This window comes from Solanum lycopersicum, chromosome 2, assembly GCF_036512215.1.
Source record: "Solanum lycopersicum chromosome 2, SLM_r2.1".
In the NCBI taxonomy this organism is placed as follows: Eukaryota; Viridiplantae; Streptophyta; class Magnoliopsida; order Solanales; family Solanaceae; genus Solanum; species Solanum lycopersicum.
Window position 1 is genome coordinate 67981420 of NC_090801.1, and position 283131 is coordinate 68264550.

The 283131-nt window shown below is 33.1% G+C and overlaps 34 protein-coding genes and 2 non-coding genes across 96 annotated transcripts in view; 18 read left to right on the forward strand and 18 right to left on the reverse strand.

Annotated features, from left to right (window-relative positions):
- Positions 1 to 6266: 6266 nt before the first annotated feature.
- Positions 6267 to 11816, forward strand: LOC101260494 (uncharacterized). Of its 7 annotated transcripts, none has more exons than XM_004232036.5 (12): positions 6267 to 6929; positions 7028 to 7106; positions 7602 to 7674; positions 7949 to 8032; positions 8122 to 8238; positions 9139 to 9561; positions 9728 to 10122; positions 10208 to 10307; positions 10411 to 10470; positions 10545 to 10631; positions 10877 to 11005; positions 11217 to 11816. In XM_004232036.5, the coding sequence occupies exons 2-12, from the start codon at positions 7030 to 7032 to the stop codon at positions 11517 to 11519; spliced, it is 1848 nt and encodes a 615-aa protein (XP_004232084.1). In that variant the 5' UTR covers positions 6267 to 6929; positions 7028 to 7029; the 3' UTR covers positions 11520 to 11816. The 7 variants fall into 7 exon arrangements, with proteins under 7 accessions (XP_004232084.1, XP_069150034.1, XP_025885389.1 ...); XM_026029604.2 differs by having other exon boundaries at positions 6270 to 6929; positions 8107 to 8238; XM_069293933.1 differs by lacking the exon at positions 10545 to 10631.
- Positions 11817 to 16368: 4552 nt separating this feature from the next.
- Positions 16369 to 18645, reverse strand: LOC101260191 (uncharacterized). Its single transcript, XM_004232035.5, has one exon. It carries the CDS (start codon positions 17102 to 17104, stop codon positions 16619 to 16621), a length of 486 nt encoding a protein of 161 aa, XP_004232083.1. The 5' UTR covers positions 17105 to 18645; the 3' UTR covers positions 16369 to 16618.
- A 5513-nt stretch (positions 18646 to 24158) lies between these two features.
- Positions 24159 to 27921, reverse strand: LOC101259899 (CASP-like protein 5C1). The gene is made up of 3 exons (XM_004232034.5): positions 27292 to 27921; positions 24714 to 24846; positions 24159 to 24628 (listed from the first exon to the last, which is right to left on the reverse strand). The coding sequence occupies exons 1-3, from the start codon at positions 27420 to 27422 to the stop codon at positions 24428 to 24430; spliced, it is 465 nt and encodes a 154-aa protein (XP_004232082.1). The 5' UTR covers positions 27423 to 27921; the 3' UTR covers positions 24159 to 24427.
- A 330-nt stretch (positions 27922 to 28251) lies between these two features.
- LOC101259389 (molybdopterin synthase sulfur carrier subunit) lies at positions 28252 to 30681 on the reverse strand. The gene is made up of 2 exons (XM_004232032.5): positions 30522 to 30681; positions 28252 to 28702 (listed from the first exon to the last, which is right to left on the reverse strand). The coding sequence occupies exon 2, from the start codon at positions 28684 to 28686 to the stop codon at positions 28372 to 28374; it is 315 nt and encodes a 104-aa protein (XP_004232080.1). The 5' UTR covers positions 28687 to 28702; positions 30522 to 30681; the 3' UTR covers positions 28252 to 28371.
- A 2666-nt stretch (positions 30682 to 33347) lies between these two features.
- On the forward strand, positions 33348 to 37176 carry LOC778242 (stress regulated protein). Of its 2 annotated transcripts, none has more exons than XM_010317580.4 (7): positions 33348 to 33718; positions 34209 to 34437; positions 35249 to 35335; positions 35726 to 35872; positions 36038 to 36064; positions 36150 to 36245; positions 36851 to 37176. In XM_010317580.4, exons 1-7 carry the CDS (start codon positions 33639 to 33641, stop codon positions 37049 to 37051), a joined length of 867 nt encoding a protein of 288 aa, XP_010315882.1. In that variant the 5' UTR covers positions 33348 to 33638; the 3' UTR covers positions 37052 to 37176. The 2 variants fall into 2 exon arrangements, with proteins under 2 accessions (XP_010315882.1, NP_001233778.2); NM_001246849.2 differs by having other exon boundaries at positions 33362 to 33718; positions 34219 to 34437; positions 36851 to 37165.
- Positions 37177 to 37720: 544 nt separating this feature from the next.
- OEE1 (oxygen-evolving enhancer protein 1, chloroplastic) lies at positions 37721 to 39106 on the reverse strand. The gene is made up of 2 exons (NM_001321416.1): positions 38782 to 39106; positions 37721 to 38638 (listed from the first exon to the last, which is right to left on the reverse strand). Exons 1-2 carry the CDS (start codon positions 39022 to 39024, stop codon positions 37880 to 37882), a joined length of 1002 nt encoding a protein of 333 aa, NP_001308345.1. The 5' UTR covers positions 39025 to 39106; the 3' UTR covers positions 37721 to 37879.
- A 186-nt stretch (positions 39107 to 39292) lies between these two features.
- On the reverse strand, positions 39293 to 39366 carry TRNAI-AAU (transfer RNA isoleucine (anticodon AAU)). The gene has a single exon. It is a non-coding gene; the product is annotated as a tRNA-Ile (tRNA).
- A 1578-nt stretch (positions 39367 to 40944) lies between these two features.
- On the forward strand, positions 40945 to 50492 carry LOC101258808 (uncharacterized). Of its 26 annotated transcripts, none has more exons than XM_069293951.1 (14): positions 40975 to 41137; positions 42833 to 42986; positions 43725 to 43810; positions 43918 to 43965; positions 44107 to 44187; positions 44883 to 44907; positions 45015 to 45055; positions 45419 to 45532; positions 45643 to 45741; positions 45831 to 45904; positions 46008 to 46242; positions 47780 to 48280; positions 48371 to 48490; positions 48589 to 50492. In XM_069293951.1, the coding sequence occupies exons 12-14, from the start codon at positions 48010 to 48012 to the stop codon at positions 48597 to 48599; spliced, it is 402 nt and encodes a 133-aa protein (XP_069150052.1). In that variant the 5' UTR covers positions 40975 to 41137; positions 42833 to 42986; positions 43725 to 43810; positions 43918 to 43965; positions 44107 to 44187; positions 44883 to 44907; positions 45015 to 45055; positions 45419 to 45532; positions 45643 to 45741; positions 45831 to 45904; positions 46008 to 46242; positions 47780 to 48009; the 3' UTR covers positions 48600 to 50492. The 26 variants fall into 26 exon arrangements, 24 of the variants coding, with proteins under 24 accessions (XP_069150040.1, XP_069150056.1, XP_069150051.1 ...); XM_069293948.1 differs by having other exon boundaries at positions 45440 to 45532; XM_069293944.1 differs by having other exon boundaries at positions 40961 to 41137; positions 44107 to 44907; positions 45440 to 45532.
- Positions 50493 to 51189: 697 nt separating this feature from the next.
- On the reverse strand, positions 51190 to 51274 carry LOC112940998 (small nucleolar RNA SNOR75). The gene has a single exon (XR_003245826.1). It is a non-coding gene; the product is annotated as a small nucleolar RNA SNOR75 (small nucleolar RNA).
- Positions 51275 to 53051: 1777 nt separating this feature from the next.
- On the reverse strand, positions 53052 to 56265 carry LOC101258020 (BTB/POZ domain-containing protein At5g66560). Its single transcript, XM_004232028.5, has 4 exons — positions 55474 to 56265; positions 55326 to 55395; positions 53975 to 55246; positions 53052 to 53886 (listed from the first exon to the last, which is right to left on the reverse strand). Exons 1-4 carry the CDS (start codon positions 55512 to 55514, stop codon positions 53314 to 53316), a joined length of 1956 nt encoding a protein of 651 aa, XP_004232076.1. The 5' UTR covers positions 55515 to 56265; the 3' UTR covers positions 53052 to 53313.
- Positions 56266 to 59916: 3651 nt separating this feature from the next.
- Positions 59917 to 65864, reverse strand: LOC101257719 (NASP-related protein sim3). 2 transcript variants are annotated; one of them, XM_004232027.5, is made up of 6 exons: positions 65266 to 65864; positions 64142 to 64389; positions 62337 to 62537; positions 60937 to 61027; positions 60514 to 60784; positions 59917 to 60433 (listed from the first exon to the last, which is right to left on the reverse strand). In XM_004232027.5, the coding sequence occupies exons 1-6, from the start codon at positions 65538 to 65540 to the stop codon at positions 60101 to 60103; spliced, it is 1419 nt and encodes a 472-aa protein (XP_004232075.1). In that variant the 5' UTR covers positions 65541 to 65864; the 3' UTR covers positions 59917 to 60100. The 2 variants fall into 2 exon arrangements, with proteins under 2 accessions (XP_004232075.1, XP_010316172.1); XM_010317870.4 differs by having other exon boundaries at positions 62337 to 62531; positions 65266 to 65674.
- Positions 65865 to 67852: 1988 nt separating this feature from the next.
- Positions 67853 to 68660, forward strand: LOC101257421 (uncharacterized). The gene has a single exon (XM_004232026.5). The coding sequence runs from the start codon at positions 68025 to 68027 to the stop codon at positions 68511 to 68513; it is 489 nt and encodes a 162-aa protein (XP_004232074.1). The 5' UTR covers positions 67853 to 68024; the 3' UTR covers positions 68514 to 68660.
- A 92-nt stretch (positions 68661 to 68752) lies between these two features.
- On the reverse strand, positions 68753 to 74944 carry LOC543924 (wall-associated receptor kinase-like 14). Its single transcript, NM_001247575.1, has 4 exons — positions 74610 to 74944; positions 73610 to 74397; positions 70477 to 70551; positions 68753 to 70223 (listed from the first exon to the last, which is right to left on the reverse strand). Exons 2-4 carry the CDS (start codon positions 74358 to 74360, stop codon positions 68938 to 68940), a joined length of 2112 nt encoding a protein of 703 aa, NP_001234504.1. The 5' UTR covers positions 74361 to 74397; positions 74610 to 74944; the 3' UTR covers positions 68753 to 68937.
- Positions 74945 to 85426: 10482 nt separating this feature from the next.
- LOC101257436 (uncharacterized) lies at positions 85427 to 124733 on the reverse strand. Of its 6 annotated transcripts, XM_019212478.3 has the most exons (37): positions 124193 to 124733; positions 123892 to 123985; positions 120899 to 123105; positions 120145 to 120259; positions 117929 to 118741; positions 117520 to 117778; positions 113004 to 113512; positions 111397 to 111526; positions 111193 to 111317; positions 108552 to 109219; positions 108315 to 108432; positions 108117 to 108233; positions 105831 to 105925; positions 104805 to 104953; positions 104459 to 104514; positions 104153 to 104366; positions 101616 to 102032; positions 101423 to 101545; positions 101268 to 101332; positions 101118 to 101203; positions 100952 to 101038; positions 100580 to 100838; positions 100057 to 100491; positions 99851 to 99947; positions 98652 to 98974; positions 90701 to 90826; positions 90403 to 90570; positions 90056 to 90184; positions 89865 to 89954; positions 89326 to 89432; positions 89097 to 89245; positions 88163 to 88335; positions 87983 to 88078; positions 87713 to 87835; positions 86669 to 86752; positions 86214 to 86357; positions 85427 to 85898 (listed from the first exon to the last, which is right to left on the reverse strand). In XM_019212478.3, exons 1-37 carry the CDS (start codon positions 124471 to 124473, stop codon positions 85578 to 85580), a joined length of 9552 nt encoding a protein of 3183 aa, XP_019068023.1. In that variant the 5' UTR covers positions 124474 to 124733; the 3' UTR covers positions 85427 to 85577. The 6 variants fall into 6 exon arrangements, 5 of the variants coding, with proteins under 5 accessions (XP_019068023.1, XP_010316168.1, XP_019068022.1 ...); XM_010317866.4 differs by having other exon boundaries at positions 88163 to 88245; positions 101268 to 101545; XM_019212477.3 differs by having other exon boundaries at positions 101268 to 101545.
- Positions 124734 to 127439: 2706 nt separating this feature from the next.
- On the forward strand, positions 127440 to 129541 carry LOC101256824 (protein JINGUBANG). Its single transcript, XM_004232024.5, has one exon. The coding sequence runs from the start codon at positions 127833 to 127835 to the stop codon at positions 129213 to 129215; it is 1383 nt and encodes a 460-aa protein (XP_004232072.1). The 5' UTR covers positions 127440 to 127832; the 3' UTR covers positions 129216 to 129541.
- Positions 129542 to 133135: 3594 nt separating this feature from the next.
- Positions 133136 to 140346, forward strand: LOC101256539 (extra-large guanine nucleotide-binding protein 1). The gene is made up of 8 exons (XM_004232023.5): positions 133136 to 135335; positions 135442 to 135579; positions 135665 to 135769; positions 136072 to 136257; positions 137467 to 137647; positions 137853 to 138094; positions 138632 to 138795; positions 139392 to 140346. The coding sequence occupies exons 1-8, from the start codon at positions 134019 to 134021 to the stop codon at positions 139981 to 139983; spliced, it is 2925 nt and encodes a 974-aa protein (XP_004232071.1). The 5' UTR covers positions 133136 to 134018; the 3' UTR covers positions 139984 to 140346.
- Positions 140347 to 140622: 276 nt separating this feature from the next.
- LOC101257140 (B3 domain-containing protein REM16-like) lies at positions 140623 to 142789 on the forward strand. The gene is made up of 4 exons (XM_004233596.5): positions 140623 to 141116; positions 141184 to 141742; positions 141827 to 141972; positions 142357 to 142789. The coding sequence occupies exons 1-4, from the start codon at positions 141003 to 141005 to the stop codon at positions 142636 to 142638; spliced, it is 1101 nt and encodes a 366-aa protein (XP_004233644.1). The 5' UTR covers positions 140623 to 141002; the 3' UTR covers positions 142639 to 142789.
- A 1308-nt stretch (positions 142790 to 144097) lies between these two features.
- LOC101256840 (uncharacterized) lies at positions 144098 to 149201 on the forward strand. 2 transcript variants are annotated; one of them, XR_739601.4, is made up of 12 exons: positions 144098 to 144533; positions 144728 to 144906; positions 145100 to 145322; positions 145403 to 145544; positions 145619 to 145819; positions 145984 to 146115; positions 146858 to 146986; positions 147095 to 147504; positions 147686 to 147902; positions 148076 to 148266; positions 148563 to 148796; positions 148865 to 149201. XR_739601.4 is itself a non-coding variant. In XM_004233595.5 (11 exons), exons 1-11 carry the CDS (start codon positions 144154 to 144156, stop codon positions 149040 to 149042), a joined length of 2382 nt encoding a protein of 793 aa, XP_004233643.1. In that variant the 5' UTR covers positions 144099 to 144153; the 3' UTR covers positions 149043 to 149201. The 2 variants fall into 2 exon arrangements, 1 of the variants encoding a protein (XP_004233643.1); XM_004233595.5 differs by lacking the exon at positions 148563 to 148796 and having other exon boundaries at positions 144099 to 144533.
- Positions 149202 to 151526: 2325 nt separating this feature from the next.
- LOC101256238 (uncharacterized) lies at positions 151527 to 156025 on the reverse strand. Its single transcript, XM_069293961.1, has one exon. It carries the CDS (start codon positions 154870 to 154872, stop codon positions 152083 to 152085), a length of 2790 nt encoding a protein of 929 aa, XP_069150062.1. The 5' UTR covers positions 154873 to 156025; the 3' UTR covers positions 151527 to 152082.
- Positions 156026 to 164272: 8247 nt separating this feature from the next.
- Positions 164273 to 169373, reverse strand: LOC101255943 (uncharacterized). Its single transcript, XM_004232021.4, has 5 exons — positions 169043 to 169373; positions 168070 to 168309; positions 166629 to 166712; positions 165658 to 165787; positions 164273 to 165529 (listed from the first exon to the last, which is right to left on the reverse strand). Exons 1-5 carry the CDS (start codon positions 169288 to 169290, stop codon positions 164495 to 164497), a joined length of 1737 nt encoding a protein of 578 aa, XP_004232069.1. The 5' UTR covers positions 169291 to 169373; the 3' UTR covers positions 164273 to 164494.
- Positions 169374 to 174284: 4911 nt separating this feature from the next.
- LOC101255648 (GDSL esterase/lipase At2g23540) lies at positions 174285 to 176460 on the forward strand. Its single transcript, XM_004232020.5, has 5 exons — positions 174285 to 174731; positions 174821 to 174951; positions 175370 to 175618; positions 175702 to 175957; positions 176058 to 176460. Exons 1-5 carry the CDS (start codon positions 174470 to 174472, stop codon positions 176279 to 176281), a joined length of 1122 nt encoding a protein of 373 aa, XP_004232068.1. The 5' UTR covers positions 174285 to 174469; the 3' UTR covers positions 176282 to 176460.
- A 5246-nt stretch (positions 176461 to 181706) lies between these two features.
- LOC101255352 (dof zinc finger protein DOF3.4) lies at positions 181707 to 184682 on the forward strand. The gene has a single exon (XM_004232019.5). The coding sequence runs from the start codon at positions 183726 to 183728 to the stop codon at positions 184428 to 184430; it is 705 nt and encodes a 234-aa protein (XP_004232067.1). The 5' UTR covers positions 181707 to 183725; the 3' UTR covers positions 184431 to 184682.
- Positions 184683 to 190909: 6227 nt separating this feature from the next.
- Positions 190910 to 198640, forward strand: LOC101255050 (nuclear pore complex protein NUP58). The gene is made up of 6 exons (XM_004232018.5): positions 190910 to 191612; positions 191723 to 191837; positions 192578 to 193051; positions 193909 to 194410; positions 197468 to 197508; positions 198189 to 198640. Exons 1-6 carry the CDS (start codon positions 191170 to 191172, stop codon positions 198222 to 198224), a joined length of 1611 nt encoding a protein of 536 aa, XP_004232066.1. The 5' UTR covers positions 190910 to 191169; the 3' UTR covers positions 198225 to 198640.
- Positions 198641 to 198879: 239 nt separating this feature from the next.
- LOC101256553 (pentatricopeptide repeat-containing protein At3g50420) lies at positions 198880 to 202054 on the reverse strand. 2 transcript variants are annotated; one of them, XM_004232017.5, is made up of 2 exons: positions 201225 to 202054; positions 198880 to 201109 (listed from the first exon to the last, which is right to left on the reverse strand). In XM_004232017.5, the coding sequence occupies exon 2, from the start codon at positions 201090 to 201092 to the stop codon at positions 199449 to 199451; it is 1644 nt and encodes a 547-aa protein (XP_004232065.2). In that variant the 5' UTR covers positions 201093 to 201109; positions 201225 to 202054; the 3' UTR covers positions 198880 to 199448. The 2 variants fall into 2 exon arrangements, with proteins under 2 accessions (XP_004232065.2, XP_004233642.2); XM_004233594.5 differs by having other exon boundaries at positions 198880 to 202046.
- A 132-nt stretch (positions 202055 to 202186) lies between these two features.
- LOC101255955 (uncharacterized) lies at positions 202187 to 214306 on the forward strand. 15 transcript variants are annotated; one of them, XM_069293963.1, is made up of 16 exons: positions 202188 to 202322; positions 202427 to 202489; positions 202571 to 202624; positions 202720 to 202815; positions 203027 to 203113; positions 203203 to 203781; positions 204199 to 204675; positions 205194 to 205252; positions 205337 to 205439; positions 205551 to 205630; positions 206420 to 206746; positions 207579 to 207802; positions 207872 to 207969; positions 213307 to 213378; positions 213473 to 213734; positions 214079 to 214306. In XM_069293963.1, exons 1-12 carry the CDS (start codon positions 202263 to 202265, stop codon positions 207619 to 207621), a joined length of 2028 nt encoding a protein of 675 aa, XP_069150064.1. In that variant the 5' UTR covers positions 202188 to 202262; the 3' UTR covers positions 207622 to 207802; positions 207872 to 207969; positions 213307 to 213378; positions 213473 to 213734; positions 214079 to 214306. The 15 variants fall into 15 exon arrangements, with proteins under 15 accessions (XP_025885395.1, XP_025885394.1, XP_069150064.1 ...); XM_069293964.1 differs by having other exon boundaries at positions 207882 to 207969; positions 212957 to 213378; XM_026029614.2 differs by having other exon boundaries at positions 207882 to 207969.
- Positions 214255 to 215286, forward strand: LOC101254440 (geraniol 8-hydroxylase-like). The gene is made up of 2 exons (XM_026029125.1): positions 214255 to 214459; positions 214646 to 215286. Exons 1-2 carry the CDS (start codon positions 214255 to 214257, stop codon positions 215284 to 215286), a joined length of 846 nt encoding a protein of 281 aa, XP_025884910.1.
- Positions 215287 to 217575: 2289 nt separating this feature from the next.
- On the forward strand, positions 217576 to 219915 carry LOC101254151 (geraniol 8-hydroxylase-like). Its single transcript, XM_004232016.5, has 3 exons — positions 217576 to 218186; positions 218355 to 218802; positions 219093 to 219915. Exons 1-3 carry the CDS (start codon positions 217735 to 217737, stop codon positions 219693 to 219695), a joined length of 1503 nt encoding a protein of 500 aa, XP_004232064.1. The 5' UTR covers positions 217576 to 217734; the 3' UTR covers positions 219696 to 219915.
- Positions 219916 to 223189: 3274 nt separating this feature from the next.
- Positions 223190 to 225332, forward strand: LOC101253849 (geraniol 8-hydroxylase-like). The gene is made up of 3 exons (XM_004232015.5): positions 223190 to 223928; positions 224037 to 224481; positions 224563 to 225332. Exons 1-3 carry the CDS (start codon positions 223489 to 223491, stop codon positions 225163 to 225165), a joined length of 1488 nt encoding a protein of 495 aa, XP_004232063.1. The 5' UTR covers positions 223190 to 223488; the 3' UTR covers positions 225166 to 225332.
- Positions 225333 to 227096: 1764 nt separating this feature from the next.
- On the reverse strand, positions 227097 to 227879 carry LOC101253547 (dof zinc finger protein DOF1.7). Its single transcript, XM_004232014.5, has one exon. It carries the CDS (start codon positions 227877 to 227879, stop codon positions 227097 to 227099), a length of 783 nt encoding a protein of 260 aa, XP_004232062.1.
- An 8589-nt stretch (positions 227880 to 236468) lies between these two features.
- LOC101253244 (autophagy-related protein 101) lies at positions 236469 to 241262 on the forward strand. Of its 6 annotated transcripts, none has more exons than XM_004232013.5 (8): positions 236469 to 236811; positions 236894 to 236930; positions 237582 to 237667; positions 238625 to 238720; positions 239026 to 239188; positions 239291 to 239453; positions 240056 to 240177; positions 240848 to 241262. In XM_004232013.5, exons 1-7 carry the CDS (start codon positions 236779 to 236781, stop codon positions 240162 to 240164), a joined length of 687 nt encoding a protein of 228 aa, XP_004232061.1. In that variant the 5' UTR covers positions 236469 to 236778; the 3' UTR covers positions 240165 to 240177; positions 240848 to 241262. The 6 variants fall into 6 exon arrangements, with proteins under 6 accessions (XP_004232061.1, XP_069150076.1, XP_069150075.1 ...); XM_069293974.1 differs by having other exon boundaries at positions 236489 to 236811; positions 237530 to 237667; XM_026029619.2 differs by having other exon boundaries at positions 236721 to 236811; positions 237530 to 237667; positions 240064 to 240177; positions 240848 to 240986.
- An 803-nt stretch (positions 241263 to 242065) lies between these two features.
- Positions 242066 to 244479, reverse strand: LOC101252940 (geraniol 8-hydroxylase-like). The gene is made up of 3 exons (XM_004232012.5): positions 243827 to 244479; positions 243002 to 243440; positions 242066 to 242911 (listed from the first exon to the last, which is right to left on the reverse strand). The coding sequence occupies exons 1-3, from the start codon at positions 244285 to 244287 to the stop codon at positions 242306 to 242308; spliced, it is 1506 nt and encodes a 501-aa protein (XP_004232060.1). The 5' UTR covers positions 244288 to 244479; the 3' UTR covers positions 242066 to 242305.
- Positions 244480 to 251558: 7079 nt separating this feature from the next.
- On the reverse strand, positions 251559 to 253557 carry LOC101252644 (geraniol 8-hydroxylase). Its single transcript, XM_004232011.5, has 3 exons — positions 253044 to 253557; positions 252496 to 252934; positions 251559 to 252220 (listed from the first exon to the last, which is right to left on the reverse strand). Exons 1-3 carry the CDS (start codon positions 253493 to 253495, stop codon positions 251615 to 251617), a joined length of 1497 nt encoding a protein of 498 aa, XP_004232059.1. The 5' UTR covers positions 253496 to 253557; the 3' UTR covers positions 251559 to 251614.
- A 3455-nt stretch (positions 253558 to 257012) lies between these two features.
- Positions 257013 to 260219, reverse strand: LOC101252344 (L-ascorbate oxidase homolog). Its single transcript, XM_004232010.5, has 8 exons — positions 259781 to 260219; positions 259580 to 259689; positions 258992 to 259262; positions 258807 to 258903; positions 258351 to 258696; positions 257834 to 258199; positions 257659 to 257737; positions 257013 to 257443 (listed from the first exon to the last, which is right to left on the reverse strand). The coding sequence occupies exons 1-8, from the start codon at positions 259922 to 259924 to the stop codon at positions 257240 to 257242; spliced, it is 1617 nt and encodes a 538-aa protein (XP_004232058.1). The 5' UTR covers positions 259925 to 260219; the 3' UTR covers positions 257013 to 257239.
- Positions 260220 to 266479: 6260 nt separating this feature from the next.
- LOC101252036 (reticulon-like protein B13) lies at positions 266480 to 268836 on the forward strand. The gene is made up of 5 exons (XM_004232009.4): positions 266480 to 266631; positions 266715 to 266780; positions 267128 to 267314; positions 268161 to 268372; positions 268473 to 268836. Exons 1-5 carry the CDS (start codon positions 266565 to 266567, stop codon positions 268676 to 268678), a joined length of 738 nt encoding a protein of 245 aa, XP_004232057.1. The 5' UTR covers positions 266480 to 266564; the 3' UTR covers positions 268679 to 268836.
- Positions 268837 to 276185: 7349 nt separating this feature from the next.
- Positions 276186 to 280712, forward strand: LOC101251733 (probable disease resistance protein At5g66900). The gene is made up of 5 exons (XM_004232008.5): positions 276186 to 277135; positions 277747 to 278141; positions 278350 to 278732; positions 279064 to 279275; positions 279389 to 280712. Exons 1-5 carry the CDS (start codon positions 276421 to 276423, stop codon positions 280219 to 280221), a joined length of 2538 nt encoding a protein of 845 aa, XP_004232056.1. The 5' UTR covers positions 276186 to 276420; the 3' UTR covers positions 280222 to 280712.
- Positions 280713 to 281465: 753 nt separating this feature from the next.
- The window catches only part of LOC101251432 (serine/threonine-protein kinase SRK2I), a 5834-nt gene continuing 4168 nt past the window's right edge, over positions 281466 to 283131 (reverse strand). For both annotated transcript variants that reach the window (XM_004232007.5, XM_026029617.2), the window contains 3 exons: positions 282741 to 282845; positions 282555 to 282653; positions 281466 to 282113 (listed from right to left, as the gene is read on the reverse strand). In XM_004232007.5, coding sequence (XP_004232055.1) covers positions 281844 to 282113; positions 282555 to 282653; positions 282741 to 282845 — 474 coding nt within the window. In that variant the 3' untranslated portion in view covers positions 281466 to 281843. The remainder of the gene's footprint in view (positions 282114 to 282554; positions 282654 to 282740; positions 282846 to 283131) is intronic.

Sequence of the window (283131 nt, forward strand, 5' to 3'; positions counted from 1 at the left end):
ATATACTCGGGTAAAACTTATCCGCACTGAATGTTTACACCAAGCCAATAAATGCATGTCATGTGTTTAAATTTGTAATTTATTTTACTTTATTAAATCACGTAATAATGAATTTTGTATTAATTTAGTGTAAACACCAAGTGAGAGTAAGTTTTTTCTCGCTCATAAATATATTGTACATCAGAAAAGCATTTCTATTTTCTATTATTTTCCCACGAGTATCTATCTTCTTCTTTTTAATAATTGATACTAATAGGAGGAAAAAATTGCTAATGCGACCACAATAACCAGATTCAGACTGGTTAATTAATATTGTTGGTAAAACTTTTTGCTTCGTTACTAGTTGCTTATGCAACCACAATAACCAGACTGTTGGGGCAAACAATCTGCTAATTTACAACCAATTTGAAGTCATAGATTGGATAATAATATATTAAAGGAAACAACTACTTATAGTTGAATAGTATGGATTTTGTAATTTTTATTATTGGACAGTGCGTGGCCTGGCAACACAAGCTGCACTAATCACGGAGTTGAATCTAAGATTTGTCTTACTAGTTTATTAATTACATTTCAGGAATACAGTCTTGTGTTGCTAACATAATATCAGCAGCAATAATATTAATTAATTATCATATTATATTAGGATTTGAGTTATATATATTGCGTAAAAATTCTATTTGCACATCAGTGAGTTTAATATTACTTAACTTGACAATAAACCAAAATGACACTATAATCAACAGTTCCAAAGTTTAGGACTAAAATGCAGTGGCCGTTGGGCAGTGTAAGTGCTACTTGTGGCCAATAACTATAGATAAGAAGAAAAATGCAGCACTATAGCAGCTTCAGATACAGTTATAACTAGAATACAACTCATCCTCATTGTGTTTTATGAATCAAAAGTGTGTATGAGATAGATTCAGAATTTAACGTTGTAATAGATTTTTTTAAATTTGATTACGATCCTTAAAAGGCACACATTGACATTGTGGGGACAACATTGGGAGAAAGAGATGCCTTTTGCACCCTTATATCATTGGCATTGACTCCCTTGTCCAAATCCTCTTGGAAAGTTCCCTTTTTTTAATGTCTTTTTTCTTTTATGGGGATTCTAACACCTTTCTCTAATCACAGCCTGCCCCTCTTTTCTCAGCCCCACAAAAAAAGCCTTCAACTTTTTCTCTCAAATGTTGATGTCAAGTTTATTAGCAATGTCTCTGTTTGCTGACTCTGTGAGCTCGTGAGATATTCACATCATGATTCATATAAACAGCAACTGATAAAGAAAATGAAGTGAAAACAATAATATCTGATTCGTTTATAGTTTTGAATCTAAATGAGTACAATATGGGCACATCAAAAGAACCCCAACTGTTCCTCCATTTACAAAAATCAATACTCTCTAATCATAAATGACTTTTGTCACATATTTAATGCTTTACGGACAGCCTTCTGCATGGAAACTTTGAAAAGAGCCACTGCTATGATAAAGCACCAACACCTAACATACTCGATTTAATTCTACAAGTTGGATATATGAAATCTTACTCCACCTTTGAGATAAAGAGATTGTTTCAAATTAGAAGAATAATTATCGAAACATTAATATGAATAACAAAATAGACATAAGCAATAAAACAATAGGTAGTAATAAAACGAAAGAAAAATTACTGACATACTAAATAGTAATACTACTAATTAGATAAAAGTAGCAGAGGAGAGTGAAGAGTCTCTCATCCCTCTTAAAGATGCTATGTCACTACATTACACACTAATTTTCGATCTCCAAACCTTTTTTTTTACCTCTATCGTAACACACAGTATAGCCAACCTTTCACCACTCCTCATGATTAGTGTAACCGCGCATCTCCTCTTCACATCATATACGTACTGATATAGAAAAAATATCTACACAGTCAGGTCTCTTAAATAAGCTAGAAGAATTTCTTTCTGATAGTAGTAACCGTTTATAAATAACACTTGAAATAGTGTTTCACATTATCATTTTTTTCACTCATACAGGAGCATGACAAAGTTGATCATTTAGTAGTAAACTAGTAGTTGGGAAACTAATTTTCTAACATTTCTTAATTTTAAAACTCATGGACATGTACGACAATTGGTTAACATTGATGGCGACAAGAAAATTAAGCTTATGTTATACAAGAAAATTAAGCTTAAGTTCTTCTAATTTGTCGGATTCTAACATATAGATTGAATCTGGTGAAAAGATTAGTTCTTAATATTTCCACACTGTTAATTTCAGCAACTGTCTATTTTACTTCTGTGACTGTTAACAATGAAACACTCTAGATTTTTGTTTAGCTTAATCTATGTTTGACCATTTCAACTGATGAGAGTTTCTTGAGAAGTACAATTTTTTTGGAAAAAAATCAGTGAAAATCAAGGAGATACAGGGGAATCTGATCTTAATTTAGTGCCTAGAAAATCAAAAGAAATTTCAAAAAAATATATATATATCTTGGTAGCATAATAATAGTGGGCATGTTGGTTTTTGTAATACACAATTTACAGAGTATCAAATAAACAAGTCAATTATTCATGGAATCACAAGGTATGTCTGTCAGATTCATTTGAAAATAGTTGCTTCACTTGCTCCACTAAATCATAAGTATTTTAATTTAAGGGAAAATACCCAAGTACCCTCAACCTATGCCCGAAATTTCAGAGACACACTTATACTATGGTCCTATTAACCCTGAACTTATTTTATATGTAATTTACTATCTCTTTTTAGCCTACCTGGCACTAGTTCAAGAAAAAAAGTCAACCATCGTTGGGCCCACAAGATAGTGCCACGTAAGCTAAAAAGGGATAAAAAGTTATTAATAAAATAAGTTCAGGGATAATAGGACCTTAGTATAGTAGAAGTGTGTCTCTGAGATTTAGGGCATAGGTTGAGAGGTAGTTGGGCATTATCCCTTAATTTAATGAATAGAAGAACACTTTTTAACTATCTTCTGCCTACCCTGCACATTGGGAGATGCCCAATCCGAATCAGTTCATATAAAAATGGACAATAAGATAAAATAGAAGTTTCAATTTTCTCTCCTTCTCTCTCTATTTTCTTTTTTAGAGTAATTCATAATAATATACTAACTAGGACCACAGGTTATCATTTTCTGGTGATGCTCTAAAGTAAAGACAATGTATGTTAATGTTGGACTTAATTGGGGTCTGGTTGATAGTGACGAATCCGAGATTTATAGAATTAATCATTAAGAAAAGGAATAATTGTATTCAAAGGAAATTGAACACTAGTTCCTTTAGGTAGATAGCTAAATCTTAGACCAGTGTGTAATTAGAGTGGGGATAATAATGGGGCGGTGCACAGCGGAGCGAGTTGATGTAGGTCTTTTTAAAATTAACATAGGACAGGATGGATTGCAAGTATATTTTTGATTTTACATGTTTTTAAATTTAATTTTACTTTTAACATGCTATAAGAATAACAGGAGATTATTTATTATAATAATTTCTTTAAGCTACTAAAATATTTAAGATAGTAAATGAAAATGATTCAATGAAAAATAATACAGTTTCTTACATTTTTCAATTGATCTTTAAAAAATAAATTTTTAAGTCACTATCGTATTACATTAATACAACTAAATGTAAAGTGAATTTATTTATACGAATTTTATTTTTTGTATCAAACTTAACTAAAAAAAGAGAATATTATAAAAATTATGCAAGGTGGGTCTATGCAGTATAAGGTGAGACGGATTGAAAAGGAAAAAAAAATATTATACGGGGCGAATTAAAAATTTTGCGGATTAAGCTTAACCCGTCTCGCCCCCGCCCCACACCCCCAATGCCATCGCTAACTTAGATCCTATTTGAATTGACTTAAAAATTGATCAAAACTACTTTTAAGTTAGGTTTTTAGCCTTTAAAAGTACCTGATAAAATTTAAAATAAGTTTAAAATAATTATAGATAAAAAATAATTATAAGTTAAATGCAATTTATTTATGGGAAAGTGTTCCTTTCTTGCTATCACAAGTAGCTATTAAGAAAGAAACTTTTCTAATGAGTAGTTGAACATCACGACAAAAACCAAAGGCCTGACTGATGGCTACATACATACATACATTAGCAAATACTCACAACTCCTTATTTTGTTTTGTCTCTATCTTGGAAAAGTTCAAGTCTCTATGTCCCATGACCATATTTTAATTTAATTTTGAGGATTCTATTGACAAACAATTAGTTCTTTGTTACTCAAGGACAATATAGGTATCTCTTAACAAAAAGAAGATTTAGACAAAAGGAACCCCACAAAACTTCATTTCCTTTTAAGTATCCAATGTCCCCTTTTAACCCTTCCTTCACCTTTCATCTCTTTTGAGGTATGGCACTACTTTTTTTTTCCTTCTTCTTTTAGCCTTATGTGAAAAAGAAAAAACTCAATAGACATGGTACCTTGCTATTTATACCTCAGTTTGCTTTTACTTATGTATGATGAATTTTTAATATTATAAACAAATAAAAATTAACGAAGAAAATACTTAAGCGAGCACATTAAAAAAAAGCTCCATATGTAAAGCCAAGAAAAGTTAATGCATTTGGTACTTTCTACAAAGAAGTACTGTTTGAAAATGAAAAAAAGATACGTATATGATTTCCACAAGAGCATTAAAAAAAGCAAAAGTTAATTTCTAATACAATTTCTTCTTTATAAAAGCTTAATTTCCAAAAAGATTTTTTTTTTTGAGTGTGTCTGTCCTCGTGAAATTGGATATCTTTTAAGTAGCTGGAAATAATTCTAATTAGTTAAAGCTAGTGGGATACCATTCCTAATATACAAGGATTTGGTAGTTCTAGGGTATGAATCATATACTAATAACAATAAAATTATTAATAATAATGACAATATAATAGGTACATGCATATACATGTGTGCATATAGTTTTATATATGAGTGGTTGAATTCACACGAAATACCTAATTAAGTGTGCCATGGGCACTCCAATTTTCTAGTGTACAACTTTTTTGTTGACCTCAAAACAACCTATGGAAGGCTCAATTTTCCATTAAAAAGGTTAGTGTAGAAAATACGTTATGACCTAGCTATTACCTATGGATATGTAAACTAGTTAGTCACCCCACCACAACAATATTTTTTACAAATAAAAAATTATCCTAACTATATTTATAACAAATTAATATATATGTCTAATACATAAATAGGTTTCTAAATTTGTTAGGTTTTTCCTTTTAAATAATGTTGGTTAATGTGAAATTAAATTTTCTGAGAGGCATTGATAGAGAATACATATATTGTTCCAGAACTCATTAGTTCAATTGATAGTGAAACTGTTCAAGAATAATTATGTTTTACTTCTAGTCATTCGAACAAAGAAAACAAATGAGAGCAACACAAAATTTTTCTTCATTCATTCAATTAAAATCATTACAATACGAACACAATTGAAGTCATTTATAATAGAAAAATCGATCAAAATCAGTCAACAATGTTTAAAAGGAATAAGTTATGGATAGTTCAATGATTCAATAGGAAAATGACTTAGTTGAGATAACTGAACGGAAAAACTCAACAAGCTTAGAAATTTGTTTATGTGTTCGGGCCTAATATATAAATACTAGTAGTTGACATGCATAATTATCATTTAATCATATGATTAAATAAGAGATGTTCTTCACTTTACCAATTCAATCATTTATAGTAAATTTGAATTGATTTGTTTTTTAATTATTCAATATCCGTCTATGTATTTATAAACTAGCTACCCTTTTCCTAAGCACTCGTATAAATAAAAATTTGTTCGCGTTGATGTTGTCCAAATCAGCATAGAATGACAATTGACACACACTTCAGTCTTCACTATGCATAACTACCATTTAATTATGATTATTAAATATATGTTTTACTTTATTAGTTCACTTAACTGTAGTAACTTTGAACTGATTTGTGTAAATACTCTTATGTATATCTATGTATATATAAATTAAACCCCATCCTTCCTCCTCTAATCACGCGTGTAAATTTGAGAAAGTCTTTTATAAATATTTTATCTTAACGAATTTTCAATAATTGATGCATGAAATTTAAAATAATTTTATTAAAAAGTAATATATATGAAATCTGATCTATTTATATGAACATAATTTGATTTATTTAATCTAAAAAATTGAAAAACAAATAACTATTTATTTTGATAACAACTTTAATTATAATCTCAACTCTATTTATTGATGTAAGCTAAATAGGACAACCCTAACCAAAACACACACAGAAAATAGAAAAATAGAGTGATTGAAGTTGAGGCTTAGAGGTATACATATAGATAAACAAGGTGTGGGACAAAAGGGCCGGTCAACAACTCCCACTGGCTCACCAACAAGTGAAACGAATGTGGAAAAATGGGTTGTCAATACTGCTAAAATTATTAATCCATCTACTATGTTTCTAATCTTCTTTTTGTTTTAGCTTAAACCTTTTAGTATTCTGTTTGAGTCACCATTTTTATTATTCCTCCGAAATCTCTGACCTTTATCAACTCTTTATGGTCAAGTAAAATATACCTACTTTTGGATACCTTTGACATTTTTGAGCTTTAGTAGGGAATACTCTTTTTCTTTTTATCTTTCAGTGGAAAAAGCTCTCTTCACCTTCCCCTCTATTGCACAAAGCTATATTGGGAATGTGGGAGTAACAGATTTTTGGAGCAAAAGTGAGCATCTGCTACTTACACTTTCAACTCCTGGTCAAAAGGAGGGCTGCCTTTTCTTGTCCATTTGAGACTTTATGCAAAGACAAGTTGGGGGTTTTATTTCAAGCTGAGGTTTTTGAGGCCTGTTTTGGGTCTTTAGGACCAGTGGGTCTGTTTCCATTTTCCAAATATTTGATCTTTGATAGTTACCTGTTTGAAGTATGTACTGGTAAGTATACTCTGATCCAGTTTTGCTGTTCCCATTTACGAAAAATTGGTTCTTGATGGCTAATGGCAAGCTTTTCATTCACATTGAGTGAGCTGCAGATATGGATTTTGAAGGGTTTAGCACCAGTAAATTTCCAGAAAATAGAGTGACATCATCTAAACACACGCGTTCCAAGAGGTAGACTTTGGATTTATTCTTGTCTAGAATTCTCTCTCTTTCTCCCTTCATCGCTTTGGGGTCTGCTTAACTAGAAAAAATTGCTTATTGGGTGTATTCCTCGTGGTAGATTTTGTAGTGGTTTTTACGAATAAAACCCCTCTAAATCACATCTGTGCAACTATGTGCTTGCTTGACAAACTGTTGTTTCGTGTACCAATGTGCTCTGCGTTACTGCAAAAATTGGAAAGCTCTGTAGCAAGAGTGGGAAAGGGGAAAAGGGCTTTTTCTTATATGACATGGAGTACTGAATCTAAGCATTCATGCCGTTTACTTCTGTTCTTATATCCTACTACTTCTTCAGTTCCTTTGCACAAAGCAATTTGTTTATTTTAGAAGTCTTTGTGCAATCCAGATTTTAACCCGTGGCTAAATCTTTCCTACATGTGATTTGTTGAGTGCTGTCTTACTGCTTCATTCAATCTTAGTCTTTTTGTGTGATTTCTGCAATGGCAGCTTCCCAGTTAAACCAGAACAAGAGGAGAATATCGTGGATCATTCTGTAGAGACCTCTAATCGATTGAAGTTGGTAAGGACGCTTCGTTCTCGCGTTTTGATGTTAAAAGTAGCCCCCAAGCTATAGTGTCACAATTTCAAATGTTGGAAAAGGAAATAAAAGTAGATCAGAATGGATGATCTTCTACCTAGCTTCCTATATCCCTTTTCCTTCCCTGTAGTCTTGTTTTCTGATATGTCTATGATCCAATTTGCTAGTTCTATCTTCTGAAAAGGTAAAGAAGAACAAAGACCTCAAAGTACTGAGCTTTTGCAACTATTTGAGAATAATATTTTATTTACACTAGGATACGAGTCACGGGAATGACTGTAACGTGAGCGAGAAGAAACCATCATCCTCGGCTGAAATACAAAGTTCTCTGAGGCAAGAGGTAGTCTAACATAGATGATATATCTGCTCATGTTGGTAAATTGGAAAGATTCTTAATGTTTATAGTGGTTTAAGCCATATCCTTTGCAGATAATGCAGCTGGAGAGAAGATTACATGATCAAGTTGCAGTTCGATGTGCTCTTGAGAAAGCATTAGGTTATAAATCTTCTTCTCAAGATGTCAATGAAGTGACCGCAATGCCTAAGGTACCTCCTTCTGCTCTGTGTAGTTTTTTAATGAACTATACTATGTTGTAATCTTTAGCATCCTCTAACGAAGTTTCTCACTTTAGTTGATCTCAAACAAGAACTAAGATATTGTAATGACCCTTCTTGTCATTTTTAGTGTTTTATCTTCTGTGCATCGTTTAGAGCGTTCCTATAGCGATCCCAAGTCATTTATGACTTGCTGGGACTAACAGATCGGTCACCTGGTCGTTCGTTTGGTTATTGTGTGAGCTTTAGTATTTTTGAAGTCAAACTTAGCCTTTAACTTAAAGTTAAAACACCTAATCACACCAACTCACATTGAAAACTTCGGGAGTCATGTCAACAATGCTACTAGCCTAAAATGACCCTTCTGGAACTGATGGAATCGTCAGAATTGGATTCTGATGTCATCTTCTTGAACTTTTGATCGAAAATGATCGTTCAAGGTTCATAAGCTCCAAAAATACTAAAGCTCACACAATAACCAAACTAACGACCAGGTGACCGATCTGTCAGTCCCAGCAAGTCATAAATGACTTGGGATCGCTATAGGAACGCTCTAAACGATGCACAGAAGATAAAACACTAAAAATGACAAGAAGAGTCATTACATATATGCTATATATATGAGATACTTTTGAAGAGGTTGATTTTAGATATGTGATAATGCAAATATGTTAGCTTTACATATGCTCTCTGAGTTTGTGTAAACTTGGGAACTTCACACATTAATTTCTTTGTGAAGCTGATTTAGTAGTGTAAGCCTCAAATAGTCTATTTTTAGTTCCGAGTTTCTGCTAGGCTCATTGTTGTTGTTGGGTTATTTCCTTATATCTTAATTGATTGTTAACTGTATTTCTGTCTTATGTTGATTGTACTCTTCTCAACTATTTCCAGCCAGCAACAGAACTGATCAGAGATATTGCAGTACTAGAATTGGAAGTTGGGCATTTGGAACAGTATCTTCTCTCACTATACAGGAAAGCATTTGATCAACAAGTCTCATCCTTATCTCCTCCCACAAAAGATGATAAACTAAAATCTCCTATAAGTACCCCAAGGAGGCGTCTTGATTTCTCCAATTCTGATGTGATATTGAAAAGGGAAAAATCTACTTCTCGAGTTGATAGTCAATCAGAATTATATCCACGAAAAGAAAACAATTGTATGGTGGAAGACAAAATTAACGAATCTGGAGTTCATCGAAGCCATTCGTCGTTGTCTCAGCGTTCAGCTCTGTCGAGCAGAGCCTCCCCACCGGAAGAGACACTCGGCAAAACATTGCGTGCCTGTCATTCTCAACCGTTATCTATGATGGAGGTAATTTGCAATCACGGAGATGAATTTTCGTTGCACTTTCTGCTATTTGAGGGACGGATTATTTTTATTATTGTTGCATCTAGATATATGATGACTCAGAAGTGTTCTTTTAAAAAACAATTAACAGCTTAAAAATTTGAGTCTCTCTTTTACGACTTCTTTGCAGTATGCACAAAATGCTTCTTCAAATGTAATCAGTTTGGCAGAGCATCTAGGCACCCGTATCTCTGATCACGTTCCTGATACACCAAACAAGCTGTCCGAGGATATGATAAAGTGCATGTGCACCATATATAGCAAGCTTGCTGATCCTCCACTGACAAATCCCGGTCTTTCATCGCCAACCTCATCCTTGTCTTCCATAAGTGCATTTTCCCCAAAAGACATATGGAGTCCAGGATTTAGGAATGATTCATCTTTTGATGTTCGGCTGGACAATCCTTTTCATGTAGAAGGGTTGAAGGAGTTCAGTGGACCTTACAGCACAATGATTGAAGTACAGTGTGTATATAGAGATACTCAGAAATTGGGCGATATTGAACCGATGTTACAGCACTTCAGGTAAGAACATATGAGATTCAGGCACCTCATATCATGAGCTTAACCTTTATTGACGTATGGTGCTCCTTGAGGTGTCATATTGCAGGTCACTTATTTCTCGCCTAGAACAAATTGATCCACGAAAGTTGAGTCACGAAGAGAAGATAGCATTCTGGCTTAACGTACATAATGCATTGGTGATGCATGTAAGGTTCCTCATTAATTTAGAGCATCAGTGTTATAGTTTTATAATCGATGCAGTCAATATCTACTTTCAGCTGATGGTGGAGTATTACTATTTCCGTGTAGGCATTTCTAGCTTACGGTATCCCCCAAAACAATGTCAAGAGAATATTTCTACTCTTGAAGGTTAGTAAATAAACCTTTTTATTTGGTTAAGAGTTGCGTGGTGGGGATGTTGTCTTACCTTATTGCTTAATCAGGCTGCCTATAATGTTGGAGGCCATGTAGTAAGTGCAGATATGATACAGAACTCTATCCTGGGATGTCGAATGTCCAGACCAGGACAGGTATACTTCATGAACTATTTCAGTCATGGCCTAAGCTACACAATCAATGAATCAATCAACTAACTACACCTCAAACATACTTTCTCCTCGAAGTATATCCCAAGAGCTTTAGCATCTTTATTTACTTCTGTTGTCAAAATTTCTGTACTGCAGCCTAGTGCTTTTTGTTCTTGGCATATTTCTAGTTCTACTGGTTTTGGAGGATTTAATAGTTGAGATGCTGATAAAGTTCATTCTGGATGCAGTGGCTTCGCTTGTTACTTTCTTCTAAAGGAAAATTCAAGACTGGGGATGAAAGACAAACATATGCTATTGAACATCCAGAACCCCTTCTGCATTTTGCACTCAGCTCAGGCAATCACTCAGATCCCGCGGTAATGGCCATATTATTCTCCTCATTATTTTCTCCATGAGCATGTCATTGTCACAAAGCTAGAAATATGCGTCAAGTTGCTCTTGCTATGCAAATACATAAGGCGTTTATAAAAGAAGATAAATTAGTAGTGATGTGGAGGCCAATTTCCTGAACCTGATGATTAATAAACAAAGTTGCTTGTCTAACGGGAGTCAGAATGTTTTTGTCAGGTTCGAGTGTATACACCGAAAAGAGTACACGAGGAGCTGGAAGTCGCAAAAGAAGATTATATCAGAGCTACCTTTGGTGTGAAGAAGGATCAGAAAATAGTGTTACCAAAAGTTGTGGAGTCCTTTGCTAAGGATTCTGGCCTATGTCCTGCCGGTGTGTTAGAGATGATCCAGCAATCTTTGCCGGAATCTCTTAGAAAGAGCATTAAGAAGATTCCACAGGGAAAGGGCCGCAAGAACATTGAATGGATTCCTCATAATTTTGCTTTCCGGTATCTAATAATGAAGGACCTGGTGAAATGATGATGGTATGTTAAGATTAATCGAAGAATGTGGTTGTTTCTTTCTTTTTTTTCTTTGAAAGAAGTCTCAATTCTTTTTCCCATCACTTGTGTATACATGAATGGTAGTTTTCAGTTAGAATGGAGGATGATCAAAGTTCCTGTAATTGTGTCTTTGTGGAAGTGCCCCTCAATTCTTTGGCTATTTCTATTTGAGCAAAGCCTAGTTGTGTGCTCTAAGAAGAAGCAAATTCTGTGTTTCAGGCACGTATATAAATCTAAATCTCATCTCCATTGGTTAGGAGTTCTCTTATTTTAATTTAACTCTTTATTATCATTACTACACTAATTAGTTTGTCATTTTTTTATTTATGTCCAACAAATCTTATATCTGGTAAGCTTAAAAACTTGAAAAATAATATCATAACTAGTAACAAAATGGTGTTATATAATATGTTAAATATGAAATTTTCTCTAAATCTATTTCATATTCATTGGACAAACCAATGTCAGAGCTGGGCCTTCTCTTATTGGACTACTTACTTTTGAAGCCCAATTGACGGTGAATCCTTCGGCAAAATTTCATATTCACACTCATTTTTGCATTGTACAATACCAAAATAAAATGTATGTGTGCATATACAATATATAATCTTTAATCAAAATTGTGCGAATATATAATCCTAACTGATATCGCGCAAATACAATATCTTTATTTATGTGTATTTCTTTGCTTTTAATAAGTTGAAGCTGAATATATGTAAAGAAATCAATTGTATATGTAGTCCCTTAGATTCAACGTATATGTTTTCTTAAACTGTATGTGAAGTGTACGGGGAACCAACATCTAAAAACATATGCTACTCGTATATTATACATGTGTATAAGATATTTGCTATCGTCTCTCTATCGAGAGAATGCTCATTGCTAGAGTTTATAAATACACAAATACATAATATCAAAACATTTTTTATTATAAAAATTTAGAAAAATACCACTACAAAAAGTAACAAGGGAGCAGTAACCACTTCAGAAATTTTGTCAATCCTTTAGCTCATCGAGGCAGGTAATTTGACTTATCAAAAAAGCTGATGATAATTTTTGATAATTTATATAAAAATTGGAGTAACATATAACAAGTCAATTATAAAAATTAATTTTGAGCTGCTGAAGTTTCTTCTCTGTGTGAGCTGCAATTCAAAATTGCACCATCTTATATTAAAGGCCCTAACACATCCTTTCACGCTAACTACTAACTAGTATTCAGGTCATTAAATAAGTTCAACAAATATATTTCTTTGATTTTCTGATATAGATCGGAGGTAGACTCATTATCACTTTTATTTTTTTTAAAAATTGTCAACATGAGGTTATTTATTATAATTTATGTATTTAGAGGTGTGTTTCACGATAGTACAAATAGAAAACTCACAATTCTAATATTTCAGTTATGAAGCTTTAATGTTTTTGACTTTTTAACTGTTTTTTAACGTACTCATAATGTATCTAATAGATATTTACTAGCTAATCTCTACATTATTAATTCATAACATCACTATACCTTATTTAATACTTTCTCCGTTTAAAAAAAATGATCTAATTTGATTTGGCACAAGGTATTAAAAAATAAAGGATTTTTTGAATCTTGTGATTCTAAATTAAAATTATGTTAAATGTATCTTGTGGCTTTAAACATGTCATGCGACAAGCTGAAACTAAAGTGTTACTAAAAGGAAAGTTATTCTTTTTTAAAAAGATTAAAAAAGAAAAAAAATCATTTTTTTTAAACGAATGAAATATGTGTAAAATAAACAGTCCGAATAAGGATTGACCTATTGAAGATTAACCAGTAATTGGACAAGGACTTATTAGATATTTAAAAGTAACTAAATATGATGACCTACAATTAATGTAGCAAATTATGAAGTAGGTGATTTTGATGGGAGGAAAATGAGTTGGTGTTGTGAGAAGATGAAATATGCATAAATTATTAATTTCAAACTTTATAATTTTATCAAATAAACTATAATTTCAAATTTATAAACTTTAAGTTTTGACGTTAATGGTAAATCATTTTTTTATGTATGCAAATCTAAAGTGTATTCGGATATACATATGATATGATGTTCCAATTTACAAACTTACCCAACAAATTAATCTGAGAGAAATTTAAGTTTTTTAATTAGGTGTGGGATAAGGAAGGACCACCTTGTATATATTATATTTATACCCCATACTTTTGATGCAGCTAGCTAACAGGCACATAATGGCAATTAAAGTATCTCAACAAGTTGGAAAAACATACTCTGTACAATCATTAATAGTAAACATTGAACTGTTTTACGTTAAAAGAAAAACCAAAAAATACGACAAGACATGAAGAATATTATTATTATTAGTACTATTACAACACGGTGAAATAAAATCTGGCAAGTGAAAAGGATGTTTGATCCTTCAGACGCATTAATCTTTGGGACCAACCAAAGAAATTGCCTTCATTTCTATCAAGTAATTAAGTATAATAAGAACACTCCTATTTTAAGTGGTACCTGAAATTGTCGAAATATTTTGACTTTATATAAAATTTAAGAAATATTTTTTTTCCTGAAATTGAATAATCTAAAACAAGTCTTGTTTAATAATAAATATTTCAAAATTAAATAGTTACTAAATATAAAATATATTACTTCGCGCAAACTTAAAATAGATATGATTGTGTGTTTGAGACATGAAAAACATTTGGAAAGATTATAAGATTTCGATGAGATTGTGTTCGAGTTAATTATATGGTTACCAACTTGGACTGGATGTTATATATATCTCCATTTAATAAAAGCAGATATATATATTATTCGCGATAAGCACTAAGAAACATTAATCAATCGATCCCATCAAAGGCTCAAACATATAGTACCTACTTTACTATTATATATATATATTCTCATGAAAAAAATGAACTGTGACGGTCCACGCAATTTTTGCCTTACGATTAAATTTAATAAAATAACTTCAAGTTGCACTATCGAACACTATAACAATTACTTACAATTCTTCTTGGATTTTACCCTATTAATCTATGTATGGCATCAAGCTTGCAATCCGTGTTAAGCAGTATTTAACTGAAAATATTAGTTTGATGACATACGGATTTCTTATTCCTATAGCAGATTTGCAACAATTATTACTTGAGTCATCGATCGAAAAAAAAAAATTGTATTTCCCTAATAACCGTCATAATGTACTTACACATTATAAAAAAATTTAGTTTAGACAGTAAGATTTATGGCAACAAAATCTAGATCTACTACGTGCTTGTGTGATTCACATGTTGTGTTTGTCCCAAAAGTACAGTGTTTGCACCACTTGTGATGGATTCAATGGTATGGGCCAATTGTATATATATGGAGTGAAAAACGTGCCATGAAATTTTACAAGTACTTTGAGTAAAATTGCATGGTAATAAAAAAAAAACTCATTTAGAAACCCCATCTACTTGAAATACGTGAAGCATTGGATTCTCCTAGCTGGCTTTTTTCATCTTAACATTTGATCACAATGATAAATAATAGAGTTAAGGCATATCAACAGAAATGGGTCCAGCTTTAATTAACCAACCACATTTGCTTAATTAAATTTTCTACCTATATAGTAGTGGAGTACTAATTAGTCTCACTACCATATTGCAACATGGTTTACTAATTATGTGAAAATATCTCATTTTAACGTATGTTAGTGAATAATATATTAGTTGGGTACGTACTAAAAAGTCAATATTTTCCAAACTACAACTTGTATGGGTGAAAAGTCATGTATTGTCGCATTGTTTGTTGGTTGCTTACTCGAAACTTCAAATTATATGAAGTTATGGTAATTTTCCAATCAAAGGAATAAAACAACTATTAAATGTAGATAATGACATTGACATGGTTCCAGCTGTAAGAAAGTTAAGATTAGCTAGCCTGTTAGCAACACTTTTTTAAAAAAAATAGCTAAAGTGTTCGAAATCCATATTAAAATCTCATTAAATTAAGGAGAAAGGAATAGTTTTAATTTTCTTATTATATAAGCACGATAATTGTAATGGTGGGAGAAGTAAAATATTATTTATTTTTCCATGATAGTTTTTGCAAATCCACTTTTCATACAATATTTTTCTTTCTTTGACCCTACAAATTGTTGCAATAATTCATCCCATTCATTTAGATTAGCTTTTTTATTCCTTCATCAATAGTTATGACTTGAGAATAAGGAACATAAAGAACAAGAGCACTGGAGTGAGCTAGCTAGCTTCATAACCTGCAAATTCAAATCGATAATTAATCGTAATTTATTTTTTAATCATTGAACTGTCCCTTCACAACATACATATACATTAGTTTAACATGGTTCAAAACATTCAAATTATTACTTTGTTAGCTAATTATAGCCAAATTTATAATCGTTGATTCCTTTTAATACCTGTGATGTTTACAATTCATGTGCTTCAAAGTCAAACAATGAAATCGCTTGTATCATCGACAACAAGATCCTCTTCTATCTTTTTTTCGTTAACTTCAAGTTAAAATTATTTTTCTCCGTAATTCATTTGAGCTAATTTTCGAGGTTAATTACACATTTAAATAACAATATTTCTCATTTTAATCCATGCTAGTCGTTATGATAAGTCAGACGATAGCGTACGTTGCGTAGGTGGTTTGGGTGAGAAAGTTCAGAAGACGCCAACCTTTGTCTTTTATCATCTCTTGATCTAAATAAAATCCTACTAATCCTTTTTTTTAAAAAAAAAATCAGTTACTATTAATTAAGAAAAAGTATATTTTAGCTGTAGTACTTGATGATAATAAATGATGCAAAAATTAATGGAGATCTCATTTAGGTTTTAATCCAATATTTGCTAATCAATCGAGCTAGAGGTAAAATTGTGATACAGCCCCATATTAACTGATGGCAACTACACATTATTCTAAAAAATTAAAAAAAAAGTTTGATGCCGAATTTCGAACTACTCACTAATCCGAGAGCAGATCTTGAATATTAACCTCAACTAATTTTCTACTATATTCACAAAATTGTAAAAAAAACTATTAAAATGAACAGTTTGATTTTCCCCAAAAGTTAAATCTACTCAGGTATTGCAGTTAACCTCGCCGTAAACTTACCTCTCCTCCCACTACCACCACTACTCCTCGCTCTTCTCAATTCCGCAGCGGCGGCGGAATCGTTATTATCTCTCCTTTTCCCCTTTTTTTCTACTAAGAAATCTGAACCTTTACGGCGACAACCGTATTTCTCAGTGCCACAATTGTTCAATGCAGAACTAGCTTTTACAGCTAATGCTGCCATTTCCTCCGCCTTAAGCCTACGTTTCAGATTGCTTAACGGCAACGCAAAGTAAAGTTGACCGGGTTGAAGCTCTTCATCAGCGCTTATGGCGGAAACGACATCACCGAAATCCATTTCATCGGAATTACATATGAATATTGACGGATCTTTCTGTAACAGGTAAGACGCCTTTACTGGATAAGGAAACTCTTGTAATCTTCCGTCTTGTAGTATCAATTTTGCTGTAGCAATAGATGTAGATTCACAAGAACTGCAAATACCCATATTTGGTAGATCCGATTTGGATTCAATGGAAATGGAAAAAGCTTGTTAGAGAAGAATGGAGGAGAGAAAAATGAGGGAATGGAAGGTATAAATAGGAAGTGATAATAAAATTGTACTCTCGAGTAATGAACCAGGAAGCCACGTCAGCATTTTTTATTTATTAAAAAGAGAGAAAGGGAAATGGTAAAAAGGAAAATAAAGAGGTGACTTTTGAATTAAAGAGTTTGTTATATTTGGCATCATAGCAGCATAGGGCAATGCATTGCCAACCTGTAAACTTATGGGTGACAGGTTGTATATTTCTTCCGTTAAATTTTACCCCTATTTTCGTATTCAAATTACGCAAGTAGGGACTAAGGATTTTTGAGCCAGTATCGTTTTCCTTTGCTCATTTCGGGAGTAATTAAAAATTTATTTTAAATGAATTACTTTGAATTAAAAAAACAAACATAAATTTAATTTTTTAAACTTAATACCTATAATCAAAAGTTAATAAGTTTACTCAAAGTTAAAATTAAGCCCTAAGAATGAAAAGATTTTCGATAATAACGCTTCTCTATTAATGATTTTACTTGACTTACAGTTAGGTTAATGTGCTTCGAATATCTAAAGATATACTAATATTTCCTATACAGATTTGGCCACTAAATATCAGATTATTCTTAAAGAAATAGCCGTCTTTAGATATTATCATCCAAATATTAATGATAGATGTATTTTTATTGTACATTTTATTTTACATGAGATATTTTTCAAATGAAAATTCTTTTAGTTTCACATGTATTCTATCGAGATTGATTCAAGTGGTAGAGGTACTAATCAAACTAGTAGTAAAAGTCCGGATCAAGTTATATTTATTGAAGGATCAGTTTAACAAGAATTGTAATGTAATTTTTTTTAATTAAGGATATCAAGTTCAGATAGAAAATCATTTTTGTTCGTCTTACTTTTAATGTGACTTATGTTTTTCTTTTTATAAAATCCAAATTTAATCAGACTTTCATATAACTATGAAAAAATGTCAAATAATTTAAAATTAAAAAGAAAGGAAGATGGTAAACGGGGTACGGTCAATGTACTAGTGGGTAGAGGAATCACGAGATGTTAAATAAAGGATGGAGAAAGAGCGTAGAATTAAAAACGAGAGGGTAACATGTAACCACCAATCCATTTTCTTTGAATAATGGTATGTGCAGGAGTTTTGATAAGGCAAAATTAGGACTTCTCTGTAGAAAGAAATAGCAAAGGAAGGTTCTTAATTCTCACCGATGAGATGACTACAAACAGATCAACAAGTAACCTGTGCATCTTGATAATGATATTTGAAGGCTACTATACAATAATTCAAAGAAGATTATCATGACACTTTTTCCCTTTTCTTTTACCCTTTCATCACTTTCTTTTTTTTTGGCAAATTGCCTCTATATACTTTATATAAGCACACATACATGTTACCAGTCCACCAACTAATTTTTCTCTACCAACACATAAAGATTATCGGGACAGCGATAACTTATCTAGATCGCAAATGAATTGATAAACACAACGATCAAATTTCTCTAAATCGATTAATATGCACCGCCTAAATGCATGGCTCGATAAATATATGATGTAACATATATTTACTTTATTCAATTTCGTAATTTTCATACTGTTATGCATACAATTAAGATGAAGGATGCATGTCTCAAATTATTAATTAGTATCCAAAAAAAGATGCCTACTTTACTATAAAAGAGGGAAAACTCAATTATGATTATGGTATGATTTTTTTTTTTTGTTTCTTATATTAATTATAGAACCTCCCTCCTTTCTTCCTTTGTCTCTTCTTATTCCCTTGGAAGATTTGTTAACTATAATGATGAACTCTTACATTTATACTAATTTGGACTAATTGTTAAATTAATACATTAATTAAATAGAATGATCAACATTGATTGTGGTTACATAAATTTTTGACGCATCTCGACTAATTTTAGAAAATATCTATAACTTAATAAAATCTATCAAGCAATTTTATCCGTCAATACAAGGATGAACGAAATAATATTTTTTTTGTGTGTTTAATGAAATTTAAACTTTAAATTTTATAACTCTTAATCACTTCATTAATCACTACACCATATTTCTTACGTATAATTGTGGATACATGTTTCTTTATTAAACCATTGTTTTTATCTCGTGAATTAGCTAATATTTAATTTAGTTGATGGACTGTCTATTTTAGTCAAACTAAGTATAAATTAAAAAAAAAGAAGCTAAAGTAGAAGGTACGGGCGGTTGAGCTGAAATAATGGGAAGATTAGAAGGGTAATATAGGTAAGAAAAGAAAGGGACGTGGCAAGGTGAAGGAGAAACAGAGGAGTGTGAATAAAAAGACACGTGGAAATGAAGGAAGGCAGGAGAGTGTAGATAAATAAATAAATAAATTAGCAACAACCCGACAAGAGCTTACATGTAATGATCTGTTTTTTTGTTGTGGTGTTTTGAATCGTTCCTTCTACTAACTGTTCCACACAAAACAAAACACTGTATCACTCTTCCATCACCTCTCTCTATTTTGTTTTCTTCTTCTTTTTCTAATTTTCACTTCTATTTCCTCCCGCCTTCGAAAATAATACTAATATACATTCTTTACTCATTATTTTTTTGTCTCCTAGTTTATGTTTCCTTCTCTTTTTTAATAATTGTCTTCTTTGACTAGGCATATCAAGTTATTCAATATCTTATGATAAATATTATATTATTATTATTAACCCTTTGATAGGATATTTGGTTTGCATTATTTCATAATATATCTCGTATTATTTTAATAAATATAATGCTTGAATATATTATATATTTTCTATCATTACATAATATAATACGTCTATAATTTGAATATTAATAATTAAAGACAAAATAAAAAAAATTAAGATAAATATAGAATCACATCAAATCAGACTCCATTCGCTACATAAAATTAGTGTTTTCATGTTACCTAAAAGATGGATTCATATAATACCATACGATAAGTAATAATCAAAAACAAACATCGTATTAAAACTAATACGATATGATGGAATTGACAACCATCCAAACAAGATGTAATAGTTCTATATAAAATATAAATACCGAAATTAATTAACATTTCAATTTAAAATCAAACTAAAGACAAAAATAAGGTTAGACAAAGTAAAAGCCATTATTTTCATATTGGTTGACTTGGGTCATTTTAAAAATTAAAATACCAAGTAGTAGTAGTATTTAAGTTGTTGAATATAAAAGAAAAAGAAAAAGAAAAAGAGTCGCTTTAATTTTTCTTCCTATTTTGTCCCTTTATTGCTTACGAAACACATGCTTAGTGCACACTAATAAAGAGATTCGTTTTCTCTTTTCCCTCTCCCCCTTCCCTTCCTGCTTAAGAAATACTACTTTTTTTCCTCTTTAAGTTGGTTGGCATTATTTGAAGGTTAACATCAAATTAAGAAAGATCATGACAACTCTTGTAAGAATATTTTCTCAATGTACGTTCCACTACATTAAAAAAAAATAAAAAATTTATTACCGTCGATTGATTCTTAATTAGTGCTAAATATGTATTTTTAACGATAATTAACACTCTTTATATATGTCACTAAAGCTTATAACGACATTGGTTCTAATGACACTTGACTAATGTCTATAAAGACTTTAACACTATTTATTAATGTTAAAAGTTATTTTTGTTATAGTGTTGAGACGAGTATTTAATTGTTCTATGGCATTAAAAAAATGTTAACGTTCTTTTACGGACTTATAAAGATACAAAATTGGAATTCGTTGTCATTAACGAGTGTTAAATACTTCTTTTATCTTGAATTAGAAATGTTGTGATTGAGAAATCTTTGATGCAAATTCAAATTTAGTAAAAAATAATTTATGACAGTTTCACGATGTGTGGTGTTTAAGAGAAGTTTTTTTTATAAAATACAGACATTGTAAGATTATATATCAAAATAAAATAAGAAGTTACCAAAATATAATATAGATAGATAGCGATTCTTCCTCTCGATGACGAGGGACGGAAAGAGAATCCGCTTTCATCGGAATATCCGATTCAAAGGCAAGAGACGAAGAGAGAATAAGTTCATTTCGGGTCACAGAAAGGATCGCCCTTTTCGCTCCGCTTAGCCTTATCCACCCTCTAGGGGTATTTTAGTGATAGGTTCCATAGGAACTGGACGATCCTATTTGGTCAAATACCTAGCGACAAACTCCTTTACTTTTTTCTAAAATAGACTATAAAAAAGGAAAAGGTTACGTACTGTATATAAATGGATTGATAGAAAAGACATTTCATGAGTAGCTTTAACCTGCTTCTCTTTTTTCTAGTTAATTAATTACTTTCCAAACTTTATTCTTTTAATTAAGTTATTACAATATAGATTTTGGGTTTCTCTTTTGGACCCATAAAAAAATAGTTTCAAAGATTGAAAATGTGATTTGATAATCATTGGCGTTATAGAAATAATTATTGTAAGTTGGGACTATGAAGCTTCCCTCCACATAACATAGCCACCGAAACAGTTTTTTTTTTTTAAAAAGGGAACTTTTTCTTTAGACATAATTAGTCCAACATCTATTCGCTTTTTTAGGTCCCCAGAATTGGCAAATATTCACATGGTTTTGCCTCTTTGATTTTGGACTTTTAAGGCCATTCTCCCACCAACTCCACCCCCACAAAACTCACCGTCACCAACAACAAAATTAATGTGCAAAACAAAAATTGATCAGTGGCTGGTTTTGAGTATTGGTTGAGGCTTTTTTTTTTTTTTTGGTAATGGTTGAGGCTACACATTATTCAGGAAAAGACACATTCAATTGTTTGTTTGATAATAAATGAGCATGTAAATATATTCCTATTATTAATTTTACCATTCTCTGGGTAAATAGCTAGTTTGGTTTCATTTTAGACTTACATTATTTTGAATGTTGAAAAAACTGAATACTCATATTTGAGTGATGAGAGCTTGATTAAGCTTTTGTTAGAAATGTTGGTTGCTTAGGTTTTATATATTAGTTTATGTTTTATTTCTCAAGAGTCAAATGTTATGAATTTTGACTAATATTTCAAAATATATTTTCTCATCAAATTAATGTAAGAAAAGTTATTATAGTCCTTTGTTGTACTACTCATCAATATTTAAATTTTTAAATATAAAATATTAAGTTGGTCAAATTAATTTACTAATATAATTTTGAAAATAAGAAAAACATTACTTATTGATTACAAGTGGACTATATATATCCCAACTGTGATGCCGAGTGAGAAAGAAACTATGCACAACACACAGCTTGTCAAAATAGACTCAAGATTGAAATCTAAAAACATGACACCAAATCAACTAAGTATAATTGGTTCATAAACATTCAATCAAATATATTATTATATATATGCATGTCAATGTGATGCTTGTATTATTTTCCCCAAACAGATGCTCATAATTTTTTTAAAAAATTTTTTGGTGACAGAAACTGAACGATGCAATGCACGTGCATCTCATTGATCGAGCTGTTAAATAATTTTTCATTTTTTTTTTATTTGATGAAGCCGCGTGTCTTTGAATCTTCTATTTTGACACCCAAAATCTTGATAGTAAGGTTAAGCTAAGGTCTATCTGAAACAATATTTCTGTCTCACAAAAAGGATAAGCTATGTGTATGTATATTAGTACTTTCATCCTTTTTAGACTCTATTCGTGAGATATATTATAAATGTTGTGTTATGATTTTAGAGGTATAATATTCCACTGCTATATTATTAATTAATAACAATATATAGAAACTTTAGACAAATATATTTTTTGTTTTTTTTTAAAGAGTGGAATTTAATTATGGCTTGATGAAAGCTGGCATTGACAAAATGAAAAAGGGAGTGCAGCAGCCGGCAAAATAACACCTTTCTGTATTATTAATTAACGTAATCCATTGAACACGGAATTAATTAGTAATAGTAATGCACTTGTTTGAGATTTTTAGTGGACCAAAATGCCAGCCCATTCTGTGTTTATGATTTCTTCCCTACTTCATGAGAATAATGCACAGAATTTAAGTTTGAAAAATATAATAATGTGGAATCTTCTGCATTATTCTCGTTGACACAGTCATAGTATCGTCTCAAAATTATCTGTTGTAATTTTTAAGATTAATTAATTTACATTTGAAACGGAGATGGTATTTTGCTTTAGAGAAAGGATTGAGCAAAAAGACTTGTTTAAAAGCAAATATCCCATAAATCAATTTTTAATTATTTGAAGCATTACTTTACTTAACCTAATACAAAAACAATCATGATTTATGGATACGCTATCTATTTATTTATTTGTATAAAAAAGCATAGAGCAGTACTGGGTTTTTTTCTGGATCAAATAGTTATATATTTATATATAATATTTCTTTTCTGTTAAGTCAAATTCGAATTTTATTAGAGAATCTTCTAATTATAATGGAGACACAATTAATTATAGAACTATAGTTGATTAATTGAAGGTAATAGCGCCGAACTACAAAGCAAAAAAAATGTCACATCTGATGGAATGAAGGGATATTTTAATTCCAAATTGAGTGGATAAAATAAGTTTCACAATATATAAATTCTCATTGTTTCTGTCACATCATTAAGATCAAGGGATATTTTAATTCCAAAATGAGTGGATTAAATAAGTTCCAATGTATATGAATTTCTCATTAAATTTATGCTGTCACATCATGAAATGATAATTAATCATCAACTTTTAAATGATTTTTGAATTTAAATAGGGGACTATATGGAAAAGGTTATAAAGTGCTTGTTGGGAAAAGGTTAGCCTGTTTGTTTTAACACACGATTAAATTAAAGGTATACATAGTATTTTCCTCCAAAACAGATACAGCTCAGGATTCATAAACTTTAATTTTGTGAAATGACCTATTGAAATTATGTTCAGATCAAATTGGGAAACTTTGTATTTTCATGTTCAGAAACGTCAACCCTGCGTGAAGACGAAATGCTGAAGCAAATATACAACCCCTAAAATAAAATGAAGCATAGAAGTAAGAAGTAATCATGAAACTTTAATTTAAACTGCTTTCACCATATAATAGACTAACGCAACAAGGATGAAAGTAGATTTTGTACATTTAGTCCAGCAATGGATCACTGGTATTACTTCCTTCTATAGTATTGCATCTTTTATTCTCGACTTTATGCTTCATCTACAATTAACTTTATATCAACTCCAACAGACTATACGAAAGTTGTGCCATATACAAATTACCTCTGGGTTATTCCCGATTTCACATTGCACCAGAGAGATATAAGTACTAAACGTTTAAGCTGGGAAGAAGCCAAAGATTGAAGAGGGACGACGAAAATGTCAGAAACCAAGCCAAGAAAGCCATGGTAGCCGAGAGTTGGTAACGCGTGCATAAAGTTCCCTCGCAGAATGAGCTTCTAGAATGAATAAGAAAGTCAGCCGCACTAGCTGTTGAACATGATGCTGCTAGTGCTAGAAATGACAGGACCTGTTAGGTGCGACAACGAGATGGTATTTGATTAGAAGAAGATTATATAAGGTAGATTTTTCAGTATAAGGAACAAGGTACATACCCAATCTCCTAATACGACAAGTGAGAGAATTCCAGGCAAGCGAGTTGGGAGTTTAATAAGAACTGAGAATGCATCCACCATTGCTAGTGTCACGCTCCACGCCATAAGCAAACCCATTACTGTCACCAAAAAGCTGCAAGCAACAAAAGTTGAAGTAGGTAAATTAGCACATAAATTTGCATCTTCACAGCTAGAAGATAATGTTCTGATACATCTTTATGTCTAAATATTTCTGTACCAGCGCAATAACTTATTTATTTCCGTCACAATCTGTTTTAAGGAGAATAACCATGAGCAGCAAATTGGCTCTTAACGCATCTGTTGGCAAATACTGGGATTCTTGTAAAAGGGCAAAGAATGAGATCATAAAGTGCAATCCCAACCCCATATCAACAAATGACTCATTACATCAGTTATAATTTGTTTGGTTATACCTATTACTACTGTGACCAAAGCGGTTCGTGAGACTATGTGCAAGAAACCCCAACTCCTGAAAGAACAAAATAGGTAGAAGAAACGCAGGAATAGCACCTTACAAACAAAAGAGACGAACAAGTGTATGATCTGATATCATCATCAACCAATAGTAATACGGAACTGTAGCCTTAAAGATGATGTGTCTATATTATTTTTAATGAACAAGAACATGAGTTCAATATGATATTTTAATGGGTAACAAATAAGGAAATGCTGACTCCAAAAACACTTCCGACTTGCAGCTCTTAAGATTAACGCCAAAGACAGTATAAGTAAAAGCTGTTATTAGCTCTACATCTCCAAATGTTCTTTGGAAGATAAGAGAGCTACCAAATGTTAACCATAAACAACACAATTGTATATACACTCCACAAGATCTCAAGTATATGTAACTACTTGTTCCCTGCTTCCCACACTGTAACATTGAAAATCAATCACAACATTTACATCTGACTAGCTTCATCTTCATATCCTTTTTGTATACATAAGCTAACTTCAATGAGTCATGTAAAGCACCACTTAATAGCTGTCAGTTCTCTCACCTATTTATCATGGAGACTGACAACCAAAATCATTACGCAGCCGTTCCATGAATGTAACTATTTCTTCTGGCAAAGTTTCGGTAAATACATTACAGATAACCGCCCACCCAGGATTTATTAACGAATTAAACAGAAGAAAGATACGCTTAGCCAAAACAATAAAACAACAAATACAGAGACCATATATGCGGCAAATGGCAAATAAAACACCAAAAAACAATGTGTCTCGTGTCTCAGCCTAACACGACAAAGGAAGTTAATATTTGTTGCGACAGAAACATAAATGATGATGACGAGGAGGAGAAAGAAGTGGATCCATCTCAATCATGTGTCTCGTGTTTCACCCTACGTTACAAAAGAAACATAAAAGATGATAAGGAGGAGGAGAAAGAGGGGGATCTATCTAAATCAATGTGTCTCGTGTCTCACCCTAACGCAACAAATGGAGCTAATATACGTTACGACAAAAACATAAATGATGATGACGAGGAGGACAAAGAGGTGGATCTATCTCGATAATGAGTCTCGTGCCTCACCCTCATGCGATAAATGAAGTTAATATACGTTACGACAGAAACCTAAATGATGATGACAAGCAGGAAAGGAGGTGGATCTATCTCGATCAATGAGTCTCGTGCCTCACCGTCACGCGACAAATGAAGTTAATATACGTTACGACAGAAACATAAATGATGATGACGAGGAGGAGGAGGAAAAAGAGGTGGATATATCTCATTCTTAATAAATTTGAACCGTATCAAGCTCGTCTATAAATGCATACTAGTTGTCACCGCCAAATTGAAAACTGGACTTTCCTAGTCCGTAAATGGATCAACACGTGGAACGAAGTCACACAAACAACGTTTCCAGGAGAAAGAACAGCTGACATTCCAACAGCTAGTTGTTCTTCCATATCACAAACAACATCATCCAGATGACCTGCAGAAGCTTATTATCTTATTGACCTATTTTACTCATTTTCACCTTGTTCTTTCCTTTTCTTTTTTTTTTGGGTCTATTTTTAAGTATTAGTTTCCCCTTGTATTTTTCCTTCTAATCCTCATTCACCTACTCCATATCTATTTAATAGTTTCTTCTAGCTACTCAATTTAAAAGCAATCTGCCGCCACTCACTTTGTGGTCATCAACATTTCATAACATAACAATCTTCCAAGTTCCAACCAAAAAAGAGACTCAAACATAAAATTCAATTTTCGTTCTTCTTGTTCTCCTTTCTATATGATCATCAGTCAACTCTACCTTCTAATTTCAACTAAGTTCCAGTCCGCAGTGGCAATTGAGCTGTTAAACTAGTTTTTCTTCTGGCCATCAAGCAATTAAAAAATACCTAGTTGTTATCATAAATTGCAGGGCTAGGTCAAAAAGTGAAGACTTTACCATATAAAGTACGAAATGCACATGTAACATACAAATGCATCAACATAGAAGGCTACCGATCAGAAATCTCCTAAAACTAAACGAAAGTAGCAAAAATTCAAAAATTGACACAGATTAAACAAAATAAATAAAAAAAAGGAAATCGAGAAAGAGAAAATTACCAGAAAGCAGTGTAGCTATAGAACGGAATATCGTAACACATGAATAGAAGTGAAGCAACGGAGAAGATAGCCTGTCCTAATCTCAAAGCCAAGCTGCCACTAGAACCCAAAGCCCCTGGAAGTTCATCCATGTCGTTACAGACATGCCAGAGACTTGCACAAATTTGCTAATATAATGAACCGAGATGTTTGTCATATCCAATTCCAACTTGCTACGCATGCCATGCCACGTTTACATCAAAGAGGAAGAAGCAACCGAACAGAGGAAAAACGGAAAACAATTTTGGGGAAAAAAAATTAATGATAAGAAGAGGTAGTTGTGACGTGTGAATGAGAAAAAGATGATGTTTCCCTCTAATGTCTTTTGTTAAGCTTTTAATTTGGGGCAAGACGATCTTGTCTGGCTTCCAAAATAAACAGGTTCAGTGGTTGCGGGGATACAAAATTGAAGCGGTGGCGGTGGATTTTTATGACTTTTAAGTCTCATCTTTCTTCTCTTTTTAGCTTAGTATTTCTTTTTCTCTTTTTTCACACACAATAATTATTTGATTTTACAGGAAATTTCTATTTCTCACTATTAACAACTTGCATATTGGAAATGGAGAATTACAAGTAGAGCCAATTAAATATAGTGTCATTAATGAAGTTGTTCTTACGATTTTAATTAAAAAAAAGTAGAGTCCAACTTGACTAGATTTACGAAAGTAGACTAAAATTTGTTTCTTTTCCTAGTCAAACTGAATCGCGAACCTCTACTTTTTGTATGGGAATAGATTTCTCATTTGTATGATATAGTTTTTATGATAATGGTCATCCTGGCAAGGAAAAATTTTGCAAATCCATCAAGGTTCCATTAGACAGAACATTTTAGGATCTTTCATGAATGCCATTTACTGGGCAGTGAGCTAAGTTCATTGTTACTACACACTCTCAGTATTCCATACATTGCAGATTCAATGATTTTAGCAAGAGAATTTTGTTCTTGTATTATTAGGGAATAAATAACACAGCTTAGTAATATGATCACACACATAAATACAAGTAAAATAGAGTTCCGATAATTGCAGTTCAGGAACTGAGTTAGCCTCCACTAATAGGAGGTATAATGGCCAATTCATCTCCATCTTTAACAGTGGTGGATTCGGCTGTGTATTCCTCATTCCGGGCAAGAAGCATGCACCCACGTATCTCTTCCAACCGTGGAAAGTGAGAAATGACCTTATTCAAGCAGTCACCGGCAGTACTACCATAAGAAACTTCCAATGGCATTTCAGTCATGCCAGTCAGATCTCTAGCACGGGCGAAAAACAGAAACTTTATTTGAAGAGATCTACTCTCATCTCCATTCTGCTGTAGAGCTTCCACATCTTTACTGTCAATTTTTTTATCAATCATGACAATTGCAAATAACCTGTCCAGTATATTCAACAGTAGGGGTAACGTCTATCAGTTATGCTCCGACAATGACTATTCGCCCTCTAGAATTAAAGAATAACTGAGTATTTAAAAGGATCTGTTACTTTTTCCTAAGAAAATACAACTAAATAATTAAACTTCTACAAGAAGTTGAAATCTAAAAGTAAGTTAAACACTGACTATAAGTAGACTAACTAAAGACACAAAAATAGAATTGAATTTAGAACTATGTTAACATGACCAAAAGTGACCAACATCTTATGTAATGGAAAACAATGCATTTGCAATTGACCAAAACCATTAACCCATGTCCACACACTTCACAGTGAAAGAAAATGATGTTCCTTCTTTTACAACATTAAGTTCAATGCAGAATTAACAGTCATTTTAAAATGAGTCAAGAGAACTAAAAAGAAAGGGTAAATTCAAGCCAAGTTCACTACATCCATGTATGTACTTACATTATGGTTAAGATAAACTTGTAAAGAGTATAGAAGAGTTGGATTTCCAAGTAACGGCAGAAAGTCACAAACTTATTTAAGAAAGAAATGAGAAAAATGACACAAACTAAAATAGTATAGAAGTATTGGATTTCCTAGTAACAGCAAAATAAAACTTAAGTAAGAAAGAAACTAGAAAAATTGGCACAGACTAAAAGAGTATCGAAGAGTTGTATTTCCTAGTAACAACAAAAAGTGACAAACTTACTTGAGAAACAAATGATAAAAGATGACACAGCATATTTTTTTGGAAGCTAAGATCAATTTATAGGATTCAGTCAAAACACAGCCCCACCCCGCCCCACCCCCCCAAAAAAGAAGGAGAAAGCATAGCAAACAGCTAACCACATCAGGAAGTAGATAGGATAAAGATACACCAATTTGTTGAAGGCATAACACCCGACTATGCTATGTTATAGATACAATCAGACTACGCTTCCAGATTTCACTCATATACTAATCCATTAACTTGTTGAATTCCAAATAAAGTTTCAAGCTTAATTTACACAAAATTTGGTTATGAACCATTTCAAAAGAAGACATGAGTATCTATTCAATTTAACTTTGATTTGGATTGAAAGAAAATATAAGTTCGATAACTGTCGTTAAGAACTAATCATCCTGGTAAGGCTCACTGGGTACGTTGTTGTTGTTGTCATCCTGATAAGGCTCATGTCTGCTGTCCTTGTTTATAGATCAATGGGATTCATGGCAGGCTACACCTCCCCTCAGCCCCCACAAACCTCCCAAATAGGGAAGTAAACACTAAATTAAGAGAGCACCGAAAAGATTCTCTTCTTAGTTCTTAATTTATTTTTTATTTTCTTTTAATCTGTTGCCTAAAACCGAGTATATGTGTGTTTATCAGCTAAGACATTTGCACAACTACCTACGAAATTTCTGTTCCAATCTGATGATCATCTTTTCGATTTCTTTCCTTTTTTTTCAATTTTTTTTTGGATGTTTTGTGTCAAACTGGTAAATAGATTCAAGTTAAATCCATAAACAATCTACGTGACTCCTCAATGAACATGTATTCTCCAAGTAACTGGAACATATAATTCTGTTTTAGGCATCTAAGTATAAGCAAAGTATATAATAACAAGAGAGTAGTTAATTAGCATCTTTCAGAATAAGGTCAAATTCTCTGAAACATGTGATTTTAGCAAATTGTCCAATTTTCTAAGAGCTGAATCAACTTATAGAGCAATTTTCATTGCCTCTTCGTATGATAATTTGAGAATTCACCCAAAACCAAAAAACTGTATTCACATAAGAACTGGTCAAAGAGGAATTACAGAAGGTCGAATATACCTGAACCCACAAGTAGAAGAGGGAGAAGCCTCGGATGCTTTCTCTCGAAGACTTAAGCAAAGAATTTGCCCTAATTTCCGATAGAAATTAAAGAAATCCGCAGAAGTGATGGAGTGGGCAAAATTGAAAAGAGGGCACAAAAACAATTAAATTAAAAAAAAAATGCTTAGGGACACTGGAGGCTGGAGCAATACCTTTTTTATTGGAGAAACTTTTAAAAGGTAAAGTGTCTAAGATGAAAATATATTTACTTATGTCTGAGATACAAACATATTTTATAGATTAATTATATATTAAAAGTGACTAATTGTATACTAAATTAGATTATAAAAGGATAAGATATTGTGTCTAAGATGAAAATATATTTACTTATGTCTGAGATACAAACATATTTTATAGATTAATTATATATTAAAAGTGACTAATTGTATACTAAATTAGATTATAAAAGGATAAGATATTTGTTGCGAATAAATTATAAATATAATATTTAATTTAAACTAATAGATCGTTATCTTATATAATTTTCCTTTTTTACTGTCTCAATCACTATTACTCTAATCTTTTTTATTCAATATTAAATAGTGAGTGTTAGAATTTTCTATTTAGTTCAACTAAAAAGAAAATTTAAGAAATTTAGTGAATTTAAAATTCTATGTATTAGAGAGATTATTTTTTAATCATTTATCCAACATAAAATTAACTTAAGTATAAAAAAGTTCATCAACCAAAACAGGACTAAAGTTTAACCACTTTTGGAGGCTATATAATTAAGAGAGAAAGATATTTAGCTTAAGGAGCTTTTAATAACATCAAAAAGTTTTAAAATTTGAGTAAAATATGAGTCTAATAGAAACATATTGTAATTCAAATATGTAAAAAAAGAAAAAGAAATAATATTTGGAAAAAATTTGGCAAATAATGTTTGTCCATACAATTTGCCATTATTTGGCAAATATTTTTGGCAAATATCCCAAAATTTCCAAATACTAGTTTTTTCTAGTATTTGGGCCAAATCTCATTATTTGGGATATTTTAAAAATTAAAATTTTACCCCAATCTTTTATCTTTTACAAAAACACCCTCTCTAGTAGTTGTTTGCGTTGTATTACATCATTTTTTACGCGAACATCAAAATAGTGATGAAATATGTAGTGAATATTAAATAATGATATGATTGTTGATGAAAATTATTAAAAATTGGCTTTAGGTAACAAAGTCATGTACTTTGTTTACTTCACGATGTATGAAATAATTCTTGTTGCACTCACTCCAAATTACCACATTGCTTTAGTGTCATGGACATTATTTGTTATTGTTGTAACGAACATTCATTGACTTGTATTACAAACTTTTAGTTAATTTTGATCGTTTTTAAAACTTGTGTGTATAAATCATATTTTTCTAAAAAGGTAAAATATATTTCCCAAATTTTATGGCCAAACACATGGTGAAATTTCACCCAAATTTTCACTCAAATAATATTTGCCAAGAATATTTGAAAATCTATGACCAAACGCTAGCTTAAATTGACTTATATGAGTTTACACTTTTGGTCTCATTTTAACCGTTGCCTTTAGTTATTTTAGCGTTTATTAAAAAAATAAGGGATAATGCACAATTACCCCTTAACGGATGCCTGAAATTTCAGAGACATATTTACACTATACTAACGTCTTATTATCCCTGAGCTTATTTTATCAATAATTTTCTATTCCGTTTCGACCTACGTGACACTATCTTGTGGATCCAACGCTGATTCACTTTTTCTTTCAAGCTAATGTCATGTAGGCCAAAAAAGGATAAAAAAAATTACTTATAAAATAAGTTCAAGGGGTAATAGGACCTTAGTATAGTATGAGTGTGTCTTTGAGATTTCGGGCATAGATTGAGGGAAACTTGTGCATTTTTCCAAAAAATAATAAAATATAAGATACACAGTTTACTGAATGATTTTTTAAAAATCAAATATTGTGATTTTTAGGCATATAATTTTATAAAATAGCTAATTATTTATTTAAAATAAATTTTATAACTGCAATTTCATTTTATTCTGATCCGTAGTAAACATTTTATCATTGACCTTTCTCTCCAAAAATCTCACTCACCATTCTCCCTTGTCTCTCTCACCTTATACAAATATAAATGTATAAATTGTGTTTGTATAAAACAAGAAAAAACTGTATATATAAATGCAAATATATATCTCTTCGTCCTATACACTTATAATTATACAATACATCTATGTTAATTTCTCTTTTGCCTTTCTCTCTTTCTCGCTTATACAAACACATATTATACAAAATACAACGTATAATTTGTGTTGTATAAAGCAAGAGAGAGATTTAATATACATACATATACGTTTTAATTCGATTTAATTATATACAATTCAAATTTGGATATACAAACATAATCATTGATACATATACAAAATAGTTACATATATATAATTATCTAACCAAAATGATATACAATTATTATATTTTTATTCAAACAAGCTATCTGCAATTTATACAAATAAGATGATCTATAGCAAATTATAGGGCGTAAATATAATTTTTATGGTTGCTAAACATAAAATTCTAACTCTTAATTTTAATATTGAATTTGAAAGGAGTATTATATTTGGAGAGCTAAAATGACGCTAATGTGTAAAGTTAATAGTGAATTTGAAAGGAGTATTATTTTTGAAGAGCTAAAATGACGCTAATGTGTAAAGTTAATATTGAATTTGAAAGGAGTATTATTTTTGAAGAGCTAAAATGATGCTAATGTCTAAAATATCAGGAGTTAAATATATTTGATCTTAAATATTATAAACATATCTACAAATGAGTGACAGGGATATTTAGTGCAATTTATCCTAAAAACTTTAACCCAAATACGACGGGAGCCTTATCTTCTCGTGGCTGAAACTGTAGAAAGCTTGTCTATTTCACTGTTTTTTTTTAATTAATTATACATTAATTCTGTAGTTTGTAGTTTGTTGAATGGGGAGTATTGCTGCATATTGTGGTGGATTGCTATGTTGTTCGGAGTTACGATCGAGCAATTCAAGGATAGTTTCGGGCTTATCGGTGTTGGAACAGGTGGATAAGGAGTTGACGAAGGGAGATGAAAGGGCTGCTTTGTCTCTTGTCAAGGATTTGCAGGGAAAACCTGGTGGCCTTCGGTGTTTTGGCGCTGCTAGACAGGTTTGTTTTTGCAATGTTCTCTTCATCCGGATCAATTCAGTAGGCACAGTCCCTACAAATTCACGTTTGATAGGTTTTCACTGTTTTTATTCTACCTATTGCATAGTTTTAAGCTGATGGCACAGCTTTGGTATGGGTTACACTGACTACGTTGTTGTTCTGATTTTAAGGCATTGTTGTATAAATGAGTATAATCTACTTTCCTTTTGTTGATTAATCTTTTTGCATTTGTTATAAAGTTTTTAGTTATATATAGAGATATAAATGGTTTGTAAGAAAGGGTGAAATCTTACTTAGTTGTTAGTGATTAGCCGGGCTTAGTGGTAAACTACATCTAGTTAGGTTGAATAATTAATCGTTATGATTTTATTGGACAGACATTGGTCTTGTTATTCTCAGAAATCTGCTTTAAGTTTACAAGTTTATTGAAGAAACATTTGCCTTGTTTCTCTGAGCTTATGTAGGAAAACTGGTTTAACTTTATGTGTAGGCTCATGCAGGTACCACAGAGGCTGTATTCCTTAGATGAATTGAAGTTGAATGGAATAGAAGCCATATCTCTTCTGTCACCAGTTGATGCTACCCTTGGAGCAATTGAAAGAAATCTGCAAATTGCTGCTATATTAAGTGGTTCTGCAGCATGGTATGCGCTTGATTTGAGCCCACAACAGATCCTTTTTGTTTCTCTGGGGGTTCTGTTTCTGTGGACTCTGGACTTGGTAAACTCTTAAGATGCCTGTCAATTTGTCTTCTGGAATTTCTCTATGGCTGTTCATAGAGCAATTTTTGTATCTTTTCGTTAGAAACTTCTTGAAAATTTGTTCCGAAGGTTAGAGTCATGTTATTCACCAAGCAATTGATTTGCTGTGAGTTTTACAAGATTGATTGCTGCTTTTCTTCCATAGAAACTCAAAATTTAGTTTTACTTTAAACAAATTGCTAGGAACAAAAACCGCATTTATAGTAGTTACCAGCTTTAATTTTCTTTTATAGAAGATATTCTGAAAGAGATAAATCTACAACAGATAAGTTAAAAAGAAAATCTACAACAGAAGAGGGCAAGAACTGAATACCAACTGACATAAGAAAAATCACCAATATGAGCAAAGTCTCCAATATAGTGCTGCGATAGCTTTACTCCAAAAAGGGTTGTCAAAGACTAACTTATCACATGCATGTCAATTTATGAAATCACTCTGTAAGAACTAAGCTTTCATGAAACAGTCACTATTGACATATCCAGATAAAAAACACTTTTTCTTTCCCCGTGTTGCCATTTCTCTACGTTTGAAAATCACACTGGGGACATGGTCATGATAATTTGCTAGTTTCATGTTATGTCATATTTCAGGAATATAAAGGAGAACAATCTTAACCCTGTGATAACAGTTTACACTCTTGTTTATGTATATTTGACTGTTAGTCTACTTAGTGAGTCAACAGAGGTGAAAGTAAGAAGTGTAAAATATGGAGTTATGTGTTCTGAGACATTTCAAACATGATAACTGAGTTATCCATATTTGTGCATAGGTTTCTTTCAATGGAGGAGTTGGTACTTTGGTCCTTGACACAATTGGCCATACATTCAGTCAGAAGTACCATAACAGGGTTATTCAAGTGAGATTCATCACTCTCATTCTCTCTCTGTCTCCCTCTCTTCACCTACACATACGAACACACACTACAGAGTATTTAGTTTTCAACTTTTTCTCGAAAAAACAACTAAATAGGTTCTAGTTTTCAACTTCCTTTGATTGTAACATCTTGCAAAAGACTTACAGATTGATTGATATTCAGAATTTGTTTCTTCATTTTCACTTTCTTGCTTCTTCTCAAAAAAAAAAAATAATTCATGTTCCTGCTAATTGCAATGTCCTTCATACACAAGTATTTAATTTCCTTATCATTTACCTCTACTTTTCTCTTTCTGAAAATCATTATTAGTTTGGCTTTTCTTTTCTGTGACTTGTCTTGTAACAAGCTGTTGATTCCCCAATTCTGTTCTAGCATGAAGCTGGGCATTTCTTGATTGCCTACTTGCTGGGTATTCTTCCCAAGGGGTATACACTCACCAGTTTGGATGCTTTGAAGAAGGAAGGATCGTTGAACATCCAAGCAGGAACAGCCTTTGTGGACTTAGAATTTATTGAGGAAGTAGGTAGTCTCCTATCAATTTTTTTAACCTCCAGTAAAGCTTTTCAGTTTTGGTTGTTCCTTGAATATTACTCTTTCTTCTCCTTTAAGCTTTCTGGGCTGGGCAATAATGATTTGTGTATAATTATTCTTTTTCTAGTTTGACCCTGATTCATTGCCGTGCAGGTAAATAGAGGAAAAGTAACAGCCACGGTATTGATCTCTGTCATAATTATCACGTATGTTTATTTCTGTGACCTGTTATATGATTCCTTCACTAATAATGCACTTCTAACAGATGCTGAACAGGTTTTCATGTATTGCGCTAGCAGGTGTAGCAACTGAGTATCTTCTGTTTGGGTATGCTGAGGGAGGTCTGTCTGACATTAATCAGGTTCATGTTATTCCTATGCCTCCTATAATCTGAAGAAAATCTAACTTTCTAGGTTTATTTTGCTCAGTTCATATCTCAACTGAGTGGGACATTTAAAGACATCATATGGTACACTGAGAATTTTACTATTTGAAGTGCAATAAACAGCTACTGCAGTTCTTATATACTCTTGTTCTAAGAAGAATAAGAGCTATTAATATGAGAAACTGCTATATTTCCATTAAACAATATTGCTCCTACCTAGATTTATCGTAGATTGTTATTCACTTTCATGCATAAAGAGCTCGGTCTTCCACCTGCTACTTTTTCTTGATGCAATTGTATAAGGCTGAGATCCCTACATCCTTTCTCTAGATATTGTACATTTGTTCAGTTTTCACCAAAATGATTGATTCTATATAGAAATAAATAGTGATGGGATAAAGTTTTCGTACCTTGTTTGATCGCCATGTTTGAGATAACTTATCCTACCATTATACATAGTGATAGGATGAGGTGGGATAAGTAGTCCTAGGATGACTTATAACTTATCCAGGGATAAATTTTTCCCAACCAAATGGCCCCAAATGTTAAACAAAGGCTAATAAATTTTTCCTGCTTGACAGTTGGATGCATTACTGAAAAGCTTGGGATTTACACAGAAGAAAGCAGATTCTCAGGTGAGATGGGCTGTATTGAACACAATCCTCATTTTGCGACGCCACGAGAAGGCACGATCGAAGCTTGCAGAGGCAATGACTCAAGGGAAATCTGTGGGCGTCTGCATTGACATCATTGAGAAATCCATCAGCGATGATGATTTGTAGCTTCATATTTCTTAAGATCCACCATATAATTCTGATATCCCCTGTGATACTCCTTCATTCTCTATATAGATTATAGAGTGACCTTTTGTGTGAAATTAAAATGAAGTTATTGCTTCTCGCCATAATTCTTCATAAGCAAAACCTTGCTCGAGAAATATGCTATAGCCAACCAGTAACTTCACCAGAGCGCTTATTCTTTGTAGGAATGTATAGATATATATAAATGATCGTCTTCTTTGAGAACATGAGAACGACAATAATGCAACTTTAGATAGAAGGCATTTTTTTCTGAAATACTAATAGATATAAAAACTATAAGCTATATCTAAAGTTATTGCGATAAATGGTATTCCATATGAAATTAACGAGATAACTGTTTCATGGAGATCCATCTTAAAACTGTGAATTGAACCGTGCTGTTTGTCAATTGTCAGATTGGTACTTGGTAAGGATCACCATTTCATAGCCTTATCTGGATGTAGTAGTATTTGACATCTCTCAACAGGATGGGTAAGTGTCTGAGACTCATTAGATGGATCACTCAACAATACTTACCGCTGCCAAATACAGAGACAGATTCGACGATTATATCAGAGTCTAGGCAAGCATACAACTTTTTACTTTCTTGAGATGGAACGCTTAGCAAATCTAAGTACATATCAGCATTTTGCAACTCAGTATGTTAATGGATTATTACTTATACTTGATAATATACAGGAAGATAGTTGTCTCATTACTTATCCAATTGGGTCATAGAAAGTTGAAACCTTGTAGTAACTTATAACAAAATCAAAAACGAAGAAATGATCCACAAAGTCTAAGATCTGTCTATGATTCAAGCTGGGCATACCAGATACCCTGGATTTTTACATCCTTAGGAGTCTTTGCCCCCAGATCAGTATCAGATGGCTGAATGCTCTCAAACACTCCAATCACCTCACCAGTCTGTGGGTTGCTCTTGGTAACAGTAAATGTGATCTTTCCTGTTAAAGACGCGGTATTCTTTACGTTCTCTTTCTGGAGCTCCTCCTCATCTCCTCTGCCTCCAGCTGGCAATGCAACAGCATTGTCGTAACCAGTGGATCCACCCCTGCCTTTTGGGTCAAGAAACGATGAACCTCTGTAGGATGGCACAAGGAAGTCGCCACTGAAGCTCTCAGGCTTTCCAGATGCCACAAGTTGTTTGATGGTGAAGAGGAACGGAACACGCTCACCACCAGGAAGCTGGACAGTAACAGCAGCGTAATCAATTCCATCCTTCTCCTCAAATTTAACAGTGCCATCAGGAGATACTTCAAACGGTCCCTCAATCTCATCCAAAGTGTAGGTTAAGCGAGTCATAAGCTTGGTCTTTTGGAAGTCTGGGGCTGAATTTTTGCTTACGCCCTCTGCCTTGACGGTGAATGATGTTGGCTCTAAGCAGAACTTCTTGGCGTTGTATTTGCCTGGCTTGAAGGAAAAGCTATCAACACCTCCATCTATGGTAGGGCACTGGTTTGCTGTTCCAGTTCCCTTTACTTCCATGTATGTCTTGCTCTGGATCTCATCAAAGGTTAGACGTTTTGGAACTCCTTCAGCATTAGCTCCCTACATGATTAAGTTGCAAATTTCTCTCTTAGACACAGGACATCAAAAGAAAAAGGGACACAAAACTAAAGGAACATGAACTATAGATGACAAGATAATCATTCCAAAAAATGAGCAGTTTTAACAAAACACTATTAACTTACTGAGACAACAAGGGCAGAAGTGGCAAGGGCAAATCCTGCAATCTTGGCAGCATCAGTGCATTTCTGAGCAAAATCTTTAAGATCAGCTTGCAAAGAGCAAGAAAGCTTGGATGCAGATGGTTCAAGACCAAATGCCTTGCTCAAACTTTGAGCTGACCTCAATGGCAAGTTGTTTCTGGCAGAGACACCACCAACCTTAGTTGGTTGCATAAGAGTAGCAGCTGCTTGTAGAGAGGCTGCCATTTTGTTTTTGTTTTTCTGATCAGTTCTCTGCTGCTGTTTGTTTCTGTTTATTAGAAACTAACAAGTGTGACAGTTGGATGGTCAGATTGCAGAAATAATTTTTGGTGGTTTTGCTGTGAGTAAGATAAGATATAGGATAAGGTTTTCTTTCATTGGTTTGTTGGATTGCCATATGGCAAAATTAGTACTTAGGATAAATCGATACACACTCCTTATGCATAAAATAAATAGTAAAGAGTTATAAAGAGAAGAAATTAGAAAAAAGTAATGGCCCATGCAGGTCTCGAACCTGCGACCTTCGCGTTATTAGCACGACGCTCTAACCAACTGAGCTAATGGGCCAGACATCCAAAATGTTATCGTAATTGTATATTAAAAATATTCAAGAGTACACTTCCGTTTTTTGTGACTGATGCCTCGCAAATGTCATAGTAGCCCAGCTTCCTTCTCAGCCTGCCAAAATAAAACGTGAACCAAAATATAAAATTATCGTAGCATGGTGGTTTATCAGCCGCACTTATGCGAAGTTTGTCTAATAATTTTTTAATATTCAAATTTAATTTGAATTATTCTCGATAATTTAATTTTAAATGAAATTTCACTATGCGTTTAATCATAAATTTTGGTAGTGATATTAAATTATTTTTAAAAATATGATTTATATTCGTAAGTTTTACAAATTATTATGAATACCTTTTTAACTTTGTATTGTTAATTTATAATAAATATGTTACCTTAAAAAATAACTTTATAACCAAATTGATAACAATCAACTACACCAAAATAACAATATTGACAAGACTCAAGAGCAATACATCAATCACATATTCAATCTTGTCACGATGAATTATAACTCATTAAAAATATTTTATTATTTTTTCTGCCATGTTTTACATAGAGCAAAGATGAACGGTTATTAGTTATTAATGGAGTAACATGGTAGATAAATACTAGTTGAAATTAATAAATGATAAATTTTCTTTTATATAAAATATAAAAGTTTGGAATATTTTTTAATATTTTCAAGAGAAAATAATTATTTTCGTCCCCCTGTTATTGTCTTATATTGGTTTTAGTCCCTGTGATATCTCACTAATCATATTTAATCTTTCATTAATTAAAGTAAGTGATTTCAGTCCTTCTACTAACAATGGGCAGAGAACTGTATAAAACGAATTGTATTATTATAAGTGTATAAAACGATTATATACAATTTGAATTTATATAAAATGAGAAAGAGAGAAAGACAAAAAAGACTTGACAAGGAATATACAATTGAATCGAATTGTATAAAATGAGAAAGAGGGAAATTAGATATAATTTGAGAATTGTATAAAACAAGAAAGAGAAAAAGGCAAAAGAAACTGACAGAGGAGTATTTTTATTGCATAATTATAAGTGTATAAGACGAAAATATATGTACATGCATGTGTATATACAATTTTCTCACGCTTTATACAAACAAAAACGCAATTTATACATTTCGCTTCTGTTTGTATAAGTGAGAAAGGCAAGAGTGGCGAGCGAGATTTGGGAAAGTGGCGAGCGAGATCTGGAATAGAGGAGAGAGGGGAACAAAAATATATGTATTTATACAATTTTCTCTGCTTTATACAATTAAAAATAATTTTCATACACTTGTGTTTGTATAAAAAGTGAGGAAGCGAGCGAGAGATTGGAGGAGAGTGGCGAGCGAGAATATTTGAGAGAGAGGCGCCCAACAATCTTTTGCAAACGTTTGCTATAAAGCATAATTAAATCAACCCTAGCTACTCCATTTATTTTAGGTTATTAATTTACTATTATATATAATTTTCTCTTAAAATATAATTTTATATGATAACAACAAATTTCACGTTAACAATGTAATATATATATTTTTTACAAAAGTAATATACTTTGTGCGTATTAATTACCCCCGCAGTATCAAATACGCAAGTTTTAATAACTGTAAAGGAGCACGCATTTTTAAAACCCAGCAGTCAGCACCATCTATAGGCAGAACTTGCACGCTACCGGGCGAGTTCTCCACCGGATTGCCGCTCTTAACCGTCCCGGCGACTGATGTGCGTTGAAAGACTAAACCCTAAATCAATTATCCTGATCTTTATTGGTATTTTGCTGTTCTTCCCATTATCTTCTATTCTCTCACAAAAAAGAATAAGGAAAATTCAAGAACTCGATTGAATTTTTTAAAAATTCAAAGGAATTGTTGTTTTTCAAGAAAATTTAATAAACCCCTTTTTTAAAATATAAGTTATGTTGCCACCCTGGCGGTGGTAGTGTAGTGTAGGTTAAGGATGTTCAAGAATTTCGAATGGCTCTAGCAGCAAGTATTTATACAGTGTCACGTGAGAGGAACTAAAGAATATTTCAGAACAAATTGAGGCCAGTTGGTGTTCTTATACGAATGATTGTCGAAGAAATTCACGTTAGAGGAGGAAGGAAGGCAAAACTAGTTAGTGCTTTGAATAGTCTAGATTACTATCCATAGCTAGTTTGAATGTTAAAGAATGATTTGATCTGCAAGACTGGGGCTGTCCATTTGAATTTTCTTTGTACTTACATGGCTCTTTGGTAATAATATCTGTTATTTCAAATATAAAAACGTAAGTATTTTAATTATAAGTAAGTTGTGATTTGTAGTATTGTTAATGAAGATAATAAATTGGACAGAGTTTCATAAACCCCCAGTGACCATTTTCCTTTGCATGGTTTAGACTTTGATTTTGATTGTTTCTTAAAAATGGAAAATTGTGCCACGTAAGAGAAGTGAATTATATGGTTCGTCTTCTCTTATTTTTGTTAATGTTTGAATCAGTAGAGGTGGGCTGCGTATAATATCATAGCTAGGTGACAAAACGATGGCAAGTCGTGCTATTGTTTCGATTAATTGCACCTGGGAATTTGTTTGCTACTTGCACAAACAAAACAGTCACAGCCTGTTGAGGTTTTTCAATGAATTCTTGTGTTCATTTGTTTGCTACTTTTGATGATGGGGGCATATGCTTTATATGAAAATTGATACTATTTTTCTCCCTAGTATGTTGCTCCATTCTAGTATCGTTATTTTCTTCCAAATAAAATATTTCAATATCGCAACTCTATTTCTTTTTTCCATGAAATTTACTTCCTTGTTGGACTGTTCATTTTATGTTTGAACCTAACCTAGTTTCTACAAGGTATCTCTCCAATTGGCATTGGTAAGTTTTAGTTTCTTTTACATTGATCTGATGCATTTTGATGAGCAGAAAGTTCTGTTCAATTTATTATTTTACTTCATCACTGAAGTTGTAATTTCTTTTAAAGGATCCAGTATCTCACGAGATGGACTGGTGCTGATGGGAGAAAGATATGATAATCTTTTCTATTGTATTGATGCTGCTGTACATAATTTATTTTGCCTGATTACTATGATGTTCATCACTTGGAATGGTTGTTTAGTCTGTAGGATATTGATCAAATGATAGACTGTTTATTGGTTTGTGTTCATTAATATTTGTTACAGATGTTCTTTTATCTTTAATTTTGTGTCTTTACCTGTAATTGAGGAAAGTTGTATAGCTGTAGCCTGTACACAAAACAAAATATTAAGGCTTACATTTTGGAGATAGAGAGATGAAAGATATTTGTTGTTGATCACTACTTTATGTAGAGGTGTTTTGATTATTTATTGTGGTTGAAGTTGAGTTGGAACATACATATTGGTACTTATATGGAGACAGTATATGTTTCTGTTTCTTTCATCTTCTGTCTTCATTTTTGTCTGACCATCTTAATATGGTTTCTTATGCTTCATTTACGCTAGCGACATCAAAGTACAGCCATTCAGACGACATTCGTACTTACCTAGCAAGCTTTGGCTTTAAAGGAGAGGTTCAGAGCTCTATTTCTGTCTTTCTTTGGTGGAAATTGTTGCTAAAACTCACTGGAGACGAAATGAATATCGTAATGTTTTGAAGGTAAAGTTCTTTTGAGATTTAATTGGTAATATACATTAGGATATGTATAAAACTACTAACTTGATCTTTGTTCTTGCCATTGTTTACAAGACAAGTAAAACTACTGCTCTTCCCGTATCTTGGTATTCTTCCATCCAATAATAAAGAAAGAAAGAAAATTTGAGAACTCATTGTTATCATATTATCTTGGAATTCTTGGATGTATTCTCTTTAAGAAAAATTCCAGAACTTCATGGATTTTTGAAGTTACATTGGTATTCTTAAATGCATACTTTTAAGGAATGCAAAGAAATTTAGTTATCAAGAATATATTAGCATTGCACATATAAAGGAAATTTCACATTATATGATAGCCGAGCTTACTCTTTAGTACACCTACTTAATTTTATGTACTCATGTGTGACATCTGTTGGACTCATCTGTTAATTGGGGTCGGATGTTATATTAGTTCTGGGAGGGTTTGGTGATAAAGGTGTGGAGGGTAAAATAGTTGCTGCCAAATATGCCCGTAAAACAGGATACTTTACCTGGGCATATGTCTAGGCATGCAAATTGCTGTTATCGAGTATGCTAGATCCATTCCTGGGTTGCAAGATGCGAACAGTACGGAGTTTGATCCCAACACTCACAGTTGTGTAATTTTTATGCCGGAAGTTTGTTTCTGATATTTCCCTGTCATCATGATTTTCCCTCACGATCTTCATGTGTTTTACATTAACCTGTAGATCATGTTCACAGGGTTCAATCACACATATGGGTGGTACCATATGTCTTGGATTAATAAGAATGTATTTTCAAGTAAAAAATTCTGAACCTGCAATACTGTAAGTGCTTCCTTTCCTCCAACCTCACTGCATTCGCTGTATCTTGATAATTCTGGATGATTTCTCCTATTGATATCACCAAGTGGATAAACTATATCTTTTCTCAGATTTGGCAACCAGAGCTTTGTAGATGAGAGGCACGTCATAGATATGAGGTTCAACACTTTTTTTCCTTTAAATTTGGAACTGTGGGGTAACTATTGCACATCTAGGTGGACTGGTTTTATAATTATATATGGACCATGTGATAGCTTTAGTAAGGGATGACTGCTAAAAACTTATCCGGTGCTGTGTAGGTGAATCCTGTTATGGTGTAGCAATTTGAAGATGCTGGCCTTTCTTTCACTGGAAAAGATGAGTGTGGTTGCCGCATGGAGGTGAACCGTTAACGTAATTGAATTATGAAGTCATGATAAATACTCGTAGTGTTGTTATTGGTTTAATTATAATTGAATTATGAAGCCATTGAATGGAAATATGTGAAGTTTTTATTGTTTAAGGCCCCACACACACAACTCTAAATAAAATTAAGTAGTTTAATTTTAAGAAGTTGTGATTTGTAGTACTTTGAATGAAGACATTTAATTGGACAGACTACCATATACACCCTCAGTGGTCATTTTCTTTTACATGGTCTAGACTTTTTTTCTTCTTTGAAATGAACATGGTCTAGAATTTTTTATTTTGATTGTTTCTTAAGAGTTGAAAATTGTGTCATGTAAGAGAATGGGGAATTTTATGTTTTCGGATTTAATTAATGTCTTGAGGATCAATAGATGTGGGCTGCTGAGGATATGGCAAGTCGTTGTACAAAAGGTAGTGATCGATGAGACTCTTTCATTAATTCTTATGTTCCTTTGTTTGCTAGTTCTGATTACGAGGGCATATGCTTTACATGAAAATTGATATACGTTTCCTCCTATTAGCATGATGCTCCATTCTAGTATCGAAGTATTTTTTCCCCAAATGAATATTCTTATATCACAATACTATTTCTTTTTTCCATGAGATTTACTTCCTTGTAGGACTGTTCTTTTGATGTTTGTTATTCTTATAAGTTGTGTTCTCCTAGGTGAACTTTAAGATGGATGATAATGGTAAGTATTAGTATCGGCGACATTGATCTAATGCATTTTGATGGACATAAAGTTCTGGCCAATTTATTATTTTCCTTCATCCCCTGAAGTTGTAATTTCTTTTGAAGGATCTGGTGTCTCACGAGATGGACAAGGAGAGAAAGACATGGTAATTGTTTTGCAACATATTGGACTGACAACTATTATGTTCATAACTTGGAATGGTTGTTGTAGTCTATAGGGGTTGCATGCATTACTCAACTGATAGGCTGTTGACGGTTTGTGTACGTTAATATCTTTTTGCAGATGTTCTTTTGTTTATTGTTTTTCGGTTTTACTTGTAATTGGGCAAACTGGTACAGCTGTACGCAACACAAAATATTGATGCTTACATTTTGTTTTTGCTTTTACTGTATGATGTCATGTACTTCGCATTCCTTTCATCTTCTTTTGTGTTTCCTTGTTGTCTGGCCATTCTTTCTACTTTTTATATGCGCCTTTACAACAACGACATCAAAATACAACCATTCAGATGATTTGCATCCTTCCCCAGCAAGCTTTGGCTTTAATAGAAACCATTTACGCGGAGCTGTTCGTTGCACAGAAGCCTGATACATGATGGATCATCTTTGTTTATTCCAGATAAGTTGAGGATATTTCCTGTCTTATTCTCTTCAGATTTTGTTCATTTGCACGCAATGAAGATGACCTTCTTTGCACACGTGCTTGTCCTTCTCTGTTTCTGCTGTTGTCCAGTGGGTTCGGGTGTCATCTGAGTTCCCTTAACAAATTGAATGCAAGTGATGGTTCATATAAACTCTCAGGATATATCTCTGGTATGTTCACACAGTGAAGGTATACAGGCTCAAGTTGATGGATAGGAGATGTGATAAGTTTATCTTTTCTACACTTTATTTCCCTGACAATCACTGTTTAATTTGCAGGTCTTTCAATATTTTTGTATGAACTTATTTCAGTATATTTTCCTGAACAAAGAAAATGGAAACTAATCGTTGGGGTTAGCATTCACTTTATTGAATTCTTGTTTCTCACAGTGCATTTACTATATCGGTGCTTCAGTGCTTGTTTTCAGTGGTGTTCTTGTTTTCCTTGTAATGCAGATATCAATTCAAGATTTATTTCCAAAAGACCAACACATAAATTACTTAATAACATAGAGATGAGTTTTGGTAGTGCTTCTGACATTGAGTAGCGAAATAGATCTCAGATTTTTTTTTGAGACAGTAACAACAAAATAGATCTCAGATTTATCCACTGTGTTTTTTGAACCTGAACTGCTCAAGATCTTTACATGATTTGACTTTGGAGCCTTCAATGACCTCTGTGGAACTTAAGGTGAGAGTTTTTGTTGGCAATTATTATTTAAGTGTTGTGGGATTGGGAAACGAATGTGAGTCTTTGGTTTTATTTTTGTAGAATTGAGTTTCTTAGGTTTAGTTTTGTGAGAATTGGTTTGGGTTGCTTTATGTAAAATTTATTTCAAAACACCTAATCATTTTTTGGAACTTCAATATGTGTGAAATTAATATGTTAAAATTTGCCGAACATCATTATTTATTACCAATCGTATAGGATTTCAAAGTATTAAGATGGAACCCCTAACAGTTAGAAGGCCCTTGCGGCACATCTATTCCCAGAGAACACAATAATCTCCCCTTTGTTATGGGAGAATAATGCAAAACCACGTTTCTAGCTTCCTGTGGTTGCAAAAGCAAACAGACCAATTTTAAGACGGACATATGTCATACATACTTGTTTTACTGATTGGAGTATTGAATTTTGTATAACAATGTGTTTGCTGTTCTCCAAGACTGACAATTCTTCTGGTTTGAACTTAGTCTCCTGGTTCTCTTACCCAATCATTTCTGCTTCCCTTCGAATGAATTTTGCGATTTTCCTCAAAATTTACTTGATTTTCATTTATCTAGATATTTGCTACATCAATCTTCTTGGAGCCTTGATATCTTTAGGAGATGATGACATCCAGCTTTTATTGATTTTTGAGATCAGGGTGGAGAGGTGGCTCATATTGTTAGGAGTTTCACACTTGTAGGTCAATCCTGGTCCATCTAATCCACAAAAAATTCCGTTATTCAGAAAAATTGAACCCTATCAAAAAATTTAGGTTGATTTTCATTCTTCAGTTGTGGAGGTTGGAAACACAACTTTGACCTATTAAATATGCTAATACTGTTGATCTTTGGCATCCTTCTAGAGATTCAAGAGCTTTCGAGTTTTACTTTTTTATGTGTTCTTTGTTTTCAAAAGGTATCAACTTTTACCTCCTTACTGAGTTATTATCCTTTCTCTTTTTTGAAGTAATAAATGAGAGAACAATATAAATGATTTGGATCTTAGAGAAAGTGACTTCACTTGAACATATAACACTACTCTAATGCTCTGATGTGCAGCATAACTTCCTTTTTTGGCACCATTGATACGGACTGTGTTAATCTGATAAAGCTATTTTGATGTGTTTTAAAAGAATATCTTGTGGTGACTAATTGGTTCTTAATGGTACTTTTAGGATTTGCACCCTTTCCTTTTATTGTTGAGTATACTGTCGCGAATCTCTGGACTGGAAGTCACTCTGTCGGTGAAAGCATTTGTACTCGACATTTTTATGCAACATCACTTAGGATTCATTGTACTTGATATGATTTGTACATGTAGCTTTTGTCCACTCCACATTCCCTTCCCTGTATGCTGTAGCAGTCGTCCACTTGCCTCACTTAAAGATGGGGGGGGGGGGGGGATTCTGGAGGGTGGTTAGTGGAAGAGTATGCTATCATGTAGTTTATCACTATCTTCTCTTTAGCTACTTTTGAAAAAATCTAGATAGAATAAAGATTCCTCTAATGTTTACCTACAGAGGGTTATTTCCTGTTAAACATGAGGCTGCTGTCACATATGATTTTGGAAACATCGAACGTAATCTCTTGGTCCCTGCCATAAATAATTTGGAGAAAGAGGACTGCAAAGTGTGATCTCAATTTTATGCTCTTTCTAGTGAGAAGATGTCCAGAATAGAGGAACTTGTTACATGGGATGTTTATGGTTCAGGTCCTTCTGAATTCTATTATGATGGAGATGATTTGACACATGCAATCTCATGGTGAAGAGATTCTTAAGAATTATTTGATACCACGAGCTATGCTCTCCTCTAGGGTGGATGGTGACTTACATAAATGGATTGATGCTGGAAGTCGAGGTAAAACAGATGAGCTTATTAGGAAGAAGAAGAGTACAAAAAGTCATTCAGCTCCTCCATTTTACCAAGGCAAGAAGAAGTTCTTTGCCACGGCTGAGTCTTCAAGAAAGGCAGCAGGAAATAAGAATATTATGACTGTTCATGATGTGCCACTCATGCCAGGTAATTGGTCCTTGAGTGCTTGTTTGTGTTAATAATGAACGATGATAGAAAATGTGTACCTAATTAATGTTTTTTCTATCGCGCGTAAAGCTGTAAGGAGACTGCATCATTCTGTAGAAGCTATCTGCTTGGAGCTTCACGACAGTCATCCCATCAATGTGATCAATCTTCCACCCCAAGTTGCGGTGACAGTGAATTCTCTGATGAAAGGTAATGTTATCAAACTTCTTGGGGGATTAGATTTCTTTCTGATATTATCCTAATCAAATATGTAAGTAATTTACACCGGCTGATGTTTCTCTCTTCAGTTCAAGTGTGAAACTGAAACTTGTGGACATTGGAATAGCAAATTACAAGCTCTAGGGGAGTGCACAAGCACACGATGGGTAGTCAAAATAAAGTAAACTTATCCTGCCATTTGTTCCTGACATGAATAAGAGAGCTGAATTTTTCTACTGCGTGTTTAAGTTGAATTTTTCTCTGGATAATGTATTAGCTTGCTGATACAGATGGATCATCAATAATTAGATTCTCTCTCCCATGTCCTACTGTCTCCTAGCTTGGTCACATAAGGGAGCCAAAATACCCCATCAGTGAATCGGGTCCTGAATAACAAGGCTTGCAAGGAGTAAGTTAATACTACTATTTAATTTATGAATTTGGAGCTATTTTGATGCTCTCTCTCCTCCTCCCACCCCCACATAAGAAGCGAAAGAACAAGGAATTAGAGCCAAAATTCATTTGAAATATTTTCTTTATTCCTGATGTCTTTATTTTCATTTGTGTTGGAACAATAACTCTTATTTGAAGTCATGGCATCGATTGCATCGGCATGAAATCAACCTATAATGTGCAGCGTAGCGACTAAGATCATCTGTATCCTAGTTTGGTTCTATGCCTACCTACAAAGCACTAATTTTGTGCTGAAGATATGTAGTCTCTAGTTTGTGATCATAACATTGAAGGATAATCTGGATCTGGAGCACGGTACAATCAAGAAATAAATTGTACAGTTGCTTTTGGTGGCAGCAACTCTCTTTCTCTCTCCCCCTCAAAACAGACACATACATACACCCACGGAAAATAGGAAAAGGGAACGGATTGTACAGTTTCCATGTAAAGCCGGAGTTGTGTATAGAATTTGAGCTAAATGAAAGAAGAAAGGTAATGCAACAGAAACAAAACCCTAAATAACCTTGGAAAACATGTTATGCTCTATAAATACAGCATGCCTCTTTAGAGCTTTGCATTACAAACTAATTACTCTGCTACTACATAGCCCATCTTCTCTTTTCCATTACTCATTCCTGCTTCTCAATGGCTTCCCTTAGCAGCCGTCATTGTTTGTTGCTCTTCTTATTACTCGATCCCTGTCTTCTTTCTTCCTCTCTTGCCAAAGGAACTGTACACTTTGGTCCCTTCAATTCTATATACTATTTTGGAAATAATGGCCATTCCTCTTCATCAGCCCCTGATCATATTGCTGCAACCCTCAGTTTGACTTCTACACAACCATTCACCCATCGAGGCATCTTGCCTTAGCTACCTACTGTCATGGGACCCTTTTTCTTCCTCAAGAATGGCATCCCACTGCCTCCCCCCGTCTCATGATCTAACACAGATTATCACATTCATGAAGTTCTTTTATAAATACTGCTCCTTTTTATAGGATTGCACCAAAAACAAACTTCTTCAGAAAGTCCCTCGTCTTTTATGGATCAACCCGGCATCAACGACTACAAGCATGGCTTCTTACATGGAAAATGTATTTTTGAGACATCCCATCTTGTGCCTGAAGTGGTAGAGACTGTTAAGAGTTCAATTGGAAAGACCTATCAAAGAAGCTGTAGGTGAAACTGTAATGTTTCCGAAATTCTACCCCTGGGCTGCTTTCTGGGTTATTTTCTTATCGGACTGAGGACGATTCAATTGGAAAATGCAGATGCCACAAGGGATTGAATATGTCACTGAAGCTTCACAGTGATCACCTTTGGCAAGCAATTTTGGAGCTGCGTTTGAGACACACTGATGCTCACATATATTACTATAAAGCGTTCACGGCTGTTCTCTATAGCAGTGGTTTGCATTGACTAATTGCGGAAGTCATGAATTTTGTTATATCAATGTTTTTTTATCTTGCTATTAATACAAACCTATAATGAATATATTTTCTCCAAATATTACGGCCTAACACAAAAAGATTCAAAATTTTCACCCAAGTAATATTTGTCAAAAAAATTTAAAAACCTAACATTTCTCCTGTCAAGCAATTAACCATTTACTAAATTCTAACATTTATTTGATTATGGGATCCCACATTTTCAAGCTAATTAAGTAGTCCCCTCTTACGATTATATTTGTGGTAATCTTCATTCATTTATATTATTGCCCTTCCATTGGAACTTGTTTTATTATTAAATCCAGCTGCTGTAGGGATAACCAGCGCCCATTTTAAATAGATTTATGAAAGTTATGATGTTAAAACACACGCACACAAAACAAATAGTAGCTAGTTTAAATTCAAATTATGGGAAAGACGAATTTCAGAAAAAATTTTAACCAAAACATTAGTGTGATGAAGGGAAGAACATGATCGAATTATAACGACTCTTTAAACATACGTGTTTTGGAGTGAAGCCCTAAAATCACACATTGAAAGCACAGATCTCACAAAAGTTCAAAAGGAAAACATTTTTGGAATTGGTAACATGTTACCACGCATTTCAAGCGCAAATCTTACTCTAAACTCAAAAGGAACTACAGAATGAAACTTTTAAATCTCTTTTTTAAAAAATGAAAACTTGGTTATATAATCAAGAGCGATTGCTATACCAGATTTAAAATCTCATAAACAATCAAAAACCAAAAAGCGAAGTAGTAATAACGAGGTAGAAGTAGCAAATAGGATTTCCTCTCAGACAAATGCCTCGATTGTCTTCATTATTTTAAAAGAATGGATTATCAGACTCGTCATCTGTTTGTTCATCATTGAGGAACTAATACTTCAACATTCACGATTTAAACACAAAAACAGAAATAAAAAAATATAATCATATCCTTAATGCAATGTAAGAGATCTACTGAAGAACAATTACCTCCTTGGCAGATAGAGTAGGTCATAGATATAATGAAGCTGTTCTACTTATAGGCATTAGTAGGTTTAGGGTTTCCTTATATTAAAGGGATAGGCTTCAGGCCCAATCAATACTTCTTCTGGAGCCCAACTGACTACTACTGGGCTTTTTTGTTGTCCTGGCCCAGTGAAGAAACTAGCTTAGACATTGTCCCAGACGGACCAATGCACGAATACTCTTTTTAATTTATAATCGATTTTTTGCAAAAAAAAATTGTCGAGTTTAATGAAAATATGTGTTTAGACTGTGGATATTTTTTATTGGAAGTATGACCTTTTGAAGGCCAAGTATCAGGCATTTTTGCCTCAAGTAGACATAAATGACTAACAACCAAAATATCAATTGAAGAAAAATTTGAGAATAATCTGAACAGTACACAGAACATTTTTCTTTTTAGGTATCTGACTTTTAGATATAAATATTAACTTAATGTCTTTGACTTGATTGTAAATAATAATTTTGTTATTTTACTGATTAGAATTATATGATGACAGATGGTTGTTAGGTTTTATTTGTCCTAAATTTCTTACCATAAATAGGTTTTTCTTTTAGAAAAAGGTTTTGGATTGACTAATTCTTTTCTTGTAGGAAAAGTTCTTAGGTAGTCTTAAGGGCTTTGAGAGTTTTGGTTAGAGGGAGAATTTGTGGGTCACAAGTTTGATATGTTATCACTTGTGTAAACCTCCCATGTATTCCGAGTGAACTGGTTGAGGTTGTTTCCCTCTGTATTTTGTACTCTCATATTTATAGTGGATTGCTCATCTTCTTTGTGGACGTAGATTGATTGACTGAACCACGTTAAATCTTTGCGTCTTTTGGTATATTTTCTCGTTGTCTTCTTACTCGTGGTCTTTGAGGTTTGCTTTGCTAGGATGACCAAAAGTTATATTGTTTTTTCTTTCTGTTAATATACATGGCATTGTTTGATTTGATAATTAAATTTACATGTTTGAAAAATATGTAAAGCTATTACTCACAATAATTAATGTAGCACTTCTCATAAATAAAACTTTTAGCCCATATTTAACAGCTAGCTCTAGCTCTCTAATATGTACTCCAGTACATAATTTTTGCTAATGGAATGACCAAACCAAGAGTAAATTTCTTTAGTTTCACTGCACAAATTAGGATTCATTTTTTTTTTATCTTTCTACGATCTCTATTATTCTGTTTACCTTCTTTCATAAAGTTCAAGTGAAGTGTTGGTTCTCAGTGGTGCATGATAAAATAATTGAGCTGCTTTTCGATTAGCAAAGGCAAATGAGAAAGAGAAATTGTTTTAAAAGGAGAAGAAACACTTTATCCTTCTTTAATGAAAGGGATTCGTTCGACACATCTTTTCAGGCCAGCAATGCTCATTTTGTTGCATTATGACATAATGCCGAACTGTTGGGCCACCCGATCATTAAACAGTCCAACACGAATTTCTCTCTCCATCAAAGTTTTTTAGTACTATGCACTCTTTAATTTTGCTGTCCAATTAAAACTCCAAATTCCCAAGGTAAGTGAACTCTATTAGTATATATATATAAAGCTACTTCAAATTTCATCAAAATATAAAGTAGTTCATCATCATAGTCAGATTAGTAGATACGTGGAGTATTATACGTAGTAGTTTCCCACCTAATTAAGAGCAATTTTTAAGGAAGTGGTGAAATTCAAATTTTCAAACACGTTACATTACTGAATTTAATTCTCCAACTACCGTGTTTTTCCTTTGTCATCATTGAGAGCTAAATATAGAAAACCGCAACAACTTACAAACAAAAAAGAATCTGTTCACTAAAGAATGGAGTAGTAAGTTGGGAACAAATTTCTCAATTACGGCACAACAGATGTGTTATAATTTAAAACTAAAAGTAGAGACCATTAGGTAGTAGAAAGAAATTGATTTGTTTCTTATTGTTGATGACGCTGTCCCCGTCCTTTCTTGGCCTCCACAACCGTTGGCTCATGCGAGTCACATACTTGTGTCTTGAATTTACATCCCAACTTCTTTCTCCACCCACCTCCTCCTTCTCTGCTGCCTACCTTATCTATCTTCTGGATTACTTTCTTCATTGAGGAGCATTCGCGCTCAAGTTCTTGTACTCGCGTCCTCATGCTATCCATATCCAACCGTAGCACTTGATTCTCCCTCACTGTTTTCCTCCACGTGCTACGACCTTCCTGTGCACGTCCCATTCCAACTACTCCTGTCATTTCCTCTTGCTCCCCACCTTCACCCTCCTCTTCCCTCACGTCCATAATTGACAGCCGCGGGATTTCTTCTGGATTCACATCGGCGACCATAAGAGTTCCGGCGATTGCCTGCCGGAGTTGGAGTTGTTCGAAGAATAGTACCTGAACTACGGCTCTAAGTGGAAGCCGTTCATTCTGAGCTGCGTGTGTACACGCCTCTAGTGTTAACTTTTGGCAATCCATAACTCCGCATATTTGCTCCCTCTCCGCTTCCGATATCCATGGATGCGCCTGCATAAGGAATTAAGTTAACAATATTAAACACAAATGATAGAACTAAAAAAGTGAATAACTTCTATAATTAAGAAAATGTCATTACCTTGAGATACACATCGACAGCTCTGTAAAGGCCATCATCAAAGAGTCTTGCTTGGTCCGGCAATGCAACAGCTAATTCACAGAATTTTTCCGGTAGTAAATTATTATCAGAGGCTATTTCTGATAAGTAACCGTCAATTAACTTGCCGACTAACATTAGCGCCGTGGATCTGACACTGATGTTTTCTTCTTCGCCTTGAATTCTAGCGGTAGACCTCTCTTCCAATCCGGTTAAAAAATATCCTAATATTCTCTCCACACAAGCGACATCGTATAACGTTTCATTCAGATAAGAGTAGCTTGGAATGAGAAGATCGTCTAATGTGGCGTGCTCCAGTTGAGATCCGATTTTCCGCTCTAGTGCAGCTCGAGCAGCTTCCGAAGCATTTAGTATGTTTGCTGTTCTCAATAAGCCGAAGAGAATCCTTGTGGTTGTTGAAGTTCTTGAGCTAATCTCTGTAGGAAGGTTGGTAATTACAGTCTCCAAAAGCTCTCTCTGTTCATTCTCCGATGGTATCGAAGACGACGATGTCTTCCTACTTGAGCGTGAAATTCCTGGAATGTACTTCTTCGCATAATACATTAGACAGCTCTCGATAACTTCTGAACACAAATCTCTACTTTTCATTGCAGAAATCAAACGCTTGAACAAAGGCAAGCTCAAGTGCCCTAGCTCTTCGAACCATGAATCCATACCACCTCCTCTGTTGGCACCTTTACGGCGAGTACTTGCTTCAACTCCATTTCCAGGGCCGTGATCATTCACCGGCCAGCCAAAGAGAGACGGATCGGCAGCTGAAGCTCTAACAGCAACGGCATCAATGCATCTCTGAACAATGCCGAGTGTTTCTGCTAACGGCAAGATGTTTTTGCACGAGTTTAGGGTTCTAATGGAGTCCTTAATACTCTTTAGCACTGTCTGTGAAAGAAACCTCTCCGTCTTGGAAATGAGGTTATCCTCAGAGTACTCTTCAGTCATCTCCAAGTACTCACCCGCACAGCGGAGTGGAGCAACGTTCAATGCAGACAACTCGATTTTCACACCATAACAGAACTTGGCAGCCGTCTCAAATGTCTCTGAACCTCCCGGGAAATCAGGGAACGAAATACAGTATTGCTGGTCCTCCTCATTATCCTCTTCTTCTTCAATCTCCTCATCACCATCACAATCGTTGTCTCGTTCAGCAGATTTTTGGATTTTACTGCTACTTGCATTTGTCTCTTGCTCTGTTATCATTTCATGAAGCTTTCTACTTTTTGACATCAGGGGAAACTGAAACAACCGACACAAAAATAAACAAACACATATTTATCATTTCAGAATCTATTCATTCAACACACAACTGACCAACCTTGTGAAGATGGAAGGTCATATCTTCAACTTCAATGATGATATCACTGGGTAATCCTGTAGTACAAAACCTGTAAAACAGTGAATCTGAGTTAACAATACGTGAAGAAGAAGAAGAAGAAAATGGAAAATATACTATTGTTACTCACCATGCTTGGCCTTTGGTGGTGGGGTGCTCCGTGTGCGCCATTTTTCTTCAATGTAACAAAGAAAGTTGAAACTTCAGTTTATCTTTCACCAAGGAAGTCGGACTATGATAGATCCATGAAGATAAGGTGTTTGTAAGAAAGTCTAGGTGAAATGATTATGTAGGTTGAAAAACAGCAAAAAGATATACTGATGATGATGAAATTGATGTGTTTTCTTTTCCAAAAATCTCTGTCTTCAAACTTGTACCCACTTTCCTTTTGATGATGAATCAGATCAGAATCTTCTTTTTTCTCTCTCTAGGGTTTGAAGGAAGAAGAGGAAAGCTTGGTGGAGGATTCAAAAAGCACTTTGAAAATCCACTTTGTAAGAATACACACAAGCAGGAAAAATTATTACTGTCATCATTAAATTGTTCCCTTTTTTCTCTGTTTATAAGCAACAAAAACACACTTTGCTTGCCAACTATCGTTATTGCTTTTCTGCATCAACACTACCCTATTATATTACTATAATGTATTTGGGTGGGCCTAATTAGAGATTATAATCATACGCAACTTGATTAAAGGAGTATTCACGTTGTTGTCATAATTAACATTTAAATTTACTTTGTTTCATTGGACGGGTATGTTTGATTATACATGAATCGTATCTCATTTTCAAATTAATTGAAACAAACATATATACGAGATCTCTACTTGAAGAAAGATCAATCTCATCCACTTCGCCACACACGTTTGATAGTAATAAGTCAATGGAGTCAAAAAGTTAAAAAGAAGACTAATGCAACAACCGATTTCAAATCAAGATTATGGAGTTATAATGACTTAAATATGGATGGTCCCAAAAGGGGCCTCCAGCTAAAGGTGGCCCATATATGCTGTGTCCAGTTATCGTACCTTTTAAGGATCCATGACAATTTGAATTTTACTCAATATAAAGCCCACATTTACTGCTCAAATCAAATTAAAAAATAAATAGCACAACAAATTTATAACAGCTTGAGAGCAATTTGACACTCTAGAGTTTGGTAGCTCACATGTATACCGTGATATAATTCAATTTCACTTTTGATTTCTTACCTTATATTCAATATTTGTATTAAAACATCGATTAATTTTGATTTTCTTACTGCATAGTCTTCTTCAATGTGGAAACCAAAGTTTGGTTGGAAAACTGAGACGTGAAAATTTTAAAAATGGGCAACTGCCTGCCATTAATTAAAACATACCTATATTTATTAGTAGGGCAATAAATGGTGTCGACTTTATGAGGTCCACGTAAAGAGAGGTTGCTCAATATTAATTCTTCTATCTAACATTTCAAATTCAAAATAAATAACACGACAATAATATATTCTATTTAAATATTAGTATAACGAAGACAGGAGATCTGATTTTTATATTATGGTACTCTTTTAATTATTTGATCTTACTGCAGATGGTGATGACTTTAAATGGTGCAAATTGCAGACGTTTGCTAAACAACTAAACATTCTCTTACAAAGACTCAACGTGAAAATATAATTGATTTAATCTGTTTAAATTTGGAATAGTTAATAACTCATTGATGTTTATTAACTCGATCTATTTTGTACATCAAATTCAACTCATCTAAAAACTAATTAAGCTAGTATCTGATTCATTGTTTAACTCATCTCACCTTAATACATTTCTGCACTTACCTATTTAACATTCCTAATCATAATATTAAAATGCTACTACTATAAAAAAGACACATTATTTTATACAAGTGCATCCATGGAATGTCCTCCCCTAAAACTATCCATGTTCCAAAGTGAATGACAATAAAATGCCATGATTATAGCCATATTAGGTGGGCATTCTTTAATATTAAGTGACTAATAATAGGACTATAAGTTGACATTTGCCTTTAAGGAAGATGCTCAATTGACACTCGATTGATCGAACTGGTCCCACGATGTCCAAATATTCATATCATAGCCCATGTGGCCTAGGTGAAAAATAAATAATGATAGGCTCAACCTCTATATGTATAAATCTAAAAGGCAAAAACTCAAATCTTCCATATATATTAATTTATATACATTAGATAAATAGATTACCAATGTAATAAATCAAATACTAAAATTTCTAATTTTGAACCTATAATATTCAAATTCAAAAGTGAATTTGAGAAATGGAGGCAGAAAGGCCAAAACATTACTAGCTTCTTGAGAATAATAAAGAAAAAACCCAAAAGCGGCACAAAACCCACGATTAATTACTTATATTTATTGAATAAATAAAAATTTACAAAACACCCTGCACAAGGTTAAAAGAAGACTCAATTCTGGAAAACAAAATTTATTTTACAACTTCGTAAGCAAATTAGAGTGTTCGGTCAATGTGTATTGACCTTAAAATTCGCATTATTTGTATTAATTTATTACAAATGACTGTTATTATATATTATATAATTGATTAATAATACACTTTATTTATTGGTCTCCAGTAGCAGTTTAGCTATTACCCAACGGCATCATCGCCTCGTTGAGTACCTGAAAAACAACAATTATTTTGAAATCAATCAACGATTTTAGATAAACTTTCTCACATTATCGATTCAAATCTACGTAGTAGAATAATTGTCAATATACACTGATCCTTATAAATCAGCTTTAACTTATTTTTTGTTTAATATGATGATAATGATGTGAGTCGGACTTAAATGAAGTGCGAATCTAGTTAATATTATGGTTTTTCGAATCTAAGGATTAAAAAAAGTACTGTTTGATAAGATTAAATCTATAAGCACCATCATTGCTTGTCTCCACCCCAACAAATAAATCACTTTTTTGAAAATGAAGTATCTAGAGAAACGAAGAAATAAATTATAGCTTAAAATTTCGAATCGTTTTCAATAGAAAAAGTATGAACAAAATTGTCAAAAGCTGTAAACACTAGAATTTCCGGTGTCTTCGGATAGTTATTTAAAAATATATATATTAAAAAGAAAAACTTTAGGAGAGAATTTCCTCTTCCTTTTTTTTAGTTGGCACTTGACATATAATGAGACCATCACAAATTAAAGGTCTACCAAACTCTTGAATAAACAAAATAAAAAGTGGCAGTGTACTACTTTCCTATTGAAGCGTAATTTTAAAAGAAAAAATCAAACTTTTTTATACTTAATATTTACATTAAATCATTCAAGTTGAATCGTGACGTTAAGTTATATTCATTCTAGATTTGTGTATATACCTGCTGTGGTGGTGGTGGGATCACATTCGTTTTGGGTAACAGTTTGTTTGTTTTGGGTGATGGTCTGAGAAGAGGGCATGACAACTCCAGGCCAAGGACGACAATTACAATGATTGCCTTGTTGGATGCTACCATAGAGGGTGTTCAAATGTTTACCACACCCACCCCAGGAGTACTTGCCGCATTTTTTGCAGTCAACTCTATAACACATTTTCTCTGTCTCACAACTCTGGACCAATCCACTATAAAAACAAGTTCCATCAACTTTGGTGGTAACGACCAATCGTTAAAAGTTCCTTTGATGGTATCGTATTGGTTCTTTCTGTATTCACCTAAAATGTTTTTCCTAGACAAAGTTACTAGGGACTTTTGTTAGCCCTAGGGTACCACATTGGCATTTGGTGTTTGTCTGCTTCCATACTATCATCAGACAAGACATGCTATTACTATATGGTTCTCAGCACTAAATCAATATTGCTTAAGAGCATCTTTAGAAGTATATAAACGACACAGAGCAGGTTTACTTCACATGAAAGTGCGCTTACTGTCGGAAACATTCGTACGACTTACCTGCCAGAGGAATGTTGTCTTACAATATTCTACCACTGAATTGTCTTTTATTTTCCCTACCCAAATATATTCTCGAATAACATCACAACATATTATGCATAATGGTGGTGTCTAGACGCACTCGTCAATTAATCCATGAAATACCCACTACTCTCGACCCACCAAGCAACGAAAAGATCACCTAATGTCACTTCGACTGAAATAAACTTCTGTTCAAAGCAAAGATGAATAGCAAACTAAGCCTAAAAAAAAGGTCATGTTATTTTGAAGCATAATGTCTGTTAAATGATGTGAAAGAAGAACAAATTCTTGCTCACAGATAACCAAAAATTTACTGGAAGAAGTACGCATAGGTGAACGACTGTTAATTTCAAAAAGGTAGAGTTATAAATAAATACACAAATGTATAAAATACTTACCACTTTGCATGATGGTTAATTAGCAGATTTTCAGAACCAATTAGACAGTGGTTACTTGTTCAATTACTGGTCTGCCAGCACAGCTATCATTTCGTTCAAAGAAGTAATCAACTTCTGAGTCTTTACGTAGATTATATATATATATATATATATATATATATATATATATATATATATATATATATATATATATATATATATAAACATACTGCAGAAGAAGCAAAGCAACACATACTGAATAGTCAACATGCATACAAGGTAATTAATTTAAGGAAATAAACTGATGCGATCTGTGGCAACACACTTCCCAGCTAACCAACAGAGAATGCAACAAACTAAGGTAATCCACCAATGTTATCAATAAGCTAAATTGAAATGTTAACCGTAACTTAATTGAAGCACCAACAATACATGCTTTAAGAGGCAGTGCCATCTCCATTATCTGACGGCTGCTCAGATGCAGGTTTTTTCGCTGGACTAGATTCTGTGGTTGTGTTTAGATGCACCCTCTTGACTCCTCTTCCAACTACTCCAAGATGGGTTATTCCAGCTGCACCATTTGTGTGGGCAGTGGAAACAGTTGGAGAGTCAAAACTTCCGCTACCACTGGTACCAACACCCATCTGTGAGGAGTTCACAGCTACAGAAGCATCAGCATTCTCTAGACTTCTTGCTTTCGCAGACACCATTCCCAAAATATCGGAGAGGATAGATGATGGATTTGACATACACTGCTGCAAATCTTCAAGCTGCAAGTGGAAGAGTCACAATTATAAAATAAGAAAGAACTAAGACATTACTAAAGATTCATCTGGTGATTGATACTTGCCTTCTTCTCCAATTCTGCAGAAAGTTCAGTGAGCGTTTCAACTTCAGCTTCTTTAGCAGATACAGAGTCAGACTGTGATATACTGGAAGACTGTCTCGCAATCTGATCTACATCGGTAGTAGCTAATCTTTCTGTTGATTCTGACAAAAGCTTTATTTCCTCAGTGAGTCTCTGCAGCCGCGACTTGCAAGTTAAAATAGCTTTTTGGCAGTATGGTATGGCTTCCTGATGCTTAGAACCAATTTCCAGGCATAAGCATATCCTAAAGTTGCTGTAATACAGTTAAGATCACAAGGCAAGGAAGAGGAAGCAACACTTAAATGTTGGCACTTAAAGAAATCATTATAAAGACTTAACTAATTAGATGTAGGTCAGAAAACAATCCCCTTAATTTAAAGATAAGTTACATGTTACTAAGGATACAGCGCAGCAATATGGCGACTGTCAGGTTCAACCAAGCGTTCCAAAATGGATAATGCCTTCAGGTAATCACTAAGGGAAGTTTCAATATCCTCTGCAAAAGGAAAAGGACAACATTTACAAATCTAATAGCATGTGAAGAAGAGAAATAAACATTTTGTTTCTACTAAAAAGGCAACTAAAGGTCCAAATCATTTGCATTTGGTTTGATCAGTTTGTTTAGGTCATTTTTATTTCAATTATTAAATCCATTTCCAGTCACCTAATATTTTCAAAAAGAATTCATTGAAAAAGCAGCGCATAACAATCTAGAATGTGAATACAAGATTCCAACTAAAAATGCTAGCAAATTGTTGAGCTAGATTTTAATAGGAGGAACAGGGGCTTCGTAACTCATAGTCATGTAATATTGCTCAGATCCTCTAAAATTGTCATCACACCCATATGCCCTCCCATTAGAGGATCCAACATGGGTACAGTGGCATTTTGGAGGATACAAGCAACATAGATCGTGTCCCTCTTATCTCTCGGTCGCGGCTTGAAGTTCCACCAGTGTGTCAAGTCACTAACATCACTTCTCCATCCTTGCTCACCCCAATATTTGCCTCCAATGCCTCTCAATCTATCAGTCACTTCCTCGATCTCAGTCCACCTCTCAACACAGCATGTTCCACAACATCTAAAACTCACTGATGATAAAACTAGAGTTCACCTCCATTTCATGTCTGTACTCAGATTACACCCCTCAATCTACCAGTCACTCCCTCGATCTCAGTCCACCTCTCAACACAGCATGTTCCACAACATCTATAACTCACTGATGATAAAACTAGAGTTCACCTCCGTTTCATATGTCTGATTACACCCCCTCGTTTTGCACATGTAGATAAGAAATTTTTTAGAACACAAACAGTCTCTATCTATCTCACTCTCTTGATAATAGAGGTCCCGGGCCAACATGTTTGCGCCTCAAGTAATTCACCCGATACTTGCTACATCCCACCACCACAAGTATATTAGATAACTGTCACCAAAACTTAGACGGGTGGACAGAAATTACCTAGCATTTTTTTAGTTAGACCTCACCTTTTAATACTTTGAACAGTCATCCTTTTATCCAGTTCCTACAGTTATTTCCATTGTTTCGAACAGTTTTGAGTTAGAGAAACTATTTGCAGCTTGGGATTGCAATTCAAAACAACCAAAATGCTGGAATATAATCAACTGAGTTATTCATTGAGATGACAATTTACGTATTAGTCTGGTTAACAGTACATATTTTAGTTAACAAGACAATAAGTGGTTGATAGACCAATGGACATTTCAACTTCCCATACAAAAAATAAGTGTCTGACGTCACTATTCTAATGAGGTAATGGAAGTATTGTTTAATGGAGACAAACCTCTTTCCAAGGCTACCTCAGCCAAAGCTGATAATACATCCACTTTTTCCATTGTGTCACCAGCGTGCTTTTCAGCAATTGCCCTTGCAACATCTAACAGTTTCCAGGCTAAATCCAGGTCAGTTTCATCCTCATCACCTTCAGCCAAGTCCTCGTCATCACTTTCTTCTTCATCTCCTTCATCTTCGTTTTCCTCTGCAGCTGTCTCATAACAGTGTAAGCCACAACAAGAACTATCATATCTAAAGAGGATAACTGATCTCAATTAGTGACAAAATAGTTGCACGTAGCTGATTTCTATTAGCAGGAAAACAGCAGCAGCACATCTTTACATTTCTATAATATATCTTTCCAGAAACTTCTTTATAAAGGACGGAGCAGTAATCAGTATTTAACTAAAACTGACATATATTGTAGGCGATTGCACATGACTCTATAGCAACTCATATATTTATGTGAATCAACTGGGTACACTAAATTTCCTCTCCGCATCCCCCACCCCCCAAAAATATAAAATTGTAACAGACTGTGTCTTTATAGAAAGATGTGCAGTAAGAAAAAGAACCATGGTCATTCAAACCAAAAATGAGAAGCTAAGAGCCTGTCTCTTAGGAATGAAGTGCACATTTACAGAAAATATAAATATTACCAAACATATATGAATCTAGAACTTCTTTACAAGGATATATGAATTTAGTTCTTATAACATTGCAGTGCCATTAAAGCCACTAGTTTCAATGTCCAGTGTACAATTGACACAAACTAAAATTGAACATCTTTAAAATATTATGTCAACAAGGTCACAGACACATGATTTTGGATGCATAATTGATTTCTAACTTCCACAACTATATAATTTTGAGGAAAAAAAGAATTAATTTGCAACATGCAATTCCATAATTAGTTACTCTAAAATGTATTAAGAGAGAAAAAGAGAGAAGCTCAAAATGAGAAGTTGTAGAAGAATAGAACTCATATACCAGATAGAGAAAGAAAAGTCATTGTTTGAAAAAATGAAGAATCGAAAGAAACAGGGAACTGGAAGCAGTAAAAGGTGAGATTTTACAAACTCAATAAATGAAGTAGACAACGGATAAAGAGAATGTCAAATGCTGATGGGAAGGAGTAATCGCACTAAAATGGCAGGAAACTCTCTCTCTCTCTCTCTCTCTCCTACATAACCTTTAAAGTGAAGTTCAAAATGAATTGTTTTTGCTGGATCAATTGCTCACTCTTTTTTGTTCTATAACCATGATGTACAGGCCAGATTGTGCACACCTCGACTAATTTCACAAGGGTTGCTACTAGAATAGCTATACCTCTGAGAAATTCACTTTTTTTAATCACTTTGTTCCTGGCTTTTAAAGTGATGGACTTCGGAGAAGCTCAATGTTCACCCAAGAAGTGATAAACATTTTTTGTGACACTATATTCCTCACTTCTAAAGTGATGGTCTTTGAAGAAGCTCATTAAGACCCATGAAGTGATGAAGTTTTCTTTACCTTCTATCTGGATCAGTAATCCCACTAGGCCAAGCCATTTTTTTGTGATTACTCTGTTCCTCACTTCTAAAGTGATGGTCTTTGAAGAAGCTAATCGATTCACCATGAGGTGATAAAGTCCTTGCTTCACATTACTATGTTGCTAAATATATTTTTATGACACATTTTGCGTCGATGCTAATTTTGGTAACTACTTAGCAAACTCTTCAATTCAGTTATTATGTTTTGAGATAATGTCACTAATAGAAAGCACGAGTAATGTTGTTGAAAATCAAATGAGAATATAATGCAAAGGAATCTAACCATCATCTTCTACTTTTTCCTTTCCATTCGAACTTCCACCAGGTTCAGCAGTGCTTGAAATAGAAGACTCACAACTAACAACACTTTTAACAGAGCCGTCTCTATTAGAATCTTGTTGAGACCCGCTGTCCTTTTTTGGCAAAGAAACCAAAGGATCAGCCTCATCCTGAGCTTTGTACAGCAAAGCACACCCATATTTATAATATGCATTGATACATTCAGGAGCAAGTTCACCAAAATGTGCGACCCTGAATTTTTTTCAAAAGAAATCCATGTGAAACGAGAATTACTAGAAATGGCATAATAATAAAGTTAATATATAGGGAGAGAAAAACTCTAAAACTATGCATATTGTATGACGCAAAGAACAACAATGCCCTAGAAACAACTTGAAGAACTCTTGAAATATTTCCTTTCTACCCACGCATTCATGTAACAATGAAAGTTAAATACAAGTAAACCAACAGCATTGCAATTGTAACAGAAGAAAGAAATGAAGGTGCATAATGTGCAGAGACATGGATAGTAATTCCAATTTCAATCGGTCCACTAAAAAGCTTGGAAACAGATGTCCATGCTGTCTTTAGCTATAGAAGATCGCACCAGCAAAAGCCAAGAGTCCACGAGGGCTTGTAAATCTCAACCCTATACTTCATGTCTGCAACTCAATCATTCCCAAATGGAAAGGATTTGAACAGCACACAAAAAAAAAGTACTTTTTCCCGTTTTTGCGCAGTGCAGCTTCATAAGCAAGTAAAGTAAATGTATGAAGAAATTAATTATCTGATAATCACTCAAAAGAGTCTGTACTGTATCTATGTATTAGTGCCATGTTAACGAGATATTCTGCACATCAAAACTAAACCACAAAAAAATTCCAAAATCGCTTGAAAGATGAACCACTCAACCACCCGGAGTAAATTAAACCCGGAACCGTAATATCTTTACCGCCTTATTACCAAAGACGCCTAAAGATCTTTTTTTTTTTTTTTTACATTTCCATCAACAACAATTAACTCGAAAGAAACTAATCAAACAGTTTCAAACAAAATAAAACAAGCAAACAGTTAAATTTCCTTGATATTAAAAAGAAAGGTGCGGAAATGAAACTGGTAAACCCTAACCGAATTTCCAGGGCACGGCTAAAGCATTCTACGGCTTCTCCATAATCTCCATCTTCAGATGCCTTGGAGCCTTTTACCACTAACTCATCCGCGTACTCCAGAGATTTTTCACGGTTAACATCAGAAGTAACCGCAGAACTCTCCGCATTATTATTATTGTTGTTGCAAGTTGATTCTGTGCCTCCCTGAACACCAGATTCGATGGTGGCGTTCACCGAGTTCTGGTTTTGCTCCGCCGTAGGGCTTGTTACTGAAATTACTGCTTCCTCAGCCATCGTCTCTTTGATTAGAAATAGCTACTCTAAGCGGAAATTTTATAAGCCCTTGATTTTCCCTCTCTTTTGAACCCAAAGGAAAAACCCGTGTGGCGCACAAACGTAGTAGTATAAATTTCATGTTGAGAAACAACGACGCCGTTTGAGTGACCCGAGAAGAACATAACTCTCCAATTATTTTATTTTTTTTAATTATTATTCGATCATGCAATAAATTAGAAACAAAATCAAATTTATATTTGCAATTTATATATACAAGTAAAACAAAAAATACAATATTGAAGAGTATATCAATTATAAATGTATAAACATAAGTTAAATCATAATGAATGACATTAACGCACATTCTCTATATAAGTTTTTTTTCTATTTTTTGATTTTCTTTTTTTTTTTAATTCGAAATCAAATCCAAAAGTCAAATAAAATAAATTATTAAACCATAAATAAATGAAAAAATCAATCTAACTTAAAATTCAATTTGATTTGATTTTTTGAATTAATCCAAACAATGCACACCTTAAGTCACTATTAAAAAATTATTTAAAACAAAAAAGATGATACAAATGAAAAAGGAAAATTCTATATAACAGTAAACTAATAACCTAAAATTAATAGAGTAGTTAGGGTTTGATTTAATTATGCTCTATAGCAAACTTTTGCAAGAAATTGTCAGGCGTCTCTTTCCCAAATATCTCGCTCGCCACTCTCCTCCAATCTCTCGCTCGTTTCCTCACTTTTTATACAAACACAAGTGTATAAAAATTGTTTCTAATTGTATAAAGCAGAGAAATTTATATAAATACATATATTTTTGTTCCCCTCTCTCCCCTCTTACAAAACTCGCTCGCCACTCTCCCAAATCTCGCTCGCCACCCTCGCCTTTCTCACTCATACAAACAGAAGCGAAGTGTATAAATTGTGTTTCTATTTGTATAAAGTGTGAGAAAAATTGTTTATACACATGCAAGTATATATATTTTCGTCCTATACATTTTTAATTATACACTAAAAGTACTCTCCTGCTCAGTTTCTTTTGTCTTTCTTGTTTTATATAATTTTCAGTATCTAATTTCTCTCTTTCTCGTTTTATACAATTCGATTCAATTGTATATTCCTTGTCAAGTATCTTTTGTCTTTCTCTCTTTCCCATTTTATACAAATTCAAATTGTATATAATCGTTCTATACATTTATAATAATACAATTCGTTTTATACACTTCGTTTTTATACAGTTCTCTGTCCAAGTGTCTTTCTCTTTCTTGTTTTATACACTTGTCTTATACAATTTGCTTCAACTGTATATGTATAACAAATTATACAGTTTCTATGTTTGCTATAGAGCGCAATTATGCAATCTTTGCTATAGCATACAAATATGAATTTTTTATTTACTATATGTGAAAGTTGCCCAATGAAAAAATAATAATTAGAAGTTGTAAAAGTGAGTTTTTGGCCAAAATCATCTCTAAAATATTATCAAAACTTAAAGTACATTTTTGTGTTATATAAATGAACAAAAAACATTTCTAAACTATCGAAAAAGTTGCAAGATTTATCCTTTTGTCTATTTTTTTAAAAGAAACTCGCCCCAACAAAAAGTGTGTTAAGTTGAACTAATATATGTACATATGGTGAAGCAAATCAAGTTAGGTGCTTTTTTAAATTTTTTGAAATTGAGGTTTTAAATTATATTCAGACAAAATATGTTCAAATTCTAAATATTCTTTGGAAAAAACAAATACTGTTCCAACTTAAAAAATTTCAAATAAAATAATTATTTTTTCATTTTAATAACTACACATACGTAATTTCACTAAATTTCCAGCATTTCTATACATTGTATAAAATATGAACTTTGTATATATATATATATTATATACCCCTCAACATTTTACTAAAGAAAATCTCTGAATAGTTGGATGTGATATATTTGAAATTATTTTTTACATAATCTTTCTAACATTCGGAACGTAATATGTGAATATTTTAAAATTTATGTATTGCAAGTCAATTTACTTGATGATGCAAAAAACATACTCTATAAATTAACAACACTTGAAATTTATATTCAAGGTTCATTTCCTATCCATACTCTTATTTTTTTTAGGTAACTTTAATCTTTTCGTCGCCAAGACGTGATTAAATTAAAAAAATATATTTTTTCATTGGTTCAATCAGTTTGGTAACAAAAATATGTTAAAGGTTGATTCTTGTTATTTTTTGGATAGTATAAAAATATTTTTTACTCACTTAGATAATATCAAGGTGTACATTATATCTGAGTCATGGTTAAGGAATATTTTAGCCAAAAACTCTTGTAAAAGAAGCCAATAACATTTATTTTTAATTTTCTGGTCCGAGTTTTAATTAATTTATTTATTTGTATTTCTCTTGTCCGTTCAAAAAAAATCAGTCCACACACTTCTTTGTGATTGTGGTGTCAAGGAGTGCAGACTTCATTTTGATTGTACAGAGAGCATAGCCATGTCTTCCACAACTACTTCACTTACAGTAAGGACTTACCCACCCCGTTGTGTGCTAAATGCAAACACAAATCCCCCTACCAAACAGGCAGCGGTGGCTCTCCGGGGGCGGAGGCAGTTGATCTCTCTGGTGACGGCGACAACGGTAGTGAAAGCGCTGGAGATGCCGTCCAAGGCTGCGGACATTGGCCTCTTTGGACTGAGAAAGAAGCTTAAGAAAGTAGAAGATGAGGCAGAAGAATTAGTGAAGGAGGGATTCGAGGCGGCAGACAAGGGAATTGCAGCGGCAGAGAAGGGAATTGAAGCGGCGGAGAAAGGATTACTGACGGCTGAGAAGGGGATTGAAGCAGCGGAGGAGAAGATCGAGAGTACAGTAAGTTTCGGTGGGTTGGCGCAAGCTGGAGCGGTGGCCGGAGCTGAATTTGTCGGAGTTTTGATTGCCGGAGCTGTAGTCAATGGTATTTTAGGACCTGAACCTCAAAAATCTTGAAGAGTTTATTGCTTGTCATACAATTTTTCATTGTTGTTATTTGCAAATTAAGTTTGATCTGTGTTTAGCTAAATTCAAAGCATGATCAATTCTATTAGTGTAACAATTAATCCTGTTATATAATATGTATTGATAAATTATTTAACATGTCAGGGTAGTCAAATTCTTGAAGATGATGTATGATGTAGGATTATAGTCGTTGTAAATAACAGGAAACACAACGATTCAAATTCATGGCATTGCAAATACTATTTCACATTCTATAATTCTGCGTATGAAGCAATAAAAATTTTGATACAAAGAGAAGTGCTCTAATAATACTCTTTGATATTCTCAGTAGATTAGAAGGCAGGAAAAGGAGGTGATAGATTACAGGTGATCCCCCTCAGTTTTCTACCTAGAGCGAACTTCTTTTTTCAAGTCATCATCGACCAGAATTACCTAATAATCGATTTGTTGAAGGGGGACTCTCTTCACTTAACCAAGGATCCTGTACAGAAACAGGGGAACTGTCTTTTATTTCCTCCATGATTGCCAGTGAATTCGCTATCTTCTGGGGAACAATCAACCTCCTACTCCCTACTCCTTTCTTAGTTGTTGTACTACGAAAAGATGTCTCACTCATACTACGGGGAGATGAGCAAGAGGAATTCACTGATGAAGTCATGCATACATTGTCCTCCAATGATGCCCAACTGCTGAGCCTGATCTGTTCCAGCTCGTCTGCCACTTCTGTCATTGAAGGCCTCATATCCCTATGAAATGCAAGGCATCTAAAAGCAAGCTCTGCAACTCTATGAACTGATGATAGAGTCCATGCATCTCTGTGTGGCTCTAGAAATGGATCGATGATCTCATCCACACGACCCTTACCTATTCTGTCTATTGCAAGTGCAGCCAAATTAATCTCACTGTGTGATCTAGAGAAATCAACCACTTTCATTGCTGTAATGATTTCTACAAGAACCACCCCGAAGCTGTACACATCACTCTTATCGGAAAGATGGTAATTCTGATGGTACTGAGGATCCACATAACCTGGAGTACCTTGTGGTGCTGTAGAAATGTGGGAATCATCTGTCATGCCAAATCTGGAAAGACCAAAGTCTGCAACTTTTGAGTTGAAGTTGTAATCCAATAGTATGTTACTTGATTTGATATCCCTGTGGTATATTGGTGGATTCATTGCTGAGTGAAGGTGAGCAATCGCATGAGCAGTTTCTGTTGCGATAGTGAGACGTATTGTCCACGGAAGTCCTGAACTCCTTTCTCTCTGTAGATGCTGAGCTAGAGTTCCGTTGGGCATAAATTCATAAACAAGAATCTGTTCACCATTTTCTATACAACAACCCAAGAGGCGGACTAAGTTTGGATGACTTACAGAAGACAAAAGCTTAACCTCATTCATCACTTGTTCAACACCATCCGGATCCCGGTGTCTTAGTTTCTTAATTGCAACCCATTCATCACTGTGGAGCTTTCCAGCATAAACTGTGCCATAAGCCCCTATGCCCAGCCTCTGTTTCTCAGAGAAACTATTTGTTGCTCTCTCAATTTCTTTGTATTGAAATACATGAACACTGTTGCTGCCTGCAGCTTCAGAGAGAAGGCGTCTTGCGCTCATTCTTTTCTTGAGAGATGCAGAACGTCTTCGAATGCAGTAGCAAAGAACAGCCAAAGCAGCCATTAAACCAGCTCCAGCAATAATCCCTGTAGGTGGTCGAAATTTCATTTGACCAGGAAAGAGATCAAACTCACTAGTTATATTAAATCAAACGGCTGTAAAAGTAAGCAGGCTTGGAAGTTTAGTGATGACTGATCAGTCGGCAGCTCTTGTGCAAAAATCTTCGTACATATGAAGAACACAGAACCCATCTGTGATAAGCTTGCAAGCTCGTTACATTAAACGAGTTGAGAAGTGACATTTTCTGAATAAGTTAACCCAAAAAAGAAAGAAATATACCTCCAACGAGCACACCAATTCTGGTAGTTCCACCACATCGTCCAGAGAGGTATCTGGAAGGATTACATCTTGAAACTGATTGAGAGACAGGTATAAAGAAGAAGTTAGTATAAAGACGACATACTGAAGATAATCGTAGAGAAAGAGGTAGAAGGAAGGAGCATATGGCAAAATTTTTAGGGTGGAGGGAGAGGATAAAATTATTTCTTTTCTGGGAATAGAATTGATTGAATATATAGATAAAATATCTTAGAACATCGTCAGAATGAAAATGTATGCCCTACCAGAGTCATGAAAAAGCACATGATCAACATATGAAACCAATTCACTGAAAACGTGGAATCTCACAAGCACTAGTCAGTTAAGTTTTTTTAAATCTCCAAAAGTCAAGATGTTGTCTTTACAGATAGTTTCCTGGACATGGAATGTACTGGTAAAATGAAGATGAATCAGTTTCAATTTTCATCCCTGCAAATTATGCCATTGATTCAGGTGAAGTACTAAGTTATTTAAAAATTAAACTGGCATACTAATGAACTGTCTCATTTCACGTCTAATTTAAGACTTGGCATTGATTCCAGTTAGGGTTACCATTGTCATAACGCTTACTCAACAATAAAATATGAAATTAATCAACAATCCAGGTCTTGTTCATCCTCTGACTTTCACCCGTTCAAACATGAGGACCATGTGCTGTCCCTTAAAATAAACTTACAAGGCAAGAAAACCATTGAAATCTGTTGACCTGGGGATTGTCCAATTGATAATCTACATCATCAATCACATTCACCATCATCGAGTCAGAGAACAAACAAGTAAATGCTTCTTTATTGTTTTAAAAAGTTAAGATCTTTGAACGTGTCACGTAATATGCAGTTGGATAAGATAAACTAATTGAAGTGCTCAACTCTTCAAGAAAAACGAATTCATTTGAGCGCTCAATTCAATTAAATAACAAAAATTTCCGGCTATCGAGCTCAAACTTGTCATTTTGATAAGTTACAATACCACCGCGAATCGGCAGAGTTTCATAAAGACTCAGATCGGTTCTTAATCTTATTAAGAAAGACCAGACATGGCACATTGGTGACTGGTGAGAGTAAATATCATTGTACCGACAACTACTTTATAACAATTTCCTTTCTTGTATATGGAAGAAAGAATGACACATCTTGAAAAAAAAAAAGAACTGCTATATATTAGAATCCTCATTTTAATGCTAACAACATTATTTTATATCCACAAAAATGTGCATTTAAAATCACGAATCTTTTTAAAATGCTTCTTATGGAATCAAATATCTTCACAAGAATAATATTATTTGTCTTGGATCCATGTGCAGGAGCTAGGAAGAAGAAAGGAAAGTGGAAGGTACTGTGAGTAATACCTTAAAGCCTAATACGCGAAAATGCTGGCAGGCTGAAGTTAGGAACCTAGTGGGGAAAAAGTTAGTGAGACCAAGTCCCAATGTCCCACATGACCAAAAGAATAGAGATCAAGGGTGTGTTTACTACAAAAGAAAGTTATTTTTCATATTACTCTGAATATATCTTTTTATCACAGGTTGAATCGATTATCATAAGAAAAAAATCATGATACATTCTTCAAGGAAAATCAAATTTCATTCGAAGCGTTTATGTACTTCATTCTTTCAACAATAGTTATTTATTATTCTAAAAATAATTGTCTAATCATACTTATTCAATCTAAAAAATTAAGAGATAATCTATCTTATGTGTCACTTTTTACCCTTCCTATTAAATATTATTTATCATGTAATACATTTTTCAAAACATTAAATTTAATAAAATCAAAAGTTAATATAGAAATATTATTTTTATTATTTATTGTTTCTTAATAGATGTACCAAATCAATAGTGAATAACTTTCGATTTTAATCTAAACTAATTTGTAGGATAATGGGAATGGAAACTATTGGTGAACATGAAAGGGTGAGGAGAACACAGTAGGCCAGAAAGTCAATTTTTTAACCAAAAAAAATTCAATTCTTTTGATGTAATGTGAAAAAGTTAAATATACATTTGTTAAAGGTAGTTTGTGATTGAAAACTCAACCTTCCTTTTTTTAGTTTTTATATTTTTGCATTGTATAGATATTCTCATTAGTAAATTTATCATAAAATATCTATTTTTTCATATTCATTAATTACTAGAAGTTCATTATAACATTAGGAATGATAAGATAAGCCTAATCTTCTTTATCTGTACTTATTTATAAACAATTTTTTTTATTTGTTAATAAAAAACCACTGAAAATTATAAAATCAAATAAGAAAAGAATATCAACAAATCCCAGGTCGCATGAGGAGGTCATATAGTAGACCTTCAACAGTCGACAGCTTAGAACCCAAAATTCGACCATATCAAAATCAAGAGAAGGCTTTATTGACTACACCAGCCGCATATAACACAAGTTGTGGAATATTTGGATTTCCTAAATAACTTAATCACACTAAAATATCATTAATTTAATCATAGTCAATTCATGTAAATCTCCATTGAAATTAACAACAGCCCTTCTTCGTGGCGTGTTGCTACTGGTCAAACCAAATATAATAAAAACTACTGGTCATCTTATCATCTCTCACGTCACTTTTTGCCCTTAGTCAAACAATAATTAGGCCATCTAGCAATTAACTTTGAATTTTACCCCTAAATATAATAAACGTTGTCTCTATTGAATTGCCATTTACCAAATTCAGTAGACATTTTGAGTTCGACGACATTTCCATTAATGATATGTCTCCGAGTACTAAAATTTAAAATATCTACCTATACCTTATAGATGAAACTTAATTTATTTGGTTTAATTGAAATTAATAGCGTTAACACTTGTCACGAAATATATATAAATAAAACTCAATTTATTGAGTTCAATTGAAATTAATAGCACTAACACTTATAACGAAACATATGTTATGTGAAATAAAATTTTAAACTTTATATTTAACATATCCATTTAAATTTTTAGTCTCTTTTTATATATATATATATACACACGGTAAATAAAGGTGTTTATCTCTAAAATTTAAATTAAGATGATGCTCACAATTTAACCGTGAATAATGTTGCAGTGAACTGTTTTAACATTTGAAAAGAATAATTGAACTAACCTTTCCGGCAGCCATCACCGTCGCTGAAGCCATCACCGACGAATCCATCTTTACACCGGCACCGGAAACCTTTTCGGTTCCCCGGGAGAGAAACGTTGGTACAATTTGCATCGTTATGACATGCACAATCCCCTTCCAATCCCCACGCTAATTCCATCGTCTGAAACTCGATAAACATGGCAGAACTCTTCATTGTATCATTATCCATACCAATCAAGATGGACGAAATCACAGTTCCACACCCTGTATTCTTCAATTTCTTGTAATCTAAATAATCCGCCCTCGCCTCAGAATAACAACTGACATTCTCCTTCTTCGAATCACATGACTGTATGTTCAAACGCGTGCTTAAAATTTCCGATAGTATGGTACATTCGCTCTTCGGTACTTTGCAATTGTGTAGAAGCAGTCCATTTCTCCAAGTCATACCAAAGTTGGTTCGATCAAATTGCTGTAGATCCTCAATCGGACGGCTGCAATTCATCGAGAAGTTAACCATCAGAGTCTCTGAAGTCACATTCTGTATTATATATTCCCCAATTCTGATTTCTCCAGTACTTTCAGTACAGTCTAAACGAATCCCACAACCCTCTGAGAATCCAAATGGATAAGAAACACGCGGACTATAAGAACCAGCAGCTCCACAGTACTGATTGCACTTAGTTGAATTAGTAGCCTCAACTGACGATGATAACCAACCCAATAAAATTGAGAAAACGAATCTAATAATAATGATGTGATGAAAACCCATGACTCGAAATTGAATTAAAGTGAACAATCATCTGCTTCTGCAAAGAGAAAATGAAAATGAGGGATAGCAAATTTACCCATGAAAAAGAAGGAAAAAAAATAGAAAAAGAGTTTGACTTGTTGAAGACCATTAATTGAGGAAATTAAGGGGGTGCAGTTGATGTTGGTGGGGAGTTCATTGTTTGTCAATAAATGCTATTTTCCGAATTCCATCCATAGAAGGGAAAATAGAGTAGGGAGTAAAGAGTACCGTGGACTGGTTTCATGTATTAATGTCTTTTACTTCTCTCTCTTCCTTCGTCTGCAACTTTTCTTTTCTTTGATTGGAAGCAAAATAGCAGCAATTAAGAGTCCAAAATTTGAAATATCTCAACTCCAAAACAGCTCTGCAAAAACAGGGTTTCGTAACAGTAAAGCTATCGACTAGTAATCGGAGATGGAAGAGACGGGAAGAAGCTTCTTTTTACGCACACGCAGCGCATATCCATTTACAACTTTGGTATTTATACATTTTAAAATGAATTATAATGCGACCTGTGCAAATTGGTGCCTTTCTCACTTTCCACATCTACTGTCCATTACATTTTCCATTTCTTTATAAAGTTTGTACTTAATATTTAATAATATAATCATAAGAGCATTTATTTGAATTATTCCTTATCTCCCTCTTTAAATATCATACTATTTAATATGGATTAGAGCATAGTTAATAATTTGAACCCCGTGACATTTTGTTATATGTTTCATTTAATTTACTTTTCTGTTTTACATACCATCAAGTTCATGTAGACAGTAATGAACTAGTCAAAGATCATTAACTTTAATGACCTAGATTTAAATTATGATAACAAGCTAACAAATTATCTTTTTGAAAGTATAACGTTCGATAACTCTATAAAGGTTAATAAAATTCAAACTCGTGCATGGTAACTTAAATTATGAATATTTGCCAGCTAACTTATTGCGCTAAAAGCGTATTTTCCTAGTTTTAATTTAGGCATAGTATGTATATTGCATCCTAAATTTGATTTTAAATTTTAATTTTGATCTCCAATTTTCATAATGCAGAAACAGACATTTTAACTATTCAACTTTTAAATAAATAAACACATGAGTCCTACATGACACAATACACGTATGACACCACGTAAGACAAAAAATGACATGTAGGACATGTGTGTCTGTTTGTTCAACTTTATACAAGTTTAACTGTCTACTTGTGCATATCCAAAATTAAAGAGCATAAATGTGATTTGAAGCAAAGTTAAATGACATATTTATATATTATGTCTTTAATTTAAGTCATTAAGGTGTTTATTTGATGTAAAGGCAAATAAAATTGATGCAAATAAATAATAAAATTGGATCTTAAAAAGGAAAAAAATAAAATAAAAAAGGGGAATCATTGAGAAAGTACAAATTGAACGCGCAAAGGCAGCTAGGCAGCGAGCCAATTGCCAATTTGCCATTGTGCGTAGGTCTTGACTTTGATAAATATGGTTAACCGTAGGACATAAATTGATGTTCACGTTTTTCTTTTAGACTCAATTATATTAATTTTTATGACTAAATTAAATTAAGCTAACTAAAATTTCAAAATATAGAAAAGTATAACAAAATGCAAATTTCTCATCCCAATAGGATGGATGGGAAATAATATAGTAGTAGTTTAAATTGTTGATTAAGTTCACGCAAATTGACACTTAAAAAGCTAAAGACAACTACTAATTTAGGATGGATATATATATTGTTGGGTTTAGTAAGTGTGAATGGAAAAAAAAAAGAATATGAAAAGTGAGGGAACTATTTTGGAGGGAAAATGAAAAGTCATTTGTAAAGTGTAAATAAAAAGTCATTTCTCTCATATCGACAAAAGAAAGGGAAATTGTTGTCCTTATATAAGGAAACACTTCCATTACTTCTTAAAGAGCTAAGAAGAAGATGCCCCCTCGCGCTGCCGTCGTCGCTCGCTCGGCTTTGGCTTTGAAAAATGATTTGATTAATAAATTTTTTGAACAAAATTTATTTAATCAGTTTTTGTTAAATCAAATAAATCCTGTTAATATTATCTTTTATAAATTTGTGGGTAACAACAGTAACGTAACATTTCGAAAAGTTGTTACTTTCCGAAAAGCCGTTATTTTCCTAACAGACACATTTTTCCTAAAAGTTGTTATTTTTTCCAAAAGATACAACTTTTTGGATAAAACGGGTTTGACAGATTTCTCTGAACAGACACGTTTCTTGCTGAAAATGGCTATAAAAGGAAGTCAATTTTCGTTTTTTCAAACACTGAATTTTTCCTGCTCTGCGTAAATTTTTTTTCTCTCAAATAAATCAAAGTATCGATTGACTGAGTCTGTGTGACTTATTCCTATTCAGAAGTTCGCTGAAGTTAAAGAAATTTGAGGTACCGCTATTTCTTTAACAGGATTAATCCATTTTATCTTGGGAGAAATTAAACCATAACCTCGAGTACAGTGAGAGGATTAAATTTCTTAAGAATACACAGTAATTTCTGTGGACTCGAATTACTTCTTGTATTTTATTTATTTTTTGTTTCATCTTATTATGTTTCTGTCGTTTTAGACTAACCTTATAATAATAACATATATTAGGACGTAAATTTATTTAATAGCCATGTAACACTTTACCAGATTTTTGGCCAAAGTTCCATTTTTTAATTGAGACAAGGCACATTGAAGACTTATCTATGATTAATAGCTTATTACCTAGTAGCTTTTTAAGACATTTAAAAAATCTTAAAACGAGTAAGATATAAAGGTTCTTTATAAAAAAATAAAAAAAAAATTATGTGTTAACAAATGCGGTCGTTAAATTCATATGTAAATTGTAATGCGAACTTTACAAAGTGTAAAAAGGGACCTACCAAAGTTGACTATGTAAAATAAGCATTCAACTCAGTATCTTGAGACATTTCAACTGAAAATGTATAGGCTACTTTACAAAAAGAATATTCAAAAAATTAACGAATCAAGATACGTAAATTGCTCTAAATTGATTATATTTCTACAAACAAAATTTTAAAAAATTATTAGTTAATTGTACTACTTAAATAACTATTTATTCTAGTCTCTTAATAATCGAATCTAGATAATAATATGACCAGATATGCTCTAGCTATGGTTACAAATGGTAATATCGAAATCAAATTTTTGACTTTTCAATTAAATTATTCAGCGTAAATTATTAGAAAGTTCATTGAAAGAAAATGAAGTGATAGGCTTTGATTCGAAAAATATATTAAATTTGCAATTTGTACGCTATTGCTGTAGCAGACTTCATGTATTGAAACAATCATTTTACATTAGTCAGTAACGAAAGTAATTAAATCATTGCTGTCCAAAAAAAGGGAGTTCGGGATGGCATAAACATCGGAAAATCAAAATATAGAAGTGAATTGAATTTTTTCAAAATTTTAGTTTTGGTATTTTGATTTTCGATTCGATATTCGATTTATTTTTTTGAATTTTTTGATATTTCAATTCAATTTTTTGGTACATAATATTTTGGTATTTGATATTTCGGTTTAAACCGAAATATTATACTATAATTTATATTATATAAATTAATAATTGCTCTTGCAAGAAATCTGTGGGCAGGTAAAAGAACTTGTTGTCCGTCAAGCAGGAGTGCAGGGCGAGCTCACGCTCGAGAAATTCGTAGACGCCGTAATGTTAAATAATTTTTTTCAAAAAAGAAAAAAGTATGTGAAATCCTTTGTAATGTCCCTATTTATCTTCCTCTTGGAGGCAGCACCTCTTTCTATTCTAGTCTTCGTCCTCTTCTTTTTCTTTCTCTTTCAGGCAGCAGCAGCCGCCCGCCAGGCGCCATCAGCAACAACAACAGCCGCGAGATGTCTATTTTTTATGTATTGTCTATTTTTACTTTTAAGTCCATTAAGTTGAAAAATCAAACAAAAAAATTATAAAGTTTAAAATTTTAAAAAGTCCATTAAGTAAGCCCATCAAAAAACCGAAATAAAAAAATCGAACTAAAATAACAAAAACAAACCGAACCACAATATTTTATTGTTACTTCAACAATAACAATAATATATCCTATATAATTTTATAAATAGAATCTAATAAAAGTATAGTGTACCTATATCTGGCTGTGTGGAAAAAAAAAGGACGCATTTCTTTTTTTAAAAAAAAACAAACTCAAGCACAACTGATCCTGTCAATATGACACAATGAAGCAACTGCTACTCATGCGTTTAGTTTCTGTCTTTTACTGATCTTTTCTCCTAATTCATCATTTTCTCGTCCATTAAAAAAATATTATAGTAATATTTTTGTACTTTGTATAGCACAAGTTCTTATGAGTTACCTTAGGACAACTTTAAAATATTGTCAATAATCATGTTCGTTATAATATGAAATTAAGTACTAGTGGACTTATTGCCATTTGTCTCTAAATTTAAGCCGAAAAAAGTCAAAAGTGTTGATCTAAGCTTTGTATATGCTATATACCAGCATTATTACTCAAATAAATGGTATATGTCCTATTCTAACAAATTTATTAGTAAGATATTAATATCAAATTGATTAAAATATATGGCAAAAGACATGACACTCTTATTGCTAAATCATAGTACTATTTAAGTAATGACTTTGTTCTTAATATTTTCTTATTTGGTCATAATAAAATAGAAGAATTTAATATAAACACGCGATGCATGATATATCTTTATCGATTTTTAATTATCATTGTCCTATCAAGATAATGTGGTAAATCTCTGTGGATGGTCAAAACCAATGTAATTCTTTCCCTAATTTTCTGCTTAGATTTGGAAATATGATTTTGGGATTTATGCATGAACCTCAGATTTAACCATTCAATGCACAATCTCAAGTCAATGCATGAAAACATTTTGCCAAAAATTCTTATACCTATCCCATAAGCATATATTTCAAATACTACAAAAGAAATGTAGAAAAGTCAGAGATTACCATGCAGGAATAATTGGGCGCTGCCAGAAGCACAACTAAAAGTTGGTCAAAACTCAGCTAAAAAAGAATGTAAATGGAATACTTAAATTTGATTTGTGAATTAAATAACCCGTTATCTACTACTGTATTAAGGAGAATTCGGAGGAGTATAAAATATTAACAAAAATTTCAAAACGGTATATAAAATTTTATATTAACCAAAACAGTAAAATTGCTGAAACAACTGCGATTTCCTCCACCAGAAAAAGCAATGATTTTTTTTAAAAAAAAATCGCCATCTAAGCAACAATTTTAAAAAAAATAAATGAAAATTTTAAAGAAAATCGTTGCCTTCTTTAATTTTTTTTCTTTTAAAAAGAGAAAAATTGCTTTGATTTTCTAAACAATTTTTTTTTAAAAAAATGGACAATCTCTCATCTGCATGTAGAAAATAAAAATATTTTTTAAAAAATCTATAATAAAATAAAGAATATGAAGAAGGTAATGATGGGTGATGAAAAAATATGAAGATTAATATTATATGACATTGTGGAAATATAAATAAAAGAGGTTAAAAAAGTTAGAATTTTATTTGAACTCAAACATCATTTAAATTTAAATTCAATATAATATAATTTTTTAGAAAAAAAATATTTTTGTTACCTTACTTATTCTTAATTTTTTTAAAAACAATTCATATTTTCTTATAAGCTATATATTTGAATTTCAAAAAAAAATTTGAAAATCAATAAAATTAATTTTTCCTATGATTTTCTTTTTAAAAAAATTATTTTCTTAAATTTTTTAAAAGAAAATAGCTGTTTTTTTTAAGAAAACATTAATTGAAAATCACTGCCTAGGTAGCGATTTGATTTTTTTTTAAAAAAATAATATTTTGCAAAATCGCTGCAGTAACAGCGATTTTGCTTTTTCCGGTGAAGAAAATTGCTGTTATTTCATCGATTTTGCCATTTTGATTAATATAAAATTTTATATATCATTTTAAAATTTTTATTAATATTTTATACTCTTTAGACTCCAAGCTCGTATTAAGAATTACAAATTAGCCGATAGATATAATGTTGCAAAAAGGTATACGAACATCGTCATTAAGAAAAAAAATTAAATTGAAAAGGACAAAAGAAATGTCGTTTATCGAAGACAGAAACAAATTAAACTAACGTTAGATAAGGTGTTGACTTGGTCTACTTTGTCGTGCTATGACTAAATCTCAATTTGGAAGCTTATAAAATGATTTATCAGTTTACTTTTACTTTGTTGAAGATTTGGCACGCACTTCACCGGTCCATTTCAATTTGATCAAAATTAAAATCAGATTAATTTAATTAAATTTAAAATTATTAAAATTAAATTAAATATAATATATATTTATTGATTGATTTTTATCAATTTCAATTTAATTTGGTACGATTATTTAATTGTTAATCATATACATAAAATAAAATAAAAAAAATTATTCAAAACGTGAAAAAGTGATATATATAGTAGAGTAAACTTACTTGACATGTTTATTACGAAATTATAGTAGAGCAATTAATATGAATAGTTTATCACAATTTATTTTACTAATATTAATTATTAAATTCTTATAATTATTTTTAACAAATATATTATTAATGCTAAGATATATATATTTCTCCTAATATGCTAAAAAAAAAAAAAATATATATTTCTAAGCTTGTGAACAAATAGAAATATATTTATACTCGAAACGTATATCCTTTTAGAGTAGAAATGAACCTAACCCAAATATGCGCCAGAGTCCACATATAAAACAAGGGCATGTATATATTATTCTCTTATAATATATTATATATAATTCAATTATAACCCTTATAATTTAATTATACTCTTGTATGTATTATATATAAAATATCAGATCTAATGTTGGTAGGTTGGATATAATTCTTTTTAATTTTTTCTTCGTAATGGATCATAATATCAATTGAACCGATTTTGTCGTCAAATAAACAATTATTAACACGGTTGCAAATCAAGAACCTCCAAAAAGAACATTTTGTACCTACTTACTTTTGATTTGTTTTAATCACATAAATCATCTTCACAAAATAAATATATTGGTTTTATTAGTGATGATAAATTTGGTTCTGTAATTTAGAGAAGTTGTTAAACGTCCTATAGACAAATGAAAATTCTCTAACTTTACTATAAAAGATGTCAATGGTGGTAGGTGTTAACACAATAAAAGTACTGCACATACATCATACATGTTAAGATGTACTGCGTATAATATATAAAAAAAGAAAGCTTGCATAGTTTACCTAAAATATAAATGTTAGATATTCGTGTCGGTTCATGAATTAATGAGGATCAATTTCTAAATTAATTAATTAGTGAAAGTGTGAAAGTATTGATGCTTGAAGGAGGAAAGAGTAATTTCCTCGTATAGTCATTCCTGGTTAAGAAATTATCTAAAAATATCACTTATATTTGTTTTATGACTATAATATTATTCAACTTTGACTAATTTTCTTAAAATATATACTTAACATAAAAGATACATTATTTTTCTCCTACTAGGGTGCCATGTCATATTTTTTAATTTATTATTAATATTTTTCTAATTCTTTTAAATAACAAAAAGAACTCACATATTTTCTTGAAGAACCGAAGGAGCTCATATTACAGTTCTTGATGTAATTTTTTTTACTGGATATAATATGTGGGTTTAACTATATTTTTTAATTTAAAAATCTATCTATATCTAATAGGAGAAGTAAAAAGTGTCACGTGTCAGCACCACTAATATTCAAGAATTTTAATTTTTCAAAAAGCATCTTAAATATGCTTTAAAAATACAATTTAAAAAACAGGAATTTTAATATAGTTATTTTAAATAGAAAATAAAAGTTCTTTTGTTAAAAAAAACTGTAAAGACAAAAACTGGATGATTTTTAAATGCCTCTAATTTCAATTTTAAAGGAAAAAAAATTAAAATTGAGCTACTTTTTTTTTTAAAAAAAAAACAGTAATGGCTATTACGGAGAAAAAAATGAAAGATCTTTAAATGCTTCAAATTTCAATTTTTAAGGTTAAAAAATAAAAACTGAAAAAGTGAATTATTTTATAAAAAAAACTATAATGTCAATTTATATTTATCAAACTTTCCGTGATTTAAGGAAATACTCTAAAAAAATGAAATGTAGAAATACCTATCTAAATAGGAGAAGAAAAAATGCACCATAAAAAAACTATAATTATTATTTAAAAATTAATTAAAAAATTATAGTAAAAAAATAATAATTATCATTAAAAAACTTATTTTAAAAAATATTTAAATCAATCTATTAGTAGTTACTTGTAGAAATGAAATACTTTTTTCGTTCATTTTTAAAATTATTTTTATATATCTAAAAAATATAAATAGAAAATAATATTTTTTTTAAAAAACATATTGCAACCTAACGTTTTAATAGATTTGAAGCATTTTTTTTAATGATAAAAAAATAAATAATGTGACATATCATCCTAATAAAAAAGAGAGAATGTATTTTTTGAATAAGCACACAGTCTAAAAAAATAGGTAAAGTTGAGTAATATTATAATCCTAAAACAAAATATTTTAGATAATTTTTCAAACAACTATCTAGTAAAATTATTCAGGAGGAAATGATCAAGAGTCTAAAGATTGGTCACCTATTCATTATTCACTTAAATGACTTACGTAAATCACCATATTCTATGGATGTTGAGATCTTGCTGTGACTTTTTCGTTTCAGTTGACACTTGTGATACACTTTTACTTTAATACATGTTCTGCGCATAAATGAACCAACTTCGGAGTATGTTGTAACTTGTAAGCATACGTGGCTCAATTTCTTTCGTTCCAATTTATGTGAAGTACGTGGTTTGACGGAACACAAGTTTGATACTCAATTTTATTTGAAAGAGCAGAAACACGAGAAAAGTGCATTATTATCTAAACAGAAAAGGAAGCGATATTTACATGGTTCAACTTATACTAATATATGTTACTAAACCTTAAAGAAATAGGAAATTTCTCTATAACCAATAATATGATGATGATTGCAATATATTTGATGTTAAAATTGAACTCGTCATTACTTTAAATCTTAGGCACAGAAGACAAAAACAGAGAGAGAGAGGGCCTAGGGGGAGCAGAAAACGTCGCCCTGTTCTAACCACTTGTGCTCGTAATAATCATAATTCCTTGTGTCCAATAGACCCTGCAACTTTGCACGAACTTTGTGAAAACGAAGTCTCCTCAACACAACATTTTTGTCAAGATTTTGGTGATCAGTCGATGATTTCAAATAGAGCTCACTACTTATTACAGAGTTTCCATTCTCGCCACCTTGATTCACATTCTGAGACTCAGAGAACGAAGGTTTTTGCTCTTTCGATATCATTTTTGAATGATTTGGATAACAACTAATCTATAAATAGGAAGGTAGATGCAAATATTTCTGTGGGCAACTCTTTTGTCTTCTTATGTATAGTAACCGCCTATTTGGGGGCTCCTCCGGTTTTATTTTAAGCTAAGTAGTTTCTAGATACTGAATCACCCTTTTTGGGTGAATAAGTTAATAATAATAGTAACTTCTTATTTATCCTAAATGTGTCTATCAATAACAAAATAAAGTGTCAGCACCATATAAAAATAATAACAAGTGTAATAGTTATCCTCAAGTGGAAGAGGATGACATTGAAGGTCAATGCAAATAACTGTGGAAACAAAACAGTGGGCTGTGCCACTAGTTTTATTCAAACCAACTTGCGGATTTTAAGCAAAATGAATCTCTATTTAAGTTATAACCCAAATTCGTAATTTTTATTTTACAACTCTCTATTGATTTCTACAAACAAAATTAAATTTCTATAACCAGTTACTAATGAAATCAAAACCATCGCTCTAACTTATTTATTTATATATATAGACCGATTTTTGACATAGACCGAAAATACATTACATTAGAATTTCAATAAATATGAAAATTTGAATTCATAACATTTGAAAAAGTACAATGTGTTCGATACTAAAAACCTTTTAAGTCTCTAACTTCATATCCCGTCCTTCACTCGGTCTTCCAGGCCATTATTCATACATTTTGAAGGTATGTATATAATACGTGAATTCGATAGAAATCAATAGCTTTGATTCAATAAACTTCAAATTTAGGCTCCGCCCACAGAAACTCAAGAGACAGAGAGGTAAGGATGTTTGGTACAAGGAGGGAAATATATATGCTAAGGGGAGCAGAAAACGTCGCCCTGTTCAAGCCACTTGTGCTCATAATAATCCCTTGTCGAATAACTGTCCAATAGAGTCTTCAAATTTCCACGAACCTTTTGCAAGTATTTATGGTGACGAAGTCTCCTCAGCACAACATTTTTGTCAAGATTTTCATGGGACGATGACTTCAAATAGAGTTGGCTACTTATTACTCTCTCTGTCTCGACACTATCTTGATCATCACTGCCTATTTTCTCTTTGGATATCGCAAAAGCCATATTTTTTTGTATCTCACAACATAAAAAGTGTAGAAACGTTGAAGAATTGTGAGTTGTGACTAAATCTATTAATAGCATTCATAATTCAAATCTTTCTGTGGGTATATTGTCTTCTTGGGTTCGTCTGTTTTTATTAAAGCAAGTGGTTTTTAATTTTAATGTACTCGAGTAATAGCAACTCCCAAAAAATGTGTGTCTCGATCAATTGATAAACAAAACATAACATAGGAAGAGAGGACTTATTAACCATTTATTTAACTTATCGAGTAGCAAATGAAGTGTCAGCACAATGTAATGCTTATCCCGAAGTGGAAGAGGGGGGGACAAATTTGTTGAAAATTAAAAGGTTGAAAGGGAAAGGAGAATGCAAATTGGAGGAAACAGTGTGCTGCATCACTCGTTTTACTCTGATCATTTTACATCTATGGGCTCATTTAATAATCGTTTTTCTTTTACAACTTTGATCTTGTTAATATTATGAATAAATTCACACGAAAGAGATTTAACTCACTAATGTAAGCACGCAGGCATGGACTTCATACAATGTTCAATAGAATGTAGAAAGTTTCTGTGCTAAATTCTTGTGTAGGCATACAGGAAGACCAAAAAAAAATTTATTTATTTTTGCTTTGTTATATACATTTGGAATAAAAACGAAAGGGGAAGGATCATCTATTATCCTCTCATATGAACAAAATGCACTTGCTATTTATTCTTTTTCCTAGAAAAAGCTTTAAGACAAGAAAATGTTATTCATTTCTCTCCAGGAAACTTAACAGGAAGCCACTAACAATCCTTCTAGCTATAGGATTAGATATATAGCGACATAATCGTCCATCGACATATGCTAGAATCCCTGATAGAACAAAATTTCCAAATCCCCATTTCCATAAAAAATCGAGCTTTTGTCCAGATGCAGGTACAATGGCTTTCTCATCATCACCTTCCACTTTCTGCTTCCAATTCATTTTCCCAACTGCTATACCAGCTTGCTTTCGTAGCATCCGAATTGCAAAACTCACAAAAAGGTGTTCACACAAGGTCAGCACTGTTGGTACGACTCGCCATTCCTAAAGCAATAAACATTAATAGCACTGTCAAACCAACAGAATTGAAGAACAAGTCGTCTTCTTTGGGGCCATATGTTTTTTTTTTTTTTAAAAAAGCTTGAATATGAGAATATAGCAGAGAGGTCAAAATTCCTCAATCTACCAAGTAAAATATGCTTAGTGCAAAGAGTGCTCGTAAATTGGAACGACTGATCAGTAATGGAGCACGGAGATAACAATGCTATATCAGGAAAGTTCATATGTTGATCACAGAAATCGTCCAGTCCACAATTATCTGGTCATAGAAGAATGAAAGGGAAAAAGAGTAATACTCACACGTTCCCCCCTCATGTGACGCAAGGGACGAGCAGCTGTTGAAGTATCTCCTTTCAACAATGTTTTGCTAACAAGAAATCCCTTCACACGTTCCACAATCTCTTCTATAAGTGAACTGCTTGGTGGTAGGTTCTTCAGGATAACCTTCACAATAAAACATAAAAGCCATTTGCAATTTATGTTGCATTTTGAGATTGGCATCACTACATGTGGAACTTAATTTGCTATGAACAGAAATTAGAGCTAAGCAAGCTAGATACCCTACTGTATTACTAATTTTACTGTAGTTCTGACAAAAAAATTCAGTCTCATGAAGAATGTAATTACAGTGCCTAGAAGTTTTCAGCCGCGGCATATTTATAAGTAAATAAAAGGCAGTGCTACAAGTTTTTAATTTTGGCATATCTTTGAAAAGCGCAAACCACACACGCACAAAGAACATAATTTTTAGTTACCTGGTTGTCAATGACTCTGACTCTCAGGTATTCTTGCTTATACAATGTATCTAACATGGCTTGGAGATACCCTTCAATGTATAGCTGCATTACAACCGAAAGGGTCACTAAAATTTGATGCTTTAATATGCTAGAATAACTATAACCTCCCAAACACACACTAGATATGAGATGACAGTAACCGCAGTGCATTGAAATATTCAGCACTACATGTTTGTAAAACCCCCAAAAACAACAGGAGAGAGAGGACTAACTAAACTGTCACACCAACAACAAGAGCAATAACGGCAGATATGTAACAGAATTAGCAGGAGATATTCATTGTTAGCCTGACAACAGGCCCTCAGATAGAAATCAGATGCTTCATCAACAAGACAACAACTATCTTTAAAATTTCCAAGCTCTTCAGAGCCATCTAGCTATTTTCTTTCATCCAAAGGAAATTGGATCCCTGTAAGCCATTTTCTTTGATAAGAAACAGATTATGGTTGATCTTACTTAGATTCCTGTAGGCCATTTATTTGATAAGAAACAGATTATGGTTGATCTAATTAGATTCCTGTAGGCCATATTACAACTTTTAGGCCTACAGAAATGATGAGTCGTTGCACCTGAAGTTAATACCATGTAGACTATAGCTGATATTTTTTACTCCATCAACAGTTATTTGGTTCACCATTCTACAGGTTTTATGCAGTTTAAAGTGCGCTTATTCAATGTCGTATAAATTGATCCCTTCCATGATAAAAATCATCCTCTTCCCCTTTTACAAGATAGATGAGTCATGAAGATCCAGGGGGAATGGCAAGTTAGACACGAGTTAAAAGCTCACTGAGCTGCACCAAAACCATGCCAGTTATGTCAATCAACACAACCATCTCATTTGAGCTTTGACCAAACTGTCCGAATACTTCCGGATGGCACATTAAAATGTAGCATTGATTTATCCCACTCAAACAACAGAAGTTTGCATCCACCAGCATCTGTTATCTCTAACAGAAAGAAAATGAAATGGATAAGAAATCATCCGTGAATGTGTTGTACCTCATCAACCCCAGGACTTCGATCAAGCCCAATTTTTCGATCAGGGCCACCTTCCATGAAAGCACTCCCCAGTAATGTAGGTTCCATTGCCAATTTAAGTATTCCTTGATGGAAACCATTCACCTGGAAAGAACATATCAAATCGATTCGGGTGACAGCCAAATTACAATCTGAAATAGTACCTAACTAGCACTAGATCAAGGTTGAACACTTCAAGTTGGCACTTAGTAGTTACAGTATTTGTAATGCTATCAGATAAGATGTTCTTACCATTCCATTTAAACCACTAGCTTCTGCTCCTTTCAGAACCGAGTCTGATATTTCAGTGACAGCAGCAAACAGGATATTTGATCCTGCTGACTTAAACTGCATATGAAACACCCTTTGCAGCGTCATTGACAATTGCAAATCAACCATGAACAAAAAAATCAACAAAAATATATAACTTACAGTTTTCCCTAGATCGCCAAAGTATCTTTTTGTTCCAGAAAACTCTTTACCATCAATACACTTACGAATGAGTTTGAAAGTACCTTCATCCAAAAGGTAAGCAGAGACTTTGATAAGGAAACATACATAAATAAAAGGGGAAAAGTCATACTTGCCAGTGAATTCCAAGAGACCTGCAGCAAAGATTGTCATACTAATTCTTCATCATAAAGCAAATTGAACCGGAAAAGCAGCTGATATCATTACTCTCATGAGAGTTGGGTATAAAGTACTGCATAGAAGTCTGACATCCTATAATCTATTTGCACTGGAATTCAAATGTTCGAGCTGTTTTATGGTTTGAAAACTCTCCTTGATTTAGATTTATCTAGTTATCAGGTTGGATTGGATTAAGTTACAAATTATCTCATTAAACATTAATTCGAAGAACTTTCTGCGTCATAGGCGCTCAAGAAAATGGGCAGAGTTAGCAATGCACAATTTTGCCTTGACATACAAGCTGTTTTCACTTGCCTATGCCTAATACGCCACTTCAGTATGATAATGTTGCTAAAAAGGTTTCAGTTTTGACAAGATTTATGGCGTACCAAAACAGCCCCCAACACAAGATCATTTCCACTAAGAAGCACACCTTGCAAAGGCAAGTTAACCCAAAATAAGAAGACAGTAATATTCAAATAGTCTCCCATTAAACACACAGTTTTTCTTAAATTTCACATGAAGTATTCGTTTCCTGGTATTCTGATGCAAAGGCAAATTCAGTAGGGGCTGGAACAAAAGACCCCGTAAAAGCATCACTGCATCAAAGGAGATTAGCCACATAAATGCTTGTCCATGGAAGCACAGGTCACGTAAATGAGCAGTACTCATCTTAAGTCTAAACATGGATGCATCAAGCAGTAAGCCAAGGATTTCGGAGTTTTCATGGGCATACCAATTGTGAGGCCAGGAAGATTAAGATGGCCAGTAGAAGGATCAAAGAAAACATCCAGAGATGATGAAGCTAAGTCGTCAAATATAGAAGCAAAAGCTGGTGGCAGCAAGGGACTTCCCTTTGCAATGTATACTGCTCTCATTGCATACCTAGAGTGAATGGCAATTTTCAGCTACTATTGAGCAATAATTATTGAGAACATAAGCCAAACAAGTAAACACAGGCTTACCAAGAATAATGTTGGGCACATTTAATTGACAACTCCCGCAAAGTGACCAATGCATGAGTTACAAGGATGCCATTGAGCTCTACGGTCATATTTTTGACAGGAGGTATCTAAAAATGCAGATATCGGAAACAGAATGTTACACCACAGGTATAATCAAGAAAAGACCTTTGCTCAAATAGTAAGTATGAACAACTGTAATGAATTTTAATATTCCCTCATCAATTGACATTATATCCTTCCATCCTGGGACAAGTTGACATCATCCTAGTAGTGGCTTCCGCAAGAAATTCACTATATATTCATAATTATTGGAAGCAATTATAGATATAATGACAAGAACAGTAAATTAGCTTCATTTTTGTTTTCAACTATCACAAGTTTCAAGAGTTCAAATTTTGAACTATAATATTGTGTTCTCTCTGAAACTAACTTTTCAACTACTCTCTTAATGTGATATAGAAGCCATCTTAACATATTAAACTCCATTCCACTCAAATGGTGTCACGTAAAAGGGACAGAGGAAGTACTATGTATCAGACCTTTATAACACTGTGAAGTAAAGATCTTAGTGTCTCTTGCGTGGAGCTATGGTTAGCATAAGATTCCCCTGGAAGAAAGCTTGCCACAACCTTTAGGAACATTATTAGGATAGAAAACGCGAGTTAATTCTTGGTGATAAAATAACTTCCTTGGGAAGGGGCGCATAGTGAAACCAAAGTTCTGTAGACACCTTAACAGGATGTATCTCAAAATGATCAATGTAATACTTTTGACTTGGAGTATTTGTATCTCTGAGGGACGTTCTCCAGAAAGGAACAATTCTCATTAATGTCTCTTCATCGAGGTTGAAATCAAGGGGCTGCAAAGAAAAATCAGCGGTATCAAAATGGAACAAACAGGATATGTAAGTATAACAAAAATATGACAGTGATCCAGCCACACGTCAATTCCCTGTAGATCTTGGAACATTATGTTAAAGGCCTATAAATGTCCCTGCCAAAACAGATGGATCTTGTACAAGAATATGATAGTTCCAGAAGAGAGATTCATACAGTATATGTGTACAGCACAGTATACCTGGAGCACAATTGATAAGTGTTGGACATGTTTGACACTAGAACTTGATGCAGCTAGAACAAGTCCAACACGGAGTACACGGTCATTTGTGTCGATATTTTCTACGTGGTGCCTCCGAAGCATTGATGCAAAAGGAGCTCCAATCCACTTAGGCTCCACACTCAGTGACTGCATCATGATTACAGAGACATTAGCAGTTTGAGGTTGAGAATATCATCAGGCAAGTCATTAGAATCAGACTTGGGACAGATGAGAACCACCACAGAAATGAATATAAAGCACCAGAATAGAAGATTACCTGTACCCTGAGATGGTTGAGCTTGTGCTTTTCGGCAAACACGGCATCAAAGTCTATCCTATTCAGTCTTGCCAGAATGATTGGATTATAGATCAATGCATTGCTCTTATCCTTGTCAACTACATCCTTCAGTAGGTTAAAAGATGAATATTGTAACGATTCAAAAAAAAAAGAGAATTATGTAAATAAGAATAAATAGGTATTTAAGGGCATAATTGTCCTTTCACGTTTTAAATGAATAAATAAATAAATAAATAAAACAGATTTGTATTTATTTATTTTAATGTTATTTGACTAATTCTTGAATTAGTCTCCTAATCCAATTAGCCCTCTCTCTCTCACGCTTCTAAACTCCCTCTCTCACGTTCTCCATCTTCCTCACATTATTTCTGCCAAAATATCAATAATTTTCATGCTTGAAGAACTCACAAAAAATTTTTTTAAGCAAAAGAAAAAGTAATCAAAACGTCAAGGCTAAGAGAGGTATACTTTGAAGTGAATTGGGAGTGGTTTGGAGGAGTTTTCCGGGCAGCAACATTAAAGTTTGAACATCGATTAAGGTATGAGTTTCTCTCATGGAATTCTTTCTCCAAGAGTACTTTCTTTCGGACGTTTCTTAAACTCTTGAAACTAAGGTTGTTCCCCTTCGTATGTCCTTGTCCTTAGCTCCCTAATGAATTTGTAGGATGGGTATGTTGTGCTGCTAGATTTTTGCATGAATGATGTGTTTAAATTAAATATGAGTGTGTTTATGTGCGGGAAATCGCGATAATGATCATCAGAATATGACCGGAAAAAGTTGATGTATGGGTGTGTATAGGGCAGTGTTTTAGGCATTGTTTTGGGGTATATAAGTTGTTTATTTATCATGTATTTTATGTGTGAAATGGGTGTGCAATGTGATGTTCATTTTGATGAAGCATAGTGAAGTGAATGAACCATGAAATCTCCCTAAGAACTAATGTGAAACTTGATGAAAAAGTGCAGAAAAAATAGTGGAATAAATTTCCAAAAACATAGAAATAGGTTTAAAAAGAATCTGGAAATTTTTGGATGTCAAAGAATTAAAAAAAAAAATAGAGGGGCTGTGGGGGTTCGAACCCACTACCTCACAGCCTCCTCTTCAGCGAAAATGAGAGGAAAAATAAGGGGGCTGTGGGGGTTCGAACCCACAACCTCCCTATTCAAGCGAATTTAATTAAAAATAATAATAATAGTAAATTAAAATTCTAATTAAAGTTGGAAAATTAATTCTCTTATGTAAACATTGAGATTTAATTTAGAATTTTAATTAAAAATAGAATATTAATTCTTTTATGTAAATATTGAGATTTAAATTGGAATTCTAATTAAATTAGAAAATTATTCTTTCATGTAAATGATTGAAATTTAATTTAGAATTCTAATTAAAATAGAAAATTTATTATTTCACGAAAATGTTGAGACTTAACTTAGAGTTCTAAATTTATGAATATTAGAACAAAAATCAATGAAAAATATAAATGATATCCAAATAATTCAAAATTTGGGTTCTCGTGTCCAAACCTCCGTATTGATACATAAGTCATACGTGAGTGAAATATTCAAGAATAATGTCATCTACGTAGATCAAAAATCAAAGATCTTGGCATATATACAAGATACATAAGTCTTGTAATACATAATCTTAGAAAAACAAGAATTCACTTAACGAACTATAAATGAAGCCTCATGGCTTGTATGTATAGATATATAAGTTTAACATACGTTCAAGAATAAGTGAACCTAAGATATACGTAATGAAATGAAGAATGTGGTGACAATCATGATGTGAGGTTAATGCGTATGATGAGAGCAATCTTAAATGAGCTTAAGTAAATGTTACCGATACATACTCACCAATGAGAGTGTAAGATAATGAAGAGACCAGTCTCTATGAATACTCTAATAAAAATATTGAGTTTAAAACACTTAATACTAATGATGAGATGAGAAATCATCTATTGAGCTATGATGTCTTCATACTAGAAGCAAACTTCTATGATGTATGAGTTGCATGTAATGGAACTTTATACCGAGCACCGATAGGCTAGCTATGAGTGGTGATGCCTTCTTTCGGGAAGGGCGGAGGTTCACGTAATTCTCATGAGATGAGACTGTCCGGCTTGCCGGGTATGGGTCTCCACACATCTCCTAGTCTTTGAACCTATATTGCCACTATAGGGATCTGGCGGGGTTAAATTCCCATATACGCTAGCATGTTATTTGAATCGCTTTGGCCGGTGATTCCACCTCTTTTCGGTGTGGGGAAGACACTGGATTTCATGATGCTCACATGATCTATGTCGGTTAAAGTTAAAGTTCCCAATGAATGAATGAGGCCAGCCTCAAATGAATCATATAAAGAAATGAATGATACCGAAGGTGTTAGGATAGGATAATCAAGAGGTGAGCTAGATTCAGGTAATGACATTAGGTCATTCCTGATCATTGCACAGCAAACCCGATGAAAGTCTTAAACTACATCCTAGGTATAGCTGGTGTTCGCACTGGCCTATGAATGAATTGAAATGAAATACGAATGAATGAGTGAAGCAGACTCTGTGTTTGCTAAAGAAGGCTCCCTAGTTGAGGTCCCATATGTTGAGCCCTCATTTTGGAAAGTCTTAAAGTTAAGTCTATGATAATAAGGTCTCATGGTATACGAATGAATAATATGAAAGAAAGTATGTGTTATATGTTATGTGTTATATGAATATGTTATGTTTTGTGTGCTATACGATAATTATAATGATGCATGTCACTCTCATGGCATAACTTTCCCAATCTCAATTTGGCAAGTCCACTGACTTGACTTCCAAAAATCATGTTGTTAGGAAAGAGCTATTCTTCCTCATGCATGTCCCTGGTGTGTACTTGCATATACTCATACTTAGTACAAGTGTGTACTAATTCCATACGAACATCTATTTTTAGGTGCAGGCACAGGTGGACGCTAGAGCTACAGGTTCGTTGTTGCAGCTATCCGGACATCAGTATTCATCCGGAGTTTGGTAGGTCCTCATGCTTTCGAGGATGCTACTGTTTTACATTCTAGCGTAGTTTTAGAGTTGAGCTAGCGGAACATGTTCCACTAGCGTTTCTTTCCTGTTTTGGTTCAAACTTTGTATTGGTGCTATTTTGGCCGATATACAATTAATACTTAATGAATTATTTCTTTCAGTTGCTTATCTCTTAAATGTTAGATGGTTGATGATGAACGATTACGAAATGTTAAGAATGTTCAACAAGTATGATTAAAGAATCAAAAATTTCAAATTTTCCGCTAAAATTAATCTATGTAAAGTAAGAATGACGTAAGCAGGCTTGTCTGCGACCTCTGAGAGGTCAACGACGCCGGTCTCGTCTGGGGTCTAGATTCCGGTCGTGACAAATATGAACATCAGGTAAATGAGCTACTCCCTCCGTTCCAAAATACTTGCCACAATTATATTTTTAAGAGTCAAACCATATGAACTTTGACGAACATTTTAAAATTTATTTTTTCAACATATTTGATATAAGAAAAATTACAATTTATAGTACTTCTATAGTTTTTGAATATCTAAATTTTAATTTTAAAATATTGAATTAATTTTATCTAATTTAGCTTTATAATTAGTCAAACTAACTCTAGAGAAGCGAAATATGACGACTATTTTTGGAACAGAGGGAGAGTCTTTTAAGCAATTGAGCACAATTAACCAGGCTGCAATAAAATGCCACATGGAAGCCAAGCTGAGTTTGTTATTCGATATCAAATATACACAAGCTATATGATGAACTCTGATGTCAAATTTCTCTCTTCCTTTCCATCTTACTTGATCACGAAGTTGAATCATAGCCCACATTCTTAATGACAAAGGAACATCAGGGAATACCTACAACCAGCAGGATAGTGACCTAAATTTGCACCATCAGAAGACTTATTGTTCCATAGAAAGGGGTAAGCACTATCCTCATGATCCCGGAACCGTCTTCTTGCTTTCCTTACAGAAAAGAAGCATATCTTCTTGCCTTCAGAATGCAACTTCTGAATATGCTCAGAGGTTCTGTTTTTTTGACTTCGTAGACATTCACAGACTTGTCTTGATTATATTTACAAGGAGAAGTGATACTACATCTGTTATTTAGTTATTTCAAATATTAGACATACACTATGTAACATAGAGTTACTGTCCCAAATAGATGGTTAGAATTTTGTATACTCTCGTTAAGATATAACACTTAGGCCTAACTCAACCCAAAACACTAGCTCAAGAAAGGCGGATTGCCCAAGTTCATATAAACAGATAACCAGTCCATTCCCCAACCAATGTGAGACTTTAGCCCATTCTAACACCTCCTTCATACCTAGGCCCAATGGAGCATGGACAATATAACATGGGGGCACAAAAGGGAAGGACTTGGCACTGATACCATGTAATTGGATAAAAGAAGTTGCATAATTCCAATAGGTACACAATGTCTGAATACAATACATAGGTGCTAATTAAGTTAAGAAATAAAGAAGGATTCCCACAAATTTGCTACCTAAACGGGGAAGACTTGGCACTAATACTATTTAATCAGATGGAAGAAGTTATAGTATTATTCCAATAGGTACGCTATGTCTAAATACAATACATTAGGTGTTAATTAAGGAAAGAAATAAAGAAGGATTCCTACAAATTTGCTACTTAAATATGGCTATGTACTTTGCTAAGAATGAACAATAAAGTCTATATACATTCTATAACACTCCTCTCAAGCTGGAGCATACATATTGATCGTGCCTAGTTTGAGGGGAGTGCTACAAATACCATGTAAAGATATAGAGCTTGGATCTATCTCAACCCCAAGAGCTTAGCTCAAGCAGAGAAGATTGTTCAAGTGTATATAAGCATACCACCAGTTCATTTTTTAATCAATATGAGACTAATCCAATCTAACAATTCTAAAGTGCGACTACAAAAGATTCAAAGTCTTTATGCATTATCTCAATCTTTACTCCATGTTTCATCACTTCTCACATGATATCAGATCTTTGGTAAGAAACATTCATTGTGCATTATTTACCAGCATCGTCAAGAAAACGAGGAGTTTCATCACCAGACGTTCTTTGGCAACCATTGCACTTGCATTTTTGTGGGTGTTGCACATAATCAAGCACCAAAAGAAGATTAGATATTCTTATGTAAGCAACCAACTAAGAGGCCACATCATCATTTGAAGCTTGACATAGTGCTATGCACCAAACAAAATTTGGAATCTTTCAATGAATTCTGGTGCCAGCAAGTGCTAACTTCCCTGCTATAAGGCTCTTTAAATTCTGGGGGTCAAGTCAACCTTCCAAATCCACCCCATCCAAGTTCCAGGAGTCTCTGACGGCCGGAAGCTGGGGTTGGAATGAATCCGTCGTCCCTCTGATGAGATTCTCAACTTTTAGCTATTTTTCTAGGATTATAGCCTAAGAGTCGACTGAGGTTGAAACATTACCCAATCAATTTTTCCAAATTTCCGGACGATATTTATGAACCTATAATTAGGTTTTTTTTTCTAGATTTTCCCTTTTCAAGAGCTTTCATTCATTTTCGCCCACTCATTGATCTGAAATCAAGTCTCAACCATCCCCAATGGGCCTCCAGCTAATTATTTATTTTTCTGGTGAACTTTTTGGTCAACAGAATATCCCCAAAAGTATTTAGCACTCACAGGCTCTATTGCACTTTGGGGATTCACGCAGTGAGACAATGGGATGATTTCTTTAACTGATTATATCAACTCAGTTTGTTTTTGTTACAGTTAAGATGTCTGTTAGAATAGAATAAGTATTTCCTACTTAAAATAAGAATAGGAATAGAATTTTTAGTCGGAAAAGGATTCTAATGTAGAGTCTGTAAATAAGGTCTCAATGTAAAATTTATATACACAATTCAATAATATTTTTCCCCCATATATTTCTCACATGGTATCAGAGCATTGGTGAGAACTTCAAGTCACCGGTGTCGGATTTTGGTGACGACGGTGGGACTGATTTGCGTCATCTTTCGTTCTGAAGGTGTTGTGCAAAAGACAACACCGTCACGAGGCTCGGGAAACTCAGGCGACCAAACCCCAACCAAACCCACAGGAAAATACCCCTCCACGCGCCCCCACGCGCCGGTCAGAGGTGGAATTTTCTGGCAGATCTGTTCACGCGCCGGCACGTGAGTGGTTCTCCGATCACTTTTTTTCGAGAATTTTTCTTCTGTTGGGGTCGCCCAGTATTTCCGACCAGAACCCGACCATCTTTCTCTAGATCCGATCGCCGAAATTAGGGTTTCGGTGATTTTCGGGCCGTTCCCGACAAGATTCTGGCAAAATCAGAATTTTCAGGCCACTGTGGGCAGATTCCAATATTTTCAGACTAGTGTAGCACTTTTGGCAGTTTCCGACATACATACCAATCTATGGAGAATCGACGAGGGAGAGAACGTTTTGGAAAACCTGAATCTAGGTGTAGTCATTGTCATAAACGTAGACACACTCGTGTGACATATGTTATATTTTGCATGGTCCACCACCCAGTTATGATCCTGTTATTCTAAAGGAATATAGAGAGTTCTGTAATGACCCTTCTTGTCATTTTTAGTGGTTTATCTTCTGTGCATCGTTTAGAGCGTTCCTATATCGATCCCAAGTTATTTATGACTTGCTGGGACTGACAAATCGGTTGCCTGGTCATTCGTTTGGTTATTGTGTGAGCTTAAGTATTTTTGGAGCTTATGAACCTTGAATGATCATTTTCGATCAAAATTTCAAGAAGATGACATCAGAATGCAATTCTGACGATTCCATCAGTTCCGGAAGGGTCATTTTATGCTAGTAGCATTGTCGACATCACTCTCAAATTTTTCAGTGTGAGTTGGTGTGATTAGGCGTTTTAACTTTAAGTTAAAGGCTAAGTTTGATTTTAGTCAACATTCTGAGTAAACGCACTCGGATGAGAATTCCGTCAGCGCGGTTAGCTACAAATAGGATTAGATACGGAAGCTAAAACTAAATTTCGGGAAAATATAACACCCTGGTTCAAGCGATTCCAGGCTACCAAGATATCTTCACTAGTTGAGATCTAAATGGTCAGGGGGATAAAGATACTCATGGTTTTGACAAAGCACTATATAGAACTGGAAATGAGGAAGGAAAAGCTATCCTGCAGTTCACTTTAGCTTTGATTTAAAAGAAGCTACCACATATGTTAAAGAAAGATATTCCCACAACAAAGCATACCCAATGTAATCCCCAAGTGGAGTCTGGGGAACATTGACAAATAGGGTTGTCCCAAGTACGGAGGGATAGAACCTCATAAACGGACTGTAAAGTAGTACTAGGAGAAGTGCTGACTACCAACCTAGACCACCCAACATAGGTTTTGGGTGTAAAGCGTAAGGGTAGAGTGAGAAAGAAGAAAGCTTGCAAGCAATTGAGAATTCAGTGGCCGGCATGAAATTTTTCTAAACAGTTACCAATTTCAAGAAAAACTGCGGAAGAAGGGAGTATTTGACTTAATGGGGAATGTAAAAATCCCGTGGAAGATGATACACCATTACATTTCATCACAGGAAAGAAAATGAATTAAGACTGATCTCAAGAAACAGAACACAAATAACCTCTAGTCTGTGATATTACTAAAAGAATGTCCATTTCCTAAGTGCAAAACCTCCTCAACAAGAGAGTCAGTTTGGATGTCTATGCAGATGACCCATTCTTAAGGAAAATTTCCAATGGAAGGGAACATGCTATTTTCATTGTATAACTTATTCAAGATTAGCCATTAGGTATTAATTTTTTCAGAAAAAATCAATTCACTCAAGAACATTGAAACTGTTAGTTTGAAATAATCAAACAGCTATATGAAAAATGGTTAAGGACGCAGTGATGGCAAAAAAACAAAAATACTTAATATACTTACTTGCTTTGCACGTTCCAGTAATTGAATTGCAAAACAGGATATTCTTAGCTGCATCTTTGTGCAGGAATGGAATGAAGTGTCCCCTCTTCGTCTATCAGAAAACTCACAAATTCTCAGAACCCTAGTCAAGCCCTCTGCATATACTTCAAAGCCTAGCTTATTGATCTCCAAGCCAGTTAATTGCCGAAACCAATTTTTCTTTGGATCTTCTGGCTTCTTTTCTAGAGGTAAATGAAGCCCTAAACCTCTCTGTTGCTTAATCCTGTAAAATGGTTTCCATTCACGCACTTTATCCAAGTTTATTTCACGTTGTAGATGTAAAGCTGCAAGACAAAAAATTACCAAAATGAGATTATACAGTCATCCTAAATTGGAAAAAAAATGCATGCACATGTGAACAAGACAAGTACTTCCCAGCACAAATGGTAAAAACAGTACCTCCAATCGAACAGAAAGCACAGCTGATCCTCTTTTTTTCTTTAAAACAATACGTACACAAGTGAACAAGATGCGCACTTCCCATCATAAAAGGTAAAAAACAGTACTCCAATTCAACAGAGAGCACAGCTGCTGCTTCATTTTCCTAGATATAATTTTAAGCAAGGAAATGGTCTATATAGACGATATTAACTAATGAGGATTAAGGCCTAGTTGTCGCTGCGACTGTTGCACTAAAATTCCTTTTGACCTGGTTAGAGACTTCAATGGTAGTGTAAGGATAAGTGTGAGCATTAGCAAATGCCTGGTTATTAGGAACCCCTAATTTTACTTAAACGACATATTGTTAAGCATAGCAACAACCTGGCCTAAATTGAATGAAACGAATGTGGAGGATGCATATATAGGTGACCCTAACTAGTTTGGGACTAAGACGTATTAGTTGATTTTATTGATAAATTACCATACCTTTTCACAGAAATGTATCACCTTTGAACAGAACTTTGAAATTCAATTTTTAATGTGAATTCTGTGAAAACACTGCTTTATCACTTGACTAATCAAATTATCCCCCGCCCCCTTTTTTTACAGCTAAAACTTTTGGATTAAATGGTTCACGCTATTCAAAATCAATGCATAAAATACAACAGACTAATCTAACTGAAAAAAAGAGACTAAAATAATGAGTGTCATCATTAATATATGCAATTAAACTTATATAGTATCTGTTCTAGTGAAAGCTTTAAGACGCCGACAGCTACCGTCAATCTGGACGATAAGCTTATGGTCAAGTCTCAGGTCATCCCAGACATAGCCAGCAATACTTCCAGATGCCAAAACCTCCGGCTCTGGTAAACCCTGCAGGTTCACCAAGATAAAGGAACACAATAAGAGTTAATTGCCTGAGAACAATATGTTGCAACTTGCAAGGTCAAAGCATTGGAAACAATGAAAACATATGCAAAACCTTCTGATAATATGTAATAGAAGTATTTTCCAAGTGGTTCTCAATCCGGTAAGGCAGGTCTATATTTGCTGGCCAACAGAAGCGTAATACAATTGTAGGACCATCTTCTACCACATGAACAGTGGCAAATTCACAGATGTCTGAGTTATGCTGCGTTGCAAGATCTGACTGTTGAACAGAGTCAGACGACTTCTTGAATTTAAGAAAAAATCGTCCAAGTGAAGCAATACAAACTGGTCCTGACCAGGAGAAATTGGCCTTATTTGGTTGAAATTGAACAAAAAATGATGAGTCATTATGGGGTTTTGCATGTTTTTTGAGGAAATTCTGTAAGAAAGGGTTTCTTTTCATTGTTGTTATCTCATTTCTACTCCTCAAAGTTAATGCTGTTCTCTGTTTACTGTTGAGTGTAACAACTGTGTCAGTGCCATTCTCCTAAGACAAAAATGAATTTAGTCCTCAACTCTATCAGTTTAACACAGCAAGTGAAAGCTAGGATCAAAAAACTAAAACAAAGACTAACCTCCACGAAACATTGACGGACAGTGATGATTTCGTCCGACTCATTTAGTATCACATATCTGGGATGCATTGATACAACCTGCAGTGGAACTGCTTTGCTAGCAGATGGTTTCAAAGAGACTCCTAACTTCGTAACAGTTTTGGAACCATATTCTCCTTCCACTTCAAGGTTCAACCCTGTAAGGCCTGATAAAACATCCAAATTCAAGGGTGCTTTGGAAGCTCTCTCATCCAATAGTGTGATGTGCACCTTGTGGCATCTAGTAATGGTAAGCAGGAATCATGCAGGGTCAAAAAATGTTATGTCATAACTGCTGATAGATGGAAAAGGAGAGACAATATGGACTCAATTAAACTAGTAAAAATAATTTACTTGCTGAGCCATGATTTTATTGATCTGGGAGGAAGATAAGATCCTAATTCTGGAGACACTAGGGAAGCAATATTTTCCCCGGCATGCCTGGATATAATAGTACATTCAGCAAAGAAAAAACTGAGCCAAATGAAAAAATTACAAATCATCTTGGATCGAAGATTACCTAGAAACAAGCTTATGATTTGCAGGAAAACAAAACAAGGAAAATTCGGTATTATTCTCCAAGGTGTAAGAAGTAAAAACAGCAGCCTGCACACAGAGGCAAATTTAACACCTAGCCATAAGGTAATAAGCAGCTCAGTAGGAACATTACCTCCAATATCCCTCTTAGTCCACGAGATAATCTCAGTAATGCAAAATACTTCCCATTGTCAAAATCTAATTCGATATCCAAAAACTGAACTTTAGTTTTTCGCTTCTGCAGCCTTCTCGCACTGTCACTACTATTGATTGGTTTGCAGCTCGTACCAAATGAAGTTAAGGTAATAGTGAAATAAATTGCAGCAGGATTTGCATATAAGTTGACAGCTGACCCAGAGTGAATAGTAGCCTCATTGCATACGCAGTCAACACTATTAGTAGATGGCGGACCTGTACAAAAGCAGCTGTCAGTAATAAAATGCATCAACTAACATTTGAACCAGATTTAATTGGCTATCACCTGTATCATTGAGTTTCACATGAATCTCCATATCCAAGAAGTTGGTGAAGCGAACAGTAGGAAGCAGAAATATTTCTTTCTGCTCTTGCAAGGAAACTGGTGAATTTTTATCTGCACGCACATATCCAAAGTTATCTGGATATATGATAGGTACATCTTTCCCAATGCTTTCGACCAGAAAATGAATGTTGGCAACTCGTCTATCCTCTGACACAATAGCACAATGTGCCGTACTTAAGGAATATTTGATTGGTTGAAAAGAAAATGCTTTCCGCACTTGGTAAGTTAGTTTATCAAATATCCCAGATAGTCTAACAGGCTTTCCACCTCTAAGATCATCTGACCAGCAAGCTGATGGGTTCTCAAAATTTGTCAAGACATCTGTAACTTCAGGTCTAAAAGAAAGAAGGAAGTTACCTGCAAATTAATTTCCAACATCATGAATTTCCATGGTAGAAGCATATTCAGAGATTATGGGGCATCAGTAGCTGTCTTGAATAAACAAGTGCTATTAGCTGTAACAGAACATCAACTATTTCCATTCTATGTTGCTCGGGCTCTTCAAAAACGTCAATGGTGCATGTCGGATTCTTCAAAAGTAGTGTGTTTTTGGAGAATCCGGCTAGCATTCAGCATCGAAAGTGAAGAGCTCATGCAACATAGGTTCAAATAAGTACACTAGTAAGAAAATTTGACATTGCACGTTTACTACAGGGGAAGACAGAAATATAGTATTTTACGACGGGATCAACAGAGTCTTAGCAGATTTCTGTATTTGTTTTTATGAGAAACTGAGTTTCTAACATCATAACCTCCGAAGCACCTTTAATCTCTCTGTTAAACCATCAGATCTGTCATGGTTTCCAGAAGCAATTGAGCCCTTAAATTTGACAAAGTTTTAGGTGATTAGCTAATAAGAACAGAACATAATAGGAGTCATTTGCAATATCAGTGTTATGAAAAGACATCCCTTTGTTGCTTAAAGCAATGAAGCAATATGAAGCAAGGAGTTATCACCTCATGAGTGAAGCCATGTGTTCAAACAATGATGCGCAAGTGATCCAATTGAGAAGTGTTTGGTCCTTTGACTAGAGTTGGGTAAAATTTGCCTTTTTGTACTTAAATGTTGAAAATAGTTATTTTGATTGAAAGCTTTGGTTATTATAGTACAAATTCACATATTTTTGGTATTTTTATTTTTTCTTAAATCATGTGCTTCACTCAAAGAGGTGGCGCTTTCCCTTATCACTTTTTGCTTCAAGCCTCAGAGACGCCATCGCTTTTTTTGCTTTTCGCTTTAAGAGACACAGAAATACTTAGGTACCACTCAGCAATTTTTAATCTCAGACTTCCCTTTTCTGCATTTAAGGTTCCCAAATTTTCTTACATCAGAACAGAGCACAATTTATATAGTTGTAATAAGACAGCATGAATTTACTAAGGCTTAGCTAAGAATATGTCATTTTTTGGGCCTTATGTCACATACCATTCATCTAGTGTTCCCTGCCAATGGAAGACACACAATTAAGCAAAGGTCATATACACACAGTAAATTTGTTCCAAGAATATATTCAAGCAAAATGATGAGCTGATATAAAGTCTAGTATCGAACAACTGAATTCTAGCTCCTGCTACCACTCTATGTGCCTTGAACAGCTTCTAGAATCTGATACATAGATACAAAATTCATTCTTAGGCTAAAGTTCTTCTACAGAAGTGTCATGCACAGAGCCAATAGCTCAGGTTAATCTCGATTACTCGAAGTAAAATCCCGTCCAGATTACAATCAAACTTTTGACGGTTGTATATCTTTGTTTTGTGATGAAAAGCTTGTTTTTTTACCTATTTTAAGTCTGTATTGTTCTCATTCAATTTCAAGGGTTTCCAAAATTTCAGTTAAAAGCTTTTATGGACAAATTTTCAGACTTTTCAATTTGCAGAAATTATTAAAGATAGCAGATTTTATCCCTATTGAGAATCTAGACAACATATCCCTCATCTTATCTGAGAGTCTAAGAGCCTGTTTGGATTAGCTTTTGACTTATGACTCATAAGTCAAAAGCCATAAAGATAAAATCTCTAACTTACGGCTTTTGGCTTATTTTTGTCTTAAAAACAAGTGCTTGTTGAACCGAGGTTCTTCTAGAAACAGCCTCTCCACCTTCCCGAGGTAGTGGTGGTAAGGGTTGTGTATACTCTATCCTCCCAGACCCTACCTAGTCAGATTTCTATGTGTATGTTGTTGTTGGCTTAAAAACAAGTGCTTATAAGCTCTTTTTAATTTTACTCAAACACTACAAAAGTATTTAAAAGCTAGTTTGTTTAAAAGCACCTAAAATAAGCCAATCTGAATACTAAATAGGCTCTAAATAAGAGTGCTTCTTTCTTCTTTTTTTTTTTTTGAAGAGCCTAATTGCAGTTCTTTTTCGTCTAGAAAGGTAAATTTTTGACATCCGAATCAATTCCATATGTTCTTTTTCTCATAGGCAGGCAATTTCTATATCAAAACATGAAAGGGGGAATATGCTTAAACATACCAACACTCAAAGAATTCAGTGTCTTCTTCCGTCCCCCAGAGAGATTTATGGCACTAAAGGCTGTCATAGAATCGTCGATTGTGTCCCCAGCCTCAAGCCTCACAGAAGCATAATCAATTTCCTTATGCTGAGGACGTTGAAAACGCAGCTCCATTGGGAATTTGGTGTTATTATGTATCCTAAGTAATGGAGACACGCCAATTGACAAGTAGTCCTACAAACATCGAGAAAAAGGAATGAAAACTAATAGGAACACTACGTAAGTCAGGTCTGGATTTCCATCTTAAAAAGTAACAGCAGAGATACCTCAGTCCCGGGTGAAACTTCAGCCACAAGAAATGGACCAGGGTAAGTTTTTGACTCTGATTCATAGAGGAAAAAAGCAAATAACTTCAGTAAGCTTAAGTTGGAAATCATTGAATATGTACAAAAAACTGGAAGTTGATTTTTTTTTTTGAGATAAAGGTAACTGAAAAAAGAACTGGAAGTTTATCGGTATAGGTGATGTCAGCTAGTCCGAAATCCAAGTCTTAAAAATTCATGATATCTCTAGTGTGTGTGTGTGTGTGTGTGTGTGTGTGTGTGTGTGTGTGTATATATATATATATATATATTTTAAAAGAACAAGTTGAGGAAGAGCAGCCTGAAGCACCTTGTAAAGATACTATACGTGGTCTCCATGCAAATGACTGCGTTTCCAATAGCGAAAGATGAAGTAGAGAAGTAGAAAGTAATCCTCGCTCTATAAGCTGAATAGAGAAAAATGATGCTTCCGGAGGTCGGTTTGCCAAAGCCATGTGCCTTAAAGACAAAGAGTTAGGCTCTTCACATGATGAGCACACAGTTCAATCCAAATAGAATGTGCTTGCATAAAGGCAAATATACCAACGAAAACACCATTATTAACTTCTCAAAACAAAAAAAGGAAAATTGTGAAGGATATTAAGTACTATAAGCCCAGGACAGTGGAGCTTACTCGGTATAAATCTGATACACAATTGAAAATGTCAGCAGCGAGATTAAAAAACATATTCCAAACATACACTACATCATGCATTTTCTGTTTCATAATCTGTTAATCTGGTGTTATCTTGTACTGAACAAGGGTGAAATATGGATGCGAGTTGCAAAGCTAGGCTCAAGATTGGGGGCAAGTGTATAACTGTCAAGCATAGCAGAAGCACAATGGCCAAACACTACAAAAAAACTGATTGCATGTCTTCTGTGGAAGAAGCTAAGTGAAATAGAGGAAGTGCCACAGGGTTAGGTTGCTTGAGTAAATGTGAATCTCACTGATCTAGAAGATTATATCAAGATAAAAGAAAGAGAAGGAATTCAAATGAGAAACAACTTTGTTTTTCTAAAATTGCACAACTAAAAAATACAACATTCACAATCATTTAAATGACATATGATAATTAAACTCCCACCTGATTCTGCTGTGACAGGTCAAGTTTTATAGTTTAAATTTTTCTTCTTTTTTTTTCAATGACCAATAGGTCAAATTCTATCTTTTTGCTGTATGGAGTAAACTTTACCATTTGAAAAAAAAAATCAGTAGGTTCAGTTCTGTAGTTTAAAGGCTGTTGATTGTCTCTCCGAGGAAGGTACTGAGCAGAATCATATCAGCGGATGTTTCAAGTAATCAAGCAGAACAATTGTAAACTATGGGAAGCACCTCAAGAAAATGGTAGTGGCTTGTCTTCCTGCAACTGATACATCTTGATTATCGTAGAACTGACAAACAAGGGTTAAGCCTGACTGGTTTTCAACCTGAAAATGTTAAAACCATCAGATTGCATATGAAACACTAGAAGACTTATAGCCTCTGCATGACTTCTCTCGTGAATGGACAAATACAAGCTTCAAAAGGCTAGATATCCAAAATTCAGTCTCAAAGAGAATGTAGACCGACCATGAAGATGGTCTCACACCCAATTCTCAGTCTTTAATTAACTCACGAAACTAACAGCAGGATTTCATGCAACAGTTCAAAAGGTCCACAAGGTGCACCTGAGCATTACATTTTAACAATCATGCAAAATCAAGATTGGCTGGTTATTGAATTTGTGATGATGATTCTAACAAAAGATTGTAATTTCTAAACAGCAGTTTCTATTTCCCAAGAGTTGTGATGATGATTCTAACAGAAGATTCTAATTTCTAAACATCAGTTCCGATGATTCTAACAGAAGATTCTAATTTCTAAACATCAGTTCCTATTTCCCAAGAATTATGATGGTGATTCTAACAGAAGATTCTAATTTCTAAACATCAGAGTTCCTATTTCCCAAGAAGTGTCTATTCACATCCCCACTATTTTTCACATTCTTCATTGTGATTCATGTTGCAAATTAAAATACCCCAAGGATGACAGATTACTGATGGAGGAGGTTCTGAGATGTTTCATTGCTGAAAACATCATCCATAACAAGGGACTGAAAGACAAACCTTATTCTAACCAATGTAAAGTTGCATATATGAATTACAGATCTATGACTCAAATATTAGGTTACTTAATAAGTTGTCATATTCCACAGGTAAAATTTAAGTCCCACTTTGTAGTCGATCTATCATTCAAGGCCTAACTGCTTCAAGCTTTTAAATTGAGATGCATCATAGTGAGCATATATTCATTTACAGGAGAATTACAGCCCATACCTATTTGGTCATCTAGTTTACAAGATTTTCCCCAATTACTCCTTTATTACCATTTGGCCAGATTTTTGTAAAATCCTAGTCCCTTTAGCCTTCTTTTTCTATTCTCTCCTTGAGGCGATGGGGAATCGCCACGCCACAGACTACCACTTCACCGCCCTTTGCCGTACTATCTCCGCTGGTCAGACATCACCGCCTCCAGCCGGCAACCTCCATTCACATTCAAATTACACCAATTGAATCGTCTGTTTCTCCTTTACCGTGATCCATAATTCAGAACTCACCCCCATCTCTACGACTTTCAGAATATCTAAAATTCTTACTTTCTTCCTACTCAATTTTTTTAAGCTACGCTCTTTACCACACAAAACCTATATAAACAAACCAATAGCTCTTGGACTGATTTATCATTTGGCATTGGTTTCAGTACGGAAACCTGGCAACCAATTGTTCCGATGAATTGGCGGCAACCACCCTAAATCTCCAGTCTTGTTACTTTACTATCTCAAGCCACTGAACATGAGCACAACACCTCAAGTACGGTGAATTCCTTCGGATATTCCGTTGGTTAACTGTGTTTATACATGTTTATGCAAAGCATATACATTATTTATACACTAATATACATTTTGACATTATATATACAGTGTATCTGTTATGTATAATACTGTATAAGGATGTATATGCATATATAAATATATATATATATATATATATATATAGAGCTCGGGGAACAAGGTGAAAAACATAACATTAAAATAGATTTGGCTTCATAAAATTCAATTTAAGCATATGTTGGCTATATTTACAGCCATAACTCAAGCCAGATGCAGCATATTTCCTGCTAAAGTGGGTCCACAAAGTTATGTGCATTATTGGTCCAACCACCAATTAATTAACTGTGTCAAAACATTTTACATGGGGGAAAGAGAATGCTGCTATTTTCAGGAAGTATCCAGCCCCTTTCTTTTCTCAATTACTACCAAGTACCAAGCAAATGTACTTTTGACTAGTGTTTTATGATTCATCTCTGGTATATAAGCACAAAATTTTAGTCACTATTTCCATTGAGGAATCTGATTTCTCTGCAGCAGAACTCCACATCAAAGTTTAGTAAGGACTACATATCCAATAAATGATGAAAGCATATTTAGACGTGAAGCTGATTTAGCTAATGCTAGCCTATATTTTGGTTCTAAGAAGAGGAGATTCTCTTATGGCAAGTGAATAATAAACATTTCAAGCAAGATTAAGTTTGCAAAGCCACAGAGTGTATGCAGCATGAGTACTTATGTCAGATTAGAACCTTGCAGCAATTGGCCAAAATTGTCGAGTCCTTTACAGCGTAAGGACCAGCCAAATTCAACTTCCCAATGATGAAGAGAATAATGTCCAATGAAAGCTCAGTAATTGTCATGCTCAACTGCCAAGACACAGATATTCATTTAAAAAAAGAAGATACAACTTTAAAAAATCAGATGAAAAACTGAGTTATTAATCTAACCTCTTTAATTCTAGCATAGAAATGTCCAGGCACCCAGAGGATACTATTTTCTGGTCCCTGATTCAGAAATGTATAACGGTAGAAAACATCAATTTCTAATGGATGCATGAGGTCTCTCCTGGAATCATGCAAACAAGTGAGTAATATGAATTACAACATATTATGCCATTTCTCCTAAAATGCAATATCAAAGAGAAAGATGAAGTAGAGTTGCATTATTTTACTAAAGAGGCTCACCACATATCTTTCTGGGAGTCAAAATAAGACAGCAAAACCGCCAGCCTGCTCATAGCCCGAACTTTAGTATTTGATACCTGTATATAAGAGTCAGTAAAACTGATAGAACCCTGGAGGAGGGGAACCTTTTCCTTGGAGTCAGAAAGTTCATAATCAATGGTCAAAGAAACCTTGACTACTGCCACAGTAATACCAAAAGAACTTCCTCGCTGACTCAGATCTTTTCCCTCACTTATACATGTATCATGTAGCAAGATTGTTCCAGGTTCCCTCTCTAGACACCCATCCAAAAAAACACTGTTAACATATGGAGAAGGATCACGAAATACTTTAAACTTAAATGGATGTCCAGGTTTTCTGACTACTTCCAGGAACCCATTAACAAAAGCTGCAGCACAATCATTCTTCTTGTTCACAAGATAAAATACATTTTTAGTTTGCGGAAGATATGTCTTCAAGTCAACATCAGCATCATAAATGTCATGTTTGTATGGAAGCGCTCTCCAAAGTGCCCAGGCACTATCACTAGAACTAGAAATGTCAACAAAATCGGATTGTCGATGGCAATTCAACCGCAACGGTTCCCCCAATTCATCTTTAGCATATAACGAGATGAAGGACAAATACTGAACTTGTGAATTCCATCTTCTTGTTTGGTGATACTTCACCTGATGATAGGGAAAGGGTTAAATCACCATGTCCACCAAGTAACAAATGGTATACCAAGAATGAGTAATACACATATGTGCCAAAAAAGATTTGCGGAAAGTTGTCAAGGTAAAAATGATAGAAGAAAACTAACAGATGCAAAAGCCCTGAACCTAGTCACAAATGCACACAGTTCTCTTAATCTTCATCAATGAATGATTATTTTAATAATGATTAGCAGCACAAGGAGCAGGAAAAAAAAAGTTACAGGATAAGGGAAAAAATGTGAAAAGATTAAAAAAACATAGGAGACAACAAAAAGCTTCAAACCAAAAGAATCAATGAACCTCAAAAATCACTTGTCTCTTCACCACACTCTTCTTTGTACAGATAAGAAGATTCAGATGTTAAATTTTAGTTTGTCTCAATACCGGTGAAACAGAACTCTGTACTTACAGAAAAGGAGGGAGTTTGGGGGCTGGAAACCTGATATGACAAAAGTCTTATCTTTAAGTTGCTATGGATGTTATATCGTGAAGAAAAGCGAAATGTCTAACAGAAAAGTTCAGGGGAGGGGTTCTGGACCATAAACTTTAAGTTATGCCTCGTGGAACTGGTCTGTGGAAGTCCATTAGGATGCCTTCAGAACACAACAACTTCAGATTAGGAGACAGGAGGACATTTTCCTCTGATGGGATGACTGATTCGGAATTGTCCATGGACCACAGAAAATCTGGCTTCCCGATTTTCATAGTTTTGCAGGAAAAAAGCCTTTACCTGAATGTGTCTCAGAACTGGTATGGGATGCTCTCCCAGCAAACAATGTAAAAATTGGGAAATGGGAAGAATGAACCAGTTCGTTCAAACTCTAGGATGAACTTTAATCAATAAAATCTGCCTACAAAATTTTGTCTGGAAGATGCAGTTCTTGAAGGAATTGGCGTTGGAAAAGGATTTATAAGTGCACGGCACCTAGTGAAATAAGTAATCTGTTTCAGCTAGTAGGTGACAGATACTTGTAACACAACAGAACGTGTTGAAAGTGGGTCATGCATGTGTGTCGATGTCAACCACTTATCTCTTCACTGCAAAACTTGAAAACAGCAGCACGGGTTTTTCTTGAACTTAATTGCAGGATGCCAACCACGTATAAGCAGATGCATACATATCTTTACAAACCCTAGTAAATGAGAAGTGACAAATAAATTGGGACAGAGAGAGTATTGACAGTCTTTTTTGTCGGTATAACTGTAGATAATTTAGGTGTTAAATGTCGGTACAAGAACATCCATACGCATATGATTTGTATTATCATTGAAATGTAAGAGAGTGATAGAGGACACGGCTATTGAGAAATAAAATTTCTTGGCAAGCTACAAAGGTTAAGCTATGGAAAAAGATTAAAATGCAAGGTTGCCCAATGGACATTGTTGTTTGAGGGGGTAACCTGTAAGGAAAAGATATTAGAGATGAAGACATAAGCAACTATAAACTCGGAGGAAGAAGCAATAATAGATTTATGGCCATCTCAAGGAAAAATAAATTTCTGTAAATATAGAAAAGACGTAATAATGTAAGGAAAGCTTTCATCTGAACACAAAAAACGATCCAGAAGGGATTAGTCTCAAAAAACTAACCCGAATATCAAAAATACCTTTGGATTCAATTAAACACCTCACAAAGCTCTAGTCATTTCTGTTAGAACATTAATAGGTGTAAACAATCCTATTAGAATAGGAATAAGTTTATACAATCCTATTAGAATAGGAATAGGATTATACAATCTTATTTAGAATAGGAATTGGAATAGGAATACAAATAGAAATAGGAATAGTAAATAGTATCCTAATTGGTAAAGAATTGTATTCTAGTGTCGATAAATAGGGCTCTCAATGTAATAATGTAGACACAACAATTCAATAATATTCTTTTTCTATATTTCTCACAATTTCAATATGGCAAGGCATACATAATGAATAGAAGATGGACATACCCTGAACAAAGCCCTCTCTCCAAATAGCGAATAGTGGATTGCACCAACTAAATTGTAGCCACTTTCTACCCTATCAACTGCGACATACATATGTTGGTCGATATCTTTGATAGAAACAATTGTTCCTGCAAGCAAGATACTTATAACATTAATATGTTCATAGCTAAAAGAAGGATTCTGCAATCTGAGCCGAAAGAGCATTACCATCAGGGACCATTTCATCCTGACTTCTAGTAGATTCTCCACTGTTCTTTTGATGTGTTTGCTGCTCTATGCTTTTTGTTCCTTCTACGCTAAAGACTGCAGATAAAGCTTCCCCAGCAAAAAGTATAATCTAATTTAACAAAAAGAAAGTTAGAGCAATTCTTTGTATACCACTTGTATGTCAAGGTGCCTCATTACATAAAAGAAATCAACACTTAATAAGTCGAGCATTACTAGTGATCCTTATGCACGTTGGCATCAAATTGATAAATGGACATGTAAAAATGTGCAATAAAGAAGTTGAATTTTTGGTTGGTGACCTTTACATAGCAAAGGGTCCTTTACAGTGAAATCATGTTACTGGAGCTAGAATTTTTAGACAGACAATGACAACAAAATAGATATGGAAACTGGTTTGCAAGGTTAAAATACCCCATATAGTTTCATGCTTCATTTGGTTGGTGACCAGGAGCCCGCTTTACCCACAAAGTACTACAGAGAAGAGGCATCCAGATTTGCTCAAGGTGTTTTATGTGTGAGCAAGAAGCAGAGATAAACAGTCATTTTTTCATGCGTTGCAAAACAGCTATAAATCTGTGGAACATGTTCTTATGTATACTTGGGATAAGCCGGGTAATGCCACGGACCTCATTTGATATGCTGCAAAGTTGGGAAGGAGTGGGGAGAAGAGTATCACAAGAAGATTGGTGGAGAAGCATTCCAGCATGTGTGCCATGGACTCTATGAAAAGAAAGAAAGAAATGAAAGATGCCATGATGGAAAAGCTAGCAGTATCCAAAAGATCAAAATGAAGACTATAAGTCTTTTGTATTTTTGGTGTAAACAAGATATAGTGGGGGAGATAGATAAATAGCTTAGTTGATTTCATAAGACAATTGTAAAGTTTCTATCTAGACTTTGGTCTTGATGATACCCTCTAGGGTTGTAAATCCCACCCCATCACTTTTACCTGATGGGCCTTTTGGTGTGAGTATGCCGTTAACATTATCAAAAAAAAAAGTGTAATAAAGAGCTGAAAATTCTGGCCATCTTTTCCACATTATGAAGTAGCCTTCGATTTTTGGAGCATGTCTATGTGCATATCTGGCCTAAATGGGTCACTACTCTATCAGTTAGGGAAGCATACATGTTCCGATGCTTGTGCAGAGTTGATAAATCCATCAAGAATAGCTGGAGAATGATATCTGCTTGCATTTTTTGGAGTATTTGGATAAAAAGTAGGTGTTTTGATGGGCTCTCAACTTCCATAGGCTCTTTAAAGACTAAATGTCTCGCTAGTTTATTTAGCTGGTCCACTTTGTACTCAGTTTCTGGATTCTTTAGCTCTTTAACTCTGGCATAGTCAGTTCTCCTATATTACCCGATTTTTTTTTTGTAAGCTTCAACGACTTATCTTGTAACTACTTCATCTTCTTGATGCTTTTTTAAAAATGAAATCACTTGCTTCATCAAAAAAAGTTGCCTGGAAAGATACACTTTAGAAGATACTATTTACAGAAAGTGGAGAAAATAAAAATAACTAAACGATGGAAATACATCTCCCTATTTTACCCTACTCAAAAAGAAAATATGATTCATCTCCTCACCTGTATTTCACGTAGCGAGAGGGTCATGTCACAACCATCTATAGAACAATTGCCAATCCAAAAGTCATTTGACTGCAAAGGAGTACTCCCACTGCTGTTTAAAGGCTGCTCAACCACCAGACTAGCATTTAAATCTTTTAAAACATAGTTCTGAGGAGTGGCAAGTGAAATTTGAGAACTTGTACCACCCCAAGGTTTTCTTGAACCATCTGCATGATATTGATTTCCCAGTTCTTGGGGACTTGAGCTACTTGCTTCATCCCTGATAGAATTAACTTCACTCAAGTGATCGGGAGAAACTAAAGTATCATCATGTACAACGATGGAAGATTGATCATTAGATTCTAAGGAAGAAAAGAAAGGGGTACTCAGTTCTTCGCTTTGCTGTTCAGTAGATATATGGAGTAACTGAGAAAGAACTGACAAATTCGTTATGCGAAATGAGAATTTCCTTGGTAGTTCAAGCTCAAGGTTACCGTTACCTTCAAGCTGAAGCTTTTGAAGTTCACCTGCAAGGCAGAAAATTCATTATTTAAAAATGTCTTTTGTTTAGAACAAACTGTTTATTTCGACATAAAAAATATTAGCCAGAATCAGCACCTAAGCCCTAAATTTAGATGCACAAACATGCTAAGCATTTTACATTGCTTAGGCAGCTTCAAATCAGAAACCAATGGGCTAAGGCTTGTGTCTAATCATCCATAGCATCTATCTTGAAGATACAGTGTTAATTGTTAAACAATTATCAAAGTTTTTTCCAATTTGTTTGTCCATACAATTGTTGCTTGTATTTAAATTAATTACTCTTTCATTACATATGTATTTTTTTGTTTGTGTGCCTTTCTCTTGAATGTTGTCAGTTACACTAAAATTTCTCAATTGAACAAGACTGTGCAAGCTAGAATTGACCTAAGATGAAACCCATTATGAAAAACTCCATGGACAACAAAAAGTCCAATCGTCATTGCACAATAGCTAATCAGCATGGGTAAGACCCGTGCTTTATTTGTGATTTGCACTCGTTAGAATAGAATTAAGTATTTCCTACTTAAAATAGGAATAAGAATAGGAATCCTAGTTGGAAAAGGATTCTAATGTAGTGTCTATAAATAGGGTCTCAATGTAACAATTTAGATGCACAATTCAATAATATTTTTTCCATATATTTCTCACATGGTATCAGAGCATCGGTGAGAACAAACAAGTCACCGTATGTCAATTTCCGGTGGCTGTTGGGTGATTTGGGTCTGATTTGTGTCAGTTTTATTTCCTATTTTTTCTTTATGTGGGTGTTGTGGGGAAATCAACACCACCACGAGCCTCAGAAAGCTCCCGCGATCGAAACCCAGCCAGAAATACCGAAAAATATCAACCCACGCACTCTCATGCGTCAATCAAAGGTTGTATTTTCCGGCGAAATCTGGCTCACGCGTCGGCGTGTGAGGTTTGTTTCGATCAATTTTTTCGAGAATTTTTTCTTCTGTTGAGGTCGTCCAGTATTTCCGACCAGAACCCATTCAGTTTTCTCTAGATCCAATCATCAGAACTAGGGTTCCGGTGATTTTCAGGCAGTTTCCGACGTAATCAGACCACTGTAGGGCAGTTTTTGACAAACTCCCAGCAAAATCAGAATTTCCATGCCACTCAAGCAGATTCCAGCAGATTCCAATTTTCCAGCGTACATACTAGTCTATGGAGAATCAACGAGGGGGGGAACAGTTTGGAAAACCCAGCGTACATACTAGTCTATGGAGAATCAACGAGGGGGGGAACAGTTTGGAAAACCTCGATCCAAGTGTAGTCATTATCCTGGACACACACATATGCTATATTTTGCATGGTCCACCACCCAATTATGATCTTATTGTTCTAAAGGAATATAATGAGCTCTTTCGAAATCGCAAGTAAACAACGTTTTGAAAGCCTCGATCCAAGTGTAGTCATCATTGTCATAAACCTGACACACTCGTGACATATTTTATATTTTGCATGATCCACCACCCAGCTATGATCCTATTTTTCTAAAGGAATATAAAGAATTCTTTTGGTACCGTGCAAATAAACAAACATCTCCACAAATAGTTTCGGTTGCACAACCTGATGTTTCAATGCAGGTAATTCTTTTACTTGTGTGTCAGAGTGTAGCAGTCTTGGATCATGGGTCATAGACTCAAAACTTCTGATTATATCTCTGGTAATAATTCACTTTTGTCTAATATTGTTTATTTACAATCTCTTCCAACTATTACTTTAGTCAATCGGATCCAAACAAAACCAATAAGGTTGTAAATACCAAACTCGTATCTTCTGTAACCATAGACTATGTTCTTTACGTTCATGGATCCCCTTTTAATCTAGCATCTGTTAGTTGTTAGACGAAAGCCCTACATAGTAGCACAACCTTTTTTGATGATTTTTTCTCATGCGGTCAGGGGATTGGAACAGGACATGAATCACAAGGCCTCTACTATCTTACCTCTTCAAATTCCTTAAAAACAGCATGCTCCGTTACAGATTCCCCAAATCTAATTCACAAACATTTGGGACATCTGAATCTATCCAAACTGCAAAAGATGGTGCCTAATTTATCTAGTTTATCCAAATTAGATCGTGATTCGTGTCAACTTGAAAAACACAATCGTGCTACATTTTCAAGTAGTATTAAGGGTCGTTCAAAGTCTATTTTTTCATTAGTTCATTATGATATTTGGGTACCTAGTAGAGTCAGTTCCACCTAAGGATTTCGTTATTTTTTTAGTTTCATTGACGATCTGAGTTATTTTCTATATTCACAAGTTTCTTTGCTGAAAACAAAATAGCATTTGTCCGTCTTTTTCTATCTATGGTTGTCGTTCGTCATTGGCCTCTTCATCAGTTGGGACATTAACAATATTGATCTGCATGGTGATCTTGAGGAAGAAGTCTATATGGAGCAACCACCTTATTTTGTTGCTCAGGGGGAGTCTAGTAGCCTGGTATATCGATTGCGTAGTCACTCTATGGTCCGAAACAGTCTCCTCGAGCTTGGTTTGGGAAGTTCAGCACAGTAATTCAGCAGTTTGGCATGACTCGTAATGAAGCAGATCGCTCTGTGTTTTATCGGCATTCTGCACCAAGTCGATGTATCTATTTGGTTGTCAAGTGATGAAATTGTTATCACCGGTAATGATCAAGATGGTATTATCGCCTTTCAGATTAAAGAACTTGGCAGACTGAAGTATTTTCTAGGTATTGAGGTTGCTCAGTCCAGATCAGGAATTGTTATTTTTTAACGCAAGTATGCCTTAGACAATCTTGAGGAGACAAAAATGATGGGATGTAGACCTATTGACACTCCTATGGATCCCAATGTTAAACTCCTTCTAGGACTGGGGGAGCAACTTAGTAATCCTAAAAGGTATAGACGTCTTGTTGAAAAGTTGAATTATCTCACAGTGAGCGACTAGACCTGACATCTCTTTTTCTTTTTCCTGTGAGAGTTGTAAGTCAGTTTATGACTTCCCCCAGTGATAGTCATTGGGAAGCAGTTGCTCGTATTCTGCGATATATGAAGTCAACTCCCGATAAAGAACTACTCTTTGAGGACCAAAGTCATGAGCATATCATTGGATATACAGACGCTGATTGGCCAAGATCACGTACTGATAGACGTTCGACATCCAAATATTGTGTTCTAGTAGGAGGTAATTTAGTGTCGTGGAAGAGTAAGAAACAGAATGTGGTTGCTCGATCTAGTGCAGAATCAGAATATCGAGCAATGGCGACAACAACTTGTGAGTTAGTTTAGATCAAAACAGGTGTTGGGAGAACTAAAATTTGGCAAAATTGATCAAATGGAACTTGTGTGTCATAATCAAGCGGCTCTTCATATCGCATCAAATCCAAAGGACTAAGCACATTGAGATTGACTGTCAGGAGATATTGTTACGAAATTCGTGAAGTCAAATGATCAGCTTGCAGATATGTTCACCAAGTCCCTCATAGATCTTCGTATTAATCACATTTGTAACAAGCTAGGTACATATGATTTATATGCACCAGCTTAAGGGGGAGTGTTAGAATAGAATTAAGTATTTCTACTTAAAATAGGAATAAGAATAGGAATTCTAGTTGGAAAAGGATTCTAATGTAGTGTCTATAAATAGGGTCTCAATGTAACATTTAGATGCACAATTCAATAATATTTTTTCCATATATTTCTCACAGCATTTGAAGTCCCAACAGGCCTCAGTACATTTTTTTTCTTTTTGACTTTGATAACATTGTATGTTATTCAAGATTAAAATTCCAATACGGCAACCAAACTCAAGTTGGAACTTGCTGATCTTAGTTTAAATACTCCTTGTAATTTTACATGTATCAAAATAACTCCTCAATCTTGGGCACTCAAGAGCAAGGGGGCAGTAATTCTAAAAATAAGACGAGAATAAAAAATATGTGTAATCTTCAGGAGAAAACTACCTTAGAGTCCTGCTATTTATTGATGATAAGTAAAGACAGAAGAAAAAGATGATACCAGATTGATCTCCATCCACCAATGCCAGAGAAACCCGTGAAAGATTCACGGCAAATGCTTCCACCTGGTCCCAGTTAACTAGTTTATGTTGCTCCAACTGTTGGTAGGAAGAGCTCCTGCGTAGACTAGTATCCTCATCATTCTGAACAACTAGATGTTCTGTCACAGCTGGCCAAAGGCCTCTCAACTGATTAAAGTAGAAGGCGTAGCATTCTACCATTTTCACCAGAGCAGCTATATCAACAATGATCGAACCCCCCTGTCAAATTGGTGTTCGTTTAAACCTTATAAATCATAAGATCTTCCCAGACTATGAATGAACAACTTATGTCCAAATTAGGATCTAGCAAAATGGATACAGAAGTTAATGAATAGGCAGGCAATAATCAGAAGCTGCAAGAACAGAAACCTGGGACTGACAGGAGATCGTCTGAAATTGTCCACCAACAGACAGAGATGCTTCAAGTGTATTAAGTTCATTCCCTTGGAGAAGTAGTAAGTTCTTTACAGCGCATTTGACCAGATAAACTTCAGCTAACGAAATGCTTATACATAACCAATCAAAAGAAGGATTTACATCATTTATTAAAGACGGTGAATGATTCAAGGACATTGAAGCTTCATGTCTGGAGTCGGATCCATTCAATACATTTCTCTGACTGGCCTGCAGAATATTGTTCCCTAAGGCTCTCAAACATAAACTAATTTCACAATGAGACAATGAAGCTTGATATAAGGAATTGTGAGACCAAACAGGCAACTGTGGTTCAACTTGGTCAGAAGTATCCAAAATCGCATCCAGATATTGGGATATACCAGATTCAAACTCAGAAAAACCAATGAGAATGTCCGCTTTTTCCTCTTCAAAAGAAAGCCTGATAAATGAATGTGCAACGGATATGTTAATTCCATAAACATGGATTGGTTGCACAGTCGACTTCTTGTCAGCTATAGTATTAGCATCTGACATGCTATTTTGTGCATTATATTCTTTCCTAGAATCATAAATGATCATTTTCACTGAGCTAATTTCACATGTCGTACTAACATTGAATGTAGTATCAGTAAGAACTGAAGCTACTTGTGTGATTCTATTTTTGAGTGCTCTTTCACTTTCAGAATCAGTAGACTCTCGCCTTAATAAGTCTTCACAACTTCGGCTAAGGCCTGAACTTGATGTACTGAAAACTTGAAAAACTGTACACAGTAGACCAGATATTACCTGCCATAAAATAAAATGTGAATTCAAACGTCTGTATAAACTCCTAGCAACTTTTTAAAGGGGGATAGCTTATACAATTCTAACGAGCAGCTGGCCACTGAAAGTCACTTGTTACAGACTTACACAATGTCAAGGGGAAGTATCATAAATTCTGATTGCAGTACTGTGAACAGCGGTTGCATTGTTATAAAAACAGGGGATGAAAGACCCGTTTGAGGAAATTGTGAGGCAATCCAGGTAAGCACGCAACTGAGACAGTAGCTTAAAGAAGGAAATATGGACACTTCATATTCGGAGTGCTACCGCTGGAAAGACCAAGGGAGTAAAGAACAGTAGGGTTTCTTGGAATGTGAAAGTGCATCATTTGAAGAGGAAACTGGTGTATCTAGAGTGATTATCTCACACAAGGTGCGGGCAAGAGAATATGCAGCTATTTGGATGCACGGGAAGCTACTTTGAGGAACAGGACATGATATAAATATTCCCAAAAGGACCTTGAAGCAATGATAAGACTGGACTCTGCCTGCTCTGATATCATGTTGAAGTGTAAATTATCTTCTCAACAAATACAAGGTCTAAAAGCAACCAACCATGGAACCAAACACATCAAGGAGAATGGTGGTCCCACAGACGAAATCTCTCTAGTTCTCTAGTTCCTATAGTAGAGGTGTCATAAACAAGGTCTGACGCACCAAAGTAGATCATCTGGAAACTGATTCTGCTTATGGTAAGGAGGCTATATGTCAAGCCTCTGTTGTTGGCACTTAGCAAGGCCTTAAAAATGAGCCTCGAGTTCTCACTTGTTAACAATTGGAAAAGTGCACTGTTATGGCAGCAAAATTCAGAAAACGAAAAAGCTAGCAGGGCCTAAAATGAGACTTGAGCTCTCGCTTGTTCAGATCTGGAAGAACGAAACTGTGATGGTAGAAAAATTTGCAGAAAAGAAAAAAGAATAGATCCATGAAGCACCATTCATATACGACTGCGTCCCTTGTCAATGTGTTGGTCCTTACAAGTTACAACAACTAGGTAGACCTCAATTTCAGGCTGCAGTGCCAATTTTTCTAGGCTTGGCTTCCTGGAACCCTTCATGCAGAAGTCAGAAACATAAAGACCACAATGGCAGCCCTGGAAACTACCTCATAAAAATGGAGAAAATACAGAAGGATGACAAATAGAATTCCGAGTTGGGATTGTATGACCAAGGTCAGTCAAAAGATATACCGCAACCACAATCCTAAAGGATGCCAAAGTAGCACGAGAAAAAAATAAAGATTAAAGTGCACAGGTTGAATGACGTCATTGTATCAACTACCCAGCAGGTAACTAAAAAAGTTAGTTATAGCCTCAAGGAGAATACCAAGAAACAATGCAACTACAAGGCACCAAGAGAAGAGAATCACCTTTCGCAAAACTTCAAATTCATCCATAAATACCCAAGTCGTCAGTCCACAACCAATGGAATGCAATACTATAGAGAAAAAAATATCTACCGATCCCAATGAATGCAGATCCTTCCTGAAAAAACATTGTTGAAGTATATTAACTTTAGCTCTAGTGATAAATCCAGAAAATGCTTCTCTGACGAAGGAGGAAACTAAAGGAAATTTCTCTTTGAGACAGTCATCAGTGTTATGCTGAAGCTCAGAAAGGTAAGGACAAGTAACAGATTGGAATTTTAACAGAAAAGTACGGTTTTTACAAGTTCGAAACAAAAATGGACTCCAAGTCACAAGAATACAACAGTAGTAGTAGACGACAAAAAAGAAAATTTAACTTCCCTTGTTGCATGTTTTCTGATGGATGTTTTGCTATCTTACAATGACAAGGGTGAAAATTGGATATATTAAACTGATAGGGAACAACTGCAATTGTCTAGATCAACAACCCAATTTTTAAACTGATGGGGAACAACTGCAATTGCCTAGATCAACAACCCAATTTGTTTCTTCGGCATCAAAGTGTCATACCTCAGAGTTTTCTTAAGACAACAATGGATATCTCAATTAGGATGAGCAAAGCTATTGAAAAACTATTCATGAACATAATAACCATGTGATCTTTTTAAACCGAGGATACCTAATTGCTTGCAGACTCGAGCATAACATGCACATGCTTGAAAGCAACAAAAAAGAAAAAGCATGAGAATGGAGATACCTTAAAGATAACAGTCGGATAGTTGAGGAACTCAACACAACAATTTGGCAACTCTGATTATCCCTTGTGTCGAGGGAAACATTCAGACCTTTAAGTTTCAAGTAGGCTGAAAGTGAAGTGCACGTTCGACTGCTATAAACACTATCTGATTTAGCAATATCAATACTCAGAAGGTCCTTCAACGATTTTGCATCAAAAACTGCAGTATCTCCACTTGAGGAAGTTAAATCAGACTCCAAACTTGGTGAGACACTCAGTTCAATGTCATCAACATCAAAAGAAAGGTGTACTGCATCGTTCCCAAGCTTATGATACAGATCTGCATTCTCACCATGAAAATCCTCCTTTCTCAGTAACAGCTTGGTTTGAGCACCAGTAATGTGTATTGCTATTTGCATATGTTTCTCAGGAAGCATCCTAGGCACCATAACCTTAATTTCAGCACAAACTGATTTGTACTTGTTATTCCAATCTGCAACTGGTGGATCCTCAACTAATCTGGAATCACCCTGTAAGACAGTGGTCCCCATGCGGCTTGTAGCCCAAGATATTACACTTACCTGTCTGCAAATAACTGTAACTGACACTATTACAAGATACTCCAGAACCAAATTCAACCTCCCCATTACCATACAACAAGTAGTGTATCCAACAGTAAGGTTCTTGAGACTTCGATCAGTCAAAAATCCCTTAATCTCACAAAGAATAAAAGGATTCTTCATGTTCTGGATCTCACTTTCTACAAACCCTGACGAAAATGTTCTCCAATTGAGGCACGCTCTCTCAATTAAAGAGTTTTGTGTATGTACAAAATCTCCACCAGTATCATGAGAATCAGCCCCACCACTTTCAGTGAAGTAGAGAACATGGTAAGGCTCCCCCCATAAAGTAGGTTGCAGATTGTGAATATTTTTTCTCGGACGTCCTTTGAAATTATTATTGAACTTATTGGCCTTATCTTCCATGAGAGAAGAGACAACTTTCAAGCATCCACAAGCAAAGGAGAAGTACTGTTCAGAAACATCTTTAGAGCACCTTAAGCAGAAGAAATCAACAGAGAGACAGAATGTGAGTAAACCAGGGTATGAATGCCCAACATCTAATACCAGCTTACGACTAAAAGATGGTGAAACTTCATTATCTGGTGAAATTGAAATTGAAAAGTCTCCGACATATAGGCAAATGTGAACTCCTGGGATGTGATAATCATTTATAATTCCAAGCTTGTGACAGATATCTTGGTTCCTGACCAACATTTTCTTCAAGGGGAGAAGGGATTTAACAGAATGGAGCACACTGCAAATGACCATCCAAATAAGGGAAAGTGATTGGCAGATTTTCCACCAAATCATGCTCAACTTAGATCTGTGACCACCATCCTTTGACTGTTGACCAGATGACGCTGCTCTATAACGGATTATTCTTCGTGCCTGCACAATGGCCTCAACAGGTAGTTCCTTCTCAATTACAGAAATCACCTCCAACTGTTGCTTGAGAGTTCTTGAATATGCTTCATTCTGAACAGCTTCATTAGTGAATTTCTTTATCGCATCATGCACCGGATATCCAACTAATATAAGCATTTTTTTGTAAGCATTTACATAACGCAACCATAAGCATATAGTGCTAGCAATTTTATGGAATGCAAACTTTGGAGATGAATTCAGAGAAGTAGTATTTGTTGCTGCTATTTCCCATAATTGCTTACCAGTTCTGCTACGGTTGGATTCTTTCGACCACAATGCAAAAAGTAAAAGTATGATGGAAATATCTGATGGAGATAAAGAAAAATTCAATGCGACAGCATAGAAGTTTAATTCTCTGAACTGAAGATGTTTAATTTTCGCAGAAGCTAGCAACTTAGTTGAATCAGTTGAAAGAAAAATGCAACTAATGTGATTTCCTCTCCTCAAGCTGATCTCTACATTTTGAACATCGAGATCAAAAGGGTTCTCTCCATAGGGCAGAAAAATTGAATTAACAAGTCCACTTAGAAGACAGCCCTTAATGTGTTTACATTGTACCCCAAGTTCCTTCATCTCAAATGACAGCGACAATAAATCACTTGATAAAGGAGACTGCACAAGGAAATGAGCATCATGAACTTGCAACCGACACTGTTGTAATATCCAATCGAATAAATGAGTGGTCCAACTTCCTGCAGTAATTTCTGAAATCCTCCTAATGGTATTGTGCAAAGCACTACCCTGGAACATATCAACATCAAAAAAGCTAAACTTCAGAAGTTCACAGATCCGACAAGTGAAAATCTTTTATCAAGATAGTATTAGTCACAAAACCAGAGCATCAACAAGGTTATGAGAGTATCAAAATACCACCGGACTTATCTCCTCTGTGCTTGTACATAAGGAGCCTGTCAAGTCCAAACAATTCTCATCTTTACAAATATCATCTTACAGTGGAATCTTAAATGTTGGAGACACTAATACTTCACAAAGTTAATATTCTGTTTTCCCCTCAAAATGTCAATGGTATATCTATGAACATAGAGTCCAGAATAGTCCAGAATGTACATGAAAAAATGAATTTTAATCAAGAGCATGAAGGAATTGTCTTCCAATTTTGTGTTTACACCTACTTCAACCTCTATCTCTTCCACTGGTCATTCCTTGTTTCAAGCAACAAAAAATTATCTACTGCTATCCCAATATATCTCTAATTCAGATATATATGCAATGAAAAAGAATGTGCCTAAGTGAATCTGCAGATTCCTCATAAAAGTAACATCTACTGCACAGATTAAATATTTTTAAGTAGATTGTGCTGTGACAATCATGTTTGACACAATCCTGTCCCCAAGCTACTCTATTTGGTTATTTAGTTCTTCATGGCCATTGACCATTTCCACAATATCTTCTCTCATCATTGAATGATAATATGAATTAACACAAATTTTCCATCATTCTTGTCAATCCAATGCATAAAATCTTTTTTTTTCCAAACCAAAATGATCAAAAAAGTTAGTCAAGTACCTCTGGATCAAGCTCCGCAAGAATCTTTTCTCGCTCCTCAATGGACGAGTCTCTGGGTTTTGGCCTCCGCCTAACACCATCATCCTCCTCTTCTCTAGGCAGTAGGAAAAAAGAATAATTACTAACAAGAATACAAGTGGCATGAATCCATAAAAAGGCAGTAGATGCTGAATTTCACTGCACCCCACTATTTAAAAATGGGTGCTAACTTAATAAGAATAAAAAACTTAAACTACTACTACTACATCAAAAAATAGCAGTATCTTTGAATAAACCCGCCAAAACGGATTAGTGAACTTACCCGACTGATAAAACAATGTTAAGTCCATGGACTTGGAAATCAAATGCAGGAGCTGACCAGTTGGACACACTAAGGGTCAACCGCTGGACAGTGACTTCTTTGAAACACAAGCGAGTAGGATCATCTAACAAGTCGTTAAGTGCAGAGGTGTTGAAGGTAAGGTTCTCCAAGTTTGCGTGAGAATGAAGAAACCCTAGCTGAACATTCAATTCAACTTCGTCTCTTAACCATGGCTGTAACAGAGACACAAGTCTCCGTTGAATCAAATCGTTCAAGAACATTATCCGATTGACTTATACAAGTTAATACAGTTCAAGCAAACGCAGTTCACCATTGACAAATTAGTAATCGAGCTTCAATTTGATCTCTCTTGACAATGATATCAATTAGGCAATTAGAAAAAATTAAACGATTTATTTTCTTGTTTCTTGACGGTTGAGAAGAGAAAAATAAGACGCGAAATTTTGGAAACATTTGTTTATTCGGGATGCTGGGCGACCCGATAAATATAAACTTGGAGTGAAGTTTAACCCATACAATACGGTGTCGTTTTCTTGTTACTGATTATTATATTCCTTTCGTGGGATGAGGAACAGAAGTACTACTTCCATTTTTGCTTACTTTATGTGCCTTTTTATAATCCACTGATATGATTAGAGTTCTTTTATTAAAAAAAATCATAACACAATATATGTGAATCATATTTTCTTTATTTAATTCATTTGTTTTATTGCCTTTTCTTAATGTAATAATGAGGAAAAAAAAAGTGCTACAGGAAACAATTGCTTTGAACATATCTTCATATTTGCTTTGCTTCATGATGAAACCAAAGTACTTATTCATCTTAAGATTTGTAAGGGTGTTTGATTAAGACAGTTTGGGGAAAAAAATGTGTTCACTACCTTAAAAATTGGTGCTCATGAGTATATGATATGTATATGTAAGGGGAAAGTTTAATCGCGAGTTTTTGATTAAAATCATCACTTATTATGACTCGAATTTAATGTACATTTTTATATTATCTAATTAAGCAAAAAATATTCTTACACTATCTAAAAAAATAACAAAAAATCATCTTCAGTGAATTTTTGTTAAGAAATTAACTGAACAAATAAAAAAAATCAATTTAATCATGTCTTAGCTACATCGAGAAGATCAATGTTCCTAAAAAGAATAAGTATATGGATAAAAAATTAATATTTTATTCTCATAATTTAAATTTTGTGTGTTGTTAGTTTATATGTGTTTTTTTAATTGCATAATCAAGTAATTGACTTGCAACAATACACAACTTTGAAATATTTATAAGGTAGGATCCGATGGTTTGAAATATTATGCAAAACAAATCATTTTAGAAATATTATGTGCAACTATTTAGAGATTCTCTTTAATTAAAAAATATACATTGTACGTATATACTACTATATATATAGACAATGCAATTCACATGTTATAAAATATATAAAAATACTGGTAAAGTGAAATTATGTAGGCGTTTTGTTGTAAAAACTTAATAATAATTACTTTATTTGAAATTTTTGAAAATGATGTTGTACTTGGACAATTTTTTTACAAAGAATATTTAGAATTTGAATATATTTTGTTTGAATATTTTGATCTCTCAATTTTTAAAAATAAAAAAAATCATTCAACTTGACTAGCTTAATTGTATGTGCATGTATTCATTTAACTTGGCACATTTTTGTTGGTGGCTTGAGTTTCTTAAAAAAATAGATATAAAGATGAATTTTGCAACTTTCTAAAAAGTGCGAGGATATTTTTTGTTCACTTTTATAATATAAGAATGTACTTTAGATTTTGGTCATATTTGAGGGATGAATTTAGCCAAATACTCGCTTAATCGCACTCATATTTGTATTAACTCAATAAGTACATGACATGTGTTTTCATATAAATTCCTATGATCTGGAACGGATCAACGTAATTAGAGGTCTAAAGCAAAATTTCAGTTAGAGACCTAAAATATAAACAAACTTCATATGTATTTATTAAAAAAATTATTTTTCTAAACTTTTTGTGTTACTTTTCTTTTATAGACGATTTCTTTAAACACCTATTTTTAAAAAAAAATAATATTTACATATATCAAATATAAAAATTATATTTGTTTGTGGTTTGAAAAATTCTGCTCCATAACAAACATAAATATGTATATTTCGCTATACATATTTTTTAAAAAAATTGTATAATTCGCTATGCATATACAAATAAAGCAATTGTATAATCTGCTATACATATACAAAAGAAAGTAGTTGTATACAAAAAATCAATTTTATAATATGTGTGCATAAAATGAGAAAGGGAGAAAGGCAAAAGAAAACTTGGCAAGAAATATTTGTATTGTATTATTATAAGTGTATAGGACGAAGATATATGTATTTGCATGTGTATATATTGTTTTCTCTCGTTTTATACGACTAGAGACATAATTTATATATTTCGTTTCTATTTATATAAACGAGAGAGGTGAGAGGAGGACAAAAATATATGTATATATACAATTTTCTCTCGTTTATACACAAACACATTTTATATATTTGTGTTTGTATAAAAACGAGAGAGGCAAGCAAGACTGCCACCAAACGAGAGTGGTGAGCGAGATTCCACAGAGAGAGAAGCGAAAATAGCAATAGCTTGCTATAGGTTACAATTAAATCAAAATATATTTATAGCATTTAATTTGAAATAATAGTTTGTTATTATATACAATTTCCCCCCTTTTTAAATTAGTATTAGTTTTGATAAAATTTATTAATTTAATATTGAAAAACATTATTTTAATGAGGCAATCATTATATTTATGGTGCACAGAATTTTGTGTAATAAGCTGACAAAGTTTAAATAAAGATAAACGCTGAAATCATATAATTTGATTCAGGATAACTCGATATACCTTATTTGGTTTTAATATGTTTATTGTAATGTTTGAAAATTTTAGAAGAAATTTAAAAAAAAATTGCACTTCACTTTGTGTAATACTTTTCGACTATTGATTTATGTTTTTGACAAAGTAGTCTTTTTATTATAAATAAATTTCTTTTTCTATGAAAAAAATTAACACGAAGTTGTTGGTAAAATTTTGAGGCCCCAATTTAATTTTTGTAAAGCAAGAAGGGCCCCTGCCTATGACTAATATATAATTAATTGATACACTTCCCGCCTTAATTTATGTCTTAACCATGATAAAGTATGGTTTGGCGTAAATAATGTGTATATAAGTATTTTTTTTTATTTTTTTTTTGTATATAGTTAATCCAAAGGCTATTGATTCCGAATATGATTACAACGTAGCACGAGATATGCTTGAAGATTCACTTGATAGGTCAAGATATAATTATTAATTACTAGAACAGATTATTATTATTATTGGTTAGGATATCTCAGAATATGTAGGAGGATTATTGTTTAATTGTGCCTCAAAAATACGTGAAAGCTAGTCATTTATTTTCCCCTCCAAAAATCTTGTACCTAAGTTCTTCATGGCCTCATTTTCTCTTTATGTATATACTCGTTCCTCTTAAACATCCTACGTACCCTTTTCATATATATGTAGTCCCAATTTTCCTGAATCTTTTTTCCCTCATTTTTGTACTTCTTCTTTTCATGAGGAAATAGCACAATGAGGAATTCAAGAAAAAGCAAAATGACAACAGAAGAGAACAGCCATCCCAAACAAGCGTTACATGATCCTAATGAAGATGAATATTCTTTTCGAATAAGCCACACATCCGAAACTAGCCATCTCCCTCCTCGATTAAGTTCTGATTATAGCTCTCCTCTTGCAACATCTCCGACAAGGGATTCATCAGCATCTCCATATTTAGATCCCTATTGGGACCAGAGTCACCAGACATCACCATTATCTAGATCTCCATGGACATCTCACGTTGAGAATAATTATTCCTATACAGGGCTCATGGGGTCCCTCGTTCGCGAAGAAGGACATATATATTCTTTAGCAGCGTCAGGGGATTTGTTATACACGGGATCTGATAGTAAGAATATAAGGGTGTGGAAGAATCACAAAGAATTTTCCGGATTCAAATCAAATAGTGGATTGGTGAAGGCAATTATTTTGTGTGGAGAACGAATTTTCACGGGTCATCAGGACGGGAAGATCCGAGTCTGGAAGGTTTCTGGTAAGGATTCAAGCGTTTACAATCGAATTGGAACTATGCCAACTTTAATGGCTTATATAAAAACTTCAATGAAACCAAGCAATTACATCCAAACAAGGCGTAATAGAAATACCGTGTGGATAAAGCATTTTGATGCCATTTCATGCCTTAGCATGAGCGAGGACCAAAAGCTCTTGTATTCAGCATCTTGGGATAAAACCATAAAGGTTTGGAGAGCATCGGATTCCAAATGCTTGGAATCAATACAAGCCCACAACGATGCTGTAAATTCCATCGTTGTAGGCTTTAACGGATTACTTTTTTCAGGCTCTGCTGATGGAACAGTAAAAATATGGAGAAAAGAATCACAGGGGAAAGGAACAAAACACTTCTTTTCACAAACATTATTGAAGCAAGAATGCGCTGTAACAGCCTTAGCTGTTGACCCTTCATCCAATTTCCTATATTGTGGCTCTTCAGATGGGCTAGTCAATTTTTGGCAAGGCGACAAGCTTCTATCTCATGGAGGAGTGTTAAGGGGTCATAAACTTGCAACACTCTGTTTAGCAGCGGCGGGGAATTTAATTTTCAGTGGATCAGCTGATAACAATATTTGCGTGTGGAAAAGGGACGGAGCAGAACATATATGTTTATCAGTGTTGAGCGGACATTCTGGTCCGGTTAAATGCTTGGCTGTTGAAGAGGAACAACAACAAAAAGGTAGTGATAAACAATTTATTGTTTACAGCGGGAGCCTCGATAAATCAGTGAAGATTTGGAGGATATCGTCGCAGTTGGTACCAAATCAGGCGGAAGTGGGGATGAGTCCACCGCAAAATTTTCCTACATCAAATAGCTGCAGAGTTAGCCAAAGGAGAAAATAGCAATGGAGACTTTTGACAATTGTATAGACGCAGCTAGCTTTGGAAATTGACCAAGTAAGAAATTATCTACATGTTTTGCTAGCTTTGCAGAGAAATTTGTAAATGAAAACTTTATTTGTTTTGTATTTTCACCCATTGGAGTTCGACACAAATGTCAATGGCTGTTGATGTATTTGAATTTGCTCTTGTTTCCGTCTATTTGACTGACAACAAAGTAACAACAGATGAGTTATCTACATTTCTTGTATAGTATGATGATCATCTTCATTTCTATTCCCATATGTAACTTTGACACTTCAATGTGAAATCTCTTGAATTTGAACAAAGTGAAACTATTAGAATTTCAATTAGATGAATGTTTTCCTCCATAAAAGAAAAAAAAAAGTTATGAAGGTGTTCTAGATTGTCCTGCGTGTATTAAAACCATACAATTGTTATCTCCCATAGCAAGACGTTAGACAATTCTGTCAAACTAAGTTGTATTGGCTCAAGGCCAAAGCTACCAAGGCAAAGTCTTCCTTAGGCCCCCAAATTTTGGAGGTTCCTTTTTATTGGAAAAAGTATGCAACAAAGTAAATTTATACTATTTAATTACTTATCAATGCTATAATTATCACTTGCGACTAACATTATATATTAATTACGTGGGCGACTGACCCTTTTTATATATGTATAATTCGTCAGAATATACAAATACATATGTATAATATGCAATTATTTCCCACTCTTTGCCCTCTCTCTCGCCTCTCACCCCTCTCCCAATCTCGCTTGTCCTATATACAAATGTATATGTATAACATACAGTTATGTACATATACAATTCACCTCTCTCCTACTCTCTGCCTTCTCTCGCTTGCATCTCTCTCCCTCTCTCGATCTCGCTCGCCTTTTCCTCCCTCTCTCAATCCCTCTTGCCATATATATAATTACATATGTATAATATACAATTATCAAACCAATATACATATAAAATTCACCTTTCTCTCGCTCTTTTTTTCTCTCTCTCCCAGTCTTACTCGCCTCTCTCCTCGATATAATATGTAGCTACAAATTGTAATTATCAAACTATAGCTATGGAAAGTAATTAATTATTTTTAAATAGCTATATGTGAAAATTTCCTTTTTTATTTGTGGTAGGTTGTACCACTAATTTTCTTTAAAAACTTTTAATATCTTAAATGTAAAGAACTTTTTAGTCATGTGACTACTATATCATTGATTTTAAAAAATGGTAAATTAATTATGAATGGATATTTTAGCAATTTTACATCTCAAAAAAGCTTTTAAAAAGAGACTTTAAATACATAAATAAATATGGAAGGGGTAAGAAATAGCTTTGTTTAACAGTCCCTAAACCTAACCTTGGACATATGGTAAAAAATAGGTTTTCCACCCTATGAAGCGAATATAATGAAAATTAATAAGATATAATGTTATGCAAAACAAAGAGCTTAATGGGGTGATTATATATTTTATATTATCGAAACACTTAAAAAATATCATTTGTAATTTATTTAAAAGTGAAAAATATTTTTAATATAATAAATTAATTAAAAATAAATGAAATGAGAAGTTATAATTTTCTATTGTTGAATTCGACGTTTTAAAACATAATTGGTGACCCCAAAAATTGGCTTGTGAACAAGCTGCGGCATGCTGAAATTGCGGCAACACACTACAAACATTTATTTGAATTTAATTTTCCTTAAAATTAAAGAGAAGAAAAACCAGAATTTTTGGTTACTCTTAATTGAAAATTAAACGTGGCAAGTCTAGCTTTATATTAAAAAATAAAAAAATACAAAGTTGATAAGTATGAACAGAAACATGAGTTTGATTTTTATGTTGCATAAAGGTCATCATCTATAATTCAATGAAATGAGATGAAATTCTTCTTGTATATTTGACTTGCCTAAATGCAAGATATATATTCTCATTATCTCTAAGGTTAGATCACCAACATCAATTATATAATTTATTAGAGAGGAAAAAAAAAATGACTTGATAGATGAATCAACCATATTTGGTGTTTGAGTGAGACTATTTTTTGGATAAAACTTCTTTAGAACCACACATACATCTCCAAAAATCTAATTAGTGTTGAGCACAAAAAAACTAATTTTTGCAAAATAATTTTCGAATAGTATTAGTCCATGTATGCAATTATTAGTTATACGTGAATATGATTACATGGTGGCTGAAAATTAAATGATAACAAAGTGTGACTTATCTACTTTGTGCAACTATCTATCACTAAATGGCTGTAATATGGTTTGGAAGCAAGTTATGGAAAGATTATTAATATAAAAAACTAGCGTATATGGTGTATAATTTAAGATATTTATTTATTTTTTAACAAAAAATAATAGTATTTTTTGTCATTTTAATTTATATATCATTATTATTATATTTTCATTCCACATCTTAATTTGTTTCGCATAGGTTGTGATTTGTTTTTTATTCAACTTGTAATACTTCAAACAGCTAATGTGACACAGAAATAATATTGCATCCATCTCCATAATGAATAACTTTATAATTCGGTCATGACTAAAGAAATTTAAATAGTACGTACCCACGTCTTATTCACATTACACGTATGGAAGTGTCAACTTTTTTTTTTTTTGAAATATTTATTATTTTTTCATTCACCTATAAGTAGAGGCGTGATAAATAAATAAAATATTCAATTTTATTTCCTAAAGTATCTCGATGCATGATTAAATACATTATTTAATTTTCTTACTTTGCAGTTATTTTGAATTCTCATCTTTATTATACAGACTTAATAATTGTGGATAGTCTAACTAGATTAAGATGTTGTTTATTTTTCTAAACATCAAAAGCAATGTCTAACTAGGTTGCATTTTTCTTTTTTCCTTCCCTCCTTTTAAAGAAATTTCCCCATTTGAATCAACACGTATATCAAAGTTTGGCCAAAGGTCATAAATTAAGCTCTAAGAGATTGTTGCCTTTTTTCCCCATATAAGTGCTCAACACTCAACAATTCTGATACCTGAAAATTTCCCTAATAATTATGTGGACTCACCTAATAAACTTATAATTAGTCTAATTGACTATTACTCTCTCTGTTTACTTTATATGTCATGTAGTGTTTTTCGAAAGTCAATTTCATCAATTTTTAAAGTTAAATTAGATTATATTAATATGATATTTTAAACAAACAAATTAGATATTAAAAAAAAGGAAAAATACCCAAATATCCCCTCAACCTATGCCCGAAATCTCAGAGACACACTTATACTATACTAAGGTCCTATTACCCCCTCAACTTATTTTATATGTAATTTTTTACCCTTTTTAGCCTACGTGGCACTAGTTCGGAAAAAAAAGTCAACCATCGTTGGGCCCACAAGATAGTGCCACGTAAGCTAAAAAGGGGTAAAAAATTATTAATAAAATAAGTTCAGGGGGCAATAGGACCTTAGTATAGTATAAGTGTGTCTGTGAGATTTTAGGCATAGGTTGAGGGGATACTTGGACATTATCCCTAAAAAAAACTATATGAAAAATACTATGAATTGCAATTTTTTGTTTATCGATATGATGAAAAAATACATCTAAAAATATTAATTAAAATTCTTATAGTTTAACTCTAAAATTAAAAATTATCACAAACAATATATACTGAATAGTAAGAAATGTTGGAAACCACATGTGATTTTGGTCACTAATGTAAATCCCCTTTTCTGTATGTAATTATAGAGTCCAAAACCATAAGAACAATAAAATTGAGCAAAATTTTTCAGAAAAACAGATAATTTGAAGCTCAAACCAAAAGGGTAACATTTAAGCTAAACAATTACATAGGGATAAGACTTTTTTTTTGACTGTTTAAAAACGGTAAAATAATTTCAAAACAGTAGTACATAAATAATTTGAATGTTTAAAAGCAAACATGTTTGATATGTCAATCACGAGGTAGAAGACAAGTGGTCCAAAAATACAAAACAAAAACAATGTAGTCTTCTTCTCTCTCCCACGCACTACTCCAACATCAACATCGACCAAACGCAGCCAAATACGCAAACTTTCTTTCAAGTTTCAACAAAGGCAACATCAAACAAAGAGATTAAAAAAAAAAGAGGAGTAAAGTAAAAAGATGCCACTACACAACAGTGTCCACCACTATTGGATACCCCTCCTTTGTTGTCTTTTTCCCCACTTACCCCCTTCCCCTTTTTCTACTTTCCCAACACAGCTTTTTCTCCATCCCAAGCTTTGGAATTTCCCTAATACCATTCCCATTGTCTTCTCCTTCTGTTTTCTTTCTTCTTCAAAATTCTTTCTTCCATTCTACTTTTCTTTTGCCAGCTTCAGTTTCTTGAACAGCTGTTCTGTCTCTGATTTGGTTGGTTTTGAAATCTTGAAAGGGCATGTAGAGAATACAGAAAGATTGCATTTTTAGTCTTTATCTTCTTTACCCATCTCAGTTTCTTGGACTGTTGTATTTTGGGTCTGTAAATAACGAGTAGTGATAGTTGTTGAGGGATTTCACTTATTCTTGCCAGCTTCAATTTCTGAACAGTATTTCTGGGTTAGGTTAATTTTTGAAATCTTGAAGGGGCATTTGACTGATGGGGTTTTAGTTCTTACCCATCTCAGTTCTCTCTGTTTTACAACTACATGATAGTTGTTGAGGGATTTCACGTAAGGTTTCTGCATCGATTTTTTAGGTTTTCTGTACTTTTCGAATCCTCAAAGGGGGCGTGTAGCTGATTCATTACGATTGGATATTATTACCATCTATTTGTTGAGAGTGCTTTGATTTTTTCTCTCAAAATGTCGCCGGAACTGGCGATGGTGGTTGATGATGGAGTAGAGTATTGCTTTGCTATGGAGTACGATGGTCCACCTATAACCCACCATCTTCCACGGGCAGTACCCATCAATGTTGATAGGATTCCGGTGGCAACTGTAGTTTCACAGGTGCCATTATCCCATAAATTAACTTTACCAGTTGTTCAACCTATTTCAGCTACAGACATAACCAAGAGATTTTCTAAAGATTTGAAGCGTTGTTCGGAATCTACTGTGTCTCCCACATCTGTTATAGCTTTTCAGAGGGTGGATGAAGACGATTCTGCTAGCAAAGAACTAGCTTTAGGCTCAGAGACTACATTGTCCCCCAGCTCTGTTACTGCACTTGAGGAGAGAGTCCATAGTAATAGGGTGTCTGGTCTTTCCGGTCAGTCCAGTAGTTCTAGCCCATTGGAGAGGTGTAATGGTGATGAGAGTGTTGGTGAATTTTCTGGTTTAATCAATGAATCCACTGATTTGGCATCTACCTCCATTAGTCGTGATCATTCACATGAATTGCTGGGAAGGGTGGGGAGTTCTGGTACTTTCAGATTTTCGAGTAGTTTTGAGAAATCTAGAGATTTGTCAAGGAGTACACACAATATGAAGGCTTCAACTGGTCGCAAAGACAGAGGCTTAGAGTTCAGTGATCTAAGCCAACCAGATTGGGCTTCAAATGAGTCAATTTTGAGTCTTGATTATCCCTCTTCTCGTGTTTCTTCACACAAATATGGGGATAGCTTTAATGAAACTAGTTGTGATGTTAAACGAGCTCCTGTTGTGACATTCTGTGATATTGAGTCAGAGGATGAAGATATCAATGAAGATGTTAGTGGTGCTGAGCCCGAGGTTATTCGGCCAAAAAAAGAACCTGCAGTTAAGGTGAAGAAAGGGGTGTGTTATCGTTGTTGTAAAGGAAATAGGTTTACTGAAAAGGAGGTATGCATTGTTTGTGATGCCAAATATTGCAGTAATTGTGTGCTTAGAGCAATGGGGTCTATGCCAGAGGGAAGAAAGTGTGTCAGCTGCATCAGTTATCAAATTGATGAATCAAAGCGAGGCAACTTGGGGAAATGCTCTAGGATGCTCAAGCGGCTGCTTAATGATTTGGAGATTAGGCAGATCATGAAAGCGGAGAAAATGTGTGAAGTAAATCAGTTGCCATCTGAATATGTGTGTCTAAATGGAAGACCTCTTTCTCCTGAAGAGCTTGTTATATTGCAGAGCTGCATAAATCCACCGAAGAAGCTGAAACCTGGGAATTATTGGTATGACAAAGTTTCTGGTCTCTGGGGAAAGGTGAGTAGAATTTCATGCTGCGCATCATTTATTCTTTTTCCTCATGATATGTTTGTACAATGAGCATTAATCTGGAAGTTTAATCCATTAGTTGATTATATAACAGGAAGGACAAAAACCTTCACAAATTATCACTCCTCATTTAAATGCTGGAGGTCCCATCAAGCCAAATGCTAGCAATGGAAACACTCAGGTCTATATAAATGGTCGTGAGATCACCAAATCTGAGCTACGCATGTTACAGGTTAATTTTTGATACCTGCAAAATAAGTTCGGTACTAATTCACTTTTTCTGTTTTAGACTGACTCTGTTGATTATACTTGTACAGTTAGCAGGAGTACAATGTGCAGGTAACCCACATTTTTGGGTGAATGAGGATGGTTCATATCAGGAAGAGGGACAAAAAAATACCAAAGGGTATATATGGGGCAAGGTTAGATTTGTATGCTCGGTTTGAATTTGTTATCCTTATTTCAAATTTTTCCTTTGCTTCTAATTAGTGTAGTCTGCAATAAAATGGACTTTGGTTTAGTGAGGTTTTGCTTTTTGGGAATCATTGCTCGGAATAAGGATTAAATTTATCCTGGTTTGCTCTTGTTTACCTTCAATTGGCATATGGAAATGGAAATTGTCCTTATTTATGTTCCATGATTGAGTTCCTTCTCGACTTATTGACTTCACATACTCAAACATACAACCATTTCTGGTGCTCAGTGAAAGTATTTATCTTTTCAGGCTGGAATGAAGCTGGTTTGTGCTGTACTCTCTCTTCCAGTTCCTTCAAAATCATCTAATACTTGTGGAGAGCAAGTTAATAGTGTGCTTAGTCAAGTGGTACCTGATTATCTAGAACAGAGGGCACTTAACAAGCTACTTTTGATTGGATATAGTGGATCTGGTACTAGCACCATATATAAGCAGGTGACTTTCTACTGTATTTTTGTTTGTTGATAAAGTAATAAAATTATATTTAATGTTTGGGCAAAAAACACATGAGGTATAACCAAGATGATTTTCTCTGTTTAGAACTGACTCCTTCAGCCCTTGCTCTTTTGCTGTTTTTTAACTAAATATAATTTATATGCTCTCTCTCCACACGTATAACACTCTGATGACCAGCTTGTTGCTTTCAATTGTCCTGTTTCACAACATCCTATATTTACCTGATTTAAGTTAAGATCAGGGAATATCTGCTCTTACAAAAAGCATTAGTTACTCCTCCACTATGCTCTGAGGAAGTGATAGATATATTCATCCTTCTTTAGTTTGGTAGTAAAGCGGAAGATTTCCTTAACTTCTGTTTTTTTGGCACTCTTGTTCCAAGTATAGTGGACATGCAGTAATTTCCTCATCGCATAGTTGCTTATCTATTCCTACTTCTTTGAGAAAACTGTTTTCAACTTATTATTATAAATTGTTGCATTTGTATTCTGTCCGAGCTATTAGATGCTATTGGTCTTTTCTCAAGTATAACTTAGATATTTGTGTGGTCCATTGTAATGTTGTTTTACATAGAGTTTTCTATTTGTAAATACTCATGATACTTTATTTATACTGTTGACCTGACTGATAAGAAGAATCACTTCAGTAGCACCTGACTTGCTTTTATTATGACCTTAAAAAATATTTACTGGATAGATTGGAAGAAATGAGGTAATAGGATGTTAAAAGATATTGAAAAATTATATAACAAAGATGTTGAGCCACAGAGATGAAGAACTGGTTAAATTTTGTGTCTCTAAGTCAGTGACTGTTTGTTATGGTACCTCAAATTTCTAAAGTGATGCCTAATTGTTTTGTGGGTTGTTTGCTCCATCTAGTTATATTTTAATTCAGTCTTTGGCTTTCTGATTGAGGCTCATATCTGCTTCACATATGTTGCTGATTTAAGTGTTAATGGCAGCAGTATCTTTACTTGTTTTTTGTTCCTTTACAAGGCAGGTTTTGTATTAGGAAATAGTTCTATTTGGGCAGCTCTAAGAATTGATTCCCCTTCTTTTCTTGCTTGCTTGTTTTTCTTAGCAATTTAAGTTGCTAGATCCCATTTAGCCTTATAATGCACCTTGATTTTTCCCCTATCAGATTATCTTTGTTCAGTTTGACTTCTAATATCGTTAATTGGTAAATTAGGCAAAAATTCTTTACAAGGATGTTCCTTTCTCGGATGAAGAGAGAGAACACATCAAACTGTTGATCCAAAGTAATGTATATGGATACATCGGAGTTCTGCTTGAGGGCCGCGAGCGCTTTGAGGAAGAGAGTTTGCATGAATTGCAAGAGGGTTCTTCGTCTAGTGACTCTGGAATGACAGGTATTACAAACTCTGGACTCCTCATTTTAATTGGTTCCATAAACATAGTCATGTGGTGTTACAAACATTGGGCTCCTCAGTTTAATTCATCCCATAAAAATAACCACGTGCATGCCGTCATGTCTATTTCCCCTCAGCCTACTTGGTGAACCTGGATTCTTGTTCAATATACCTTTTAAGTAACAATTGTAGCTTATGATATCAGGTGATAAGACTGGGATTGAAAAGAAAACATTATATTCCATACCTCCTAGACTGAAAGCATTCTCAGATTGGCTTCTCAAAATAATGGCCACGGGTAATCTAGAAGCTGTTTTCCCAGCTGCAACACGGGAATATGCTCCTTTAATTGAGGAGTTGTGGAATGATGCAGCCATCCAGGCAACTTATAAGCGAAGAAGTGAACTGGAAATGCTTCATGACATGTCTTGTTATTTCCTAGAGCGGGTAAGATAATTTCGTGCGTCAACTTGCACAGTTTGATGATGTCACATTTATGCATAATTGAAGAATGTGCGGGTTGTCTTAGATTCTTCTTTTGTTGGGTCAAAGTCTACAGCTATTTCAACTCCTTCATTTCACATTTGTGCTCCACCTATGCTGTCCAAACTATAAGGGTCTGGCGAGCGAATTTATTTCTGTCGCGAGAGATGTATGCCTGATAAAAAAGCGAAGCTTCTTTGTTTTGGATTAATAAAAAATACGCCCAAGTTGTGTAGACCTAAGGTTCCGTGCTAACAACTGAAATTAGTATTTTTTTGAAGTTTTCTGGCGGTATAGCTTCTTACTATCTTTTATGGTACTTTAGTGTTGTCACTGAATTAATTGTTTGTTTGTTCCAAGTTTTGAATAGACCTAGTGATGACATTGTAGCATTTGGTTGGGTTATGTAACTGCGAGTTCCTTGTTGATTCCTACAGATGATGGGAAGGATCTTTCATTTTGTTGCTAAATATCTCTGCATCTATTGTTTTCCTATTTCAGGCAGTTGATATTTTAAAAACAGACTATGAACCTTCAGACGTGGATATCTTATATGCTGAGGGTGTTACTTCTTCCAATGGACTTTCGTGTGTTGACTTCTCATTCCCAGATTCAGAAGATTATGATAATCTTGACAGCAGTGATCACCCCAATTCTGTGCTCAGGTTTGTAAACGCTAATTACCCATACTTTACTTTTTTGACAGAAATGGAATAATTTTGACAAGTGTTTATCACTCTTGCACTGCCGTTGATGGGGAATCACTTTTGAGTTGTGCCTCATTGACTTACTACTCTCTCACTAGTGTGGAATGACCTAGAATCTATGTTGCTCGGATCCTCCAAAGAAACATAATCTTTGGAGTTTCCGACACGTTCCTGGCCAGTCATTTTTAAAGGTTCCAAGCAACATAGCCAAGAATGGAGTGCAACATAGTAAACACGTTTCATTTTAGTAACACTGGCAAAGAGACCCATCTCATGGTACTTTTACCTTGTAAAAAAGGGAAGGGGGGGGGGGATCCATCTCATAGCTGGTGCAACAATGTTGGGTCCATTAGAAGAATTTGATATGAGAACTGAAAGTGAACCATTGGGTTGGGATTCTCACTGGTGTGTCTGTGTTGGAGAACCCTTCTATGCAGATAGTTGATTTTAGGATCCTCATAAATGAAAATAGGGTGAAATAAAGTTGTTATAACCCATCTCTTACAGACTATGTAGAGACATTGATAAAACAAATTTATTTTTCTGGTACTCAGATTTCAGCTGATAAGAGTACAGGCAAGGGGGTTCATTGAAAATTGCAAGTGGATTGAGATGTTTGAAGACGTTCGTGTGGTTATTTTCTGTGTTGCCTTGAGTGATTATGATGAATATGTTGTTGATGAAACTGGGGAGAAAGTGAACAAAATGTTGTTAACCAAGAAACTTTTCGAGAGCATCGCGACTCATCCAACCTTCGATCAGATGGACTTTCTTGTCTTACTAAATAAGTTTGATTCGTTTGAGGAGAAGTTAGAGCGTGTTCCTTTGACCAAATGTGAATGGTTTGACGATTTTCATCCGCTTGTAAGTCGCCATCGCTCCAACAGCAACTCCAGCAGCATCAACCATAGTCCCTCTGTGGGCCAGTTGGCATTTCATCACGTTGCAGTAAAATTCAAGAGGCTCTTTTCTTCTCTCACTAACAAGAAGCTGTATGTTTCTCTAGTGAAAGGTTTAGAGCCAAAAACGGTGGATGAATCGCTCAAGTATGCAAGGGAGATAATCAAGTGGGACGAAGAGCGGTTAAACTTCAGTTTGAGTGAGTACTCATTTTACAGCACTGATGCAAGTTCCTTCTCACCTTGAACACATGAGAGCTTCAAAAGAATTCTTTTTTGAAAGAAAAGTTATGTCCATAAGATGTGTTACTTGTAGATATTGATATGTTTTGGTAAAAGAAGAGAACAGAGCAGAGTTGACGACCAGATGACTGAAAAGACGTTTGCCAATGAACGAGTAGAATCAGTTATTTTTACAGAATAGGCTTGTAAATGGCTAATCTGGTAGGTTCTTTTGTACAATTAAAGAACAAGAAAGATATAGCTTCTGCTTTGGCAATTTTTTGTAAGATACTGTAGTGTATGTAGCCCTCGGTGATGGACTGATGGTGATCAAATTGTATAATATAGTGTTTAATCAAATTAGAGTGGGAAATGATTGCTAATTAAATGTCTTATGTGTGTACACTTTGCAAGTTAGCTTACTTCATGCTGGTTAGTATAAGAGTTTTGAGAAATTTTCATAAATTGCAAGGTTTTCATTTTTATGAGCCACAAAAAATTTTAAAAAAAATTCCAACTTAAGAAATTAAAAAAATTGCTATTCTTACTGCAACCGGATTTGTTCAGCTATTGTTATAGCCAAGAAAAGACTAGTAAAACTAGTGTTATTGCTTAACACGTCATAATCTTCTTTATAATGATCAGTACTATTGGCATTAAAATTAAAGTAAAATGTGAAAGCCTCTTTATGATCAAATCCATCTAATACTTCCTCACAAGCCAAAAGATAAAATCAGAGATGAAAATTCTGAATTTCCATTTGTAGTATATGGCAAATTCTGAAATGGTGAATAAGGAACAAAAGAAGTTCCTTTCATATGGAAGTGCCAGTTTCTAATTCTAGCCATGTTTGACTCTTTGTACTCTTAAGGCAATACTGAGCTCTGCAAAGCTGTAAAGAGATTTCAACATAAACTAGAAATGGTAGCTTATTAGTATGAGACGTAAAAAAGATTCTACCAACAAACACTCCCTAAATAGTGGTCCATTAATTTTAACCCTTCAAAAACAATTTTTCTTGCTCAAAAGATCTGTTGAAAGAGAATGGCTACCATCTGTGAAAGATGCAAAGTGCTTGAGAAACAAAAGTACTGGGAAGAGTTTGACAAACAACACAAGTTTTTCAAGATAATGATCAATGATTTCAGGCGTAGATTGGTAAGTTCTCTCAGATTTGATTTACTTAAGAATTTGTAGCTGATACATTTTGGATTCTTCAATGCAGCGCATTCCACAAAAGTTTGTGACTTGTTTTAAGAACAGTCACAAATTGTTAGGACAGAAGATTCTAACAGGTCCTAGTGGCAACACTTGGTTAGTTGAAGTTATTAGAACAGAGAAGGATTATGTTTTCTGTAATGGCTGGGAAGTATTTGTCAAAGATCATAGCTTGGAAATTGCTGATATGTTGGTGTTCAAAATGGATGGTTTTTCAGCTTTTGATGTCATGATTTTTGATGCAAGTGCTTGTGAAAAAGAGACTACTTTCTTTGTCAAGAAAAATAGGAACCCTTGTAAACATCCAGATGAAGTAACAGATGAACATACAACTGAGCAACAGAGTAGTGAAGATGAACCTTCAAATGATGATGATGTTACGGATGAGGATGATAACATACAAGAGCCTACCAGAGGGCGAAAATCATCGCGAGGAAAACAGTATCAGTTCCAGTCACTTCAGTCTAGTAAAGGGAAGAAAATGAAGAAAATCTTGGTAGCCAAGCAGGATAATAGGAGAAGGAAGTGTACACCTATGTCATCTCGCAAGAAAAATGTTGAACCTGGTTAAGTTTTACTTATCTCTTCTTTCAATTCTTTGAAGTTTATCTACATTGTTGGATTCTGATTTGGGAAAATTGTTAGTTCAGAGGAAAAAAGGCCTATGTACTCAAACAGACGCCGGGTTTCGGAGAAAGAGAAGATGAGAGTTCATCAACTGGCCTCAAGACACACATCTTCTGTGCCTTCTCTTCTGATGACAATGCAGCCCACCCATGTCTACATGGGTCAACTGGTATTTTCTAAAGTTCAAACTAGTAACCTTAACTTAGATATATATGTGCATAAATGGATTAGGGGTTTGATGGCAATGAGGTTGCAAGAAGTCAAGAACCCATAAAATTCAAATCTTGAATCCGCCTCTGGCAATATAATAAATTATAATACAATACAGGACAGCATAAATATATTCTTTGCATCGAAAGTGTATACAAGTTAGGTCCTTTCTGTTTATAACAATATTAACTGAAGTAATAGTATGTAATGTTCATGCCTCAACTGTTGATTTATCTCTGCATATTCACATTAGTACAACCATATGATATACTAGCAAAAGCCTTAGCTGATAGTCCTGTGTTTTTTGAGCTTATTTTGTTTAATCTTGTTTGTTGAATACAAGAAACTCCCGAAGGAATGGGCACAGAAGAACATGAGGAAGATATCTGAGACGATTACTTTGAGAATCCCTTCAAGTAGAAGAACGTGGTCAGCCTCAATTCGTTGCAGAATGGAAGGACTAGTGATTCAGTCAGGTTGGGATGATTTTGCCATGGATAACGATCTGGAGGAGTTTGATATATGTGTATTCGAGCTTGCTCAAGGAGGAAAGCACGACTCAAAGCCAGTTATTTTAGATGTTTACATATATCCTGTTGAGAATGAGATCATGAGACCACTCTAAGATTTGCCTTTTTCTATGTTTATTTACTTTGACATGTTTGATTTGTTTTTTGAAACTTAAGTTTGTTATGAGCTTCAGATTTCAGTCCTGGACAAACTAAAAGTACCTAATTTCTTCTTTCTTGAATGTTAAATCTCTGAGATTTCAACAACTTTATTCTGTGAAGTATTCTTTTATGTGCCTTTTCAAGTTCAGTACTGTAGGATTTGTGAAAACTATAATCTTAATAAACGATAATTGGTAAATACTATGGAAAATGCTAAATGTTCATGCAAATCAAACAACCGTAGAAATGTTAAAAGACAAGTCTGCACCAGATAGAAAATAGTCAGATAATTGATAAAATCTAAACCAAGGTTCTCTCTCCATTTGATAAACCAAATTTTATCAAACGTCAACTATTTCATCCAAAAAGAAGTTGACTGCACCTTAATTATTTCACAATTATGTGCTATCTTTCGTCAATATAAATATCAAATAACTTCATCCTTCAAATGTTATACAAATAGATGGGTATAAAGAAATCAACCTTTATTTTTGTCTGTACTGAAATTTGAATCCAATTTTTTTTTCTTTTCACTCCGTAATGTGAAGTTCATCTCGCTAAAATAAACAAATCATCATATCATCATGTATTATTATATTATAAATGGAAAGCCTCTATTTGCTTCTATATTAAATCAAAATATTATAAATTTTTAATTAGTTATAAAATATTAAATTTGTTAGTGACTTTAGAAGTTCAAATCAGAAGTTTTGAAAATTTATTTTGATTCTAACATCAAATACACTAAAAATATACTATCAATGAGTAGTCCCATTTACATCGCAACAGAAAAACTGATAATGGGAGGAATGAAGAGGCACAAATTACATAAAGGAAGTGGAAAGGCCAATGGTTGTTTGGATCAATTGTGTGGCTTTATAGTCTTTTATTGTGGAAAACTATAACATCAGTCAGGAAGATAACTAGCTCATCCATTGTATATGAAATTTATATAATATCGATAAATTTTCTTCGTTATAATTTAAATTTTTTTATCTAGATTAAGTTAAGGAGTATTTATTTTACTTCATTTTTGTCTTTTCTTTGATATTATATTTTGTGGGTATTGTAGGAAGCATTAGTTGTTTGGTGAAAGTGAACTTTTCATATTTTAAATTTTTTCTTGCTAGATTTTAATAAGTTTAGCATATCATTAGTTTTAAGGCAACAAATATTTTTTTTATATATTATGCATTTACTTGGTGATCATGGAATTGGAGTATCAGAATCATAAAAAGACAACGTAAAAATCTCCGATCAGACACATTATTTAATTTTTTAAAAAAAGATAATATACTCATTAATACGACGAGTTACACCATCTTTTAATAATAAGGTGAAGACTCCCCTACTTCATGAGCATTTTTAATCAAAAACTAAATGAAGGGCATTCTGGTCCTTTTGTATTCAATTTAATAAAAAGGTGATATAGTGCTTAAACCCTGAACCCCAATTTCTCCGCCACCACCATGCGCCACCTCCTGAGCTCTCTCCGCCGCAATCAGCTGAATCACCGCCGTATAACGCCGCGTATCCATTCCATCTTCTGTGCAAATTACAAGCCGCAGAAGCCTCAACCTCCGCCAGCACCACCATCTCCTCCAAAACCTCCTAAAAAGCCGGTGACTTTCACCCATCACGGCGAGTCATGGGAGGACCCTTACAGCTGGATGTCACAGCTCAATGACAAAGTAGCCATGCGCCATATGGATGTGTACATGGAACAGGAGGAGAAATACATTGAAGCCGTTATGTCCGATACCGAACGCCTCCAGTCCAAACTTCAGTCGGAAATGGGCTCTCGCTTGTCAAATGAACTCTCCACACCTCCCCTTCGTTGGGGTCCTTGGTATTGTTCCGTTTAACTTCCTTGTTACAACAATCGAGCATAATTCATAGTTTAGGATTGAAGCATAGTAGTTGTTGTTCTTATGTTATTGAGATATTTATTTGGATATAGATCCCCGCATATTTTGTCGTTGTTTGGATTCTGAAATTTGAAAATTGTGTTTACTCTATGGAGGTGGATATTGGTCGCCGCAGGTTGTACTATAGGCGAGTGGAAGAAGGGAAGCAGTATCCAGTGCTGTGTAGAAGGTTAGCACGGGCAAATGAAGATTTCATTTCCAATAGATCTCCTTCAGCAGGTTTTGATTTTACTTCGGGGAAGAGAATTGAGCAGAAGCTTCTTGACTACAATGAAGAAGCTGAAAGATTTGGAGGTTTTGCTTTTTTCTTGCTACCTTATTTTATGCTGATTTTCCAAACAGAGTGGAATGTTTGTTGAGGACTTACATAGCCGACCTTATTTAGTTTGGAGTTGAGGTTTGGTGCAGTAGTAGTGGTTGCTGATTTTATGGTTCTTTTTACTCGTTGTGTATATTGTATAACCCTTTTTCCTTTGTTAAATTACAGGTTATGCATATGAAGAATTATCAGAAGTGTCCCCTGATCACCGATATCTAGCTTACACAATGTATGATAAGGATAACGATTGCTTTAAATTGTCTGTGCGAGACTTAAATTTCGGTTCACTATGTAGTAAGCCCCAAGCAGATCGGGTTTCAAACATAGCTTGGGGGAAAGATGGACAAGCATTACTCTATGTTGTCACTGATCACTGTAAGAGGCCTTATAGGTTGGTAATTTACTTATTTGGTTAAAAGACTCTTTTTGACGTACTCCAGATATCTCAGTTGTTTCCAATTCTTTTTTCAGAATCTACTGTAGTATGATTGGGTCTGAACAAGATGATGTGTCGCTTATAGAAGAGCCTAGCGAGAATGGCTATGTAAACATAAGACATACTAAGGATTTCCAGTTTCTAACAGTACATATATTCTCGACTACATCATCAAAGGTGATACTTCATCAAGCTTTCTAATTTTTATCACTTGATGTTAGTCTAATTTTATGTCAATGACTAGTTTTTAGATCTTTCTGATAGATGCTGCTGATCCTTTGTCTGGTATGATACCTGTGTGGGAATGTGAGGCTCAAGCCCACTGTGTTGTCGAGCATCACCAAGGGTATCTTTACCTATTTACTGATGCGGCTAAAAATGGACAATTAGTTGATCACCATTATCTTTTACGTAGTCCAGTTAACTGCTCACTGAACAAAAGAAAGTGGGAGGTGAGTTTGTATTGTATTGAGACTCTTATCATGTTTCTTCTAAATGTCTCTTCTCCCACGCCAACTGCCATCTAACCTTCTTCTAGTTGAATAACCTTTCATCTGAAAAGCATATTTATTCATGATGCAACCTTTGGCTCATAGCTTTCTCATCAAGAATGCAGAATATATTCAGTGATGACTCGGAGTTCATAATTGAAGACGTCGATTTCAGTGACAAGCACTTGGTTCTCATTGTGCGGGACGGACGAAATTTTAGACTTTGTCCCATTTCTCTTCCTCTGCCAAGTACGAAGGTAATAACTTGTTTTGGTCCTGGTTTTTACTTCTGATAACTTTTCCTGTTTTTCCAACCTGAAGTTATTTACTTTGCTTGTGTAAGATTTCCGCTGCTCTATAAATTTTAATTTAGACTAATTCTTTTGTAGTGTATAGTTGCTGCAGAAACCTTGAATAAGCAAAACCTTGATGATCAACCCATCCTCCCTGTACCCTTACAAATAAGTAAACAGCCCATAGAGACAATACCATCCTTTTTCTTTTGTACATGGTACTCATTTTATTGATGTCAACTTACGCTATATTTCGTCTAGGTTCGGCTCTTTTGTCCTTTCAAATGCAATTGATTTCTTTCTTTTTTCTTGTTTTCTGGACTCCCAAGAGTTGTTCCATAGGCTCTCACTGACTTTGTAGATCAGGTTCTAGAACTCCTCCTTCGGAAAAAATTTGCTATTTATAAGTGCAACATTTGTTTTAGATATTTGTGTTCCCTTTAGTTGCTCTGTGCCAAAATTATTTAACCAGCCCTTAGGCAACCTACTGAGTCATGAAATAAGTTCGAAACACATTTTACATTATAGCTTCTTACTCATAAGTTTTGTGACGTGGTGTGCATTTATTGCTTGAATGGATATTTTGCATGTTTTCTCTTTTTTTGCTCTTATAATTGTGTTTGACCAGCAGTGTGTGTTTCTCTTGAATTGCTTACAACTGTTATACTCCTCCTTCCCTTTCTCTTATCCAATATTCCATGGACAGGAAGAGATTAAGCTCAAAGAGCTCAGTCCACAGTTTTTACCTCTTCCAAAGAATGTCTGTCAAATTAAGCCTGGAACTAATTATGACTTCTACTCCTCAACAATGCGATTCACAATATCATCCCCTTTGGTAGGTACTGGTCACCTTTTCTAGTAGTTTATTTCGTATATATTATCGTACAAGGTCACTTTGCACCCCAAATTGCAATCTTAAACTAAAAGTCACCACTGTTTATAGATGCCTGATGCAGTTGTCGATTATGACTTATCAAATGGAAAATGGAACATAGTACAGCAGCAAAACTTGCTTCATGAAAGAACAAGAGTATTGTACGGAACATCATCTTCAGCTAGTTTTATTCAGAGTGCGAGGAAAGTAGGCTCTAATAACGAAGTCAATCCTGAAAATCATTCTACATGGAATGATCTTTCTGAGTTCTATGCCTGTGAAGTTCACAATGTCAAGTCTTATGATGGTATTATTGTTCCTTTGACTGTTGTCTATTCTCCAAAGAGGAAAAAGCAAGCTGAGAATCCCGGATTACTTCATGGACATGGAGCTTATGGAGAGATACTGGACAAACGATGGCGCAGTGAGTTAAAAAGCCTTCTCGATCGTGGTTGGGTCATTGCATATGCTGATGTCAGGTGCTTTCTTTCTTATTCCAATTTAGTAATGTAGCTCTAAAATTACTCTTTTCTCTATTAATGGTGCTAGTCCATATTTTATATATATCCTATTCCTATGAAGTTAAGACAGGTTATATTGTTATGCTGATATGTCAATGACTAGTGCTTGACATGACTTTTTTACTGTCTTTCTTCTCAGAGGTGGAGGAGGTGGGGGGGAAAAGTGGCACCATGATGGCAGGCGAACAAAGAAGATCAATTCCATTTATGATTACATATCCTGTGCTAAATTCCTAATTGAGAGGGAAATTGTGCAAGATAACAAGCTCGCTGGGTGGGGTTACAGTGCTGGGGGGCTATTGGTGGCTTCAGCTATAAATTCTTGCCCAAGTCTATTGCGGGCAGCAGTTTTGGAGGTCTGCCAAAAACTCTGAATGTGCTATTGTATTTATGCATCTTTAAAATCTTTCTAAGGTCCTCCCAAAACCCCACCCCATCAAGGAGAGGAAAGGATGGAAAAACAAAGAAACACTATTACTAAATCCTCTGCTTTTGATGTTATTGAAAAAATTGACTACCTATTTTACAGGTACCGTTTTTGGATCCAACAAACACTCTCCTCAATCCAATCTTACCACTTACACCTGCTGACTATGATGAGTTTGGGTACCCCGGGGACATTACTGACTTCCAGGCAATCCGCAAATATTCACCTTACGATAACATTCAAAAAGATCTTGTATATCCAGCTATTCTGGTGACATCTTCATTCAACACAAGGTAAGGTCTAATTTTTTGCTGACTGATCGACTTCCTCTGGCTTGTAAATCATCTTGTCAAGGTGACTAATCTATGGTCATTGTCTAAAGCCATGTCTTTTACCCTATCAATTTAAGTTTGATTTACAACAACCTATAGGAGTCAGTCCATCCTATAAATGGGACTTTGCTTTTAGTTTAACTTTATACTTGGAGATCACTTTGTGGTCATCCCTGGAAAATCATTTCTTTACGAGCTTGGTTGATATTTATTTTCCTAGCTTACAATGAAATTACTCTGCATCTGATAATGCTTAGGTGGAACGAGTGCTAAACAAGCTCCAATGATATCCACCCATATTAGGTGTTTTTCCTTATCTAGCACCGCTCATGTGCTACAGTGCTATGATCGACAACTAGGAAGGACCTTTGTATTATAATGAACCTGATCCACCAAGAATTATTCCAAGGTGTTAAATGACTGAAACTATCGTCATCCATTTATGGGTTACCAAGAATTGCTCCAAAGTCATCAAGTGAATAATTGCATAGGTTTGTGTTGAATAATTGCAGCTCATTGTGTTGCAAGGGCCTCCCAATAATCTTGCATGATTTTTCAGGTTTGGAGTGTGGGAAGCTGCAAAATATGTTGCTCGGGTGCGTGAATGTTCCATTTATGATCCTAAACACCCAGTATTACTTAATTTGACAGCTGATATAGTTGAAGAAAATCGATACCTGCACTGCAAGGAGTCAGCGCTGGAGACAGCTTTCCTTATCAAGATGATGGAATCATAGCCATTTTCGCTTTGTTTATTAATTTCATGTATTTTGTAGAAAAGCTTATGTACCATATGATCTCAACTTATTTTTTCACCTTCCATATGAAGCCAGATTGTAGTAACACACTTTTAAGCAGTTAACAAATATTCTACTGATCTTGCCCTTTACAGCAAAGGTGTTCTCCATGAGGAGAAATTCTATAGTCTATACTTGCCACATTCTTGTCCAACTTATTAGAATTGTTCTTATTGAAAAGCGCAGTGCCTCTTGTTTTGGATGAATGACAGAGACTTGTCGAGAAGTGATTTGGTCTGATTGCATTCAAGAGCATTGCCTAGCTGTCGATAAAAGTTGCTTAACATTATGGAATACAAATCCATTTGGATTCACAAAAGAAAAAGAAGCTAGGTTATTTCTTTTCAATTGTCCATATGTCAACGGAATAGTTATGAGAAAATCTCATTGCTGGTGCCACTTGGATTTTGTTAGTGGAAGAGATTTAAGATAAATATTGTGTATTTATCTTATTGCTAAAGATAATGGTGACTGGTATACCATTGCTGGTGCCACTTGGATTTTGTTAATGTGTGTGTCTAAATTTGTCAACGCTTCAACTAACCTTCCAAATATGAAAATGTCTCTTCAACGAGGTTAGCTACCAAATTCTGTCAAACTCTTTGTCTGACGTGGCTACATCTTCACTATCATTGCATTTTTTTTATTTTTTGTAAGACCACAAATCCAGATTAATAATAACTAAAAAAAAAAAAAACCAGATAAAAGGAATACTTGCAACGTATTAGGAAGGATTTATACATGTACACACACATCATCAGTTTTGATCAGTTTATTTTTTAATATCGAAACAAGTCAAATAATTGATGTGGATGATTTCCATTTGTTGGGTGAAGTATAAAAAAATAGTCATAATTTGTGAATCCTCCGGACATATGTCAGAAACTCTTTTAGTTTAGCTAACATTTGGCCATAGATTTTCAAATATTCTTGGCAAATATTATTTGAGTGAAAATTTGGGTGAAATTTCACCATGTGTTTGGCCATAAAATTTGGGAAATATATTTCACCTTTTTAGAAAAATATGATTTATACACACAAGTTCTAAAAATTATCAAAACTAACTAAAAATTTGTATTACAAGTCAATTGAATGTTAGTTACAACAATAACAAATAATGTCCATGACACTGAAGCAATGTGGTAATTTGGAGTGAGTGCAACAAGAATTATTCCATACATCGTGAAGTAGATAAAGTACATGACTTTGTTACCTAAAGCCATTTTTTAATAATTTTTATCAACAATCATATCATTATTTAATATTCACTAAATATTTCATCACTATTTTGGTGTTCACGTAAAAAATGATATAATACAACGCAAGCAAATACTAGAGAGGGTGTTTTTGTAAAAGATAAAAGATTGGGGTAAAATTTTAATTTTTAAAATATCCCAAATAATGATATTTGGCCCAAATACTAGAAAAAACTAGTATTTGAAAATTTGGGATATTTGCCAAAAATATTTGCCAAATAATGACAAATGGTATGGACAAACATTATTTGCCAAATTTTTCCCAAATATTATTTGGAAAATTTATGGCTAAACGGGCCCTTAGTCAGAAACTACTAGTAATTATGACGTATAAAGAACTACAACTAGTAAATCGAATTTTTAATTTGCCTTAAATAATACGCTAGTTATTTAGTAGCATTTGAATAAAATAAACTTGTAAACAACAAATTAACTATTTATAATTCATACAACAACTGACTACAACTAGTTTAACTTATCTTAAATGCTATGAACTAATTTGAGATTATGACTGATTGACATGCATTGAATTATGGTGATAGGATAAATGGTTTGCATGTAACATTGGGTAGCTTTCGTTTTTATATCTGACGATGAAGAGAAGAGACATTTCAGTCAATCAAACACAATTATTCCATCAAAGAAAGGTACTTTTTTAGCAAGGTCCCATAAAAAGCAGAATCTACAAAACTCAAAGAACAGGAAAAAAAAAGAGAAAAAGATTAAGAGTACATACAATGATACAAGACCTCACTCAGTATTATCAGTGTGGCAAACAAAACTCAATGGGTGGTGGCCCAGCTACAATAATTAGCATTACTGATAATTGAAGGTCCCATTTACTTCAAATCATACCCACTGCTTTTCTCTATGGTTTATTTAGTGGCATTGAGAATGGACAAAAGAAGCTAAAGCATACTTAAGTTTAGATGCTCATCATATCTGTATACAAAACACTTTGAGAACATTCGAGTCAAACAATGTTAAAAGAATGGTCTTGTCAAAAATGACAATCATTTGATGCAAAATCGATAGTGATAAAAACAAACCAAAAAAAAAAAGAGGTATGACAGCCTATAGCATCAGTTCTGTTTTCGAGCCGATTATTGAGATAAGAGCATAGGATTTATTCAGATGAAATCAAAATGAGAAGCACAACTCTCTAATATTAGTTTGCCAACACAAGGTAATTACTTCATTAAAACAACTTGGAACATAGTCAAGTTGACCATGAACTTCAAAATCACAAAGGGTATCAAAATCATTCAAGGGAAACTGGGCAGTATGAATAGTTCTTTTTCCACAAAATTATGCTGATAACAAGAACAAGGCACTCTATAATAGCCTGAGCAAAAGCATGAATGATCATTATACACAGCTGAGAAGCAAGAGGGGCAAATGGCGGAAAGGGATCATAAAACCCCTGGCTTATAACTGCTTTGGTTCTTCATGATTCATGACTACCTGAGAAAATACAAATTTCTAACTCCCAACTCTACAGGAAACTCCAAAATGGTAAAGAAACATTCAAGCAATTAAAGACAAGAATAAAAAAATTTCTCCCGCATGCATCGAAGAAACAGAGGGGCCAAAAGAATACAACTCAGACCTTTTCATTGTTTCTCTTGCAACTTTCATCAGATTTTCACCCCACTATTGGTGATAGATTCCTGCATCTTATATTAGGAGCAAACAGCTACCAATTCAGCCTTCATTTAGTAGCTTCATGACTCGACGTCTTCTGCAACAGGTGGGAGTCCAGCTTCTTTAATAAAACCAGGGTCAAGAAATTTAGCCACAAAAGCCCACAACTTATAGACATCATCAAAATTAGAGAGGAAGCCAAGTGAAGCAGTAACAACTTCGACTCTCACAAACCCACTTCTACCATCATACTTGCCATTCTCCATGGGTTTGCAAAGGGTAGTGTCATCAAGACTCAGAGACCGTTGCTGCTGTTTTGGGTTATCTAAGATTCGTATGTGACTTAGAATACCAATGCCAAGAGAGATACCATGTGACTCAGCCAGTCTCTGAACTATTTCAGGACTAACAAGACCCCTGTTTCTGTCTCGCACGTTGAATGCAACAGCTGCGCCCCTCTCATATTTGATTTTCGGACCATAGATGCGAACAAGTCGTGAACTGTCTTCTCCATTTGAACCAGGAAATCTTATCTGAAGCAATGAGGTAACTAGCCAATTGACGAGATATCTTAGCCGTAGAGTAGTTTTATTGAGACCCAACATGTTAATGTGATCAAGATGCCTGCATGCTATCTCGGGCTCTCTCCTGTCTGAATCTTGTCCATCATCATAATCGCCATCGCTAATGAACTCTTCATCATCCAAACTTGTTGCTAACATTTCCCCAGGCTCAAGTGTATGACTCATACGGGCTTTGCGGTTGTCTTCCATGCTGAAGGATACACGTCTTCCCCTGCTTCCGTGATCAGCATCTTCTATACCAAAAAATCTACCACCTGCATATCTGTTTCCTTCTCTCCTTTCCAATAACCTGAACTCACCTTCAGTTTCTCTTCTTATAGCACTCTCTTTAATCTCCGGACATATCTCAGAGGCTGATCCATTATCAAGGGTTTGATGCTGAGAAATTGAAATTGAGTTGCCAAGACCAGAATCAAATGTGTGAGCAGGTTTGCTGGTTTCTGGTTCTTCCTCGATCTCTCTGAATTCTCTTGAAGCAGGGCTTCTCTTATCAAACTGGTCTTCTTCAGGAATCTCCTTGAAGTGATCGAATTCTTGAGACACCGACCGAACAGCTGCATCGAATGAGAGCACATGGTTGTCTTCATGGCGCCCTGGATTCAACTCTCTGTCATACAATGGGCTGCTTGACATCTTTGAAGGCTTGGGAGAGAGCCTTTTATTGTTCTTCCTGCCAGCAAACCAAAATGGGGGTGCTGGAGAGGCAATCTTTTGTTTGTTAGACTGCCCAGCACCATCAGAACCCAAAGGACTCTGACCCAAGTCAATCCAGAGGGAGTTATCAGATGATTCATCTTCGCTAAAGACTGGACTTCTCATGACCTCTCCAATAGAAATGCTTTCAGTCTCTTCAAATATTGTGCTAGCTCCATCCCTATCAGAGCTATTGTCATGCTCCATTTCTGTCTCAAATACATCCCTTACCTGAGCAGAAGTGAATGCACCAGAAAAGGCTGGCAACTGAGACCCTGGCCGAGTTTCAGCATTAACTTCACTGTTCTCTCCGGCTTCATCGTCCTCGGTCAAACCGGGGAAACCATCAATTGAATCACTCAAATACAAGGGGAAAACAGGAGTAATTTTCACTATACCAGACCCAGCATGCCCAGACTGATTTTGAAGGCTTGCCATCACAGATTTCTTGATAAGAAGACATCCAAATCCAGTTGGGTCATAACCGAACACCCTGTAGAATGAAGTAATTATAAAGTCCGGACGAAATAAAGACAATCCAAGGGAATCCATATCTTTTGGACCCAGAGCACCGGCATCAAGCAACACATGCCAATTATTCTGCTGTGCCAGTGCCATCCACTGGTAGGAGTACTTTGCACCAGTAACCCTAGATTGGACTGGAAAAACAAAGAGACCAGTAGCTGCATCCTTCTTTCTCCTCTTTTTGTTAGAAATTTGCTTTCTCAAATCAGTTGAGCATAGTTTGAGGGTAGGCCATTTGAACCATGCACTATAAACCTTGGCACCTTTCTCCCTGGCACACTGACCCATCCAGTTAACTGATTGGCTTTCATGATCAAACATAGTCAACAACTTTTTGTTTGTCTGGAAAGGATATGATTCAGCTAACAACTTAAAAGCAGAGCCCCTACTAACAGTAAAAACAAGACCATACTCATTTTCAGGGATGTTCAAGTAATCCATTATCCGAGCCTTAATATCGTGTTCCACGGTGCCCTTTTCAGCACACCCATATAAAGCATGATTGCTCAAATTGGCAGTAATCTCAGAGAGGCTAAATGTAGATGACTCCCAGTAATGAACACTCTGAAGAAATGAAAACAACCCAAACCCACAGTAGTCAAGACATACCTTAGGTATAGAGCCAGAAAGGTGAGAGTACTCATCTGACCTCAGCTCATCAATCTTCCCTGAGGAGTTGTACTTTGGATACATGGTCAGGAACTTGGAATAGGCCTCCTCCAGCTCAGGAATGGATTCCTCAGATTCAAAAGTGCGTTCTGCAGCAAGAGCAGTGGCTTTAAGGAATTCTTTTTGGGCATGTAGCCTAGCGAGTGACCGGGATCGGCCCAACCCCTCATCTTGGTTTTGTGCTGACAGGGAGTCCACATCTTGGGATTTAACAAGAGACCCATTTTCAGATGCTTCCTCAAGAGCCTCCCTGAGCTTATGCTCTTGCAATTTCTTCAGAACAGATGGGTTTTTCTTGATTTCTTCATTGGTATGGTTAGACCCATCTCTCTTTCTGCTCTTTTTGTCCAAGATTAGAGAAGCACAGTGAGATATTGGCTTCCATAGTGAAAGATGCATTAGAGCTTTTTCTTTGTGTGGGAAGTTTTCCCCTCTTGTTGAATCAATCAGAGAGAGAACCCAAAAAAGAGAGTGACTGAACAAAGCTTCACCAAAGAAAGACAAAGAGAGTTTTTAGCCCATCTATCACTAAACCCCAGAAAAAGATAGCTTAGTCACAAACCCAAACTTCTGGAAAAGCAAAGGAATCAAGCTAAAAGCATCCCCCAGAATCAAACCTTTGCTTTCAAAAATCAAATGCCCCTAACTTAAGGAGGGAAAGTCCCAAAGCATTAACTTTAACAAAACCGTTCAAACACAAAAGACCAGATACTAGTATCAAAAGAATTGATTAAAAAAATACAGAATGGACCAGATGAAACAAACCCTAATTTTTACCTTTTTTTCAAGATTCACACTCCAAAATTGAGACAGCCCACCCAAATAATCTTTGACTGAATCACTCCCTCTCAATCAATTTCAGCTTCTTGATGTGAGAAATTCAAAGAAACAAGATTCTAGATATCCATATTGACATTTTAGAGATGGAAGAAAAAAAAAGGCAGAACACAAGAAAGAAAACCCAGAATGAAGTTAAGATCCACAATACTCAAAGACTCGACTTTTGTAAAACCCCACAACGTCCAAATCGAAAGTCAACCAGTTGAATCAAATTGGAAGAAACCCCAAGACCCAAAAGCATGAAAGAAAGCAGATCCCCAAGAAATGGACACAAAATAAAGACACCCAAAAGTGCAGATATACATACAAGAGAAGAAATTTTGCCAAACAAAGATTGAACAAGAAGAATCTACACCTCCAAAAAAAAAAAAAAATCTTCCAGCTACTCCTCAATCAGAGACACCTGAAAGTAGAGTTGAAGAAAGAAAAAAAAAACACTCCCATATTATCTCTCTCACTATGCTTATTTTTATTTTTTTTTCCTTTTTTTCTCTTTGGGTTAAAGCCAAATTAAAAGCAACAGTCTCAAAATGAAAGGCGCATTAATTGCAGTTCTGAGCCCAAAAGCATACCTCTATTGATTACACCAATGCTCTCTTTCTCTCTCCTCTCTCTATATTGACTCTACAATATGGCTGTGTATGTATATGTGTATCTACACATGCATTTTTTTATTTACAATTTTCCCTTCTAAACAGACACTCAGAAAATGACATTGACTTTTTACATACACAAAACCCCACCATTTACTTTTCTAATTAGTTGTGTTTTAGAGTTTTAAGAAACAAATAGTATAATTTTATTGTTTAATCTTATTTTATTTACATAATCTAGAAACATTAATTAATTTTCCTTCGTTTATAAGTAAGTTAGTAAAATGCTTCTTTTATAATTTGATAATAGTTTTTAAATTGACGTGCGTAAATTTTACTTTATTCGTTCATTTTTTCTTATCCATTATACTATTTAAAATGTTCAAACTATTTATTCTCGTTATTAAAGCTATTCATATTTTAATATTTAGTCTACTTATACTTAATAAAAGTGATTTAATAAAATTACCTTATTATTTACTATTTCATAATTTTTATAAATTAATTAATTAAGTTATATCAAATGGGGATAATTAATGTAGGGTCCAGCCAACAGATATATTTGGCTTTTTAACGGGGATGGGTGAAGTCAAAGGATCAGCTAAGCTAGTAAAAGCTATTTTCTGTCTAATTCACCAAATTTTCAGCCCTTACCCTAATTTCGTAAATATTCCTTTTTTGAATATTAGTTAGGCTTAGGCGTAAGAATAAAAAGAGAGGTCGTTTATGTTGAACAAAATTTTAGGATTAAAAAATTAGTATTGTATTATTTAATGTTTGAATATTGATTTTGTGGTAAGTTTATAGTATATCATAATAAAGAGCCATTTCCTAAGTCAAATAAGATAGTAATTTTAAAATAAAATTTGACATTAATTTTATTTCATGTTTTATATTAATTGATAACACCGTGAATGGATAAAATAATTTTTATAAAAATTATGTAACATATGTTAATTTTAATATAAAATATTAAATAATTGATAAAATAATAATAATAATAATAATAATATAACAAAATTTAAATATAACTAATTTCAATACTTATAGTCAAATCAAACGATTTTGATAGTTTAAATAAATAGAGAAAAGATATAAAGTAATTACTGAAGTTATTTTAAATTTTCAAAAAGATACCATAACTTTCTGAGTGTTCTATTATCCTACTGAACTATCTAAATCCTTAATAAATATAACCTTTTGACTAATTTTAACACCACTTCCTGTCATATTAATTTGAGTTATTAAGTTTCAAATATCAATAATTATAAGAAAATAAAGTATTAAAAGATTCTCAAAATTTCTGAATTCAAACACAATAAGTTTAAATTTAAATTCTATAAATATAAATAAGACTATATTGAAGGGAAAAACTCAGGAGTGATTATTTCTTTTTTACAAAATTAATGTTTTATTATTTCCTATAGATTAAGCAAACAATGAAAAGAAAAGCTTGGAATTTTCTCTTTGTTTTCTTTTGGTTTCCAATTGAGTAATTTTCACTTTTCTTTTCGGCTGACCACTAAAGTTGCTTATTATGGTTTTTTTTAAAAAAAAAAATGGAACTTTGACCATATATAATTACAGCCCAACGTAAAAGAGGAAAATGAAACTAAAGCGCTCATACAATTTTTTTTTGGAGACATAATATTTTGTTTTTCGAAATTAATTTTGATTTTGCATTAAAAAATTTAATATTTATGTAAAATAGTTCTAATAAAAGTAATTTTGTATTTTGATGGACTCAAAACCAAATTGATTAAAAATGAAAAGAAAATCATCGCTCCACTATTATTTTTATTGATTCTCGAGACATTATATTGTTTATTCGTCCTTTAAACCCACACCGTAAAATAATTTAGAAGAGTTTTACATTAACGATAGCTTATAAATATTAATCATGTGTGTCAATGTTTTTCAGGATCTATAGATTTAAAATATCCATACTTGAAAGGGGAAAAAAAGAGATTAAAGAAGCACAATCGTAAGAAGACGTGACAGCTTCAAAGCACAATAATAAGAAATTATTTAAGAAGAAGAAAACAAAATGAAATCGTACAAAATCATTATAAATATTTGGGCAACACCAAGTGGAGTGCTGGATTGTTCCACTTTTTTTAAGTAATTTTTATATATATCTAATCTAATTATTTAAAAGAAAACACACTAATCGAATCGAATCAGCATTTTGGTCAACCCCTTCAAGCATCCTAGTTTTGGTTTTTTCAACTTAGAAAATTGCTGTGTTTCTGATGCAAATACGACACTTTAGATGCCAATATATGTTACATTTTTATGTTTATTTGGGAATGGTTTTGTGCATCTTTCCAATGCTTGTCTTTTATAGCCAAATAACCAATAAGAATACAATTGGTCTATCAAATATATCATAAAATTATTCACTAGACAGAGTGTTCAGCGATATTTTATAAAAAAAGAAGTAAAAAATAAGTACAACTAAGGAGGGATAAGTTTTACTTACCAATCTTAATTTGATAACAAATTTTTACTAATTAATCAGCATAAAGAATGTTAAAGAATGACAAAAGTCTCAAATCGGTGGTTATTGAGATGAGTGAACTCCTTATAAGGCTTGGACAATCCTTATCCCTTTGAGCTAACTTTTGGGGTGTCAGTTAGGCCTAAGAGCTAATTTCACATACTATCAGATCCCAAAATCAAAATTGTTCACGCACTAGATGCTAAGCACTGGGCGTAAGGTGGGATGTTAAAGAATGACAAAATCCTTATAAGACTTAGGCAATCCTCCGTTAATGAGATGGGTGAATTCTTTATAAGACTTGTGCGATCCTCTATAATGATATTACAGATAACTAATGACAATAGTGAGTGGGGTGTTAAAGAATGACAAAAGTTCCACATCGGTGGTCAATGAGATGGGTGAACTCTTTATAAGGCTTGTGCGATCCTCTAGAAGACATTACAGATAACTAATGACAATACTTAAATAGTGGAAAAGTAAAACAATCAAGAAGAAAATTGAATTATCGATCTCGGACTTTCTTTTAAAGTTACATGGATTAAAATTCAATCATCATTAAAAAAAAATCAGATATAAATTACTAAACCTTAGAGTGAAAAAGGAAAAAGATAAGGGTGTTAGTTGTTTTTAACATTATGAAATCAAATCATACTTAAGTTCTTTCGGTTCAAATGTTGTCTCAAGCACCTTTCACTTTACTAAAAAGACTTTGGCAAGTATGGTATCTCAAGGGACGATCTTTAATTAATTTACAGAAAGTAATTTATATTAATTAATTTCAATATTATATTACAACTTACAAGTAGTTGCTGCAGGCTTTCCAAGTGTTGATTAGCATGTCGAACTTAATAAAGCTAAGTTTAGCTGTATTATAAATTAAAGGATTTTAATGGATTTTTAGATAGTAAATTTTAGTCGAAAAAAAAACAACAAAGGTGAATAAGATTCACGTGGAGCCTATATAAATTACTTAATAGAGTATATTTATCATTTAATATTTTATAGGCTTCTTTTATTCAGGAACTGGCTGGATTTAACATTGTTATTGAATACTTAGTGACATAATTTCCCTTTTTAACGTGTCTCAAAAAAAATATTTTTGATCTTTTCATAAACTGTTTTATTATCACGTTAGGACTGGTTGCTAATTAGTCAAGCAACAACATATATAAGTAATATTTTTCATTTGCTAATAAGAAAAGACTGGTGAAGGTAAACATTATTTAGGAATTACTAAGTTCAAATAGTTGAGACAAAAATTGATTGTTGTACTTTTCCTGAATTTGAAACATTAATAAATTATCGTTGGAGGTATATTGAATTGAAATTAAACAGAAAGAAAAAAAAAACAATTGACTAGTATTTCAATCATGGAAGCATCCTCACACTGTCAAATAATGTAAAGATAATGATTACTGTGCTTTCAGTCAAAAGTACTGTAACACGTGGTCAACTGCTCATTAACAAACTCATTATCTAGATTCTAGATTAATTATACATAAGTATGTATTATATTATATGGTAAAATATATACTTCATTATTTTTTTATAACTAGTTATTAGTGATGGCAAATGGACGAATAGGGTTAAATGCTATGGGGTTGAAAATAAATACACAAAATAAGATAATTATTCAATGTCGTTTATATTTGGTATGAATAAAATGAGTTAGATAAAATACTAGTTTATTCGTATTGTACTTATATTTTTATAAATAAATAATACTTTATTTAAAAATTTAATATGAAATAGTATTTTATTTTTTTAGATGAAAAGGTTAAACATGCTTCATTTAATTTTATTGTGTCATAAAAATAAAAAGAAAAACCCTATAACTTTTCATTATAAAATTAATTCATATAATAACAAGATGAAAATGTTTTTAATTTCAAACTAAATGAATAGTTGCATTTTAGGACTAAAACATGCTTAAATGCACTTCAAACAATGTCAATACGAATACATGATTTGCTTATTTTACACTATTATAATTATTCAGTATAAAATAAAATAAATAAATAAAATGTAATTATAATTAACAAAAGAAATGTACATGTAAATTATCTATTTTTGGAGGGTCAAAGACTTCATCTTTTTAATTAGAGAAAAAAATAGTTAGTTATATAAAATAAGATAAAAAGAAAGATAAGTTACATTATTTTTAGTGATATCATGAATTTTGAGTGAATAAAAATTTAAAACTTAACTTATTTGATTAATTCATATTTTACTCGTATATTATCCATGTAAAAAATCACTCACTAAACCAACTAAAATATAAATAAATTAAATGAATTATCAAAATATGAGCTCATTTTACCGGCACTATTAATTACCATTCAAACAACTTTCTTGTTCATCGGTTGGTTAATTAACTGCAACGAGAAAATAATGTATATAGAATTGGAATTAACTGCATGGCCTTTGGATTCCCTTGTCCTGTATAGTAGGAGTTGGGTGCACGATACCCAAAAATTTGGCACCAACAAGATTAGAAGGACCAAAATGACTACATTTTAAAACTTATTTTTTAATCCCTACGTTCAAAATTGTTTGTCATATTACATTTATTAAAAGTTAATTTAAATAAAAAATTTAAATATTCTAAAATTATATGAAAAGTACTATAAATTATAATTTTTTACATATTAACATGATAAAAAAAATCATCTTAAAATATCAATCAAAATTTTTATAGTTTAAATCTAAATATAGAAATTATGATAAATAATAACGGACGGTGAGAAAAAAAAAACAAAAAAATTATGGACCACAGTTGCCATTACTGTCTTTTGACTTTATCAACACAGTCAATTACTAGGTACAATTTCAAACAAAATGCTGCACATGTTGTTAGGTATTTGCCCTTAAACTTCCTATATTATGTCTTTACATGCCTTTGAGTTTGACTTGTCCATTCCAAATTTACCTCACTACCAAATGACCAATACTTTACAATTAGCTAAACATTTGAAATTTTGAATGATACTCTTCTATTAGCTCAAATATATATGTGAGTTACAATATGTTGTCCAACTAAGAAATGGGCAATGGCAATAAGTAGAGGGGCCTAGGGGTTAGGCTACAAATTTTTTTGGACTCATTACACTATGACAGACACATTTAATGCAAACTCAATCTTTTTCCCAACCTGTCCTTTCTTAGTTGTTGGAGTTGTTGGAATCACTAATAAATTAAATTTATTTTTTCCTCTTTTTTTCACCTTGTGTGGAATCTCCACTAGTTTCTAAGTTCCCAACAAGTCAATTAGTTCAAAAAAAAAAAAGCCATCAAACTTTTGTTAAAAGTGAATCCCATTTTCTTGAAATGCATGAACTTTTTTATGTGGTACTCTACACTTGTCTTGCCTTAGGGTCATTCACAAATATCCCAGTGCTCATTCTCTCTCTTTTTTATTATTCAATCATATACTTTTTGTCTTTGATTTAAGGGATTGTAATAATTCAATATTTTGAAGTTTTACCTTGTTATTGTTAAGTTTTCGTAGAGAGCAAACATTTAATGCAAATGTTTGATCTTCGAAAACACAAGATGAAACCATGTTGACATATATTGAAAGTTACAAATCTCTTTTTATCATAGTTGTGTTGTGTTGTGTGTATCAAAACGATGAGGAATGGAAAGAAATAATTTTTCTATGTTCTCGTATTTTCACCAAATCGATGAATATATTGTACTCCTCTTATCCAAATTAATTGATGTTTTTTGCCTCTAGAAGTTAATCCGAAATAATTCTTATTTCACAAAACCAAAAATTTATTTAATTTTCTCTAATTGCCTTTGACAAATTCTTAATCCACATGATGATAGCATAACCTAGGGTGTTTTCGCCGAAAATCCCTCTTAATTTTAGGATTAAGTGAATTCCTTAATTCATGCGTCCAAACTTAAAATATCAATTATTTTGAATTGGAGAGAGTATATTTTTACTTTTTTATTAAAATTAATTTTTTTTTGTAATATTAGTGATGCAAATATCGAGTGCATGAAATACTAATTGATTGGATCCAAATCAAAGAGAATACACATCTAAACTTGATTCACGTAGTTATACAGCAAAGATCTCTTTTTCTTTAAAATTTTTATATTAATCAATGACTATAAAAGAAATAAATCTTAGTAATTCAAGTTATGTATCATGAGAAGGTAAAAATATTTTTTCGAAGAAAGAGACAGGACCACACCATCGTGAAATTAGAACTATGTTTTGTCTAAATAATGGGAGAGAGACATGTAAACTGATTTAAGGCAAATAATGTATCATTGTCTCTTCACGATGCACTCCCTTTCTGTATTACTAAATTAATTACAAGTTTTGATACTGAAGGGCAAACAAAAAAAGGTCACTAATTAATATCTAATAAATTAATTAAATTCCATAATGAATTGGATTTTTTTCATTTTGTCAGGTCATGGTAGCTTCGAATCAAAGTATTTATATATTTAAATATCTATAAATAAATCATCTTTTACAAACCCACAAAAAAAATAAAAACAAAACTATTTGAAAACCCTCTGATTGAAGTCACCTTAAAGGAACTCTTTACATTATTTTCAATCGAGAAAACAATAATTTTCATATTTCATAATTACATTTGAAAAGCTATGTTTTTAAAAAGGAAAAAAATAAATTATAATGATTTCCTTTTCATGTTCTTGGGAGAGGGACGTAGTAGTAGCTTATGTCTTTTTCTATTCCTAATTTTCTTCTTTTAAAAGTGATAGTGCGTTCTTTAAAGTGATTATTATTATTATTATTGTTATGTTATTATCAACATCTTTTTTTTTTTCCCGCAACTTCCTCCCTTTGCTTTGCCAATTTAATTTCCACTACCAACAAAATGTAGCCTTTTATTTTCTTTTCCCTCCAAACTTTTTCTTTTTCCCTTTTGTCTTTCACTTTATTTCTTGGGGAAATACAAGCTAATGTGAGTTTTACATTTGAAAATCTTCCCATTTATAGATTTTTTTGAAATATAAGTTGTACGAGCTAGTCCTATTTGAAAATTAAGTCATGCACCAAATGTTCAACTTTAGGCGTGAGATGGAATTTTTAAAAGGGATGGATATCTCCGCAATTTTTTCATCGTGAATTAGACGCAAAAAATTTATTTATTTGAGGAGGTAATGGGAGAGGGATGGAGTAAATTTGCACATGCGTTTTAGAAGGGGAAAAAAAATTGACACTTCACATATTTGTAGATTTTGGAAAATATATCATAAAGGAAATTGCCTCTCAATCACATGAACCAATATATTATGTGTGAAATTCATAAAAGGACTATGCAACTCACATGTTCTCAATGAATTGAACAAATAATGTCATAGAAGAGAAATCAAACAAGAACCGCTGTAATTGAGATATGATCACAACTTATTTAACTTGTAAACCATGAGAAGTATAAAATTATTTTATATTATCAGTGTATTTTAACCGGTCATAACAAACAACTTAACTTATATTCAAATTATTGATCCATCAATTAGTTGGTCTGATAGTGTGAACATTATTTTACATTTAAGTGTGTAGAAGTTTAATTATTTTAGATAATCAATTTGGCAATTTACTTGAGACTTGAGAGGAAAGTAGTGATAAATGAGTTGATATGCCTCATGTTGTTTGACAAGTGGACCTGCCTGGGCCTAATTAATAACTGTGGTTTGACAACTTAAGTTGGGCTATGGAAGTATTTCATATGATTTATTGTACACAAAAATATGTACACAGTAATCATGTAAAAGCACTGCAAATAGCTGACTACATATTGCCTCGATTGAGTACTTCTACAAGCTCCTTTTTAGTTTTCTATCAACTGCAAAAGTTCTGTTAGAAGAGTAGTAGTTATTTGACTAACCTCAGAAGCAGATTTCATATTGGATCACTTCAGTTAACTTTAGTTAAAAAGTTTTGCAAAAAGACACCCTTAAACAGGTTATATATATTACATTTAGCAAAAACCACCAGTCACCTAGACCTTTGTTCACAGCAAATAAGCTTAACCATTAAACGTCGTAACCTGTTTCGGGTGCAAAAGACCATCCCGCTATTTTGTTACTCGAGATGTTATGCTTCCAGATTGCTTCTTCCACGTCTCTGCCTTAGTCTTCCAGCAATAGTATCAAAGACATGTGTGGCAGCAGCTCGACAAGGCTTCTTCTTCGACTTTGAACTTACTTCTGGTGCAACCTCATCACAGTTTTTGTCATCCAAGACACAAATGCTGTCCTCTTTTTCTTCTTTTGATTGCGTTTTTCCAATGTCAAATTCATCACTAAGCTGTGACTCGCCTTTGAAGACATCATTCAATTCAGTAAGCACGGGTGTACTTGAAGTCAATGCACTGCCTACCAGCACGGCATTTTCATTTCCTAATTTGTTGTCTGCTGAGAAGTTTCCTGCATTATCACATGAGAGCACAAGATTTTTACCACTGTTTTCAGAGTCATGTTTCAGTAGTAACAAGGGTTCAGCAATGGACTTCAGCAAGGGCTCTGTGCTACTTTCTGGTAATAAGGTTGGTTTCACCTCTGTTTGAGAAGTCAGTGAGTTGCCCACCAGCACGACATTTTCATTTCCTGATTTGTTGGCTACTGAGATATTTCCTGCACTGTTTTCGGAGTCATGTTTCAGTAGCAACAAGGGTTCAACGATGGACTTCAGCAAGGGCACTGTGCTACTTTCCGGTGCTAAGTTGGGCTCATGGCCATCATAGTCCACTGGTTTCATCTCTGTTTGAGAAGTCAATGAGCTACCTACCACCAGCACAGCATTTGCATTTCCTGATTTGTTGTCTGTTGAGAAGTTTCCCACATTGTCGCCTGAGAGAACAAGATCTGTACCACTGTTTTCAGGATAAGGTTTCAGCAGCAAAGGCTCTGTACTACTTTCTGGAGCTAAATTGGGTTCATTAGCATCATACGCCACATACGCCACTGGTTTCACCTCACAGAGTCCCTCATCTTTTCTTGTACCTTCCATATCTGAGAAAGGTAGTGATCTTTTTGCAGAGAATGGTGTCAAGTTATTCTCGGTACTGACAGTAGCTCGATGGGTTTGAATTAGATAATGTGCGACTGACTTATAACCCAGTCTAGCAATCTGGATCAGTTAAACAATCAAGAGTGTTTGAGAATGGAAAAGAAAGGACAAAAAGAAAACGATATAATAAAGAGATTGAAAGAACAGACAAATGTATGGTAGCATGAAATTCTTATAAAGATTATTACCTTCCTATAGAGAGCACCAGTAGGAGCCCAACCTTTTGCTTGCCGGCACAAGCTGCAGTTACATATTCCTCGACAAACAGGGCAAAGCCAATTCGGATTCTTGTTCGCTTCGAGTACATGTTCTCCGTATCTGCATCGTGTAAAATAAATAACACAATGAGGAAGAGGTTGCAGATTTGCAAATTGAAAGAGGAAATGTGACTTGGCGCCATGTGTTGCACTCCTGCTACTCCAGGGTAAAGGGGGATATCCAGACCATGTTAAAACAACTAACAAGTTATGAAGATCCCCTTCTAATGCAAATACACATACATCGTCCTGCAGATCTTGTAGTAGGAGACATCCAGAACAACGTGATAAAAGAACTAAAAGTTCTGAAGTTCACCCTAATCAGAATACATAAGCATCATCCTGCAGGTTTTGTATAAAGGAGATTTTCCAACCAGTATCTGATGCGTTTTTTTTTTCTAATCATAAGATGAAAATAAAAGCTGCCCACAGTAGGATTTAGCATAGATGCACAAAATGAGCTGCATTACAAGGGAATTGAATATGAAGAGTAAAAGTTGATCTCCCGTCTTAGAAAGCTTAAGGCTGTGTGTTTAAGAAAGAAATAAACATGTAATCCCTATACGGAGGTGGCGGAAATAAATCTTATTGGCTTGAACAAATACAACTTCATAACCTTAGATATATGTGCATGGGGACAGGATGTCAGAACAACTGGTTAAATGAGAGGAATAAATGCATATCGTCAAAGCTGATTGATAAAGCTCAGCAGGACCAAATATACAGACAACTGATAGAAATAGTGGTTTCATCATCAAGTGGCACAGAAAGACATAGATGAATATATAGATAAAATACATTACTCAATGAAATGTATCTTATTTGAAAAGTTTGGCATATTCAGAGCATTAAAAGACTTAACATTAGAAGATATTGAAATTTTGATATACATACTGGCATACCTCATATACAAGCAATCTCCACAGAATTGTCCTTGAACAATTTGGCAATTGCTACAATGAGTACGATGACCAAGAGTTTTCTGTCTGCAAAAGAAGGTGAAGAACCACATTGACAACTTAATATATTCATCCAGAGGAAATTGTATTGAATGATCACATACATGAGAAACAAAGCAATAAGACTGCCTGGGAAAACTGTGTGCGTGACACGGGGAGAAGATAGAGAGAGAATCAAATCAACATTTAAGTAGCATTACATAATGAAAAACAAAGGAAAATATGTCATGATTTTGTTCCTTCTTCAAAGAAAGTATTTGTTGCAAACATTACTTCTAAAAGAAGTGGGGGTAGGCGAAGGGGAAATGGGGGAGGGTATTACTTGATTCATCGCAATAGAGAAAGCATTGTTGACTCCATGTTTATTTGAAAATATCTAAGGCTCAGATAGAATAACTTCCACTAGTACCATATTGAGACAGGCTAATAAAACCAATAATGTAACCCTCAAAATACAGATTTACATAGTTTCCAATATTAAGCAATGATAAATTTGATTGAGCTCATAGATCATTCCAAGTCCATTCATATTATCTCCTAATTTTTCATTATTTTGCCAATGTCACCTAAGGTTGCAAAGATATCAAATACTATCTTAGTTGTCTATACAAATAGGCATTTGACAGCAACTGAGGAAATTCATAGACAGCTAACAACACAATTCATTTACCCAGTTTGCTTTCCCAATTGTTCATATTTTCTCTAATGTGAAATTTCAACTTGTTTACGTAATTAACTACGATATCATGAAGAATAGGCAGCATCTAAGAATTAACTTAAACAACAAAAAAAGTTAGGCATTTGTGTTTTCAAGGGTAAACTCTATAGTTTTATAGTGTGAAATTTCAACTTGTTTACGTAATTAACTCCAAAACCATGCAGAACAGACAGCATCTAAGAATTAACTCAAACAACGAAAAAAAGTTAGGCATTTGTATTTTCAAGCGTAAACTCTATAGTTTTATAGTGTGAAATTTCAACTTGTATACGTAACTAACTCCAAAATCATGAAGAATAGGCAGCATCTAAGAATTAACTTAAACAACAACAAAAAGTTAGGCATTTGTGTTTTCAAGGGTAAACTCAATAGTTTTATCCTAGTGATGAGATGTAGGTCCATCAACCAGGGTAATATGGGCCGGTGTAACTAACAGACAGCTTAAAGTACATCAAAAGGCAAGAATTTACTGAAGTTACTAGGTGATGAGATGTAAGTCCATCAACCAGGGTAATATGGGCCGGTGTAACTAACAGACAGCTTAAAGTACATCAAAAAGGCAAGAATTTACAGAAGTTACTAGGTTCCCAGTACTATACTCAGCCAGGTTGATGAAAATCAGTTAACATGAAGCATAAAATAATAAGAACAAACATATCTCCTTACCGGCACTGATGACAAGTTTTTCCTTTGACTGGATCATAGATTCTCTTCCCATCATTTCCATATCCATCCACAAAAAAAGTCCAGCTCAAATCAGTGGAACCCAACAATTTCTCGTGTTCTTCCGTGTAAATCTCTGGCTTTGCCCCTTCCTCCCTCAACAAATGATGCTTACCATCCAAGGAGTCATCAATCTTCGACAGATGCACCTCTGAATAGCTAACTGGTGTCGCACTCTGCAGCCTAAAATACCCAAGCAAACAAGAATAAGGCGTTAGAAATTACCACATCCCCATGTTCTCCCTCATTTGTATGCAAGTATTGAATGGTCATATTATCTTGCAGAACAGTCAGCAGACAAGGAAAATCTAGGAGCAAATAGTTGAACATGCTACCCTTACATCCAGTAAACCTTAAGAAAAAAAATAAGGATCTAAAGTTAGTATATACTGAGTACATACTAAGTTAGTATATACTGAGTACATTTACATACATTATTCCTCTCTACCACTACACCTCTGAGACAACATATCCAAGTAAGTGAAAGTGAAAATGTTTAATCTATAAAAAATCATTTTCACAACACAGAAATTCTTGTTTTTAAGTTTCGAGCGGATGGATAATAGGATACCGGATAACTCAAACTCAAAAGCTGACTCATGAAGCTCGCACACCAAGACGAGTATGGACAATATAAGATGGGCCCAACATCGGGTAAACAATAAGTTGGATGGATCTTCCACTGATACCATGACAACAAATGGAATCTTGAACCTAACTTAAGGAGACCAAAGACTTCAACCCCAGCGGATATGGGAAGTCAACAACAAACCCATTCTACCCCTCTCCACTTAAATACAGAAATTAATCCGCATGATGATTCCACAGTAATTTATAGTTTAACACAAATAGTGGGTGTGCCGGCATCAATGTTAAAAAAATCGACACACTATTTGGGCAATACAGTAAAGTATACCTGGAGGACCGGCGCGTGGGTCCAGAACGCTGCACAGGAGAGAGACGCTGAGGGGTTTTGCGAACGATGGGTGTCCTAACAGGCTTGAGTTTGAGTGATATGTCAAAAATCCCCAACTTTTGCATCCTCTCAAGATTTTCTTTGATTCTTTTTTCCCTCAACTGTTCGTACTCTGAATTTTTCTGGGTATTGCAATCGACATTGTCGGTGTTCACCGGAGCAGCTCTTTTCCTCCCACGAGCACCCATTTTCCAGCTTCTTCTTCTCTGTGAAAACCCCAACGGTCAAAAATGTATTTGTGGGAGATACAGAAAAAGCCGTACACTGAACAGGCTTCGTGGGGAATTGGTGTTTATAGGGAGGGAATTTTCAGCACTGTTGATGTTAAATGACCGTTTTGTCCCTAATTAGTGGACACACTAATTTGGGTAGCACGAGCGCACTAACTAGAACTACTACACTATTACGAACTTAATTTTTGGTTGTAATTAAATTTTAATTTTTCAAAAAAAAAAAAGACTTTTTAGAAGTATACAAAATGTATAAAAAAAAACACAGTTTTAACGGTTATAAAATCATAATATATGATAAGATAGGGAACCTAAATGATTGAAAATTTTGAAAACCCCTTTTTTATCATGATCTAACTTCCTTATGTGTAGTCATTGGATTGACATGTGATTTAAGCTAAATGTGTTTTAATTCATATCTTGAGTGATGAAAGAAAAAATATTTTTACTTCCCCTAATAAACCCAAAAAGAGTAGAGATTTTCTCAATATTATTTAGCTAAATGCACTTGATTATGAAAACAAATTAATAAATAGCTATTTTTAAACATTTACTTTCCAATACTAACCAATATTTTAAAAGTTAATACTAACATTCAACTACTCCAAATACATAAATAGTTTTCTAAACTTGTTGGATTTTTTTCTTCACGTATCTCAACTATGTTATTTTTCTATTAAATTATTGAACCACCCATAATTTGTTTCTTTTAAACACTGTTGGCGGATGCGGAACCAGATTTTGTGAGAGGTATTCATAGATATGTTGTTCTAAATCTCGTTAGTCCAATTGATAGTGAAAATATAAGAGAATAATTGTGTTTTACTTCAATTCATTTGAACACATTAGAAAATAATTGATACTAACACAATTTGTCTTCATTCCTTCTATCAAAATCATTACAATACGAACACAATTAGAGGCATTTTACTATAAAAAATGATCAAAATCAGTCAACCGTATTTAAAATGAACAAAATATGAATGGTTCAATGATTCAATAGGAAAATGACATAATTAAAGTACTTTGAAGAAAAAATCTAAAAAGTTAAGAATCTATTTATGAGTTTGATTTTTTAAAATATTTTAAATCCTTAATAATTTTTTATGTTTTAAGTAAGAATAGTTTAAATCAAATTTTATTTTTGCATTAAATATTTCCCACTTGCTTTTCATAAAATGGTTAATAACTCACGGTATGCCAAAAAGAAAGAGATTTAGTACTTGTTTCTGCCATCCAAATTGGTTACCATGTCAATGCGTCAGAGAATTATACCATAAGGGTAGTAGACGGTAGTATAAGAGTAAAATTTTATAGAGTGTATTAGTAATATTTATATTAATAATATTTGAATTAGTTATATATAAATTAATTTTTGTACATTATTTAATTTGGTGTATTACAAATAACATGCATTTTTGTAATTATAATGAAAAAAGATGTAAAATAAATTTTGAGGGTTAATTTTATTTTTAAAATGCTAACGCATGCATTAAATCTTTTTACATTACTAATATCTAGAAATTCATAATATTAATAATACATTACTTAATACACAATAGATTGTATAACTAAAGTTAAAAAGTAACAAGCTAATTCTAATATATAAAGCTAATGCATATATTAATTTTGTCAATACACTCTGCCAAACGATTCCTTGGAGTTGAATGACATGAAGGATAACATCAAATAGTCTTTAGATTAAATTAGTCTCATTCAATTTGTTGTTGAGGTGACAAGTTTGGGATAACTTATTCTAGAATTAATAATTAGTACTGCCTATGATGAGTTATTCCTCTCCTTGGGCAGTGTAGTAATCTCACGATAACTTATCCCAAAATAAAATAGATAAATAACAAAGATATCACTTTAAGCCTTTTTTACACATCATTTTTACATTCATAGGGGATATTTTTGTAAAAAAAAGAAAAGAAAAGAAATTGTTCTTAAATTATATGCAATGCAACCAACCAAACACTCAATAAGAAATAATTTTAGCACAATTTATCCAACATAACTAATCGTAGCATAACTTATCCAATTATAATTGATCACATCACAACTTGTATTCAAACCTTACATTACTTGGAATAATAAACATCTAGAGTATATTATGTAATATAGCTATAATTTCAATTATTTATAATCCATGGCTAACATTTCACAAAATTTAGCTATTCGGTTTCCTAATTGTATATATCCGAAATTTATATAATTCGCTTCGTGATTGTATAAATCAGAATTTGTATATGATTATCTTAGCTATTTGTATACGATTAATGCCAAAAATCTTAATAAATTACATTGTTTCCATATTGACAAGCAAAATATACAAATAGAGTTCTAAAAATTCATAAATATATAAGTATAAAATTTAAATATACATACATACCATGTTTGCATATTCGCAAGCGAAATATGCAAAGAAAATATACAAATTAAAGTCTACTTAACAAATAAAATTATAACTAAAAAGCACAATTACCAAACTATAGCCACAAAACTTTATTATATTTATTATCTTTATTATTTCTGAATTTTTCTCAACTAGTATTCCATTATCAAATGAAGTTTGATTTTATTGGGCCTAGCACTAGCAGGTTCTTTTCTTTTTGATAGACGGCCCGATATTTCGAAATTTGAGTTTACAGGCCCATTTCAACTCAAAAATTTCCCCCGTGTAAAAAGGCTATGAAATATTCACTATTCCCTGGATTATTTTTCTCTTTTGATTTATTAGAAACTAAGAATTTAATCATGAAAAATTAGAATACAATTTGTACAATGAATGAGTATTTGTTCAATTTTGTTTATCCTATTCTGTAAAATTGAATTATGAAAACCTAAAGCCCAAAGTTACATTTGATATCAGTGAATAATTATGTAATGAATTATTGATACAATTAATTTTTAATTTTTCCATATTTTGGTTAGCATATACCTGTTGAAAAATATTTTTCAGAATAACTCGTTTTCCTCAATTTTTTAAAAATGATTTTTCTTCAATAATAAAAATAAAACTTTTTCAAAACTCTACTTCATCCTTCTATATTTTTTCGTTCTTACTTTACCCCATTTTCCCTACTCTACCCTCCCCATAAAAAAAAAATAATTAATATATATATATATATATTATATAAAAGTTTTCTTGGTTGTAAAATTTCAAAGTACTTGTTGCCCCTACCCCTAAATCAGCCCCCAAAACCCCCGGCCCCTTATCCCCCAAACAAGCCCCGCCTCGCAAAATAAATAAATAAATTATTTTCGTAAAATATTTTAAAATTTTTAAGTGTCTTTTACCTCATTCGACTGCTATCACATTTCACAATACAAAATTATTTTGAAAAAATATTTCAAATTTCATTCATTAATTAAACATTAAAAATATAATTCAAAAACTATTTTCTACTTACCAACTAAACATGAAAAATAAATTAGAAATCAATTGCTTTCCAATAAAATATTTCCTAGGAAATCATTTTTCCTAATGCCAAACACACCTTTAGAAGTAATTTCTTTTCTAAAATCATATTAATTTCTATTTTCTTAAAATATTTTACATTTTTCATACAATTTTGATTATATTCTTTTCAAAATACTAGAAATTACTGTAAGATGGTTTCCAAATAATTTTTCTAAACTATAATTATATTAATTCAGTTTATTCCATACGCATATGCAGTGGTTGTATATTTTCATATTCAATCATCACTTCAAAATATTACTCCTTTCATATTAATATGCAAAAAACTGTAATTTATAGTACATTTTTTATTTTTTTTATTTTTTAATATTGAATTAACGTAATCTAATTTATATTTGAAAATTAATTAAATTAACTTTTAATAAGTGTAACATGAAAAACAATTCTGAACGGAGAGGGTAAAGAATATATTTATTTAAGTAGACAACACAATAATTGTATCTTGAATTCCTCATTAGACGGTGACCAATAATTTCAGACTAGTGACCTAAGCTTTACACACAAATTATTCTCTCTGCTCTCGGTCGATTGGTTCAGTCATGTAAATATCAATAATATAATGATTTATAAGGAAATGATGTACTTGTTATTTATGCGAGATTTAACAATTCATATATTAAATATCCTTTTAATATTTGTATAAAATAACACATACGTTACTAAATAACTTAGACATATATAATGTATATAAATAGTCATATAAGTTTCTAAATTATAAATCAAACACTGTATTAGGTGTGCTGAATGTATAACAAGAAAATGCTGGTACAAAATATGAAATTACTTATGCTAAGATTTAATACATAAATACTTTGTGGAAAAAGGGATAAATATATATTCGAACTATTGTTAATGGTATATATGAAGATATCTTTGTCATACTTTTGAATACATTGGTGCCTCTTCCATTGAAAACTTGAACATATATGCCCTTCACTCTAACGGAAGAGTAAATAGAAACAAGTGGCATAATCTTATCCGTCGATATATATCGAATAGGTAGATAAAATTATAACATGTGTATATTTATTGATATAAAGGGTATATATGAATATCCCACAAGTATAACGGAGGATACTTGTATACTATTTATGATAGTTCGATATATATTTATCGTTTTCCCCATATTTTATCTCATAACCAGATACCAAACGACCGTTAATAAGTCATTCGGATCAAGAAATGGAGTATCACATTCACATATATGGTGCACAAACTTCCTGGGTGGGTTTCAACCTCTAACCAAACACACACCTAAGTTTATCGTCAGAAAATTCTGCTACTGCCTTAAAAATTAAACACACGTACCTAAGTTTAATGCCAATATTTGACTGTTTGTCTTGAAATTATAGTAAATATATGAGGTCCATGCACGTTGTTGATATTACATACATATGTAGTCCACCTACTTCTTGAATTTTTTAGCTACCATAACCATTTATATACTCAAATTATTATCAAAAGTTTTAGTCATACCAACTCACGTCTCCATTTTAATCATTCCCTTTTACAAGTTTCCTAACTATACTCCTCAATTTTCTACCCCATTTTTTTTTTCTCTCAAACATTTGTGCTTCTTATAGCCTTGCTCCTTCCATTCATTTTATTCCTCAATAGCTAACAAATAACATTTGTTTTGTAGTGAGTCAAAACATGGCCATGACAAATAACTATGTATTGGTCATGCTACTTTTGGTAATTAACCTTATGTCTTTAGCAAATTGTGCTGTTGATGATGATTTGGGATTTGGAGCCTCGTATATTTTTGGAGATTCTTTAGTAGATGCTGGAAATAATAATTATTTACAAACTTTATCTAAGGCTAATATTGCACCTAATGGTATAGATTTTAAAGCTTCTGGAGGTAACCCTACTGGCCGTTACACTAATGGAAGAACCATAGGCGACATTGTTGGTATGACAAATTAATTAATGACTTGCAAAAATTTTTTTAAATATATTTTTAAAATTTATTGTTCAATTTGTTGTTATTAAATTTACCAGGAGAAGGACTGGGACAACCCCATTATGCAACACCATTTTTAGCTCCAAATTGCACAGGAAGAACTATATTATACGGAGTGAATTATGCATCAGGAGGAGGTGGAATTATGAACGGCACCGGAAGAGTATTTGTAAGTGTCGATCACCAATTTAATTATTTTTGTGACGTTGTGGTTCAGGGCGTGACATATTTCATATAGACATGATACATTTATTGAACCCTAAACTTGGCTTCAAATTTTAATTTTGACCTCCAACTTTCAAAATGCACAAACAGACACCTCAACTATCCAACTTTTAAATAAATAAACATATGAGTCCTACATGACACAATACACGTAGGACACCACATAGAACAAAAAAGACATGTAGGATGATCGATATGTAGGACATACATGTCTATTTGTTCAATTTTATACAAGTTTAAGTGCTTACTTGTGCACACCCAAAATTGAAAGGCATAAATATGATTCGAAGTCAAGTTAAAAGACATATTTATGTATTATGTCTTTAATATATTAGTTGTAACATAATTCACATGATTTGCAGGTAAACAGGCTTTCAATGGACATCCAAGTTGATTATTTCAATATAACAAGAAAAGAGATCGACAAATTGTTGGGTCAATCAAAAGCAAGGGATTATCTGAGGAACAAGTCGATTTTTTCAATAACGATAGGATCGAACGATTTTCTCAACAATTACCTTCTCCCTGTACTCTCTATTGGTACAAGAGTTTCTGAATCCCCTGATGCCTTCATCGATGATCTTCTCAGTCACTTAAGAGCACAACTTACGGTAATCACAGCACGTGTATAAATTGTCGTAGATCAACTTAATCTGATAGTATAAAAAATAATTCTTGAACTATGGTATGACAGAGATTGTACAAATTGGATGCAAGGAAATTTATTATTGGTAATGTTGGACCAATTGGTTGCATCCCTTACCAAAAAACAATTAACCAATTGAAGGAGAACGAGTGTGTGGAGCTAGCTAACAAGTTAGCACTTCAATACAACGCACGATTGAAAGATATGTTGGCTCAATTGAACAAAGAACTCGACGGAGCAACTTTTGTACATGCTAATGTTTTTGATCTTGTCATGGAACTCATTACCAATTATGACAAATATGGTAAGACACTAGAACTACCACATGATGATAACGTGTTTCTATTAGACACTTTTTGTTAAATAATTAAAATCTAAAACGATTTTTTCCCCCAAATGTATAGGATTTGTAACTGCGACAAAGGCTTGTTGTGGAAATGGAGGGCAATTTGCTGGGATAATTCCATGTGGACCAACATCTAGTATGTGTTCAGATCGTGACAAACATGTATTCTGGGATCCTTATCATCCAAGTGAAGCAGCTAACCTTATAATCGCCAAACAATTGTTGGAGGGTGACTCCAAATATATATCTCCCATGAATCTTAAACAACTTCGAGATCTCTAAATGTTTTTGTTTCTTTCTTTTTCTCCGCACATTAATTTATCTTGTATTTTGTCTAGTTATATATCCTTTTTTTTCTTTTATTTTACATGATTGTTTTACCGTAAAAAGTTTGATCTTTTGATTGTATTAAATATATTGTGGAAGAGAAGTGAAGGAAATTAAAGTTCTCTGTCTTCCAATTGTGTTCCTCGTTTGATAAAATAATTACTCCATGTTCCCTCTAATATATCTAAATTTCAGTATTTGGTAATGAGGAAAATTAATCTGATTTTATGCTAAAAGAAAATATTATTTTAAATTAGGTTTGGCCTTGATAGACAAAAGTAAGTTTTATAGGTTAACAACTTAGAATTTGAGTTGGCGTAAAACCTTTTGAAACATCAACAATGAATTTTTCATTTTTCAACTCCAAAACTTATCACAAGAATTTACCTTTTAATATGACTCAAACCGTCAAATCTATCGATTGACGGTAGGTACTAGACCACCAATAAAATTCCGAAAATTAGATGAATCCCCCAACAAAGCACAAATTGAAATTATAATCTCAACAAATTTGTCTCTATCTCACAAAAAAAAATTATTTGTGCAGTAGCAGCAAATTTAGTAGATATAATATAGTGCACATGAATTTATGATCTTTCCTTACTCAAAATTAATTTTTTTTTATGAAATATACATATTTTCTAGGATTGCTTTAACAGTGCTTCTTTAATTTGGTAACCTGCATTGTGTGTCTGGACAAAGTTCAAAAGTTTTGCCAAATATTTAGATAAGCTAATTCAGCGGTGCTCCACGAAAATATAGGCTGCGTGGTGTTGCTATTAGGAAAAATTGTATATAATAGCAAACTAATAACCTAAATTAAATGGAATAGCTAGGGTTTGATTTAATTGTGCTCCATAGCAAACATTAGCTAAAATTGCCAGCATATCTCTCCCAAAAAATCTCGCTCGTCACTCTCCATTCTCGCTCGCCTCTTTCGCTTTATACACAGAAGTGTATAATTCTGTTTCAGTTTTGTATAAAGCGAGAGAAAATTGTATATACACATGCAAAAATGTATATCTTCGTGTTATACACTTAATTATACAATTTTCAAATATTTTACTTCAAATATTGCAGAGAAAAAGGCCAACGAATTATACAATTGCGAATTATACAATTGCAGTGAAATACAATTTTCTCTAGCTTTATACAACAAAAGTGTATATATATTGTGTTTCTGTTTTTGTATAAAGCGAGAAAAATATATATCTTCTTGCTATACACTTATAATTATGCAATATATATACATTTTAATTCGATTTAACTGTATGCAAAACAAATTATACAATTGCAGCGAAATAGGCCAGCGAATTATACAATTTAGGCCAGCGAATTATACAATTGTATATGTATAGCGAATTATACAGTTTAATGTTTGCTATGGAGCGCAATTATGCAAACTTTGCTATAGCATACAAATATAAATTTTTTATTTGCTATATGTGAAAGTCGCCCTTGTTATTATGGCAGTGAACGAACTAGTCAACATATTTGGCCGATTGTCGCTAAACCATTTAAATACAGCCAAAAAAATTTATTTATTATTATTATTATTATTATTTGGGTAAAATGCTCATTCACAGTTTCACACCACATGGACAAATTTTTAAAAATTTTCACAAACGTTTCTACTATTATTTTGTCAAATAATTAGTACAATGTTAAAATTCAAATCCATGACTGAACTGTTAGAAGCTTTCATATTAAGAAAAACGAATAGATAGTTGTCTTTTTTATATGATCTTGAATCATTTTAAAATGATGGTACGCTAGTATTATTTTTAATTTAATTAAGTTCATTATTGAGAAATAAATTGATCCTTGTTGTTGGTTTACCCCTATGAATTCACATTTTCAGTTCTCCAACTCTGGGCATTCAGAGGATTTTTGTACATAAGTTTGATTTAAATTTATTGTTGCGCGATATAACTTTTGTGGTTAAATAGATTATTAGATGTTCATTATTAACTTAATGGACTGCATCGCATTGGAATTCTAATCTTTTTTCAAATATTCAGGGTAAAATAAGTATCGTTTCAGATTATTTGATATTTCTTTAATATATTTAGGAATAAGACACAAGTATATATCTTTAGATTATGACTAGGGGCGGAGCCAACATATTCTTATAGGAGGTTCATTCGACCTCCCTTCTACGGAAAATATTAGTATTATATATACAAATTATTATATATATATATATATAATAGATGTTGAATCCCTTTCGACTAGTTCGTGTGTTTACTTCTTCAGATTTTGAACTCTTTATTGAAAATCATGGTTTTGCCACTGATTATGACTGAAATGACAGAAACACATCTTAACTAAACTAAAGTTATTTTACCCCTGAATCCTTTTTTTTAAAAAAATTGTATACCTTTTTAACTTACGTGATATTCAAATAACTTTTACATGCCTCAATTAGGTGAAATCACAAAACGTGCCATGTAAATCAAAATATATGTACAAAATTATAAAAATATAAGTTTAAAATGATAAAACCGTTATAATTATAGAAAGTAGTAATGTTTTATCCCTGTATCGAAACCAAAAGAGTAATAAGTAATAGAGTGGAATGCTTTAAGATGATTAGCAAGACAGTTTAGTTTTGTCTTTTCCTTATAAAAGATTAATGGATGTACGTTGGACAGGTAGAAAATAAAAATAGAGCTGTTTCAAGTGCTCAAAGAAAGAATCATATTGACAGAAGAAAATGCCAAAAAGAAAAGGATGGTAAAAAAGAGAGAAGGTAAGAATGGAGATCTACGTGATGTGGAAATTGTCGAGCTATAATAGGCAAACTTCAATCAACAAAATGGCAAACACATACAGATCGCGTGTGTGTACTAATCTGACCACGAAAACGACTAGAGATGCAACACAGTCAAACGGTACTACTACACTCATACTATCTTAACTAAATCATTCACAATTTTTTCAAATTGTTAAATATCATATAATATATATTTCGTTTATTTCAAAATAAAGAACTGTGATACATACACGCTCATAAGAAAAGAAAACTATGGAGTACTACTCATTAAAATGTATTTTTATTAATTTATGTTATGTTTGAAGTATATATATATATAGGGGCATTGGTATGCATGCATATTTGGCGATAGCAACAGGTGAGGGATGACGCCGCGCGCATGCCTCTCAGAATCCCCAACAAATCTCCGACCGCTTACTGACCTTATTGTCTCTTATCCTCCTCACACTTGTCTCCTTTCATTCATCCTACCCCTAATATTTCGAAAGAAAAATTACATAAATTAATATATTTTAATAATATTTTTAATTTATTATAATACTATGTTTAAATTTAAAATATGAATTAAAAGTGAATTATGTATGCAATATATATGAATTATAATTATTTTTTGAAATATACCATGTTTGTTTGATAAAAATTTGACATATATTATTTATCGTTAAAACCTGTGTTATTTGTAAATAATAAATTGTTCTTTGTCATATACATTAAATTTGTATTATAAATGAATTAAAAGTGATCATGTAAAAAAAAATATTATTACTATAAATGATAAATATTTTTTTCATTGTATATTTACGTAAGTTTCGCTATTTCGAATATCATCTAACTTCACTCAATTCATTATTCCATAATATTTTTAAAAATTTTATTATATATATATAAAAAAATCCTTTAGTGTATATAACTCTCATTTTGTTTATACATTTCGATGCCCCTCGGATATATTCTTTTCTTCGTTGATATATTTCTATGTATCCGGATATCTATTGATATATTTAAAAGTTCAATGATATATTCAGGTGTGCTATCCACTCTATGATATATCCATCACCTACTACATATGTATCTGGATGTCCAGTGATACATTAAAAGTCTAGTATCATATCGGTAATTTATAAATTTTAAGGAAATTTTATTTAAAAAAAATTATAAATAGAAAAATAATATAATTAACTTTAGACACTATGACATTTATGTAAATTATATTTTAATTAATTAATACATACTTTTATCTTCATTTGTCAGTTAAGTATTGGAAATTAGTTGAATCAGAATTCACGTATATAACAGTACACCACTGTACTGATGTGGGTATTAACTTTCTTGAACCAAAAAAAAAAAAAAGAAATAAAGAAAAGGAAAGAGTGTAGATACTATCTTATTAATTGGAGGAAGAATATGTATTTATGAAAATACAATTAATCCATACAGAAAATTTAGGCAAACGCATACTTAATACTTCCACATTTAAAATTGAAAAAGAAAACATTTATAAAGGTCACATAAACAATAATTTATATAGGTTGAGGTGGAGAAAGAATGATTGACAAAACATATAACAACTCCATTGTATGTATGGTCCCAAATAAAACATGTTAACTTTGAAGTATTGTGTTGTGTGTTTAGTCATGTCAACGATCATCCATTTTAACCTAAACAAACTTTTTTAATATAAAAATGACCATTTATTATGTAACAAAATGAAATTAAAATACAGTGTTGCAGGGGTAAATGGAAGTTACTATGGGATTAAAAGGTGATTTGAGGGATGGTCAATACTCAATAGACCCAGAATCCACAGTAGAGCGAGAAATCCGGCAGAGAATATCGGGGTACGGAGCACAAATAAAACAATAGTATTAGGATGTGAGAATCTGAAGAAAACGACAATTCTAAGATAAGCACCTCTCAGTTTGTTACTTCAACTCAATTTCAATTTACGTGATATTAAATTTTAAGAATTAAAAATATATTTAAAAAATAATTAAACCTAGTGTTTAGTAAAATATTTTCATCCAAAGGGAGTAATATTTATAAAAAAGTTATATAATCTTTTTATATTTAAACATAAATTTGTTTGTTTCGGAGATAATTGGAAAGGTTATAAAGTACTTCTAAACACCTATTTGTAGGCCAAAAGAATTAAAAATAAGTAACGATCTACTTTTTATGTTCAAATATTAATTATTTAGTATATTAAAAATAATTATTCAATAGTATTTGTTTTTATTTTACTATTAGTACTATTTATTACCAGACGTATTTTTCTAAACATTAAATTTGTAAAATTATATCTTAGATATAACTCACACCACAAAAGTTAACTTAAAGAGAGGAGGATTGTTCAACCCTTATAAGGATTCCACCCTTCTCATTAACCACCAATGTGGGAGCTCAGTGCTTAGCATCTGATGCGTGGATAATTTTGATTTTAGGGACTCCAACATCGGGTGAGACGTGTCTTGCTCTGATACGATGTGAAATTTAGTTTTAGGAGTAACTCACACCTCAAAAGCTAGCTCAAAGGGAGAAGGATTGCCCAAGCCTTATAAAGAGTCTACCCATCTCATTAACCACCGATGTAGGACTTTTGTCATTTTTTAATCGGTGGGACTTTTATCATTCTTTAACAAAATTTAAAAAATAAAATAGTAATATTATCCTTATTAATTATTATTTTTTTAAAATATATCAATTTAATAATAAATAACTATTATTAGACAAAAAAAATACTTGCAATTTTTAATTTATAAATTACTTTACAAGTTAATCCAAACAAATTCTTAGTTTTGAATAAAAAAAGAGAGAAGAAGTTGTAATAATGAAAAATAAATAGAGACGAGGTCAAAAGGTTGGTTTTAGAGTTGAGGGGGTTGGTTGGAACAGTCCAATAATTGAATAGCCACGCTAATCCGACATTCATAATATTGTCGGTACTAAATGAATGCATCTATCAGTCCACGTTTTCTCCTTAAATCTTTTTCCTCTTTCTACACGCTCACAACTCAAACGTCCCGCTCGTCTCATTCAAATTTTTCTTCCATTTACATTATTGCTTCATTTACTACTCTTATTAATTTCATTCAACCCTTTTTTACTAAGTATTAACCAATATTAATACTCCTCCTCCCGTCCAATATTAATCAATGAATATGAATTATTTAATTACATTTTTTGAATTGATCAAATATATATATTTTAAAGATCAATAACTCACAAGGTAAAAAAGAAATAATATGATAATTTATGTATTAATTTTATGAAATAACTAATATTGTAAATCAATTATTTATAAAAAATAATGACGTATAAAACGAAACGGAGGGATTATTTAAGAACATCCCAATCTCGTAACCTTGTATAGCAGATATAGCAACTTTTCTTGTCTGAATTATAAGTGAAAAGGAGAAAAAAGAAGTAAATGCTGTCACTTGTCAGTTATTGCACTACCAAAGTTTTTACCTAAAATAATAATAATAGAAATTGATCCCACACTAATAGAGTAGATAATTGACTAGGATATGATTATGTGAAAAAAGAAGATAAACAATAATCATGCTAACATAACTCTAATAGTAATACCGCACTTGCAACATATTTATATCATTTGTCATGTAACTATGTGGACGTGGTGAATAAACTATATATTATCAGCGCCGATCCTTCTCAATAATGGATTGGTCTTTATTAATGAATTAGACACGTTCATTTTATTTTTATCATTACTAATATTAAAAAAATGTTGGATACAAGTTGATGCATAACACTAAAATAATGTTGCTAGTTACACAACCTACTGCAAGTAGTAATAGTACTTCAAGGAAGATTAGACTTAACACATAATGGAGTAGTATAGTATCATAGCCGTATCTATTACCTCGTGAGTTGTAATGTCAGCCCTAATTTTATTATAATTAGACAACAAAGTAAATGTGCAACTTCACACATAGGCCATCATGAATCAGACCAATCATGTTATATATAATTAAATCGTGCTTAATTAACCAGTTGAATCATCCAATAATCCGACAGTTGTTGTACATTTTTTTTTAAAATTTTTCACTCGATATTTAATATCTATATTGGAGTCTCTCTATATTTATATTCGTGCTATATAAAGCTCATTCAAATGAAAGTACTTTCTATTAAAAATTATTTTTATGCAACAACTCCTACTCTCTGATTAAAGGAGAAGCAATCTTATCTACTGTTACATTTGTTTCAAACTTGTATGGTTGTGTATGTACATGTATTGGAATTGGCCAGCAAAAGTCACCATTTATGAGCCAACCCCATAACAAAAGCCATTTTCGAGCCGTCTGAATATATCATACATAGCTAGCATACATAAAACGAAAAAAAAAAATAGACCCTGCTAAAGCTGCTGTCTGTTCTTTAGCACAAAACCTCAGAATTCTTCAGGACCCTGTTCCACTGAGCACAACACAGATTCTTTCTTTCTCTCTCTCTTGAGCTGAGATCTGTCTACCATATAAACCCCACCACATGCTTCCATAAACCCCACAACACTTCAATAAATATTACTAATAGCAAAATTCTCTGTTTCTCAGTTCTAAAAACAAAACAGAGCTACAACTACAACAACAACAACAAAAAATGCCTTCTGATGTGAGAGCAACCAAACAACAGCAAGGAGGTGCACCGGCTCCGGAGCCGGAGCATCTTCCTTGCCCACGTTGTGATTCCACCAACACAAAATTCTGTTACTATAACAATTACAATTTCTCTCAGCCACGCCATTTCTGCAAATCGTGCCGCCGTTATTGGACGCACGGCGGCACTCTTCGTGACATCCCTATTGGTGGTGGAAGTCGTAAAAATGCGAAACGGTCCCGTACAATCACTACGAACTCCATGAACAGTAGCTGTTTGTCCTCCACGCTCTCTCCTCGCGACTACCATCACGCGCCCCACCCGTCACATGTTTCTCCTTTTTTGGTTCCTCTAACTGCTGATCATGGGGGTTCACTACCATTTGACGTGAAGCCGAGTGTGAACATGTGTGGGAGTTTCACTTCGTTGTTGAGCAGTGCTCAAGGGCCTGGTGGGCTTTTAGCGCTTGGTGGATTTGGGCTTGGAGTTGAAGATATGGGCTTTGGTCTTGGTAGGCCCATTTGGCCATTTCCTGGAGTTTCACATAACACTAGTGTTGATAATAACAGTAATGGTGCTGGAGCGAGTATGTACGGAAGCACGTGGCAGCTTGCTAGTGGTGGAGAGGGAGGCTTTGTTGGAGCTGGAGGTGAAATTTTTAATTTCCCAGATCTTGCTATTTCTACGCATGGAAATGGTATGAAATGATTACAAATTGGATTTTGTAACTTTTAGGGGTACTTGTGTCTTTTTTTTTTTTTAGATTTTATATGATCTTTAGCTATATGAAAGAAAATGCCAAAACTTTTTTTTGTATATTTTTAGTTTTCAATTGCACCTTCTTGGCGTCTGGAGTGTTGGCCTTAGAATTTAGGACTGCAGTTCCTTCGATCGATCATCAGTTGTAATTTGATGGAGAAAGACTATGAAATGGTTGTATTTTGTTTGTTGTTACAAAAATGTATGTCCCCATGTTTACCTCTTCTTGTTTTCTACTTTTTGTTATTTGAATATTAAAGAAAATGAAATAGAAATAACTATTATTACTAGTAATTATGAAACCAGCATGCAGTTTCGTGAAACTTGTCAAAATAATACTCTATTAAACTTACATCAAACTTTTCGATTGCATTCTGTATTCGAAAAAAAGAGCTGCAACATAAAGTAGAACGTGTGATGTAAGCCGTCGTTGGTTGTTGACATGAGACATGTGTGTAACTACGGCGATTTAGCTTTGTGTATCCCTTGCAATATTTCTGTCTTTACTAATTATTAGTTTGGTGATACAATAAATACATACTAAAAATAACAAATAAAAAGTTAGTGTCAAGATGCATATATTGAGATACGAAAAACTCGTTATAATTTAACCAACAATCTTTGGCCATATAATTTTTATGATAACTTGGAATCATAGTTTCATCCTACTAAATTTAGCCGCATCCATTTATTTATATGACAAGCATTTTAAGCAATAGAAGGTAACAAGACAAAGTATTTTCCTATTGACATAGTCAACTCCATGCTGTTTTATCGTTGTTTTAATGTTAAAAATTAGATTATATCAAATATTAAAAGGTACAAAATTATTTAAAATACAAATTTAAACTACGATTTAACTATATAAGCATGCATAGTCATATATGTACATTGTGAAATACTGAAATTATAAATCATCGAGTTAGTATTACTGTATGGAACAAGAAGTTATATAAGTTACAAATATACTTTAAAATAAAATGTTATATGGCAAACAAGGTAAACAATCTAAATTCTAACGTGCAAGATGGCCACCAAACTCATGATGTAGTTGTACTAGTGAGTTCCTGCATAATAATAATAATAATAATAATAATAAGGGATAATGCATAAGTAATCCCTCAACCTATACCCAAAATCCCAAAGATACACTTATGTTATACTAACTATTACTCCTTAACTTATTTTATAAGTAATTTTCTACCCTTTTTAGCCTACGTGACACTAGTTTGAAAAAAAAAATCAACTATCGTTGGGCCCACAAGATGGTGCCACGTAGGTCGAAAAGGGGTAAAAATTATTAATAAAATAAGTTCAGAGGGGTAATAAGACCTTAGTATAGTATAAGTGTGTCTCTGAGATTTCGGGCATAGGCTGAGGGGGTACTTGAGCATTATCCCTAATAATAATAATAATTAATAATATATGTAAATTCAATTCTCAGTATATTACTATTTTTATTTTTTAGCTAAAAACAATTTACAATTATCTTTTGTTCCACTTAAAAAGAAAATGAGAAAATTTTCTAAAACAACAATATTTTAGTATTTAATTGGATTTCTTGTCAACACTCTCAATATTTATTTAAAAGAGTCAATTCCCTAATAGTCACTCAAGTTAAGAGAAATAGAGAATTGTCTTAAAATAACATTTATGTATCATTTAGGATTAAAATATCACTCAACTATCATTATTTTTCTCCAAATATACTTGAGAATTCAAAAACATCATTCTCTCCTAGTTGGCATGACATGTCATTAAATTTTTTTTAATAATAGACTAATTTAATTCATTAAACTCATTTAACTAAAATAATGATAATTTTTTTTAAATTTTTTAAAATTAAGTTATTAAGAATAAATTTCATACTTAAAATCTTTTATCATAATTAAACTTTTTATTTTTTATGTTATGCAAAATGCGTTTTTAAAACGTACTATAATCTCATGAATTTTCAATACTTGTAAACACATATATTCAAAAAATATCGATATACAAATCACTCATGAAAACTAATTTACTTCAATTAATCAATATTATTAAAAGTCGATTAATTATTAAAAATAATTATTTGGGTGCTTTGAAATCCACGAATACTTACAATATCTTTTTTATAAGAAAATAGTAAGTGGTGAATAATATTTGTAGAAAATAAAATTTTGATTTCTATTTATCAGTATATTAATCTCTTATAGTATGTGTAATATCAAACTAAATTAGCAAATCCAATTAATTATTAGTTTATTTATTGATATTTAATTGTGTGATAAGTTATAATATAATATAGAATAAAAGGATAAAAATAAAAAAATAAAAAAGTTAAACAATAATTTTTTATTTCTTACCAATTTTTTGGTTAACCTTGCAAATTTATCTAAATATTTTTATATAAAAATTATTTAAATTTTTTTAAATAATTTAATTAGGAATTTTAAAATATCATGTATAAGTACACACTGAGATTTTTTAGTTGAATTTTTTTTAGGTGACAATATATAAAGTTACTAAACTTTTTGAATTACTTTTTTTATAATCTTCATAAATTCTCATGTAATTTATATATTTATTTTGTAAAGACATAAGTTTGATGAATTAAATAGGTCTATTATTTTTTCAAAATGATTATTTAATGACAGGGCATATTAGCTAGGATTTAAGGAGATTTTTGAGGTATTTAGTATTTCTAATGGATAAAAAAATATAATATCATTCACTTTCTTCTTCTTTTTTTTTTAAAAAAAATCGGAAGCATAAATTGCAAAATATATAATTAATATTATTGTAATAGCTAATTGACCTTTAATATTATTGATTTATTATACAACTTATGATTAATTGATGTAAATTAACGTTAATGAGTGATTTATATATCAATATTTTTTTGAATGTATGTGTTTATAAGTATTCAAAATTGATAAAATTATATTACATTTTAAAAATGTATTCATCATAATATAAAAAAAATAAAAAATTTAATTATTTAAGTATGAAAATTTATTCTTAAGAGACTAAAAATAATATGATCATTATTTTAGTTAAATAGGTTCAATGAATTAAATTAGTGTATTATTAAAAAAATGTGACATGTCATGCCAACTAGGAGAGAGTGATGATTTTAAAGTGTTAATTATATTTAGAGGAAAATAGTGATAGTTGAGTGATATTTTGGTCCTAAAATGAAAGATAAATGATATTTTAAGGCAATTCTCTTAAATTGAGTAACCATTTAGGGAATTGACTCTTATTTAAAATGACAATATTTCGATTTGATATAAGACTGAATTTTATATTTATTTAATTTATTTATTAGAAAAAATTTCAATGTTTTGATTTGCTATAAGATTGAATTTTGTGTTTATTTAATTTATTTAAATAGAAAGAATATAAATTTTAAACATCAGAATGCAGAAAATCATGGGAGAAAATATTTCAAAAAAGGTAAAAATCGCTTAAATCTCTAATTACTAATAAGTCACAATTGAAAAAAATTATATGAAGTGTCATCTCCCTCTTGTTCTTTCTCTATTGTTCTACATATTTTCAATATCCATTTTTGAATGACTCCATTGAAATTGAATTTAAGTTTTTATGTATTTGCCCCACTTTTCGTTGAATAATTTTTTTTAATTAATCATTTGTTATATTCCGTTATCGATTTTAGATTCTCCATTGATAATTCTCATTCTTTGTAGAAGTCAAAATCAAATCTATTGTATGAATTTTTATTTTTATTTATCAAAAGTCATGAATCAGTTGTAAAAAAAATTATCATCCTCTTTCCTAAAAAATACAAAATTGCATAACAATCAAAATTATGTGCATTAACGTTAAAATTAAAAATTGTATCTGCCCATCATTGTTTTTCTTGAAAAATTCAAAATTGTTGATAGACTTGGGATGCAGCATGAGAGTAAATTTTTAAAATTTTATTCAAAAACAATTTTATTGTTGTGAAATTGTATATTGAATAACCAGAATACAAATCACTTTGAATACAAAATTGATGATATTATGTATTGGATTATTAAAATATAAATTTATTTTGAATATGATTTTGATGATATTCCTATTCTATATTGAATTATTATGATTTTATATATTGAATGATTAGAGTGTAAATTTGACATAAATACAAATTTGTTCAACAATTATTGACAACAACTTATACAATACAATCTTTTAAATACAATTTTTTCTTAATTTGAAAGTTACAAATAAAAGTGAATTTTGAATTTAATCAACAGATAGGAAACAACTTTATGAATATAATTTTCGAAATACAACTTTTAAAATATAAATCAGTTGAGAATATATTTTTTTGTTTAATCAAAAGCTAAAAATAAAATTATATGAATACAAATAATTGATATACAACATACAAAATACATTTATTTTGAATACAAATACAATTGATAACTAAAATTAAACATATCATACAAAATGCTTAATTAGAATGCACATGGATACAATATGCTTAAATTAATATATATTACTAAAAATATAATTAAAATATAAAAATTACAACATATATATTAAAATGTACACAATTTTAATAAGAATATATATCATTATAGTTTTTTATAATTTTATTTGAACTAATGCAATATTCTAAAAATATAATTGATATGTAAAAAATACAACTGACAATACTAATATGAGCATAAATTAAGTATGAAATTAAATAAATTAAATATTAACTAAAAATGAAAAAAAGGTAAATACCCAAATACAAAATCTACCCTAAATACAACAACATCTACTTAAAAAATTAGATTCAAAAGAAAATTTACTAAATAAATAATTATGAAGTTGAATAAATTTGGACACAATAATACATAAAGGTCAAAGAAAAATACAAATCAAAATTAATAGTTTCTTATATTAATCCGATAAATACAAATTAAAAGAAAGTTATCCGATTAAATAAAAAATATGATGCAAATATTTAATTTTTTTCCATTTTAATAATAAAAAGAAGAAAGAATATGAAAGAACAAGAAAAAGAATAAAATTAATGATTAGAGAGAAAATGAAATTGACGAGGAGTAACAATATAATGTATTTTAGGATGATAACTATAAATAATATAATTTGCTATAAAAACAATATATGTGAAAAAACATGTGATTAATGTGAAATAAATTAGAAACTATATTAGGATACATTACATTTTTAAAAATATTGCTACAACGACATTTAAATATTTTTTAAAAAATATTATTATTCTTAACAATTATATTTGAGATTTTGACTAGTTAACTAAGAATCCCAAAGAGAGAAGGTCCATAAACTATTTAATTGATTTGAAAAAGGTTAAAAAAATGCCCTAAACAATTGAAAATAGCTCAAATATATCCTTAAATTATTTTTTGACTCAAAAATACCCTTTCGTTAAAATATTGGGTCACATATACCTTTACTATCAACAGAGGTGTGTTCGGTGCCACGTAAACACGAAGCACCAAACAACTTCTAACCTCCACATATATTAAGAAGATCTTAATACTAATTTTGCCTTCAGTTTTCTTGGGAAATACAGGGATTGATAGATTTCAAATAATCTAACATACAGTTACAAAACTATTATACGAAGAAGACAAATTATTCAAATAAACAGAAAAAAGTATTTACCTTATGCACAACTTTTCCAGCTTCTTGGTTGAAATGAATTTTATCTCTTCAACCAAAATTTTCAGATTGTCCCTTTTAGTCCATTATAACAGTTACTGCTCTTAAAATCACTGCTAATGTTCTCTACCTTGTTTTTCGTCCCGAAGCTTCAAATAAACTATCTCCGATCTTGTCATTAAGAATTTCAACTTAACTTCATCGTCATCTACGATATTGTCGGAATTTGACATTACTCTTCGAGCTGAAAATTCTAACAATTAAGATCAAAATTTATACCGAAAAGGAAGCTCCTTCACCATATTCTACTTCGATGTCCGTCTTCTAACGGCGAATTACCGGTGTTCTATCGTCCAATGAATAATGCAATGATTTTCAGACGCCTTTTAAAGGATCAAATATCTTGCTTGATAACATCCGTTCAAAATTGTTATGGCGAAATCAACTTTGAAATTCAGTGCCGTCCAAGAGAGGATCTGTAAAACCCTTGAGAAATTATTTACGGAGAAATAGGAGGAACGTATTTTATCATATTAGAGAAATAACAAAATGGATGAAATGGTATTTCCTAAGAAAAATGAAGGCAAAATTAGTATTAGGATTTCTTAATTTATGTGGAGGTTAGATGTTGTTTGGTGTTTATGTGGCGGTATTCACGTGACACTTAACACACCTATGAATAGCAAAAGTATATGTGATCCAATATTTTAAGAAAAGAATATTTCTAAATTAAAAAATAATTTAAAAATATATATAGGTTTTTTCTAATAGTTTAGGGACATTTTCGAGAAAAATGTTGAGGAAAATCAGGTGGGCCTCGTAGCGGGCTGAAATTTGAACACAGACGGAAATATGGGACCCGGAAATATAGGTCATCTTCTTTACTTTCACAAGGAACAAAAGATGGCGCCTTTTTCACTATCCCCCAATTCATATCCTAGGGTTTTTCAAAGAAAAGTTGTTTGAGTAGCCATTTCTACATTTTTTCGAGCTTTCTTCGGCTTTTGCCCTAATTCAATTGTTGTGGAAATCTTCGATGAGCGAATCATTGCAATAGCCAATGGCGTTCACTTTCACTCCACAGGCACAACAGCCGTCGCTATTCCAAACTCCGGGACAGCAACAGGCGTCTCCATTCCAAACTCCCGGGCAGCAGCAATCATCTCCATTCCAAACGCCAGGCCAGCAGCAAGCATCACCATTTCAAACTCCCGGCCAGCAACAGCCGTCGCCATTCTCTCAGATCACTCCCTTTTCGCAACCACAACAGCAACAACAACAACTTCAATTTCAGCAGCAGCAACAACAACTTCAGCAACAGCAACAACTGCAATTGCAGCAACAACTGCAATTGCAGCAACAACAACAGCAACTGCTGCAGCAACAACAGTCATCACAGCAGCAACAATTGTACCTTTTCACCAACGATAAGACTCCTGCCACCTATAGTACCAAATGGACAGACCTCCACCCGGACTCGCAGAAGCTTCTGTTGCAAATTGAGTAGGTTAATTTCATAGAGTAAACATGTTTGAAGTTGTTTAGTTTCCTATTCTCGTTTTTTATTGGTTAGAGAAGTTCCTTAATTGTTATTTCTGTGCTTGTGGATGTAGGGAGAGGATACTGGAATATAGGGATGAAAGCCAAAGGCTTGACCAGTGTAGCCGACTTTATGATTCATCAGTGTCAAATGATGGTTTTGAGTTGGATGCAAGCCGCAGCATTCAGGTTGTATCTTATGATTCTTCTGTATTTCAATCACTATTACACCTCTAGAATGTAAATCATCAGTAAAATTATCGGATCAATTACCAAAAAGTAAGGTTGTTTTTCATCTTGAATCATCTGCTGGATTAACTTGATTTCTTCTGTACTGGATTTATAGTCACTTTCAAATTCACAAGAATGAATATGCTAATGTAGTCAGCACACAGATTTAGAATTGTTACCATACAATAAATTAGTTGCATTCTGGTTTGTAGAAGTGTTTTTTCGTGGGAAAATAATAGAAGAAGTGTACAAAAATCAGGGTCTTTCTACCAATGTCATTATTTTTGGGAAAGCTGTTTTTTTTAATGACAAGGGAAACCCGCAGCCGCTACTTTTTGTGTGTGCACATGGTAAACCCCTCGCTCCTATGCAATAGCTCGCAAAGCTGATTTATTCTTCTAGCATGTATTCTATGTATGGTTACATTCCTTGTGTCTATTTGTGCTTAGCACGGACTGGAGGTATTGTCTAGAGCTGTTGTTTGCGTTAGTTGGATTTTCATATCATTTAACAATGCTCGTCATATTTCTGTTGTTCAGAGTGAAGGTTCCTGCATTTCTTTTTCTGATAGAGGATAATATTTGCCACTGATAGTAACACTTTGGAGTGAACAAGTTCTCCTGCTTTCCTCTCTAATTAATATTTCTAACCTCCATGTTTACTTTGTTTCATGTGCTAATGTTTAGTTGCTTTTTCAGGAACTTGGTGGAATTAGTACATCAATGGAAAGACAAAAGGCTATCTTGCAAGAGCTAATGATTGTTGTTAAAGATATGCTGCGCAATACAGAGGTTGCAGTGCGCTCTTTTATGATGTTACGCCCAAAATTTCTTCATCAAAGTGCACCTGCTACTGCAAGCGCTACTGCTCCATCACAGGCATCAGGTGCAACTGTAGCTCCAACAGCATCTGGTTCAGCTCAGTCTACCCCCAATGCGGCAATTTTTGATTTTTACAGTGGGATACCAAAAAAGCCCTCTCCCTTTTTGCAGCAAACCGTAGCAAGATTTGAGAAATATCTTGTAGAATGCCGACAATGGGTTGAAGAATTGGAGCAGTTGATGGCCTTAGATTCTGACAGGAATTCTATGAACTCCAATTCATCTCTGTTGCAGTCTCTTCCAAATGTCATGTCGAATGTGCATGGATTTTTTGTTCATGTTGCTGCAAAGGTAATGGGGATTTTAAACTTTTGTAATGATGAGGGTTTTTAAAGATTTGACGGAAGTATCATGCTTAGTCAGAAGGGAGTAAAGGAGTAAAAATGACTAGGAGTACTTTGCCTTCTTGTTACGTTTATTATGACCAGACAAATATGCATTATATATATTCTAGGGGTCGTTTGGTAGAGTGTATAAAAATAATACCCGATAGAGTGTATTTGTAATGCATGTATTAGTTATACTTGTATCCGTTATGCATAGATTATTAGGCTTCAGTTCATGGAGTGTATACATTCCATGAAAAAATGCGCCAAACAAGGGATTACTGATACATGTAATTAATGCATGCATTATATTTGCTAATTTACTCTACCAAACAATGCCTTAAAGAGATGGCACTGGCTTTGTTTTCATGTTGCCACAGAGGTAATGGGAAGTGGAACTTTTTTGTAATGGTGAGGGCTTCTCAAGATTTGGTGAGAGTATCATGATGCTTAGTCAGAAGGGAGTAAAAGAGTAAAAATGACTAGGAGTACTTTGGCTTCTTTGTAACGTTTATTTTGACCTAACAAATATACATTATATATATTCTTGTAGCTTCCGATGCAGTTGATGTTCCTCATCAATTAGTTTTGTGCCACTTATATCTAGTATCAGAGAGTATCAGCATATTAGTTGATTTCTGATATACTTTTGAGGCAGCAAAAATTATAATGCTGCATGCATTCACAATTTGCTCTAGAATTCTAGTAGAGTTGCATGTGAAAAGTTTGTGTATCTTATTTTCATAATTTCTAGCTTACACCTTTATTTTTGGTTGCTGTGATTTTAAAAGGGAAAATATTTTTGTACTTTCGGTAAATCAGGTAGAGAGTATTCATCAGTACATTGAATCAATGAAAACAGCATACCTGGCTGATCAGCGCCGTCGAGGGGATGGGAGCGATCCTTTTCTTGAGGCTGATCGGCGGGAAACAGCTAAACAAGAGGCAGCTGCGAAAAGGGTACATCCAACATTGCATTTGCCCACAATTTCACAACCATCAACTCAAGTAGCAGGATTAATTTCCAGCTCAGCAGCACCTGGGGTATCCGGTACACCACAAACGTCATCTGCAGTTTCTTCTGCCTCAGCAGGAAGTGGATCCTCACTATTTGCTACCCCATCCGTTGCTGCTTCATCTTCTTCCCTGTTCACTACTCCAACAATGTCAGCTCCAGTCTCCTCTTTGTTCGGAACATCTGGTGCTTCCCCCCAAAGTTCACTCTTTGGGTCCTTGTCCACTTCAACTCCAGCCTTTAGTACTCCATTATTTGGTTCTACCCCAGCTTCTGGAGTTTCATCTTTTGCAACACCTTTTGCTTCAGGTATGTTTCCGCCAACCTGAATAATGACATATTTTTGCCCTCTGCTAGATTAGCTTTTGCAAAAGTTAAATTTATCTATAATCACTTTATCAGAAAAACTGAATATCTTTTGATTATTACCCCTACATAGTTTTGTATTATAGACTTCATAATGTAATTTGATGTAACATGCATCTATAACTTGATCTTTAGTTTATTGAATCAATCATATACTCCCTTGGTTTTAATTTATGTGATGCTATTTTCTTTTGGAACATTTCCAATTGCATTACACCGCTCCATTAATAAGGTAATTTTATACATCTTTCACAATTTTTAAGAATTCAAATCCATCTATTATTGGAATATTTAACTTTGATGCAATGTTTGCTTTATAAACTGGCTGTTGAACTATTACTTTATAATGTTCTTCAACTACGACTCACATAATACACAAGTAAGATTCAGCAACAATATACTTTCTGTTCCCACAAGTGGGTCTGGGAGAGTAGGGTGGGGTGTACATAGACTTTACCCCTACTTTGTTGGGTAGAGTGGTTGTTTCTGATGGACCCCCACGATTCAAGAAAACTCATGTTTCAGAACAGGTTTGAAAAATAATTGCACGAATAAAAAGTTATGATGAAAATACTGAAGGAAGAGAAAGTTATGATGAAAATACTGAAGAAAGAGAAGTACTGACACGGAGAGTAGCGGTGGACAATATGGAAATAGCGGAACCTTAGAGATTTTGAGAACAAGGACAGACGGAGAGTAGTATACAACAAGTCAAACTGAATTGTATTTTGACTCTCTGTTTTTGATGTAATTAGATTTGCCCTAATAATGATGTCTCGGTCATTGATGTCTTAAGACTCATTATAGGGATAGGACAATACTTTTAGAGTTCCTTGTGTAAATATGGTTTTCAGTTCAACCTATGCACTGATTTACAGGAATAGAAACAATTATCAATTTAAAAAAGAGAAGAAAAGAAAAGTACGGTCAGTAAAAAATAGTACAGAGAACCAAAGTAACGGAAGATTTTTTTTTTTTGAAAATGCGAATTGTTTCTATTTTTATAGAACAGTACATAGGTTGTGCTGAAACCCGTATTTACACAAGGATTTCTAATAATACCGACCTATCCCTATAATGAGTTTTAAAACATCAATGATAGAGACAATATCATTAGAGTAAATTTGATTACACCAAATCAAAATGCAATTTAGTTTAACTTGTTGCATACTACTCTCCCTATTCTCAAAAACTCTAAGATTGCTCTCTTTCCATATTGTCCCACCAAATAGTGGCAGGGATAATTCTCCAGTTACCTCTGTTTTTTGCTTGTGTCCTTGCTTCTTCCCAGCCATATAGAGCCTGTGAAATTCTCCCAGGCATGAACCAGGAGATATTTTTAAGTCTCAGGAACAGATGCCACAATTGACCAGTGACTTTGCATTGGATAAACAAATGATTGACGGTTTCTGCAGTTTTCCCACAGGAAAAACATCTAGAGCAAAGTGTAATTCCCCTCTTTATTAAGTTCTCCTGTGTCAATACTGCTTCTTTAGCCAATAACCACACAAAGCAAGACACCTTGTAGGGGATCTTGGCTTTCCATATATGTCTCCAGGGCCACTTGAATAACTGCAGATTTTGATGGTTCAACTTCTTGTACAATGCACCTACTGTAAAAATCCCTTTACTGTTTCCAACCACTGCAATCTATCTCGACCTATTTCCAGACCACTAAATTGATCAGTGCTTCTAAAAGATTCTGTTACTCTTGGAATTCCTAGTCATTGCGGTTTCTTCTGAATACGAAATTCCACCCTTGAGGAGTCCATAAGTCAGCTATAGTACTTAGTTGCTGAAGAACTAAATTGTGGATGTCAGGGAAGAGAGTCTCCATATTTCCTTCTGCATGCCAATTATCCTTCCAAAACCCAGTTTTTATGCCATCTACCACTTCGATTTTGGTGTTAGGTTTGAATTCATTTCAAAGTTCTCTAATGGATTTCCATAAGCTAACACCATAAGGGGTGGTACCTCCTTTGTCATCCAACTATCACTCTCTTCATATTTTGCCTTTATGACTAAGCTCCACAGATTCTGATTATCATTCGAGTACTTCCAAAGCCACTTCATCCTCAAAGTAAAGGAAGCATTAGTATTAACAGAATTGAAGAATAAGCTAATACTAGCATTATACTAACTATACTGTTAATAGAGAAGATGATTGCTCTAGATTAGGACCCTGCTCTACCTAAAGAGAGAAAAATTCTCGATGACTTACTAACCATCTACCCTAATTCTTGATCTCCATGCTTTCTATCTAAGTCATGTCCTCGGTGAGTGTGAGGTGTGTCATATCCTGTGTGATCACCTCTCCAATTCTTCCCCAGTCTAGCTCTACCACTTCTCAAACTTATCGCTGTCAACCTCTCACACCTTCTCCTGGCTTAAGTGTACAGTCATGTTATTATTTCAGATATCTTTTGCCTTTAACCAATTAGTTAATGCCCTTTGATGATTCACCTTTGTTGAGGTGGCCTACCGTATAAAAGAGTCCAGGAATTTCTTGGTCTGCTATGTTTTTTTATCATTTTTTTGTGGCTATTATTTCCAAAAGTTGTTGGTGGGGAAAAGTTGCTTTGTAATTTAGTTTTCTCTGAGGAAGTTACTTTGAGTAGTTGAATTTTTCCTTTTAGGAAAATTTCCTCTAAATGCTTGTGCTTTTGGTGATCTATTTTATCACATGCTATATTTTCAAAAATAAAAATTATTTTGTGATCCAATTTTTTTTCTACCCTTTATTTTGCCAATAACCTCCTTTCTTTTATATTAACCTACAGTTCGTTACTTAGTTCATTTGATATTAGAACTTTCAGATATCTTTAGCATATTCTTGATTCTGTCGTATTTTCGAATGAAAGGGATTTTTCTTTTTCATCCTGTTTTTCTTCTATTCCCAGAACCTGTATCCTTCAAATTTTGTTTGCTAATTTTTGAATCTGGTAACAGTAAAATTTGTTTGCTGAATTGTGCCTAACTGTTGTTCTTATGTTATTGAAGGGCCTGCACTAGCATCAGGGGCAAGCTTTGGGACTCAATCTGTGAGTATACATGTTCTCCTATATTGTCTCTTTCTTGTTTATGCCTTGACTGAAAGGAAAACACTTCTCGCCTATCCTTAAGCATGGCATGAGGAAAATGGAAATCTAAGTGGAGTAGAGGAATAGTTTATTTGGCGATGTTGGTTAACTTATCTGTTGACAAATTACTTTGTTGAATGTTAGGATGCTTTTACAAAAATCTTGCTGCTTTGAGTTTTCTATGTGATTCTTTTTTTTTCCTCAGAATCACCATGGTTCACCAACTACCGGGTTGATTTCTTATTAAAGAGAGAGAAACATACACAACAAATTGTTTGCCTTTCTATAAACAATTTTTTTATTTGACAAGGCCATCACAACTAAGAGTAGTGATGCAGTCATAATGGGCATAGACATATCTGGTACTGCCTCATGGTTGCTGAAATTGTTTTTATGAACTTTTGGTTCAAATTCTTTCATCATTTGTCTGGTATATGTTGCAGCAACACTTTGGCATTGATAGCTGTATCTTTCACAATATTTTATGAAAAGAAAGATACATGTTTTTGTTTACCAATTTGTACCCTACTTCATTATGGTATTATTTAAAAACCCTTATCAAAGAAGGTACTTGTGCTTTTGTTCTAAAAAAGCTCCTAATTCTGATGCCTATCTTTATTGTGTATCATTACTTTTGGCAGAAGACTAGAGCAAAAAGTCGTACAAGCAGACGCTAGAGAATGTGTTTGGTAATTCATACATCTGAGATTCTAATGGATGGAAATCTCTATGCTACTGGTTATCTGTCACAGTAGCTTGGCAAAGCTCAAGCATTTTGACAAATCATGAAAATTTTATCTACCTCCAGTTTCATTATTGTGGACCAGTATCTCTGCAGAGATGTTCGTTCACAAGGATGTCGCGGCAATGTTATGTCATACTATTTTTCACTTAATTCTGCTGATCTAGTGTATCAAGCTTGATTTTGTACTCGAGTCTCTTCTAGATGATTTCAGTTGCCCATTGTAGAAATAGAACTGGTTATATTTGTGATGCTTTGGATACTTGTGTAAACACTTGATTGAGATCTCATCTGTTGTAGACGCGTTCCCCCCAAATTATAAACCCTCTTTTTTGGGTCTGCCTTTTTAATTTTTTCCCTTTTCAAATAAGAAAAGATTTTTTAGGACACATGGATAGGGAATATGGCAACAGTTATATCTTGTTGACTGATAACTGCACATGGTAAAATTAGTTTTTCATCTGTCATTACTGTATATGTAGAAAATAATGGTTGACGCCTAAATTTAGGCTATAAAAAAAAGAGGGTGAAATTTTGTGTGATACGACTTGTTTTTCTTTAGGCTTCAGTTCAATGGTTGAGTTAGAACATGATAAAACAAACTCTATGAATAAAAGTACTTTTACTACATTAATTTATCTTCTTCTTTTACGGATATTCAAGAATAATCCTGTATTAGTAAATATACACATAAATTAAAGATTTTAGAGAAAATGCATAAATACTCCCTCTCAATTTATATCCGAAATTTTAGACACACTTATATTATATTAAAATCTTATTACCCCTGAACTTATTTTATAATTAATTTTCTACTCCTTTTCGGCCTACGTGGCACTAGCATGAAAAAAAATCAATCAGCGTTTGATAGTGCCACGTAGGCCAAAAAGGGGTAGAAAATTATTAATAAAATAAAATTCAGGGGTAATAATACTTAGTATAATATAAGTGTGTCTCTGAGATTTCGGACATCGATCGAGGGGTCTTGTGCATTATCCCAAATTTTAAATAAAAATAATGAATACCTTATTTTTAAAAATTACCATCTGAAACAAATTGATAACTAACTGTTAGACGAAGATATATACTAGTAATCATTTTGGAGAAGAGATTGGCTGAATCTTAAGCTCCATGGCCTATCAAAGATTTCAATTGGCAGTCATTCTGATTCAAACCAATGGAGGCTAGATCCTATTTCCACAGCCTCAGCATCCAGTATAAATTGATTTGCTTCTGACTGTGTCAAGTTTGCTAGTAATCTATGCAACTCAGCTCTTATTTCATCATACTGTGGATGTGTGTGATCACTAGAAGAGAACACATGAGTATTGTTCAGAACTTCTAACCAGCTTAAACCAGGATCTTTTTCCAACGTAAGTCCCCTTATCTTTCTCCTAATCTCAGAAACACCGCCCCATCTACCAGTTGAAGCAAATAAATTGGAAAGCAGTACATTTGTTGCACTGTCTTCTGCATCCATCCCCAAAACCTGCTTCGCAACACGTATTCCTATTATCTGGTTTCCTTTACTTACACAGGAGCTCAGTAAAATTCTCCATAATTGAAGACATTCAACTCCAAAGGGTGATTCCATTATAACATGTTCAGCTTCCTCCAGCAATCCAGCTCGACTCAACAAAGTGATCATGCAGGAGTAATGCTTCAGGCTTGGTTTTAAGCCATTTTCTTTCATTTTATTCCAGAAATATATACCATGGTTGACCAAACCACAGTGGCTACATGCTGCAAGCAGAGAGATAAATGTTACATGATCTGGTTTTAGGCCATGTTGTAAAATATCATTGAACATCTTAAATGCCTCCTCTGCCTTCCCATGGTAACCATATGCACCAAGCATTGAGTTCCAGCATATTAGATTAGGCATGGTGACACTGGAAAACATAAGATCTGCAGCTGCAAGGTTTCCAATTTTAGCATACATATCAACCAGACTCCCACAAACGGTCATGTCAGCACTGTAGCCTGTTTTGGCAGCCAGGGAATGAATCACTTCACCCTGCCTCACTGTTGCCACTTCAGCACACACGCTTAAGGCACTGGTAAGAGTAAATTCATCAGCCTTGTGGCCTTCCTGTAACATCTCATGGAACAATTTAATAGAGTTCTCAGCATTACCGATCCTACAATGTCCAGCAATCATTTCAGTCCAAAGGACAACATCCTTATCGAGGATATTAATGAAAACCTTTCGAGCAGACTCAACTTCCCCATTGCAAAAGTACATTGATATAAGTGTGCTTGCAACAAATACACTTACACCGAGCCCCACCTTCTCAACTTGGCCATGAAGTGGTATCCCACACTCAGCTGCTGGCAATGCTCCTGCAGCAGAAATTGTAGCTGCAAATGTATATTCATCAGGGGTGAAGTGAGAAGATTGTCCAAATTGGATGAAGATCCTCATTGCCTTCTCTCCATCTCCATTTGTTGCGTACCCCGATAACATTGAATTCCAAGAAACTAAATCTGGCTTCTTCATTTTTCTGAAGATTCTCAAAGCTGTTTCACTATCACCACAACTAGAATACATGTCGAGCATGGCATTATACAAGGGCAAATCAGGTGCAGTCCCTGAAACAATCACTTTGGAGTGAATCAATTTACCAGAAAGATGGTCTCTTAACCTGCTACAAGCACTCAACAATGTCGTATAAGTGAAATTCGTAGGAACAACTCCAGTCCTCAACATGGTGCCAAACAGCTGAAGGCCTTCCACGGTCTTACCATTTTCCAAATACCCAAAGAATAGAGTATTCCAAGCCACGGAATCTTTATCATACATGTAGCAAAAAACTTTCTCTGCACAATCCAAAACTCCACAATTTAAGTACATCCCAAGAACAGAGGTTTGAACGCACACATCGTATAAAAATCCAAACTTTATACACTGGGAATGAAGCATAGAGCCTAATACCTGATTCTTGATACCTGAACACGCATTTAAAAGACTAGTAAAAGTTAACCCATTTGGTCTTAGGCTCTCACTTTGCAATTGAGCAAGCAAATGGAAAGTCCAATGGGCAAGGTGGCGGTATCGAGAATAGGCGGAAATGAGGGCGTTGAAAGAGACAACGTTTCTGTCAGGCATTTTGTCGAACAGGATATGTGAGTCTTGGATAGACCCACATCGGGCGTACATAGAGAGAATGTTGTTGAATACATAAGGAGATCTGGAGGTCGCGGGTACAGAAGTGAGGATGAGGGCATGGAGCTGGCGTGCTTTGCTGATTGAGATTATGGAGTTGCACTTATTGATGACAACTGCTGCTATGGAAGAGGCCTCACTCAATGGTGGCATAAGTTGGTAGCTCTTGTCATGGATTACACCTACTATTGAAACATAGTGTTAAGTCAATATATTTTGGAGCAATAACAATTACTGTTTAATCAAAATTTTAAAAATGTTTTTAGAGGTTTTTCTTTTGGCCAAGCAGCTAAAAACCGACTATTTTGATAAACACTTTTATTAAATATCTTTATAAAAAATTATCCATGCTTCGCAATCAAGCTAGAAAAAAACTAAGCAAGTGCTGTCCTAATGAAATGGCGGATAGCTTAGTATAACATTCATTCCTGACCGTCGCCATAGTTTATGCGCCGCTAATATAGCGGCTTGTCGAGCATTTGACAAACTCAACACCATCTTGTTTGTTTATTTGAGAAGTGTTTTTGTATGTATATATATTTTTGAAACCCCAGATAGTGTGCAACTGCTACAACTATTACCTTTTGGCGAACATTTGTGGTAAATCTATATTGTGTAATAGTTTATATATTATGTTGGGATCTAAATTGCATTAGTCAAATTTGTTATGTTTGATTTTTTTTAAATAAATAAATATTTTTGAGAGTTTAATACTATTTCTTTTTAATTTTTATTTATTTAATTAAGAAGTACATACATATACCACAAAAGAAAAAGAGAAGCGAGTTGCTTCTGAAGTTGGAAATTATGGCGAAGGAACACCCACGTCTCTGTTCTCTAATTGATCATTACCTCCGTCCTTATACTGTAAGCTCACTCTACTCTTTCGCCGCAACTGATTCTTATTTGCCTCTCTATTTTTTTTGTTCTTCTTCTCATTGTATAGAAAATGGAACTCTACTCCTCTGCAGGAAACTGGGTCTACTTCGGTAACCAAAGAAACGGAGAAAGAACTTTTAGTTGCTCTCTCACAGGTTGTTACTTTATTTACCAATTCTGGGTTTCTTGTTTTGAATTGAGGCAGACTTGATTGATTGAAAAGTCCCTACTTTTAGGTTTATGCAGAAATTAAGCTGTGGATGAAGGAATATGAGTCCGACAACAGCTTTGTAAGAATCTTCCTCTGTGTATCTATTCGTTGTGGAAATATGATTTTGCTTGGAATTATCTTAGGGTACATTGTTTGTTTGTGTAAATTTATTAGCAGGATATGGAGGGAAATTCTGTTGGTGGAGTTCGAATAATCCCCGAGTCACATGCTGCTAATCATCATTGTTTAACTAATGTTATTCAGGTCTTGGTAGGTTTTTTCAATTTGAATACCCCATTATGATATATGATACATGGGTGCCAAGTTTTCAGGTTCTATAATCTAAGATTTCATATCATTTTGATCAGTTTCAAGTTCAGACCCCCCCCCCCCCCCCTCCCTTTCAATGGTGCATTTGTTGTTTTGTTTGAAATTACTTCTAATTCAACCGGACAACTGTTTTATGATTTCCTATCTGCAGATGGTCGTGGTTGCGATGGAGAATCCATATATGAATCACCTAGTTGGCAATATCCTGGTGGCTGTTTCTGATTTTTTGGTTGAATCTGTATGTCATACGACAGTGCTTCCGCAATCACTACATAGGCAGTTCTTCGTTTTTATATTTTGTGTTTCTTTACAAGTTCTATCTTGCAGGAAAGCTGTTGGGGTGAATATATCAATTTACTGTATCTTTGTGTGGAAATTTCGATTTTTAATGGTCTTTCTTCTATGGGACATAAGATGGAGGTCAAAGACTTGAGTGGGGATCCTTCACCTTCTTCTTTAATGAAGCTCAGCTTGAAAAGTGCAAGTTGGTCAACGGCAGCTGTTATCATGAGAGTTCTACACAATGTACTGAAACATTTGAATCGGGATCTTATTGATCAATTTTTCAACATTTTCTTGGAGGCTACCATTTATTTTATCTCAAATATGCCGTGGAATTTGTTGTCGGAGGTTTACCATGTTCAAGGGGACTCCAATTCAGACCGCTTGCTTCAAATGCAAGAAGAAAAACCGAAGTCAATACTAATATTTCAAGGATATATTCTTCGGTTACTTTGTTCGTTGGTTAAAAGTAGTTGGACAGATGCTGCTGTCATCACTTCAGCAGAGCATCCATTTATTTTTGAAATAAAAAACCTGCTTCCAAGAATACTATCATCATGCATAAGTAATGGACAACACTCTGACAATGTTGCGATCTGTCAATATCTTAAATATAAGATGTTGGTATGAATTTCTTCTCAACTCTTTCTCATTCACTAGCATCTGCAGCCGTTCTGTTCAATTCAAGTCCATTTCCTTCTAATACTAAATAATTTGTCTTTTGAGGCAAATCAGGGGGTACTCTACACCTAGAAGTTCTCTAAATCTCACATCCACTTGCACTGTATTTAAAATTAAGAGGGATTTACCCTTCTTTGATGTTGCATTCAGTCTAAATTATTCCAATTAGCCCATTAGGTGGATATGATGAGGGGTTCTTGTTCTTTGCGTTTGCTCTAATAATCATTTCTTCCATTTATGCTCCTTCTGTTATTTACAGTGGTGTGATAGGTATATTTAAAATTTTATTTGAAAAATAATGCACCAATGTGATCATTAACTGAGTTGTGTTTGTGGTTGCACTAACTGTCCATTTTACAGATACTCATGATTCGACTTAGTAACCAAATCCATTGGGAGCACTCAATTGTAATTTCGTGGTTGGATCTAATCCACACATACTTTCAAGATGTATTGTCCCAACCTATGGAGGGGCAGGAGTTTGTTCTAGATAAATATCTCGAAGGTTCGCCATTTGGGGTAATGACATTTGATATGGGGAATAAATGGATTTCATCAAAGCATTTACAACGGCTGTCTATTTTCCTTTTCCTCAAATGTTCCTCTAGTTTGCTGAGCATGAAAGAAACGACTGATCAACATTATGCTTGTAAAAATCTTAAGTCTTTCTCAAGCTTTGACATGAATCCCAAGTGTTGCAGTCGAAGGAAAGCTTTGCTAGAGCTCCATGAGTGGCTCAGAGAGCTTCTCCCTGGTGATTGTTTTATTGACAATGACATGTACTCCGAGAAATGCATGGACTTTGTCTCATCCTTCTTGCAGCTATATATGCAAGAGGTTTGTTCACTTGCTCACAATGACATGTTGCTTTTGACTTGTTCATTTATTTCAGGATCTCTATATAAAAAATTTGAATTGACTTTTGTAAATTTCATGATTATATCTGATTTTCAAGGTCTAATAAGTTTTAGAACTGTTGGTATGAGATTAGCTGGACAATACCTTGTATATGCAGTTGCTTCAGTACTCTGCATCTCTTTGGACTTCCAATGATTAAGAATTGCCTACATTTGGCTTCCAAGCTTTATCTATTAAATTGTTATTATTTTTCAATAACAAAATAGAAGATTGAGAATTGCCTATTTCTTACAAAATGGTTTCTGGCTTGCCTCTAGGTTTTAGTGTACTTCCTACTATAAAATTGTGTCCATGGCATAGACCTCTGCTAAAACTTTGTATTTAATTGATTTGATCCTGTCCTTGTATGTTAAAGTACCCCAGGATATCTTACTATATGTTTACTGGTCCAGCTGTCTTCACTTTTCTGACTTTCTTTTACTATTGTTAAATTGTAGGACGATATTCTATTTGAAATGCTCTTGCAAATGTTATGCTTGCCATTTTACTCTGAAAAGTGAGTTGAATGTGTATTTGCTATTTCTGGAGATGATGTGAAGTTGTATATGGCGGTTGTTTTAGTGCATCATGTTGTATGTAGGTTTACTAATGAAGTGGCTTTATCAGATGATGAAGTGAGAGAGTTTTCTCTGATCTCACACCTTTTTCACCCAATACATTTCTTTCACCTATTCTTGGCTGGAGTAAGTACAAAACATTCCCTTGTGCATTTCTTTGTTTTTTTTCCTCTGCTGCAAGATCAAAATACTGAATTTACCATGCTGAGTAGTTTGGCTATGTTACCATCCTCTCAGATACACTATGATCATCAAGTTCTTCTTGATTATCTCATCTCAAAAGACACAGGGGCTAGTTCTGCTGAATATCTTTTGAGGTATGTATTAGTTATAACTTTGCATTTTATTTTCTTATATACTATTTGGACATGGCTATAAGATCTATAAGTATCAATATGTAGACATCTATAAGTATCAATATGTAGACTAAGTATGGTGTTTTGACAGGCTCAACCTTTATATGAATAAAGCATACTAGTTCCAAATTTGCAAACCATCTTTTTCTCCCAATATTTAAGTGTAATCAAAATTCGCAAACCGTTTTACTCCATGTAAGAAGTTCCAGCTGTACCATGTTTGCATATTCAGAATTACAAGAGTTGTAAGCTCTTCATAAAACTCTACTCCCACTGTGTAGGACTAAGCACTGAATTTAAGAAAGAAAGACTTTTGAAACATGTGTTCTAGAACAAGTCGTAAAAATTTGTGTGGTTGCAATTTTTAAATCATATCATTAAGGGTAAAGTGAGAATTTTAAAGTTAAATGGTTTCTAAACATAGAAAGGTGTCGTTCTTGGGATAAACTTAACGAAAGTGTGCCACATAAATTGGGATAGAGGGTGTATCTTTTTGATCCTAAAAAAGTTCCACAACCTCTTATGAATTAACTTGTCTTTTCTTAATATATTCCTAAAACACAAAAATTTAACTACATGTTCTTCCATTTAAATTAAACATTGCGTATTCATTTATCTGATAATTGCTTCAAATTTGAATAAAAAATTCAATTTCAGTGAAAGGCGACAACATTAGCCCTTCTTAAACAAAATATGTTGACTTTATCCATGTCTGATGTTTCAATTAAATTTGTTCCTGCATCCTCATAGGTGTCTGCGTAAGGTAAGTGATTCTTGGAACATATTTATCGAATTTTCATGGAGCAGAAAATGTCGAAGCAGAAAAAGGAAAAAGTTTTCAGCAGATGATCATAACTCTATGGGAGAGTTAACACTTGTGTCAAGTTGTATTAGTGGAGATAATTTACCACCTGACTCCAAACGCAAGAAAGCCTACGGATGTCACAATGAGGACTATGTAACTCAGATGTCACCGTTTGAATGTGCAAGGAACTGCCTTTTTCAACTTAAAGCATCTATTGAAAGCCTTTACCAAAAGAACCTGTTTCCTTATAATCCACTGGTGCTACTACGTCGGTATGTATGTTTGACACACTTGGGGTTTTCATTAGTTTATATTGTATTCTGGAGATTGCATCACACTCTGATACTCCATAATATATTTATTATTTCTATGTCATCTTTCCTAATAATAGGAGTTCTTATAATAAGCTGTAAGTTGCTTAGTGTTTGTTTGATGTTTAGATTGGGTTCATTGGATGTTCTTCAGAGTTGGGTTAAGCGATTCTTACTTTGATATTTAAGTTTTTATTTGCAATCATTTCATAACTATTTTTCTGGAATCATGCATGCATTTCAAGAACATTCATATCATGTTCAGTTAGTAGTATCAAGTTGTAGGACGGAAACAGGAGTGCAAGTGCATTGTACTCATAATGGCTTGTGATCAAAATTCAAAAGATCACTTGGATCATTAATGATGTTGGGTTTTGAAATATCTGAGGTGAATGTGCTGTAGAATGCAAGTGGATGGTGTGTTATTCCCTCCCTTTTTATGGGTCAAAATCCAGTGAACACATTTTTACTCTACAAGCTACTATTTATGTTAGTTTGCTGGTTGGCATTTTGTTCTAATTTTGGAGAGACTCTATCAGTGAGTTCTTAATAAGGAGGCATATGTTTGAAATTTTTCAAAAAGCAGAGTTTGCGAAAGAATTTTGAGTTTTCGCGAACTCTGTTTTTTGTGAAAGAATTCTGAGTTTTCGTAAACTCTAAACTTTGAGGCAGGAAATTGTGTTGCCACAATGTCTCTAGCCAGACATTACTTCAGGGGGCTAAGCCTTTTTGGGAAAGGAGGGATGGGAGGCCACTGTTGCTACCAGAAAATATCTAATACTCTTCATTGCAGTTTGACGCGATTTCAGGAGATCTGTGGAGATGACAGACCATAAGAGCTCGCTCGCTGTTGACCTATCGCTTTGAAATCCATGTTCGATCGGTCCACATGCCAACTTGACGTCAGCTAGTTGAAAATGACTGCAACTTGAAAGGGACGATATCTCTGGACTCATTAGAGCAAAATATGGCTTGGATATGAATCCATTACTAGCATTCTTGACTGCAACTTTTGAGGCGAGTTTTCTGACTTTGACTATGGATATGTGCAACACATTTCTGAACTGAATGGATGTATATTCTTAGATGTCGACAGGTGCTCTTTAAAAATCTCTCATCAAGTGCCTAGCCAAGGTCAAAGGTTTTAGAGTTGGGAGAATCTGCAAAGCAGTTAGAATAAAACAGTAAGTGGCTGATCTCCATTTAGCTGTTAATTACTGTTAGGAGGTGGTATGTGTATGTTAGGAGTTAATTAGAATGGAGTACAATGCAGCTAGCATCAAACTCTATAAGAGGATTTAAGGTTGATTTGGTTTCAATTTTTGGAATCTGAGATATTTTCTGCTCTGGTGAGAATGTAAACATTTTCCAGATTTCATCTTTGTGTTTGGATGTATATGAAGTCGATCGAGTAGGTTGTAGAAAATTAAGCCTACATGACATTGACAAGATTATTGGTGATATTAACCCTACACGACTAAAAGCCTATGTAGTACAATTTGTTAAACAGAAAGGAAACGACAAAGCAAAAGTTGTTACAATTGAAAAGTAGTAATACGTTTTGTTGGAATTAATGCATCAATATTTAGTCTTCCAAAATTGTCTCTTAGTTTTTCAAGAAGTCTTTTTAGAAATTCGTAGTACATATATCTAGTAAATTGTGATACATGTATTTAGTTATTTGTGCAAGACTTTTTATTTTCTATTTTGAGTAGTATAAATAGTGATGTAGTTGATGATTGTAATCATCTCAAGTGGTCTTAAGTAGCTTATAATAAACTTGAGCATTTTATAAAGATACTATTTTCCTTCCATATTTCCTACAAATTGGTATTAGAGCAGGTTTTCGTTCTTAATCTGAGGTTAGGTGAAGAAAAAAATATGGCACCCAAAACAAATGAAGGTGTTGATTCTTCAGTTGTTCTTACTCCATTTTTTGATGGAACTGATTTTGAATACTGGAAGATAAGAATGAGAACACATTTGAAAGCTGAAGGTTTGTGGACTATTGTTGCAAATGGCTTTGAAGAGCCAGAAAACGATAGTGATCTTAAAACAGCAGAGATGAAAAATCTTGAGGCTAAGTATCGTCAAGATGCAAAAGCCTTGAGCTAAATCCAAATGCGAGTCTCAAGAGCATATTTTGCAAAAATTGCTACTTGTGAGACTTCAAAGGAAGCTTGGGATTTTCTGGAAACTGAAGTGTATGGTGACGAAAAGGTACGCACTATAAATCTTCAAACTCTTAGAAAAGAGTTTCAAAATTTAAAGATGATAGAATCTAAAAAAATTGATTAATATTGCACAAGAGTCATGAATATTGTTAATGAAATGAGAAATCATAGTAATACAATTTTTGACCAGCAAGTTGTGGAAAAGATTCTAATTAGTGTCACAGAAAAGTATGAATACATCGTTGCTATCACTGAGGAGACGAATTCTAAGCTTTCCATCAAAGAGCTAGTTGGATCATTTCGTGCACACGAGAAGCGAAGAATTTTTCATGAAGATCAACCCAAAGAGACGGCTTTCCAGTCTAAAATAAATAAGAATTCTCAAAATTTCTCAAAAAATCATCAGAAGAAAAATCAAAAGCCAAAAAAGAAGCAGAATCATGATGGTTCTTCTAAGAGGGTTGAAGAAAAAGGTGAGAAAAACTCTAGTCTTTTTTGTAAAGTTTGCAAAAAGACTAATCACAATGCAGAAAAATGTTGGCACAAAGGCAAGCCCCAATGTAACTTTTGTAAAAAGTTTGGCCACGTTGAAAAGGATTGTTGGCACAAGAAACGGGAGCAAACAAATTTTTGTGAAAAACAGGAGGAAGAAAGAGAAGAAAATCTTTTCTTTGCTTCTAAATCTGATGCTTCAACAAAAAGCAATGAATGGTATGTATAGTGGTTGTAGTAATCACATGACTAGAGATGGAAAGGCTTTCCTCTCAATTAATAATAGTATCACTACTAAAGTGAAGATGGGGAATGGAGCCTTAGTTGATGCGAAAGGTAAAGGTACTATTTCGATCAACATGAAATGATGTGGTAAGCAAATTCATGATGTTCTTTATGTTCCTGACTTCGAAGAAAATTTACTTAGTGTTGGTCAACTCATGGAAAATGGTTATTCTCTTGTGCTTAGAGATAATTATTGCAAGATTTATGATAAAATTGAGCCAAATCAAGTCATTGTTGAACTAAAGATGATAAAAAGAAACTTCTTTTTGCAATTTCATTACAATGCATTAAAAAATGAAATTGTAGATGATTCATGGCTTTGGCACAAAAGATTTTGTTACTTGAATTTTCATGGTTCAAAGCTTCTCAAGCAAAAGGACATGGTGCAAGGCCTTCCTGAGATACATACTGAGATGGATACATGTGAAAGTTGTATAATGGGAAAGCAACACAGGAAGGAAGTCTTTTCCAAAGGGGTGTCTTGGAGAGCAAGTGTATTTTGGAACTAATTCATACCGACATTTGTGGACCAATGAAGACTCCATCTCTTGGAAGTCAAAGGTATTTTCTAATCTTTATTGATGATTTCTCAAGAATGACTTGGATTTATTTCTTGAAAGAAAAGTCAGAAGCATTTGCTACATTCAAGAAATTTAAAGCCCTTGTTGAGAAGCAAAAAGGTTGCAGTATCAAAATCATTCGCAGTGATCGAGGAGGTGAGTACACAAGTCGAGAATTTGAAGAATATTGCAAAAATGAAGGCATTCAGAAGCAACTTACAGCAGGGTATACTCCTCAACAAAATGGTGTATCTGAAAGAAGAAATAGAACAATTGTTGAAATGGCCAGAACTATGATGAATGAGAAAGGGCTGCCAAAATATTTTTGGGCAGAAGCAGTGCATACAACAATTCACATCCTTAACAGGTGTCCAACAAAGGCACTAAAGGACAAGACACCAGTTGAAGCTTGGAGTGGAATTAAACCTTCTGTAAGTCATTTTATAATTTTTGGGTGTATTTGTTATGCTCATGTACCTGCTGAGAAAAGAATAAAATTGGATGAAAAAAAGTCAAAAATGTGTTTTTCTTGGTTATAGTGATGTGACAAAAGGATATAGGCTTCTCGATGTCAAAACTAACAAACTTGTTGTTAGTAGAGATGTCATTTTTTATGAAAAAACAACATGGAATTGGGAGGATAAAAAGATAGAGAATACTGCTATCATATCTTCAAATCAAGAAGAGGATGAGAAAGATGAAGATGTCTCTCAAGGGGGAGAAATCCCTGATTCAGATAATGAAGAACAGCCTCCAAGAGGAACAGAATTGTTGAGTGACATTTATCAAAGATGTAATTTTGCCGGTGTTGAGCCGGAAAATTATGAAGAAGCAATAAAGCATGATGTTTGGAAGAAAGCCACGGAAGAAGAAATTCAAATGGTCGAAAAAAATAATACTTGGGAGCTTGTGGCTATTCCTAGAAAGAGAAGTTGTAAGTCTAAAATGGATTTACAAAATCAAACTCAATCAGGAAGGAGATATTCAAAAGTTCAAAACAAGGTTGGTTGCTAAAGGCTTCACGCAAAAATCAGGTATTGATTTTTATGAAACTTTCTTTCCAGTTGCTCGTCTTGAGACAATTAGAACTGTAATTGTTGTTGCTGCACAAAAGAAATGGAAGATATTTCAACTTGATGTTAAATCAACATTTCTGAATGGAAAACTTGATGAAGAGATTTATGTTGAGCAACCTCAAGGATTTTTTGTTCAAGGAGGAGAAGAAAAGGTGTATAGACTAAAAAAAGTTGTTTACGGGCTGAAGCAAGCTCTAAGAGCCTGGTATAATGAAATTGATACATACTTTTTGAAAAATAATTTTCAGAGAAGTAAAAGTGAAGCCACTTTGTATGTAAATAAAGAACATGGCAGCGTTATCATTGTTTGTCTCTATGTGGATGATTTGCTCTTTACAGGAAATGATGTAAAGATGATGCAAAATTTCAAACAAGATATGATGCAAGCTTATGAAATGAGTGATCTTGGATTGCTAAATTATTTCTTGGGCATCGAAGTTTCTCAAGTGAAAGAAGGAATTTTCATTTCTCAAAAGAAGTATACTAAAAGTATTCTTCAAAAATTCAAAATGATGGATTGCAGGTCTGTGGCCATACCATTAGCAGCAAATGAGAAGTTTAGAAAATATGATGGCGAAAAAAAGTTAATAGCTCACTTTTTAGGAGTTTGATTGGAAGTTTGCTATATCTTACTTCAACGAGGTCAGATATTATGTTTGCTGCTAGTTTATTATCCAGATTCAAGCAAGAACCAAGCCAAGTGCATTTTGGAGCTGCAAAGCGTGTTCTACGCTACTTGCAAGGAACAATGGATTATGGGATAATAGACAAATTTGGTGGAAATTTAAACTTAATTGGTTATTCTGATTGTGATTGGGCTGGAAGTATAAATGACATGAAAAGTACATCTGGTTATGCTTTCTTATTTGGATCAAGCATTTGTTCTTGGTTATCAAAAAAGCAAGGTGTTGTTGCTCAATCCACTGCCGAAGCAGAATATGTTTCAGCATCCAAGGCTACTTCTCAAGCTATTTGGCTTAGGAGAATATTTGAAGACATTGGTGAAAAACAAAAAAAAAGGACTGTTTTGTATTGTGATAACAAATCAGCAATTGCAATTGCCAAGAATCCAGTCAGCCATGAAAGGTCAAAACATATTTCCATCAAGTATCATTTTATCCGAGAAGCACAAGAGAAAGGCGAAATTCAGTTGCATACTTGCATTATTGTCAGACAGGAGAACAACTTGCTGACATCTTCACCAAAGCACTTCCTAGAGAAAATTTTTGCTATCTTCGAGAACGCATTGGAGTTATCAAGAAAATGCATTAAGGGGGAGTGTTGAAATTAATGCATCAATATTTAGTCTTCCAATATTGTCTCTTAGTTTTTCAAGAAGTTTTTTTAGAATTTCGTAGTACATGTATCTAGTAAATTGTGATATTTAGTTATTTGTGCAAGACTTTTTGTTTTCGATTTTGAGTAGTATAAATAGTGATGTAGTTGATGATTGTAATCATCTCAAGTGGCCTTAAGTAGCCTATAATAAACTTAAGCATTTTATAAAGATACTATTTTCCTTCCATATTTCCTACACGTTCTACAACAACCCTAAAACTCAAGGTGCATGCATCATGCATGCAGGGCCAGGGAACACAGCGGTGCTAGCAGTTGTTCTTGACTTCCAGTCTCCAGAGCTTCTCGGCAGTTTCCATAAAAAAGAAATAATTGTTGATAATAGGGATCAAACATGGACGGGTCGGTTACGTTGGAATAGGTTAAACAAAAAATAGATAAAATATTTGATTTTCAAACAGATAATAAATGGATTACTACTTCGGAAAGAGTACCCAACTGGCCCAGAGGTTTTGCGTGATAAACACCTTGTACATTTAGGATAAATGGATGATGCAGTATATATTTTTTTTTATATATATAACCGCTACTTTATAAGACACACATATATATTATTTAATCAACAATGGATTATGTAGTCATTGTAGGTGGATTACTACTTGTAAGGACTTTGTTTCAATGCATTCGTTGGGTAGCAATAAGTAAGAGAGGTAACAAAAAATTTCCACCAGGGCCAATTCTCCTTCCATTGATTGGAAATTTGCATAATATTTTTGGTGATCAACCTCACAAGTCACTTGCCAGGCTTGCCCAAATATATGGGCTAATGATGAGCCTCAGGATGGGGCAAAGTGGTAATATCTTCACCAGCAGTGGCAAAACAAGTCTTACAAAAACAAGAATTGGCCTTCTCCAGCAGAACAATTCCAGATGCAATCCGTACCAATAATCACCATAACCTCTCTGTGGTGTTTTTACCTATTTGCTCTCGATGGAGAAGTATGAGGAAATTCTTGAATTCTAATCTCTTCTCTGGTGACAAGCTTGACGCAACTCAGCATCTCAGGTAAAGGTCGGTTTAATTTGATCAAAATTTATTTAACCTGCCATGTTTTTTTATTTTACTTTTTAGAAGAAAAAAATGCATTTTATCCTATATTAGAAGCTTTGATTCTCCCAAACTATACATCCTTAGTCTCCAAATTTGATTTTATATGTTGGAGTTTGTGTTGCAACCCTCGGGTAACACATTTCATATTCAAATATGTATAAATATTTAGTAGAATTCTTCTTAAAGCATTTGCCAAGTCCAAATAGGTTTATGTAAAGTCGTAACTCTTTTAAGTCATAGTCAACAAACATGTACTAGTAGCGAAAATTGATTTTGTGACTTGTAATGTACGTGATCAGGTCCCAAAAGATGCAAGATTTTATTGGTTATTGCCGCAAACTGGTGAGTCAGTGAATATAGGCCAAGCTGCTTTCGAGACCATGGTTAATTTACTTTCCAATACCATTTTTTCCAAGGATGTAGTCGACCCTTAAGGAAATTCAGGTAAAGAATTTAAGATGTGGTCTGGGACGTCATGGAAGAATCTGGTAAGCCCAATTTGTCCGATCATTTCCCCGTGTTGAAAAGGATTGATCCTCAAGGGATAAGGCGACGCATAGGCAAGCATTCTGATAAGTTGCTACAGCTGATTGGGGGATTGATCGATGAACGATTGGAGCAAAGGAGGAAATCACCAAATGACAGTAGAACAGATTTTCTTGAAGTTATGTTGAATACTAGTGAGGAAGATCCGCATGCATTCGACAGAAATCATATAGAATACTTGTGCCTGGTAACTCTTTTTAATTGCACTGTTGGAGGAATAGACACCTTTTGAGCAATTACTTTCCACCAGTGCTCTGTTATGCTTCATTGGGTTCCTTTTAACTTCTTCCATTCATACCTGAGAATTATTCATATTTCAGGACCTTTTCATTGCGGGAACGGATACAACGGGCCAAAAATGAAAGCAATCGAAGGAAGGGGTAGAGCATGTACATTATTAGACTGGGCAATGGTAGAGGTCATGAGAAAACCATACATAAAGAAGAAAGCTAAAACCGACTTTGCAGATGTTATTGGCAAAGGCAAGATAATCAAAGAAGCCGATATTGTTCGTCTCCCTTATTTGCAGTGCATAGTGAAAGAAACCTTGCGGATGCATCCTCCAGTACCCTTTTTGATTCGCAAGGTTGATCAAGACGTCGAGGCGTGCGGCTATTTTGTCCTGGAAGACTCTCAGGTGTTAGTGAACGTATGGTCAATAGGCCGTGATCCAGCTACATGGGAGGATCCTCTCACATTTAAGCCTGAGAGATTTTGGAATTTGAAAATGGATGTTAGTGGCCAAAATTTTGAACTCATTCCATTTGGTGCTGGTCGAAGAATTTGCCCGGGATTAACTTTAGCAACAGCGAAATTATCTACAATTTTGGGCTCATTGTTGAATTTATTTGATTGGAAAGCTGAAGGTGATATTGCAGCAGAATTTTTGGATGTTGAAGAAAAGTATGGCATTACACTTGCGAGATTGCGTCCATTACGAGCTCTCCCTATTTCGCTTTAAACGTTGGCATGTTATGAATGTTGTATTCATCTCTCTTTTAAAGAAGGGTACTATTGACTATTGTCTATTTGTCTTTTGTATTTGTAAACTCTTTTATGGGAGTAATTTTAATTATTGATAGGAGTTATATATTATTATAGTATAAACGATTTTAAAGATTTATATCTTTCATCAAAATGTATTTATAATTTACTTGTGAAAGCAAAAATGTCTCAAGTGAAAGCATTTGCCGCCTATTGGTTTCATCACTTCCATGTATACTAGTGTCTGATAATTCTTTGTGGGACTAAAAATGTTATTTTCTCTTCATTTTAGAATAGAGAAATTTGAAGCTTTATTCACGATAAAGTTAGTGACTAAAACATATGTAATGTCAGTTATTTAACAATTTTTTTTTTGAATCGATTGTTATTACACTTTTTACTATTGAATGAATTGCTTTTTTTATTTTTATTTTTATGTATACTTAATAATCGAACTAAATCATATTGAAATCGATAACAATCAATTAATAAATATATATTATATATAATTTAGTTTGATTTTGGTTATTTAAAGACAATTAAATTAATTTAATTTTAATTTTAATATTAACTAATAACTTATTCAAATCGACCCACGAACAACCCAAACTTCCGAGGCTCATGTGTTGCGGTAACTCACCTTCCACGTAGATGGTTTGAAACTGTATCATGTACAGAGTTGTACACGTTTTTCTTTCTCTTGCTATGCTAATCATTAAATTGATAATTATGGAACAAAATAAATCTTGAAAAAGGAAGTGAAGGGAAAGTGAGAGAATAGAACATGTGTGAATTAAATGACGCACCTATGGTTATAAATAATGAATGTTTTTATAAAAAGTACTCCCTCTATTCAATACTTATTTGATGTCCAATAATATTTTATTTATTTTATAAAATTAATAAAATAGCTTATCTACTTTATTTATGAAATTAATTTAAGTCATTTTTGTTATATTTTAAAGATATTATATTTATTTTATTTAAATGATAATACAGTAAAATTATACTTATAGTTATAATTTCTTGAATATGTAAAAATAATAATAAATAAGTATTACTAATAAACAAGTATTACTTGACAAAAAGAAAGTATAAAAGTTTCAGATAATTTTAAAATAATTAAAATTTTCCAAAATTAGATTTGGCCGGAGTATTAATTTTTTTTTTCTAGTACTTGAAAACTTGATATATTTATCAAATAAATTTGTTAAGTTAAGTATTACCGAATTATTAATAGGTCACTGTAGGAGTGTTCGTGGTTCGATTTAGACCGATTATTAATTAAAATTAAAATCAAATCAATTTAATTGGTTTTTTAAATTTCTAAAACCAAACGAAAAAAATAACCATTGGTTTGGTTCAGTTATTTTTGATTTATTCGATTTGAAAGTAATAATTTTTTAACAATGTATGTATCTTAATAAACACAAACACCAAGTATAAGAACAATCTAAAAAAATATTAATGTCGGTTTAGTCAAACAATTAAACAATACTAGAGTTATCATTACACTAACAAAACGATTCATTTAAGAGAAAGTGTTACTATTTTATGTGAAGTACAGTAGGTAAAGTGTTGGGCTTGAGAAAATGGTAAAGTTAAAAACATAAGTTCATTAAAATTTAACAAAATATGTTTTATTTATTTATGAATAATATATAAATAATTATAAAATTTATATATCTAATTTATGGGATTGGTTTAGTTCAGGGGTAATAGAACCTTAGTATAGTATAAGTGTGTCTCTGAAATTTCGGGCATAGATGGAGGGAGTATTTAAGCATTTTCCCCTCATTCACCTAAAAATATAATATTGAACATTTTATTTTACTATTGATTCCCTAAATTATTCTCCCTTGTCTCCCACATTCTTCTAGTGAATTAATGGTAACATAAAATGTTTAATATTATATTTTTAGCGGGTTGGATTAAATGGTCGGATCATTAAAATGATATAAATGGATATATATTTGATTCTTAAAATTTATGTTAATAATTAAAATTTTATGTCGCTAAATTTTAATGAAAAAATAATTAAATAGGTTGAGTGTCTTTTGTAGTTGAGTCATTTTTGAGTTGAAAATGGAAATTGAGTGACTTTTTGTGCAAAGAAATCATAGTTGAATGAGTTTTGAGTTGAAAAATGAAAGTTGAGTGACTTTCTACGAAAACATTGATAGTTGAGTAACTATCAAAGTTATTAATTCCACAACTGTTATCGTCTTTTTAGTCACTACTACCTATATTGCATCTACACTGGTAGAGAGTTTATAGACTCTGAGATAAAGAAAGATCAATCCTGAATAAACTTCAACAAATTCTCATTATAAATCTTTTTACATCCCAGCCCAGGAGTAGGATAAATGGATGTTGCAGTATATATATAACCATAGCCATACTAGAAAATAATATAAGTCACCCAATGGATTATGTAGTCATTATTGTAGGTGGATTACTACTTGCCTGGACTTTGCTTCAATGGATTCATTGGGTAGCAATAAGCAATGGAAGCAACAAAAAACTTCCACCAGGGCCTATTCCCCTTCCATTGATTGGAAATTTGCATAATATTGTTGGCGATCAACCTCACAAGTCACTTGCTAGGCTTGCCCAAATATATGGGCCAATGATGAGCCTCAGGATGGGGCAAATAACTACAGTGGTAATATCTTCATCAGCCGTTGCAAAACAAGTCTTACAAAAACAAGATTTGGCCTTTTCCAGCAGAACGATTCCTGATGCAATCTGTGCCAATAATCACCATCAGTTCTCTGTTGTGTTTCTACCAGCTGCCTCTCGCTGGAGAAGCCTAAGGAAAATTTTGAATTCTAATATGTTCTCCAGCAACAAGCTTGACGCAACCCAGCATCTCAGGTAAAAGTGTGGGTTTAATTTGATTAAAATAAGTTAAAACTAATATACAATGATAATTAGATTCATATTGAACTTTTGAATTCAAACTCCTTGAGTCAAGTCAACAAACATGTTATTATTCACCACACGATAGGTAAAAATTGATTTTGTACGTCACGTTGATGTCAGGTCCCAAAGGATGCAAGATTTTATTGGTTATTGCAGCAAGTGTAGCCAAACAGGCGAGTCAGTGAATATAGGCAAAGCTGCTTTCGAGACCATGGTTAATTTACTTTCCAATACCATTTTTTCTAAGGATGTAGTGGACCCTTATGCAAATTCAGGTAAAGAATTTAAGGATGTGATCAGGAGCGTCTTGGAGGAATCTGGTAAGCCCAATTTCGCCGATTATTTTCCCCTCTTGAAAAGGATTGATCCTCAAGGGATAAGGCGACGCACAGGCAAGCATTTTGATAAGCTGCTTCACCATATTATGAAGGGATTGATAGACGAACGATTGGAAAAAAGGAGGAAATCACAAAATGGCAGTAGAACAGATTTTCTCCAAGTTATGTTGAATACTAGCGAAGAAGATCCGCAGGCAATCGATAGAGATCATATACAACACTTGTGCCTGGTAACTTTTTAACTTCTTCACCCTTTTCGATTAAGTTCCTTATTTACACAGCCGGATAGACCTTTTGAACAATTATTTTCGACCCGTCAGACTATTAATTCGGAAAATTATGAACCTGTAATTTCAGTTGTAATACAGTGAGTTTTTAATGCTAAAAAGATTAATTCTAGATCCTGAATTCCCATTAGGTGCTCTGTTATGCTTCATTAGTTTCCTTGTAACTTCTTCCATCATTTAAATACTTGCTATATACCTTGTTACATCCCTGAGAGTTACTATTTATATTTCAGGACCTTTTCGTTGCGGGAACGGATACAACTTCAAGTACATTAGAATGGGCAATGGTAGAGGTCATGAGAAAACCATACATAATGAATAAAGCTAGAAGTGAGCTTGCAGATGTTATTGGCAAAGGCACGATAATCGAAGAAGTTGATATTGCTCGTCTCCCTTACTTGCAGTGCATAGTGAAAGAAACCTTGCGGATGCACCCTCCAGTACCCTTTTTGATTCGCAAGGTCGACCAAGATGTGGAGGCATGTGGCTATTTTGTTCCGAAAGACTCTCAAGTGTTAGTGAACGTATGGTCAATAGGTCGTGATCCAGCTACATGGGAGGACCCTCTCACGTTTAAGCCTGAGAGATTTTGGAATTTGAAAATGGGCGTTCTTGGCCTGGACTTTGAACTCATTCCATTTGGTGCTGGTCGAAGAATTTGTCCAGGATTAACTATGGCGACAACGATATTATCTACAATGTTGGGTTCGTTGTTGAATTCATTTGATTGGAAAGCTGAAGGCGAAATTGCAGCAGAAGATTTGGATGTTGAAGAAAAGTTTGGTATCACACTAGCCAGATCGCGTCCTTTACGAGCTATACCTATTCCTCTATAAACCTGCGCATCAATCCTCTATTAGTTTTTAGTATTCTTTCTCTTTTATAAGCAAGGGTACTATTGTCTTTTCCTTTTATGCACTCTTTCTTTGGGTATGGCCTATTTGTTGAGCTGACTCAACTTTGATGTACACTGTTTTGTATCTCTACCATGTACAAGTTTCTTCTTTTCTCTTGCTATGTATTGTTTATCATTGAAATGAATTTAAGTTTAAACCACTTCACATTTTTACCAGTTTGACAGAACAAACTCCTACCATAGCAGGCTCGCAAGCACACGCATTAATGGACTTAGCTTACTCCTTATCTACTTTTTCTACTAACGCTATATCAAAAAATAATTTTTAACGATAATTAAATATTAATTAAAAGTAATAATTGAATTGTCTACTAAAATATGTTTTTTTAAGAGATACTAGTAACATTTGCATTTTAGTATTCCATGTAAACGTTGAGCGACAATAGATCTAATTACAAATGTCTATATGCCTTTAACACGTTTTATTAATGTACACATATATGACAGGTAAAAAGCTATTTTATTATAGTGTTAGATCAATTCAAAAATATCTACAAGTCAAAATTTTTTATAATGATAAAAGCGTAATAAACAATAGTCGTGTGATCCTCCATTGGTTAGTTGACACTTGCATAATGTGTCTACTTCTTTACCTTTTTACCATCTCTCTCCTATTCACCCTTCTTTTCATTCATTCTCTTATTTTCTTACTCTTAATAAATATATTTTAATTTCATTTTCTTAATACGTTAATATATTGAATAAAAGAATTAAATAAACATTTTTTTTTTATCAAAATACTTAAAAACGTTTTTAGGACTAAGTATTTAAAATACTCATATGATTCAATACTTTTAATAATACCAAATTAACCCAAAAGTATTTAGTGTTTTCTTAATTACTAGCACCTAAAAAAACAAATTAATTGAATTAAGTTTGTCATATTTTTTTAAAAAAATTTCAGTTCATATATTTATAATCATTATTATTTTAATTATGTTTTGGTTCACACATTTGTGGTCATTCTTTTAACAGAAAATATCCATTATTTTTTTCTAATTTAAGTTATAATTTTTTAAAAATATTTAATAGAAAAAAGTTGGAAAATATATATTATAACCGAATATACATAAAGATATTAAAAATAATAATAATAATAATAATATGAGTAGTTAATTTAAAATTATACGGAACAATTGACTCTTGAAAATAAATTAACTTTGTAAATTTTAATTTAAAAAACTTAAATTTCATTCTGTGACCCGCCTCACCTGTATAAATTTTTAAAAACGTTTATGAGTCCGCCACTTCCGGTCCTATTCTATCTCGTTGTCATTCTTATATTAAAATAAGGAAAATTATATAACGGCAAATTAATAAATCAAATCAATTACTATAATTATACTTTAATTTAATTGTGTCCTGTAGCAATTTGTTTGCTAGTCATCTCTCTCCCTCAAACTCTCGCTCGTCACTCTCCTCTCTCGCTCCATCTTTCGCTCTCTTCCTCTCACTTTTATACAAACACAAGTGTATAAAATTTGTTTCTATTTGTATAAAGCGAGAGGAAATCGTATAAATACATATATTTTTGTTCTCCTCTCTCGCCTCTCCCAAATCTCGCTTGCCATTCTCACTAATCTCGCTTGCCACCTCGCCTCTCTCGCTTATACAAACAGAAACGAAATGTATAAATTGTGTTTCTGTTTGTATAAAGTGAGAAAATTGTATATACACATTCAAATACATATATTTTCGTCCTATACAATTATAATTATACAATAAAAATACTCCCCAACCCAATTTCTTTTGCCTTTCTATCTTTCTCGTTTTATACAAATTCAGATTGTATATAATTTCTCTCTTTCTCGTTTTATAATTCGATTCAATTGTATATTCCCTGTAAAAGTCTCTTTTGTTTTTCTTTCTTTCTCATTTTATACAAATTCAAATTGTATATAGTTGTTTTACACACCAATAATTATACAATTCGTTTTACACACTTCATTTTATACAATTCTCTGCGCAAGTCTCTTTCTCGTTTTATACAATTTGCTTCAATTGTATATGTATACCGAATTATATATTTATATGTTTGCTATGGAATGCAATTATGCAAACTTTGCTATAGCATACAAATATGAATTTTAAATATGACTATGGTGAAAGAAAAAGTCCGTGTAATTTCAAAATAAGATCAGAAATCAAACAAAAATAATCTTACTAAATCAATTTATGTGCTAATGTAAATTAGTTTGTATTTTCAGTTAATTTGTTTCTATCAAATATAAATAAATGTACTAAAAATAAGTTCATTTTTAATGTTAACAATTTTATAAGTGTTTAAGTTAATTTAATAGAAAATGTATTTATCAAATGCATTAATTATTTAATTATGTTTTGAAGATTAAATATTTATTAGGAGTAAAAAAGAAAAAAGAAAAGAGAGGTGAGTATGAGATGATAAGAAGGTAAAAGATAGACCTATTATTCAATGTCAATTAATCAATAAAGAGTCACACATGACACAACTATTGTTGATTGGTCCTTTGCCATTATAATTCTTTTTTCTCTGCAAGTCCGTTAAATTTGATAAAGTTTGAACAAAATGAAACTAGAAAAGAAAGGACGTGGTTGAAGTAAAGTGAAATGCATGTGATAATTGATTGAACATGTGAGAATATATACCTATAATCCTATTCGCAATGAGATGCCTGTGAATAGTGGTATTTTAATTAACTCCCTCCCCCTAATTGAAACGATGGAGGGCTCACATGGTTACTAAGATCTGCTTGATATGCGTATCTTATTATTTATAATATAATATGTTATAGTCAAGAAAAAACAGATACACATCGATTATTAAATGGATAAAATATTATAAATTGATGCTCAAATAAATATATGCCTGTTTAGCTTAGTAGTGTGAAAATCAAAGTTTAACTATATATGGGGAAGAAATGTTTATAGTTTTTAATAGCGTGAAAGTCATTTAAGTTTAAATTTTGAAGCTTATTTATTTATTTATTTATTATTATTATTATTATTATTATTATTCTTGCAATGTAAGTATTATTACTATTTTAATTGAAAGGTGGCAACTAGAAATTCATACATTTCATATGAGAAATGGTGAAACAACAATAATTATAAAGGATATGGAAGTTATGTTCTGTATGATTGTTGATGGTATATACCGATTCTTCTAAAAAAATGTTAACATTCATAAATTTGATTTATAATTTAACAGGTTGAAAATTGTTTTGAAGGGTATATAAATTTTTTCACAACATTAATTTTATTATATAGAATATTCAAATGAAATAACATAATTCCAAAATTAAAATAATTGATAATAGTAATTAATAAGCTCCAAGTTTAAACTTAAATAATTTTCACATTATTAAAGATTAACTCCTAAATAAAACATAAAAACACACATAAAATATAAAAAATAAGGAATAGATAGAACTTGAAAATAAGATTGAAGAACCTTTGAATTTATAAATAAAATATTTTCGAATTATACATTAAGTATTTTGCCATAAGTCCCGATCTGAGAGTCCCGTTCGTCTTTGATACTTCAGTAGATCTTCTAAAAAAAAAGTGCTACCATTCACAATTTCATATTTTGCATTAAATGGACTCACGTGAAGAATATAATGGTAGAGGAGATCAAATTAGGGAATAGTGATTACTGATAAGGAATAGCATATTTATTGCATTGAAATAATGAGAGCAGAAAGGCAATAGATAGTTGAGCGAAGAAGAGAATGGATTATGTAGGTGGATTGCTACTTGGCTGCACTTTGTTCCTGTGCATTGGTTGGTTTGCAATAAGCAAAAAATGTAACAAGAAACTTCCACCAGGACCATATCCCCTGCCATTGATTGGAAATCTTCACAACATACTTGGTGGTCAACCTCATCAGTCCCTTGACAAACTTGCACAAAAGTATGGACCAATAATCAGCCTCAGATTGGGCCTAAAAACGACAGTGGTGATATCTTCATCAGCCGTTGCTAAACAAGTTTTACAAAAGCAAGATTTGGCCTTCTCTAGCAGAACCATTCCAGATGCAATCTATGCCCTAAATCACTACCAATTCTCCGTGGTATGGCTACCAGTCGCTAATCGATGGAGAAGCCTTAGGAAAATCTTGAATTCCTATATCTTCTCTGCCAGCAGCCTTGATGCCAATCAACATCTCAGGTCACTTGACTCAAATTTTAGTCTCCAAATCTGATAAAAAAAATTTTATATGGTTGAGTTATTCTATCGTGGGCCAATTAATTTGATTTTTGTCATCTCTGTTCTTAGGTCCGGAAAGATCCAAGATTTAATTGCTTATTGCGGTGGGTGTAGCCAAACTGGCGAGGCAGTGAATATAGAACAAGCTGCTTTCGAGACCTCTATGAATTTACTTTCCAATACCATATTTTCAAAGGATGTTGTGGATCCTTATGCAAATTCAGGTAAAGTATTCAAGGATGTGGTGTCCAGCATCACGGAAGATGCTGGTAAGCCTAATTTGTCTGATTATTTCCCCCTGTTTAAAACAATTGATCCTCAAGGAATAAGGCGAAGAGTAGGCAAACATTTTGGTAAGTTACTTCAACAATTTGAGGGATTGATAGATGAACGATTGGAAGCAAGGAGGAAATCAGCAACTATTGGTAGCACTGACGTTCTTGACGTTCTGTTAAATACCAGCAAAGAAGACGCCCAGGCAATCGACAGAAATCACATAGAACGGTTATGCCTGGTACTTGCAACTTCTTCCTTTCTCTTTGGCATAATGATACAAGTTTTACATTTTATCCTCTTAGATTTAGTTATATTGCAGGACCTTTTCGTTGCGGGAACGGATACAACTTCAAGTACATTAGAATGGGCAATGGTAGAGGTCATGAGAAAACCATACATAATGAATAAAGCTAAAGCTGAACTTGCTGAAGTTATTGGGCAAGGCAAGGCAATCGAAGAAGCGGATGTTGCCCGTCTCCCATATTTGCAGTGCATAGTGAAAGAAACCTTACGGATTCACCCACCAGTTCCCTTTTTGATCCGGAAGGTAGATCAAGACGTTGAGGCGTGTGGCTATTTTGTTCCGAAAGATTCTCAAGTGTTGGTCCACGTATGGTCAATAGGCCGTGATCCAGCTATATGGGAGGATCCTCTGACATTTAAGCCAGAGAGATTTTGGAGTTCGAAAATGGATGTCCGTGGCCAAGATTTTGAACTCATTCCATTTGGTGCTGGTAGAAGAATTTGCCCTGGATTACCTTTGGCAACCCGGACACTTTCTGTGATGTTGGGTTCACTGTTGAATTCATTTGATTGGAAAGCTGAAGGCGATATTGCAGCAGAAGATTTGGATGTTGAAGAAAAGTTTGGAATTACACTGGCGAGATTGCGTCCATTACGAGCTGTCCCTATTCCCCTATAAATGTCGACTACAAATTATCAATGCAATACTTCTCCAGCTTACTCTGGCATTTCCAATCTCAACTGTGTAATTCTTCCTTTTTTTTATCCTCTCTCTTTTTCTATAATCATTTAAACCACTGCAAATAAAGCTTGTCAACCTAGTGTTTTACCAATTTGACACAATAAGGTCCCAATTACGCTTATTTGAATAACTTACTTAAAATCTACTTATTCTACTCGATCCCATTCAGAGACAGCTAGTCTGATGATTTCACTTAAAGAAGAAAATAAATTGTATAAGAAACAGAGTGATAAACCTGATTTGTTGGTGTCCCACATCGCCTGAAGAAGATATATTTGTACCTATTTATTCTTACACTGTTCTATCACGGTGAGTTGCCCTTCCTTTCTGTGTTAAACTCAATTCCTATTGTATGGAGTAAAGTTTTTCCTATCAAAACAATTCTTTTGTAGAGTTTTTTTTTTTTTACATGTTTAAGATCACAAAATCTAAATTTAATATTTTTATTTTTAGACTATTAAATTTAACTTTTTTTTTACTTCTTTCTTAAAAAATACTAATCAAAATCTAAAACGTGGGAGTAATATTCAAATTTATGAATACCCAAATTAATTAATTTTCTATTAAATAAGAAGCTAAGTTCGTAAGCTGTATAGTCGGGTCAAAAACTAATAAGTACTCTCTTTGATTCATAACTTCATATTAGGTGAATCATCATAGGGTTTGATAATATTCTTAAATTTTGAATGATTTATTTATTTTAAATTGTAAAAATAATTTCAATATATAATTCACTTAATATAAACTAGATAAATTGCGAGGAAATGGGAAGGGATTATATAATAACAAACATGTTTTCTTTTGTAGGTAGTGGTAGGCAATGTCACTTTGTTACATAAAGTGATAAAAGCTGCATATGGAATCTCCCTTTGTTATTCAAATTGGTGTTGGATCACTTACTACTACTATTTGTTATTCAAAGGGAATTAGAATCTTCACAGATACTCATCAATATGTCTCGACACATGCACTCCACAATCACTACTTTTTAGTCAATCGAGAAGATATATATATATATATTCTTCCGCCCACTAACGCATTTATTCATTCATTCTCCCCAAATATTTTTAGCAGTTCTAAATTTTCATAGAGATAATAAACAATAAAATTCGCACTTCCTCGCTAATCGAAGAAAATTTAATTTTACAATTTGGTTTATTATTTGAGTATCAAAGTCGATTTAAAGAATCTCAAATTTCACTAAAAGATTTAGTAGTTATTTCAAACTTTTCATCACAAAACTTATAAACGTTCTTCCAAATGAAATTTGCCTACTTTCTATTTTTTTTCCATTTCAATTAATTCAAATTTCTTTCCTTTTAATACTAAATTATCTTTAAAAAAAAAATATTAACTCCCTCCCTCCTATATTAGATAGACACGTTCTATTTTACAAATTAAAAAATCCTAAATAAGTTGATCAACTTTATTAATTTACCTTTGTTCATATCAATGCACATAAAAATAAGTTAAAAAAGATATACATGGAATAGTTAGTATTGAGAATTGTTCAAACTTCCAAATATCGTATTAATTATAGGGATAAAATGTAAAAAATTAATTAATTTTATCTTAATTTAATAAGTGATATTAACTTTTTTAAAAGTACTATTATTTAGAATTCGTAAACTTAAAATGCACTTCAATTTTATTTGGTAGAAAATTGAAAGCTACAAAATGTAGGACAATACGGAAAAATAAATTTAGTACATTGATTTTTATAGATGAAACACACACAAAAAGCAAAGAGAAAAACAGAATAAAAACAAATAAAATCTAAGCCACACCCATGTCCAAGTATCCCCAGTATACCACAAACATCTCATGCACCCTTCACCCTAATAGTAAAATAGTAAATTACTTATTAATTAAAGATATGCCCCATTTGCTGTTGGCAGATCCAACCATGTTGAAAGGGTCGGGTTCCAGCAACCCAACTCTCCTCCAGTTACCGGAGCCGAATCCAAAATCATTGACGATGATGATGGTCCATGCATATTATCTGTATAACATCGATTTGTTGACGCTTTTAGCCTTTGATATAGCTCTTGAAATCCTCGACTATTCTGGACTTCACCAACGTTTTCTTCATAATTATTTTTCCATATACCGTTGTTGGAAGGAAATTGATTCACTCCAATTGATTTATGAAGATTTCCTTTAAGTAAGGAAAGAATAGGATTATGATTCTGATGAGGTGAGGAAAAGAGAAAAGGGTTATTATTATCATAATTTGAAGGTATTATTTCCTGCTCGAACCCTCCAAAAATGCCTGATTTTCCAATAAACTCAAACGGAAGTGAATTTTTGAATTTTGCAGCAGTTGATTTTGATGTAGCGATGGACTTGTTTTTTCTGCAACCACCACCTATAGGAACGTTGCGTAACGCGCCTCCTTTAGTCCAATAACGTCGACAAGTCTTGCAGAAATGACGAGGCTGAGTTAAATTGTAGTTGTTGTAGTAACAAAACTTGGTGTTTGGGGAATCACAACGCGGACATCTAAGATTTTCAGAGTTTGCATTTGCACTTGCAGGGGCAATATTGGAATTAGAAGTAGTACAAGAAATAGGAGAGGAGGAAGGAGTAATATTAGAAATATTATCATCTCCGATAAGTGTAGTGTTTCCTGCAAACAGCTCTTGAATCATTTTTTAAAAAAAAAAAAAGAAGAGAAAAGCAAATGAGATTGATCTTAGTTTTACTCTTTTGATGATAGAATGAAAATGTGAAAGAGAGTAATAAATAGTATCTTTTTGATGGTGTGAAAGAATGGAGAATAGAATGATATATATATATATATAGGAAGAGAAAAAGGCAAACTTGAAAACAACTTGTGTTTTTCTTTTTTTTTTAGATTTTGGAATGTAGCGTTAGTGCGTTTTGAAAGGAAACGAAAATGGACCTTTCTTGAATGATTGATCGTTGGAAAAAAAAAAATACTACTAACAGAAAATTATTATACTTTTGTTTCTTTTGGTTGTTAACGATGGAAAAAGTACTGCAATGTGATTCATATTAGAATACAGCATTAAGAACTAAAAAGAATATTCAAAATTATAAAGATTTTGTTTTAATAGAAAAATGAATTACTGATTTTCATATGGTTAGGAACTTAGGATGATGCAAAATGTAACATACAAGTTATAATTCGAGAGAAGTGTAGCCTTGTAATATTTTGTGGATTTAATTATCAAATAAATTATATGAAGATTATTTGTGACTCCAGTAATTCAATTTTTTTAATGATTGTGGTGTCCCGTTAGACATGATCTAATCATACGATATATCCATCACTTTCCATCATCAATCAAACATTAAGTAGTTCAAGAATAGAATAAACGAAAAGAAAGAATATAACCCCTCGTGAATTCTAAAGCTGACTATTGGATCACACTCTTATGCTCAATTCAATTTAATTTCTAGTAGAAAGGCAAAGTTTTATACAAAGAAGACAAACTATTGCTAGGATTATATTCGTTCGCAAAAAGAATGATTTAGTTTGACTTGGAATAGACTTTAAGAAAAATCTTAAAGAAATAAAACTTTTTAATCTTGTGATTCTAAATTAAAGTTATGTCAAATATTTTAAAATGTCCTTTATATCTTGTGACCTTAAACATGTTATATGAAAAATTAAGGTTAAAATATTTTCAAAAAAGAAAAAAAATCATTCTTTTTTTTTTTTAAATGGAGGGAGTATTTTGTTATTGCCTACTGTTGGGAGCAATTAAGAAAATTTTGAAAGTTGTTCAAGTATAGCTAATCTATCTTCATTATGGACAAGTAATTATTGTGAAATGAAAGTGGGAATTTAGGAAGAAGCCAAATATTTAGGATGATGATAGCAATCAAGTTTTCTAAAAGAACACAACCCTACCTAGGCCTTTGTGTCTATGCAATTATTCACAAACAATAATCATCATTACAAGTTCAAAACACTTATTTGCCTTGGAATACGTGTAAAGTAGATGCCCAGACAGCCAGCCAATAAAATTCCTCATTGCATGTCCCCCCGAAGATTTGAGCATTAATGTTGCCCTAATCCTCCATATAATCTTTGTTTTTCTTAATTTTAATATTCTGCAAATGATTAAAAATCAATTAATCTTAAATACTCCATTTGTTATAACAAATATTTACACGTGTTACTCATTGGTGCATCATGATATCAAATCATGTATGGAATTACGACCTCAATTCCACCATAAGCGTATCGATGTATATGTTTTGTACTAAGCTTTTAACATTTAATTATAATTAATAAACTAATATGATTTGATGTGAAGTGTGAATGTTCAAATGTTTCTTACTTTCTTTTACATAATAACGTGTCCAAGTAAAATGATGATTAGTACGATAAGTCGCTGTCAAAACTTATAGATATGTTTATTCTTGTATACTGTTACACTGGAATTTGTTAATCATTTCACTGTAATTAAGTCATGCAACTTGCTAAAAATTCATGCTAAGACGGAAACTTTGATCTTCAAAATTCTAGTTCACATCTGATGTGAAAATCAATTTGAAGATTCGAAATACCTTAATTGCAACAGTATCTCAACCATTTTTCAAAGTCCGTTTTCTTACCTGTAAGTATTTCGATTCAGGGATGGATTTATCCTTGTTATTTGGACTAAAACGTTAATACAATTTATATTTTTTAAAAACACACACACATATATATTTCTAACTGTACCACTCTCTCATCTTGAAATTGATACAACAAAATAGCATAAATTGAAATCCTTCCAGAATTTCAATCTCCATCTAGTCGATCTTTTAATTTAAATGTTATCTAAGATATTGGCAAGATGAAAAGTATTCACAACTAACAAAAATAAGTGTTCGTTCCGTCAAATTTAAGCCATGATTTTACCGTTATAATTTTCATTGCTTTCCTGTAATAATAATGATAATACGAACGTGTTTGGCCAATTTTAAAACAAGTAAAATTATATAATGATTGAGAGACAGGTTAAAAGTTTTGGTTGATAAATTTAGCGTTTCGGAAAGAAGGCTTTCATGCTTTTTAGAAAACGTCACAAAGGTAAATATGCGGCATTGGTTTTGGTAAAAAGATGAGTGTTGAAACAGTTTGTTTCAGTTTGCCTTTACTACACTAGGACTTATCACTCTTCGATATTTATCATGGTTGAGAGACCCAATCAACATGGATCGTATTTTTTAATCAGAAGCCTCTGATTCAAATTCAAATTAAGTAAGAAATACGTATCAACGTAGATATCAGACGTGAGGTCGTAAATTAAAAAAAAAAAAAAGAAGTCGATCTCGCAATAAGGGAGGATGTGTACTTGACGTAGTCTTGACCTGACCGCGCGTGCCGTCCGGAATGGCAGTGAATTCAGTATTTTGATTCGTCCTCTTCTTACCAACATCCATTATTCTTTGCTATTGAGGATACCAAGTCATTATATACTTATTCGAAAACGACCTTTTATCAATCGAGATGCTACATGCCCAACACCATCCACTTACACTTTATTTTTCATTTTCATTTTTTTTTAATCGATTTTCATTCGACTTAACTAATTAAGATTATATGTTTTCATTTTATAAGGCTTGAGTGTTAGTTGAGAGTGGAGGATTTAAACCATTCACTTGATTTTATTACTTTCTTATACCTTTTTGAACATATTTATAGAATCTCAACAAATTTGAGTAATTAATTAAGTGTTCATCTAGAAACTCGAGACAAGTACATAGGATTCTTATTAGTATGTATTATTCCCTTCGCTGAATAGTCCTTTACTCGACACACACAGAAAATTAAAGTAGCAAAAAATCAATTTGTTAATAATATGAACATTTTAATGCGATAAAGAATGGAAACTTCAAGTTTCAATTCCTAATAAGAACTTTGGTCTGGTTACACTCAATACTAGTTTTTACCCCCCAAACCCCCTTTTGTTTTATCTTTACATAAAGCTTTTAAAGTAGAGAAAATAATCTTTTGGGAAAAATCAGCAAAACATTTTCAAAAGAATTTTTTAAGCTTTACATCATACACATTGCTTTATTATCCATTAGATAGGAGAATTAAGCTGCGTAGTAGTAATAGAGGGAAAATATGTCGTTGAAAGTTTATAGGATGGTGAATATTTGGGTCCCCACAAATGCTTCACAATTATCCGACACTTCACTTTTCCGTGGGTCTCTTACCCCACTATCTCCATTCTTTCAAATCCATCAAACATGTCCCTCCTTAAACTATTCAATCCCCCAATAATTCACTCATTTTTGCCTCAACAATTATAATCTTAACATTTCTCACTGACGTTACATTGTCTATTTGTCTCTCTAACTACACAATAGCTTTTTTAACCACATATTTACTAGCTCTAACATGACAAGGTCTTTATTACGAGTAAAAATCAATCAAGATTTGTCATATGTACAGATTTAAGAGTTGAATTTTTTAGATCATACGAATTTAAGTGATTATATCGCATCCATTTGAATTAATACGGTGGATTTTTTATGCATATAAATTAAAGTTATTTGCGTAATAGACCCATAGGTTATCTGGCCGCAGATTTATTTGTTTTTTGATAAATGCGATTGTTCATTCAAGTGTCAAATTATGAGTGCATAAGAAAACACATGGTAGCAATATTTATTATTTTTATGATTATGAAGAAAGTTCTATGTTGTAATCTACTACACCTTTAAGGAAATTAAAGTGATGATGAGGATTATAATTGAGCTCGATTAATCATAAATTATCAGGTGGGCCCATTAATTAGACCCTTCATACTTCAGATATTATATAGATAATATTGAAGAAAGTATAAAGCAGACTAATGTTGTGTAGATTGGGGGGACCAGGCCAATTCCACTTAACCTATGATTGGAATCCCAATGCAAGGACAAGATCCTATCAGCAGGAATACAATAGAGAATGTTGAAAAAAATGACAAGAATTTCTTGCCGACATAGCCCTAGGAAGCAACAATATTGCCTACACTACATTTGGATTTAGTAGTAGTAATAATTATTATGTCTTTCAAATATAATATTGCCTAGACTATAAGAAATATAATTTTTTTCCTACCCTTTTCTATCCGGAGGTTAATAGTGTCTTAACATTCAACATGATTTAAACTCTCGATCTAACGAATTGATAGTAAGAGGTGATCAACTAATTGGCTAGCTCGAGTAAGTCTCACTTGTTGGAACATAAATTGTAATCCCAGCCCGTGTTACTCGTGACGTGGTTAGTAAATAATACTTGCATGCACTGTGTTATGCCTTTTAATTGTTGCACCATACGTAACAAAATGAAATGAAATTTTGTGGGTACAAACACAGTCTACAATGGCAAAACAGACGTCAATCATAGCTAAATAATATTTTTTTTTAAAAAGTTGGTCTTGTGCTCACTGAATAGATTCTTGATGAACAGAGGTTCACAGGTCTGTAGCATGATGAACATCAATCAATTGGTTGGACAAAACTTAGTGGTGGTAAGCTAGCACAGATCCCTTTCACAAAATAAAGTATTGGGTCCCATCACCAGATGCCTCCATTCATTGACTCTTCCAATATTGCTTTGACTACACACACAGGATCAGATCAATCGTCTAATTATATTCTACCACACTAGTTGTATAATTTCCATAAATTATTGCTATGGTTGAATAATATATGACTAAATTGACACCTTTATCATACTTTCCGATCGATCATCACAACTGAAATGAATTCAACTGAAAAAAGTGCATGCAATCATGTATTTTGATGTTATACATTTTTGGTTTGTTCAAGATTCTAATCCATCAAAAACTACTACGTAATCTAATATTACTATATTTAGGGGAGTTATGAATTTATCGTATGTAGTAAAAGTGAATTTACACCAATCACAACTCATACATTTCAGGTTTGAGCACGATCTATATTCCCTCTAGAAGATAGTTTTCTTTTATAACCTCTTTATGTCATATTATAATGGGAAATCTACTTCTTTCAATACTCATAACGGTGCATTTATTTGTTATAAATAATGTAGCATTACACTCCTTATGAGTGAACTCGTGACTCAATAATTATTTTCAAAGTTTGATATATTTTAATTGCTTGATTTTGAAGGCTTATGATACTGGGATTTCGTGAATTCGAACGAACTCAGTAGCTTTTAGTAATAAAATTGTCGTTTTAAAGGAAATTTAGAATCTCAAACTCTTTATTCGGGCTTCGCTTATACGTAAATGTTCTTTCCTGTGTCAAATTAACAGTTGTACATTACACATTAATTGGGCGTTTCTCTTTTTTTTTCTTTTTTTTTTCAGTTTCTTACTGTTCTAACATATTTGTATATTCTTATTACTCTTATGTACTTTATATTTTTCTAAGTGCGTACAAGTTACCAGAAGAAAAAATATGCATATCTCATATCAATCCTTAATCCTTTGACACCATATACTAAAGTCTAGACAATGACTACTCTACATTTTTTACTATGATACCTACTTACCGAGCTAAGCAAAATAAGTAATAATAAAGGGGGCTTGGCCATAATTTTTTATGAGGATGAGAGAAAGTAATGGTTTCGGATAAAAATGCATTATTTTGTGTTATTTTTCAAAATAAGTGAAATTAAATAGTTTAATAGATTTTATACTTGTTTGAATTTATATTGTAAACTCTTTTACTTAATTATTTATTAACTAGATTCTTAAAAATTTAATAAATTATAATATATTAAATCCATCCGACCATTAATCATTGACATGTTTATATGACATTAAGATAATTGAGTACATGCATGTGAAGACAAGTGAACTTCATATTTAAATTTTAAAAAATATTTTAAAATAAAATATCAAGTTTAAAAAAACTATAAATAATATATTGAATTCAAAAAAAAAAAACTAAAAGATAAAATAATAAATTAAAAAAGAAAAATAAAATTTAAAAAGTCTCTTCTTCCTTCAACTCAACCTAATTTCACCGCATCTCCATTAATGCTCCAACGCCTTTTTCTTTCTTCTCCACAGTTATTATCACCTTTAGCAGGACATTGGCATCTCCTTGTCGTCATATTTGAAGTTGTTATCGCTGAAGGGAGAAAGCGACGTTGATTTTATGGAAAGCGGTGAAATTACAGTGTGACGGCTTGTACAGGTCTCGTTGGCAAGGAAAGCGGTGGCGGCAATGACTTCGCCGGTGGATTTTAGGTGTTACCTGTGGAGTCCCAAATTTCGTTTAAGAAATTTAAAAATCATTATTTTCTATTTTAATTATTAAAACTTTGTTTGTTTAATAATTTTTAAAAATTAAATAATGAAGATAATTATGACATGTTATTGCATTATGTGACATGAATTTGACAAGTCATTTATTAAAAGTCGAGTGAATTACACACATAATAAGATGAGCTTTAAAATATTCATTTGATTGAATTAAAATTTAATTAATAAATAATTAAGTAAAAAAATTTAAAATATAAATTCATACAAATATAAGAGTTCATAAGACTAATTCGCCTTTTACATAAAAAAAAATAAATCAAAGTGATAATTAACAAGAAGGATTAAAAGAGAAGCAAATGGAGATCACCATCATTGATTTTGAAGTCTTTGAAGAGTGCATGCAGATAATATAGCAAGGCAATTTGCATGACAAGTGGGCTAAACGATGAGGCAAACAGGTGAAACAATTGAAGTGTGGCTTCTTATATGAGGAAATATATCATCTATTATTTTATAGGAAAAAATGTCAGAAAAATACTACAATTTTGATATACTAAATTTTATGGAAGACGCATTATTTAATAGTGTATCTTAAAGGTATATATATACCTACCGAATATATTACTATTTATAATTATATAAATTTATAATATTTAAGTTGACACACATATATATATCTTTAGAACATATAATTAAATAGAGTCCGAAGTTTAAAGGATGAAAAATATTAATAAAAATTCTAAAATGGAATATGATTTTTTTTAAAAATTAAAACGATAAAATCACTAGGGAAGAAGCGATTTTGTCAACCTGATTTAAGAAAAATTGCTGCTATAGCAGCGATTTGTTCAATTTGTTTTTTTTTTTAAAAAAATAATTAAATCAAGTCACTGCGATTTTCCTTATCAATTTATTATTATTATTTTTTAATAAATCGCTACAAAAAACAGCGATTTTACGTTAATTTTTTTAAATTTTTAGCGATTTATCAATTTACAGTTTTTTTTTTTTTTAAGTATATCAATGTCAGCGCAGTGATTTACCTTTTTTTTTAATTTTTAAATAAGTCATTATTAAATTATCATTCTTTTCTTTCAAATGTCCCTACCCATATTCTAATTTTATTTTAATTTTCAGTATTTTTTATTTAATAAAAAAAACTCAATCTAAATAATATGATCACAATATTTATTATTATTATATAACGAACAGAATAAGTTATTTTTTCTCCTCTAAAATAAAATTCTTTTTCTTAAATGAAGACTATGAGAAGCAGCCAAAAAAACAGATTCTTTTTCAACCCCCTCCTTTTAAATATTAAAAAGAAATTAAGAAAAATTTAATAAGTCGCTGTCAGTGCAGCGACTTATTTAAAAATCGCTGCTATAACAGTGATTTTCCTTAACTCCGGCGGATAAAATCGCTACCTTTCTAGCGATTTTACCATTCTGATTTAAAAAAATATTTATATACCATTTTGAAATTTTTATTAATTTATTCACCTTTAGGCTCTGGACTCTAATTAAATAGTGCAGAAATAAAAAAATCCTTTCTAAAATTTGATATCGTTACAATAATTTTGGTTAAATTTCAAATCTTTTCTCTATTTTATATAGATTAAAATATTAAATAAAATGCATGTATTAATGGTTGGCAAATTAAACTATTTTAAAATAAAATAATTCTTTCAAAGTAAGCTATCAATTTATATGAGGTACTCTCTCTTTTTAACTTAACTAACAAAACATATATTTTGAATATTTAACAACAGAACCATCATTTTAACTATATATTGGATTTCACTTATTTGGAAGAAAAAAACACCACCAGGTATATATATTCCATATTTTTAAATTTTGCGTCTCCATATTGTTAAAATTTATGTCTACTATCTATTAAAATTACATTTCATAAATTGAGGCTAAACATAAAGTGTATTATAATAGTATTATTGTTAGTATTATTAATCATGAATATAGCAATATGTTAAATTATATAAAACTGTATTATTTTGTATAAATAAATAATTTTGCTTTATAATCGTCGTATAATTGGGGAAAGCAGGGAATGTGGATGATCACTATTCACTACTCTCGAGAAGACGAAATTCGAAACCAACAAAAGGGGCGTTGGCACTACTATACCACCAAAGGGCTTGAGTTGAAAATTTTCAGTTAATCGATAAAAACCGCCAGTAGTGGATTATATAACAGAATGAAACTGACTTGGAGCTGCCAAACAAGAACCACATGCACTAGGGTTAATCAAATTCGGCATTGCGAAATCGTTCGTCTTCAAATTCTGGATCATCTCAAGAAATACTACGAGTGGAATCATGAACTGTGAAGTTTTCAAGCTGAAAGAACTTGTAAGCATCTCTCTGCTCCCCTATGAGATTGTTTATGTAGCGAGAATTTTAGCTTCAATGTTAATTTATGTTTCTATTGAAGGATGTGGAGCAATTTGAGATACAAGATGTTCTCCAATGTAAGTCAGCTATTTAAATTTGCTGTTTCATTTGTAATTTCTTGTTTTACATCTATTTATCCGTAATTTTAGCAATTTATGGTGTCTTCGAGTGAATGTTGAAGAAGTTCCATCTCTGTTATCTCCTCAGATTTATTTTTCATTATTTAGTTTTTCTGTATACTGATAAATTAAACTCTAGAGCATTTAATATATAGCTGCATTAATTCCCTTGAGATGTACCCGACAAAAATAAATTAACTTGAGATGGCCATTAAAAAGCTATAGATCTGAAGGTAATCGTAGACATGATTAGTTCTCATATTTTTGTTTCCTGGACTGCCCTAGTGGAAAGTATGAGTTCTTTAAAAGTATTCTTAAGGCTAAAATGGATACATGTTAATCATATACCACATGATGCTTTAGTTAAGATCTTTAACAGTACAAATTCTAGATTAAAGTGCACAAGAATTTTCCTTAATTGGATGTGTAACTTTAGGTTATGATGGAGATAGTTTATCATTCTATAAAGTAACGTTGTCGACCAAATTTGGGAATGTGGGGTGGGTGGATTCAGTTTCTGATTGGTTTGATAATATTCTTTCATATTGCTATCATAGGATACCTTGTGTAGCTTTATCCTAAAAAATAGAAAGGTCAAAATGGCTGCAGGCATTCTTCATTCAATCATGTTTCACAGAGCATTAGGTCTGATATATCCAAAGAATGTGGATTCGGAACTCTTTGAGATAACATATGTAAGTAATTTCTGAACTGTCAAAATACTACGTTGGTAATCTATTTATCTCTGTCTTTATTAGTATTAGGTTGGTATTTTGACTCCCCCTCCCTGCCCTCCCCATCTTCTTCCCCATTAGTAGTGTATGAATCAATTTTTTGTAGTAAAAAAGACTCTGGAACATGTTTTATTCCCAAAGAGTCTTTATTGATTCTGTATAATGTTGCTTTAAGATACTGATACTTGAGTCATGCAAAAAAAAATTTATAAAAGAAAAAATTCAATTGTGTTTTTAATAAAATGTGTACTTTTCTCTTCCCCTGAAATTTCCTAGTCCTTATAATCTTATTGTAGAATCAAATGTCTGGTTGTAAGTATCTCCATTACAATAAGTGAAATCTAGTGATGCTTAATTTGGACATAGGACTAACCCAGCATAGTTAGTTCACATAATGAAAGTGCGTGCTATCTATATACAAATTCAACATATATCTGGCATTTTTATTTCTGTCTTCTTTCCTAATTATAATTTTCTGAAAATTTTTGTGTGAAAGCTTCTGTCATTTTACCCCCTTAAAATTTTCATTTGAATGGAGTGCTAAAGCAATTATAAGATTTTGTGAACTGTGTGAGGACCATAATTAATTATGTAAGTAAGTTTCTAAAATAAGCAGAAGTTAAAAAGACTGGATGAGATTTAAGATGATACAAACTTAAATTGAAGTTAAACTGTCACCGGCTGTCAATTATGACTTATTAAAGAAAGACAAGAAGTTGGTGTATATCTAGAACTTGGGCGGCCCTTAAATTATGTCAATCTAAGGTGATCAATGTAATAAGTGATTTTTTTCTGATTTGAGTCTCCATTCCTTTCCCTTGGTGGAAGGAGGGTTTGGTTTTTCTGGCGAGCCTATTCCAAGATGTTTCCAATATTTCCTGATGGCAACTTTTAGTTTCTTCATGTTAAATTAAACAGATGCAGTGTAGTGATTTTGTAATTGAGAGGAAAGTTGATGAGAAGATTACCCAATTTATCGATAAGGTGAAGAAGCACCCCAACCAGAAACACCAGGTTCGTGATCCGAGCTTCTCTATTTGGCCAAGTGGAATACTTGCTAAATAGTCCTTGTTACTTTGTTCCTTTCACCCTTTCAACTAGTAATCTCTATTTTTCTTTACATGTGAACATTCCTCATGAGATATTTCTCATGATATCTTGTAGTCTTTTATTTTGTACTCTTTACTTCCAAAACAGGCTGTATATTACTTAGGAACTGATCACTGACCTTCTTACTCACAGACTATTTTACAACTTAATTGCTGTTGGATTTGGTAGTGGCTAACAAAACTTTCTATTGGAACATTAAAATGATGCAGATCTGTGTATCCTTCTATGAATCCAAAAACAAACAGACCTCATGGTTCACAAAGAACGTTGAACGTTGCTACTGGGAACACTGGTACATAAATTTGAGCGTGGCTCATAATCCGAAAGCAGATTCTGGCAAGTCTCACCACTCCAAAGTTGTTAACCTAGAAGGTACTAATTTGTCTTAATTTCTTTGCTTCTACTCGTACAAATTCTCCAGTTTTTGCATTTCTGAAGAGATGTATATCCCTTTTTGTCTATCCATTATCACAGAGGGTGCACCTAATGAGAGGGAGGTTCGGCACTCAGGACTGGAATCATCTCTTCGTGAAGTTCTTCTTCAGATAATCAACTTTGTGAACGAGAAAAAGGACCATATTCCCTCGATAGAAAATCTTGAGGGTACCTCATTTCCCTTTGAGATCACCATCTCAAGGTAATTTCCCCCCTTTGGCTAAGTTATCCACATGTTCTAAATTTTTTGTAGTTATTCGGGTAAGTAAAAATGGTTTTGCAAGTTTGACTGTGCAAGCTGTTATGCAGGCTATACATAAGCTGTCACTTATCAATTTCAAAAAATAAGCTGCACTTGTTCAGATCACTGCTGCCGCTTCTGTTTGTTACGTCTGTTTCTGTCTTATTAGCATCATTAGGAATTATGACTGACATGGATGTTACTAGCATGCATATTTTTTCCAGAAATGAGAACATATAATTTGCCTTTTGCTTCCTTGATATTTATGATATCTTCTCGTTATTCTATTCTAGGCATTGAGGAAGTTATTAGCTTATTTTGAATGTCCTTGATCTTTTCTCTGAAAATCTAGCAATCCCGTAATTATAATAGTTTTTCACAGGGACAAAAGGATTTAAATGTTCAATATCAGTTCCCCCTTTGCAAATATCAGTTTGTGTGCTGGTGACAAACTGGTGGAAAATCGAATTCAATTGAAGGAGATTTTTTAATGCAAATCTTTCTTTTTATAGAAATTTAAAGATTGTATTGATCTAGCTAAGTTATGTGTTGTTTTCTTTTAGTTTATCAGATTCTGCTTTTGGGATGGAACTGCTCAAGAGAATGCTCCCGCATGGCAATCGACCATGCTCGGCTGACTTTCAGTTTCTAAAGGGATCTGATTTTGTTTAACTTCATGATTGGGGTAAGGTACAATTGTTGTCATCTGATGTCTGAAAATGGTGAATGTTAGTTGTAAATGGGGGAGGCTTCTGGCAGATGACTAGCTCGGCTGAACGAAATGAAAATCATATGTTCATATCATACTTGTCAAAACTACAATTGTGCTCCTTTCTCGTGTTACTTCCCATTTCGCTATATGAATGTGCTCCCTAGATCTAACGTTCGGAATTGTATCAGTTCCGGCATTAAATAGGTCCTGAGATACACCCACAACTTTGAGCTGAAAATTACTCAAGAAATTAATCATGCAAACAACATACAGATGATGAAATTTATTATTTTCATAAGAAACATAGGTAGGGAGTTTTCCTTCTGTAGGTCTTGTTTTTAGTTGTATGTTCTTTTTACGAGAGATCTTCATTTTTACACGTAAGAGATATATCTGTAAAGGTTTTTTTTTTCTATTCAATTCGTAAGTGGATCATTCTCTCATATTTTCTTCACTACTAATATATTTAGTTGATACACATACTTCCCAATCAATAACAAAAAAATAGAAGGATAATAAATGATAGCTCACCAAACAAAATGATGCTATATGGCTGTGATTAATCTGTTGGGGGAGTATGTGCACTTGTTGTGATTAAGGCATCTAAAACATCAGTATTTTGATAGTTTTGGGATTTCCTTAGGTCCAGCCTCTCATTTTGAGGACGGGAAAGTAATCGACCAAGTTTGGTTTAGCCATGTCCATCATCATTCCCTCCATCAATTCCTTGCCCAAAACTCTTGAGAAGAAAGTGTTGGAAAATAAATTCAACATGATCCTGAATATTGCTGCACCGATATCTACCGCTTCCCCCATTTGGCTACTCCTTTCACATTAATCAAAAAGTTCTTCCATCTTCTTGTACCTTATAGAAAACATTTTCACTTTATGTTTAACTTATTTATTTAAGTTTCCAAGTGTCCTTAATTTTGATGAGTACGTAGGAATATAAATTGTGTAATAAGCTCATAGCTCTTGTAAGCTATGAGCTTTTTCAATAAATGAAATTTTTCAACATTATTTGGATAATATTTTTCAACAAATGAAATTTTTGTCGATTTTGTTCAACTAAAATTTACATTTATCATCTCTTGGCTTATTAAATTTGTTGATGGATTTCTAGAATATCAAAAGTCTTTCAAATTACCAATACAACTACATGCACCCGGTAAACTATCTTATTATTAAGAGATGCTTGCTTAGACTTTGGACTTTAGTCTTCTTCTCAATCTTGATTATAATTTTCTCTTTATATTATTTATTGCTCATTAACTTTTAATTTAATTATGATTTATATTAACATAAGACACACGTACCATGGACGTGTCGAAAATTAGTATTTACTAATGTTTTTAGCGTGACCTATCACATTCATAATTTGGCAGTCTAATAAATGGAGCTGGGGTTTGACATTTGATATGTGGAGTAGGATTCACCTCTTTTTCTACCCTATTTCTTTCTTAGGAAGTAACTCCAATTTTCAGAGGGTTTGACATTTGATATATGGAGTAGGATTCACCTCTTTTTCTACCCTATTTCTTTCTTACGTAGTAACTACAATTTTCAGAGGCGTATTTAAGATTTTGATTAGATGAGTGCATAGTTATAAAAATGTATTTTTAAAATATAAATTTAATTAATTTAACTTTTAAATTTTTACTATGAACCATAAACTTTTAAAAGTTATAAGTTCAAAAATATAGTACTACTAATTATAAATTTTCATATTTGATTTAATTATATAAAATATTTGTAGTGCTGATTTTTTTTAGGAATTTTCAAGTGTGTTTTGAAATTTTTTGAAAGATTAAAGGGAAAAAACAAAAGCAAAATTAGTTGAAATGTCTAAAACACCCAATCATCATTGTATTATTATATGATACTTTAAATATGGATTCATATATATTTATTTATTTTTTTTAAAAAAAAATATAATAATTCTATATATGATCTAGGGAGAGGAGCATGGCCTCTAGATACGCTCTGATTTCCTTCCCTATAAAATAACATAATTTGTGCTTATACTTTTATTGGAAATATAATTATTAGTTACGGTGTTTATTATCCATTGCTTTTTCTAGGAAGCATCTGATTTTGAATTTCAGAGTGGAAGTGGAACAGCTCTAAGAGGATGAAGTCTGGTTAAGGTGAGGCCAAATTTCTCCTGCATGTCCAAGTCATTTGGTGCAATGTCGCCCTCAATTTTCCACTTAAATGTATTCAACAGTGAGCCTAGCATTACTGGGACCATCCTTATTGCCAATGGCAGACCAGGACAAATTCTTCTACCAGCACCAAATGGAATTAACTCAAAATTTTGACCTCGCACATCCAATTTTGAATCCATAAATCTATCAGGATTAAACACCAAAGGGTCTTTCCAAAAAGTTGAGTCCCGGCCAATTGCCCACACATTAATCAACACTTTTGAATCTTTAGGGACAGTGTAGCCACACAGCTCAACATCTTGCTCTACTCCTCGAGGTACCAAAAAAGGAGCTGGAGGGTGCATCCTGTAAGTTTCTTTAATAATGCATTGCAAGTAAGGGAGTCGGGCAACGTCAGTTTCTTCCATCAGGTTACCTTCTCCGAGGACTTGTACGAGCTCAGCTTGGACTCTTTTCATAATATCTGGAGATCTAAGAAGCTCAGTCATAGCCCATTCCACTATGTTCGAACTTGTATCAGTTCCGGCATCAAATAGGTCCTGAGATTAAGATGCACCCACAAGTATGAGCTGAAAATTAATCATGCAAACCCATACGGATAATAATAAAACATAGAAAGAGTAGCTCACCAAACACAATGTTGCTATATGCATGTGATTAATTTCTTGGGGATTCTGTTCACTTGATGTGATTAAGGCATCTAAAACATCAGTGTTTTGATAACTTGGGGATTTCCTTATCTCCAGCCTCTCATTTATGAATCCATTAAATAGCTTTAGTAGTTTCCCCAAATGAGAATTATATCGACTTAGACCTTGCGGATGCACTATTTTCAGGACGGGAAAGTAGTCTACCAATTTTGGTTTACCCATCTCCTTCATCATTCCCTCCATCAATTCCTTAAATTCTTTACCAGAATTTTCATACGGATCTGCCAAGTCCTTTGAGAAGAGAGTGTTGGAAAGTAAGTTCAACATAGTCCTGAAAACTGCACCACCAATATCTACCGCCTCTCCAATCTGGCTACTCTTTTTACAGTAACCAACAAGTTCTTCCAACTTCTTGTACCTTATTAAAAAAACACGATTAATTAAATCACTAGTTTAACTAAATTATTTTTTGATATGCCGTATAATAATATCATTAGTTAAAATCAGAACCATCCAGGAGTTGGGACATGTGATTTGAAATCAAAATTTCTAAGAATATGTTATTAGTATTATCATTGAAAAAAGAAAAAAAAAATCAAATTGCAAGTCAAACAAAATTTCAATGTTATAACACGTGTCTAAAAGAGAACAAATAATTTCGAGATATTAGAGCAAACAGAAATTCTGAGTCTAAATCTCTCTATCGTGTTATAAAAAATATCTATATTCGTTGAAAAACATAATTAATCAAATAAATAGTTTAAAATTTTTAGATGACGAAGTCAGACAAACAATACTACGTACCTAAGGTGGTGACTGGCATCAAGCTTGTTAATAGAGAAGATGTGGGAAGTCATGAATTTGCGGAAAATTCTCCATTGAGGATGGGAAGCAGGAAGCCAACCAACGGAAAACATGTGAAAATTTTCCTCTTTGACTATATCAGGAATAGACCTGCTAGAAAAGGCTGAATCTTGCTTTTGGAGCACTTGTTTGGCCATATCTGAAGAAGAAATCACCACAGTTGTTATTTGCCCCAACTTCAGACGCATCACTGCGCCATGCGAATCGGCGAGTTTTGCAAGGGATTTATGAGGTTGATTCCCCAGTAAATGAAGATTTCCGATTATGGGTAATGGAAAGGGTCCTGGAGGAACCTTTCTGCTTCTATTTGTTGTTAATAAATTGAAGCATTGGAACAAAGTCCAGGCAAGCAAGAGAGCTAGAGGAGTGCAATAAAAACAATAATAATAGTAATAATCCATAGTAATTAACGTTATAAAAAAAATGTGTTTAACTATAGGATGAATTTATAGTGGTATGTATATTCTGTTGTAACAGTGGGCTCGGGTATTGTATGATATTTACCATTACAGTTTGATAATTTTGATTGTTGATTTTTTTTAAAAAAGCACTATGATATTATTATTATTATGTCAAGTTCATTTGGAAGGATTCAATGTTTTAAAGTTTGGTTTCGCTATTTTGAAGTATGAGAAATTGTTGCTGTTGGTTTATTTTACTTCAATTGACATATTTTTTTATAATGACAAATTATAAATTCAAATTTCCAGAAAACATCTGAATTATATTAATTATTATACTAGAATAATATTTTATAAATGTAGAATTATTTTCTTTAAAAAAAGTACAAAATAATTTCCTTCCTCAATCAATTACACACAAACATCTCAATCAATATTCAAATATCTAAATAATTAATTTACAAAAACATCGCAATCAATATTCAAACATCTATATAATTAATTTACAAAAATATCTCAATCAAAATTCAAACGTCTAAACAATTAATATTCTATTGATACTATTTTGCATATTTGCTGATATATGATTATAATGTAACTCTCTATTTCAATATAGCATTTTATATTTCACTATATTTTATAAACATCGAATATCATGTCGTATATAAAAAAGAGAGAGAAAAGATAAATATATTTCTAAACAATCGTAAATGATACGTAGATATCCTATATTATACTTTTGGGTCATTGGTGCCCCTGTCGTTCAAAAACTAAAGCATATATGCCCTTCACTCATCGGATCGGTGGATAAGATTGACTTTTTTTTATTAATGGATAAAATTATGACATGTGTATGTCCGTTAGCATAAATGATACATATGCTCTAGTTTTTGGACGGCAGGGGCACCAATGTCCCCAAAGTATGACAAATGATATTTTTGCATACTATTTATATAGTTAAGGGGTATATTTGTCATTTTTCCCTAAAAAAATTTATCAAATCAAAATAATAAAGGAAAAGGCATAGATTGCCCATAAATTTGTCTCGAAAAGTTATTTACACTCTTAAACTATCACCGTGACCTATTACACATTTTTACTATTCAAAAGTGAATTTATTATTGCCCCGAAATTTGTAACACCTCTCACATTGTGTGGTATATTACACTCGTTGTCATATCAGCACTATATCAGTATCATGTTATGAATTATAATTTTTTGTTTTGTTTTCTTTTTATTACTTATGTTTTCTTTTGTTAACTAATTAAATTATTTTATTTCTCTAATAATTATATATTCTTCATCACTAAATACTACCCATTTCAATTCTAATTTCATCAGAAAAATCTTATCCAGCCACTTCACTATTAATTTTGTTCTTCACCTACTATATCACCTTCAATTTTTCTCTTTATTGTGGACCAACATCAAATACACCACCACCATTATTAATGGTAACAATTTTTTCTTTTTGGCCTAAGTCATCGATAGTCCCTTAAAGTTGTCCGCATAATTCATTTAGACACCTCAACTGAGACTCTTACCTATTAGACACTTTAATATTAATAAATATTAATCTATTGAACATAAAATTACAACTATCTTTACAAATATTGTGCGTGTAATGCACACTCTTTATGTTGACAAAAAGTACGAATAGAACTACGATACGTGGCACATGGGCCCATTAATTTAATTTTAAAAAATAAAGAATATTTTCCTTCCTTTAATAATATATAAAAAAAATTAAATTAATTAAAAAAAAATCTTTCCCCTCACCCTCACCCCCACCTAACCCCATTCTATCTAACTTACTGCCCTTTTTTCTTCATCTTATTCTCTTCTTCTTCTCTCTTGTTCCATAATCACCATTCCTCTTCATAACAAAAAAAAAATGCCTAATCCCATCTCATTTCGAATTCATCCACCAAATGTTTTTCTCTTTCATTTTCTTCATTATATGTTATTCCTTTGACGACTATTACGATTTTATAAATATAATACACCTTGATAAATTATTTTAAAATCGACAACAAAGAGAAATTAAAATTATATCAAATATTTTATAGCATTTATAATAAGTTTATGAATGGTGATAGTTGCTCAATTGGAGTTATTGAAAATAAAAAAGTACATATATTGGTCAATTTTTAACTCCAAATGTTTCAGTTTTTCTTCTTCTTGAAAATGCAGCAGACGTTTTGTTTACAAAAAATGAAAAAAAAAATCATAACAAAAGCAGAGAAATTTGAAGTTTTTAAAATGGTGTGTTGAAGGAAGATGAGTGTGGTTTTTTTTTTTTATGATTTAAAAGATTAATGCTTAATTAAATTAATTTTTTTATATATATTTAGTCAATGCATGCCAAGTGTCAACAAAGTAGGTATAAAAATTTTTTAAAAAAAATAAAAAAATGCATTCACGCGCTCAGCAGCAGTGGGATACATTTACTTTGCCACGTCAGCATTTTGTGTTTAATAGGCACATTTCTTGATAATTTAAGTGTTCAATAGGTATAAGTCCTAGTTCAGGTGTCTAAATGAATAATCGGGACAAGTTTGAGTGGCCGCATATGACTTTGGCCTTTCTTTTTTATCATCTTCAATTACCTATTTTAAATTTTGTTTACCATCCATCATTATCAAATTCATAATGCTGCTATCACCACCAAACCCAAAGTTGATTAACAACAACAATTTATCTAGCAAAGTCAAAAAAAAAAGATAGAAACAATCCATCAAAATTTTTCTAGATAAAATAAAATTATTCACTAACAAATTTATAAGAATTAACCTAATTGCAAATAAAAAAACATATTATAAGATTGTTATAAAAAAAAAAAGTGTGATGAAAATAAAGAAAGAAGAAGAAGAGGAGAATGATGGGATGTGACGAAAAAGATGTGTGGAGGGTGGACGTAGAAAAAAGAATTCTAACCTTTTATATTTTTACTTTAATTTTAAATTGACGATCTTACTTATCTTTTTTTTTGTCATTTCAACTTTAGGAGATAAAAAAACTTCACTTTTGAGTGATATAAATATATAATAGAGCATTAAAATAATTTAAATATATAATTGATTTTATAAAAAAAGTTAAAAAGAAATTGATCTCTTTTCCCAAATAATAATTTTAAAAATATTAATTTTCATATTATATATATATATAGAGAGAGAGAGAGCACGTGAAGGGGGCTATGATTTAATCCATATTATAAATGTGTGTGTATATATATATATATTACAAGGATGAATTAATTAATATGAATTAAATCATAGGGCCGGCCCCTCATGTTCTCAAAATTGATCCATTTGTGGAGTACGTTTCACCACATTTTCCTTGCTGCAGCTGAATGCATTATTGGATCGATTACATGGTATGATGATGTACCTCTTTGTTTCTATCCATCAAATCAAAACAATTGGTGGACAAACCTTGCGCGTGATTCACAAACAAAAACATGGAAACTTTTAGTGGCTGAATTAGGTATCTTACTTCCGGCTATTTTGAAATAATTTATCTCGATAAATATGTAAAATAATAAAATTATTTATTATTTTTCTAAAAAAAATTATTTTTTAGAAGATATTTTTATAAATAAATAACTCATTCTTAAAAATTATATCAGATATATTTGTCAAATCAAATAACTAATAAAAAATAATTTTATCATAACTTATTCAAATTATAACTTATCCTAACAACGAACGTAATTTTTCTCATCATAAATAATCTTAATAAACAATGCTTCAAACCAAACCACCTCTTACTCTATCTCTCTCCAAAATGTGTAATATATGTAACTATTGAAAGTTAATGTAATGCCTCTTTATAATTTATATAACTTATTTTTCGTTTTAATTTGTTTCAAATATAATAACATATTTTTATATTATTGTTAACATTTTAATTTAAAATTTTACTTTTACCTTTTACGTAAATTTATATTATTTATTTTAGATCATAAATATCAAATAATTTTCAAGTAAGAGTTATTATTTTCAGTGTAATCCATCTTTCCATTAATTTTGCCGAACAGAATTTACTAGTAACAATATAATGTAATGTCCTCATCACGGGGATTGTCCCATATTAATGTGGGTTCGGCCTCGCAGCATTTGCCCTCAAGTTCCCATATATTCACAGCAAGGCCAAAAAATATTTTTAAAAAATGTCACAACAATATGTAGATCCACATATGATGTACGCGAAAATTAGAAGCAAATATCTTAAAAAATCACATTACTAAAAAATTGTAAATTATTTAGAGATTTTATTTGGAAATTATTTTCGTAGGAATTTCCTACAAATTTTCATGCGAAATTAAGAAATTTCTGAATTTTGAGCTTTTTTACTTACGAAAAATATCTCCCGAGAAATACTGGTAAGTAATTTTGGCGTCATTTTTACAAATTTATTACCTGGGGAATTATTTACGACAAATAATTTGCAAATACAAATTTCATAGGTATATTCACAAGTTATGGGGAAAAAATTATTTTGAAATTTATTTGAAAAAAATCCCAAATAAACTTATTTGCTGATTCAATTAAAAATAATTACTTAAAAAATTATTTAAAAATAATTATATATGTTGTATTACATGTGGATTTATGTTTTACGATATTTGTTGGGAATTTATTTCTTTGAGAATTTACTTGGAAACTTTTCTACTTATAGAATTACTTGGAGATTGTATTATTATAAATTTGATTGGATATTTTTTGAGGAATGTATACTTAAATTTTATTAAATATAATTTAATTGGATTTTTTTTTTAATCTAAGAACTTATTTTATTTGAAAACTTCGAGGAATATTTTCATTAAAATATACTTACAAAATAAAAAAATTACAATAATTTAAAAAATATCAATGACAGTGGAAATTTTTTATTGTTAAATATTTACTCTAATTTTAGATTGAATAGATTATTATATAATAATATCAATCTAATATGGTGTTGGAACATTACTACATATGTCACTTTCAATGTTTTTCAACGTATCGCAAAAAAACAATAATGCGATTTTTTTCTTGTTTTTTTGTTTCAATTGAAAAGATAAAAAGAATTAAAATTACATGAATAGGTATTTACCCAACAAAAACTAACCATCATAAATGTAATTAATTTAATTTAATATTATTTATATTAAATTTTGTATTATTGAACAATTCAAGCATTATACTAAAGTATAGAAAAATTCAATAATATACATTACTAATGTGAAGTTCAATTACCCTTCATTGATAAAATTATATTAAATATAAAAAAAAAACTTTACTTGCATATCTAATTGATATTTTTATAAGCAATAAAAATGACACAATTTCTATATATATAGTAAGTTATTAATTATATTTATTTGTAAATGTATAATTAAGTATGTTAAAATATAATTATTAAAATATCAATAAAAATTTAAAATACCTCAAATACCTAATAAGATATAGTTTACAACTTTCTTGCACTTTAAACTTATAAATTTATTTATATTTTCAATTATTTATTTATAAATATTTTGTAAGTACAATTTAAACTTTGTCTATGTTTAATATGCTTAGTTAAAACATTATCTTATAAGAAGTGTAAGCATAACATTTTCATGAATGTCGGGTGAAAGTGATTTATTCTAAATATATAAATAATTATCATGTTTCAGTTTTTAAGAGTCAAATCACATAAATTTTAGCTAATATTTAAGATATATTTTATTATCATATTTAGATGATATAAAGTAAGTAATTTTGTACAATTTATGAGTATTTAAATGATATGTTAAATATTTAATTGAATTAATTAATTTTGTTCTAAGAATTAATCAAAATGGAGAAAGACATAACAAAATTTGTTCTATAATGTTATGACTTGAAATATTGATTGAATGGAATTTCAAGAAGTAACTACAAATGAGTCGGTATAGAATCTCATGGGAAATTGATAAATCAAATTGAATTTCATAGGGGATTGAGTACTTGTGAAATTGTGCATTGGGTGGGTAGTTATTTGATAAATATAGATAGGTAGGTAGATATGTGTCTAGGGGGTTCACAAATAAATATGTGTTTAGGGGTTCAGTGATTAATAAAATAAATAAATAAAAGATAATTTAAATAAATTTATTTTAATATTTTCTCGCGGCTTTACTTGTGAATAAATTTGTAAGAAATTTTTATCTTTTGTATTTTTTGCAAGAAAATTCGCAAATAATTTGCCTACGGAATTTAATCCCTTGATATATTAGTTGGGAATTTTGAAATTCGAAGGAAATAATTACGTAGGAAGATTTTCCCTTCAATTTTTTTTTTATAGGAAAATCTGTTGGCAACTTGTTTTTCTTTGAATTTTCATACATAATTCGTAAGAAAATCCTCATGTAATTCACACTTTTATATTTTGTAATTCATTGAATTATAAGAAATTATCTAAAAAGAATTATAGAATTATTTTTTGTGTCAATAAAATCTTTAACTTAAAGATTTTTATCTTCAAAATCACTCAACTACATTTACTATTAAAATAAATTTGATTTGACGAAACAAAAAATATTCACAAAGAGACATTAAGGTATAAAGCCATTAAATATATATTCAGAGCTTATACTCGAGCAGTAATATAAGATGAAGAAAAAATATACGAATGCATGGAAATGAGACATAATGTATGCCTACTTTTTCATATAAATTTGAAGACGGAAATGTGATTATACAGAGGCAAAAGAATGGATCAAGGCATAGAGAGACGCACAGCTGGAGTTAGGATTCAGATGAATTCACTAATTTTTTTTATATTTTAAAATAAAATAAATAAATATATATTAACTTATTAATCCTAAGAAAAAATTAATTTAGAACCTCAATTTCTAATCTAAGCTTCACCTCTAATAATTAGACATGTGCAAAACTAAAACCAAACATGAGGTAATTATTAAAGGAGAAGAATTATTACTCCCAAATGCGTGAACGAACTTAAAAATCTTCAGATTCCCTTGCATTTACTGAGGAAACTTTAATATCTTCATGTGCAAAATTACTCTCTCTGTTTTATTTTATGTGAGGCTTTTTGAATTTTAAGTGTCAAATAAGCTTATCTTTAATCATAAAATTTTATAGATTTTTAAAATATTTTGAAATATCAAATATTGTGACTCGTAGTACTTTTTAGGTAGTTTAAAAATATATATTTTTCATTTTAAAAAATTGCATGAGTATAATTTAAATTAATTGACTTTGAAAACTTAAAATGTGTCAAATGAATTGGGAAAGTGAAAGTACATAAATTTGTGCTTATATTAAATTATTATTTATTTATTCATTTTTTTTGGATATTAAAGGGGAAGGGGGACAGCTCGGAGAGGACGAAGTTTGGCCAAGGTGAGGCCAAATTTCTCCTGCATGTCCATGTCATTTGGTGCAATATCACCCTCAATTTTCCACTTAAATGTATTCAACATTGTGCCTAGCAGTACTGGGACCATCCTTATTGCCAATGGCAGACCAGGACAAATTCTTCGACCAGCACCAAATGGAATTAACTCAAAATCTTGACCTCGCACATCCAATTTTGAATCCTTAAATCTATCAGGATTAAACACCAAAGGGTCTTCCCATAGAGTCGAGTCCCGGCCAATTGCCCACACATTAATGAGCACTTTCGAACCTTTAGGGACAGTGTAGCCACACAGCTCAACATCTTGCTCTACTTTTCGAGGTACCAAAAAAGGAGCTGGAGGGTGCATCCTGTAAGTTTCTTTAATAATGCACTGCAAGTAAGGGAGTCGGGCAACGTCAGTTTCTTCCATCAGGTTACCTTCTCCGAGGACTTGTACGAGCTCAGCTTGGACTTTCTTCATAATATCTGGAGATCTAAGAAGCTCAGTCATAGCCCATTCCACTACATTCGAACTTGTGTCAGTTCCCGCATTAAATAGGTCCTGAGATTAAGATACACACCCACAACGTAACTTTGAGCCGAAAATTACTCCCTGAAACCACTTAGGGTTGATAATTCAAAGAGAGGGGCACACTGAACAAGTCAATTCGGTTTGTAAAAACAAGGACCACTACTGAAAATAAACTAAAGATTTTTAATTTTTCATAATTTGAAAAATACTATATGCATGTCCAATTAATGTATCAAACATGGTGACAAAAATGGACTTGACTTTGATATCATGAGAGTAATATTCTCAAAGTAGTGAGTGCTCACCAAAAGTATTGTAGCTATATGCTTGCGATCAATATCTTGTGGATTATCTTCAGTCGCTGTGAGTAAGGTGTCTAAAACATCACTACTCTTTTGTCCATTCATCTTCCTTAGATCCATCCTCTCATTTATCAATCCATTGAAAAACTTAAGTAGCTTACCGAAGTGAGAATTATATCGCCTTAGTCCTTGTGGATCTAATAATTTTAGCACTGGAAAGTAGTCCACCCAATTTGGTTTACCCATGTCTATCATTAGTCCCTCCACCAAATCCTTAAATTCTTTACCCGAATTTTCATACGGATCTGCCAAGTCCTTTGAGATTAGAGTGTTGGAAAGTAAATTCAACATGGTCCTAAAAATTGCACCACCAATATCTACTGCCTCCCCCATCTGGCTACTCCTTTTACAGTAAACAACAAGTTCTTCCATCTTCTTGTACCTTACAAAAAATAAATAAACTTTGATGAGGTCGGTGATCGATAACATATAAAAAATAGGACGGTTATGAGTCTTGCCGTCGTTTTATTATCAAAATTAATTATATATACCTAAGATGCTGGGTGGCATCAAGCTTGTTAACGGAGAAGATGTGGGAATTCAATATTTTGCGGAGAGTTCTCCATTGAGGCCCTGAAGCGGGAAGCCAAACAACGGAGAACATGTGAAAGTTGTCTACTTGGACAGTATCAGGAATTGATCTGCTAGAGAAGGCTAAGTCTTGCTTTTGGAGCATTTGTTTAGCCATGTCTGAAGAAGAAATCACCACAGTTGTTATTTGGCCCAACTTCAGGTGCATAATTGGGCCATGAGAATCGGCCAGTTTGGCAAGGGATCGATGGGGTTGAATTCCCAGTAAGTGAAGATTTCCTATTATGGATAATGGAAAGGGTCCTGGAGGTAACTTTTTGCTTCTATTTGATGTTAACGCTACTAACAAATTCAAGCCTTGGAACAAAGTCCAGGCAAACAAGAGAGCTAGAGGAATGCAATAATAATCCATATTAATTGACGTTAAAATAAATGAGTTTAACTAATTTATCAAGGGATTTATGATCAACAACATGAGCTCTACACATATATTTATACAATAGAATTTCAAAATTTCAGAACATGGTTTACCTAACAAAATTAATACGACCTCATTTCCTTTTTAGTCTGTTTCAAAAAATATAATCTCTTTTTTTTTGTAACATTTAAAATCAATTTTTCACTTGACATGTTTAGGGCCACAAGATCGAAAGACAATTTTATACAAGTTAACCAAATTTTAATTTATAACCACAAGATACAAAAGTATTTTGTATACTCTTAAACTTCGTACCAAATCAAAATAAGTTAGTCTTTGTAAAACGGAGGAAGAAAGTAGATAACATTTTTGACCAAATCGGTCAAATATGAGTAACACGCAAACTGTTAAACGGCTAAGTTTGGCCGGAGTGGGCATGGTATTGTTTGGACAATTTGAGTAAATTACAAAAGAGCAGGTCAATTCTTTTATTAACCAAAAAAGTAAAATTGTTATTGAATGTGCGATTTTGTTTTCACGTTGTTACTCTATTAATAGATCAAAATTACTGATCTATCAGCGATTTTATATAAATTTATTTTTTCAAAAAATCACTATTCATGCAATATTTTATAAATTTTCTTTTTTAAAAAAATAAAATACGATACCGTTTTTATTTTAGAAAAAGTTGAGTGGACTATTTTTCTTTCAAAAATTAGGCAGTGATTTTGGTGGTCCTTCTGTTTTTTTCCCATGTTAAGCCACGAAAAACTGGTGAGCACGTTTGGATTTTGATCCATTTTACACATGAATCAATTACATTTTTTTATTATATTTGCTGCCAGCAATTTATTTTTTTAAAAAGTAATATATATATATATATATATGTGTATATATATATATATATATGTATACTGCCAAGAGCGATTTTGGTGGTCCTTCTGTTTTTTTCCCAATGTTAAGCCACGAAAAAAAGGTGAGTACGTTTGAATTTTGATCCATTTTACACATGAATAAATTACATTTTTTTACTAAATTTGCTGCCAGCAATTTATTTTTTAAAAAAGAAAAAAAATTCCACCAAAATTTTTCACCAAAATAGCTGTTGATATATATATATCTTTCTATTTTTATGGTATTAAAAAAATCATTGGCAGCAACTTTAAAAAAAAAAGAAATCAACAAAATCGCTGCTAGGAAGCGATCTAAATTTTTTTTTTAAACTAAAATCGCTATATGCGGAGCGATATTCATATATTTTTAAATTCAAAACGCTGTCATGGTAGCGATTTTTTTTAACAGAAAAAATTGGCCAAAGTCGCTGCAGGGGTAGCAATATTCTTTTTTTTAGAAAAGGAATATGTTTTTGGAGAAAATCGCTCCAGCGTCAGCGATTTTGAACTTTAATAGAGTAATGACGTAAAATCAAAATAGCGATATTACCGCTTTGTTTAAAACAAAAATTAATGTGTCATTTTGGATTTTTCGTTATTTATTTTTTTTGTCCTTTAAACTTCAAACTCCAATATTTTGTATGTCAATAAGCATGATTTATTTGACTTCGATTCACACAATCATATCATAAAAATCTCCACCTTTAATTTTCAATTATCACACATGATTCATTCAATTGAGTAGTTCGGAAAACAAAAGGAATAAGTAATGAAAAGGAATTAAATCCGACATTTTAGTACGATGTTGAAAAGTAGTATAGTCTTATCTCTATCCGTTAACCATAACAAGCGTTTTGCAATTTTTCTATTTCTCTTCAAAATAAGTAATTAAGTACTATAACACGATTGAAAGACCTCTTGAAAGATATTATTTATTGGAGCAAGAAATATATATATATATATTAAGTAGGTGTTTGGAATATGATTTGGAACCCTGATTTCAAATATTAATCAATGGATTTTAAATTATAATGAAATCCCTTTTACAAATAAATGCTATTTTTCATGTTAGGTTATCGACAAGTAGTGATTTATGCTAACCATGGTTGGTGTATATTACTTTTGTTCATTTATTTTATATTTCAATAAATGGAGCTAGGGCATATATATATGACATGTAATTTGTGAGGGAGTACGTTTCAGCTCGTTTTACTTGCTACACTATCATTTGGTACAGTTGATATGTTGAATGCAATTCTTTTTTTAAAATAAAAATTAAGAAAAATATGAAATACGTAAAGTGGAAGTTCAGGTAGACAACTAACTGAGCTGACTACAAGTTCTCTAGATTAGAAGGGATCTTGAAATTTTATACTCATATATTATGTTTTATTTGGCTATTATTACAGACAATCTAAATAACAACCATATAAACTTAGCAAGTCCTCCTATTTTATGTGACCTAATTATTTTTAGGAACAGATTAAGAAGTAAAGTAAAATAGGCTAGCTAAATTGAAAATATACTTATTATATATAATTGATTAGGTGTTTGGCCATGCCTTAAGTTCAAATTTTGATTTGAATCATTATTGCTTTAATTTCAAATTCTTAAAAAAGAGTAAGATTTTTCATATTTTTAAGAATAACACTCTCATTAGTTTATACTATGCAATAAAAGATCCATCATCCTATATTTATAAAGGAGACTCATACTCGACGCGAAAAAATTATTTAAATCGTGTGGAAGAATTAATTAATTTATGACTATAAAAAAAAAGTCTTTTACTTTTTAAATTTTGTTCATAGAAAATATTGAGTTCTTGAAATGGAAATTAGGGTCCTAATTCTTTTGTTGACTTTAATCTCATGAAATAAAGTAGAGAAAAAAAAAACTAATAGAATAAATAAATAAAGGGTATCCCATAAATACAACCATTATCAAGACACAAAGAAGTACTTTGAGATTGGGATTAGAAATCAAATTGTCTGTTTGTTTTGGACAACAAACCTAAATAGCAGTGGGCTTACTCTTTGCTCAAATTTCTGGTCACCTTTGTAGTTGTTGTTGTCTACCTAGCCCAAATTTCCCAAATGCTATTTCTTGGCCCACTTAGTAAGAACAGTTTGCCAATTACAAATTACAAGTAGATCAACCAATTGCACATCTACACCATCATTTCACCTTTACCTATTATAACACGTAATAATAATGTAAGAAAATTTCTTACAACGATTGTATATACTCTGTCCGTTCACTTATAAATTTGTATGTTGTTTTTATTAAAAGTCTATTTAATTAATTTTTTAAATTAAATTATATTAATTCGATGTTTGAAACAAAAAATTTAGATAATTGTAATTTTTTTGCATATCAATATGATGAGAAAATATATCTTAAAATGTTGGGAAGAAGGTCCGAAATATATCTAAATTTAAATAGTTCAAGAGGGTAAAAGGTCCTCTATAAAGTTTTGATATTGTAACAATAATGTCGATCAAAATTTAAGTATTATTCAAACCCTTTTTCCTAAAATGTTAATCAAAATTATTGTAATTTTTAAGATGGAAGGCCAAGTGTGGATAAAGGTAAAATAAGGTTCCAAGTATGCGCAGTAATTTTGATCACAATTGTTTGCTATATTTAGAACTAGGAATTTTTAAGTACAATGAACTTTGTATTAGCTGCATTTCAAAAAACTAGTGTGGCCAACAACTAAAAAAATAAAATACAAAGGTATGTGATTACAACATAAGCGGCCAAGTGTTCTGTTTTGCCGCAATCTCTGCTAGTCAACCTCTCATGACCAGTAAAAAACAAAAGCCTATGTATAAAACTCATCAAATTAAGTATGTCTACCAGCAGCTTTGCCACAAAGAAGAGCATTAGTTGGTATGTCATATTCATTAGCTAGACTTGGGGTTGGGTCGTACACTCTGAGGTACACTTGTTGTCCAAGATATTGTCTATCCCACATAGCTGATCTCAAATTCCACATTCCTTGGTTGTCCAAGGACACCAATATCGCAGTCCAAGATTTGGGATATACCTGCAAGAACCATTTCATGTCGCGCTTAGAATGATTTATCATTGAGTTATATACACGTTAGTATAAAGACATTTCTACATGATCAGTGTAGTTTAACGTGTTATAGTATGTTAAGTTACCATTTGTGCCATATTTCCAATCAATGTCCTTAAGGGATACGATTGTGCAAATCTTTTTTAACATAGTTGGTGAATTGGTGAAATTGTTGCATTTACCTGTGTAGTATGTCTAGTCAGAGCATCAACAAGATTGTACTTATTTCTACTTGCTTGTGTCCATTTGCCAGATCCAAAACTGCAGATTGATAGCAATAGAGGTGAGGATTAGAACGAATTTCCCCTGTTATATAACAAGGAGGAATGGAAATGTTTGAAGTGTTATGACACATACCCTACAACCCAGAAATCATAGCCATCAAGATGCCAGGATTGCATGGTGGCCTCATCGTTTTGGAAAACAATTTCGATGAAATCATGGTGAGAAGTTGGAAATACAGCTGTGCCTAAGTTAGGCGAACCACCAGAGGGATAAGCTTGAATGGAGTTCAAGTTGAACACTCCGGGGATGTTGAAGTGATCAGCAAGCTTAAGTGGAGTATCAGGATTAACATAAGACACACTATTGACAGCATATCTCAGCTTTCCATTGATAAGAGGTGCTGAATTAGCCATAACAAAAGTCCTTGATATTGTAATTTTTCCATAATGGAATGAACCCTGAGGATTTGGCCTAGCTGCATTTGATGTCAGATTCCACCTTCAATTCAGAGAAAACGATGATTAGGCCATGGAAAACTATAAACAATTCTAGTTATCAACTATTCTTGAAATCTATAAATAACTGAAGTGTAGTTCAATAATGTAGTAGTGCAAGGAATCCACTGAGACTTCTTGTGGATAAAAGGTACCTAAATGTTCTGGCTTGCAACATCGACCAATGCATTTGTCCAGTTGGAGCAGGTGGCACGGGTCCAGAAACGGGTGTCTGAGAGTTAGTGTAGTGGAGAACTGAAGTGGCAGTAAAACTTATCCTGGAGAACCTTGTAGAAGCAACAATATAGTAGTCCTTTGGAGGCTGATCTAATGTGACAAGGACAGACATAGATTGACCAACATGGACATCAAGAGAATCATAGAAGTTCTGCAAGACGTGGGATCCTTCAATCTCGACAACCCTCATCTTATGGCCCTGAATTCTGAAGTTAATGGAATTTTTCAAGCCTACATTTGAAATCCTGAACATATATGTCTTTCCTGAAGATGATAAGATAGGCGGTGTTAATGAGTTATTCTGTTTGAGGATTAGTTTCAATTCAGTAAATTAAAGACCAGATCAGATTATTTCGATAAATTTTGAGAATGACCTTGATCACCACTGAAGGTAGACTGCTTCTGTCCATTTATTAGGAGGTCATTTGGGTAAGGAAGAGACCTCCCTGAGTCCAATATTTGCCTCAATACCTGCAAGTACACCAAGAACATCAACAAAATTGAACAATGAACTCTTCTACAGTCAGACTTTTCTATAACAGTCAGGCAAGAGGCTCACCTTATGACTGCTCTTGTACCAATCACCAATAAGTAAACTGAAATCTCCAGCAGGTTTAGCATATGGAACTGGGATTACAGATCTCGCATACACGTTAAGTGCTCCGAAACCTCCAACAGCTCTATGCAATTGAGTTGAAGGGAAATATGTGTAACTTCCAATCTGGTCTTTTGTTTGGAACTTGTAAGTGTAATTTGAATTTATAGGAATGGGACAGTTTGTTCCCAAAACTCCATCTTGCCAAGAATTCTTTCTTTGTTTGATTCCATTCCTATACAGGACAGACATGTAAGTCTACAGTTCCAACTTTTCTATGACAATAAAAGCAACAGAAAAATCACTTCTTTATCCTCTAGTTCAATGAATCCTATGTTGATTCCCAGAGTGTAAATGAGACAGTAAAAACAATATATCCCTCAGCTCATAGAATCTCTTTCGATCTCGCCTTGTTCAGTACTGCTAACTATAAAGCCTTGTTCAGTACTGCTAACAATAAGATTTATGAAATAATGTCTAGACCAAATTCAAGCAAAAGAGCTGCATTATATAAAACATATATTTTGGGAACATATTCGAAAAAATACTCACCATGTCAACAGAAGAGGTTCATCCAACTTATTAATCAGATTGAGAATTACATTGTCATTTGTAACAAGGTCAAGTCTTGGACCAGGAAATTGACCATTAATGAGGATCACCTATAAGTTCAAAACTCATCAGAAATTCAACTTCTTGATCAACAATACCAGTTAGCAGTACAAAATTACGAATAAAACAATAAATAACAACCTGTTGAGGAACACCAAGAGGATAAAGAGTTCCATAAGTAGCAGTCCATGTGAAATATTTATAAGTATCCTCTGCTTTCACCAGAGAAACACTCCAAAAAATGAAAATTCCACAAATCAAATGAAAAAGTGCAACATTCCCCATTGGAGCAATGCTTAAAGAAATAGTTGTAAAAATAGAAAGAATGAATGAAGAACTGTATGATAGATCTAGTGAGGATTAGACATAAATTAGAGTAGTATTGAGAAAGGGTTGCCAAAAAAGAGCTCCACTGGGTGTGCCTATATAGTTGATGACAACTTTCATACACGGCGCACTTCACGCGATTCCGCGTTATTATTGCTAATTATTACCATTTTTCCAATTACTTTGGATTCACTCTTTTTTTTTCGCTAGTTGTAAACAGCACTGGAAAAATTGTAAAAAATGGCAAAAAAATAAAAAGTTTGAAAGTTAAAATTCCCCATAAATCTCGCCGTCCATCCGGTCAAAAATTTAGACCGACTCAATCATTTTTTAGAAAATGTTTAAAATTTCTACGCTTCCTCACCTCACATTAAAATTTCGTGAGACTCTACAAGATGTGTTCAATTCGAGTTGAGATTCTATAAATTATGTTCAATTCAGATAAGATTTTTGAAGGCTATTCAACCCTTTAACCCTAGTTTATGCATATATATAAGGTACTAAATTCCCTTAAGAGGCATCTCGAAAAATCCACAGAGAGATTAAGATCTCGAATACTCCACAAATTGATGAATTATTCATATAAAGAGGTCAAATATAAATCATCATAGTAGAAATACGCCACTAATGACTCTCGAATCATGAATAAATCATCTTAGAGAGTAGAATTAAGGGACGAACAGCTTGTATTCACAATCTTGATGAATAAAATCATGTTTCTTCATATTTTATTTGTATGATTTATTTATTTTCCATATGTTTAAAATTTGTTACAAACATTTATCACAGTTAATTTCTATAAATTCACACCTTTATTTTATCACTTAAAAATGATAAGCTTAACTATCAATAATATTGTGACGGAATAATAAGTACTTCTCTATTATTTTTAAATTTTATGGGTACAAATTTATTTTTGTTAAAGAGCATTTTAGCGTGAATTTAAGTTAGTAAGATTTTAATATATAAAAAAATTGTTTGGTGGTTCGCTTTACCTTTTTTAACTTTTGACTATGTGATGGGACTAGCTAGTAATTAGGAGCATCATTTTACTAATTAAAATTATTGTAGAGATTTACGTATTTCATGATATCATTTTTGTCAATTAATGTCTATCTTGGATATTTATATATGATTAAATACTAAGATTTATCGGAAACTATTTTATAAGCTACCTAATGATATTAAAATATTTTCATTTCGTTAGTCATGTATGTATAAAATTTAAATATAAATGCATCTACTTCTTTTTATTTTGCCTTTTACTATGTGAAGTTCATAAATAAAAGATAGTAGCTAGAGGTTGAGTTTAATTGGTACTGTTTATTGTTGTGAGATTTGAATACAAGGACGTGAGCCATATGAAATTATTTAAAACCAATCCAACTTGCTATTAATTTACAGCGGCAATTTTTATTTTTGTTTTTAAAAGAAAATATTCTTTTATTACTATTTTTTTTTTGTCGTTGTTCCTTTGGTGCGTCTGAATATTTTAAAAAATTAAAAATGTATAGTCAGTTGTTATTTCGAAGAGAATCGATGTCAGATTTCACATGTATATTGCATGGTCATAAATGAGAATTGAGAATCCAAATAGCTTCTTTTCATTTTTCATAATTTTTCTTGTGACTAATAAATTTCTGCTTCTCTAAATTAACGCTAAATTTAAAAATCTGTCATCATGCATCTTACAGTTTTAGGTGAACTATTTTCAGAAAAAAAAAAAACATCTTACCATTTTATATAGACATAGTTCTCGATAAGAAAAGTGAATATTGGTCAGAATTTATTTAATTTCATGATATTTAGACAGTAAATTTTATAAGTAATAAATAATTGTCGAATTTACAATGATTTCAAAGGGACTCCTGCCTCTTGGCATATTAATAAAGTCAAAGCAATTAATGTCCTCCCATATTACTAGTAATAATGAACTGTCTGAGGATTATGATCCAAGTAAAATACTACAGTTTCTATCTGTCGAGTATCTTGGTACTTTCTAATTAAGTATTAAAAAATGTCCACTTAAAATTGAAAAATAATTGTATCTAACCATTATTTTCATTATCTAATTATGGAATCTAAATTAAGTATATATAGGTCTCATTTTTATATGAGAAGTTGTCAACTTCTTCAACTAAATAAATAATTAATTGAACCCGTTTCTATTAAAACGCAAGGAGCATTATCTTAAAGAGCGAGCTTAATTTGGGATTAGAGATATATATTATTCTACTAACAATTGCATATGATAGATAAGCCTATTTTTGGTTTTGAATCTTTCAAATCATTCCCATAAGTGTCAAATTAGTGGATATAATTGAATTTGAGCGAATCAAAATAAGTTAAATTGAAATAAGTTTAAAACTATGTTAATATCTCTGTTTAATTATTACTAAATTTTAATTTTATTTTATTTTTTTATTTAAAAAAAATTATCACAATTATAAATTTTTTTAAAAAAATATATATTTAAAAATATTTTAATAATATTTTTCAAATTATTTTGATCGATCTAAAATTTATTAGATTGAAATGAGTTAAATTAATAAATCAGCAGATCAGATCATTAATTAGTAATTCTTGGTTGAATTAGGTAGCATATGATTTCATAGGCTGGTAACTTGTTCTCTTACGCTCTCACGAGAAATATAACAATTTAAATGTGAAGTACGCATTCATTGATAGAATAAATGATCATACGACATAATTTTTAAATGTTGAGTACGTGTTTTTTAATAGAATAAATGATCATACAACATAATTTGAATGTACGCATTCGTTGATAGAATAAATGATCATACGACATAATTTTTAAATGCTGAGTACGTGTTTTTTAATAGAATAAATGATCATACAACATAATTTGAATGCGAATTATGTATTTGTTGATAAAATAAATGATCGTACGATAAATAGAAATTAAAATTATGCTCGGTAATTAAAAAATATTGGTATAATCAATTAACAAGAACTTTTATACAGATTGTTTTTTAACTCCATCTGTTCCTATTTACTTGTCCATATTTTCTCTTTTAGTTGTCCCTATTTACAAATCAAGAAAGGACTAAAAAAATTCTATTATACCCTCATTTAAATTTTTTGAAAATTTTCAAGTTTTAATTCATTATTTTTGAAACCATAATTAATAAGGGTAAAATTATAACTTCATTATGCTAATTATTGCTATCTTAATGTGTGTGTCATTTCTAAAGTGGACAATTGAATAAGAGTATATAATTAGTTCTTTAATATCTTTTCTCTAGTACTCCTTCGGTCTCATTTATAATATCTTTTTACTTTATATTTACATTAAAAAATCATAAAATTTTACTCTTTTACTCTTATTATTTTACACTTGCATTAAGAAATAATGAAACTTTACTTTTCCATCCTTATTCAATGGCTTTTGAAGTCAATTTTATAATATTGGTGAATACATTTTCAAAATTAATTAACTGTTTTATCAAGGGTATAATATGCCAAATATAGTAATTTATACATAAATTTTATAAAATACTAACAAGTATAATGATTCAGCTACTTATAGAAATTAAGGAGATGACATATAAAATGTAATCGAAGTACAAAATATATTAATAAGAGTAACATACTACAATAATTATGTTAATAATTATTTTTAATGCGTCAAATATTATAATAAATAAAATGACAACTTTTACATATAGCAAACATAAAATTCATATTTGTATGCTACAATAAAGTTTGCATAATTGTGTTGCATAACAAACATATATATGTATAATTCGCTATACATATACAATTAAAACGAATTGTATAAAACGAGAAAGACAGAAATTATATGCAATAAACTGTATAAAACGAGAAAGAAAGAAAGACAAAAGAAACTTGGGCATGAAAAGATTTGCATTGTATAATCATAAGTGTATAGGACGACTATATACAGTTTGAATTTATATAAAATGAGAAAGAGAGAAAGGCAAAAGAGACCTGGACAGGGAATATACAATTGATCGAATTGTATAAAACGAGAAAGAGAGAAATTATATACAATTTGAATTTGTATAAAACGAGAAAGAGAGAAAGGCAAAAGAAATTTGGCAGGGGAGTATTTTTATTGGATAATTATAAGTGTATAGGACGAAAATATATATATTTACGTGTGTATATACAATTTTCTCTTGCTTTATACAAACAGGTTTACAATTTATACATTTCGTTTCTGTTTGTATAAGTGAGAGAGGCGAGGGTGGCGAGCGAAATTAGGGAGAGTGGCTAGCGAGATCTGAGAGAGAGGAGAGAGGGGAACGAAAATATATGTATTCATACAATTTCCTCTCGCTTTATACAAATACAAACGCATTTTATACATTTGTGTTTGTATAAAAAGCGAGAAAGGCGAGCGAGACTGCCACCAAATGAGAGCGGAGAGCGAGATTCCACCAAGGAGAGTGGCGAAAATAGCTGTAGTTTGCTATAGGGTATAATCAAATCAAAATATTTTTATAGCATTTAATTTGAATTAGTAATTTGCTATTATATACAATTTTCCCTAAAAAAAATGAAACAAAAACAAAGGAGAAAAAAAAAACAAAAAAATCACGGTAAAAGGAAGGAAGCCGCGGTGCCTTTTCCTCTTCCTTACATAATGTTTTTAAGTTGAAGATTGTGTTTTAAGGAATAATAATCGATTAGAGATCTCTTAAATTTTATCTCATAATATTGATAGTTTTCGTAATTTATAATATTTCACGTACAGTTTCATTACTATAATTTATTTGTAATAACTTTTTTAATGTCGGACCGACTCCATTTTATGTATCAACAAATCGATGTAATTCCTCATTATTAGGTATGTACATGTAATATACCTCTTCGTTTTTTAGACACGAATGTATCAAATTACAAAAGATTTTGCGTACAAATGGAAGATAAAAAATGACATCTTTCAATTTTATTGCTCCTTTACGTTAAAGTTGTTAATTTTTGAATTCCCAAAAAACAAAAGGATTAATAAGTACGATCAGAGCAAGTTGGATACTCCGTATTTTTTAAAAGTTGCAATTGGAAGGTCATCGACGTTTTCCACTTGGGGTTGTGGAATTTTGCATTGTACCACTGAAGAATATTATTCCAAACTCTAGCAAATCACACGTAATTATATATTTTTAAAACATCTTGACGCAGCTTTGGGATCTCAGCCTTTAGGAGTTGGAAAACCATTTGTGTTACGGACTGGGCCTTTTATCTGGCCCAGAATATCCTTGCATGACATATGGTAAGGTTCAAGAATAGCCAGTTTTAAAGTTTGTAATCGAAGAATAATCATACATTCAAGAGTAACTTTCACATCTATTAAATATATATAAAAATTATATTTGTAAATTTATATCAAATATAAATATATATAAAAGAAAGTAATTATATAAATTTTAGTATACTTATACAAAAAATCAATTGTATAATTCGTGTTTATATAAAGCGAGAAAGAGAGAAAGACAAAAGAAAATTACACCGAAAAAGATCGTATTTGTATGATCATAAGCGTATAGAATGAAAATATATGTATTTGTATTTGTATATACAATTTTCTCTCGCTTTATACAAGTATACATATTTGTATTTGTATAAAGTGGGAGGGGGCGAGTGAAATCTGGAAGAGTGATGAGCGAGGTCCGAGAGAAAGGAACAAAAATATCTGTATAAATAAATTCTCTCGCTTTATACAAACACATTATATAATTTGTGTTTGTATAAAAGCGAGAGAGACGAAAGAGATATACCAGGAGAGATGGGAAAATAACGACATTCTACTATGAGATACAATTAAATCAAATTCTGTTTATAAAATTTAATTTTAATTAAATAATTTGCTATTATATATAATTTTTCGTATAGAAACATGTCATGACGTCTCCACACTAAAAATTACTCCATCTATCCCTTGTTAAGTAAATTATTGGAGTATTAAGTATATTATTGGCGTATCGTTAAGAATTTAAAGATAAAATTAAAAGATTACCTTTTAATGTTACCCTTTTAATTAATTCCAAATTATTTTCATAAATAATATAAAATAGTAAATAGTTTCATTAAATATCTCTAACAAGATCTCTTAAAACTTTTAACCATGAATTTTTTTAAAAAAGGCACAGTACTATTGTTTTTTTTTTAATTAATTTCTGAAATTTATATTAAAACTCTGATTAAATTTAAATTATATTTTACATGATCCAATCAAGAATAATACTCTCAATAGAATTTTTAAATAGAAAACACTCTACCCCAAAACTTCGAAACTAAAGATAAAATATACCACAACTCATATTAAGACAACAATTTTAGATAATATAGACTAAAAGATACCTCGTTTATTTTTTTAAAAACAACATTTCTAATATAGCAGCGAGAGGCCGTTCTTGCGACTTATAATGGGCGCACGCGCATGGTTTTTGCTTAGAAGCAGCCCTTTGAGATAACAATCCCTGCATGCCCTCCACGTTTCCTTCACTTGAGCGCCATCTGTTATGTGTTTATCTCCATTCCCCCGACTCTTTAAAAATCAACCTTCACATTTTTCCAACAACAATTTGCTTTGGTGAATCCAGCCTTCAGTATGCAGCAGCAGACTACTACTTCAACAGATTCTCCAACTCCTCAACTTGAAAACCATTCAGATTCAGGTTAATAATTCCACAGATTTCCTAATTCTTTTAATTGTGCCTTTTTGTCTAATCTCTTCTTCTTTTTAATCATTTCTTTGCAGAATCCAACCTGCACACTTCAACAGACTCTCCAACACCTGATGTAAATGTTGGCAAAACTAGTACAGGTTTATAGTCCCATCACTTCATATTTCCTGTGTAAAATTGGTATTTTAATGTGAGATTTCAACTAAATCTCTTTTTATTAAGCTTTAATTAGCATTTTATGTAACTAAATCCTAATATAACTTAATAATTTCTGGATTCTTGGACAAAGAAGCATCAATGATAAGTTAGGTTCTGAATTCAATTTTTGAACCTATTTAATGAATTGTCGCGCAGCATATTTATGTTTCGGGGCCAAAGTTACTACGCCGAAAACATATACTAAAGCCTGCCTCCGACATTTGTCCTTCACTGCTAGTCTTGTTGCCTTCACCTTAAGATGAATTGTTACATATTTATATATTTTCAGATATACTCAGAGATGTAATTTTATGGAAGAGGAAGAGTTTTACTGTTGCTGCGCTATTAGCAGCTACAGCGATATGGCTGGCACTTGAAGTCTATGGATTGACCTTTATAACGCTGTTTTCATGGATCGCCATGTTCCTCATCGTTTCCACCTTTTTATGGGGCAACATACATATGCTCTTGGGGAAGTAAGCTTTCTTTATTTTCTCTCTTTAGCATAAATGCTGTATGTTATGTGGAGTTGGTAGCAAGTTAAACTTTTTTCTCCATGATAATTTATTTTTTGGTTTTTCATCTGGTGTCCAACATGGGAGTTTTAAAGCCTTTTCTAACGAAGGTGAACTCATATCCAAGGGGATCGAATTCAAGACGACTTGGTTTGTTCGGTTCGCTATGATACAAATTAATAGGACTGCAATACTACTACTCTTTGGTAACAAAAATAAAATGACAAACTCACCCACTCTAAACAAACATAAGTAAAGTCAAAAAATTGTTTTACCATATTAAAATTATTGAACTAACACTGTTAGGATCGAATTTCCATACACATTTGATGAATGAAGAATATAAGAACTTTCTATTCGAGATATATGAGAGATCTAAGAGACAAAGAGAGAAATCAATAGTTTGTGGTAACACACCGTATGAACAGTTACAGAGAATAAATGAAGAATGAACAGTACATCAAATATTAATCCGACTTCCCAACCTAACGAACTAACAAACACAACTTTACCTCGATTAGCTAATGGGTGTAGATCATTCGTCTGTATAGGTGATTGCGGCAAATTCTGTTGATGGGATGAAATATGATTTTGTGACATTTGTTCAGGGGCGAAGTGCAGTGCTGTATTTTCAGTATCATCTGTCATTGTGAAACTAAGGCATCATTAGGCCTTAGCGCTATGTTAACATTCCCAAAGAGAGTCTCTTATCATTTTTATTCTCCAATGCAGTTGAATGAATCGAGAAGACTGTTTTTTGCCTCTTATATGAACATCAGCTAATAATGTGGTGATACATTTTTGCAGAGAGCCCCTGGACATGTCAAGGATGTACATAAGCGATGAATCAGTTGTGGAAGCAGGAATCAAATTTCGTGAATCAGTTGAGAATAGCCTGAGGTTTCTGTTTAACGTGAGTACCAAGAGAGAGTGGTTCGTCTTTGCTGGGACTGTAGCTTCTTTGGGATTGCTTTCTGTTGTGGGAAGTTACTTAGATTTACTTACGCTTCTCTACATTGGTAATTACAATACTACTTATATGATTAACTAGTAAGTAATTTATTTACCTACTGATGTTTTAGTACTATACTATATATGTGTATATACCTGGTAATGCAGGTATTGTGATGGGACTGACTGTACCGGTTGTATATGTGAAATATGAAGACAGAATTAAGGACTTGGGGCAGCGAGCAAGGGTCCGATGCCACATATATAACAGCGCGGCAACTGAGAGATGTCGCATGTATTACAGCTCCATAGCGGAGAGGGTCGAGAAAATGAAGAGCAAGTTGCAGCAGAAGAAAAAGAAAAAAAATGAGTAGTCCGTATATATTTGTAGTTAGTTTTTATATTTTTAGTTAGTTTTTACTTGGTTATTAGTAGTAATATATTTAGTTAGTTTTTTACTTGGTTATTAGTAGTAATAACAATGTTTTTACGAAAGCATCAAGAGATTAAATAGGATTGAAGTATTCGTCAACTAACTCTTGGTAAACTAGATTATGCGCGGGTAAATTTGATGCTACACTTGTGGTAAGTTTACTGAAACATGCGTGTAATAATAAACAATTGTCTACATAGTGGACCGGTGACGCAATTGAAACCCTATTCTGTAATTCTGTTTTTGCCTCTCCATAATAAAACTGCTCCCTCTCTTCCCGTGGACGTAGCCAATTTATTGGTGCACCACGTAAATCTGTTGTCTTGTTTTTCGCGTTTATATTTTCTTGTATTATCTCAAATTTCGCACAACAAATTGGTATCAGAGCCTCTCGGTTAATCGGTGTTCTTGGAGAATTCGAGATGTCTGCTTTGAACATGAAAATCGACAAATTCACAGGGAGGAACAGTTTCAGTTTATGGCAGATCAAGATGCGGGCTTTGTTGAAACAACAAGGTTTCTGGGCGCCGTTGTCGAAACACAAGAACGCCGTCGTTACTCCTGAGATGGCGATTCTGGAGGAAAAGGCGCACTCGACGATCATGCTGTGTCTCGCGGATGACGTCATCACGGAGGTCTCGGATGAAGAGACTGCTGCTGGTCTGTGGTTGAAGCTGGAGAGTTTGTACATGACAAAATCTCTAACCAACAAGCTGCTTCTGAAACAACGTCTATTCGGTTTACGAATGGCTGAAGGTACACAACTCAGGGAACACTTAGAGCAATTGAATACCTTGTTATTAGAATTGCGTAATATCGATGTGAAGATCGAGGATGAAGATGCTGCCCTGATTCTGTTAGTATCTCTCCCAATGTCGTTTGAGAATTTTGTTCAATCGTTCATTGTTGGGAAAGATACTGTGTCACTGGAAGAAGTCAGATCGGCCCTTCATAGCAGGGAATTACGGCATAAGGCTAACGGCACAAGTACGGACATACAGCCTTCCGGTCTGTTCACCAGTAGCGGAAAGGGAAGGAAAAACGGCGGAAAGAAAAATAAGCCGATGTCGAAGGGTGCAAAGCCGGATGATGTTTGTAATTACTGCAAGGAGAAGGGACATTGGAAATTTGATTGTCCGAAGAAGAAGAAGCAATCGGAAAAACAATCAGTGTCTGCTGCTGTTGCTGAAGAAGACACCAATTCTGAAGAAGATATTGCCCTAGTTGCGGATGAGCACACTCATCATTCAGATGTGTGGGTTCTTGATTCTGGGGCATCCTATCACATCTGTCCTAGGAGAGAGTGGTTCACGACTTATGAGCAGGTAGACGGAGGCAACATCTCGATGGCCAACAGTTCTGTCTGCAAGGTGGTTGGGACATGCTCGATCAAGATAAGGACACATGACGGTAGCTTCTGCACATTGAACGAGGTCAGGCACGTTCCATTGATGACGAAAAATCTGATATCTCTCAGTCTTTTGGACAGCAAGGGATTCAGCTGGTCGGGAAAAGATGGAGTCTTGCGGGTCTGGAAGGGTTCAAATTTGATTCTGAAAGGTGTCATGCGTGGTACTTTGTATTTTCTACAAGGTTCCACGGTTACAGGTTCAGCCCATGTTGCATCGTCAGAATTTCACCAGAAGGATATGACTAAGTTATGGCACATGAGACTTGGTCATATGGGTGAAAGAGGGATCAAATTCAGTCAAAGGAGGATTTACTTGCTGGTCATAAGGTTAAGAGCCTAGAGTTTTGTGAACATTGTGTTTTTGGAAAACTACATCGCAACAAGTTTCCAAAGGCCATTCATAGAACAAAAGGCACACTTGATTATATCCATTCTGATTGCTGGGGTCCATGCCGTGTTGAGTCTTTGGGAGGCTGCAGATTTTTTGTGTCCATTATTGATGACTACTCAAGGATGACTTGGGTGTACATGATGAAGCATAAAGGTGAAGCCTTCCAGAAGTTCAAGGAGTGGAAAATTTTGATGGAAAATCAAATAGGGAAGAAGATCAAGAGGTTGCGAACTGATAATGGGCTGGAATTCTGTTGGTCTGAATTTGATCAATTCTGTAAGGATGAAGTGATTGCTCGACATCGTACAGTCAGAAATACACCACAGCAGAACGGTGTAGCTGAGCGGATGAATCAAACACTTCTGGAGAGAGCAAGGTGCATGCTCTCTAATGCTGGGCTAGATAGAAGATTCTGGGCAGAAGCGGTTAGTACAGCTTGCTACTTGATTAACCGCGGACCACATACAGGCATACAGTGCAAGACACCTATGGAGATGTGGTCAGGAAAAGCTGCTGATTATTCAAATCTGAAAGTTTTTGGTTGTACGGCTTACTATCACGTCAGTGAAGGTAAGTTAGAACCAAGAGCTAAAAAAGGAGTATTTGTGGGCTACGGAGATGGAGTGAAAGGTTTCAGAATCTGGTCTCCAGCAGAAAAGAGGGTTATTATGAGCAGGAACGTTGTCTTTGATGAAAGTTCTCTGCTTAGAACCATTGTGAAGCCTACAACTACGTCAGAAACTGGGAGTCTTGACAAACAGGTGGAGTTTCAAGTCATTCAGAACGAGAGCGATTTAAAGGAACCTGAAGAGGAGGATCAAGAGCCACAGACAGAAACTGATATTCCAGAATCTATGCCATCAGATATCCATCAGAGTATAGCTCAAGATCGGCCAAGGAGGGTTGGAGTTCGGCCACCTACGAGGTATGGTTTTGAGGACATGGTGGGTTATGCACTGCAGGTTGCTGAAGAGGTAGATACATCTGAGCCGTCTACTTACAAAGAAGCCACTTTAAGTTCTGATTCTGAAAAATGGTTTGCCGCTATGGGAGATGAGATGGAGTCCCTACACAAGAATCAGACATGGGATCTGGTCATACAGCCTTCGGGGAGAAAGATTATTACTTGCAAATGGGTTTTCAAGAAGAAGGAAGGGATATCACCAGCAGAAGGAGTCAAGTATAAAGCCAGGGTTGTTGCCAGAGGTTTCAACCAAAGAGAGGGAGTGGACTACAATGAGATCTTCTCACCAGTGGTCAGACATACTTCCATCCGAGTGTTACTAGCGATAGTTGCACATCAGAATCTGGAGCTTGAACAACTTGATGTGAAGACAGCGTTTCTACATGGAGAGTTGGAGGAAGAGATATACATGACTCAGCCGGATGGTTTCCAAGTTCCAGGGAAGGAAAATCACGTCTGCAAGTTGAAGAAGTCCTTATATGGACTTAAGCAGTCTCCAAGGCAGTGGTATAAAAGGTTTGACAGCTATATGGTGAAGTTGGGCTATACTCGGAGCTCATATGATTGTTGTGTCTACTACAATAGGCTCAATGATGATTCATTCATCTATCTGGTGCTTTATGTAGATGATATGTTGATAGCTGCAAAGAAGAAGTATGACATTCAGAAGCTGAAGGGTTTACTTAGTGCTGAGTTTGAGATGAAGGATCTGGGAGCCGCTCGGAAGATTTTAGGGATGGAGATCATTAGAGACAGAGAGAGAAGGAAACTTTTCTTGTCACAGAGAAGCTACATTCAGAAGGTCTTGGCGAGGTTTGGCATGTCTTCATCTAAGCCCATTGATACCCCCAGTGCTGCCAATATCCATCTCACTGCCATGTTCGCTCCACAGTCAGAAGAAGAGAAGGAGTATATGTCACGAGTCCCTTATGCCAGTGCCGTAGGAAGTTTGATGTATGCTATGGTCTGTACAAGGCCAGATTTAGCACATGCAGTCAGTGTAGTGAGCAGATTCATGGGACAACCAGGGAGAGAACATTGGCAGGCTGTGAAGAGAATTTTCCGGTACCTTAGAGGTACATCTGACGTTGGTCTCATTTATGGAGGTGATACTCAGTGCTTAGTTACTGGCTATTCTGATTCAGACTATGCTGGAGATGTTGACACAAGAAGATCGATGACTGGCTATGTGTTTACCCTTGGAGGATCTGTCGTCAGTTGGAAGGCAACTTTGCAACCTACAGTGACTTTGTCTACTACGGAAGCGGAGTACATGGCCTTGACAGAGGCTGCAAAAGAAGGGATTTGGTTGAAAGGGCTGGTTAGTGATCTTGGTCTGCATCATGATCAAGCTACGGTGTATTGTGACAGTTTGAGCGCAATTTGTCTAGCCAAGGATCAAGTCCATCATGAGAGAACCAAGCATATCGACGTAAGGTATCATTTTCTGAGAAGTGAGAAGAGAATCAAGGTGAAGAAAGTAGGAACTGCTGATAATCCTGCTGATATGTTCACAAAGCCGGTTCCACAGAGCAAGTTTCAACACTGTTTAGACTTGCTCAACATCAGAAGCTGTTAATTGCCCTGCGGGGCAACTCTGAGGAAGAGGGGGAGGCCTGGCACTATCATAGTGCGTCTGAAGAATCTGTTCGGAGAATTCAAGTCAAGTCAATGTTGTTGTATTGGGCCCTTAATTTTTTGTTGATTCTGTATGTTGGGCCCAAGCCTTTTAGGGCGTAGCTTAGCACTATATATATAGACGCTATGGGAAACCCTATTCTGTAATTCTGTTTTTGCCTCTCCATAATAAAACTGCTCCCTCTCTTCCCGTGGACGTAGCCAATTTATTGGTGAACCACGTAAATCTGTTGTCTTGTTTTTCGCGTTTATATTTTCTTGTATTATCTCAAATTCCGCACAACACTCTTCCTCATTGATGCCAATCATTTGAGTCTGATGATCTAAATTGCATGTCGCCTAAACTTGGCTATTCGTATCAAGTGAATTTTTGATATTTTTATTATTGTTCAAAATATGTGAGTTTCCTGTTTTCCCTTTATTTTAGTGAAGATTTATATATTTTTGGATATAAAACACTATTTTCACTAATATTTATAATTTAACCAAAGGGGCATTAGCAAAAAATATGATTGAAGTTTATGTTTTTGAATAATTTTCTGAACATGCCAATTTAATTAAGAGCAACTTACAAAAATAACTATAATTATAGGGTTATTGAATTTTAATAGCTATAAGTAAGATATTTATAATTTAAAAATGATTACAGTTTATGTCTATATCTAGCTCGTATAACTTTTATTTTTATTATTATTTATACAGTAATACAGTTATAATTTTAATTCACTAAATAAAGTAATTTAGTTACAACCCTTTAATTACTTTTCTAAGACTCTCAACTTTTCATTATTAAATTATCGATTAATATTTACCTATTGAAAACATATATATTCAGATTCCATTTAAATAAACAAAAATATTGGGTACATTTTGCCCCATTCTTTTGTTGTTTCTATTGTTTTTACGTCATTATATTTGTTCAGACGTCATAAATATTATTCATAGAATTTTGTTTAGTTAAATTTATCTATTATGTTTGATGAATTGATGAATGCATCTTATTTTTTTCGATTTTAAATAGTTGAACTCCATGAAAAGCATAACTTGTACGGTAATTTTGATTTTTGTAAATCTACTTATGAGTCGCTTCAATTGGACGATTCAACACATATAATCTAATTTCCTACTAAGAAAAATGTATTATTTAATTTATACAGTTAGCATATGAATACTTTGATTTCAAATGTATACAATGACTTATATAACTTGATGTATTAATATATCTAAGATACAAATTACCATAGAACTTAATGTATTAATATATCAAACTTGATAAAGTATATCAATTTAGCATACAAGCACAACAATTTAAATACATCTACCTTATGAATATACCTATATAATATAAATATGACTACCTTTGTTGTTAAACAAAAATACATGGACAATCCAAAAATAAGAAAAATAGAAAATAACACAATGTGAGTATCCAAGTATATTCAAATATACTTATATACCCTAATCAACCTTTTAACTTGTGATGATATTTCAATACAATTGGGCAATTTAAAAAAAACGACAATGAAATACAATACAATAAAAGTATTCAGATGTATAACTATTTCACTGTATAAAAAATTGAAAAATACAAACCATCATAGAATTTAATGTATTAATATGTCAAACTTAGTAAAGTATATCAATTTAGCATAAGAGCACAACAATTTAAATAGTTACTTTATTAATACACCTATATAACATATATTTGAATACACTTGTTGAACAAAAATTGGATACATGGACAACCCAAAAATAAGAAAAACAGAACATAATACAATGTGAATACCTTGCTCATGTCCATCTTGTATAATTTTTTTTTACAATTATATACATAAAAATATAACTTGTTAATTTTTTCTCCTGCTTTGTTGTACAACTAAATCTCACTATCTCTTTCTCCTGTTATTGTTATACTACTTTTTTTCACTGCTATCGAAATCAACGAAGAAAGTTCATCCAATAATTCATCAAATAAATGTATATCGGAATACTGATTTCACCATTATAATGAAAAAATCTTCAATTGAAACTCTATGAAAATAGATGAAATATATAGATGTATACAAATATAATTTTCATAAAAACAAAAAAAATGCAATTAAAAATATCTAATGAAGATGAATCACAAAAATCACTCTTGCCATTATGCAAAAGGAATTTGAATCAGTAGGATTTTGAAAAATAAAATAAATCAATGCTATAGAAATATTGAAAGAAAAAACATTGAAAATGGTAAACATAGAGAACAAGCACCGTAAAACATGCATAATATAATTAATTAGACATGTACTAATTACTTTGCTACTTAATATTTCTTAATATACATATAAAATTGAAAAAATGATTATTCATATATGATTAATTAACTTTGCTATTTAATATTATAATATAGCTATATAATCAAAAAAGAGCAAACTATAGCTATTCATCTTAAATATATATTAATGTTAGCTATCAGGTAGTTTTTCCTTTAATTAACATAGAATAGTGGGGGTGTTGAGCGACGTGTCAAATCACTTTATATATTGGTTTTAATTGCTTAAATTGCCGTTGGACCCTTATGCTTTAGGAAAAAACCAAGTGGTTTGGTACAAATTCGTATACTCCAATTCTGGTAGGTATATTTATAAACACATTTTATTTTTATTTATTTTAGTCATAATAATCCCTTCTAATTACAATAATCTCTCAAGATTTGTACCTTTTGAATACATTAAAGATCGGATGCATTATAATATAAATTGAATATATGTAGCTTAAATATATTTAACTTGTTTGAATACATTATAAAATAAATCAAATACGTTAAGTATTAGCTTATATGTAGTTCATATACATTAAATATATTAAAAAAGAAATAATGATCTTTAGAAATAAAAGAAGATATTGAAAATAAGAAAAATATAATATGTGCATTTAATTAATTTTTTCTTTTTTCATCACTTTAATTTTTGTGGCTTACTTTTTTTCTTTTGAATTTACTAAATATAAAATAGAATTTTATATTCTTTTGAAAAGAATTACTAAAGAAGTAAAGTAAAAATAGCTAATTAGAAATGGAGGGAGTATCATGTACACCTAAAGAAACTCAAGGTAGCCAATGGAGAAAGAAGGAAGATTTGTACTCAAAAGTCAAATTGAGTGGGAACTTCCGACCAATTGCCATCTCTTTTCCAAAATCATTCTCACCAATGAATGCTTTAAAATCTACAAGACGACCTACTGCTATACTTCACTCGACTTCCCCCAAAATAATTCGTCTTGCAGTGTTACGTAGCAATGGCAGCAGCTCTCTTCGGAGGAGCTGCTTTGGGTCCAGTCTTCGACCAACTTCTCAAAGCAGTTATTGATTTTGGCGTAAACATTGCCACTTTCCGGTCCAAATTCCTCAGCTTGAAGCAGACATTGACCGACATCAAACCAGTATTCCATGACATTGAGAGGCTAAACGAGGCCCTAGACGGCCGTGATGAAGAAATAGACATGTTTAAGAAGCAGTTGATGAAAGGTGAAGAGCTAGTCCGCAAGTGTTCCAAGATTAAACGCTGCGACCCTTTGAAGAAGTGGAGTTACTCCAGGAAACTAACGAAGTTGGATAATTCACTAGTGAAGTTCTGCCAGATACACGGTTTAATTCAGGTGGTTAGGGATAGTAAACAGATTCTGGTTAAGGTTAATGAAAATGGCAAGAAATTGGAGGAGATCCACTCGATGATGAGAGATGTTTCATTGACGAGATCCGGGAGTAGTATTGGATTTACAAATTCTAGTGCTTCTTCAGGGTGGATGAATGGTTCTAGTTTTGGGTTTTCAGGATCGTCTGATGTGCCTCAAGTTTCTGATTCTATGGTTGGATTTGATGTCCCACTTCATGAACTGAAACAGAAATTGAAGGTGCTTCAGGAGAAAGATCAAGTGCTGGTTCTTTCTGCTCCTCCTGGCTGTGGAAAAACTACTTTGGCAGCAAGGCTTTGTCAAGAGGATGATATCAAAGGTATTGTTTATTTATTGTTTGCCATATTAAATGTTAGTATCTTACACTGATATTGCTGTTAAGTTAGTTTGTAAGATGCATGCCTTTGTAACTTCAGTTAGCTAATTCTCTTGTTTGTCTTCGAATAACATGAATTTAAATGCTGCCTGGATTAACTTCCTTTTAACTTAATTGATTCTTACTATGTCGGTTTATCAGTTGAATTTTGATGAATGTGTTTTGGTTTTATGATTGCATAGGATGATAGGAACCAAAAACACTTCACACGAACATAAGGTTGTGTTTTCTTATTATGCAACAAAAACATAAATTGTGTTCTGGGTTGCGAATTAATGTATCTATAATACAGTTGTATAGCTTTTCCTTTTTCTCTGGTGTCACAATATGCTTTTGATGTGTGTGGAAGAAAGCCCTTCATACCTAAAAACTAGCTTGCTGACCCCATAAAAGGAGAAATATAGTAGATTCTTTTTTTGTGATTCCACTTATAGGCTATGCAGATAAATGAAATCACGGCAAGACTAGTTGTTATTAATGTTGTATCATGTTTTTATGTCATATTAAGCTTATTGCCGATTTTTAGCATATTTGATCTAATTGTCTCTTAACAGCCATATACAGGGACAACATCTTTTTTGTCACTGTTACCAAAACACCGAACATCAAACGCATTGTTGGGGAAATCTTTGAGAAGAAAGGCTTCAGGGTTCCAGAGTTTGCTAATGAGCATGATGCAATCTGCAAACTCAACAGCCTCCTTGGGGGAATCACTCCTCAACCAATATTACTGGTGCTGGATGATGTTTGGTCTGAATCAGAGTTCATCATCGATCATCTTAAATTACAGATATCTGATTTTAAGATTTTGGTCACTTCGAGATATGTATTCCCGAAATTTGATACATATAAATTAAAGCTTTTGAGCGAGGAGGACGCAAAGGATCTCTTCTGCATTTCAGCTTTTAAAGATGGCAGCCCTGATGTGCGGCTTAATCTTGTTCATAAGGTAAAAGGCTATCTTCGTTTACAAAGGTCTTTTGACTAATTCTTTAGTTATGAATACATGTGAAATCTATATGTAAAACACTATTGTGCATGTGCTAGAAATGTTAGAGAGTGAAAATGTATCTCTTCTAAATAATACAGTTCCCTAATTCATATAACTTTATAAATTTCTCTGCTTTGTGGATCTAAATGATGGCATACAATGGCAGGTGGTGAGAAGTTGTGGCGGTTTTCCACTGGCTCTTAGAGTTGTAGGTCGTTCATTGTGTGGCCAGTCTGAGGTGATATGGTTTAACAGAGTAATGATGCAGTCTAAAAGGCAAATTCTCTTCCCTACTGAGAATGATCTGCTTCGTTCTTTGCAAGCCAGCATTGATGCCTTGGATGAAAAAGTTCTTTACAGCAGAGAAACAACTACATTAAGAGACTGCTACCTGGATTTAGGATCATTTCCTGAAGATCAAAGAATTCATCCTGCTGCTCTTTTGGATATGTGGGTGGAACGATACAATCTAGATGAAGATGGCATCACTGCAATGGCCATCTTCCTTGAACTTTCTTCACAAAACCTGGTTAATCTCGCCCTTGCAAGGTATAGCTGGCTTCAATTTTGTCTTGAAACTGTGTTATTTTTGCTACTTCATATCTAATGTGCTGAAGCTATGAGAATTATATTCCACCTTCAAAATTATTTTGGAGAAAATTATTACAGTAAATTTCATGAGATCGAATAATAGTAACTCATAGAGTTCCGCCAGTATAACATTACAGTGGCTGGCTTCGTTTTATCCTGGTTCCACCTTTTTGGAGTATACTCAACTTCTTCTGTGCCTTGGATTGTTGAACTTATCAAGTTAGCTGATATCCTTTAATAGGTTCCTACTTGTGTATCTGATTTGAACTTCATTCATGCTGATTCACAGACAGGATGCACGAGCAGTTCTTGGCTTACATAACTTGCATTACATACAGCAGCATGATATGCTGAGAGAACTGGTCATACACCAGTGTGATGAGAAGCCGGTAGAAGAGAGAATGAGAATATATATCAACATCAAGGGGAATGAATTTCCTAGGTGGTGGTTTGAACAAAGACTTCAACCACTTCAAGCGGAGGTTTTGTCTATTGTCACAGGTTTGTTATCCATCCCTTCTCTTCCTTTTCAGTCAAAATTTGAGATGTCTTCTACAAATTTGCTTCAGCTTTTCTCTGTTATTTAATTACCACATCCTGAATCCGAATTTCAGATGAAGATTTCTCCTGTAACTGGCATGGCGTGCAGTTTCCTAAAGTTGAAGTACTTGTGTTGAACTTTGAAACAAGGACCTACAAATTACCCCCTTTTATAGAGCAGATGAGCCAATTGAAGACACTGGTTCTGACAAACAATGGTTTCTTCCCAGCCAAGTTGAATAATTTTCAGCTTTGTTCTCTGCTCAATCTTAAGAGAATCAACCTGGAACGCATCTCTGTTACATCCATTATGTCAGCCAATCTGCAGCTACCAAATTTGCGCAAAATCTCCCTGAACATGTGTGAAATCAGGGAGGCATTTGAGAACTCTGCTGCCAAGATGTCTTATATGTGGCCAAAACTCGTTGAGATTAATATCGAGTACTGCAGCGATTTAACAAAAGTACCAGCTGAAATATGTGATCTTGTTGATCTTAAAAGGCTCAGCATCTGTTATTGTCACGAACTGGTTTCCCTTCCGGAAGAGCTTGGGAAGTTGACAAATTTGGAAGTATTAAGGCTTCATTCTTGCACAAATTTGGCTGAGTTGCCGAAGTCTATAGTAAAACTTATTAAATTGAAATTTCTTGACGTATACGATTGTGTGGAGATGGATGACTTGCCATTGGAAATGGATCAACTCTGTTCTTTACAGACTCTTTGCATGGGAAGTTCCCTGGGTGTTGATAAGCTGCCCGATTCTCTGCAAAAACTAGTAAAGTTGGAAGACATTGTATGTGATGAAGAAACAGCCTATTTATGGGAACCTGTTAAGGAACATCTGAAGAATCTGAGAATCACTGTGATGGAGGAACATATCAATTTGAATTTGCTGCATAGATCATAATTTCTCTGATTATAAGTGAGATGCTTCTGAAACACTCACTTTGGTGGAACTTGAAATTGGGTGGATAGTGCAAAGGAAACACTGGGATAACTTGATCAACAGTGACAAGTGATAGGATGTTTCTTGAGGAGACTTCTGGACTAGAACAAAACGAGCTGAAAGTGCCGAAGGTGAGGTTATAATAATTTCATCCACCATTGTTTTCAGTGAATTTGTAAATATGCTGCTCTTAAAGAAGGTATAATTAAGTTTCTTTAGACGCAAAGTAGTGTGTTTCTTCTTCTTATTTTTCCTTTGTTTAGTGAAGATCAACTCCTATGCTAAGTGTCTTTGTTGTATTTACATGTATCATTAATAGTCTTCAATGCTTCGTTGTTCAATTTGTAATTTTATGTTTAGTTGTATGGCTGGTCTATGTATGTGTAGATTCCCATTTGACGTATTCCAATGTAACAACTATTAATGAAAAAAATCTGTTTTATTATTGTTCATTTTTTTTCTCTAGATTGGTTATTACTAATAGCTCCTTAGGAGCTGTCGCTACAGTTGAAATGCGGAAAAGCTAGTAGCGCAACAGACTGATGTAAGTTTCGAGTTTTACACATTGTTTGGATGGTTACCCATATCGTATTTTATTGTTAGTTTTAATATTATGTTTGTCTCATTACCTTGATATATGTTTTTGCCATTTTGTCTTTACTCAATTTCATAGCAGCTCTTCCCTGCATCATACTTTTCCCTGAAGTTCATCGTTCAAATTAAAGATATGTGATGTAATGTAACAATAAAAAGTGATATAATCTATTTGAACATTAAAGCAGATGCTTCTTCATTGAAAGGAATATAGGGTTCATTAGCAAAGAACCTTCGATGGGGGCTGATCTCTGGTTGTATTTGATTCTGTAGTTAATGGATTGTTTTTTCCAACAGAAATGTGTGACCTTAACATAATATCGAATGAATTGAGTTGGACTTGAATGAAGCATCATGGACTGCGAAAATTCATACAATTTAGACCTCAACTTATTTTAGAATTGAGTTTTTGCTGTTCTGCTCCTCCTGGATGGTCATTACCTCCAATAATTTCTTGTACCAACAATCTGATAGTGCGACAAAAGTTAACTTTAAGACTTCGATATCACTTGATCATTGTAGGGAAAGCGTACTTAACTACCAAGGAAATAGATCAACTAGAAGGATTAGTTAGTACTATACAAAGGAAATTTTGTGCTAACACACAGTCATAAACAAGCCCTAAGACTATTAAGCATCTTAACTTACAAAAACCAGAAAGAGCACATAATTTGTTTTGACACAAACGCATATAAGAAAGTACAGAGTTACAAAAGAACAACACTGTATGACATTATAAAGAGATTATGAACTCAAGTATGGAAACTCCATTACTTTTTCAGCCAATTCCTCCTATGGTAATAGAAGAAATAATTCATGGGCAGACTAAAAGCCCCTTTCAGGATAAGAACTTGACTAATTACAAACATTGTAAATACCCCATTTTCATGTTACTGAGCTTCAACAATCTCTAAGCCTTGCACACCAACAAGTCCAGAAATGTTCTAAGATTGTGGATACACCTTCCTTTTCACAAGCTTGGCATGCACTCACATTGCATATATGATCTCCCCGCTGCTATCAATATCAAGATCAGGCTCTGAATCCAAGTCATCCATGTCATCGTCCATCATTTCCAAGTTATACAAGCCAATTGGTGGTACTGTTGCCTCTGAGATTATTTGCATGATCGTATCAATGCTCTGCATTGGTTGATCGGGTTCTTCAAACTGATCACTAATCATCCTATCGTCTATTAAGTCCGCTGGAAGATTCTTCAAAAACCATACATGATTCCTGATTTCAGGCATTGTGATCCTCTGTGCCATGTGCAAAAGAAAGATGACTTAAGAATAAGTGACAACTACAATCTATATTATCTTCAGGACTACTATGTAGCGCCCTTTTTGCAGTATCTCAAAATGTTTTTCACACTAAAGAAACTACAAGATTCTGGCTATTGTTCTCTTCTTCCCAGTTTAAGTTCTTCTATAACTAATGTATGTATTTCCTACTATTACGAGTACAATACACTAGTCAAATTATATTCTTCAACCTCCTGCCAGTCAAACAGGTCCATATAAGAAGGAACTTGGAACAACATATTTAAAGAGATGCCTTAAGTGGTACGCAACTACAACAATAGGCAAGATTGGTCCAGATCAATCATAATTGAAGTCCCAATGCAATCACAGCAGAAACATTCCAAAACTCTTATGTACTCACTTCTGTGTACTGATTACTCTTAAAACCTCACTAACCTGTGCCGGATCTCCAACAAAGATCCTTGAGATTAAGTGGCGACATTCCTCAGATATCTGAATGTTCTCAGGAACAGAATACTGCACGCTCAGGATCCTCTGTGTAGCAAAAAGCAGATAAAATTTTATTTTAATAAAAAATCCACTAGAAAGTGGAACAAAATCATGCAAATGATAAAGATGTACATTGATCGTCTTCCGAAAATCTTTTGGTTCATCAGGATCCTCAAAAGGGTAAGCACCCACTAACATGACATACAATGTCACTCCACACGACCAGACATCTGCAATCTGAAATAAAAACAATCAGTGATATTCTACTGTAAAGTGCAAAAGTAATTAACCATAATTGATAAAAAACCAAGTACTCAACACATCAAAATACAAATTAAAGATGTACTTTAGAATGAGGTGTTAACATCCTCGAAAGAAAAAAGACTTGACACATGTGTTACAAGGCCATGGTTAAGGGTAAAATTCATTCCGGCAACAGAAATATCCTTTACTATTTAAGCCATCACAAACCTACATAAGCTAGTTACAGAGAAAGTTGAGGTAGCTTCTAGTTACATTACTT

Bases quoted from the DNA above. Each gene is read 5' to 3' on its own strand.
- LOC101255943 (XM_004232021.4), bottom strand. From the start codon at position 169,290: ATGGGTGCTCGTGGGAGGAAAAGAGCTGCTCCGGTGAACACCGACAAT. The intron at 165,788-166,628 runs GTATGCCAGTAT...TACACGATGCAG, and splicing joins GGAGATTGCTTGTATATGAG to ATACGGAGAACATGTACTCG. The intron at 165,530-165,657 runs GTAATAATCTTT...TAACTGATCCAG, and splicing joins CTGGTGCTCTCTATAGGAAG to ATTGCTAGACTGGGTTATAA.
- LOC101256840 (XM_004233595.5), top strand. From the start codon at position 144,154: ATGCGCCACCTCCTGAGCTCTCTCCGCCGCAATCAGCTGAATCACCGC. The intron at 145,323-145,402 runs GTTGGTAATTTA...TTCTTTTTTCAG, and splicing joins CACTGTAAGAGGCCTTATAG to AATCTACTGTAGTATGATTG. The intron at 145,545-145,618 runs GTGATACTTCAT...ACTAGTTTTTAG, and splicing joins TCTCGACTACATCATCAAAG to ATCTTTCTGATAGATGCTGC.
- LOC101258808 (XM_069293939.1), top strand. From the start codon at position 48,010: ATGCAATCTCATGGTGAAGAGATTCTTAAGAATTATTTGATACCACGA. The intron at 48,281-48,370 runs GTAATTGGTCCT...TCGCGCGTAAAG, and splicing joins TGATGTGCCACTCATGCCAG to CTGTAAGGAGACTGCATCAT.
- LOC101252344 (XM_004232010.5), bottom strand. From the start codon at position 259,924: ATGGGGAATGTTGCACTTTTTCATTTGATTTGTGGAATTTTCATTTTT. The intron at 259,690-259,780 runs GTTGTTATTTAT...TTGAACTTATAG, and splicing joins CTCTTGGTGTTCCTCAACAG to GTGATCCTCATTAATGGTCA. The intron at 258,200-258,350 runs GTACCTTTTATC...TCTGAATTGAAG, and splicing joins TTGCAAGCCAGAACATTTAG to GTGGAATCTGACATCAAATG.
- LOC101253547 (XM_004232014.5), bottom strand. From the start codon at position 227,879: ATGATTCAAGAGCTGTTTGCAGGAAACACTACACTTATCGGAGATGAT.
- LOC101258020 (XM_004232028.5), bottom strand. From the start codon at position 55,514: ATGGCGCACACGGAGCACCCCACCACCAAAGGCCAAGCATG. The intron at 55,396-55,473 runs GTGAGTAACAAT...ACTGTTTTACAG, and splicing joins ACCACCAAAGGCCAAGCATG to GTTTTGTACTACAGGATTAC. The intron at 53,887-53,974 runs GTAATGACATTT...TTCCTTATGCAG, and splicing joins CTGTCGATGTGTATCTCAAG to GCGCATCCATGGATATCGGA.
- LOC101252036 (XM_004232009.4), top strand. From the start codon at position 266,565: ATGCAGCAGCAGACTACTACTTCAACAGATTCTCCAACTCCTCAACTT. The intron at 266,781-267,127 runs GTTTATAGTCCC...ATATATTTTCAG, and splicing joins TGTTGGCAAAACTAGTACAG to ATATACTCAGAGATGTAATT. The intron at 268,373-268,472 runs GTAATTACAATA...CTGGTAATGCAG, and splicing joins ACTTACGCTTCTCTACATTG to GTATTGTGATGGGACTGACT.
- LOC101255050 (XM_004232018.5), top strand. From the start codon at position 191,170: ATGGCGTTCACTTTCACTCCACAGGCACAACAGCCGTCGCTATTCCAA. The intron at 191,838-192,577 runs GTTGTATCTTAT...TTGCTTTTTCAG, and splicing joins ATGCAAGCCGCAGCATTCAG to GAACTTGGTGGAATTAGTAC. The intron at 194,411-197,467 runs GTATGTTTCCGC...ATGTTATTGAAG, and splicing joins TGCAACACCTTTTGCTTCAG to GGCCTGCACTAGCATCAGGG.
- LOC101253849 (XM_004232015.5), top strand. From the start codon at position 223,489: ATGGATTATGTAGGTGGATTGCTACTTGGCTGCACTTTGTTCCTGTGC. The intron at 223,929-224,036 runs GTCACTTGACTC...CTCTGTTCTTAG, and splicing joins GATGCCAATCAACATCTCAG to GTCCGGAAAGATCCAAGATT. The intron at 224,482-224,562 runs GTACTTGCAACT...GTTATATTGCAG, and splicing joins ACATAGAACGGTTATGCCTG to GACCTTTTCGTTGCGGGAAC.
- LOC101255955 (XM_026029609.2), top strand. From the start codon at position 202,263: ATGGCGAAGGAACACCCACGTCTCTGTTCTCTAATTGATCATTACCTC. The intron at 202,323-202,426 runs GTAAGCTCACTC...ACTCCTCTGCAG, and splicing joins ATTACCTCCGTCCTTATACT to GAAACTGGGTCTACTTCGGT. The intron at 205,253-205,336 runs GTGAGTTGAATG...TGTTGTATGTAG, and splicing joins TTGCCATTTTACTCTGAAAA to GTTTACTAATGAAGTGGCTT.
- LOC101252940 (XM_004232012.5), bottom strand. From the start codon at position 244,287: ATGGATTATTACTATTATTATTGTTTTTATTGCACTCCTCTAGCTCTC. The intron at 243,441-243,826 runs GTACGTAGTATT...TTTTTTAATAAG, and splicing joins GATGCCAGTCACCACCTTAG to GTACAAGAAGTTGGAAGAAC. The intron at 242,912-243,001 runs GTGAGCTACTCT...TCTTAATCTCAG, and splicing joins ATATAGCAACATTGTGTTTG to GACCTATTTGATGCCGGAAC.
- LOC101256824 (XM_004232024.5), top strand. From the start codon at position 127,833: ATGAGGAATTCAAGAAAAAGCAAAATGACAACAGAAGAGAACAGCCAT.
- LOC101255648 (XM_004232020.5), top strand. From the start codon at position 174,470: ATGGCCATGACAAATAACTATGTATTGGTCATGCTACTTTTGGTAATT. The intron at 174,732-174,820 runs GTATGACAAATT...TAAATTTACCAG, and splicing joins AACCATAGGCGACATTGTTG to GAGAAGGACTGGGACAACCC. The intron at 175,958-176,057 runs GTAAGACACTAG...CCAAATGTATAG, and splicing joins TACCAATTATGACAAATATG to GATTTGTAACTGCGACAAAG.
- LOC778242 (NM_001246849.2), top strand. From the start codon at position 33,515: ATGGGGAGTATTGCTGCATATTGTGGTGGATTGCTATGTTGTTCGGAG. The intron at 33,719-34,218 runs GTTTGTTTTTGC...AGGCTCATGCAG, and splicing joins GTTTTGGCGCTGCTAGACAG to GTACCACAGAGGCTGTATTC. The intron at 34,438-35,248 runs GTAAACTCTTAA...ATTTGTGCATAG, and splicing joins TTCTGTGGACTCTGGACTTG to GTTTCTTTCAATGGAGGAGT.
- LOC101251733 (XM_004232008.5), top strand. From the start codon at position 276,421: ATGGCAGCAGCTCTCTTCGGAGGAGCTGCTTTGGGTCCAGTCTTCGAC. The intron at 278,142-278,349 runs GTAAAAGGCTAT...ATACAATGGCAG, and splicing joins GGCTTAATCTTGTTCATAAG to GTGGTGAGAAGTTGTGGCGG. The intron at 278,733-279,063 runs GTATAGCTGGCT...GCTGATTCACAG, and splicing joins GTTAATCTCGCCCTTGCAAG to ACAGGATGCACGAGCAGTTC.
- LOC101260191 (XM_004232035.5), bottom strand. From the start codon at position 17,104: ATGGGTATTTGCAGTTCTTGTGAATCTACATCTATTGCTACAGCAAAA.
- LOC101257719 (XM_004232027.5), bottom strand. From the start codon at position 65,540: ATGGCTGAGGAAGCAGTAATTTCAGTAACAAGCCCTACGGCGGAGCAA. The intron at 64,390-65,265 runs GTTAGGGTTTAC...AAAAAAATTCAG, and splicing joins AGCCGTGCCCTGGAAATTCG to GGTCGCACATTTTGGTGAAC. The intron at 60,785-60,936 runs GTATCCTTAGTA...ACTGTATTACAG, and splicing joins AGTCGCCATATTGCTGCGCT to CAACTTTAGGATATGCTTAT.
- LOC101253244 (XM_069293974.1), top strand. From the start codon at position 236,895: ATGTGGAGCAATTTGAGATACAAGATGTTCTCCAAT. The intron at 236,931-237,529 runs GTAAGTCAGCTA...TTGCTATCATAG, and splicing joins GATACAAGATGTTCTCCAAT to GATACCTTGTGTAGCTTTAT. The intron at 238,721-239,025 runs GTTCGTGATCCG...AAAATGATGCAG, and splicing joins ACCCCAACCAGAAACACCAG to ATCTGTGTATCCTTCTATGA.
- LOC101259389 (XM_004232032.5), bottom strand. From the start codon at position 28,686: ATGATTGATAAAAAAATTGACAGTAAAGATGTGGAAGCTCTACAGCAG.
- LOC101255352 (XM_004232019.5), top strand. From the start codon at position 183,726: ATGCCTTCTGATGTGAGAGCAACCAAACAACAGCAAGGAGGTGCACCG.
- OEE1 (NM_001321416.1), bottom strand. From the start codon at position 39,024: ATGGCAGCCTCTCTACAAGCAGCTGCTACTCTTATGCAACCAACTAAG. The intron at 38,639-38,781 runs GTAAGTTAATAG...TTAATCATGTAG, and splicing joins CTTCTGCCCTTGTTGTCTCA to GGAGCTAATGCTGAAGGAGT.
- LOC101260494 (XM_026029604.2), top strand. From the start codon at position 7,030: ATGGATTTTGAAGGGTTTAGCACCAGTAAATTTCCAGAAAATAGAGTG. The intron at 10,308-10,410 runs GTAAGGTTCCTC...ATTTCCGTGTAG, and splicing joins ATAATGCATTGGTGATGCAT to GCATTTCTAGCTTACGGTAT. The intron at 10,471-10,544 runs GTTAGTAAATAA...TTGCTTAATCAG, and splicing joins GAATATTTCTACTCTTGAAG to GCTGCCTATAATGTTGGAGG.
- LOC101257421 (XM_004232026.5), top strand. From the start codon at position 68,025: ATGTCTTCCACAACTACTTCACTTACAGTAAGGACTTACCCACCCCGT.
- LOC101259899 (XM_004232034.5), bottom strand. From the start codon at position 27,422: ATGGATGAACTTCCAGGGGCTTTGGGTTCTAGTGGCAGCTTGGCTTTG. The intron at 24,847-27,291 runs GTAATTTTCTCT...TGTTGCTTGCAG, and splicing joins TATAGCTACACTGCTTTCTG to CTTTTTGGTGACAGTAATGG. The intron at 24,629-24,713 runs GTATGTACCTTG...CGCACCTAACAG, and splicing joins TTGTCGTATTAGGAGATTGG to GTCCTGTCATTTCTAGCACT.
- LOC101256553 (XM_004233594.5), bottom strand. From the start codon at position 201,608: ATGCCACCATTGAGTGAGGCCTCTTCCATAGCAGCAGTTGTCATCAAT.
- LOC101254151 (XM_004232016.5), top strand. From the start codon at position 217,735: ATGGATTATGTAGTCATTATTGTAGGTGGATTACTACTTGCCTGGACT. The intron at 218,187-218,354 runs GTAAAAGTGTGG...CGTTGATGTCAG, and splicing joins GACGCAACCCAGCATCTCAG to GTCCCAAAGGATGCAAGATT. The intron at 218,803-219,092 runs GTAACTTTTTAA...TTTATATTTCAG, and splicing joins ATATACAACACTTGTGCCTG to GACCTTTTCGTTGCGGGAAC.
- LOC101257140 (XM_004233596.5), top strand. From the start codon at position 141,003: ATGGCTACCATCTGTGAAAGATGCAAAGTGCTTGAGAAACAAAAGTAC. The intron at 141,117-141,183 runs GTAAGTTCTCTC...TCTTCAATGCAG, and splicing joins ATGATTTCAGGCGTAGATTG to CGCATTCCACAAAAGTTTGT. The intron at 141,743-141,826 runs GTTAAGTTTTAC...TTGTTAGTTCAG, and splicing joins CAAGAAAAATGTTGAACCTG to AGGAAAAAAGGCCTATGTAC.
- LOC101252644 (XM_004232011.5), bottom strand. From the start codon at position 253,495: ATGGATTATTATTGCATTCCTCTAGCTCTCTTGTTTGCCTGGACTTTG. The intron at 252,935-253,043 runs GTATATATAATT...ATTTTTTGTAAG, and splicing joins GATGCCACCCAGCATCTTAG to GTACAAGAAGATGGAAGAAC. The intron at 252,221-252,495 runs GTGAGCACTCAC...TCTTAATCTCAG, and splicing joins ATATAGCTACAATACTTTTG to GACCTATTTAATGCGGGAAC.
- LOC101254440 (XM_026029125.1), top strand. From the start codon at position 214,255: ATGGAAGAATCTGGTAAGCCCAATTTGTCCGATCATTTCCCCGTGTTG. The intron at 214,460-214,645 runs GTGAGGAAGATC...TTCATATTTCAG, and splicing joins TGAAGTTATGTTGAATACTA to GACCTTTTCATTGCGGGAAC.
- LOC101256539 (XM_004232023.5), top strand. From the start codon at position 134,019: ATGTCGCCGGAACTGGCGATGGTGGTTGATGATGGAGTAGAGTATTGC. The intron at 135,770-136,071 runs GTTAGATTTGTA...TTATCTTTTCAG, and splicing joins AAGGGTATATATGGGGCAAG to GCTGGAATGAAGCTGGTTTG. The intron at 136,258-137,466 runs GTGACTTTCTAC...TTGGTAAATTAG, and splicing joins CTAGCACCATATATAAGCAG to GCAAAAATTCTTTACAAGGA.
- LOC101257436 (XM_019212477.3), bottom strand. From the start codon at position 124,473: ATGTTCTTGAACGATTTGATTCAACGGAGACTTGTGTCTCTGTTACAG. The intron at 113,513-117,519 runs GTATCATCTTTT...TCTGCCTTGCAG, and splicing joins GGTGGATGGAGATCAATCTG to GTGAACTTCAAAAGCTTCAG. The intron at 108,234-108,314 runs GTTAGATTAATA...GTGTCTTGGCAG, and splicing joins TCTATGCTAGAATTAAAGAG to TTGAGCATGACAATTACTGA.
- LOC101256238 (XM_069293961.1), bottom strand. From the start codon at position 154,872: ATGCATCTTTCACTATGGAAGCCAATATCTCACTGTGCTTCTCTAATC.
- LOC543924 (NM_001247575.1), bottom strand. From the start codon at position 74,360: ATGGGTTTTCATCACATCATTATTATTAGATTCGTTTTCTCAATTTTA. The intron at 70,552-73,609 runs GTTAGTTCAATT...TCTCTCAATCAG, and splicing joins CGGTGATGGCTGCCGGAAAG to TTTCAAGATGTAATCCTTCC. The intron at 70,224-70,476 runs GTATATTTCTTT...GACCACCTACAG, and splicing joins AATTGGTGTGCTCGTTGGAG to GGATTATTGCTGGAGCTGGT.